General features: G+C 34.7%; 7 protein-coding genes across 10 annotated transcripts; 4 read left to right on the forward strand and 3 right to left on the reverse strand.

Annotated features, from left to right (window-relative positions):
- Positions 1-5,122: 5,122 nt before the first annotated feature.
- LOC123554761 (telomerase Cajal body protein 1-like) lies at positions 5,123-26,173 on the forward strand. Its single transcript, XM_045345073.2, has 11 exons — positions 5,123-5,974; positions 7,192-7,293; positions 8,033-8,147; positions 8,532-8,620; positions 9,729-9,819; positions 11,392-11,524; positions 13,311-13,400; positions 14,437-14,555; positions 16,018-16,121; positions 18,029-18,181; positions 19,186-26,173. Exons 1-11 carry the CDS (start codon positions 5,958-5,960, stop codon positions 19,325-19,327), a joined length of 1,155 nt encoding a protein of 384 aa, XP_045201008.2. The 5' UTR covers positions 5,123-5,957; the 3' UTR covers positions 19,328-26,173.
- Positions 26,174-35,449: 9,276 nt separating this feature from the next.
- On the forward strand, positions 35,450-73,493 carry LOC123554760 (uncharacterized). Its single transcript, XM_045345072.2, has 34 exons — positions 35,450-35,593; positions 41,546-41,608; positions 47,946-48,106; positions 48,415-48,545; positions 48,892-49,024; positions 49,455-49,523; positions 50,473-50,585; positions 51,306-51,387; positions 51,686-51,853; positions 52,442-52,528; positions 53,895-53,989; positions 54,344-54,451; positions 55,132-55,192; positions 55,549-55,659; positions 56,189-56,259; positions 56,963-57,034; positions 57,309-57,478; positions 57,789-57,902; positions 59,619-59,755; positions 61,351-61,481; positions 62,977-63,112; positions 63,492-63,560; positions 63,930-64,042; positions 64,401-64,482; positions 65,265-65,432; positions 66,106-66,198; positions 66,551-66,645; positions 67,100-67,207; positions 67,743-67,803; positions 68,008-68,112; positions 68,443-68,507; positions 68,862-68,933; positions 72,545-72,714; positions 73,127-73,493. The coding sequence occupies exons 2-34, from the start codon at positions 41,572-41,574 to the stop codon at positions 73,354-73,356; spliced, it is 3,618 nt and encodes a 1,205-aa protein (XP_045201007.2). The 5' UTR covers positions 35,450-35,593; positions 41,546-41,571; the 3' UTR covers positions 73,357-73,493.
- Positions 73,494-74,099: 606 nt separating this feature from the next.
- LOC123556002 (uncharacterized) lies at positions 74,100-112,080 on the reverse strand. Its single transcript, XM_053547066.1, has 35 exons — positions 111,995-112,080; positions 108,905-109,138; positions 108,251-108,370; positions 107,721-107,789; positions 106,981-107,032; positions 106,327-106,394; positions 105,702-105,782; positions 105,396-105,469; positions 104,959-105,096; positions 103,718-103,853; positions 103,225-103,313; positions 97,771-97,883; positions 97,267-97,337; positions 96,862-96,948; positions 95,374-95,642; positions 94,884-94,984; positions 94,226-94,350; positions 93,457-93,850; positions 89,868-89,871; positions 88,258-88,504; positions 87,572-87,691; positions 86,915-86,983; positions 86,394-86,445; positions 85,200-85,267; positions 82,124-82,204; positions 81,738-81,811; positions 81,065-81,202; positions 79,388-79,523; positions 78,885-78,973; positions 78,358-78,470; positions 77,851-78,008; positions 76,881-77,119; positions 76,103-76,203; positions 75,288-75,418; positions 74,100-74,612 (listed from the first exon to the last, which is right to left on the reverse strand). Exons 2-35 carry the CDS (start codon positions 109,127-109,129, stop codon positions 74,235-74,237), a joined length of 4,410 nt encoding a protein of 1,469 aa, XP_053403041.1. The 5' UTR covers positions 109,130-109,138; positions 111,995-112,080; the 3' UTR covers positions 74,100-74,234.
- A 13,196-nt stretch (positions 112,081-125,276) lies between these two features.
- Positions 125,277-133,448, forward strand: LOC128558779 (uncharacterized). Its single transcript, XM_053548991.1, has 7 exons — positions 125,277-125,451; positions 127,202-127,276; positions 130,076-130,136; positions 131,347-131,376; positions 131,590-131,679; positions 132,412-132,542; positions 132,968-133,448. Exons 1-7 carry the CDS (start codon positions 125,422-125,424, stop codon positions 133,280-133,282), a joined length of 732 nt encoding a protein of 243 aa, XP_053404966.1. The 5' UTR covers positions 125,277-125,421; the 3' UTR covers positions 133,283-133,448.
- A 9,148-nt stretch (positions 133,449-142,596) lies between these two features.
- LOC123556001 (sodium-dependent multivitamin transporter-like) lies at positions 142,597-175,695 on the reverse strand. Of its 2 annotated transcripts, XM_053547774.1 has the most exons (18): positions 175,571-175,695; positions 174,859-175,092; positions 174,322-174,441; positions 173,404-173,472; positions 173,011-173,062; positions 172,594-172,661; positions 172,326-172,406; positions 170,280-170,353; positions 169,718-169,855; positions 152,988-153,123; positions 149,849-149,937; positions 148,362-148,474; positions 147,728-147,798; positions 146,635-146,721; positions 145,267-145,535; positions 144,729-144,829; positions 144,019-144,146; positions 142,597-143,330 (listed from the first exon to the last, which is right to left on the reverse strand). In XM_053547774.1, exons 1-18 carry the CDS (start codon positions 175,631-175,633, stop codon positions 142,932-142,934), a joined length of 2,292 nt encoding a protein of 763 aa, XP_053403749.1. In that variant the 5' UTR covers positions 175,634-175,695; the 3' UTR covers positions 142,597-142,931. The 2 variants fall into 2 exon arrangements, with proteins under 2 accessions (XP_053403749.1, XP_053403750.1); XM_053547775.1 differs by lacking the exon at positions 174,322-174,441.
- A 7,489-nt stretch (positions 175,696-183,184) lies between these two features.
- Positions 183,185-211,996, reverse strand: LOC123554759 (chordin-like). Of its 3 annotated transcripts, none has more exons than XM_053547777.1 (11): positions 211,008-211,996; positions 197,460-197,563; positions 196,880-196,982; positions 196,211-196,362; positions 195,164-195,260; positions 193,235-193,267; positions 191,607-191,704; positions 188,720-188,909; positions 187,086-187,307; positions 186,528-186,632; positions 183,185-185,783 (listed from the first exon to the last, which is right to left on the reverse strand). In XM_053547777.1, exons 1-11 carry the CDS (start codon positions 211,066-211,068, stop codon positions 185,650-185,652), a joined length of 1,299 nt encoding a protein of 432 aa, XP_053403752.1. In that variant the 5' UTR covers positions 211,069-211,996; the 3' UTR covers positions 183,185-185,649. The 3 variants fall into 3 exon arrangements, with proteins under 3 accessions (XP_053403752.1, XP_053403751.1, XP_053403753.1); XM_053547776.1 differs by having other exon boundaries at positions 196,211-196,386; XM_053547778.1 differs by lacking the exon at positions 193,235-193,267 and having other exon boundaries at positions 196,211-196,386.
- A 3,197-nt stretch (positions 211,997-215,193) lies between these two features.
- LOC123554758 (protein Mo25-like) lies at positions 215,194-239,162 on the forward strand. Its single transcript, XM_053547779.1, is given in 10 exon segments — positions 215,194-215,332; positions 221,403-221,552; positions 224,032-224,196; positions 224,572-224,690; positions 227,228-227,396; positions 231,456-231,581; positions 237,419-237,492; positions 237,494-237,557; positions 237,855-237,857; positions 238,900-239,162. Coding segments are annotated over 9 exon segments (1,011 nt in total). The 5' UTR covers positions 215,194-215,332; positions 221,403-221,444; the 3' UTR covers positions 239,083-239,162.
- Positions 239,163-261,088: the final 21,926 nt, after the last annotated feature.

The following is a 261,088-nucleotide window of genomic DNA, read 5'->3' on the forward strand; positions in this document are numbered from 1 at the left end:
GCAAATAACCTAACGCAGCATTCCGCTGCAAGAAGAACACATTACGCAGCATTCCTCTGCTTGAAAATAACATAACGCAGCATTCCGCTGCTTAGAACACATAACGCAGCATTCCACTGCTTGAAAATAACCTAACACAGCATCCCAATGCAAGAAGAACACATAACGCAGCATTCCCCTGCTTGAAAATAACCTAACACAGCATTCCACTGCAAAAAGAACACTTAACGCAGCATTCCACTGCTTGAAAATAACCTAACACAGCATTCCACTGCAAAAAGAACACATAACGCAGCATTCCACTGCTTGAAAATAACCTAACACAACATTCCACTGCAAAAAGAACACATAACGCAGCATTCCACTGCTTGAAAATAACCTAACACAGCATTCCACTGCAAAAAGAACACATAACGCAGCCTTCCACTGCTTGAAAATAACCTAACACAACATTCCGCTGCAAAAAGAACACCTAACGCAGCCTTCCACTGCTTGAAAATAACCTAACACAGCATTCCACTGCAAGAAGAACACCTAACGCAGCATTCCACTGCTTGAAAATAACCTAACACAGCATTCCACTGCAAGAAGAACACATAACGCAGCATTCCACTGCTTGAAAATAACCTAACACAGCATTCCACTGCAAAACGAACACCTAACGCAGCATTCCACTGCTTGAAAATAGCCTAACACAGCATTCCACTGCAAAAAGAACACATAACGCAGCATTCCGCTGCTTGAAAATAACATAACACAGCATTCCACTGCAAGAAGAACACATAACGCACGTTCCACTACTTGAAAATAACCTAACGCAATATTCCACTGCAAAAGGAGCACATAAATCAGCATTCCACTTCTAAAATAACCTAATACAGCGTTCCTGCAAAAAGAACGCATAACGCAGCATTCCACTGCTTGACAATAACCTAACAGAGTATTCCACTGCAAGAAGAACACATAACGCAGCATTCCGCTGCTTGAAAATAACATAACAATAGCATTCCACTGCTTGAAAATAACATAACGCAGCATTCGACTGCAAGAACAACACATAACGCAACATTCCAGTGCTTGAAAATAACCTAACGCAACATTCCACTGCAAGAAGAACACATAACGCAGCACTCCACTGCTTGAAAATTGCCTAACGGAGTATTCCACTGCAAGAAGAACACATAACACAGCATACCGCTGCTTGAAAATAACCTAACACAGCATTCCACTGCAAAAATAACACATAACGCAGTAATCCGCTGCTTGCAGATAACATAACGCAGCATTCCACTGCAAGAACAGCACATAACGCAGTAATCCGCTGCTTGCAGATAACATAACGCAGCATTCCACTGCAAGAACAGCACATAACGCAGCATTCCACTGCAAGAAAAACACATAACGCAGCAATCCGCTGCCTGAAGATAACCTAACACAGTATTCCACTGCAAGAAAAACACGAAACGCAGCATTCTTGCACATAACCTAACGGGCATTCCGCTGCAAACAGCATTCCGCACCTGAAAATAACCTTAGGCAGCATACCACTGTAAGAAGAGCACATAACACAGCATTTCACTGTAAGAAGAGCACATAACGCAGCCTTCCACGGCTTGCAGATAACCTAATGCAGCATTCCGCTTCTTGAAAATAACCTGACGTAGCATACCACTGTAAGAAGAGCACAAAACACAGCATTCAACTGCTTGTAATGCATACATTGCAGCATATCGCTACCAGCAACTGTAAGTTAAACAATACAGATAATTCTGTTACATGTAAAACACTAAGTACAGTATTCCGATGTAAATAAAACCCAGTGTGATATTACCATATTTATTTAACCTCAAGTGATTAGTCTCAAGCACCTTTTAAGAGTGTAACATATAGAAAAATAAAATACACGCAATAAATTCAACCTGATATGTTTAAAAGTCTTAATTATGAGTGACAAAAAGACGATCTTTCAAAGAGTCTTTCACTTAGCCATCTCTTGATGACACATTTCCACCTGCCATGTCTCTGCCACAACCTCTCACAAGTACTTCTGTTAGCAACCATAGTATCAGCCCCCGACCGAAAAGAATGAAGTCCAAACATCTAACTGAAGTTTTTGTTTTAAACCAAGATGAACAGAAGAATAAGAAAGCGGCTGTCTGAATCACGTCGCAAAACATACGTTTATTAAGCTTTTTCTTGAAAATGTCTGAACGAAAAAATATTCTGAAGAAAATGATATAAGTGGTTTTCGTAAATATCTTTCTAAGATAGCGACAAGGCAGGAGGAATGTCCGGTATACGTTTCCGTTCTAAGAACAACAGTGTCTGACTTTCAATTATTATATCTAACAATGACATTCTGAAATCCTTAGTGATTCATTGATTCTTAAAATTCCGGCAAATGAAAAAATAATTATATATAAATAAATAAACAATTAATCGAATCTTAAATCAGATTGGGAACTGCTCTCAGAAATGTTCAATAAACTGTTTCATAATATTAGAATTCTTTACCACCGTTCTGGCTGTTATTCTTTTACAGTCATTTAAACAGTTTCAAACAATCATCGTTACAAGGATTTTGTACATTTGACAGAACATATTACCAATTAATAGAGTAAAAAACCATGTTTAACATTGACTTACTGCAACAGCTATCACTTATAGACACCAAGTACAATGCCACAGTGAATGGCGAACCAGGTAACGTCACTTTCTCACACCAGTCGCGGAACTTCTTAAATTCAAGAGATGTAAACGTTTCTTTGCCTCCAACAAGAAAACAGTTACGGTGAAATCATATCTGCTCATCTTTTAACAGTTTCTCATCTTCTGTGTGTATTAAACAAATCTGCAAACAAATGGCATTATTTCAATATCATATCATATACACTGTCACAGACGCAGACAAGTGAAACTAAATTGTCACTCTTTATGACGATGGTTATGTAACTGTAAAAACTGCATACCACTAGTGATACACCTGTACAAATGGATTAATCTATTATCAACAGCGGGTAAATATTGCATGTAATGTAAGAAACACACATAGATCAACTGTCTCTTTAAATCAGATTTATAATTTGTAACAGACCTTTTTAATATAAATGTTCAATAACGTCTCTATATACACACCAATAGTATTTCAACCATTGTTTACACAAGGATGATACATAAATTTTAATTGATATTACATCTGCTAAAATGAAATCATCTAAAATTCCCACGGTACTTAACAAGGGGGATATCTCAAACTAGACTTTAACTGTCAAACTGTCGAAAATCCTTGCCACAATGTTTTAATGTTTTAAACTTTACTGTACCAAATGTAGAATTCTTGTAATACCCATGCATATATATGTTTCTGGTTAATCAAAGATTAAAACCTTTTGAAAATAAAACGTGCACAAAACGCAGGGTGGGGTTGGGGGTTAGATGGCCGGTAAGGAGCAACCAATGTTACTGTTTCAATGTACCTCTAGCTTTACAAAACATGAAGAAATTTAAACACTTGAGTATAAGAAATACCGGCGGAACTAACCAGTCGTTTCCAATTTTCCAAGAAACGGAACAAGCGTCGAAAGCCTCCGTGCCTGAGGTCCTAAATCATTAATTGTATAGAGGCAACTTTTTATTGCACTCACTAGAAAAACGGTCCATACAATTCACTAACATTATAAAATTAAACTACTCTGTTTAAAATACACTAAAATCTAGAATCAAACTTTTCTTTTAAGATGAATCTCCACCGACAAAGGACTCGCATTTGAAGGCCTTTTTGACAAAATCTTTAACAGCAGAAAAATAAAATCACTAAATTTTCTAGATCAGATCTGTTATTCTTTAAAAACAAATGACGGCGAGTTTTTTGATAAAAAGAGTAACATATCCATAGTGAATTACAGAAAGGATATCTGTATCGGCATTAATTCCAAAATGTGAAATACTATTTTCAGTCTGCCTTTCACTGAGTTTTCTGCTACGGAAACACAAAGTTAGATTTGCAGAAATTCGCTTGGCATTTAACGTCTGCATAATATGAATAAAAGCAATACTTATCATCTTCTCAATGATGTTGATTTTCGTCAGTGGCTTTGCAACTGTGGATTCTAGCTTGTCGAGCAAATCGTCCCAAGATACCACAGACATAGCAGACGATATATCTAGTTCCGGTTTGTAATCCTGCCATTGGAGCTCTGGCTGCACCTGTGCACCGAAAGCTTCGAAAAGACTAAGAGAACATTCCGGTTAGCATTTTAAACGTATATGAACACAACAAACCCTATATTAAAAGACCAAATACTTATTTTAGTCCAATATCAGGAGTATGTGATAAATCCACCATAACATAGGCTTATTTGTTTACGATTAATAACAAATTGCATGATCTCTGCTCTAAACTATAAACCTGTGTAATAAATTTTCTCATGAATTTAACGTGCAGATTAACGGACTTGTGTTTATATAACATCGATGGTAAAGCATACATTGTGGTCATCTATGGGGCGATTTCAACATTATGAAAATAAATTCAAATGACTTACAGCAATGTCCACAGGTCCATAACTACTGACAGACGACTGTGTCTGATTCTTTCAAAACTTCTCGAGCCTACCCTAACTCTTTCTTCAGCTCTTTGGATCTTTCTGTCGTCATCGAAATCGTCAGCAACCTTCCTCTTTCCTGTCGTATACTGCAGCTCACTCTGTGAATCTTCTCTAAATTCGCACTTCTCATGTTTCTATTCATAGAATTATTCATCGAAGAAGTCCTTCAGGTCCCGAATCCTTGTTTGTATTTTCTGAATCGTTCATACTGAATTACAGACTGTTTGCTGCCAATCATAAACCTCGAGTGGTGAGAACAATATCAGTTCACACTTATATACGCCGAAATATTTCACGAAATTCACGTGACAAAGAGCGCCCAAATATACTAGCATAAACTTCAGACCAAACTAGTACTGGGATAAACTACCAAGAAAAGTAATTTCGAAACGCGAATAATTTTATTTATATGAAACAAAGAAGGATTTGAATTACTGACCTTTAACCTATAATCTCTTTATGATACGGAATGGGAACGTACGATACGGATATTAGACAAATTAAAATGGCTGCGCCCAAGACGCATGATTGTTTTTGCAAGAAAAAACGAAATTAGCTCGATTAACTTAGACATTAGAGTTGCTTTTGAAGTCTTTGTCTCAAGATTGATTACCAGTGCTATAGTAAAAAGGTTGATAATGTCAGAAATTGTTGACGAATCGAGTAATGTAGAGTCTGTTGATCCCGAACGTGTGAGCATAATTCGGACAGTACCAGATGTAGAAGCAGAATCTGCCAGTACTACAGAAAACGATTTTACACAATCGCAAGAAAGATCCAGTACAACTGAAATTGACTGTGCATGTGGCACCAGTGGAGTGTCTTTTAATAGTGGTGTTTATTGTTGAACAAAGTGATCAAAATGCTGTTGGAGGACCTCCAAACAGTTCAGAAAGTCTGTCCTTGAATGACTATAAGGCGGCTACTATAAAACTTTTAGATGAAGTGACAGCAGATATTACTACAATTCCTGAGACAAGTTTGTCAGTAGAAGCTGAATCAGTGTCTACAAATGGAACAAACATAGATCTGTCTAAATCTGATTCTGTTGATATTGTTACAATAAACTCAGAAACAAGTTCAGATAATTCAAGATCATCTGCCAAAGATGATGTTGAAATTGCAGTTGATCTCACAAATGAAACAGATAGCGATGCTGGTGGTATACTTAAAGAAGCTCCAAAAGTGATCTCAGAAGAAGAATCTGTAAGTGTAGAACCTGATGCCAAGCGACTGAAGTTGGAAACTGAATCCATTGCAGTTGATCTCACAGAAGATTCTAACACCTCTGCAGACGTTGTTATTGTTGTTCCAGAGACAGATGAATGCACAACTGCAGCAAACACAGAAATGGGTGTTTTTCAAAGGTTTATAATTTTTTTGTGAAAGAAATAAGACAGTAATTGTAATTATACACAATTATAAGGAATAAATTACAAGTGCTTTTGTAGTTACCATCAGGATATATATTTAAAACATATGCATCTTGCAGTTTGAAGTACATATGAAGGCCTTCAGCCACTAAACACTCGAAACTGCACTATAATTTTTTTCAATCAAGATGCTAACTACAAAGCGTAATGGAGAAAATCAACATTCTTTGAGCTGATGCCAAAACTTTTTCACTCGCATTGTCATTTTTCAGTGGCATATATACATCTAATATCAGACTTGGTGGAAATGAACATGCTGAAAAATTTCAGCCCAGCTGAGAGTGAAAAGCTTTAATAATTGGCAGACATGATGAGATTCTATCTTGAAAAAAATGAAGATAAAATAAGACAAAGCAAATTGAATTACATTTCTTAATTCATGCTGTTAGCAAAATTAATTATACCTAGACAGTCTGTCCAATTTTACCCTATTTCAACATATGTTGAAGAATCATAAACATTGTTGAGTATCCTCTGATGAATGAGAATATAGGACTAAATAATCTATTTTCTGAAATAGTGCTTTCAAGTCTTAATATTATCAAATATTTCACTTAAAAACCTGTTTAAAAAGAAATGTCACATAACACAACTTTCAAACACTCTTGAGTTGGTTATTCACTGTGCAGAATAATTTGTCATAAATTTGTGCCATAAAGAAACTATTCTGCAAGAGATATTAACAAGCCCAGGCTTGTATAAACAAATGAGCATGATAACCTACCATTTGGTGCCATATGTGTGTGAAGAAACAGTTCTGTCATGTTTGATCTAAATTTTACAATAAAAGACATAATTATAAGAATCGAAATAATTTGTAGCAAAACCGTATTTTAACATTATCTATAATAAATTTATACAAAATAATGCCCCTTTTTCAGCTTAGTAGTTTTTGGTTAAGTTTTTGTATGTAAGCTGGTATCTCAGTATCCACTAACGGGAATGGATTGAAACTTCACACACTTGTGCACTGTCATGAGCTGATAAGCACTGTGCAGGTTCCATAACCCTGTTTGCATCTTTACAAAATTATGCCCTTTTTTGACTTCTGTATTCATTCAATTGACAAGGCTGTTGAATAGTCGAGCGTTGTTGTCCTCGGACAGCTCTTGTTTACTTTTGAAATAAAAGGATAATGACTTCTTTTTCAGGCAATCAGTTTTTGAGTTCAAAGGTCCTCCTAGACAGCTAACCGGAGCTTGGGAAAGTTTCAAAGACCCAGATAACAAAAACTATCTCAGAGGTTGTAAATGGTGGGTATTTTGGTTTCATGGCCTTTCTGATTATATAGCCGAATTATGCAGAGTATCTTTTCAAGGAAAATCATGATTTCGCTAAAATGTAATCTGAATTACTTAATGAAATTATTCTGATTTAATAATTTTGATATTTTTGAATTTGTTAGTTTCAAGTACCACATACAGAAGTTGCAAATTTGTGGTCTGTGTATGAAACATTCTTGTAGAACATTCATTTAATTGGATTTTTCTGATCTAGTAAATAAGGATATGGCAAGATTTTAAGCTAAACATCACATGAAGATCTATGTCAACTTCCGGTCTGAGTTTGGAGTTATCATCATATTCTAAAATGTGAATTCAGAGCAAAAAAACAACACATCAAGTTATGAAGGATGCCACTTGTTCTAGAAGAGATATGAAAGTAAATAAGGCCTAAACAATATACTGTTCATTTACTATTACATGCCCTGAAAATATTAAGGGTACGAGAGCTAGGTTTGCTTTTCTGTTCAAGGAAACATGTGATGAAAAATATTGGATTAGAGTACAAAATGTATTCAATTTATGCATGAAAGGAACACTTTATATTAAGAAGTTCCTGTGTGGTTCAGCAAAATGCAAAAGATAAAAAAAAAAGTGAATTGTGAGATGTAAGTGGTAAAAAGTGATAAAACTTTCTGGAGTTCACAACAACTTTTGTTGTTAATAATTTATGCTGAAATCCTAAGCTAAATCCGATTTTATTTTTTAGGGCACCAGATGGTTCATGCATTCTCACAAACAGTAATGACAACAAACTGAAAGTCTTCAATCTGCCAGATGAATTGTACTATGACGGGGGAGAAAACAAAATAATGGCAGAAATGGTAGACAAAACTCGACATATTCTTTTAGACAAAGAAATACACGTTATCAAAAATACATATACAGCAAAAAAAAAATTCGCCACTTTTTTATTTCTTTCGCCATTGGCGAATTGTAGCGAAAACCCTGTTCCTGTAAAATTTGTAACATTTTATATATTCATGTAGACTAACTTTCATAGATTTCATGATTGTGAAAGTCCAAAAACTTGAACCTGAGTAAACAAATAAATTTTCTTGATTTTGTTGATATATTAAAGTTTTTAATGTTGTTTTGGGTGCTTCTGGACTTACTGCCAAACATGTTGAGAGATAAATGAAACTTTAAAGGAAAGTTGTATTGTTGTTGTTTTAGTATTGCCTGTATAAATTTTTTTCATGTTTTAGACACCAGTTTTAAGTATGAAGGAAGCCGATACTGTGTATGATTTTTGCTGGTACCCACTGATGTCATCATCACAGCCAGAGACAGCATGGTAAATTTTTATATGATTTTAGCTGGTACCCAATCATATTATCCCTGCAGCCAGAGACTGCATGTTAAATTATTTTATATGATTTTAACTGGTACCCAGGTCTTCATCCCAGCCAGAGACTGCATGGTTAATTTTTATATGATTTTAACTGGTACCCAGGTCTTCATCCCAGCTGGAGACTACATGGTAAATTTTTTTATGATTGGAGTTGATATCCATTAACATATATTTAAAAAATAATTTATAGCAAAACAGTGTTTTAACACTTTTTATGCATGATGGGTGAAATTCTTTGTACAACGTATTACTGCCCGAGTGTATAAATAGTGTTAAAACACGGTTTTGCTATAAATTATTTCGATTCTAATATGCTCTTAATCTCAAACAGTAGCTAAAATATAGATGCGCTCTTTCTTAGTCGCAACAAAAACTTTGACGTCACCGCACGTTAACGTGACGTCATTCTAGCGTAAGAGTGTTTTAACAAAGACAAACATATTAGAATTAACAAATAATCAAGGCCTTCGAGTTGTTTATCATCTGATTTACCACGGTTCAGAGTTCAGATGCGTAGGAATTGAACCACGAGGGCGTTAGCCCAAGTGGTTTAAATACTGAAGCATCTGAACGATGAACCGTGGTAAATTAGACGATAAATCACAAGAAGGCCTTGATTGTTTTCATTCTGACATGCTCATTGATATATTTTAATAAATATTATACTGGACTTCATTTACGTGAGGAATAATGTATCGGACGTCATGCGGCAATTCGACGTTATACATTATAATTGACATCATAATGCTCTCTTACCGGTCTGCGCGTCAACCGTTGTTTATCGCAGAATATACAGAGCTTGATTTTCTTCTTTGTTTAACTGGAAATCAAATCCAGCCATATTAGAATATACATGGTAAATTATCGTTTATGATTTAAGTTGATATTTCCTATGCTTAAATCAGACATGCTACTTAGTACGGCAAAACGGAAGCTGTACAAAGATCTAATTGTTTACCTTTTGGATATATTATCTAATATAAGAATAGTTTGGCCCAGATAACAAAAATTTATACAACATGTGCCAAGAATTATGAATCTTTTTTTCCAGTCTTGCCGTAACCAGTAAAGATACACCTATCCATTTGTTTGATGCCTTTACTGGAGAACTAAGATGTAGCTACAGAGCCTACAATCACGTGGTGAGTGTTTCTACTAAAACCCTCAACTGGATAGAGTTCTGTACTACTGAATTCAGTAACATTTATAAGTGAGGTTTAAACTGTCACACAACACAAATACTGTTGAAATATGACATTAGCAATAAGATTTTTAAAATGTGAACATTGGAATTACACAAAATAAGAATTACATTTTTGTATAGTTTAGCTGTTAAATAAAGATTCACTTAAATTGTATATTAAGAAGGTATTAGTCCCTATTGTCAAAAAAAAAATCCCCGAGAATTTTATTACAACAGTTCATTAGCTAATATGATTATATTTTAGTTGTAATAGCAATCATGTTACTTTTTGTAAGATGTGATGGGGGATGGATCCCCGACCCCCGCACATCTATGACGGGGACAATAAATGGGTTACCTCGGTAGCCGAAATTAAAAAAAAAAAAGAAAAAAAGAAAAATATAAGAATTACGATAGCCTAGTGGTAGAGAGTCTGCTTTGACCGCAATTATTATAATTTATTATTTTAAGGACTTAGACTTCAGAACACTAACTATCCAATTTGCTGCAATTGTTTTAGCTTGACTATTCAAAGAATAAGTATTACACTCACTTAAATGTCAGCGTCTTCACCAGCATCTGGTTAAGTTAGATAGAAAATGGAAACACTTGTTCACTGTAACGATATATCTTTCAATACACAGGTCCCATAACAGATCAAAAAGTTATATGCTCCTTTTTTGACATAGCAATTTTTTGTATCTGATCTGTTTGAAATCATCAGTATGGTCAGAGGTGAAAGTTTTATGATTCAAAATTGTTGTTCTATTCATACTTGTTTATGTCTATGATTTCATTGTATTTACTTTTTTTTTTTTGACAAAAGCATTGTGGTCCTCCTATAGCTCTTTTTATAGAATATTTGAGCCACGCCATGAGAAAACCAACATAGTGGGTTTGCGACCAGCATGGATCCAGACCAGCCTGCCCATCCGCGCAGTCTGGTCAGGATCCATGCTGTTCGCTTTCAAAGTCTATTGCAATTAGAGAAACTGTTAGCGAACAGCATGGATCCTGAACAGACTGCGCGGATGCGCAGGCTGGTCTGGATCCATGCTGGTCGCAAACCCACTATGTTGGTTTTCTCATGGCACGGCTCATTTTTCTTGTCAGGACTTAAAATTTACCTAAATGTATGTATCTATAGATTAACTACGTGGCTGGGAAAGGTAAACAGTTTCATTACAGTATGTGCTTATTTAGAAATAACAGAGCAGAAAGAAATTCACACCTCAAACCTTGATGAGTATGTCCACTAGACATCAGTTACTGTAAAAGCGTATAATTTCGCTGTGTCAAAATTTCGTGAATTTGAAATTTTGAGCATGTTTGCAAGGTTTAATATTCCCGAAATTGTTAAAATTGTATTATACTTGAATTTATATAATGCTTATGGTGAATATTTACGCGAGGATTAATTTTCATGAGATGTAGGCCCTCGCGAATATAGCGAAAATTAAACCCTCACGAAAATTTCTGCTTTTACAGTATTGTGTAAAACAAGTTTAGATCGCATTTATTTCTTTACCAGGATGAAGTAGTTGCTGCGCACTGTGTGAAGTTCAGTCCTGACGGCAACAAGCTTTACTGTGGATTCAACAAAATGATTCGAGTATTTGATGTGACCAGACCTGGTAGAGATTTTGAAAGTAGACCTACTTTTGGTATGTTTTTTCTTGTAGACATTACAAGACCTACATTTCTTAAAGATTTTAGGACTCTAAAAATTAAATTTTTAGTGTAACACTGCTGGCCCGATTTTAAAATAATTTCACACAGATGGTCCTTGTGTGACCTTCTACCAAGATTGTTCAAATTACATTTGTATTGTGATTTGTTAAAAAACATTGGTGCCGCCATAGGGCGTGGTCACTTTTCCATATGTATATAGTAGAATTTTAGAAAATCTTTTTGTATGAAACTACTGGTCTGATTTTAAAATGATTTTACACAAAGTCGCCTTGTGTGACCTTCTACCAAGATCATTCAAATAATTCTGATTTGTCAAAAAAAACATGCGCGCCAGGGGGCGTGGTCACTTTTCCCTAGTATATAGTGGAAAATGTTCTTGTATGAAACTGCTGGCTTGATTTTAAAATAATTTTAACACAAATTGTTCAAATTAATTTGATTTGTCAAAAAACATGGCTGCCAGGGGGAGTTGTTGCTTTTCCCTATATGTATATAATGGAAACTTTAAAACAGCAGGCCCAATTTTGAAACAATTATACACAAAATTCAGGGTTCAAGCTAGCCCAGAAAAATTGGGAGAAGTAACCTCTCCCTCCAGTGAAAATAGAGAGAAGTTTTGTCAGAACATAGCTGCTGGGGTGTGTGGTTACATTCCTATATGTATGTAGTGGAAAACACACACACATACACATTACCTGCCCATATTTATTTAGTTGAAACTTTTAAAATGTTCTTGTCAGAAATCACTGGCACCATTTCAGTATAATTTCGTAGACATTTTACTTGCATAACCATCTACCTGAACTGTTCATACAAGCACTGTAACTCAGGTGAGTGATCTAGGGCCATCATGGCCGTCTTGTTTTGTAAACTGAAAACTTTGTTACTTAAACTTTACCAGAATGTAAAATAAGATGGACCATTGAATAACCATTGTGGTGTTCAATTTTTCTGCATGGTGACAGGTTCATTATCAGGTGATGAATGTAGATCAACATGGTTTTATAATGCTGTGAAAGAGACAATACAGGTTTACGTATGGCTGTGGATGGGCGGCAGGCCGCATCTTCAGAAGTTGTCTGCTCTCTTACTTAGCAGGTCTTATCCAGTGTTACCAAACTTGATCACAATATCTATGGGCAAAATATCATAGCTTGGCCAAGTTTGATAACCAACTGAATTAGCCAAGTTTCTTTGGAGTTATGACCCTTGAATGACTCAAAATTGCAAAAATTGCCAAGTTTGATAACCATTTGGATTATCTTTCTCTCTCTGGAGTTCTGGCCTTTGAATTAGTCAAATTTGAGGGAAAAAATGTAGTCTGCCTTCTTGTGGTTTTTGTCTATTATACTATGGTTAATCATTTAGATTCTTGAATGTGTCTGTCCTCTAAGTTTAATAGGTAGAGACAGATCTATGGAGCATGGGTTATAAGTTTGATCACTGGGCCAGTCATAAGGATTTGATAGAAGACATTGTTCTGCTTTTCATGTGGAGCAGTTTGCAATTGCTTGAGGAGAGTACAGAATCAAGGAACCCTAGTTACGTTGACATCCTGTTGTTACGTAACAGAAATACTATTGAAAAACAGTATTTAATGCCTTCACCAATCTTTCCCCCACCAGGCACTTTCTAAAAAAAAAGCAAAGCTAATTTGGATTAACCACATTTGGGATAAATTCCTGCATACCTGAACCACTTAAATTGTCTTGATTATTTAATAAGTAGCATGTATTTTCCATACCTTTGTCATTTCAGCGAAAGAGGGACAGAGAGGTATTATATCCTGTATAGACAGCAGTCCGACAGAGGATGGTCTTTATGCTGCAGGGTCGTATTCTAGAAGCGGTAAGTCTGGAATTTTGAATAAGGAACATAATGAATACCGTAAAAGCACACAATTTCGCGAAGTTGAAATTTTGAGTATATTCTCGAAATTTAATATTTGTGAAATTGTAAAAATGGTATCATACTTGAATTTGAGTTATACAAAATTAATGGTGAATATTTACGCGAGGATTAATTTTTCACGAGATGTAGGGCCTCGCTAATATAGCAAAAATTATCCCTCATGAAAATTACTGCTTTTACAGTACATTTTCAGAATTGTAAAATCATTTAATTTGTGAGCGAGAAATTTTGGTGATTTGAACAAAACAGCTATTTTGTAAATGATATGAATACATTGATTTCAACTTTTGAAGACTCAAACACACAAAATCTACCATAATAAGCACTTCATCAGTAGTAATGATTTTAGAGTAAATATGTTCTCAGTCCATTCCTTAGGTGAAATCTTTTTTCAGTGATTGCATTTTGAGTTCAGTGAATCATGTTGACTGCTAAGGTGAGGCATTTCTAAGAAGTTAACATCCAGCTAGCTTGCCAATGGATGATTTAGGCATCTTACATTGTCGTATACAGATAAAGATAAACATTTTATTTAAAGTCGGTTGTACATAGGAGATACATGCATGCCATATGCTTGGTATGCTGCCTATATATTGTAAAGCAAAGTTTGAATATTTTTTATGCACCTGAAGGTGGGCATATTTAATTCACACTGTCTGTCCATGTGTGTGTGCGTGCGTCTGTGTAAATTCTTGTCCGGGCTGTAACTTCAACATGCATAGGGAGATTTGAAAATTATTTGACACAAATGTTAACCATATTGAGAAGGTGTGCCGCGCTTATGACCCAGATCTCTCAGATCAAGGTCAAGGTCACAAAATGATGTTTGACTTTTTTATGTGTCCGCTTCGGGGGCAGAGGCTAGGAGATTTGGAGATTCAGAATAAGTCGTGTCCAGCATAAGAGTTAATAATTTCACAGTATTATTTGTGTACATAATCTGTTCATTTAGTCTTTTTTCCTTTGTAAACAGTTGCCTTATACAATGAGCCAGCAGGATCAATGGTGTGTATGTTTGAAGGCCAGCATGGTGGCGTAACGCAGGTCAAGTTCTCACCAGATGGTACTAAACTCTACAGTGGTGGCAGAAAGGTACAGTGATACTCACTTACTGTTTAGTTTAGCAAACCCGTAAGAGCGCTCTTTGTAAATTTCTTATTGTGAAAAAAACAGTCACATATGGTATATATAGAGAATATTAGGTTACTGTATTATGAATTTAAATTTATTAAGTGAGTTGGAGAAAATATAAAACTCGAGGGTCTGCCGAGACTTTTATTTTTTCGTAGACGAACTTAATAAATCTAAATTTATAAGACTGTAACCTAATGTTCTATTTATCCTACCTTCTGATCTAAAATCATTCTTTAATTAAAATTCAGAATTTACCACCAACTAGGTCCGAGTCTGCATTGCATAGAAATTTAAAAATTAATACGTCCCACCATTACACAAATAGGTCTTTAAATTCCAAAATATAAAATAAGAGCTGAAAAACAAAGGCTAACCTTATTTTGCTTTGTGCCCGACCTCCCTGTTCTGCTGAACATTAATGAATAATTTTAATTTGCTGCCAAGTGAAGTTTTGTCTGAAGTACAGTTGCAAGTCGAATTACCTGTCCTCACCAAGTAAACGATAGACTTGACTTATACACACGCCATAACGCCGCTTGACAGAACAAAATAGGCAAACCCTTTCCTCGATGATTTTACTCAATAACACTCCATTCCAAAATTTAAGTGCAAAAAGGTAAAATCCTGAACAAATGCTATACATGAGTCACTTTCGGTTTCTCTGAGCGTTTCCGTTATAAAAACTTTTTGTGGTAATTGCAAATACGGTATGCACAAGTACTTGTGACATGCCTAATAAAAGTGTGTTTATAAAAATACTTGCATAAATATGTCTGTTAGCAGTTATTCTCAAAGTCAAGATAGCATCGTTAAAAAAAATCCAAAAAGCAGTCCACCAAGCTGTATCAAGTCACTGACCTGATAAAGCAAAATTTATCATACCCCTTGATTTTTGCCTTTATTTTGCATGAAGGTAGGATAAATTATGTTATTCTAAAGTTTAAAGGCTCATAATGCCTATTATTTGAAATGTGGCTGCCACATTTTCCGTCATGAATACAAAAAAGCTTTTAATATGTTGTTAAATCCTATTTTCATTAAGTTTTTCTTTTAATTTTGTCAAAGGTTTGAATATTGACGAATATAGTAGAAAGTTTATCTGAATTTATTGTTTTTGGTTACCTCCCTTTATGGCTCTAACCGTAAAAGTTCATGTACAGTATTAAAAGTAGTGCTTTTGTGGCCATGTCATTGTGCATATCATCTATTTGTACAACTGTTTCAGCTGTTTTTAACATAAAATTTAAAACCTTATGGAACTTTAAAAAGATGAAAGTAGAAGTTTTTTACTAGTAACAAGACTTTGTGTTGTTTTCATGTATATTCCTGATATATAAAAGTATTTTTCATTGATATTACGATTCTATGTTGAGACATTAGGAATCGATGTTAAATGTATAGTTCATTTTTGTTTTTTCAGGACAATGAGATTCTATGTTGGGACATGAGAAATCCAGGACAAATTTTGTTCTCTCTTCTTCGAACTGTCATCACCAATCAAAGGATTTACTTTGACATCACCAGGTAATTTAATGATGTAAAAATTGTTACAGTATACAGTATTCATCTTGTCAGTAAAAAAAGATGAAGTTTCTTGTTTAACATAGGTAGTCATGGAAAGTCCCCACCTGGAATGGATGGAACATCTTATTTCTAGCTGAGCCCATGGCAGGAGTCATATTTACCTCCCCAGCATCAAGTGTCTAGGCAGATACAGCTGGAAACAGTACCAATTTAAGTAAATCACCCAGCACTGAACACTAGTCGGGATATCAGCTGCGACCGGGAATCGAACCGGACCGCTTGCGTTTTAGTCCAACCTGCTAACCACTGCGCCACTGATTCCCTTTATCTTTTTATTATACGCCCGAAGGGACGTATTATGTTATGACGCTGGTGTCCGTCTGTCCGTTAGCAATTTCATGTCCGCTCTGTAACGATGTGCAGAGCGCATGTTTTGGATGTCTCGCTTCAAGGTCAAGGTCACACTTAGGAGTCAAAGGTCATATCTGTTTGTTTTGTGTCCGCTCTGTAACTCTTGAACCCCTTGAAGGATATCAAAGAAACTTGACACAAATGTTAACCACACCAAGATGACATGCAGAGCGCATGTTCCGGATGACTCGCTTCAAGGTCAAGGTCACTGTTAGGGGTCAAAAGTCATATCAGTTTGTTTCTTGTCCGCTCTGTAACTCTTGAACTACTGGAAGGATTCAAAGAAACTTGGCAGAAATGTTCACCTCACTGAGACGTGCAGAGTGCATGTTCCGGATGACTTGCCTAAAGGTCAAGGTCACACTTAAGGGTCAAAGGTCATATATGACTTTGCTTTGCGTATATTGCGCTGCATTGCAGTGCTCTTGTTTTTATTTGGCAGATCTCTTTTTTGTTCACTTACAATAATTTTATTTTGAATTGCTTCCCTTTTATGTTACTATAAATAGCTTATTTTGAAACTTTTTTATTGTTGGCATAGGGAAAAACCTAGACCACTTTTCTGTGGTACAACATGGATCGTACCTCCAATTTTTTGGTGGTTTTTTTACATACCTATACCTGATAAGGATTTTTTTTTTAATTACTTCCCTTTTATGTTACTATAAATAGCTTATTTTGAAACTTCTTTATTGTTGGCCGTAGGGAAACACCTAGACCACTTTTCTGTGGTACAACATGGATGGTACCTCCAATTTTTAGGTGTATTTTTACATACCTGTTCCTGATAAGGATTTTTTTTTTGTGGACTTTGAATATTTTTTTTTGTGGACTAAGATTTGTTTTTTTTAGTGTTCCTTTTGTTGTTCCAGTCCTTTGGGCTACAACTGTCAAGTTCTTTAAATTTTGCTCCCGTCCTATGATGTAACCCTTCGGGCATATATTGCCCCGCTTTGCGGAGCTCTTGTTACTACTGAAAATGGTACTAAACTTTGTGGACAAGTATTTGCTTAACCGTTTCGAATAGAAGTTTTTATATCATGTATGACATAAATCTTAAGTTTGTAAACAAAAAATTTCATATGTAAGTAAATAGTAAATAAAGTAGAAATAAAGTGATTCAGTAACTCAGGAATTGCTAGGCAGTATTTATGTGTAGAACCAATTGGTCTGCAGGAGTCACACTGACTCTATACACATTTAAGCCACATTCAGTACAAGAGTAACAGTCTGAATTTTACACAAGAAAAATGCCAAACCAATGAGAAAATTTAAATTATTTTCATAAAATTGTCGCAAATGACTGATGGTGGTGAAAGGCAGATTGGTTCCTCATCTTTGGAAATGTGTGGAAAAGCTATGCACAGTGTTGATATTGCAGTAAAAAGATGATGTAGATAAACATGTATTATGTCTTTACCTTATAAGAATACAGTTTTGTGTATAGCAATATAAAGTCCTATTTTGTCACACAGTTGTGTTGTTTTCTATTTCAGTGATAGTAAATATTTAGTATCGGGATCTCATGATGGGACAGTTCTGGTCTGGGATACAAGCATTGCTCCTGTGCAGCTCAATATACACTCTGACCCCATCATTCAACCTGCAGTGGCTTTTGAGGGGCACAGTGACACAGTTAATGGAATCAGGTCAGTTAGAAATTCATGGTACATAGCTCAGTATACACTTTTGTCAGATCTTTAAAAGAAAGGTGAATTTAACTCAGTCTGTACATGCACAACAGCATGAATTTATGGTACAGCTAGTGTCACTGTAAACCAGATACTGTAAAAACATTTAATTTCATGGGCATGAAATTTTGTGGTTTTTGTCAAAATGGGAATTTCATGGGGATATGAATTCGTGGATTTCAACTTTTGAACATAAAATGAATGGGAATTTTACTTGTTCTTTGGGATTAAATTTCATGGATTGACACAACCACAAAATCCACGAAAACTAGTCCCCCACGAATATTAATGATTTCACAGTATTCACTTTGAATCATTTATCTGTCCACTGTTGGCTTAGGGACTCGAGACACACTGTGAATGAAATCAGTGATTTAAAGGTTAACTATATATTGTGCATTGTGTGAAGGAACCTTTGATACAAGCAGTTCTGCTGCACAGTTCCATGCACATTGATGACAGGATTCACTTCGCAGGGAACTTTGCTACCATCAGTTGAAAATGTCTATACACAGGAAAAAATGTCCAAGCATCCTTAGCTAAAATATGATACATGTATTGGAGATGAATTCCATTTTATTTTGATGTACAGTTTATATGATATTAGGAAAATTCCAGTTGGAGAGGTTTGTAAGACTTTATACAGAGGACTGAATGGAAAGCTGTCGTTATTCCTTTAATTTAGTTACTATAGTTTTATGGTCAGACTTGTTATTATCATGATGAAATAATGAAAAGCCAATTTGTTTCATGTAATCTAGAATTTTAACTAACAGATTGTCTGTCTGTCTGTCTGGTATTTAGACATACAGTCTGTCTATCTGTCTCTGAATTTTGCTCATTACAATATAATTTTTTGAAATAAAAGAAAAAATCAAAGTTTAAAATAAATCAGAAAATAATGCTTGAATTAAGCGTCAGTGCAAATGAAAAGAATTTGTTGTATTTGTTTTAAATTTCAGCTTACATCCAATGTTGCCAGTGATAGCAACAGCCTCTGGACAGAGACATTTCCGCTCGTTCAACAATGAAGATGATGTGATTGAGATTGATGAAACAAAGCCTGTTAAAATCGATAACAGTCTCCGGCTTTGGTGGACCTGAGATTATATTTGAGCCGCACCATGAGAAAACCGACATAGTGGCTTTGCGACCAGCATGGATCCAGACCGGCCTGCGCATCTGCACAGTCTGGCCAGGATCCATGTTGTTCACTAATGGTTTCTCTAATTGAAATAGGCTTTGAAAGCAAACGGCATGGATCCTGACCAGACTGCGCAGATGCGCAGGTTGGTCTGGATCCATGCTGGTCGCAAAGCCACTTTGTTGGTTTTCCCATGGCGCAGCTCATATTTAACTCCTGTTATTTACTCCAAACAACGATTTACTGTTGCTGTTTTTGTTTTGCTTGTTTTCATTTTGCTTGTTTCTGAAGGGGATAAAGAGCTAAGTTGATTATTATTTTGTTTGGAAACTTTTGTTTTTCTTTACTTTTGCCATAGGCAAAAAACTTTTAATAGTGAATCATCATGTTATTTCACAGGGAGATAAATAAGTGTTTTATTAACTAAAACAGCTGACCGATTTTAGATTTTAATTGCTGTACTGTTCAAAATATTTCTTATACATTTCAAAACACTCAAACTTATGTCTACCTGGTTACTTAAATCCAGAGAGTGTTAAATTTTCCATCAGAAAGTCAAAAGTTCAAATCCAAGTCTGCTCCAAATGCAGGAGGTAGCAGGTTCGCTCTCTGGCCACCTCGTATCAAAGGCCTGAAAAGTGGTGCTAGTACCTTCTTTGCTTTGTGCTCAGCATTAAGGATTAGTCAGCCCGGTGCCTTATTTTTATTTATGTTAATTTGTTAAATGTTTCATGCGAGAGTTTTCTAGCCTCACCAAAATATCTGTTTTTACAGTATAGCATATAACTTTGTTCACTTCTTATAAATAATCTATGTGTTTGTCATTTCTTACATTTATTGTCTTTTTCATGACATTTATCATGAAAATTTTAGACATTTCCTATTCATAAACATTCTTTTACAGTTAAACTTCTCATATGAAATAAAAAACATCATTTTTGTTAATAGTTACTCTCAAATTGTTCTTGGAGAGGCACCTGGAGACTCCTACAATTAAAGCTTTGAAATTTGCCATTAGACATAAATCATTTTGTTGTGACCCAATACCCAAAAAAAGAGCATTACATATTTGCAAGTCAGTAACTTTCAGATGTTGATTACTGTGAAACCATTCAATTTCTTGGGCTCTAAAGTTTTGTGGTTTTAGCAAACGTGATTATTTTGTGGAGATAAGAATTTGCTGATTTCAATTTCCAAAGATCAAATGCTTAGAGAAAATATTTGTGTATATGGATATTTTTTTCATGGATTAACCCAGCCAAAAAGTCCACAACAATTAGTGCCACACTAATATTAACCTTTAGCTTGCTGGCGGCAATTGATTTTGCCTTTGCGACCAGTGCAGACCAAGATCAGCCTGCACATCTGTGCAATCTGATCATGGTCTGCACTGTTCGCTATTCAGTCAGAAAATTTTCAGTGAACACCCCTTCGAATAATAAATGGTATTGCCCAAATTGAATGATGGACCAGTCTATTTTAGAAATTTAGCAGGGTAAGGGTTAATGATTCAGCAGTATTTTTACTTCCAATCTGCATGGCAGACTTAAGGAAATGTTTGTATTGTCGTTTGTCAGTGCTTATAATGTATGTAATACTTATTGTGCATTTGCCAGTGATGTGTTCAGACTTTTTAGGAAATAGATGTCTGACTGTTGTTTGAATTACTGTCCAAGTGGCAGGATATATTTGTCAATCATGGAATTATGAATCTGTTTACTATAATAGGGTTATTATAACAGTAGCTTGATCTGGGATGCAGTATTCGGCTCGAGTGGATTTTGCCAGATCGGATCTCACGAGGCGCGCAAGCGCCGAGTGTGATCCGACCTGGCAAAATCCACGAGAGCCGAATACAGAGTCCCAGATCTAGCTACTGTTATAATGACCCTTTTATTATATACCTTCACTATTTTGATTCTTGTTTTGTTCTTGAACGAAATCGTCAAAGTTAATCGATATTAAATGGAACTTACTGAAGTTTTTATGTGTGCTATTTATAGAAATGTGTCGGGTCATGCATATTAATGAAAATAGTCCGGCAGCATACAATACGGAAGGTACAATACGGAATTTAAAAGGTACAATACGGAATTTTTGTCTGTCTGTTCATATTTAATTGTGAAATACAAGCTGATTTTTTACAGAATTTATATAGGTATATAATAAAATTTATTATACCGTATAAGTAGACATATTTGTGGGTCAAAAAGTTTGCCAATTGCCCATTCCAAACATTTTGCTACGGAAATATTTGTGAATCGCTGAAAACTGCCAAATTTGTTTTACTTTACTTTACTACAAATACGTGTATTGGTGAATGTGAAATTATTTTGGCTGATATTTTTGTGGATTTCTTGAATTCCTGAAATTCGCAAACCTTTCCACATTATGAACATTTCCACTTATGAGTAAGCTTGTTTCATGAATGTTTGTTGTTAAAGAAAATCATTCGAGGACCAAGTTTAAATTTGCTTTAAAACAGTTTTCATCACATTCCAGTGTCATTTTTTTTCTGTAAATGTGTATTATAGGCCATTTTCCATATTGAATGTTATATTGCTATGAAGATATACAGTCAGCTGTAATTGTAAAGGGCATAGGACTATAGATTAGACAAGGGTTTTCTTTTTAAAATGGATTAGGTCAGTGACCTTGATCATTGATATATACAGGTGGTGTCCATGGTTATTTTACTATTAAAAGCATGATAGAGAGAAGGCAGTTTCATACTTGTATGTGTACATGTAGGTTTTCATTTTTTAGCTCAACTTTTCTAAGAAAAAGTAGAGCTGTTGCACTCACCGTAGGTGTGACTGTTTGTTAAAGTTTTTGATGAATTCAAATATCTCTGTTACTATCAAAGCTTTTGAATTGAAACTTAAAATGGTTACTTACTATCAAGGTCTACACCAGGAGAAATAATCCTCACAACTCTGATTTGAATATTGACAGAATTATGCCCCTTTTTAACTTAGAATTTCTTGGTTAAAAATTTATAAAGTTTTTATTGGCAAAGCTTTAATTCAGAGTCAAGCACTGAGAAAAGTTGAGTGTGCCGTCTTACAGACAGCTCTTGTTTATTTGAACAAGCTATAGTGAGGTTACCAAATTCAGAGCATTGCAATGCAATAGTGTATATTTTTGTTGCTTTTTATTGCTAAGTGTGAAAGTGATGTCATAAATATATTATGTAAATGTAAAGATTGACAATTTGGCTATATTCACATGAATAAGGTTTGTAAATAGTGGGTGGAAGAATTTGAAATTGTTTCAAATACATGTTCTGTAAAAGCACATATTTTTGCTGGGTCAAAATTTTGCGAATTTGAAATTTTGAGTATGTTTGTGAGATTTAATGTTCACGAAATTGTATAAATGGTATCCTACTTGAATTTGAATTATACTATTGGTGAATATTTATGTGAGGATTAATTTTCGCAAGATGTAGGACCTCAAGAATATAGCGAAAATTAAACCAACACTAAAATTTCTGCGTTTACAATACAAAAATGTGTAATGTAACGTTTTGCATGTATGCAGAATACTTTTATTTTCTGGTATGGGAATTTGTTGTATTTTACCAGTTTTTGGAGGAATACAAGTCTTGATCTGAAACTTTACAGCACTTTTCCAGATCATAAAAAAGAGATTTTTTTTTTATATCAGGAAATTATTGCTAAAAGAAGGCTTTGAAAGTAAGTAATTGACATATTATATGTTATGGAAACACATGAGAATTAAATTAAGTTGTTTTTCATATCTTTTCCATTCAAAATTGAAAGGGGTTTGTAACATGGTACTATAGGTAAACTGCCTTAATTATAAAGCTTTATATTTAGTGATCATTAATTATGTCTCCCCCAGGAGACATATTGTTTTTGCCCTGTCCGTCCTTCCGTCCGTCCGTCCGTACGTCACACTTCATTTCCGAGCAATAACTGGAGAACCATTTGACCTAGAACCTTCAAACTTCATAGGGTTGTAGGGCTGCTGGAGTAGACGACCCCTATTGTTTTTGGGGTCACTCCATCAAAGGTCAAGGTCACAGGGGCCTGAACATTGAAAACCATTTCCAATCAATAACTAGAGAACCACTTGACCCAGAATGTTGAAACTTCATAGGATGATTGATCATGAAGAGTAGATGAGCCCTATTGATTTTGGGGTCACTCTGTCAAAGGTCAAGGTCACAGGGGCCTGAACATTGAAAACCATTTCCGATCAATAACTAGAGAACCACTTGACCCAGAATGTTGAAACTTCATAGGATGATTGGTCATGAAGAGTAGATGACCCCTATTGATTTTGGGGTCACTCCGTCAAAGGTCAAGGTCACAGGGGCCTGAACATTGAAAACCATTTCCAATCAATAACTAGAGAACCACCTGACCCAAAATGTTGTAACTTGATAGGATGATTGTTCATAAAGAGAAGACGACCCCTATTGTTTTTGGGGTCACTCTGTGAAAGGTCAAGGTCACAGGGGCCTGAACATTGAAAACCATTTCTGATCAATAACTAGAGAACCACTTGACCCAGAATGTTGAAACTTCATAGGATGATTGTACATGCAAAGTAGATGACCCCTATCCATTTTGGGGTCACTCCATTAAAGGTCAAGGTCACGGAGGCCTGAACATTGAAAACCATTTCCGGTCAGTAACTTGAGAACCACTTGACCCAGAATGTTGAAACTTAATAGGATGATTGGTCATAAAGAGTAGATGACCCCTAACGATTTTGGGGTCACTCTGTGAAAGGTCAAGGTCACAGGGGCCTGAACATTGAAAACCATTTCCGGTCAGTAACTTGAGAACCACTTGACCCAGAATGATGAAACTTCGTAGGATGATTGGTCATGCAGAGTAAATGACCCTTATTGTTTTTGGGGTCACTCCGTTAAAGGTCAAGGTCACAGGGGCCTGAACATTGATAACCAGTTCCGATCAATAACTTGAGAACCACTTGACCCAGAATGTTGAAACTTCATAGGATGATTGAACATGCAGAGTAGATGACCCCTATAGATTTTGGGGTCAGTCTAATAAAGGTCAAGGTCACAGTGGCCTGTTCATGTTAAATCATTTTTTTGGAAATAACTTGAGAACCACTTGACCTACAATGTTGAAACTTCATAGGATGATTGGACATGCAGAGTAGATGACCCCTATTAATTTTGAGGTCACTTGAACAAAGGTCAAGGTCACAGGAGCCTGAACAGTGACTTGAGAACCACTAGGCCACTAGTGTTGAAATTTAGCGGGATGACTGGACATGCCAAGTAGATGATCCCTATTGCAGCCAACCATCAGTGTCTCTTTGACTTTCGCTCCTGACCCCTATTGACTTCGTGCCTATAGGACTTTGCATTGGGGGAGACATGCGCTTTTTTACAAAAGCATTTTCTAGTTATGTATTCCTTTTTGGTGTAATGGTTAAGAACACAGGAAAGTTTTTATTGCAACAGCACCCTGAGTTCCATTGCCGACTCTGGCATGATCTTTCTTCATTTCACATTTTTTAAGATAGTTTAGAAACAAAAGCTCATGTTTTAATGTGCATGATATGACAAAACTTCAGTTTTAAAGCAAGATCATTTTAGCCAAGTTTGGAGTCCAGTCTTTTAAGATGAAATAGTTCTTTTAAGGTCCATTTAGTGACGGAAACTGTTTTTTCATGTTGGTTTCTTTTTATATTAAATGTTGACATAAAAATGTAAAAGTTAGGAATACCGACATTTAAATTTTCAGAATTTATTAACTGGTCAATTTTGATGTGTTTTTTTTTTTTCATTGTAGATTTTAGCCATTTAATTTTTCAGAATTTGGTTTGAAAGTTTAGTGTCATTTGATATTTGATTCTTATCAAACGTTAAAGATATTTAAGTGTGCATAAAAGCAATAGTTTCATTACAAAATTTGGAAGTTGTCATGGTGAACTATTATAAATAAATACCATACATACATTTTATATGAGAGTTCTTTCTGAACATACAAAACTTTAAAACTCTGACAATCCATCATCTGATATCAGTGCAATAATTGTGCCCTTATACTAATTTTCTCAGTATAATTGTATATATCATAATTATGTAGATAATGTTTATTTTATGTAAAAAAAACAACCAAAAAACAAGTAGAGATATAGATTCTATATCATTGAAACAGGAAAAAAAATTTTTCTCAGATTTCTCAACGTAGATTCAGGCTAATCAAGCGTGCTTCATGTCACTATCAGGCTTTTAAGGTAGTGGACCTGCTATGATATTTGGCAATTTCTATGTAATTAAGGTTCTCCTCAAGTTTTTCTGCACTCTTCGGACGTACAAGCCCAAGGCTTCACATAACAGCTAGAAAATGCTGAAATCGCATATGGAGAACATGTAACTGAATATGGAAGTTGTCTAGTGCCACTGCAGATCCCTTGCTTGGTTCTACATATTAACCTTTACCCTGCTAAATTTTAAAAATGGGCTGGTCCATCATTCAATTTGGGCAATACCATTTAATATTTGAAGGGGTGTTCACTGGAAATTTATTGTCTGAATAGTGAACAGTGCAGATCATGATCAGCCTACAGGAAAGTGCAGGCTGATCTTGGTCTGCACTGGTCGCAAAGGTGGAATCACTTGCTGCCAGCTGGCTAAAGGTTAACACATGCCTGTCATCATGTACTGTATAAAATTCTCTTGGGTTTCACTATGTTGTTAACATTTTGACTTTGTGCAGCAGTTTTGCATTTATTGTTAGACTGTGATACTCACAAATCATGAAATAAAGTATATATTTTTTTCTTGTTTATTCTCTGCTTGTGACCTACTTCTTACTGGTATCAGTGACCTATCAGGAGAACATTAGACATAATCAGGTTTTAGCTCACCTGTCAGTGAGCTAGTGACAAGATGAGCTTTTGTGATCGTACACTGTACGTCTGTCCGTCCGCAATTCCTTCTGAACACGATAGAGACCCCATTTTGTAATCGATTTTAATCAGACTTGCACACAACTTGTATTGGCATAATATCTTGGTTGTTTTCGAAAACTGGATAGATCCCATTATGGGGTCCAGAGTTATGGCCTGTAAAAGGGCCAAAGTTTGCCATTTTGGCTTGTGAATACAATAGAGACCACATTTTGCAATAGATTTTAAGCAAACTTGCACACAACTTATATTGCCATAATATCTCGGTTGCCTCCGAAAACTGGCCAGATCCCGTCAAGGGTTCCAGAGTTATGACCCCTTAAAGTTCAAAATTTGCTATTTTGGCTTTTGTAGCCTTATAGAGACTTCATTTATGGTTTGATTTGATACAAACTTGCAAAATATCTTAAACAACAATAGATCTTGGATTCCATGATGAATCCTTCAGATCCAATCATAGGTCCGGAGTTGCGGCCCTTGATTGACCCTTGAAAGAGCCAAAGTTTGTTAATTTTTACCTTGTGAACATGATAAAAGTGACATTTTAAATTCGATTTTAAACAGACTTACACACACCTTGGTCCCTTTCGAAAACCGGCTAGATTCCACCATGGGTTCTAGAGTTACTGTCCCAGAAAGGGGCAAAATGTTTATCTTGATGATCTCTAGGCCAAGTTAGAAACTGGGTCATGTGGGGTGAAAAACTAGGTTACCAGGTCAAATCAAAGGAAAAGCTTGTTAACACCCTAGAGGCCACATTTATGACCCTATCTTCATGAAACTTGGTGAGAATGTTTATCTTGATGATTTCTTTGCCAAGCTCAAAACTGGGTCATATGGGGTCAAAAACTAAGTCACCCGGTCAAATCAAAGGAAAAGTTTGTCAACACTCTTGAGGCCACATTTATGACCCTATCTTCATGAAACCTGGTCAGAATGTTTATCTTGATGACTGGGTCATGTGGGGTCAAAAACAAGGTCACCTGCTCAAACCAAATGAAAAACTTGTTATAGAGGCCATATTTTATGACCCTATCATCATAAAACTTTGTATGACTGTTTATCTTGATGATTCCTAGGCCATGTTAGAAATTGGAACATGTGGGGTCAAAAATTAGCTCACCACTCGAATCAAAAGAAAAACTGGTTAACACTGTAAAGGCCAATTTATGACCCTGTCTTCATGAAACTTGGTCAGAATGTTTATCTATATTATTCAAATGCCAAGCTTAACAGGTGAGTGATATAGGGTTATCATGACCCTCTTGTTTAAAGTATAATGTAGTTTACAGAAGGTGCTGAAATTCAAGAAGTTTAACTTTGTTTTGTTAAAGATATGGAGCTTGTCAATAGGACTCATATTATGAAAGAAAGTACTTTATTTTTTATGTAGACTCATAAGCCCTTTGCTTCAAGGCCATTAAAACTTAGTTTAGAAAATAGACAAAATTCTGAAGCGTTTGACTGGCTGAATTTGAGCACAGCTGACATCTACACTGGTGTCCAAATGGATGTTTATAACATGTTCATCTGGTTTCCAAGCAAGATGTCTTGCCTTCGGACCACTATTTTTCTCCTGGTGCTTTAAGCTTACCTGAAGCAAGTGTCAAGGATGCGCTGTAAGTATAGGCGGTCGGTCTGGCAGTGGTCGAATTCTTACTTTGATACTTGGCAGAACCGCACCACACATCATGGATTGTAACCTTTAAGCATACATTGTATAGACGGCCCCTTTGTCAAAATTTGTTCAAATATGTTCCTTCTTGGACACCAAAGCTGAAAGTAAATAAAAATGCATTAAATGACTTCTTTGCACGGATCTTTATATATACGCTTTCTTAACCTGGTCTGTAGCAGCCTTTGTTGGATCTTTCTCAAAATTCTTCTGGTTCCGCTTGACTTCACTTAGGAGCAATTCGAGCTAAGAAAAGAAAAAAACACCTTTGGATCATATTTTCTCTTGATGGATGTTCACCAAACTTGGCGCTAAATAGGTAACAGCTTGATGGCTTGGTTGGAAACATTCTTTGTCCTCTCAGGCTTGTTCAAGTCTTTCATCTTGGCTGTACTTGGGGACTGCCAGAGCTAAAAGTGTTCACCGGATTGGGTTATTTCATCTGTAACAGGCTGAAAATATTTCAGCTCTGACCGGGCTTCGAACCCGGGACCGGCTCGCACCTAAGGCTGATTTTGATACTTTTCACAGAGAGAAAAATATATTTTGGGTGAAAAACATGTTTGACAGTTTTCACTTAGAAATTATATCGCCTATATTTCACTGTAATACTTCAATAATTCATGATAAAATATGACAGTTAAAATTGTAAATGACATTCTTTAAAAAAAAATCGACATTAATAAAATAAAGCGTCTTCTGTTGAAGAACAGTGATACACTGAACACATATTCATTTTTGCTTATTAATGTGAAAATGCTCCTAGACAAATGGAATTATAATGACAATTTTACCTGTAGACATTATTTCTTAACTGTTACAAAATTCCTCAAACTGCGAATTTTGCATTGCAATGTTGTGATGGCAAACAAATGCTTAGCACGACAGAATCCTGTTCAGTTTGAAATTCTTAAAATATCGGCGTATCGCAATACCCACAGCTTTTTTTGATAATTCTGCTAGAGATATGTATTTATCAAATATTCTTAACAAAATTTTACTTCCTATAAATCTTTCATCGGCCGTTCATATAAATTTATTTCCCGAAAATTTAATACTGTTTAGCAGATGCATTTGAACTCTCGTATAAAGTAAGTGAATCTCGTAGGACTTACTACGTGATTTCAAAGGGAGTGCAATCTTATTAAACCGTTACAGTACATTCATTTTTGTTAAAATTCATTGAAACCTAAAGTTCACTTTATATAAATTCAACACGACAGTTTCTATCTGGATCTTGAACATAGCTATCTTTTACATGGTAACATACAGTCGTTAAGGTTGAGTTATCCTACTTAAAAAAAATCTAGGTCTTTTTATTTTGACATGCATTTTCTTACGACGTTCAACAAAATTGGACTCTAAAAAGCATTCAGAGATAAGTTATTTTTCTCCAGATCTGTTGTTTTGTTTTAGATGTTTTGTTTTTCTTTAGATATCTTGCTTTTTTTTAATGATATTGCTTTTCTTTAGAAGCTATTATGTTTACATGAAAATTTGGGTTCGTTAAAATAAATATCCCTCCAGATATACATCACTTGTCACCTGAAAATAGAGACAGAATCAATATTACTTAAGGGAGTGGAACCGTAATGACACTCGGCATTTTCCGTGCATTTACGTATTCTCTGTTCCGTGTGCGACTTCGGCATTATTCGGTTTAGTCCACGGCCATTCGTAATCCCGCTCGAAAGTAGTTGAGAAATAAAGCCACATATACCAAATTATTCCTTGGTCCAAGACAAAAGTAATATGTATGTATCTCTTCTGGCGACCGCGACTGGATCCGTAAATGACGTCATCAATATGGCGACCGTTTACGAAATTAATACCGCTGAATAATGATTGAAAATATTAGTAAAATTGCTTATAATATCGGATATGATGTTATTAAACAAGCCAATTGGACATATCAAATATATTATATTTGCACTTTCTCTGTAGAAAGTATATTTAAGTTATTTTAATTGTTTATTTTGTACCCCACCCACCTAATTTACAATGCATTTTTACATGTCGCTTCTACCTCTTGAAATAAAATATTTTCGACTAATCTTATGACGTTGAATCTGAAATAAGATTATTTCCAAACGTTACAAGAAATATAACATACAATAAGGGAAAATACGTTATTAATATCTGGTTTTAATCAGTACCTAGAAGGAAAGGATTTTGTCGAAAATGCAATACAAATCAATGTCGGCACAGGTAATTGTCTATGCTGTTATTATTAGAACATGTGCATATTACATGTATTGTTTGCAATTTTATTTAAACAAGATTTAAGTACGATCAAGACGACTATGCCGATGGAAATTTAACAGATATTTTCTTAAAGTTAGATTCATAATAGTCGACTTTATTACTCAGAATTACTGGTTAATCATATGCATTCAAACTTGACATCAACACTGAAAGCGTTTTACTTAATTCGTCTTCAGCTCAGCGTCTATAAACAATATTATTTATCAAACCTGCATTTAAACGTTTATTATGGGCTTTCCGTATTTATGTTTTGCTAACTGCAGGAGGAGGGGCATCAGGGGCAGGGGATAATTATTTCATTTTCTTTCTTTCATTACATGTTAATGCAACGCATCTTTGAACCGTAAAACTCTGCAGCAATGCATGTATAGGTAACAAGAAATATCTTTAAAAATGATGGTCGGCGAATTGTAATAAGGAAAGAAGTTTATGAATTTTTCATCTAACATTCATCTTTCATCTAACATTTTTCAAATTGCAAAACTAAACACCGCACTTTAACAATTTAAATGGTTCTCTTTTAATTTTTCGCAAAGGTTTCGTAGGGTTGCAATTTTGTTTCGTTTATCCTTAGACGAATAATTACAGCAGAAGTTTGATGAAGATTCATGAAGCGATTCATAAGAAGAGGTCATTAAACGTGTTTATATTTTTAGCTAAATTGGTCCCTATCCCCATTTGTAACAAAATAGCAGGAGACCTTACGATATTGTTACACATCGAGTTTGATAAAAATCCATTACATTTTAGTGGTTAATGCGAAGAAAGGCATATCTGCTTTTAGCTATAGTGGTCCCTAATAGGGCCCAAGTTCTATATAAATAAATTTGGAAGAGGACCTTATAATGATGCTCCAGACCAAATATGACAAGATACACCAAGCTGTTCATGAGACGCTGTATAAAGGCGTTTCTAGTTTTAGCTCTAGCCGCTTAAAAGGGGTCAAATGTCCCAGCTGAACAAAGTTGGCTGCGGGCCTAATAAAGATGCTACAAATCAAGTTTGATTAGAATACATGAGAAAAAATCAATTAGAGGATTTTTTTAATTTATTATTTTTATTTATTTCTAAAATAGGCCAACTGATCCCGCTTTAACAAATGCATATTCGCTATTCATGAATCTTTGGACAATGACGTCACACCTATAAAAAAGTGAAGGTCAGGCAAAACATACAATTGTAATTATTTCAATATTTCTGTTTCATAAGCAAAGTTTGACCGTAGTCATATTACATAGATAAACTGTATGCAGCGTACCTTTATTTCAGTGTAATGAGATTCAGTCATTATATAGCATATATATAATGAAACAGATTTCAACTGAGTTCAATATTTGCATACCATACTAAAGAAAAATATTCATATATAATAAGTCAGTTAAATAATTTATAACAAATATATCAAAGCAAACAAGTACTGGTTTTAATATGCAATCTGAATAACTCACAAAAGCAAGAAACCTTTTCATATACAGACGACAATTGTAACAAAGAAAATCTTTTAAAAAGCACTTCTCTACATACAAGACTCTTATCACACCCTTATTCATGTGATACGCAGACCGTATTCAGCTCTTTCTTTAATTTGATATATGTTGGTATTTGAACAGGTTTTTATCATAATTATTAAACTTACTTATCATTTTGAGATATATCAATATTCTTGCTAAATATACTGAGCTAAAGTTAGCTTTAAAACTGTGAACAGCGTCGTTTAGGATAAACGCTTTGTCTACATTTCACTCAGCGTAGCACAATCAACAGAGTGAAAGAAATTGACACTCTCGTCCAATCAGGCAGAGTGTTGCATAAATCTTCCATTTTGATAAATTATCTATAATGCATTATCAAGTAGTTTGATTTGCAAACTGAAGTCACGTGGCATAGGTAACGAAAACGAATTTAGACGGCGTCGCCGAAAAACATGATAAATACATGAACTAAGTAAAGCCAATAGACAGAAAGCTTAAAACGTAAAATAAAGGAACGTAGTGCGGCAAAGCCTTGGAACGGTCAGTTGCAAAACAATGCTGGTGTGCTTAAACAGTAGTTTTGCAATAATGCTCACACTCTATATCTACACCATATTCTAATGTTATAGAACATTATACGTAAACTTAATCCCCCGACTGCTGAGTGTCTTATTCACGCAAGGGAAACTGAGGGCACGCTATTAATTGAAACACAAAAATGATCGAGTAAATATCTACATTAAATATGTAAATAACCTCTGGTCCTTTAGTTTTATAAAGTTCGTTAAGTATCATTATATTATAATTCAGCTTAAGCTGGTACTAAAGGGCATGAGATTTTTTTCACCTTTCTAAACCTCTCAGGAACAAACTTAATCAAACCAAGTCTTCTATTATCTTGATTATTTGCGTTTTATACTTTCAAGGGATCTTCTTAAAGCTTTTAACAAATCATTTGCCTATGTTCCCCATGCCGTTACAGAAAGCAGAATACCAGCAGAACATTATTAAGGAACCGACAAATTAGGAAAGTAGAAATATATCAAAGCAGCTCAGTCCCAATGGCCTTTAAGAACCACCAGTCATGGCGTGGTCCACCTCTTTCGTTGGTCACGATCAAAGAGGAAAGTGTAGCATCCAGCTGACAAAAGAATGAACACCGAATATGCAACATATCTCCAAATAAGAGGATCAGAACCGCATATAATAAAACATTTCATCATTTGTGAAAAAATAACTACTGTTTTAACACACTTAGTAATAGAAGTGTTTTTAAATTGCTATTAAACTTTAAAAAAAAAAGAAAAAACCCACACAAGTCTGAATTACAATCGTGAAATTTAGTAGAATATTTTTGCACTTGATAATAGCAGTATATCTGCAAAAGGACATATTGATAACGTTCATTGAATTCTTGAAAGTCGCTCTTGCAAATATATGAAGATTATATAAAAGTTAAGGAAAGTCTATTTATTAAACGTCGCATATAACCGACAAACAACATGACCTACAACTGATTGTGACAAACTACGTATCTAGTAATAGATAGCTATCTAAGCTGATATATTGCAGAAGATTGTATGGGGAACATCCCCATCTGAATAGAGAAAAACTCACTTGAAAGTGTAAATAAATTTAAGATATGTAGATATATCAATCCCAAGCGATGCAGTATTGTAGTCTTTGAATTGTTAGTTTCATTTAAAAACTACACCTCCCTGACATAAAAAATGTCAAATATTGGAGCAACAAATGATTGTTTGTATTTGAAAACTTCATCAAGAATGCGTGAATTAGTTTTCATATAGTAGCCACACATAACTGTGTTTAATGTTTTCTAAATCATACGACAATCTAGGCAGAAATAGTTCTCATGGATTACTTATTATCTCTCCGAAAACTGCATTCCCTTACCGAAATCGTTTAATAAGGAGATGCTTTGACAAACTACCTCACAGGTTCACACGGAAATTATTTTTAGCAATGTTACAAGCAGAAAAAGGCTTAACTGAAATTAAATACACAAGAAAAGGTGTTTAATTAAAGCAGTTCCTTTCTAATTCATTGGATTATTTGGTAAGTAGGTGTAAAGAGTAAAGGAATTATATGAAACGACGGAACAGCACATCCTGTAATTGCTGGATTTTAATTTTTCTGGGAATGTTTTTTTTTCAGAGTCTGCATATACTTTGTCGCAATATTTTTTTCACATGAGGTAAATATCAGTTCGACATGAATGAAGTTATATGATTTAATAAATTAGAAGTGGTACATGTATTAGAGGTTAAATTATCTATGAAACGAGCAACTCTAATTGTATATGCAATTAAGGAATCGAAAATAATATTGCTGATCATATATGCGAGCTTTGCTTGAAAATACAAAATGAAGGGATGTGATTAGTGACCAAATCCTGTTAATTGAAATGACTCAAGGTGTAGTTTTTAGTATTATAAATTTTCTTCTGTAAAACGTAAATATACTGTAGCGCTAAACGACGATGACATCATAGACCACTAGTATGCTGGACAGAAACATTCTTAGAGAAATCTTCTGCTGATTCCTTTCGTAGATGTCTTTAACTTAGTTTTACTGGGAAGTATGTATAAATTGATTGGATTTATCAATTTTAATAGGAGAATCTGCACTGCAAAATAGTTTACAACAAGGTGTAAATGCATTAGAAAAAGCATTCTTAAAATTGAAACAGATATTTTTTCTATTGATTTTGTGTTCTGACCACAGTGTCGGGGCATTAAGCTGATCTGAAACACTCATACAGATAACAAGGGTATATAGATACATATAATTATGCTAATCGACTATTGTAGTGATAGATTATCAGACTATTTCTATTTTAAATCGAACATACTGCGCCATTAAGTAGACATTTGCTCACTTATATAATATCGTTATTCAGTCGTTTTCGTTATTTTTTGATATTTATGGATATTCTTTTTTCATTTTAAGCATAATGAATTCCATCCTTTTCCATAAAAGTGTTTTTTATCTGCTAGAATAAACATTACCTTCACTAAATATATCAATTTTGCAATCATAACATAGTTTTCAAAGACGTTGTCACCTGTAATTATTCAGCAGCCTACGTTTTGTTATTTTCTCTTAAGCCGCCATATTTATGACGTCATAACTTTTTCCAGTCGCGTGTCTGGAAAGAGATACATGGGAAATTACGATAACTCACTTCAATCTACAATGTGGTATAGGTCTCTATATTTCTCAATATTTTTCTCACGGCGGCCCATATTCCCACAAATTGACATGCACTAGTTGTTTTGCAAAAGCAATTTTCGGTTTTGACCGAAGGATGCCGAAATAGCATTATTTGAGAATACGTAACCGCGCGGAAATTGTCGGTTGTCATTACGGGTCCATTACCTTAAATAGTGTAGCTTGGTTCCTTCTATTAAACCATACTTTCCTTTACCTCAAGCTTCGCTCTTCCGGTCCATGAGCTTATACAGAATGTAATTTAGGAAACATTTTAGTAATAAGCATAGACTTGTAATTTTGTTATAGTGGCCGTTGTGAATTCCTTTAATTTTCTACCTGTGGAATATTTGCCTCCAGTTGATTGCCCATATATTTGGGGATTGGTACGTATTCTATCGGAATTTCTCTACGTTCATCGGGGTCTTTTTAACTTTTGGTCATCATTGTACACCATACAAGTGTCGCCAGTACTCGTTATTAAACGTTATCTCGTTAAGAGCTCGTAAATTTGTAACTTACTTTGGAATCAAAAGCATTTAAAGTGTTTGAATAAGGAAGTCCATCTGAAGGCCTGCTTACTGATATAAACACCCAAATTTGATTTACATCACAGATTATCGGCGAAACGCAGGAACTTATAGACGAAATTATTTCAGGTGAGTGCATAGTCTTGTTTCATGCTATTACATAAAATGTGTTGAGCATAAAGTAAACTATCCGTAATAATTAGTCACGGACTTGTAATGAGTCTTGTACAACAGTAATAACAAGGACAGGTGCCCGTTGGAGAGGAAGGCGAGTGTCAAACGTCAAAAAAAAAAAAATTAAAAAAATTTAAAAAAAAAAAACGATAATGAAAATGATGGTGAAAACCTGAATTTTCATACTTATAGTTTCGTTATTTCGACTTCCACAACCGTTGTTTCGAGTTTTTTTTTTTATTAAGTATGCAAATCCATAAAATGAAAATATTTCAAGATATCAAAATGTTCTTTTTTTATAACATTTCGTGATATGTATATATAATAATAATATATATCTGGTATTTACAAAATAAGTAGATTCAAGGAAGACCCTGTTACGCATTTTGTAATAAATCACCAATATTTGCTCACGTTGTTTTAATATTGAGTGATTAACATATTGCTGATTATTATAAACGTTGTGATAATTTAATTTATTTTGTATATCTAATTTTGTTTTTCACCACCTGTAAGTATGGGATTGAAAATAGAAGTAAACTCTTACTGCACTTAGGGGTTCGTGGTATATGTTAGTTGTGTAGTAGCAAATCCTTGAGTTCAAGAATGGACGGCAACTTTAAGTGATGCTAGCTGACAAAATCATTATCCGCACTAAGGACCTAAACGTTATTTGAGATCCACGCTGTGACGTTGCGTTCCAGACGTCATGTTTTTTTTTTGATGTATGATGCTTTTAAAAGTTTTTTTTAAAGAAAAATCCACCGTGAATACCTTTTTTATATCATTACGTTAAAGAAGATACATTGAAGAAGGAGCTATATTAGAATGAAATCTTTTCTCCACCGCGAAAAAAAATATGCGAAAAGATATGCACACCAACATGTACTTTAGAGTTACGAACGGGCGAGTTTTAGACACAGTCAGTTTAAAATCGATTTGTATACTATGTTTTGCAACTTCCAAAACGACTTCCCTTTACGCATGTGTTAAAAAATCTAATTTGGACCATTTTCACCTAAATTTGGCGAAATTCTCCGTGTGGATTGCAGGTGCCGCTAGGGGGCGCTAGACGGCAATTATGCAAAAATATCTGTTTACCGAAAATACAGTCAATCTTTAATTAGGTAAAATTTCATTTGTTTTCGTTTTTTATATTTTTGTCGATGGTCCGGGAGAATCATTCAATGATATATTCTACATTGTTTAAAATTCCCTACTTAAGAAAATGTAAGCAAAACTGTTAATTTTCCATAGATTCCTACTATGAAACATGATGGAGTTCCAAATTTTTCATACCAGTGTAAAACTTTATATTGCACACGACCCTATCCATTCTATTTGCCGAAATTTCTTAGTATATTCTAAAGTTTAAAACGTAATGGTTGAATCAAATTTCACATGGCAGAATAAGATTTAATCCAACTATGTATAGCTACATTAACATGTTTATAATTGGCCAGTATCTTTAATGAATAATGAGACCACAAAATGAATTTTGTACACACCCTTTGAACATGTTGAACAATATATTGTAAATGACATATCAAAATTTCAAAATAGTCGAATATGCAATAATATATTCTTTTAACGACTTCGTCCTGTATTTCAAAAATCAAAGAAAATACACATATAAATTTGTTTTTCATAGGAAGTGTGATTGCAGTTTAGAAAAAGGGTGTATAGATATTGACTTTTCACTTGAAGATAAAACAGAAATTTTAAATGCTCCTCGTAAATATGGAACGACAACTACGTCATTTTTTTTTCTTACGAGATTAACAACTCTAGACAGTGAGACTTCTGAAGACTTTTATTGAATAAAATAATATGATGGCATGTTTTAAAACTTTAATAAGTTATGAACAACATGTTTTTTTCTAAATGTATACGAAATTCTCGAAAGGCACATTAAGGTATTGGTAAAATAAAAGTACACGTGTTTTCATTCAAATGCAAATTTATTCACTTATCATGCAAACCATTAATTCAACTGTACAAAGAGCAGCTTAAAGATGCAAATAAGTCTATGTAAATTAACACAAGCTTTTTTAATTTCTTTGTAGTGAGTCTACTCCCATAGGCTGCGTTGCAAATTATCAGAGTTAAGCAACATTCCTTTTTGTGCTCTCTTGGGGGTTTAAAGGCTTGTATTTACAGTTTTTTTTTTTCAATTTATCGCAATATTGTAAATCATTATTTTAAAATAAATATTCGAATCAGTTTTTCCGGGCCGCCAGGCCGCAAGGCAGTTAGGCCGCTAGGATACCAGGCCACAGGACATCCAGTCCGCTAACTTCAGGACGGTAGGTCGTAAACCTCGGGGCTCTAGTCGCCAGGCCGATAAGCCACCGGCTTAAGCAAGATTATTCCAAGTGTAAATTATGGCATCAACTTTGCAGATGAAGACATGGATATGTCACTAAGCAAGATGCAATTTTTACCTTAGTAATGTTCCATATGAATGCTATAATAACAAGAACACTCAGTTATCTTTATTGCATAATACATTGTAATAGCTTTATTAGGTTATACAAACATCATACCTTGAATACTTAGGTATTCATTACCTGCGATATGCACAAGCACGGAAATAAATGTTTTATCTTTTAATACAAGTATGATTTTAAAATTACGGTATTATGTTAAGGACACACCATTTTTAAAATGAAATTTTCATCGAGCGCTCAAGATAAAATGCCAAGCGCTCGAGTTAGTTTTATCATAAAAAGATACAAATGTGCTCTTATCTTACCGCTGCACAAAATCAAAATTTATTCCAACAGTTAAACACAATTAGTTTATTTTGTACTCACAACCTCGTGCAGTTATCAAATGATTCTGTTTCACTAATATAAGCTTGTACAATCAATCTCTGGAGAGGCATAATCACTGTTGATGCAGGCTACTTCGTTACATTGGACACCCTACAATAACAGGCATTTATGTCACATCCTCATTTTTATTATTTGTATAGTTTTAATAATAACTTTGTTTTAAAGATATGACAGTTGTGTGTAAGTCTTTTATAATTCTTTAGGGAATGGCAATATAGTTCTTGTAGTATGTTGGTTGCTATAAATTTTAAGAGTTTTAATAACATTGTGTTGTTTTATCAAGATGTTTTACGATTGCATGTGGAAGAGACAGATAGAATTCTTTATTACCTCCACACAGGAAGTGTACATGATGTGTTATACATGCGTATATACAGTTAACATAAAGTAATTATTCAAAATACAATACATGCAACAATCAAAGCTATACAGATATTAATTTACAACTATACAATGACATGGGCATATAAAAGAACATTCAATAACAGCTGGCAAATATCAACATGCATAATTTTGCAAAATGAGTCTTGAAAACTTTCACCACTGACCCATAACTTGCCGAAACGAAGTACAAGTTAGATGGACTTTGGTCAAACATCCCACAAAGAAATTTCACAAATATTAATACGTGTACTCTAGGTACTGTGGACAGCTCCTTTTGATTTAAAATGTTTGAATGTATACAAATATGTCTTTAAATATATCGACAATTAACGAGACAATATTAAAATTTCGCAAATTGGTAGTAAAGCAAATTTGTGACATTTATATTACATGTATATCGTCATACATAAAACAATGTGCTTTACTGACAATATGTAAGCATTCCAGAGATTCGTTTGCAGACAAATGCTGCGGCATACCTGATATAAGATGAGATAACTTTTCATTAGGTTGTATTTGCATGAGTGCAATAAATGTTGTCATAGCATATTGATCCATACGGTGGTATGTTTAGGACATGCATGTATATTTTTTTAAGATTAAATTATCTCGTGTGCACGACATCTTATCCCGAGCGCACGATATCTTATTTCGAGCGCTCGACATCTTATCTCGTGTGCACGACATCTTATTTCGAGCACCCGACATCTTATTACGAGCGCTCGACATCTTATCTCGAGCGCACGGCATCTTACAATGTGTCTCGAGCGCACGACATCCTATCTCGAGTGCTCGACAGCTTATCATCGTAGATAAGATGTTGTGCGCTCGAGATAGATGTCGTGCGCTCGAGATAAGATGTCGTGCGCACGAGATATTTCAATCTTAAAAAAATAAATGCATGTCCTAAACATGCCACCGTAGTACGATTCAGTATATTTGTCTTCAAGATTTCCCTTTTTATGGAGTTCCTACAAGTTTCAAGTTTATTTGAAATTCAAGGCCCATGAGGGCATCTGACATACAAGACAATAAAAAAACAATAACATAGATCTACAAAAAATGGCAATGTATCTAACATGTGGAGAATGGGAATAAAACACGTGATGAATGAGATTGATCTAATACATTCTAACATTATGTGTTTGCAAAAAATTGAAAGCTTCCACAGGCGTATCATTACTATCACTGTTCATTAGCATAGAAAACTTAATAGAATTTGGGTGCTGAAAATAAAACTTCTCCAAATATTTTCTTCTCAGGTCATTTAAGTGTGTGCAATTAAATAGATAATGGCATTCATCACCCAACATATTTGAATTACAAAGTTGACAGTGCCTTAATTTTCTGGGAATATTAATAAACCTGCCCTTTCAATAGGTAACTTATGGTTAGTACATCTTAATTTTAAAAAATACAACGGCAGGATCAGTAGGAGGAATTCTGAAGTAATTTTCAAATGCAAAGTTTTGTTTATACTTTCTATAGTTTAAACATTTACTAGTTCAACAACATTACTCCAATTTTGTACACACTGATCTTTTAACCTAATGCTAACAATACTTTTAAACATACTAATAGACATGATAGAAGCATACAAAAATAACACTGCATGCTAAGCCAGATTTTCGGTCACTCCGTGACATTTACGACACATGAGAACATCGCACCTATAATTCTGACAGACGTTCGCATGCACGTTAACAAAGATTGGTCACTAGAAGATAGACTCCATTGTAGGCAAATAATGTATTTTGTAATGTCTTGCACTATAAGAAAGTTTTTAAGTGAATCCTTAAAAAAGCTTTGACTCAATATGCTCAAGAAATTGAGACTGGAAAACAATTTTGATATTATTTTTAACCATTGTTTTCCAAGTATACACTGAAGGGAAATAACCCGTTAACCCAACAACTAATATTTTCTACATAATTATACGTACAATATCGGGCAGAACAGGGGTTATTAAAAATGCTATCAGCCGATTTTAATGGTAGAATCTGGATGCATAGAAAAGTTAATTTTTTCTTATCAATTTCACCATATAGCAAAAGTTTCGATTTAGTTTTTGACCAAAATGGCCGAAATTTACAATGAAAAGACACATTTGAAGATATTTTCAAAACTAAGCGATCTATCTTATTTTTGGTTTAGAGTTCCTGATACTAGACTTACAGTTATTGAGAAAAATATAAACTATCAGTGGTACAGTAATTACTCCTCAGAGAAAAAAATATCCATTTATTCTTGATGAAATTCTACACCGGCATACAGTATTTAACCATTACCCTGCTAAATTTCTATAATGATCCATCTTTCAAGTTGGACATTATCATTAGCTGTTAAAAGGGGTGCATACCAAAAAGAAAGTGACTGAATGACGAACAGTGTAGATCATGATCAGACTGCACGGATGTGCAGGCTGATCATGATCTGCACTGGTCGCAAAGGCAGAATCAATCGTGCCCAGCATGATAAGAGTTAAAGTTAGAAATTTAATTGAGTTATTGCTTTATGATGCATTGTTTTTGGTAACTTATCAGCGGGTACCAACGCCATAATCCGGAACATTAACACAGAAACAAAGAGAAAACTTCGGTATTATGTATTACATTTTGCGTTCTCAGGTAAAATACAATTATGTTTCTTGGATATTATTTATCTTTTTTGTTGTTATTTTCAACAGTTACATCTGGCAAGCCAAGGTGGTAAATGGATTACGCAGTGTTCTTCTTTATTCTTACTGCAGGTGAGTCATTTCTTTTTGTTTTCATCTCCTGAAATCTATATTTTCAGCATCTCCTAAAATTTTTATAGCAAAGTTAACAATAAATTCTGTATATGCATTTAGATTATTACGGATTTTCATACATTAATTTTTTTTAAAGTATTTTCTATGCATATTTTGTGTTTCAGGCGATCGCCAGATTTTTACTCATCGCTTTTAACCTCAGTATAATGTTATCCAATCTCAATAGTACTGAAACCTCAATATTATTTTCACTTCAGTAGCTTTTCATTAGTCAGTATTATTTTAATCCCAGTCGTTCTAATCTCACAATAACAACTCAATATCACTCAATATCATTCGAGGTGCGGTGGCGTTGGGAAGGGGGTCGGGGTCTCTTCACAGAACCTGCACATGATTATGTAGCGCATTTTATTTAGTTGTTGTAATTGATATAATATTGTTATATTTATATTCAATTTATATTTTGTACAGAAAAAAAACAACAACGTTTATCTCCGTATAAACAATATTGGTGCAATAATATCTAGGGAGACCCTTCCCTTTCTTGCGTCATTCAAAAACCAACAAAACGGCGCCGATCGTAAAAATTCAAAATCTGCGAACAAATTTTCAATTATAATTAAAACTCATTATTGCTGAACTGAATCGACACAATTATAGATTTTTGTTGGATTTATAGATATTTTATTTCAAACTTAGGAACAGTAATTTAAAGGCAATGCAAAACTTTAACGTGAACTGGTCCCCTTGCTGTTCTATCTAGATGTTGTAAAAGTGGCTAGTCTAAAATTTACTACAAATTTCCGATGAACCACCGATTTTTGAAGAAAGCTAAGTTGTAAAAGGACTAAATTTTACTTCTTGTTCGTTTAGACCGTATGTCACACCATATTTAGCTCCCTTCGGATATAGCTCCCTTGCTAAAACTGGAGCTATAAACGGAACACTTGTAGCTTTGTCCCGCATATTATAGCTCCTCGGTGTTTTTATGCAACATTGACCACGTGGCTTATTAAGGACATTTCGTTATGTCGCGTTTTTAAAGACCAGATACTAGTAGTGTCAAAAAAGTTCACACATTATGCCTTAATTCTAATGCAATGGTCATAACTAGTACTAACCAGTATTTGCCAGTCAACATTTCTGGACAGTTTTGGGACTTTGGGGCAACAACCTTATTTCGTCAAGTCCGACAAAAAAAAAACCAACTAAAATCGTCAGGTACACATGATTAACGTTTGTTCCAAATTTGATAATTCTTACACATAGTACAGAAGATGAGTGCCTGTCACTGTATGGTCGAGTATGTATTTGGACTCGAGGGTCATAACTGCTAGACCAGATACAAAGCTTTAAACACATGTTCCTAACTGGTTTAATTGTATCCGTTTTGGGGGGACTATGTACCTACGAATGGCTCGAGAAATCAAATTTATAAATCCCCACCTGTCTCCCAATTGGTGTGGGAAATCGTATATCCAAATGACACTCTGCCAAATAAAATCATGTTTTGTATTACTCGAACACTACTGTTATAGTATTTTAATTTTTCCATGTAAAGGGAGTCATATTCGAGTTTGTACATGCTTGCGTTCGTATACAGCTCCTCTGTCCCAAGGAGCTAAATACGAAAACGTGTTCCGAATACAGCTCCCCGGGGAGCTATATCCGATGGGAGCTATATAGGGTGTGACACCGTATCCGAACTACTGTCATAGTATTTAAGAATCACTTATGCGATTCATATATTTGCAAGGAGTCATAGCGTGGTTTATATCAGTGTTAATCCACATAAATAGCACTCAGTCCTTTAAAACGTACGCGAATCATTTTCAATACGATAACGTGATGTATACAAACAGATTTAAACGAAGCAAAGGGAATTCAACATTTTTATAACTTGTCAAAATCTAAACATTTCTACGGTGGTACAGAGGTGACATTCGCAACACTTTATTTATATTGTGGCCACAACTTAGTAACTTGTTGCCACGACTTAGTAAATTGTGGCCACAGACTATTATATTGTGGCCACGACTTATTATATTGTGGCCACAACTTAGTAAATTGTGGCCACAAGTTATTATATTGTGGCCACAACTTAGTAAATTTTGGCCCCGAGTTTTTATATTGTGGCCACAACGTAGCATCTTGTGGCAACAAGTTAGTAAATTGTGGCCACGAGTTATTATATTACGGCCACAACTTACTAACTAACTTCCATTCCTATCTAACTCTTTGCAGGGACGTAGACACTTTTGTGCGCCTCCATTTCGTATGGTTGCTGATTTCTGCCATTTCGCGTTTTCGCACCGTGACCCCATCGAGCGAAACCACGAGAATTAACAAGTTAAAATGGTGGGGACGCAGGCCGAAAACTCGCTATTTAGCGGGGACGCGGAACGAAAAACACGAAAATTAGCGGGGTCGCGGGGCGATATTTAGTAACTGATATGTCGGGGGCGCGGAGCGAAAACACGATAATTAGCGCTGCTTAAACGTCGAGTTTTCGCACCGCGCCCTCGACATTCCAGTTACTAAATCTTGCCCAGCGCCCCTGCTAATTATCGTTTTTTCGCTCCTCGCCCCAGCTAAATAGCGAGTTTTCGCCCCGCGCTTCCGCCATTTTAACTTGTTAATTCTCGTGTTTTCGCTCGGCGGGGCCACCGGACGAATACCCGCTATTTAGCGTTTAAGCAGCGCTAATTATCGTGTTTTCGCCCCGCGCCCCTGACACCAGTTACTAAATCTCGCCCCGCGAGGTTTCAGCCTGCGATCCTGCCATTTAAATTTGTTAATTCTCGTGTTTTCGCTCAACGGGGTCGTGGGCGAAAATTTAATTTAACTGGGCGAAAACGCGAAATGGCAGAAATCAGCAACCATACGAAATGGACGCGCACAAAAGTGTCTACGTCCCTGCAAAGAGTTAAACAGGAATGGAAGATAGATGGACAGCCAAATAAATAGGTAGGTAGGTATGTAGGTACCATCCAATCCGTCCATCCATCTATCTATCTATCTATTTATCTTCCATTCCTGTCTAACCCTTTGCTGGGACGTAGACACTTTTGTGTGCGCGTCCATTACGCACTCTGTCCCTACCCTTTTAGGAATAAGGTCAGTAATTCGGTCGAAAATGTGCTTCCGTGGTGTAGTCGAAAGAAGTCCATAATAAATAGATCCTAATTTTCCCATTTTTTGCGCAAATTCGTGTAGAACGAGTGCTTTAATCACCATTTTTCACTACTAGAATACATTCTGCATGAAATAAGACGGTTTTCATGTTCATACAACCCACATGGCAAGTTTTGCAGATCGAAACCGGAAGTAGGTGTTTATTGCGCGGACGAGAGCAAATATGCGCCATTTTTAGGGTAGCAGACCACAACTGACTGGCATTTCACTAGGAACTACATAACCCCCTATTTTCTTTTCATTTTTTCGTTAATTTGTGATAGAACTTCCATGAAAAATAGGTGTAGGAAAAAGTGATGTTCTCTAAAGACACATAAAAACGACCTGAAGTTGTCGTTTTTTATATGAAACAAAGAAGGATTTGAATTACTGACCTTTAACCTATAAGAGCTGAAATAAGACTTTCTTGAAACACGTCGCAAATAGTCTTAATAGTCATAGATCGGTTGTATAATTTATGATATAAAAGGGTGTTTCCAATGCAAAATAATAGTGAAATTTGAAAAATTTTGAATTTTGACCATATTTAGAGTAGATGCGCCTATTCAGCAGCGATTTCTTGGATTAAAAAGCCAATATTTTGTCTCCAGAATGTCAGAAAATGCACAAAATGCATCCTTCTGGGTCTTATTCATGACGGAATGAATGATATTTCAGAATCCAAGTGAAAAATAATGCAAACGAGTGAAACTTTTACCAAAATATACAATAAAAGGACCATAGGGCCAAAATTTAGCCCAGTAAATTGGTAGGGGGTGGCTGTTATTATGTGTCTATATTTCTCTAAAATCTCGAAATTTCACAATGAAACTTGGCAATATGTTTGGTATTACATCTTTCTTGAAAATAGAAATGAAAATTGTGTGATATTTGATAAGAAAAATTTCTTATAGGAATAAGGTCAGTAATTCGGTCGAAAATGTGCTTCCGTGGTGTAGTCGAAAGAAGTCCATAATAAATAGATCCTAATTTTCCCATTTTTTGCGCAAATTCGTGTAGAACGAGTGCTTTAATCACCATTTTTCACTACTAGAATACATTCTGCATGAAATAAGACGGTTTTCATGTTCATACAACCCACATGGCAAGTTTTGCAGATCGAAACCGGAAGTAGGTGTTTATTGCGCGGACGAGAGCAAATATGCGCCATTTTTAGGGTAGCAGACCACAACTGACTGGCATTTCACTAGGAACTACATAACCCCCTATTTTCTTTTCATTTTTTCGTTAATTTGTGATAGAACTTCCATGAAAAATAGGTGTAGGAAAAAGTGATGTTCTCTAAAGACACATAAAAACGACCTGAAGTTGTCGTTTTTTATATGAAACAAAGAAGGATTTGAATTACTGACCTTTAACCTATAAGAGCTGAAATAAGACTTTCTTGAAACACGTCGCAAATAGTCTTAATAGTCATAGATCGGTTGTATAATTTATGATATAAAAGGGTGTTTCCAATGCAAAATAATAGTGAAATTTGAAAAATTTTGAATTTTGACCATATTTAGAGTAGATGCGCCTATTCAGCAGCGATTTCTTGGATTAAAAAGCCAATATTTTGTCTCCAGAATGTCAGAAAATGCACAAAATGCATCCTTCTGGGTCTTATTCATGACGGAATGAATGATATTTCAGAATCCAAGTGAAAAATAATGCAAACGAGTGAAACTTTTACCAAAATATACAATAAAAGGACCATAGGGCCAAAATTTAGCCCAGTAAATTGGTAGGGGGTGGCTGTTATTATGTGTCTATATTTCTCTAAAATCTCGAAATTTCACAATGAAACTTGGCAATATGTTTGGTATTACATCTTTCTTGAAAATAGAAATGAAAATTGTGTGATATTTGATAAGAAAAATTTCTTATAGGAATAAGGTCAGTAATTCGGTCGAAAATGTGCTTCCGTGGTGTAGTCGAAAGAAGTCCATAATGAATAGATCCTAATTTTCCCATTTTTTGCGCAAATTCGTGTAGAACGAGTGCTTTAATCACCATTTTTCACTACTAGAATACATTCTGCATGAAATAAGACGGTTTTCATGTTCATACAACCCACATGGCAAGTTTTGCAGATCGAAACCGGAAGTAGGTGTTTATTGCGCGGACGAGAGCAAATATGCGCCATTTTTAGGGTAGCAGACCACAACTGACTGGCATTTCACTAGGAACTACATAACCCCCTATTTTCTTTTCATTTTTTCGTTAATTTGTGATAGAACTTCCATGAAAAATAGGTGTAGGAAAAAGTGATGTTCTCTAAAGACACATAAAAACGACCTGAAGTTGTCGTTTTTTATATGAAACAAAGAAGGATTTGAATTACTGACCTTTAACCTAGATACAGCGACAAAGATAAAACGGTCGTTTCGATTGGCTAATCTAAGTCGTGACCACGAGTTATTATATTGTGGCCACAACTTGATAAATTGTGGCCACAATATAAATACTCGTGGCCACAATTTACTAAGTTGTGGCCACAATATAATAACTTGTGGCCGCAATTTACTAAGTTGAGGCAACAATATAATAAGTCGTGGCCACAATATACTAAGTTGTGGCCAAATTATGGCCACAATTTATTAAGTTGTGGCCACAATATAAATAAAGTGTTGCGGATGTCACCCCTGTGCCACCGTACTACTCACAGCGACGGCACTTTTTATTTTTTGCGTCAGAACTGTTTTAGATTCTTTCATTTTTCTCTATTACGCATCGACAGAGGAATATCTGAAACAGATATGGCATATGAGAATGTGTATTACCGTATCAAACATGATTTGGGTTAAATATTTGTTAAACTTATCAATAGATAGTGACTAATGGTCATATCGTATGTTATATCAAGACACGATTAAACCTCCGCCAAAAAAGAGAGAGAAAAATATGGGAACAGGAATGCAAACTGATCTGAAAAAAGTCTCCATGAGGGATTCGAACTCATATAAAATGACTCTGGTATCTACATTTTACTTTACTTAGCTATTTTGCCATATACTTACCGAAAGAAATTCTGATATTTACTTGTCATGTAAAGTACAAGCAATATGAATTATAAGTTTGTCAATAATCATGAATTGTACGCGTCCTCACTGGGGATATCATTTAAATGTGGAGACATTTTTCGATAACTCTCCAGCTCGTGTATACGGCGGCCCAGATGAAGACTTTATTGCATTTGCTGATGGCTACTGGCACTGGCGACTGGAGGATGTCCCGGAACTTGCCACCAGCATTGACGTGCATGAGTTCGATGGCAGAGTTGAGCAGTTCACTATTAATATCCTAGAGACACGAAAGGTAACATTTCGGGTTGTTGTTTTTTGTTTTTTTTTTTTTTTTTTTGTTTTTTTTTTTTTTGAAGCTGTGGTACAAACATTATCAAAGGTTATGTCTATCATTCTTAATACCTATATTACAATGAACTTCCTAGTTTCCATTTCGATACGTCTTACAGAATGCATTTTTCTGAACATTAAAAATAACACATGGAATATATTATACTATTAAAAAGAATGAATATATTTAAGAAAATTCGAATCTGTTTAGCTTTGAAAATAACCAGAAACAATATATACTTACAGTAGCTTATTCATCTTTTATTTAAGGACAATGTGACGAACTTCTTAACTCAACTTGGTAAAATTGATAGAAGCGGTCTAAGTGACGCCAGAAAGATCAGCTATGACGTTCTGAAGGACACTTTAGAGACCTACCTCGCTGGATATAAATGGAAAAAGTACAAATTGATCAAAAGAGAGATTGATTATTTCATACTATACTTGTACGAAATAGTATCTGTGGTGTAAACATTTATCAATATCGCATTTATTAGAGTTGGATATGAGTATTTATAGCAATACTTGTAAAATCTTTGGCGTTTGAAACCGCGTTCGTCAGACATTAAGTAAGTAGAAACTCGGCCATTGTTTAAATGAGCTTTGCTTATTATGGCACCTAAATATATCTTGACTGAATATAGCTTACAGTCTTGGCAAGTGACCTATTGGAGCAGACAACAAGTTGAACTTTAATTTGTCGAAATTAACTTTTGGAAGTTAACTACTAAAATTCTATTTTCCCAGTTATGGTCCAATGAACCCTGTCAACTTTCTGGAGGGATTGTGGACAGACCCCGGGGCAGCAGCACCTACCAACCCAAAAACTTATGAGGATTTCTACAACTACATCAAAAGAATATATGGTTGGGGTGATCAGGTTAGATACACAGATTTGATAAGAATTACGTCCTCACAGCCCTTATAAATACATAAATACATTATTTTGTACCCTTCAGTCACTGATCTGCCTGGGAAGCTCAGTAGATAGAGCACGAGACTATGAATTAAGAGGCAGCAAGTTCGAATTCCGAACGACGATTTGACACAATACAGTGTGTATATAATTACTTTTCTTTCATCGTTTTCAAGCTATTTCATACTTGTATTTCTTCAACATAAGACTGGTGACTGATAATCACACGAGCAAATACCTGCATCTACATAATTCGTTTATTCATGAAAAAAAAAAACAACATTCTCACCACTGTCAGTTCTAGCAATTTTCACTGCCAGAAATAATTTTTAATGCACCTGAAACTAAAACCATATGTTTGAAAAACTATGAAGCATTACTGTTAATCTTATAGGCTTTGAATTATATGAAAAGGATGCGTGTTGCAATCAAAGAGGGAACGACAAACCACTGGGTATCTGTGGTAAGTAATTTTTTCGGGATATCCGAGTTTCATATCTCAGGTTCATTGATAAAGTCAATGTATATTAAGAGAGCATCTGACAGCAACAAAATAACAAAATAAACATGAACAAATTATAAGAATGACGAAATGACAATGACTTAATATCAGTAATGGAATGATAGTTTAGAGTAATAATCAATAAACCGGCTAATTTTGCCGATAGCTTTAAACATTACGAATGTTCTTTTTTTCGGCACGGCACGCTCGTTTTCATGAACTACAATGGCCTATGCCACATGACTCCTTTGGTAAATCAGTTTGTTTGATGACGTATCATAGGTAATTTCTCTTGTGTGTAATAAACTGCGGCCATTTTCGTGCAATTGTTTTCTCGTTTGATGTTCAGCTGTAGAAAATAACCACTACTTTCGGATTATTTTAATCCCAAATGCATTTGTATTTCCAACCATCTTTTTTAAAAAGACATTTCTTGTTTAAAATAAGCTTACATTTATATCGATATTTTGTAAGTAATATACAAAAAAAATGTGTATGTGTATTATCCTGATGAAGGCGTTAGCCGAAACGTTGATGAGATAAAAAAAATCTATACATAATACGTGTTGTTGTTGAAATACCTATCGTAAGTAATATACCAAAGCTCAACAATATCAAAATATCTTCAGATGTAATTTTATTCATTTATTTGCTACACCCTAAGACACAAATGTGTTTTTAGAAAACATAAGAAACACAGAGGTATAGATTTTGATTTTTTACCAGATAAAGACGCCATTGTATAGAGAAACAGGTAATGCAGAATAAAACCGCTACTTTTAACTGCATAATTCTACACTATGATACATGAACATGTTCCGACAAAACAAATCAATTCAGTTAGGTATTGTATGATCAACGCTCCGTTTGTTTAATATGTATGTATCTTGATTTTCATTCGATAACGCAGAAAGGTGCTCTGGACCAAATAGATCAACTCGTAGGTTCGACTCCTACGGACTGTCCGATGTATAAACCTTTAAATGAAACCCTGGATAACACAACTCTTCCGGAGAGTAATAAGTAAGTATAAAAAAGGTCTGTCCACTAGTTCAATGAAATCTTTATTTTAAATTTTACGAGCAGTCGCAAAAGACTTTCTGAGACCATCAAAATTACTGCTTTCAAAGTTAATGCATACACTATATATTTTATGTTTTACAGTCATCTTAGGTTTGCATTTCATGTCTTATTTGTTACAGTTGCGCACGTTACATTTGAACTGTCCTTTTGAACATAGTTTAGGTTGAGAGCACATTGAAGTAGATTTAACTCGCAACTGTTGTATTTTCACTAACTGTTTCTAGTGCAGCGCCACTTTGTGTTCCTTTATTTCTTTGTTTTGTTATTGACTTTGTGTGTACATATCAGTCGGACACAAACACTTTCATACATACCTCGCAGTGGTATTTCATAAATTATATTTGGAAAATGGTCATTCTTGTTGAACCGGTTTGACTTTCAGTAGGCTTAAATTGATTTTCTTTTATATTCTGAATAGTGTAAAAGATTGCCATTTTTATACATTAATATATTTTAAAAATTCAGAAAGATACTTTGACCATCCCTGGGAACCTCGATAATGATTTATAGGCTATATAAAGCCGAAATCACGAAATAGACTGACTGTAGTGGGTGATAATTTGGACCATTAATTTTGAGCGCCATGATAATGCATGTTAGGAAATGATGCTCTTTGATCCAATGATCCAAAGTTTAAGATACTTGTGAGTTTCGTTACAGGACAGCATTACGGAACTTGGCTGTTATGACGATTACACCTTTCCGTGAAAGTTTTAAGACATTGAAAAGATTCATCTTAGAGGTAAAATTTCAAATTTAACTTTTGTTGTAGTAGGTTACCTATATTTCTGACTTTCAGAATAGAAACACATACAATATGATGAAATTTAACTTTTATCCACATACTATTTGCTTTTACGTACGTTTTCCATGTCAGTTGCACTTGCAGGTCAGCTCTGCACAACAAGTCAATGGGTATTTAAGAGTATTTCCTGCCCTAGGTAATAATAATAATAATAAGTATTGCATATGCACTTTCCAATAAAAATCACTCAAAACGTGTAACACCCGTGTTTTAGAAGGTTTTGTTTGCCTTTCAGGAATATAAGAACGAGACAAGAGAAAGATACGGCGTAAATTCTCTGCCGAATGGAGAGGAATATTACAAAGCCTGTCTTAAATGGCATCTGTCCATAGATATCACACCGGAGGAAATACACCAGAAAGGCCTCGAGGAAGTGGATAGGATTCACGGCGAAATGAAAAATGTAAATCTATTGAGAGTGAAGAAACTAAAATAAGTTTGTCTGCTGCTTTAATAGTTTATAAATTGTTTTATCTTAAATCTTGGGAAATACTTGTAATTTGCATTGTTTAAAAGTTACAATTATAGTGGAGGTAAAAGGCCTAAACATTGAAAATGTGCTTTTCATAAAGTTCAAGTATTGAAATTAATAACGAATTAAAGTTAGTTCTGTCGAGACGAGGTCAAACCAGAGAACTTCATACTATGTAAACAATACAATATGTCAACAGTATGAGAACAATTAACTATATATACAATCTACAGCTATTTGCAACTTTTATTTTAGCCAGAGAAATGATTCACTTAATGAATCATTCTTCATTTTCAATTATTTTGTACCATGACAGTCAAATATCAATATGTATATTATAAACGTTTGCTGTTTCAGTTGTTTTCATATTACATATTTACATGATTAAAGTGTTTGAAGTCTGCATTAAACGCATTGGTTAAGTGTGTAATTGTCCTTTAATATTTCTGTTTAATGTAACTAATCAGTCACTTTTCAGGTCAACATGCACATTAAACTGATTTTCTTTTCTTTATTTAGGTGATGACTCGTTTGCACTTTACTGGAAGCATCAAAGAATTTTTCGAGAAACTGAACAATGATTCTAGATTTATCATTGATTCACCGGTAGGTTCAATACTTATTTGCCATTAAGATAGATTGCAGCATTTATCAAGAAAAGATTTTCCTTAGTGAAAACGTACGTAGAAAATATCTTATTTTATGAACGAAAATGCAACAAATTATGGTCGGTTCTTAACTCTCTTTGTTTCGAACGGCGCATGTGACCTACACAAACAAATCTTTCTCGGTACAATATTTGGTTGCTTAGGTGCATGTCTGGTGAGGTCAACATTTTTTTGTGGATCTTCATGAATGAACAATATTCCATGAAGTACAAGATTGTTGTGTCTACTGAAACTACCTAGCAGTGCACTATTCTCTTTGATATCGTCAATTCCTTCATTTCGCGTGGAATATACGTTTCCGGTGTTGTCCGCCTTTGCACTGAGATCCCAGCTACAATCTATTGCCTGTACTTGTCAACCACACGCTGGAGCTCTTCGTAGAAGTTTTTTTGATTCCCAATGTCTGCGGTTTGTCGAAGCGTAACACTGAACGATGGAAACTTTTCTCGAATCTGGATATTAAATAAAATAATTGTATCACTGAATAGTTCTCTAGGGGGTAAAATGACCTCAAGGGGAGGGGTGCCGTCATGACTGTTTATTACAATAAGGCTGTTATTATTACTATTGTCATTATTAATATTGTTATAATAACTTATTATTATGTACAACGCCATTGAATATATCATTGTATAAAAATAGGCATTTAATCAAATTATTCAGTTTCAGTTTCTCATCCCATTCCATAAGTGCTAGCTTGCCATGCTTTTTGAGAAAAATCTCAACCTTACATTGATGATGGTCATTCCAAATAATTCTCATTTGGTGGCCAAGTGACCTGCCGCTAGAGTGACCCAAACCCGATTGTGTCCATCGCATTATAATTTCAACAAGATCAAGTATCTACACTTTGCACCTTTGTTATTAACTGACAGTTTGTGCTGCTCGTCCTATCTCATATAGCGTTTTTACTTTCCAAATTCCAATTCTAAAAGCGGTTTTTTGGCAAAGGAGTACCGTCGACGGAATTCCCCGTGACATGAACCGTCCCACCGGTAGGTTCAACTGATCCGCAAATGAAAGAATATCTGCTGAGTTAGTTTAGCAATGGTCTTTACGTGTGGTAGACGTGCCAAACTTACGCCCAACACCTGTACTTTTTAACCCAGGCTTGAGACCCTTAATGGCAGAGTTAGATGCCAGCTATACACTTGCGTATTTCAGATTTACAATAGACAAAAGAACATGTACATTGTTTTAAACAGTAGAATAATGAAACTTATGATAACAACACTTCGTAATTTATTCAGCTTGTTCTTGAAAATTTCAATATGATTGGGAATCATACTGATTTTCTTTCCTAGGAAGAGACTCTCGAACGTTTTACATCACTAATCAACGATCGCATAAAACCTAAGCTTCCGTTACTCTTCAAGAATATTCCCGATAGTCCGGTAGTGTAAGTATTGTATTAATATTTGGAAGACTGCAACAAAGTCAATGTCTTCATTAATACATGTTACACATACATACTAGGTCTTGTTCTTGTTGTGGATTGTTCATAACAATCATAATGTAATGTGGACTAGATTTATTTTGTACAGATGAAAATATCTTGCGAGTACAAGTATGACACGTTGGAGTAAATGTATTTCTTAATTTTTACTGCACTTTGTAGTTTTATGTGTAATATTAGTACATAATTGTTACCATTCTTCGATTTAAATTAGTTTAAGTCAACTTACCTTTTGAAACAGTTGATCTTTGTAATAAAGTCTAATGCCGTAATCGTTCTTTTCTACTTTAAATACAGTGTCAAAGAAATGCCGTATGATGGTCCCGGAGGGACGTATTCATTTGGTTCACCTGTTGGTTCCAGGCCTGGCGTATTTTATGCTAATGTCAAGCGACCAGAGGATAAGTAAATATTAATAGAAATATTGACATGTGTTGACCTAACTCTTTATTCTCTTGTGCCTGTTGAAAAGATGTGGCTACTCACAGTTTTAATAATGCGAACACCAGAAAGACAATATTTGTTCTTAAAATAGCTGACAAATTTCGCCCAGTGTTAATGTATTCCAGTGTTTTGGCTATAAATCAGAACATTCAATTCTGTATACAATGATTTGGAAGTTACTGCAAAATTCCTTGCCAGCAAGACAAGAATGAAACATTGATAAAAAGTATTGTTAATAAAATACCACCAAGCAGTTAGATATCTCATATCATTCTAAGTATAGGTAGATTTATGCCATTGAACTTAGAATACGAATTACTAAAGGTACAAAAATTTTACTATGAGTTACCTCGATAGTTGTGAAGATACAAGATAAGATTTATCTATAATACCTTGATTCAATTGCAAGCACAGTATGATTGATGCGTATTTTCAATAAATCCATAAGTTAAAATCTGTATGTGACATCAAATAGTTTACTCGAGAGCAAGTCTACAGTTCATCTTGGTTCTGTGTAATCTAATAGTAAAAGCAAAAACAGCTGGTGTAAAATAAGGTTTGCTTATTCAAAGCGTAATTTATCATTAAATCTGTTTTGCAGAATTGTTAATGTAATTAAAGAAACCAATGATACATTTCAGTCCTACTTACAACATGGTAGCACTCACACTGCACGAAGCTGACCCAGGCCATCATTTACAGGTTAGTATTTTTGTTATAAAAGATTGGCTCAATGTGTCCTGAATTAGATATAAACCAATAACTAGGCTTAGTATTAAGATATACAGGTCAGATTAATTTTCTGTAACCTTTGGAAAGTTAATCTGTTAATATATGACAGAGTTCATTGCCCCGACATATCTCATTCTAAGTTTATAATTATGGCCGAAAAAGAGAAATCAAAATCTCTTTAATACATTTTGTAATTTTCATTTCCAGCGAGCATTTTTAGTATTCTCTTATGATGATATTAACATGGGCAATGTTGTTGTTAAAGAAATAGACATGTCATCATTTTCGACTTCATCATATATAATACCCTTAACATTTTATTTTAGGACATTTATGCCCAGCATTCTTCAGGGACACCTACATTCCAGAAAGTGATAGACTACACCAAATATTTTTCTATACCTTACCATTTTCCTTATTACACATCCTATACAGAGGTAAGCACTGAGATATTATTGAAAGAGAGAAAAGGCAAAGGGACACATAATAATAACGATTCTAAGTCTAAGTGCACGTCCAGTCAAGAATTTGATACATTATTTTGTTATATTGTTATTCTGATATTATAAAGATTAGACGGTACGACATTTAGTTATAAAATGTCATATCACGTGTGGGGGTTAGTCACGTGTAAGTGTAAGTAAAATGTATATTTCTTTTCATCGTCAGGGATGGGGGTTAATCACATGTATATGTCTTTTCATTGTCAGGGATAGGGGTTAGTCACATGTACATTTCTTTTCATTGTCAGGGATGGGGTTAGCCGTATGTATACATGTATTTCTTTCCATTGCCAGGGATAGGGGTTAATCAAATGTATATTTCTTTTCGTTGTCAGGGATGGGGGTCAGCCTCATGTATACGTGTAGTTTTTTTTATTATCAGGCATTGGGTTAGTCGTATGTATACTTCTTTTCATTGTCAGGGATAGGGGTTAGTCACATGTATATTTGTTTTCATTGTCAGGGATGGGGATTATACTCAGAGTCTCTGGGAGAACAAGATCAGTTAGATATTTACCAAGACGATTATGAAATGTAAGTGAAATGTAAATGTATTTTTTACTGGATGTGTTAATATCAATTATGTCCCCAAAAGTTTGACATAGTGTAAGATTGTCTGTTAGCAATATAAAGCTGTTCAACATGATATGTTTTACCTTTTTTTCTCGGCCATCTGGATATGTAGCGTAGTTCAAACATAGCAGCCTCTAAAGAAAGTCTCATACTTGTTCTAAACCGTTTGCTATATATGTATACAGCGAAGGACAACGAATGACGCAAATGTGTGACATTTGCTTTGCTGTCAGAAGAGCGTTAAGCTAATATATCTTATATTTTCATTATCTGAAAACACTATACCAGAACTAAGGAAACATCATGTTTTTTAGTAGAATGTTGTCAATTAATAACAGATGTTGTTTTAGAAAAATCTAAACTCAATCTGTCTTTCTGTGTGTCTGTCTGACTGACTGCCTGCCTATCCTATCTGTCTCAGGCTGAGTTTCGTATTCTTAGTGTAATTTTATACAGACAAGACAGAACCTATAATTGGAGACTCAGCAGCATTTTCTTTCATTGTTATTTGGTAATTCCGTACCTTTAACCTCTATGGGGTCAGCTCATTCCATCATCATCTACGATACCTGACACTGAAATGCCATCTGGCTACTTTACATGCCAACCGTGTTTTGAAAATACATGTCTACTAATCTAAACTTGTATGTATTACAAATGATAGGATGGGAAGATACAGTTTTGAAATTTTTCGGGCATGCCGTCTTGTAGTTGATACCGGGTTACATCATTACAAGTAAGTATCTCAGACACAAGCCATTACATTTTCAGATATATCAAAAAAAGGTATTTTCACAAGACTCTGGTCAATTTGCAACCATGTCGTTTTTTTATGTGTCAAAAGCATTGTTTTACAAAGAAAACTTTTATATATACGTTATTAGTTATCTTGAATAAATTAGCAAAGACTAAATAAACATTATATATAATTATATTACTGGTCTTTATAAATTGTATCAACACGTTTTTGTCGTTTTGAACAAAGCTAATCCAATCCAATTTTATTACAGCTGGAGCAGGGACCACGCCATTGAGTACATGTTGAATTATACATCATTTTCTCGACCATCTATCGAGATAGAGATAGATCGTTATATAACCTGGCCAGGACAAGCCACCGCCTATAAAATTGGAGAACTAAAAATCAAAGAACTCAGACAAAAGGCGAAAGATGCTCTAGGTAAGCCGTTGGTTATAAATCGATTCTGTTATTATTTTGCTTGGTTGAGTTCTATGATTTCAAAGGCTGTCCGTATTACCATAAGCTGCCTGTGATGTTAAATTATAAAAATGCACAGACAGTAACATTTTTATAGAAAAGCTTAGTGAAATAAGGATGTTCGTGTAAAATTAAAATCATAAAAGCTCTAAATGTATAACGACTTCTGTTAGGAAAGGGAACATTGCGTTTTAAAAACATTTCTATAGATAAACAAATTTTAGCAAAACTGTGAAGGATGTGTAAACTGTTAAAAAAACTTGCATTTCAGGAACATTGTTTGACATCAAAGATTTTCATTCTGTGGTACTAGACAATGGGGCTGTTCCATTGTCTGTTCTAGAACGTCTTATTGATGAATGGATACAGCGAGTAAAATCTGCAGGTAAAGTAAAATGTGTATTTAGTAGAAACTTAATATTTGAAATGGTAGACAAAGTCATCAGTGATAAAGAAGTAATGTGTATTAAACAGCAGAAACTGAAAATTGAAAGGAGTGAAGCAAAGGAATAAAGCAGATGAGTAATGTGTACTAAAAAGTCAACGCAGATAAACAGAAGAGACTGAATATTCGAGGCAGACAAGCAAAGTAATAGCACAGACGGGTAATGTATATTTTGCCGAAAGTTTACATTCGAAGTAGACAGATAAGTTATCTGCGATAACACCGTAAAACAGGCATGTAATATGTTTTTATATGGCTTTCCGAACCAGGTTACAAATCATTTATTGCTATTTCTGATGTTTAATCAAAAAGCCGTTTTACATTATAAGCTGAAACAGAAAAATTGACTTGAAATGGTAAAAATACCCGGAAGTGTTAGAGTGTCAGACAAGTCAAATATATCGTGGGAGCTAATCATATGAAAGATATAAAAGTATATTCAATCTATTGAATCCTGTATTCTTTTTAAAATGTCGCAATAGACAATGCTTCGTTTCTCTTCAAGGAACAAATACCAATTATTAACACACTAGGGTGTAGGTATTGAATTGTCACTGATAAATGGTCAAATATCAAACCAAAGTTCTATTTCATTCCTTCTCTCTTCCTTCTTTTTTATAAGTTCTTTCCTGATTTATAACAAGATAATTCTAGACATTTATGCGTACTTTTGAGACTTTTTAAAGTTGTACTGAAGTAGTAAATTACATAAAATGATATCATGGCAATATTCGATTTTGTTGCAATTCTAATATGTTGTTGACAGTATATTTTTCTAAATTTGTTAGAAATTTCATAAGTGTACTCTAAGTAATATAAAAGTATTGCCAAAGTTATCAAGGCTGCATGATACGTTAAGATAACTAAAATGGTTAACTTATTATTTCATAGAGAAATAAACAATATACATTAATTAAGAGTTTAAGAAGTCACTAACCAATTTGTATTTCTGCTTCAGTGACTGCTTTAAAATGTAGCGTTTGTTAGTGTCTGTTTATGTTTTTTCTGATTGTCTGTTCTGTTAAACAAGCTACTTTTAAAAACCCGAATACAATCACGAGAGTGTTAAGTTTTTTTCCATTTTTTTCTGAGGCAAAACATAATGAATGCAATTTTAGAGAAATTTTGTGACAAGGCTTTTTTGCTCCTCATTCAGTACTTATTTTTAGTTGTTCCATTTCTTTTTCTTTTTTTGTTGGGGTTACCACTGCACCGGCACAGTTATAGGTCATATGGCGACTTTCCAGCTTTGATGGTGGAGGAGGACCCAGGGTACACCTCGGTGCATTATTTCATAACGGGAGGGCACCTGGGTAGAACCACCGACATTCCATAAGTCAACGCAACGCTCCGAGTGAGGCTCGAACCTACGTTGGTGAATGGCAAGTCATCCGAAGTCAGCGATCTTAAACACACAGCCACGGAAGCCCCTGTTCCATTTCTAGTTATTAGTATTTCATATTTCTAGTTATCAGCATTTACTAGTGTTTGAATAATAAATGATGAAACTGTGTAATTTCAACAAAAGATAGTTTTATGAGTTTGTATGAGCACCGTATGTGTACTGATTAAATGTACCAATTTATGTAACTAGAAAATACATGTGAAGCGTAATGTTCTTTGCTAGATCCTATAGTCATTTGTTAAATATTTCAGACATGCTGGAAAAGATAATGAGTGAATTCTGGAAATGGCGGATGGAAAATTCACCAGAATATTCTACAACATTGCAAATGTATAAGTATAATGACCGGCTTAACTCCTACAAATATGAGAAATTTGAGACAGACAGGGTAAAGTAATTATGTTCATCATTCAGACCACATGAAAAATATATCAGTAAAATACCTCTACAAAGGCATATTATTTACCTCTTCAATTTACAACAAACACTTTTTCATCATCCTTGTGGTTCTCACTGTAGTGAGGTTTCGTTGTGTTTAACCATTCTTTATTTGCTTTTAAGATTATAGAAAACTAGCCGCTATAATTTACGTCCAAGGAACTTTTGTAAAAGAAATTGTAAAATTCGGAAGAAAAAAAATCAAGATATTCATATGCCAAAATATTACAAAAAGAGTTTCCTATTAAAATATATCTTGGCCATCGGCTGTTTGGCGGTAATACAAAAGTCTTCCCGTACTTGGACTCTGGTCCAATGTACCTGTACAATCGAATTTCGAATGCCACAGGGGCATTAGAGGTTATGCTTATTTAAGAAATAATAAGTTCCCAAGTGTGGTTTATCGTAGAATAACCCGTGTTTTGAGTTCTTATGCGTAAGAATATATCACGAAGGCCGTAGGCCTGAGTGATATATTGTTTCGCATAAGAACGAAACATTGGAGTTATTCTACGATAAATCACACTTGGGAACTTGTTATTTCGATTCTAACACGACATACTAGTATCACCAGTGTTAGAAAAAATGGTAACTACTTTTTACGACCGTGCTACGCACCTGGATCGGATGACGTCATTGCACGCGAGTGGTTTATTGCAGAATAACCCGAGATAGATTTTGCTCTACATGTATATAGGTTATTCTAACACGACCAGCGAATAACCTACAAACATGTAGAGCAAAATCTATCTCGGGTTATTCTGCAATAAACCACTCGCATGCAATGACGTCATCCGATCAAATTGGGTAGAACGGTCGTAAAAAGTAGTTACCATTTTTTCTAACGCTTTTGATACTAGTATGTTGTGTTAGAATCGAAATAACAAGTTCCGAAGTGTGGTTTGTCGTAAAATAACCCTAGTTTTTCGTTTTTATGCAAAACAATATATCACGAAGGCCTACGGCCTTCGTGATATATTCTTACGCGTAAGAACTCAAAACACGGGTTATTCTACGATAAACCACACTTGGGAACTTATTATTTCTTAACTCACTGGTCGTGTTAGAATAGTATTTCATTACCTTTCGTGAAAAGATTCAATTAAATAGAATCTGTCGATATGTTTTCTTGGTTGCATTCATTGCTTCCAAAGGCTCTTCCAATAGATTTTATGACATTTGGTCCTAGTATAGATAAGTAGAAACAAAAAGCACGTTATAGAATTGGTGAATCAAACCGTATTGCTTTTCTATAAGTGTTATGGTAGCACTGTATAATGTTTCAAGGAAACTACCATGACATTGTATTGTAAATATAAAATCACATTTATCAGAAATCTCAATACTGGTATTTCATTATGTTCCTTCTTATGTATGCCTTTTCCTTGTTGCATATCTATTTATTTTCTCTATGTTTTATACATAAATCAAGACATAAACTGATGCAGTGTAATGCGTGAAAGGATTCATTCTTGGAACAAGGTTATTCCTTCTGGAAACTGTTTATTTTTTCTGATTGAGTCTGAGTGTACCACTTCATTGCAGGCAGGCGCGCAGGGATTCCTTGACCGTCTGTTGGGAATAGATAGAACAACCTTGTCTAGCGAGAAAAAGGTGTCATATGATATTTTGAAAAACATACTTGAAGTTTTCCTAGCCGGATACAAATGGAAAGAGTAAGTTTATTTTCAGTGCAGTTCGTCTGACTGATATGAGTTATATAATTGATATTCTGAAATTAAGACATTGTATTTACACGCAAGCATCTAGTGACAACTATAATTGGACATCAAAATTTGGCAAAAATTATGGGTTAAGGGTTTCATTTCGTTACCTATTGTTCAGTTGACTAATCATTTGTTTTTCAATAAGATTAATCTTGAAGCAGCGCTGTAACGCTATATATTGCTTCCTTCGAATATATTTCATGGGGAAGATGTTTCTCGAGCACTGTTTACTTGCATATTGTATGTAGCCTCTTGTTGAAAGTGGGACTATATATGAAATACGTATACCTTTGATACGCATAAAGGTCACAGCAATTTGGTGCAACATCTTCTTACAGATTTTATTATACATAGAGTTGGTTATTCATGTATATTTTCATTTAGTGAGATGCATTTAGAATCACAGTGCGACTTAAATCCGCTACCCAAGTTCAGTAATGATAGAAATTTGTTCAGTTTAAATCATATGTCACAGTAAATAATAGTCGGACGTAATGGTGCCACTGACAGGAGATCGTAGTCTGTTGTCCGGATTTACGTACTAAAATCTTCTTGTTTAAGAGACCAATAAATATAATAACGCTAGCCCTTAATTAAATTTGTTTTGCCCTTTGCTTAGCGTTATTCAGTCGGGCGCTTTCAGTCAGTCAGGCAGATAGACAGACAGGTAGACAAACGGGTCAAGAAATAATCGATTTTTATCGCGTCGTCGCAATTTTGCATCGTGCCTTCGGTCATACCGTAGTTCTCTTAAAGAAAAGAGCAGTTATGGCATGCGAGCTTGCACAGTAACACGATACCGGTAAAACTATGTTAAATTTCATAACAGAAACACTCTAAAATCACTACTATAGCATTTTGTTTTATATATGCTGGACAAAGTTCTGATTTACACTTGCAACTCCCTGTATAGTTCCTAAACAGCTGTATATTATGGAATGAACTTGTTCGAAAATGCATTTGTTCGAAAAAAGCCATATACGGTCTAATACATCGCAGCTATGACATTTGTCTCGTGACAAAATATAAGAAAATTTACGTAGGAGCAAGCCTAGTCTAATGTTTCCAGAACTTCTTAGCAAGAAGACATGAAACATTCATCTGGTTGCTGTAAACCCATGATAGTCTAAACATGCACAATGTTCATCAATCAAATCTTAAATAAGGATTGATTTTTACCTTAACTAACCCTTTTCCATGTAAAAATGAAATTTTGGAAGAAGGAATGTTGAGGTGATGATTATATTGCCAACACCAACCTGGTTCAAAGTTACAATAATAATAATGATAATAATAACTACTTCATTTGTTGAGTTAGGGAACCCCAACCCTTCTCCGGCCCCTAAACTACTACGCTTATAAAATTGACAGATATTACGTTTAAGATTAATTCTTTATGATGTTATTCATGTGTCCTTAATTACATTATCTCTATTCATTTCAGCTATGAACCATTAAATCCATTTAATTTCTTAGAAGGTTGGTCTGTCGGCTTTGATTTATTTCTGTCTGGAACACCGTTTGATACTCAGGGAGATTTTGTAGATTATGCTCGAAGATTGGAACTGGCACCGAACCAGGTAAAATCTCCATTTGCTTGAAAGCAACTACTTTACAGCTCCTAAATCTACTTCTACAAATAAATCAGTTTACAACACCACTAAACTCTTTTCAAACTATTTTATAGACGTATGTCAAAAACAATGTTAGAAATATCATGACTGTAATAGTTAGAAGGATGAAAATTGTTCTTCTACTGGTTCTCCTGGCTACCATCTCTAAGGCTGATAAGAGTTTTAAAACATTGATGTATTGAATAAATTTAATTACTTAAATGTAAGAAAGAGCTGCTCAAACCAAATGTATACTGCGAATAAATATGCATCAATGCTCATGGAAAAAGTCGGTGAAATGGTGAAAAATATGAACATTGAATTAAATTGTGTTACTTTTTATCAGCTGGACGAGATGATGAATTTGACAAAACTTGCAATCACTAATGGTCACACCAACAACAACGCTTCAATTGTATGTATTTCTTTATTGTATGTTTAATGCTTTTCTACTTCGTTTTGTTTTGACACGTACAAACATTTGTAGGAATTTAAATGTTTATCTTCTTATTAATAAGCCATTTTGTCGTATCATCTGCATTTAAATGTTGTTTAATTCTTTAGAAATAACAACTTAGCACATTTACGTCCTTAACCTGTGGCTTAGTAAGAATTCACACTTCGGTATTTATATATTCAGGAAACAAGTGAAAGACATTTGTTTGATTGACTAGACTTTTGATGGGCCTTGTTCAGGTGACAATGTGCTCTTTGGGTGCTTAACCTTTTCTATATACATGTATTACAATGCAACTTTACGTCTAATGTGTCCTTCTTTTGTTAGTCTAGAGTTCCTGGACAACTTGACAGCTTAATTACCAACGATCCCATAGAGTCGGAGCTGTATAAACCTGTTAATGAATCTTTAATGCGTGTTTTTCCTGATACAAAATACAGGTAATTATTTGCTGAGTAGGTTGCAGCACACCTAGGTATTTTACTGTATTTTGAAATGATGTATAAATTATATTTTGCTTTTCCTGTCATAAAAATATGTTATAAATATTAAGTTCTTAAAACCCGCTTTTTTATAGTTTTTAAGTCATTAACGCTGTACAACTTGGAATTTACCAGGCATTTTGTTTTTCTTTTACATTATAATGTACAATCGAAAATTTGTCCATACAATTGATTATATGATTATAGAATGAGTTATCTAATCGGTTCACTCGGAAACAGCAAGGTACATGTAGCAATTAAGCAACGTTTACTGACAGAAAGTGTTTTCACTAAATTAATGTGTCCTTCTTGGCAGATCTAGTGTGGAGGAAAGAATAAAAGATGCTATAAAAGCTTTTATGGGTAAACTGACAAAGGTGAAAACATTTATCCAAAATGTAAGTATTCAAATATAGATATAGTGCGTTTTATTCGACCTGGCGGGGCGGAGTTAATCTCTGACTTATGCAAATAATGGTAATATCAAAAAAACGAGCAAAACAGGTGGAGCAACATAAATGTTTTGATTCCGTAATCTTCGATAACCAACGACTAAATTTCAACGCCTCATTGGTAACATGTACTACATAGCCTGCACAATAATGCAGTGGACCGTTTCCACCAACTTAAAAAGTCAATATAAATAACATATTAAGCGAAGTGGACAAAAAAGTGCATAGACATTAAGGCACCGCTTTGATACTTTCAATACCTAATATAAAAGAAACTGGGGATACGTTGATGCAACATCATATTATGCACCCCGCCGTTACATGACTGAAATACTGTTGAAAAACGGCGTTAAACCCAAAACAAACAAACATATTATGCATTTTGGCATTTTTCATTTTCACACAAACACATACACAAAGAAATAAAGATGATTAAGGATACTTAAAGTTTTATAATACCTTATTTTTTTTGATAACAATATCACAAGTTCTGTATTTCACGTTTAGTATAATGCTGTATTGAATTATTAAAGTGGTATGTTTTGTTCAATTTCACAATCTTATCAGCTTAAATAAATGAGATAAACACGTCTATCTGGCTTTATACCACTATTTAGGTAAAAACGTTATACTATGTTTAAAAATGGCAAAAAAAGGAATTAATTATAACAAAAATTGACTAAACATGACATGTCTTTTAGCCTTTTTAACTGATCTATAAACTGCAGGAATACATGCCGTACACGAGACCAGGTCTTGGTGTAGGATCTCTACCAAATGGTACTGACAACTACAAAGCATGTCTGTTGTTTCACACATCAATCGATATAAGTCCAGAAGAGGTTCATCAGAAAGGACTTGATGAGGTTGCTAGGATTGAGAAACTAGTGAGACAGGTAACTGACGGAGTTCATAGCATACACTTTTTCCAAAGATTAAATAACCTTTTGATGTGTATTTAAGCATTCAGTGTGCCTGAAATGGCTAAGGTTTGTTTTGGCAGGAGAAGGCTTGCAAAATGTCAACTTTTATGTCTAGTTTATAGGTAAATACAGGCCATTATCGAAACTTTAACTTTGTCATACTCGGAGGCATGAATAACCTCTCCAGGTAAAGTCGTAATTATTTAACAAATTAAGCAAATGTGACTGTTACAGAAGTGTACCAAAGTAAAACTGCCAACAATATAAAGTAAACAGTAGATATGACTTATCGTTCTTTTTAAGTCATGATTGTTGTAATGACTTTAAAATGTTGCATTATTTGAATAATGTTTACTCATTCAGCAAAATTAAGTACTTACAATCAAAAGAATATGTTTTTTTCAAATTTCTAGAATTTTATTACATGCATTGCTAAATATCATAGATACATCATTGTGATTAACCAACTTTTTTCTTACTTAAAAGCGGGATGATTGCTTTAGTTATTAAACGCGACTGATCTGTGACATGACAGTACTGTACATATGAAGTTTTAGAAATATTTATAGAGTTGGTATGTGAAAACTTAGTTTAGTACCATTTCACATTCGGTACATTGTTATGTGTACAATGAATATACTTTCAGCGAATGAATAATGTTGGATTTCCAATTACAACAACGATACCACAGATGTACCAAAACCTGACAAATGACAAACGATTCCTGCTTAAAACTCCTGTAAGTAAAGATAAGTTACACACATCTTCTGATTGTGTTTACTTATTTTGTGTTACTCATTTTCTACATATAATTTGTAACATTACGTTAACATTTTTCAATATTTATTCAATACTAAATGTATGCAGTACATATTAATCCCACTATGTGACTCGAACTACCTGGGTCCAATATAGGCTCTCTCTGTGTTTCAGAATTTTGTTTAGGCAACAAGTATGTTACTAATTTAACAAACGTCCGCACAACTTTCAAGTTGTTTATAGCATTTTATACACATTCCTTAATATTAGCCTTTAGTTACGTATGTAATAAGACCGTTTAACTAAATTTTCAAAGTTTTCATTGTTTCCAGGAAGAAACATTAGCAAGATTCAAAAGCATTATATATGACAGGATTCAGCCTAAGATTTCTACTTATATAAGTCATCCACCGAATTTACCGCTCGAGTAAGTAAATCCTGTTCAAAGGTTAAGGTAACACTTGATAAAATTTTACTCACTAAAATCATCAGGGCTTTGTATGAGAATATAATAATGTGTCACTGGCTGTTGATGCCGATGGAATATTTGGTTCGATGGTAGTAACTTTTTTAGCGATAACGAGGCTCTGCCGAGTTACAGCCAAAACAGCTACTTTTCTTGCGTACCGTATCTTACCAAGTTATGAAATAAATAAAGCAAAACGACATACTTTCTTTGTAGCACACTGAATTAGATTAATGAACTATTGTTCTTTGATGCCTTGCAACACTTCTATTCTTTGTAAACGACAGAAAGCTGTCCAATTAACCTGCAGTTGAAAGATGCATTGAAACGTAAGAAGTCACTCGTGGGTTCGACGCTATAACTGCATATATTTTACGTTACATAATGTAATCTGAATTGATTTGAAATCATGCAGGGTAAGAGGGTCGGCATCGGACGGTGTAGGTGGCGAATACTGGACAGGAACAGCGGATGGGTCCAGACCGGGGATTTTCTATGCAAACATCCACAGACCAGAGTATAAGTAAGCTTTGTTGTATAATATACTATGACATAATTAACATGCTGTGCTATCCTTAGTATACTGTGATATCATTATTGTACTGCGATATCATTATTGTACTGCGATATCATTAATGCACTTTGATATCATTAACGCACTGTACTATCATAAATATACTGTTATATCGTTAATAAACTGTAATATCATTAATGTTTGCAGGGGATTTTTTGTGTTTATGGTTATCATCAAAATCAAATCCCATCAAAACAGTAGTTACCATTTATTTTAGCATCTTTTTTCTATCCACGAAACAAAGCCTCCGCAAAATGACAGAGTAGAATGAAGCCAGGGAACAAAGTGACCCTAACTTTTTGTCCGCGTGTGATACAGCATTTTCTTCGAAAACCATATTAATATCTCACTAAGAGACTCTCTCTGTCGTTATGAAGCAGTGTTTTTTTTTAAAATTTGATTTATGAAATCATTGTTTATCTTAATTTTCTAGGCTAATTGGTATAATTATGTGTCGTTATACTTTTTGTTTATTTTATTTAAGTCCCACGTATAAAATGGTTTCGCTCAGCCTTCATGAAGCTATACCCGGTCATCATCTTGCCGTAAGTATTAAGACAAGTGAAAAAAATTATGTAATAAACAGTTTGATCGTAAGTTATAGATGTTTTATTTTTCCATTTTCACACCTTGCAAAACGTGCATTAAACTGTCTTACCACTGATCTTAAAGATTAATATGCTAAGTGTTTTTACAGTATTTTAAACGTGTATAGCATGCTTAAATATTTCTCACATGTTCAATTCTAGGAAAGTTACGGTATACTGGCTGACATTCCAGAATTTAGAAAACATTTCGAATGGATTAGTTACAACGTTCCTTACTTCTTTCCATTCTACAATGCTTTCGCCGAGGTATTGCATTCAGTGATGTTCTTTCTCTCTTTTGCAACGCTTTTGTCAAGATAAGACGTTCATTAATGTTTTATTGAATGTTTTTGCAACTTTTAATCATCAAGTTAGTTCCTCTTATGAATCGTTTATACCATTTCTAGGTCAAGCCATACTTTATAGAAATGCTTTAAAAGTGAATATCCTTTCCTTGAGCATTACAGTATTGGAATGTATCAGTATGTTATATCGGTTGCTTTTAGAGTATGAATTTCAATGGTTCGAACAGCTCAAATTATTTCTAAGTGTTTAATAAACTATTTTAACAGCAAACCATGTTATGTTCTGCTTCAGGGTTGGGCATTATATGCAGAATTTCTTGGAGAGGAAATGGGAATTTATCAGGACGACTACGAAATGTAAGACAGACTTTATTCACTCTAGAAATGCACATACTACTGAAAAGATTGAACAATTTTAGCAAATCGAGGGCTAGGCGCGAAGCAATTGAATCTTTATTTTTTACAGTTACACTAATTTTGCGCTCAGACCTCGAAATGCGTCTTGGGGGAAAATAAAATAAAGACTGATGTTAATATACTATCTTCTGGACATCTATTATAGTTTATGTCTAAATATTTAGTTTAATGCTTGTATTGGAGAGGTCTGTCATATAATAATTAACTATTTATATATCTAACGCCTTTCTTCAATGGCAAGTTTAGCAAAGTAGTAGTTCTAATTTCATTAATAAGTTATCGTGTTTATCTTAGGCTCGGCCGATATAGTGACGAAATGTTACGAGCAACACGACTTGTTATTGATTCTGGAATCCACTACAAAAAGTAAGTACGAAAGAATGTCATTATATTGTTAGTTTTAAGATTTCTTAGACATTTGTATTCTACATCAAGATTTTATTTTAATAAGTGTTGTTTTATTTTTGAGTCGGCTAAACGCTGTCAAGCGTTTGACGAGTCCTTGCTATCGCACGATTTCTCATTCTTAAATGGCCTCACAACACAGCGAAGTGATGTAGTTCCATTGGATTGTCTCTAATTTCAAATAGTTCATTGATCGAATGAAGTTCATTTATGTCAATCCTATTTGCTATGACCAATATACGATGTAATCTGTCATATTTATGACTTGTAATTGTGCAATACTCTAATAAAGCCACGTATTTTCTTCCGCGGTAACTCATTAAGCATAAACACGCATAACGATTCTGCGGGATTTGGTAATACATTTGCGCATATGATTATGGTGACGAATTTTATGCCCTTTTGGCACAAAATAGCAAATATGATGTTCACAAATTCAAATAAAAACTGCATATTAACTTATTAGCCAAATTATCCATTTGTTACCCTGTCCGTTTCAAAAAATAATCTTTAAAATCATTGCGCAAATAACAAATTTATTGTGCTGTGCATTTTATGAATTGCGCAGACTTACAAAGCTTGCGTAACATCCAGCGAAAGACAAAATATAGTTTCAGAACATACTGCTAGTATTTTATTGAGTTGGTACCTCTGAAAGCATTGGAATGTCTCTTATCAAAGAGTTTACCACATCGATGAAATTAAATTATGACAGCTTCATTTTAAATGACCCGAATAAGATATGTGCAGTACGTTAATTCTTCCGCGAGACTTCGCAGATGAATCCTAACTACATTCTGGACACTTCTCGGCGAACACGCGTGACCTGTTTATAACAATGCTTCTACGACTTTGCGTGGGTTGAATTTTGTAGTCAGTAAACGGATAAATTATCGGAAGAAGAAGCTCTTACTGGTTTGTTTAGTTACTACTGATATTAAAAATGATATTAATTCTTATTTTTCGAGAAATAAACAAATCGGCGAAACATTAAATTGTATTTTCTTGTAGTTTTTGAAATCGAAAGTAGATCGTCTATGTTTGGCTGCTTTGACGAAACGAAACAACTTTTTTATGAAAAGATTTAAATAAGAGGTAATTTAACCGTAAACTTCAATGTCAGATACTGCCAATTGCTGCTAAATGTCTTCGCATCATCACAATTTGTAAAATATATTGTTGAAACTGGAGAAAAGTGTAATCGTATCCAGATATAATATTTTGGGTAAATATCGAGCTGTGTTATGAAATTTTAACATTCAAGTAACATACATGATAGATATTATTGTAACAGAAATGATTCTAGAATTTATTTTTATTACACCTACATATAATGTATGTCAGACTCGTATTCTAGTCCTGAGGCATGATCTGAAAGTAAAAAGATGAAGTGACAGTCATACTTTGGATATTGTAATACTAGAAAGAATCTAGATCGTAACCTTTCTGGAATTTTGACTGGTTTGGATAATTTGATTACGATTTAGGTTCGCAAAAAAATGAAACCGTCACCCATTCTGCTTTTCATGATGACACATGGCTTGATTTCTGCAGTCAGTAAGCGGATAAATTATCCCGAGAAAGAGCTCTTACTAATTTGTTTAATTACTACTGATTTTAAAAATGATTTTATTTCTTATTTTTCGAGAAATAAACAAATCGGCGAAACATTAAATTGTATTTTCATGTAGTTTTTGAAATCGAAAGTAGATCGTCTATGTTTGGCTGCTTTGACGAAACGAAACAACTTTTTTATGAAAAGATTTAAATAAGAGGTAATTTAACCGTAAACTGAGTCTATGTTAGAGTGCTTTGACGAAACGAAACAATTTTTTTTATGAAATGATTTAAATAATTTCACCGTAAACTTCAATGTCAGATACTGCCAATTGCTGCTAAACTGTCTTCATATCATCACAATTTGTAAAACATATTGTTGAAACTGGAGATTTTGGCAGTATAAAAGAAAGTGTAATCATATCCGGATATAATATTTTGGGTAAATATCGAGCTGTGTTATGAAATTTAAACATTAAAGTAACAGACATGATAGATATTATTGTAACAGAAATGATTCTAGAATTTATTTTTATAATACATACATAGAATCAATATCAGACTTATATTCTAGTGCTGAGGCATGACCTGAAAGTAAAAATATGAAGTGACAGTCGTTCTTACTTTGAATATTGTAATACTAAAAAGAATCTAGGTAATATTTAGAAATTGAAACATAAAATTTTCAGTTAGAAATCGCACCAAAGGCTGTATCAAGGGTCTACATGTTCAAAATTTCCTTGTGGTGATACCCCAAACCCTAGTTGCAGGAGGGGGTATCCTCCCACACCCTCCCCCCATATTGCCACTTTACAGTTTGATACATTTGCCCTTTTACCACCTGCCACAATGCCCATTTCAAAATCTGACTGCAGTTCAAAGCGGGAAGGAACACCCCTCTCCACACCCACCCTGCTACCGACCACGTAAAAATGGCTCAAACATTTTTTCAGCCCAGTCTGGGCCTGTCTGTCTACATGAATCAAAACGGATAATTGAAAGTACATAGACTTGGGGACTACTGACATGGTTTTGAAGGGGTTAACAGGTCTGAAATAGAATAAATGATGGTTTTAACTAAAAAAGAACTGCATTTATTAATATTGGTTATCTTTTCCGAAATTGGTAGCTAGTCCGAGTAACTTCTCTTAGTTTCAAATGCACAATTTTCCTGTCAGTGTAAACATTCATGACACTATATATTGACACTCAGCAACATTTACACATCTTTAAACGCAAAAGTAAGTATACTTTAAATTCACATCCCTTATAATATGATTGAACAATACCTAGCGTGTGACACGGTTATTGCCAGGCCCCTTATCTGTAAAATATCTGAACAGTTCTTTCGTCCATCCGTTACAAATTGTATGTGGCAATCCGCGCTATAAAATTTCAATATATAAATTTTCATTTTCAAATTTTATCATGTGCGAATATATACCAGCCGATAATTGCCTGTTTTGGTAATGCCGGAGGCAAATGTTTACTGGAAAAATATTTATAGTCATGGGCAGTATCTTAGTGCCACCTGTCAAATTGTAGTTTGTACTTTCAACATTTTTGTTTTTGCGAACCACTCTTCAATTTTAGAGAAATATATTGGGTTTAAATACTTGCATAATATCAATCAAAGTTTTACTAGGCATCGATTGAATGTCCATTTCATCTATTGTAACAAAATTTCTGTTCAGTTGGGGAAAAAAAACTAAAACCAAACTGAAACTGGTAGACTATACTACCAGTACATCAATCATTAGCCGACTCTCAGGCCCTTCAGGCCTTTGATTTGTTTTACCTATTCAGTATTTATGCACATTATGACTCTGTGGTGTCATTGCTCAATTAGAATAAAACGTTATATTAACTCATCACAGTGGTGGTATAAAAACGTCGTAAGACACTCTATCTTCCTATGACTATAACTTGCAATTATGTGTGCACAGTTTTGACAGATATCTAATTTTAGTGTGCACTTGCGAATCTGCAATTTCAACCTGTTGTGTTGATTTCAGCTGGACAAGAGACCAGGCAATCAAATACATGCTAAACTATACTGCAGAGACGCCAGAATCAGCGGCCATAGAGATCGATCGGTATGCCACGTGGCCCGGCCAAGCGTGTGGCTACAAAATAGGCGAGCTGAAAATAAAAGAATTAAGACAGAAAGCATCAACTGCATTGGGTAGTAAATCTTGAAATAATTTGTTCGTTCTTAAAAGGTTACAACATACAACACCGGGTGCCCTTTTCGTTTTGACTAGCTCTACCTCATATATGAGGACTGTTGAAAATAACATTTTCTTTGTCTATAACGTCAACATATTTTTAATGTACTGAAATAAAGGTTATATCATCATTATTCGCAATCGTTTCACTTCTTCACAAAGAATATGTGTTGTGAATATGATAATATTGTAAGAATTTGTCCTTCCTCGTATCGTTTGTAACATTTTTCAAATGCTTATAGCACACAAATATCTTACAAATTAACTTATTCTCTACTTTTAATTATCAAATCATTGTATTTATTCGTTATTGACCAAGTATTCAAATTTTGATCCTTTTCTTAGTTTTCATGTCACATTTCTTTTCAGGAAATGAGTTCAATCTTGCAGAATTCCATTACACAATACTTAGGCATGGTGCCATGCCTCTAGATGTGTTGGAAGCAACTGTAGATGAATGGATCAATTCCTTAAAACAGTCTTCAGATTCGGGTCCTGTTGCGTCACCGGATAAGTCTACGAATTCGGCCAGGACCATTGCTGTAAACTTCATTTTGGTGCTGCTCGGTATTTGTTTACATAGTCGGTTTTGGCTGTGAATGTTTTTGGAATTTATCAATTTGTATATATTCAAAAGACAAATGATTTTATTTGTGAAACATGTTGAAGAAGAATTTTGCAGGCTCAACCTCTCTTTCATCCATTTCAAACAAAAGTAATGAAACACTTCTAAGTATCATTTGTTTTCTTATTTATCTAACCACTACATGGTTTGCGCATAAAAATGTTTTGGCTCACCTGAGCACAAAGCACAAATGGCTGCAAGACATTAATCTATGATTTTTCCGACAAAATGACGTTACGCCGTCACCTTCGGTTCATCAAACGTGCAAAACTACATTATGACAAGTAGCAGCTTAATAGACAAGATTGACTTTATCTGAGAAATATTAACCATCTGTCTTAAGCTGCTATTTTCCACTTCTGCATTTATATACAGAACATAATTTGCTCAGTAAATACACGCAGAAGTGGAAAACGTCTTAAGCAAAAACCCATCTTAAAAGGCCAATTTCTCTCTTGACGTGCTGCTGATTGGTTTGACTGTACGTGAAACAGCATGAAGAAAAATATTCGAGCTTTGAAATTGATACTATTCTTTTTACTGGATGCAAAATTTGGATATTTTGCACAATGGTACATACATTAACTATGCATTTCATACACAACTAAAGTTGAAAATTTATTCTAGATTAAAATCTGTCGTTTATTTTTGCTTCATAACTTCAACAGAAATTGAAACTTGTACTCTATTTGTTTCAGGAAATAGACAACAACTGCCCTTATTTCATACAAAAATATTAATCAGGATAACAGACGGTCACAACATATATACTAGTAATTTGCACACAAAGAAAATAAGATTTATAACTCTATTCTTATGGCATAACAGAAACAAATATAGAAATATAAACCTTTAACTATGTTCCTCTGGCAATACTACATACTCTGAGCTAATTGTTTTGAGTTTAAGGGTGCGTGTATCATTCATTGTTTCCATTACAATAAATTCCGAACTTCTACCACCTCTCAGAATTTCTATATCTATGTCTGCTATTGGCATCTTACGAAGAGTAAGGTCATCAGCTGACTTCGTAACCAATGTTTCGTCCTCAATAGGTACACTCGATAAGTTAGTATCTATGTAGTCGTCTCCAAACAACGCTTTCCCGTTGACAACAAGGTGGCCGTTGTCGTCAGGTGACACCATTTGCATGGTATCGTTTACAGGCAACACTTCTTTTTCGACTCTGTACAGGTCAGCTATGATCTCCTCTTCAGGTATGTTTTCTTTCTAAAAAAATTAAAGGAAACACTTTACAGTCAAAGTATATTTTTGATATTTAAAATTCATATTCTTCGATGTTAAAGTGCAGTTCCGTACCAAGGAAATAACACTTGATAATCTCACCGGGAAATTGTAAGTATATTATCCGCCCTCCGTTATGTAATTCAATAATCCACTGGAAAACATGACAACATGACATGAATTTAAAATAATTACAACCACAGTGTCATTAACGTGATGTCAACAACCGTGTAACAAATGCCAATCGAGCTATGTAAATGATACAAGAAAACGCAATGTCAACAAATCATGATGGGTCAGATACTCTAAGTCTGGTTCAATACAGGCAACCTTTACTCAAGGTGTTATTTAGCAGGTATTTATCGAGATGGCATATTTCATTGTAAAGTATGCAATGGCAGTGATCATTGTAAAAGGGAACCCGCAGACAAAACAATAAACACGTCATTAGATATATAAAACATAATTTCTTTTTAGAAATGTTTATATTAAATACAAACTTAAAGACTGAGGCCAGTGTATGAACTACTTAATCCACTTTGAAGTGATAATATAATTCAGGTTAGAAAAAAAATGTCATAATCAGAGACTTATAAAAATAAATAAGTGTAGATTACTTCCTCATTTTCTGTCAATACTGGCGCTTTATTATATACTTACGTCGTCCTCATCCCTTTTAAAGTCGTATCCACACCTGAGAGGTTTTCGGATACATTCAGGTAAGAATGGAAAGAGACTGTCGTAAAATGATATTAGATATTTGGCTTTCACTTCACCCGGTTTCTTGTAACCTGTAAGAATAAACACAGCAACAAATAGTAGATTCTTGAGCCATCCATAAATTTATGCCGTTCTTTTACTTCCACTCCTAAAGCATTCACATCTGTTAACATCGTTATAAGTCAGAAAATTCATTAGAATTACCAAATGTATTTGGCAAAGATATATCATCATCTGGTAAACATGATCTTGCTTTAGAATCAGAGACTTATTAAGTGCCGACAAAGTTGAAAATATTGCAAATTTTTGAAAATTTGAAAAAAAAAAATTTCGAGGCACTTTTATGTGCCACCAATCAGGTCTGTATCCGGCAAGAATGTTCATTGAAACAGACGGATGACAATTTTCGATGTTTTTATTACTTTTATCCCGCACAATTATGGAGAATGTTTTCATAAAAGGCGGGGGAAAAACAAAAATACAAAAATAAAATACGGTAAAAGTTTGACCTTGCTTGAAAAATAAGTCCATTTCCTTGATATTACATGTCTTAGTCAAGGCTCAAGTGCAGTTCCGTACCACTTAAATTGTATCTGATAATCTCACTAGATATATTCTACCGGTGCAATTCATTAAATTAAAGAAACCCACTATAACATTATATAGATGTCAAAAATGTTTAATGCCATTTACGTTATGCATACATAAACACAAAACAGACTATTTTTTTGTACTGATAAAACTTGCGTCATTACCTGTGCAAAAAGATATTATACTTCCAAATATCACCGAAAGCAAAATACCAATCACTCCAAACCAATGAAATGATACCGTAAACATGCGCCTGAACCCAGTTCTGAAATTATGAAGAAAGATTTGCGAAATTAAAGTCTACTTTTCAGTTTAATGCACTTTGGTAATAGTTTAAGCTGTGGCATACGCTTTACAACTGAAAATGTCGACATCATGTAGTACACTTCCTCACGCCTGAGCATGCATGGTGTTCCAGTAAACTATATTAAACACACAGGGTCAATGTATGTTCACTTAAAATAGAAACCAGTGCGAAGAAAATGGAAATAATATCTTTAGGAAGCTTATTTTGCCCAAAAAAATTACGATCAAAACCATGTTTAAATTAGTAAAATAGCAAAACAAAACGACCGTTGAGCAATTCACGTAAGTTTAAATGGAATCTATTCTTAGTTTTCTATACACAGTTGCCATTTTGCGTACAAAAGGTATGCAATATATGCATCTTCCTCACAATTTCAAGCGAACCTTGATCTTGGACTTGAAAAATATTCAACATGCAGTTGTTGCCTGTATTGCAAATATTGTGATTGAAATTTTTTCAAATGCAGGTAAAAATGTTAAGTTATTAAAAAGGAATAATAACAGAATAGAGCTGGTGTTCAAGACCGAAATCCTGTCAAAAAAAGGACAATATTTTATTTAAAATGAGGCTTCGGAAATACTTCATCGCCGCAATCGAGTTGAAACTATTTGTAATACACAGATGATTTTACGTACATTTCTGAAGTTTCAATAATTTGTGCAACGGTCGAGCCAGTCTGTGATGTAGAGTTGATCAAGTACATTGCAGTCGATATAGTGGTCATGTTGAAATTGTTAGAAGCCTCTGTAGCAAAACATTGGTCAACAGGAGCTGGTGGAAGTCTAGTGTCTCGGACGGATCCTTTGGTTGTTATTTGACCGAAGGACATAATGAAAGTAACAATCGCTGACAAAATTGTGCCCCAAAAACCTCCCTGACAATGGAATAATCAGCCAGGTGAAAGGATCATAAAAAGGCCTACACAGAATAATTAATGTTTTACTTTTAAATTGATACTGTAGGGTTTTAGAGTCACACCGACATAATTTAGGTCAATTAACGATTTTTTCAGACGTTCAGACTTTTGACTGTTGATCATGAACCCGCAATGTTTCAGGCCTAGGTTGGCACCTTGGTAAAATTACCGACTTTCCGTAACGAACAGCATGGCTATTTTACATGAAGAAGTCTGCTCCTCAAATAAGGTTTCGAATATACGCCGTTGAAGGGAAAACCGTTCGATGTCTGCGACATTTAATGCTCGGCCACATGGACTCTCATTACAAATTAAGGAGTGAAAATAAATTATATACACATGTAACTTTTCATCGTTGCTATTCTGAGCCATATGAATATTATGGACACGTTGCTATTGTTACTCAATCTTAAAAGAGCTTATCATTCATAACAATTCATAACATAATAAAAATTTTAAATAAGTACGCTAAGTAATCATCTAGAGCTTTCAAGTGATAAAACCTAAAGTGGCTTAAGTTTCGTTCACTACCCAATTGGTTAGTCGCGAGTGGCCTCCTATGATACCAGTAATGTTTTTAGAGATATTCAAGATTTCATTTCGCATCCGAGTTGTAAAAGTCTAAAAATAATTAGAAACAACTACAACATATCACTTAAGAAAATGACAAGCATGATGTAAAAAGATACCATTGCGTTTCCCCATGGACAGAATGCTCCAAACACAAACATCCCTGTCAGCGGACCTCCAAATGCGGACAACAGACTCGCAGCAATTTGATTAAGAGTGCCACCAACAGTAGCAGTCATAAAGGCTACAGCAATAATGAGGCCACCAAAAAGAACTACTGTAAACAGAACATAAACCACAACAAATGTAAGTAAGTGCGATACCAAAAATACCATGTAAGTAAGGAGATATGCACATTTCATACAAATAGGTGTCTTCTTTCACTGACTAATCTTTCAAAACGCTAAATTTTGTAGCAATATGAGATACACAGATAATGAAAAGACAAAATAAACAAAATAGTAATACTATAAAAATGCGAATGTATTTATAATATAACAATATATTACAATATTTAAGTAATTACTACTCCGGAAACATAAGACAGCGAAATAAATCAAAGCAAGATGGTTAATGAAATGTATTCATTTTGACATTGGAATATAAACAATTAAAACAGAACAAACCTGCGAACTTTGCTATCACCGTTGCTTTAAACTCTGACATGGGTTTTACGTGTGGTTTTACAAGGTCGGTCCAAAACTGAGCTGATAGGCTGCTGAGTCCACTAGATATGGTACTACATGTATGTCCAAATAAAAGATATAAGCTAGGTAAAAAAATCGTTGAAAGGAACTATTTCTATACAATTAAGCTGTCCTATACATTACATTTCCCGAAATGATAATATACAGGTCATTCAAAGTTGTTTCAAAGTTCGACAAAGTCTTCCTTCTGCAGGTGATTGGTAGATATGTCTTCGAAATTGATACTGTTTTTTAAATGTTCGGTGGCTGATCAAAAAGCACCACGTCGAATAAGATTTCAAACAAACGTGCACCGCATATTGGTTATCCATTGATTTAAAAGTACTGAATTTAAAGCATTTTCATGGAGTCTTCCACCATCAATCATTTAAATGCAAATATTTGATTCAATCACTACATGATAATTTTTAACCGGTCCTTAATGTATGACTGGAGTAAAGGTATACCTTAAAGAAGCACTGAATAAAGACGCCATAAAAAGTCCTGGCAGACCTGGTAGTCCTTCAAATATGTCCATCACCATATAAGGTATGATCTGCAAAATATTAAATGTTAATGATATATTTTGATAATGCAAGGAAGAAACTGACTGTTCTGGTTAAACAACTAAAGGACATAAGAGGAGACACAGTTTCATCTTTATTTGATGTTTTTACTTGGATTGTTATTAACTAGTAAGTATCTTTTGGTGGCTTGAATATAATACTAAATGAGGGTATAAACGCGTGGTTTATTTAACATGTTTGTAACTTTTTGATGTATTTTATATTGAAGTTTCTTTGAACATATATAATGGACAGCTAGTAGTGTTTTAGAGAATTTTATAGTAGATATTTATTTGGAATTATTGCAATAGTTTTCATATTAAATATGAAATTCAACAGGAATAAACTTTTGGATGGAATTCACACAACAATCTGAACAGTCTTTGATGGTTGGACGTTCATACCTGATTTGGATTGGAAATTTGTTTTGATGCAAGTGGATCGCACCCCAGTGTATCATAGTAACCATACGCTATGATACCTTCTATTATAGCTAAGAATCCGGTGATTAAGAAACCTGGAGCGACCAAGTACAACACCCTGAAAATGTTACATATTGTTAAAATACAAATCTTAAATTTCAAGTATAAATTGATCTCTTAACATGGAAAATCGCCACAAATTGGTTCCGTACCAAATAATATTTTAAAGATGAGAGAAAGAGATTAGATTATACCCAGTTATTTACTGAGAAAGGTAAAAAGTAGTTATAAAAAATACGATATAGCGCCTAGAGACACTTTGCCATTTTGAAAACATTCTCTTTTTCTTACATTTGTGATGATTTAACAGGTAACATGTCATATCCGTTCTCCTTTGTGTATTTCAGCTACCTTTTGATAGCAACTGAGAGCAATAGATTTAGATAAAACACTCAACATTCCACAGCCCTGTTAACATTTTCCAACATTTCTACCTCACTGTTTAAATTAGAGGAACACACTCACTCTGTTAGTTGAGATACAGTTAAAAAAACAGAATATCACACAATATCTGTTTATATCGATGTAACAATGATGACACTATAGTTTCAATGACGTGATCAAACTAGGCCCATGAAGCATAAAAACATCACATTTTTCGCTTTACAGGAATAAGTTATTCTATGATATTTGAAGAAAATAATTAGCAATATTTGAAAGAAATGGTGTATAAAACAACTGAAGGCAGAAAGCATCAGTATGGATTTAAAACTCATCAAGTTACTAAAAATATAAAATAGATAATAATACAGTGTGGCGAGATCAGTCATCAGTTAAATTGAGATAGGTGGATTAGCAGTAATTATTTTATGTTTTATCAATCATTTTTAAAATCATTTGTTTGCCAATCAGTCGGCAAGGAAGCCAATAGAAAAATTATATTATATTTCTTATACTGAGCTAGACCGTGCACGCTAAAAGAGTATAACATGTATAATAGCATGGAAACAAAAATATACTCCCACATCTCCGCAGGAGTATATAATATACTTTTTTGTTTAGATTACTCTATCTGACTTTTATCATGTCCAGTAAGCGAGGGATTATAACAAGAGGATGGCGTGTATCTCTATAATAATTCTGTCGTAACGGTCGATAAATTGAGTGCACTATGTACAGTTATTCCCTTTATACAAAAATGCATTATTACTAGTACTGAAATAATAGTGCTGAAAGAATACGACAGATTACCCACTAAGACGAACACTCTAGAGCAGTTCTGTAAAGTGAATAACTGTAGTGCACTCAATTTATCGACGACTGAATTATTAAGATACATTCAATACAGGCAATTTTGGTATAGAATATTAGTATTTAACCAAACATTTAAAGGAATCAGCAAAAAAGACGGCCTATACTCTGCGTAGCATTTTTATTCTTCATTGTGTCTGAAAGGGCGGATGGACCGTAATTAAACTTAAACACAGACTGACTGATTAATTTACAAAAAAGTCCCGAATCAGAGAGTGGGCCTTCGTATTCTTAAATACAAACGGATAACAAATACGTTTAAAAATACCGGCATGGTTTGAATATTTCTGGTGTTCACGGGTATAAACTTCATTTTTCTATGTAATTAAAAGTGGTAGCTAGACTTACTTTCTAGCAGCCGATACAGAGGGTGTGGAACTAATACGTTGTATAGAAGATTGGTTAAATACAAGACCAAATCCACGAATCAAAGTTCCAATAACTAAGCTCCAGAACGATTGACGAAGAGTCGGGTCGGGATCAAAACTGGAAAATGAACGCATAATTAACAGATGTCAGTATTCATGTGATGTATCCAGATACACCAGTTGTATTCCAGTTCCTCTGGAATATATTAAATAAAATGGCAGAGTATTTCAGTAGTCACAAAGTTAAATGTTAAAATGGACACGTTTATTTACCATTCGTTACGTCGTTATATGAGACAAGTGCATGTTACTGGATATTACGCATTGTAACGCGATGTTAGAAAGTTGGACCCGCAATTATTGGGGAAATTTTGTCTTTCAGCTATAAATTATAAATGACTGCCACTCGCAATTACTTCTGTTTTGAGACAGTAATATTGTCAAATTTTCCAAATTTCATTTTCTTTTTTCTCAATTTTGGCAGCATTGTACCCTGCAGCAAAATAATTCTTATAATACATGCAAAGTCTCTTTATAGTAGAGTTCTTTCTTTTTTAAACTGACAAAACTGTACACTGTAGGCAATAGTTGGCATTATATTTAAATTATAAATTATAAATTATAAAAAAAGACTAAAAGAAAAAATTACTTACTCAAAGAAGTTGAGTCTTCCCTTTTCTTGTGCTATTTCCCATGTTTTACTAATACCACCAATTTGTATTGTACCCTATTGAATATACATGTAGAAGGAAATATAATGGTGTTCATGTAAAGTGATGACTAACAAACAAATCACAGACATCTTCCTGTGCTTAAAACCTGGGATCGGAATAGCATGTATATGTAATTTAAATACAGATACCATCATCTTGTGGAACGATCTCAAAACTGCTGTTCTATATGTATATGATGAGAAGACACAGCCAAGACTTCCCATCACATTGATCTTTGCAAAATATACCAATATCAATATATAGGAAACCGGCTTTGTTTTAAAGTATTCAGAAAAAAGAAACTTGAAAAATGAAAATGTACTCACCCGAGCTAAAATGGCGAAAAATCCTGCGTACATTACAATAAACTGAAAAACGTCTGTCCAGATAACCGCTTTCAAACCTCCCTAATTAGAAAGGTAAAAGAAAAAATAACATTTGTTTGGCATGTATGATAGGTTGAAGGATAAATGAACACATTTACTATGATGGCGAAGAATAAGAATTCGTTTCAAGTTTCAATTACTTGGGTGTAGTGTTATCCAATGGCGGATCTTTTATGACCGCAACTAAAACGTTAGCAGGTAAAGCTCTTAAAGCTATGGGATCGTTATTCTCCATTCCAAAAGTTCCTGTAAAGATCATGTTAAAATTATTTGATTCATATGTAGTATTTGTATTAAATTATCATTATAAGTATAGGGTTTTTGATAAACATCGAACGAATACATAGAAGGATACTAAATGTTAAAATTCGACATCAAATTCTGCGTTGTATGGGGAATAGGGAAGACACCCATTATATATAGTAAGACAAATTAGAATCGTCAAATATTTTTTAAAGTTATATGCTGAAATGAATAATAACTGTATTCTATCAAGCACTTTAAACGTCTTATTAATAAGAATGATGCTGAAAATAATAATGTTGTAAATTGGGCTTCAAAGTTAGTGATTTACTACAAAGCGCAGGCTTTCATGAAGTATGGATATTTCCGTCTTCCATAGATATTAATAAATGGATATTAAGATATACAGAAAGAAACGATAGAAAATGCACACTTTATCAAAGTAACGACCTTGAGGATGAGTATCATTTTGTTTTAATATGTCCAATGTATGCCTTATTAAGAGCACAATATATTCCTAGTTATTACTATCGACACCCAAGTATGTTAAAATTTATTCAATTGTTAAATTCTACAAATGTTGAAGTGTTGAATAAACTGGCTCTGTTTTGTGAACTAGATGCCCACGGGCAACATGTCGAGCCCTCCAGCTGTCAAAAGGACTGGGAGTTGCACATGACACTCCCTGTCTCATTGAGGCAAACACTTTTGCCAAATAAAAAAGAGATTGCAAAAAGTTACAATATAAGTTATTTAAAGTAACAACAAAGGGACGTAAATCTTAAAAAAAAGAGAAATTCTAAGTCCACACAAAATTCCTCATCAGTAGAGATAGGTCAAAATTCACCTGAAAATTGGATGTAACAAGCATGTTGTACTACAAAAAAATGGTCTTAATTTTTCCCTACGACCAGTAATAAAAAAGTTATGAATATAAGCTATTTATAGTAACAACAAAGGGAAGTAATTCTAGGATCTTGCGCATGACACTCCGTCTCATGATGATGAACAATTGTGCCAAATAACATCAAAATCCCTCTATGCATCAAAAAGAAATGCTCCAGACAAAGTCATTCTTGTATTTGACTTTTGACCTTGACCTTAGACCAAGGGATCTTGTTCTTACGCATGACACTCCGTCTCATGGTGGTGATCATTTGTGCCAAGATACATCAAAATCCCTCCATGCATGAAGAAGAAATACTCCGGACAAAGTTGTCATTCTTGTATCATTTGACCTCTAGGTGTGACCTTGACCTAAGACCTAGGGACCTGGTTCTTGCGCCTGACACTCCGTCCCATGATGGTGAACAATTGTGCCAAGTTACATCAAAAGACAAAATCCCTCCTTGCATGCAGAAGAAATGCTCCGGGCAGTCATTTTTGAATTTGACCTTTGACCTGTAAGTGTGACCTTGACCTTTGAGATAGGAACATGGGGTTTGCGCATGACACTCCATCTCACTGAGGTTAACATTCGTGCCAAATATAAACAAGATTACTCCATGCATGTCAAAGTTATGGTCCGGACAAACAAATCCGGACGCACGGACGCACGCACGCACGCACACACGCAAACACACACGCACTCACATACACCGAACAGCCATTTGGACAACTATGTCTTTGCATCCGCAAGCGGGCTCGACAAAAAGCCTTTAAGCTAAGATCAAATGAATTTAATTCATTGCAATAGATTATATATTTTTTTGCTTGCATTAATTTATTGTTATTATTTGTTATTATTTATTACATTAGTGCGTGCATGTATGATTTTATTTGTATGTAACGATGAACTGTAAATGTTCAAGTTAGATATAATAAAATGTCTGTTCTGTTCTGTTATATGATAACGTAAACATAATAGTATATATGTACAATAACATGAAAATGTTACAAATAAACAGATATGGTATACCACAAGACAAATGAATGTAAAGTAAAATATATTCATTCACAGAAAAAGTATATGGAAGTTCCTATTACACGTTTAGAAACTGAAAAACATTGTATTGGACGCATAGAGCGATCAAAGAAAGCAGACTGTTTGACTAAGTATATTTATTAGAGGTAATGACATATACAAATACCCCTCATTCCACTAGCACCTTGCCTTAGCGGGACACTGTTATATAAATGATCTGACCGCACTCAATGATTCCAAAGGATCCAGACAATAAAACAATACTAGGTCCAAGTACTGGTGAACTTTTACGGCCGCCAGAAGACAGCTGTTGTAATTGTTAATAAAATCTATTCGAAGATCCATTAGATGCATTAAAAGTAGAATGAACAAAAAACGTTAAAATCGTCCTGTCGAATGTTGGAATAAAAATAATCGTAAGAAATGGTTTAGATAGTGACTGAAAGGCCTGTATAACTTTAGTTGTAAAACAACTACTTCTGTAAACCCTGTAAACCCATTTTTCAGAATCAAGAGTTAGATTTATTTTCTGAGACATCTTGAAAGATGGACTCTAATTTGTGAAATAAAAGAACTAAACCAAACTAATAAAAAAGTAGATTTTTTTACGACAGTGTCTATAGTCATTACTCCCTTCCCTTTCACTACAAAACCCATTGACATGTTCAAGGCATTGCCTTTTCGAGTACAAAGAATTTAACTAGTCACACATAATCATTACAATTTGGTATATAAACACATTGTTGCCTGCGTTTACAGAACTCATGCATTTTATTAAATACACCCCTTATATTGCATACCCAATACAAAGTTCTATAACGTGATCAATTCCTTACATGGAATACTTACAATTGAAGTATAGATAATAGCAGCAACAGCTATGGATGTGATAGATACCCAATGAGGTAAACCAGTCACTGAAAGAAAGACAGTCTCATTATTATTTGCACTTTACTGGAACTTTACAGAGACGGTAAGGGTTAAGTTTAAGGATTGCATGCAATCAGTCGGTTTAAACTCTGTAGTTTTGTATTACCACTGGCCGCCTCAAGGCAGCGTCCTCCTGTGACTCTTGATGTGTTTGTTTGCACTTATTGTCTGTTTGTTCAATTGTGTAGTTTGTGTAAATGTTTGTTGTTTTCACATCCATACATACACAGCTGGAGCTTTCCTTCCGATTCAGGGAAGTGATGATTTTGGCACATGGCTATTCTTACAGGAGCACTGTCCTTGTTTGTAACATAAATACTGGAAAAGTAAGTGACAACTTAGCCGCAGAAGTCAATGTGATTTGCAACCATCAAGAGCTGCCATACAAATTGCCAGTTTGAATTAACTGATGCTAAACACAACTGTGCAATCTACTTGAAAAGAGAGCCTAGCTCCTGCAGTAATAATCATAAATGATACGATAACATAAATTTCCTCTTGGGATCACAGCAGGGACAAAATATTGGCTTTTCTTAAATGGACTTGAAACAGAAATAGGCACATATAGCTTTATATATGAATGAATACAAACACGATATATCAGTTTGTCTGAGGTTGCAGATCTAGAATAAAAATCGGGACATTCGAATAATTTGAAAACTGAAACATGACTTATCAGTGCTGTCAAAACAAAACAAAAATTAATAACAATGTGACCAGAATTAAAATGTGGCATGTCGACGTAACATATGAATATGTGGGCGAAATATAAACGTATCATTGTAATGTAGTCGAAAATGAAACGTGAGGTACTATGTAAAAAAACGTGACAAATTAATTAAATCAAATTAACAATATTTTAAATGAATTGGAGCAAATTTAAAAATACCTAAAATATCACATTATGCGATCAAACTTAAAACTTAACGTATCAATACTATTGAAACTGAGACATGAAATGTCAATTTACCAACAGGGAAACAGGGCGTAACAATATACTCGAAATTGAGTCAACGTGTAGAATTTTTGTAGCATATTTGAGGTTGCAATGAAATAGACGTGTGCAAAAGTATACAAAATATTTCAATGGTAAGAAGTGTGACATTACAATACCTGCTTCCAATGCAGTAGCTGGACCAAAAAGTACAATTCCCATATAACCAGTCTGTAAAGATATCAAAGTCAATATGACAACATTATTAACAGCTCATGTTTACCAGTTCTTATTCAATTGCTTTTAAAGAAAATACATGAGCGCCATTCAGTAAGTATATGGCAAATTTATTGTTTACAATCTCTGTCAAGAGGATATTTGCTTTATCTCTTAACTTGCACAAAATTGTGTATTTAATGAAATTCAATTATAATTTTCAAAGATTTGTACATGTTAGGTTCTGTTTTACAAAACGTACACGTGGGTGCAATCTGATTTTGAACCGTTACAAAATGACATTCATCAATGAGGATGGCTTTCATATATAATTCATACAATTCTACCAGATTAGCATTAATAAATGATGTTTGTGACTTAATTAAATAAGGTAGGTTTCATAGACTAATAAATACAGACTTCTGATGTAACTGCAATTTTCTACATGATTCAAAACTTAAACAACATAAAACATATATCTTACATAACCCAACATTGCCAGAATAGTTCCTAGGATTCGGACGGCATGGGATTTAAACCGTAATTCCAAATACTGAAATTAAAACTCTACAGTTTTAAAAACATCAAAGGATAAATTCTCGATAGAAAATAACGTTAAAACGTCAGGAAAACGCAATTTGGATATACTACCGTGAATAGGTCCAAATGCTAGTATTAAAGATATAATAATGAAATAAAAATGATTGTTCGATAGTTTACCCAATTTGTGAATAGAATTTTGTATGTGACAACAAAATGTGTCAAACACACTGGATTCAATTCAATTGCAGGATAATAGAAAACAGTTTATTTTTTATTTGCGTAAGTATTAGTATATATGTCCATTTGTTGAAAGGAAATAAAATGCGATAAAAATAAAAAAAAGGCCACACAAAATTGAATCGATCAGCTCTTGATATCGTGGGATTGAATACCTTGATTGATTATAAGATTCAGTTCTCTTCCTGACGTCAATGTATATGGCTTGTCACAATGGTAGTTCAATGAAACTGCATGTACTTTCGCTCAAGTAATGTAAGTATTCTTAATTAATTGTAAGCCTCAAATCACTGCAGATCTCCACAAGTTCGGAAAAGACACTAAAATATATCATTCCTAAACTTGAATTATAAAGACTTACCTCGTAGGCACTGGTGATTTTCAATGGATGCATCAAAGGAACTATTATTATAATAGACAGGATATTGGCAAAGAAAAATCCAACTCCTGCCATTATCGTCTGAATACCGTATACGTAGACCTACAAAAAATAAAACACAGTTATAACTTTTGACTGTGTAAATTTTTCTGCCTTCTGTAAATTCCCAACAACACAAACTAGTCTTACCCATTGTCTACATACCATTATGTAGCTCCCTAAATGCTAGTTTTGATATCAAAACGTTACATAGCCTACTAGGTGATTATCTTTTTGGAACAAAGACTCAAGCCTAAAGAACTAGATTTAAGTGTTCATTGTAAGGCTACACCTTTTCCCTGTATTTGACAGTATTATAGCTAGTGAATCTCTACGAATGACTGTAAATATTATGTAAAGACCTGAATTCTATCTTTTGACACAGCTGTGTTCACAATACTGAGACTGCGCAGGCAAGTATAGGGGATACATGTAATACAAGGGGTGTACAGCTTTCAAAATATCTTAATTCTGGGTCTTTCAGGTTGTTTATTGATAACGAAACAATACTGTAAAGCAGATGAACTTCAAACCTAAACAATCATACAGAAACAATGATTGTCATTTTTCTCGCTCTCCGTCTACTATTGTATAATTTGTCACTTGGTAAACGAAAAATGTTTGATTACCTCCGCTGGCTGGCCGAGCATAAGAATTGAAGACTCAAATGATACTAGGAGCGAAATCGCCACCGGTATGATGGCCATTCTCCTGTTTCCAACGAAGAATTCTGAAGTTGTCCTCTGTTTGCCACCAGAAAGTGCGTGGTAGATCCCAATTGCAAGCGATATCACCACTGTGGCTCCAAATATGCAGTAGTCAGCCACGTGGAAATATTTGCCTTGGTTCACCATTTTAACGTTTCTGACAAAATTTCTTCAATAAATTTCAATAATTTGGACTAATATAACTTTGAGCCACTTCACATTTTTAATGTTCACAGTGTTATATTAAATAAATCCTTTATCACGGAATAGTTTTAGGTCGTAGTATTTGCTTTTGCTGATAAATTGGACATCTATCATATAAGCCTCGTTTCCGGTAAATACATAGACGTGTAGTTGCACGTTTAGATTAACTTCGAGGGTTGAGTACTAAGTTCTTGAACTATTTCATTTAAATATAATGCAACATGGTCACCTAGATCTTGCAAACATACTAGTTACACTTGCAGAAGCTTCGCTCATAAGGAATGGTGTTCAAGACACACTCTATGGCAAAACGGGAACATTTTAAAAGTAACATGTAACGGAAAATTTATGCATGGCTTATAATTTTATTTTGTAAACATTTTTTTTAAGTACAGTCCATAAAATAAACAAACGTGTTTGTAAACATGGACGGATCCAAACGGAAGGGGAAGAAGCATTTTATAGAGATATTTCGACGGCAAAATACAATACATATCTGTAGCTCTGACTAATCTATAATCCGGGCAAGTCTATCTTATAAGTACAACAACACTGCTGACCCAGTTAAACGAGCTGTATAAAAACAAACAAATTTGACAAAATTTAAAACTATACAAGTACAAAATAGAATAACATTAAAAAATGATGGCGTAGACGTAAAAAAGAAAATCACAGCAATTAAACAAAAAAAAAAGAATTGTGCATTTTAATTTCACAGGTTTTAGAAATTTTTTCATCAAATTTGTTTGAAATTATTTCAGATAAATTACTTTGCTTTTAGTATGCTTTTATCATATGTCCGCCTTACTCTGGAATGTAAAAAAAACTATCCAACCTGCTTGCGGAAGACCGTAAAAGGTTCCCGGCCTTACCTGTTACACTGTCTTCGCGTTTGCCTCAACCTTTTAATCAGAAATTCTCAGTATGAATTAAATAGCGGTTATGTGATTTAACAAGCAACAAACGAACTCAGAAGAACTCTTCTTAAGTATAATTATTAGTCAGGGAAATTATTTTCTAATGTTTCTCGGGTAAATGCAATGCTCTGGGACATTGTAACCGTCCCACTGTTGTGTTCTGCATATTAAGCAAATAAGTATTCATTTATTAATTATCATGTACAGGAAGCATGTTACAGAATAAATAACAGATAATTACTTCCTAATTTAATGATAAAACATACATGGTTAGCTTATAAATAATATTAACTTAATAAGTAACTCAAATATCAGTTCAGAAACTAGTGCATCAAATCAAGAAAAGGCGACATGATGCAACTGCATGAAAAGAATGGATTTACTTCGTTTATTGTTCATCAGTACACATACCTATCTGATAAACATATCATTGACATAACATAAACATATTAAAGAAATGCAGTACAGTACAAGATAGTAAGGCGACAGGGGAAGTAGTCTGCCATTTTGTTATTTATATCTTTTTAATGTTTATTTTCTGTTAGTATATACATTCAAGAATATAATGTAATGGCACAATAATATATATGTTTATATTCAATGTACAATATTAACACCTTTCATGCCAGTATTTATCGTCTTTAAAGATAATTCACAAACTCATATTATACTATTTTCAACGTTTTCATTTAAATGTGTTTATATAACTGTTTGCAAAAACCTCAAACGACTAACAAGTTATATTTTCTTGTCCTTTTGGATCATGAAGTCCATTCGATTTTACTAAAAACTGAATTCCTGTGCGTGAGAGGTAATGACTACTTCGTTACCTCCCATGAAAAGACTCGATCAAACCAAGTCTGCTAGTTTTTGCGTAGAAGTGTTCTATGCTTCCACAGGATCTTCTTATAGATTTTGTAGATAAGAAAATCGCACTTTTAGTAAGGCTGAATATCAATAAGTAAAATTTAAAAAAGTAATAGAGAAAGTGATAAATGCAAACGGATAACCAATAAGTTTAAGATACTTTGTCATGGTTTTGAATATTTCTGGTCGGGCCAATAAATGTAGCAGTTTCTAAATGTAGGAAATAAAAAAGTGGAAAACCACACCTAGCCAGACTCGATAAAATTAAAAATGTTGCAGGCTCATTTGGATTGAGCTTGTGCATAGACGGTAGAGGAAATGCATGCTACCGTCCACACCCTTTAACCCACGAGTTTTCAACATTTGCACATATTACAAGAGAGCCAAGTTCAGTGTAGAGACATCTGCAAATGCTTCATTGGGCGATGACATGGAATCTTCAATGATTCACTAGAGTATATATATATATATATATATATATATATAGTAGAGAGAATTTATACGAACTAAATCACCACCACAATAAACAAGCCTTAGGGCAATTACGACAAAGCGTCTAGCAGTACAAACGATCACGCACACGCCACAGCAAGTCCACTAACCCAATAAGATTAGTTTCGATGCTGCTCTATATACGAGCCCGAATTGTACTACACATTCGCACTGGTTCAACATCTTGCAAATATATACTCAAATCTCTGTTTTCATGTCTCACAAATCAGTAGTGACATTTTAGTCTTTTTAACTGATTGGGACCAGAGAAGCTATATTTTCTGTCTCTGAAAGTTAACTGGATCTCGAGGATAAATTGAATATATAGAGATAGTTTGCATTAAGGGATCTAATTATATTCATAACAGTTGACTTTACCATACGTGAGTGCAGCCAGGATACAAGTTCGCATTATAAATTATTATATAGTAGAGAGAATTTATACGAACTAAATCACCGCCACAATATACCAGACCAATTACGGCAAAGCGCCTATATACGAGTTGAAACTAGAATGACCATGTTAGTAACCTTGGTGGAAGGAAACACAGTGTACATGTGAGTGTGTGTTTGAATTTTGAGTGTGTATGTGATTAAACGTTTTTTCTTTGGTAGCGAACCTTATATTTATCCTATATTAAACATGTTTGACGAATCAGTGTTAATGAAAAGACTCTCATCTGAGTGAGGCTCTAATCCTTGGCTGTATATAAAACATACAAATCTAGTCAATCAGATGTATCAATACACCAGTTACAATAAACAACATCTGAAAGCATAGCATCAGAGAGATGCAGGACAGTATCAAACTGTTTCTGTCCACAAGGTTAGAGTTTCCATGGATTTTTTCCAGTTTTAGTAATCATTATCAACAGATCCATCAATCACTAAGCATAGTATGCTTTACAATGCTTGAATATATAATCTTTTTAATTGTTTCCACAAATATTTGGTAAAAACGCTTTGTCCATGTTTCCATTTTAAAGGAATGTTATGATTTGTGTTGGTTTTCTTAAGAAGAGCCACTTGTGGTATAATTATGTTCAGGCCTTCTGTATTTTGATTTTGTTTTATCGTATTCAAATATTTTACTCTAGTAGAAGCGAGAGCAAAACGAATTAGATTGAGTTATAGACCTTGCCAGGGGAACAGCTCTATCCAGGGCTGGATAAATAAGAATATCAAATTTGTAATTTCCATATATTTTTTATTTCTGCTTCAATAACAATAATGAAATGCAAGTTATAAACGGACATATAAACTGTCTTAAGTTGTACTTCTTTTTACCATTCATATTTCTCAATGTTTTAAAATGAACAGCATTCATGTTGAAAGTATCTTCCAGAACACATATCAAGTGTTTATTAAAAGCTTCTATGATAATATACAGTAACTGCTCTTCAGTGCACACAACTACCATAAAGTCCCATTCATAACAGTAAAGCAATAACTCTGCTGTGAATGGTCTACCGTTTTACCCAACTATGAGGAACGTCCTGACAACGTCCTCGGCCAAATCTTTGTATTTTAAAGTTATGAGAAGGTTTTCGATTTGTTTTTGTTTAAAAGGAACAACAAACATGACATGACTGTTACTTACAATTCAATTATGGAGGTCATCTCATTATACACTTTATCCGATAATACCGTTTAATCATTAAACTTAGTTTTTATCTTTAGCGGATTTAAAATCTTGCAGAGATTTTTATAAAAAACCTGAAATGGAAATATCTCCTAACCCGGCAGAATGGAAAATACAACTGCGAATTGGCGAGTAAACGTATCTCTCAAAAATAAAAACCAAAAGCAGAATAAACTACGCGCTCGTTTACTAATAAATGCACACATAAAATGTTCGAATAAGATTTAAATTTACTAAAGGACAACCATTCTTAAGTATGCATTTATAGCAGAAGCATTTTAAGTTACTCAATTTATTATGATGGTATCAAAGTTTTGATTTAGGATACATTTGGTTAAAATCTGCAACCAATTAAGCGAAAAAGAGAATTCAAAAACAGATATGATGTTAAATTGTATCGCCCACTGTTAGAAGGCATTGCGAATCTTCTTTGCATCTCCTTAATAATACAGAATAGCATCGTTTAAATGACGCTAGTAGAGCTTTTTTCCGTCCAGAATAGCTAAAAATAAAAGACGTAGTGTAAATAACGTTTGCTTCTTTTGTATTTATATATGTGCCTAATCAATAAGAGGTCAGGAAAAGTATATTAACATTTCTTTTAAATTTTTCAAGGTGTCAAAAACTTTGTTGACGACTTTTTGCTAATTTCGGTCAAAAAAGCTCTATACTATGTTTTAATAAAGGTTTTGCATAGACAGTTGTTATTATTTTATTTACGGACACTTAAGGATGCAGAAAATTGTAAAGTTATTTTTGTGGGTTTTTTTACTAACTGTGGACATATTTCGGCCACAGTCTCCATGTGTCCACTTTCATACATATATCATAATTTATGTCTCTCAAAGAAATTGTCAGCTGCCATCTTTTTGGAAAATACATTTAACAAATATGGTTAAATGCTGTTGCCATCAAATACACAATCCCATAAGTAAAAACAGATATTCTGAGTGCAAATGGCATTTAAAAATCTGGTGTACTGGAGATGAAGGCTCAGTTACTCTGGTTGTATGTCCATCTCAATGCTCTTAGCTCTCATCTTCAGGATTCTGCTATCATCCAACTTGTCCATAACAATATATTCATTGCTAGTTCCTCCTCTTAGTATATCCATTTCCATATCTTTAACTTGCATTTTCCGTGGAGAGAGGTCATCAACAGAATGAGTCACCATAACGTCTTCTTGATTTAGTGCTTCATTACTGATTCGGCCATCGCTTTGTTTATTATCTACGAAAACAGCATCTCCATTCTTGTCGGTATGATTATGTTCTGCTTTTGGTTGTTTGTCGACTACTCCATTTGGCTTCTCAATTACTAGATCAACATGAAATACATCCAGCTCTTTGCCATTTAGTTTGTTGTACACAGTGTCCGTCTTTTCCTCGTCGTCCTGTTAAATAAATTAGAATATTCAAAACAACAATGTAATTAAATACAAATGTAGATTATTTCGCCGTTTCGTCATGATAACGTTATTGAATCGTTCCTTGAATACCCGACAATATATAAAGAAATCTATCTGGCTAATGGAATATGGCTATGGCTATCACGGCTAATGGAATAATCCAGATCTAAATTTTGGAAAGCATATTCAACATTCTGTGGCATATCTGGAATGCAATAACCATGTTTATAAAGAATATGGAGCACTGGCTTGCACCGATTTCCGAAGGTGAACATTTAATTGATATTGTTTTAGATTTTGATTTTGTTACGCTCTATATTTGGATAAGTCTACTAAGAATGCCTATTTAAACATCACTACCTCATCTTTCTCGAAGTGGTAACCACACCTCAATGGCCTACGAATACATTCAGGTAGAAACGGGAACAGACTATCATAGAATGGTATAAGGTACTTTCTTTTCACCTCTCCAGGCTTTTTGTAACCTGCAATAATAACAAAGATTGATAACTAATCTCAAAATTATTTGTTTCAAATAATTCTATTTTTACCAAATCTGAGTTTTGTTCTGCTTTCACATGTAAAAGATATACTACAGAAATATATGAATGCGTTTATCGAAGCTTTTAAAACGATGGATATATTTCGATATGCAGCTTTTCATTACATTTTTTTCAGTAAATTATTGAAAAGTTAAAAGTAAAATATGTTTCAAATTCATAGTGTCACTGACAAATATCAATAATGTTTTTTAGTCGGAGAAATTAGTATAATTTGGCTAAAACCATTGACAAAACATGAATCTTAAATTCTGACTATTAACTACGCCATTCAGAACTGCATATACCACTTACCGGTAACTCCTTTAAATACAAAGAAAACAAAGTAATTAAAATAGTTTTTCCCAGAAGTACTGTAATCGTTCATATCATATTTATCAACACTTGGGGGATATTAAATCAAGATCACAATGACTGACTTTTTTCAAATTTATAAAAGACATGCTACATCCATTTACCTGTGCAAAATGAAATGATAGTGCCGTATATCATTACTTGCATAACACCAATTCCACCAAACCACTGGTATGACACCATAAATATCCGTCTAAATCCTGTTCTGAAGTGCACATGAGAAACATTAAGCAAACCATAGAGATGTAGTCAAAATCTGGATGAAAATAAAGTTACATAATTTGAACTTACCATCTTTTATTTTACATTGAAAAGCAGGTAATGAGAGCACGTATAAATTGCTATGCAGCTAATTGAGCATTTACAGCATTTTGTAACAGTTCAAAATGTATCAATTATTCACAGAACGACGTTAGGAAGCCTATGACTCTGTCTTGAAAGGATTGGTGCTACATGATATAATCGCAACAATAATTCAAATGAAATGAAACGAGATATATAGACCATTTGTCCTGAGCAAGAATGCAGTATGTATTATTGAAGTCATAGTAAATTGTAATCGCATTTCCGCTTACACGACAAAATTGTACCTACGGTTCTGCAGTGCCTTGTGCAACAGTCTCTACAGTACCCATTGAGCTTGCTAAAGTCGACATTGTTGACGTGAAATTTGCAAGTGTAGACATTGTCGTGTTGTTAGCCATTGTCATATTGGCTACAAAATTAATAACTTCTACCGCTGGGCAAGAGTCGACCGGTCCAGGTGGAAGCCTTGTGTTCTTTACCGCGCCTTTCGTTGTCATTTGTCCGATTGCAAGAATAAAAGTCACAATGGCTGACAAGACGGTTCCCCAAAATCCTCCCTGGAAGTTATATTTTGCATGTTATAATAATAGTGGTTCTAAAAATCACATAACATAAGTAATTGGAGGGCCATGCCAAATCAAAAACATTTTCAATGCATCAATATTGTCTAATAGCCTACTACAGTTGATGACATTGTGTAAAGGAGATATCGCCTGAACAAGAATAAAATGTCGGACCAAATTAACAAAGGGAATAATTCTGCAAAGAAACGGTTATGATTCTTGCAGAATGCATCTTTCATCGTTGACATGATAGTTTTGGTGACAAAAGTTATATGAATAAATTTAGTAACAGGGGATAATTCAAACAGTATGCTAAGCAGTTGCTGTTATTTGGGAGATAACCAAACAAAGGGTAAGCAGAATAGAGTAATGGTTCTTGTACAAATCACTAACTATCCATGTACTCTGTGTGAAATTTCAACATAATCCCTTTAATAGGTTTGCAGTTATTCGCCGGACAAAATTGTTATAAGTAGTCTTAATATAGGAAGATAACAGGGTATAGTTATGGTCCTTGTACACTTCGCCTTGCTGTCTTCTATCTTTGTATGCAATTTGAATAAATTCCCTTTCAGCATTTTAGGGTTATGATCCGGACAACTAAATTTCATAAAGGAAGATAATTCAAAACGTAGGCATGGTAGAGTTATACTAGTAGCTCTTGTACAGTGTTTTCTTTTCTCGACGTCCTCTGCCATTGTGTGACAATTAAAAAAAATATTTTAAATAGTTATTGCCCGGACAAGACATTGCATGGATATGGAGAACAGACAGACAGATGAACAGAATAATTACCATAAGGCATCACATGAATTATGTCTGCGAATGTTTACTTTAACGTTTAACTTAAAGATATATGTATATACACTATTTCATGAGACGTAATACAGCCGCAGCGCTGCAATTTATTCATAACAAAAACCTTACTAGAGGTGCAATGTGCAATTGAAGAACCCACACGCGCAATTGTACCAAAAGATATATTGCAGTTGTTCCAATTTTCTCTATTGAAATGCAATTTATTCATCATTTGCATGCGCAGATCTTAAAAGTGTTGAAAGTGCAAATTAGAAACGAAATTCAGTAATCTACAAGTATTATGGGAAAAAAATAGAAATTCTTATTGCTAGAATAAAAAAAAATATGTGAATAGGCATGCAAATTAACAAACAATATTCTGAATCTGATTAAACCACAATGTGCACGTATATACCTTAGCATTTCCCCAAGGACAAAATGCTCCAAACATAAACAATCCACTTAAGGGTCCACCAAATGCTGATAAAAGACTTCCGGTAATCTGTTAAATGTTTTCAGAAAGAAAGGTTTTGTAATCTTTCAAGAAAATGTATTTTGTACATGAGTGTAGAAGTAAAGAGTTTTTCGTGTAAAATTATAGGTTTTATCATTATATTGTGCAGTGCCATGCCTAATGCATTTACATCCAGATATAAAAAAGTTACTCGACCAAACATATAAACATCATGTTAAATCTACTCCAGTTTTGTTTTAATAAATGATGTAGATGTGATAAGAACCAGATTCTGCTTATTACATGAAAATAAGCCCGAAAGATTGGTACAGACTTTATGAATATTATGAACTTATTGCAATTTACCTGAATTAATGTACCACCTATCATGGCAATCATAAATGCAACAAACACCGCCAGCCCGCCAAACACGACAACTGGAAAACACGTAAGTATACTGTAAGGTATTTATTCACTCTACACCGAAAGAAATAAAAAGCTTTGGGAAATGCATGATGATAATAGCATAGGTCGTAATAAAGGACTTTCTAAGGTCACGAATACTAGTCCACTGATATAAGCCGTACCGTACTAATCCAAAAACGTCACGTAACCATTCCTGGGAACCTTTTGTTATTTTCTACCAATATCTTAAAAATCAGACAGATCATTGTATAATATGCTTTTACGTTAAACAAATTTTATAGATCATATCTAGCTGTGTTTTTCAAAATTTATGTAAATCCATCCCCAGAAGATCAATTTTCCAGTCTCGATGGAAAACATCAGCATGTAGCACGAAATCAGTTTGAGACAGATTAAAAAGATAATAGCAGAGATCATGTAATGACAGAATAATCCATTTTATACCAGATAGCTTGGAAAGCAATGTAGCCTTGAACTCCGACATGGGCTTTACGTGAGGTTTCACAAGATCTGTCCAGAACAAAGCTGAAAGGCTACTTAATCCAGAGGATAATGTACTGAAATAGGGCAATGGTATAAAAATTAAGAAGTCCAACAACAAATCGAAACTATATACACACTTACTTACATGCATACATACATACATACATACATATATCACTCCGGGAAAACTACGTTCCAACGTAAGTCATGTCTCAACTATATCATGTGACATATCTCAACGATGTCTGGTTACGGTATCGCTCAATATCACGCGTCTTACTTAATTTTCATATATAATAATTACTTTGATTAAATTTTCTTGTGTCTTTGCATGAACATGTATTCAAGTTTTAAAAGAAATCGCATAAATGGATTAAAACATTTAGATTTTAAAAACAGTCGTCTGTTACTTGAGAAAATAGAAGTATTTTGCTATTTTCCAGAATAAAAAATATACTTCACGTTTTCAAAAACAATACTTAAAGACAGTCAATGATCGATTGAAGGCAATGTCAGTTTTAATCTTAGAAAGATATTTCTGCAACTGCTTTATCATAAACAGGCAATATTTATTTAATATCATGTTCCTCACTCTAACCGATGATGTTACTAACTCTAAACGCGACATAGGGAAGCGTTACTGACACTCATCGAAGTCTTGCGGCTAGTGAGTGAGTGAGTTAGGTTTTACGGCGAATCGACACAGTCTTGCGGCTAAACACATTACTTATATTCGAGTAAAATATACCAGCAAGTCTAAGTGTGACTGAAAATCAGATTTTGTTCAAAGTGTGTAGTATTTTCTATCCGGTTTTCCGTTTAACGGTTTCCTCAAGATATCTTAGTCAAAATGAAAGCAAAATGTACGCGGTTGACTTATACTATTGCATGCGCACACTTTAATTATAATTAAGTCTGCAAACAGATCTTTTTGAAGCACATACGCAACGAAGCAACATAAAGTGATGTAATTGTAGGGTACATTTGTATCGAGAAATATGCACGCTTCTACAGCAGAAATACTGAGCAACTTTAGGAAGAATGAATGCATATTTCTCGATGCAAATCTAATGACCTATTTATAATTACTACACGTGTATTATTCATTATATCAATGATATAAATTTTGTTCCTTAGTATGGTGGCCGTTTGCGACCATTTTAAACCCGTGGGACGTTTTATTGTTTTTGTATATAATGTCGCGGGCAACTTACAGATCCGCGAGATTTTCTGCAAATATCGTACAAAATGTCGCCAGGAACGTATAAACCGCGATATTTTATGATAGTTGCTGGAAACAGCAAGGAACATTTTGGCTTCGGTGGCCGGTACCGTCCATGGTTTGACTCCACATTTTATCTCTCGTTAGTCTATCAAAAGTCGAGGAACAGAAAACAAATCTGCGACATCTTGCAATTATTGTAGAAATCCTACAAAATGTCAAGGGTAAAAATTTAGTTGCGACTTTTTGTTCCTCAACAACGGTCTCATAAACTGTCCCAGCGAATAATGGCGAGTTTAGCGAGTGATTTGAGTGAGTAGCAGTAGCAGCAGTAGCAAAAACGTGAAATAGGCAGTGGTAGTAGCAGCAGTAGCAGTAGCAGCAACAGCAGAAGCAGTAGCAGCAGAAAGAGATGCAGTAGCAGTAGCAGCAGCAGTAGCAGAAACAACAGGAGCAGTAGCAGCAGTAGCTATAGTAGCAGAAGCAGCAGTAAGATTAGCAGTAGTAGCAGTAGCAATGATAGCAGCAGTAGAAGCAATAGCAGCGGTAGCAGTAGTACCAATAACAGCAACGGCAATAGTAGCAGAAGCAGCAGTAGGATTTGCAGTAGTAGTAGCAGCAGCTGCAGCAGTTGCAGTAGCAACAGTAGCGGTAAAAGCAGTAGCAGTAAATGCAGAAGGAGAAGTAGCTGTATTATCAGTAGCAACAGTAGCAATTGCAGCAAAGCAGTAGCAGGGTAGCAATAGAAGCAGTAGCAGTAGATGGAGTAGTAGCAGTCATAATAGAAGTGTAACAGAAGCAGTACCGGCCGTATCAGAAGCAGCAGTAATAGCAGTGTAGTAGTAGTAGTGGTAGTACCAGCAGTATCAAAAGCAGCAGTAGCAGTAGTTGCAAAAACGTGAAATAGGCAGTAGCAGCAGTAGCAGTAATAGCAGCAGTAACAGTAGCTGCGGTAAAAGCGAGATTTAAATTTTTCTTACGTAGGACTTAGTAACTCTTATGCAGGAGATAGTCCCACGAAGGAGAAGTAGCACACTAGCAAATACGTGTAATCGACAGTAGAAACAGCAGCAGTAGCATTAGTAATAAAATGTGTGCTATTGCTTCTGCTACTACTGCTATTACAATTACTCTACCGTTGTTGTTGCTGCTGCTGCTGCTGCTGTTACTGCAATTGCTTCTATTGCTACTGCTGCTGCTTTACTGTTGCTTCTGCTACTGATACTACTGTCACTGCTGCTAGTGCCGATTTCAAGTTTTTGTCACTGCTACATTTCAAAATCGTTATAAAAAGTACACGAAGAACTTTTTAGTTCATGTGTATTGATTGACGGCGTACGCATGCATTAGTTATTACGTGTTCTTACGTGAACACGGACTATTTAATGTGTGAACGTATAAGCTATTTTGAGTCGATTTAGTAACATTAATGAAGCGTTTTACGTCACTCTGATAAAAGATATTAAGGTCCGTGGTGACGAAGGCCCTAGGTACCCCACTGAACATTATTTCATATACGTACGGACGTCTTGGTAGAGCAAACGACCTACTGTAAGCGTACTGGATGGCTTTCTTACATGAAAATCCCACACTCAAAGCTTAAGTTCAAGCACATAATTGAGAGGGCAAGTGATTCGAAGTCAGCGACCACTGACCTCGGAGGTCTTTCACGTTATTACTTACTACGGGCACACAGAATGTACAGTGCCAATTTTAATGATTTTTGTAAAATTCGTACAAAATCCTATTATAGATCTTGCGGATCATACATTAACTCTAAAAGAAGATCTTTTTTAAAGGAATCTATCGCAACAAAACAAAATCTTTTCACAAGAAATACGGGGTAAATGTTAAACTATACGTGGCCTTAGTAAAATCAAAAGATCACATTAATTGTAATTTTTTTAAAAAGCAAAGGATTAAACAGACCTAGTAAAATAGCGAAATGATCACGAATAAATACTTGAGTCACTGCGAACATAGATTGGAGGGAAGAAATAATGATTAAATGAGATTGTTGAAAAGTAAAATTATTTTTTTTATTTTCTTTTTTTTTTATTTGAGAAAGGGACACAGTAAAATGAAAATTTGTCTGAGATTAAAATAAATGCTTATATTTGCATGACTTTCAATTCAAACAAAGGAAAGGGGCGATACAGTAAAACGACAAAGTAAAAGAAATTCGAGTAACTGCACGACTTTTATGAATTTAGTTTGAAAAAGATAATTAAAAAGGTATGCAATAAACTGCATAAGTATGGCGTTTCGTAGCAAAACACAGGTTTCGTGAATTGGGAGATGAAAACAACCCAAAAAAATGAATTGTTCAGGAAATGCGCGTGTTAAAAAGGAAGAGGAAGACAGAAATGCATTAAAGTATAAAATCAAAAAATTGTAATGTTCTTCCAAGTATTGAAACCTTACATGTTCTCAGCCCACTTTTAACGTAAAATGTAAACATTGAAATGCATAACATGTATACACTTTTTTTAAAACTGAATGTACGAGTAATGTTTCAGCTGAACGCCACTATTGTGTAGGAGTCACCGTCAATGCTTACAACATTCCATGGTATTTAAATTAAAAGGAAGTATTTCTATAGCGGACATCTGAAGATTCTTCTTTCTATTGTAAAGCATTAACTTTACGTTTTAATTTTCATGCTGAAATTGTATATAATTGTATGCATCCATTTCAAATAATTTTACACCTATAATGTGAAAATGATAACGACAACTGAGCCGTACCATGAGAAAACCAACATAGTGGGTTTGCCACCAGCATGGATCCGGACCAGCATCCGCACAGTCTAAGTCAGGATCAATGTTGTTCGCTAACGATTTCTCTAAATTGCAATAGGCTTAGACAGCGATTAAAATGGTTTGTGAAAGGGAAACTTAACAAACGGGACGGCTTAACGGCATGCCCCTAACTTTAGACTATTTGTAGTGTTGTTTATTTTAAGGTTATGAACTTAGGTTAAGGTGTATGTTTGGGGATATAATAAATGATTTATGCTCATTTGAGAGAATCGAAATAGAGCATAATTTTGTACCTTGCTCAGACATCATCCAATCATTTATGTAAGTGTCCAAAAAATGGTCTCGACGTAAAGAGAAAATGTACATACGAATTTTCTACAATTTAAAATGGTGATTATAATGTTAAGACTTTGCAACACTGTATGTGAGACGTTGTCACATATTGTCCGTTATCGTTGCGGCCTTGCAACATTTATGTAGCTTACAAAAGTTTATTTGTAGCTAGTTCATTTTATCTTTCAAAATTCTGTAAATAGCTAATACTGCTTCCATACATTAAACTCATCTTTTCAGTTATGAAAACGTAGAATCAATGCTTTAATTGCATATAAAATTGAATCAACAAGGTCATACGGAGCGACACCGTAACATTGTCGTTGAGATATGTCACATGAAATCGATGAGACTTGACTTACGTCGGAACGTAGTTCTCCTGGAGTGTACATAGACGGAGAAAGAAAATATTGTTTTATAATACTTTTTATGTAGAACTGAAAGCGAAATAGCAAATTACAATGTTCACAGAACCATCACGTGTGTGCGTTCGTCCGTGCGTTCGTTCGTTCGTATGTGTGCGTAAATCTACCTAAATCTGACGGTATTATTATATCAATTAAAGACAACAATTTCCGAGTTAAAACACGAACGCCGAGAACTACAGCTAAAGAGGTATACAAATGTACCCAATGCATTGTGCTATTGCAATTAAATAAATGTGTTGGTAATAACTCATGGTATGAAATAACTAAAGTATTCAAGCATTTTATTTTAAAGAGAACTGAAACATTATTTTGAAGCATGCCAACAGAAACCGTAATACAGTGTTAAATAAATATAACTAGGACCTTAACAATAAAGATATGTAATTAATTTAAGACATTTTCAACAAATAATTTCGTATCAGTTTAATAATGAGCCGTGCCAGGGGAAAACCAACATAGTGGCTTTGCGACCAGCATGGATCCAGACTAGCCTGCGCATCCGTCAGGATCCATGCTGTTCACTAACGGTTTCTCTAATTGCTATAGGCTTTGAAAGCGAACAGCATGGATCCTGACGGATGCGCAGGCTAGTCTGGATCCATGCTGGTCGCAAACCCACTATGTTGGTTTTCTCATGGCACGGCTCAATTCATTTCATGGAAACAATTACCTGAGTGATGCACTGAAGAGGGAAGCCATGAAAAGCCCTGGCATTCCTTGTAGGTTTTTGAATATGTCCATGACCATATACGGAACTATCTATACCAAAAATAAATAATCGATAAATGTATTTATATAGTGTTTTAATGTACATATATTAGTCATATCAGTATTTGCAACTAAATATTCAGTGTTGTTCATTTTGCAGTGTCAAGGAAATTGTGACATATAAGTAATGTAAACCGGGATCCTTATACATCAATTCTCTAAAACTGAAATTTAGACTTAGTAACACAAACGCGCACTTAAGCGAATATTTACTTTTAAAGGTTTTGCAACGTTCTTGTCATGTCCTGTGGCTATACTGGCACCAACCGGTTGTGAAATATTTGATAAAGAATTTATACGTTAATATTGCTAGTATAAAAAAGTATTTCAAAGTTAAGTCAATATATCAGACTTGGAAGATATCAACAATATATCATACGATAGAAATAATATACCTGATTTGGGTTTGTGATTTGTTTTGACTTGAGAGGGTCACATCCAAGAGTATCATAGTACGCATATGCAATGACCCCTTCTATACCTGCCAAGGTCAAGGACAAAAAGAATCCAGGTGCAACAAACATCAACACCCTGAAAATACAACAAAACGAAAATGATTTTATGACTTAAGCTTAGAATATTTACCGATACAGGTAAATTAATTACCATTTCATAAAGCCTGGGTAATAAACAAATAAAAAACCGTCGGGATCACAAAGCAGGACAGTACATACACCTTCAGCTCCATCATTGTGTGGGAATACGAGTGTGTATTTGTGCACAATTTACCGATTATAAGCTGATTATGTTTGTTTTACCCTCGTTGTCTATTTGTTTTACTTTCTTTCTTTTTTTTTTATACATACATATTACATCTGCTACATATTTTACCCATACAAACATACATTGCGATTACGGGACAACGTTCTCGAATCGTAGCTAAGCCATTTGGTTATAAAGTCAGTCAGGTCATTCAACTGTGGAGATGTGACTACGTGATATTTAATAAATTTGCAAGACATTGCTCTCAATACCGTGTTCCTCCGAACACAAACGTATTCTTTGATTGATGAACTTTCACGAACAATAGAATTTAAAAAATGAATAACTTAGAGTAATAGGGCATTTGACTGCCGAGTTCACAATCGTTTAAGCATACATATAATTTTTACATGACCCCTTATATAAATTGCCTGTCCTTAGTTTTGGCTGTTGACTAGTCTATAGTATATCACTTAATTTTGCTAGGCTTAAGGACCAAACTTCAAAAAGAATAATTATGAAAGAAATTTTATCTCTGATGTCATGTTATAAAACGCTATATGAATGCCATACCGGGAACCTATGTAGCAAGAGTATGACATATATCATTTAAAAACAAAAGGCTCCTGGGGCGGAGTGATTAATGTCGCTGACCTTGTATTACATGCCGCTCATCGATATTTGGGTGTAGAAGTATTGATGTGAGGATGTCAGCCAGCTGGCTTACGGAAGGTTGGTGGTTCTAACCAGGTGCCAGTCCATGTCTGAACACGGAGAGTCACCACCACAAAAAAAGCTGGAAATTGACCAAATTGTGTCTATGTGACTCTAACCCCTTTGCAAAAATATTTTTAAAGAAAACACATTAAATATTACATGAAATGATATAATATGATATAAAGACTTAAATAAAATAAAGTATTTAATTTATTACTTTCTAGCTGCGTCAACAGTTGGTGTGGAACTGATTCTCTGTATGGAAGACTGGTTAAAGACGAGTCCGAAGCCACGTATTATGCTTCCAACAAACAAGCTCCAGAACGTGTGCCTTATCGTGGGATCTGGATCAAAGCTGTTAAAAGACATGACAATTTATACGAAAAGAAAGCAACCAGCAAAAGTGTTTATGTTTTGAAAAGTTAATTAGACTTTAATTCCTAACATTCTTCACTTTATGCACTAATTCAAATCGCAATGATGAGATTGCATTGTAAGAATATTTTGTTCGTAGTATTGTTAAATTATAAGTTATATCTTTTAAAAAAGCCTCTTTTTTATATAAATCATTTTCTTTGATTTCTAAAACAGCTGATGTACTGTCATTATTTAATTTTTGAAGTTGTATTCAATTTATCACTAAATCATTCTTACTTAAATATATTGACTCGTCCTTTCTCATACGCTATTTCCCATGTCTTGCCTATACCACCTATTTGCATTGTACCCTAAAAAGAGTTTAAAATAAAATTTGATTGTTTAACAATGTTTGCACCAAGTCATCTTCGAAAATACAAACTATTGTTGTCTTTACGACAATCAATAAAATAATGTTTTAATTAAAGACGATTATACCTTGACAAGACCTAAAACCTAAACATTACCATAGAAATTTTGTATCGCCTGAAGCGAAATTACGTTACCTTCTTAAAATTTAGACACCTAAAACAATTACGTTACCTTTATGAGAACTGCAAAAAAACCAGCAAACATCACTGCACATTGAAACACATCCGTCCAGATTACGGCTTTTAAACCACCCTGTGAAATTGTAATTTACCTTAAAGATGACGTCACTGGTTATTATTATTTACAATATTTGAATTTATATCGAGAAAAAACATTATTTTAACGTTTATCTTGTTATTGCAAATATACTATATTAATCGTACAATGTAATGGTGCGAAGTGCACCCAGTCATAATTTAACAAAACATGTTAAAATATATCCAAAATAATATCGGAATCAGCATTCAAAGACAGTAATTTCCAAACATGTTTTCTTTTAATGCTAAAGGGCCCTAAGTTTGCAGCTGATATGTATGGAGCCAAGTAAAGAGAGAAACCAAAAAAAAATACAGTCGTTCACTTGGCCGCTGTAGGATGTGCAGCAATAAATCAAAATGTATATTCACCAAAAGTATGTGTGAAAAAAAAAATGGAAGGCAATCAATGAATCGAAGCACTGGGGATCGCTTCACGATACATGATAGATACAGACGCGGCTGACAATATCCAGCGCATGACTATTACCACGTGGAAAAGATATATTTGAAAGCCGGCTTACAACATAAAGTGTACTTACAATAGAAGTGTATATGACTGAGGCAGCGGCTACCGACACTATGGAACCCCACTGTGGGAATCCGGTGACTGAAATATGTAGTAGGTGATATGTAAACGGTTACCTAATGCTGTTAAATCTTGAAAAAGTACTGCGAGATAAGACTACATTCATTGTATTTGTTTTTATAACAATGCTTTATATCCTTCAGTCGGACACGCATAAAGGTGACCTGCTGGTAATATCATCTTAACAAATGAAATAATATCATCTTAACAAATGAAATATGTGCTGTAACGGCTTTTAAATATATCCATATTATACGTGACTGTTATAATAAATCAAATAATAAAAGCTGGAAACCGAAGCTAACACAAAATGTAAGATTACATGTTATTGAGGCGTATATACTGTAAAAGTACTGATATTCGTGGGAGATTATATTTTAGATTTTGAGGTAGTGTAAATTCACGGATTCAAACCCTAACGAACAAATAAAATTACCATTCATTTTGTCTACAAAATTTTAGTTCCATAAATTCATATCCCCGTGAAATAACAGATTTGAACAAAAAACACGAAATTCCATGCCAGTAAAATTAAATGATTTTACAGTATGTTAATAGAAAAGGAATATTAAAAGCAACAGCAAATTAGCCATAACCGTTATAGTACCTCCTTCAAGCGCTATAGCTGGTCCAAATAAAACGATCCCCATATACGCAGTCTGCAAAGAAACTTTGACTAAAAAGTATTTTCTTTAGAAAAAAAAACCAATACATTAAACAATTTAAAATTCCCGATTTTCATTTTTAAAATTCAAATGTACAGTACGTTGTGAAATTATCATGATTTTATTCATTAATCACAATATTAAACTAGCCATATAATCTACACGTTGAACAACGCCGTGATTGTATATTAGTATTTATTTTTGACTGTATAATTCACTTTGATTGCAATAATATTAACTTAACTAGAGAGAAAATAAACCACTTTCCAAAATAATTTTTCTTTCGCTGTTTTCCTAGTAATAGAAAGAGTAGGGGTTCACGAGAATAACCTCATTATTCTCGTGAACCCCAACGCTTTCTGTTTTGTATCATGGTCTGCCAATATGAACAACGCATTCGGCTATTAATTCGATTGACAAGTTAACGGTGGTGCTATCACGTGACAAGCATACTCTAACTGAAATATGTAAGCGGGACCTAAGACACGTTCTCCAACTTAGCATGTTAGGGTACGGCTTATAGCCACGTCTCTTCCTCAGTTGAAGAATATTACAGACAGAAGTTAACAGTTATAATGATACTGCAGGTAAACCATAATACAAAACATGTTAAAGTTCGTTCAAAGTATTGTGTTTCTGTAATAGGAATGATATGACTGTGTCTGGCAACGAAAATTCTTACATAACTCAACATTCCAAGAACTGTGCCCAGTATTCGAACAGCATGTGAGTCAAATCTCAGTTCAAGATACTGAAAACACAAAAAATCATAATTTCATATCATCGTGTATTCATTACAATATATTTTAATTTTTCATACGCATCAATTAATTTCTTATGCCAATGCATGTATATTATACCAACTTTATATACATTTGTATGCATATTATGATATAATACGTTTATTTTTTAGTGTATTATGTTTAAGCCTTGTCTGTTTACTACAAATAATTCACAAGACTTACATTTGAACTCCGCTCTTTACTTGTTGTTTAATGATCACAAGTCATGATTCTAAATTATAGTTTGCCTTAATATTTCCCACTATAATGTCAAAGGCAGAAAATGCTGAGAAGTTGCTCAGTCATTTTATCAACAGTAATTTGTAACCTAGGCAACGACGATAAAACGAATTATTTCAGAATTGGACAATTTTACATTTCACTTGATCAACAGGTATTTATCTCACCAATAGAAGATTCTAATTGTTACCTCATATGCGCTGGTTATCTTCAGTGGGTGGACAAGGGGAACCACTATCACAATAGATAGGATGTTGGCAATGAAGAATCCCAGATTTCCCATCAGCCATTGTAAACCGTACACGTACACCTAGAATGTGTATACCAAACATGTCAGTAATACAATATAGAGCAACTGCAGCAAATGTACAGTCAATGTTTTATTGTATTATATATCATTAAATAACAAAGCATTACTGAGTTGTAGTGTTTCGCCGTTTCATAACAGAGCCTTTATTTATATAATGCAGTTTATTTTGAAATATTTTATAATCATCTGCATAAATTATACAAAGTACTTGTGATGAAAGGCAAATTATAATTGTACTTTTTAATCATTGTAAAGAAGCAACCACGTAGCGAGCTTAAACATTTGTCTTATCGGTTCCTGTAAAACTTTCAGTTCAGTGTTTTCTCGCATATCTGTCGTGAAAAAGTCATTTAAAGGGTCTGATAGCGTCTCAGAAGGATTACAAGTACATGACTGTGTTTTTACTGAATATCATATATAATAATGCTGTCGTACATATCACTTTTTCACAAACGCTTAATGCACGCAAACACGCACGTGCAAACGCACGCACGTGTGTCAAATACATTATTGTTTTCATAAACTATCGATTACCTCTGCTGGGGTTCCAAGCATCATTATAGATGATTCAAACGACACCATCAGGGATATAGCAACCGGAAGTATAGCCATTTGCCGATTTCCAACGAAGTACTCCGAAGTTGTTCGTTGTTTTCCGCCAGATAATGCATAGTACAAGCCGATACCTAACGAAATTACAATAGTAACGGCGAAGATGCAGTAATCTGCGATATGGAACGTGTGATCCGGATTCACCATGGCGACGGTCTGAAATCATTGAGGAACTTGATACTTTAAACGAAGAAATTGTATAACCTTTTCTTACACTGCGTTAATAAAGCATTATTAGTGTAATACACACCTATTTTTATTTTGGAGAAAAATTGTACTAACCAACCACAACAACAGTCTTAATTGCTGTGGGGCAGCCGTAAAACGTCTCCCTCCCCCCTCCCTACTTGGACGCTAGTGTTGTTACTAGTATATGTTATGGTCCTTTGGAATCAGGAAGTCCATTCATTGGTAATAGATAATATAATTTCATTTTAGCCGGCGGTAGGGGTTTTGGCGTGATAAAAGTTGCGCATTTCAGGACCTATCATGAACAACAGACTAAATTAAATACGAAACCGGGACTTCTTTTAATTTGTTCGGGTGTTATATATAGGATCGCCATGTAAACTTTATTATACTTTAAGAATTAAATCTTTAACAAATGCCCAGAAAAAAGCATAATATGTCATTTTATATGTTTTTTTAAGCTTGTGAAACTAGAGAATAGATATTCACCTAATTCACAGTTAGAGACAGGTTTCAACTGTAAATGATCGGGTGATTATAACTTTTTTGAGGTCAGCACAGAGAAAAATATTTGACGTCTGATTAATTTAAACTTGAAAGGAAAAAACATCCCTTTTTACGTACAAGCAGAAAATGTAAAAGGTGGTACAAGATTTCACATATCTATTTGCAAAACACTTCAAATATCATACTACATTCAATGACATTAAAGTATTACTCATAAAAATTCTATTATATACCCAACGTCAGAAATACAGCATGTATGCCACTAAGAAATATAAAACCTTGTACTCAACTCTAGTCGTAGACCACAAAATTACTCAATGATGGGACTACTTGTTTTAGCTGTGACGTTCCATGCTTCAGAAAGTTCACCGTTTTTACCCTTACCCTGCTAATTTTCTATAATGAACTTGTCCATCTTGCAATTTGGACAGTACAATTAACTGTTAAAAGGGGTGCACACCAAAACGTTACTGACCGAATAGTGAACATTGTACACTGGTCGCAAAGGCAGAATCAACCGTGTTCAGCGTGAGAAGGGTTAAGTCTTATTTGTCTAAAATTATCGTCAGTTTTGGCTGAAAGGTACAGGTATATAATATGATGATCAGTAAAACACGACCTTGATCCACTTTTATGCATTCGGCTCTATCCGGTTCACACTCGGAACAAAGCGCTTCTTGGGATGTTATGATGATACTATTGTATATTATCATAATGATACCATTTTAAAACTTCTGTAACATCTTGTGACTGTTTTCTTAATGAATGTTTCATAAATCTCAGTGTAGCTGCTGGTCCATTGAAATTTCCAAAGATATGTTATTTTAGATATTGTACAGCAAACTTATAAACTGCTATAATCTAACAACAGTTAATGCCATATTTGGCATTCATAAGCTTTCGGTTCATAATACTTTTCAATCATTTCAAATGTTTCTATGAAATCTTTGTTTGGAAACTGGTTAAGACTTTGCATCATCTGCATATTTACGGTGGTACTAAAACACACTGGTAAATGGTAATTAAGGCAATCTCACGTCTTTATTTGAGCCGCGCCATGAGAAAACCAACATAGTGGGTTTACGACCAGCATGGATCCAGACCAGCCTGCCCATCCGCGCAGTCTGGTCAGGATCCATGCTGTTCGCTAACAGTTTCTCTAATTCCAATAGGTTTTGATAGCGAACAGCATGGATCCTGACCAGACTGCGCGGATGCGCAGGCTGGTCTGGATCCATGCTGGTCGCAAACCCACTATGCTGGTTTTCTCATGGTACGGCTCATTTATTGTCAGACAGCAAGCAATTACAGATTGATAGTTATTTCTGATTTGGACAATCGTAATGTTTAGCAGAAAGTAAAATCAGCGGAATGCAATCTGGCCAGAATAAGTGTCATTTTTTTTTAAACTGTTCTAAGCACCACCACCCTCCCCCGTCCCCACCACATACACACACACACACACACACACACACACACACACACACACACAATTTGCATTAGCTAGGAATAAATTTGAATTGGCATCTTTCATGTATATTGTCTTCTCAAAAATGGCTGAGTGTAATCCCAATATTGTGCAAAAAGAATGGAACTGAGGTATTCTGACACTGCAGAGGATACAAAATAACAGAAGAATACCATAAAATGACGTTTGTAATATGAGTCTGAAAACATTTCATTAAAAAAACATGCATTATTTTAGGGCACACCAGTTTAAATTGTCCTATTTTAACGTTTACCATGCAAGGTTCATTTGTTTTTGCGTACTATATTAATATTAATATATGTTCTAATTATCCAAATGTATATAAATGAATTATATGTTTTAAAGCTAATTGAACTGTGCTATTGAATAATAAGACAATAGCGTAAAGAGATGTTTTATCAATGTTTTAACAGAATAAAAAACTTAACTGCTTTTTAAAGGTATGCGTTATTCCATTTGATCAATGTTTCTTAAGTATCTATAAACTTGATATATTAAATATTCGTTTTCTGTGGCAATTTTTCAAAATTAAAAACCGGAATTTTGTGATTTCATTATTTTAAGAAAAAAAAACGTGGTAGTATAAAAAACTGGAAATTATGAGGTTTAATACGCCGAATCATCACTAAAAGTATTGTTAGGTAAATCTACTTGAAAAATTTGAAAATTATTTTTCGACAAATAAAATATTAACTGAAACATACCTGTCTTTCAACAGACTAAGCCAAGAGCCATAACACTTATTTTCAAATAAAGCTATAAACTAATAAAATGTAATTTACGCGACAAGTCGAGCATACATACGTAACAGATTCAAAAATTGATACCTCGATGTTCTGCAAGATCCGTTTCTAAATTCTGAAAAATGTCTACCGGATAGACAAATGACAAACACATAAATAAATAGAACAATATTTAGGATGTAAGTGAATAGATTATAAAAGTTTACTGACATATTAATTCAGATCACGTAATTTACAGAAAGTGCGACACTAATTAATTGGAAGTCATTTCATCTTGATTACTGACAATCCAAATTTTCTAAACCTCATAAGTATATGTTATTATCATACTAATATAACATGATCAATCCAATCCCTTACGGATTATAACGTCGTCTTTTTCTCATATAATCATTATACACAATGGTATATTAAATGTTTTGAGGATAGTTCATACTTCGTATTTCATAATTCAGAAGTTAATGTAACGAATTTTTACCATAAAAACACTATGTTTCTTTTAGGAACAATTTATTTAGAATCTGATTGGGCATTTTGGATGTTATGAATACATGTACAATGTTTTACTGCCATACGTATATGTTGTGTCTCATATTTTTAAGTAATGATAAACATTGAAGAGAAATTTACACCACATTATCTGACGTACATTTTCTGTAATTGCTTTAATGTATATTTTTCTCGTCACAAATACGGTATTAAGTAACATATAACAATAATTTTCAGTCCTAGCGCCGTGGTTTGTAAAGCGCCAACAATAAACTTGTTATTTCATTTTAAACATTACTTATTCCTGAATTTCTGAAGAAGTTATGTCTGTTTTCCACTTACAATATATTTTTACATGTTTTATTATTATCATTAATTTGTCTTTTTTGTTTTGTTTATTTTAACAATTTTGCAACTTGTTGGTAGTCGACCCATTCAATTTTGAATAGAACTTTTTCAATATTTTATTGTTAAAATCGGTTTGTAGCATTATTTTCCCCATATTTCGTGGTGTGGAGGATCAAGGTAGTAGGACTACATTGCATGAAAGATATCTAGATTGAACAAATCTAAATTATATTAATTAGTTCATGATAATTTAAATCGCTTAGGTCTCCTCTAAAAGTAAGGCCATGTTCAAATTATTTTGCATTACTCAGATTGGAAATTAAGGAAGAGTTAGATTGAATATGGTTATACAAGACTTGTTGTTAAACTGCTTTTTTTTCACTGACTGAAATATATCATAAAAAAAGAATTTGTAATATTCGCAAGTTTCATTTGAATTTAAGACTGGTTTACTAAAAATACACGTGAAAACAGTAAACAGATGTAGAACTGTACTTCTTTATTTATTTACGTCCAAAGAATATCGAATAGCTTGACGAGAATACGCAGTCAATGGAGATTGCCAGTCCTTTATAAAAAACTTCTAAGGGTTCAGAACATTGATGTTTGGGATGCAAGAGATCTTCTGACAACAGTTTGCAAATCCTGAAATCTGTTAAAGAACAGCTGATATTTATTTTTGAACCCAACAATTGAAGCCAGACATTTTAAATGTGAGGTTTATAATACTTATACAATATTTTCCGCTCTAACGGACAGCGTTAGGAAAATATAAATCAACGTTTAAAAAAAACAGTATTTTTTTAAAAATATAAAACCATTTAACGGAGTCACAGTCTGTACAGAGATAACTAACCCTATTTCTTATCAAAAGGCCGTGACTATAAATGAAAGTGTACTTGTTAATATCACAGTTTTGCTTAATTGTAACAGCAGATTAACCATGCTGTTGCATTAAGTAATCCCATTTCAATATTCTGCCATACTGCAGCTGATCAAACGTAAGCGGATCATAATTGTTTAGTAAGATATATTCAATAATTATAACTGTATGTGTATAATATTCTTTATTCGCGCTACCTTTTGCGTTGAATATTTTACCAACATAGCTTTTCTTCAATTTCTTTCGTAGAATTCTACCTAAATAATGTATCACAATGAAGGCCTTACATTGATAAAAAATTTAAAAATGAACATATTAACACTCACGGACATCAGATGTCTCCATGTGTTGATTATACCCTGGAACAAGCAAACACCATGCGTGTAAATTTAGTTTTCCTTGAAGCAGCACTTGGAAAAACGCAGTCAAAGCCATTCTTCGTAAATCTAGTAACCCACAAAGTACTACTTTTACTAAAGGGGTGTAAAGAAAGTTCGAGCAGGATGTTATTTTACTGAGATGTAAAAGACAGTATGGCAGGTCCATGATATCAATTGTCAGACTACATATGATTTATTACTGGAAAGAGATCAGGGGAATTTATGACATTCGACGATACTATTTCATGCAATCCTGTACGAAAATAGAACCTGTTTTACAGTCTGTAAAAGAACTGTATTTTGAAACTACAGCTGTAGAAGACCTGTGAGTGGAAATATGACGACAGATACAGTTGAAATCTACAGGTGTAAAACATGCAGGTCTCAGAAATACAGTGGTAAAAAATTACAATTGAAAGTTACAGCTGTAAAATGGTCATGTCTCAAAATTACAGCTGTAACGATTTTGGAGGGAAACATGAGTGTCGTCAGCCATCTTTAATTTTCCGACAACAACGGTCAATAGATTTACAACCCAAGGCTTTTCGTGCACTTCTGATATGCACCCTTTTTCTACTAAATGCATTTTGGCGGGATATAGCTGAAATTCACAGAGACACCACATCATCTCAAATATTGGAAATTTAATTGTTATGGAGTAAGTGCAAATGTTTAATTATCTAATATAGTAATGTCATTAATATCTAAGCAGGGGAATACAAGAAGTGAACTTAATGATTTTAATTCGGCAGAACAATACTTTTAATATTCACATGACTTGTAATAACTGTAAAACTGCAAGTTTGAAATACATCGGACAAATATGCTTTTATATTGTCGAGTTTATTATACAGTGCAAACAATATTATCTGTGTGTATACTTGTGTATACTTGGTAAAGTGAAAATGTTGAATGGTAGAAATATATTAATTGTTATGATATTCAGATTTTCTATCCATGTCAACACTTTTAGCTCTAAACTCGAGAATTATATTTTATTGAACTTGTTTATAACTAAATGTTCAGAGCTGCTTTCTCCTTTTAGTTTATCGATTTCCACATCATTAGCATTCATTTTCAAAAGAAAGCGGTCATCAAGAGAATGATTCAACCTCAGGTCTACTTGATTTAGTGTCTCCATAACAATATTGTCATCACTATGCACATGTTTTATGAAAACGACATAATTTTTCTTGCCAATGTGATTGTTTTGCTTTCGGTTGTTCGAAGACAACTCCTGGGGCCAGTTGTTCGAAACTGTAATCGGCTGTTAAACTAACCGCCTGTTAAATTTTGATTCAAAATATTAGGCATGATGGGAACTACTAGTATGATGTTTAAATTTTACTGTAAAGACGTTTTAGTGTTGATGGTTCTTAAATTATAATATGTTTTAATAAGTCTTCTAAAATGTCGAAATGCAACTCGAAAAGTTAATCGACCGTTAGCTTAATCGCCTCTTAAAGTTTCGAACAACTGGGCCCAGATTGCTTTTCGCTCACTAAATAAATATAGACGACATCCATCACTTTGGTATCATTTAGTTTACTGTATATTGTTAAAGGTGTTTCGAAATCGTCATTTGAATTAAATTTAAACATTTAAAAATAATAAAAACAAAATGTTATAGATCCAGACATTATTGCATACCATACAGCATACAGCAGTTTGAAAATATGCGGCTCTTACAGCTAGATCCATTATAAAGTTTTCAATTCGAATATCTGGAAGCAGGTACGTTCTCAGTAAAGAAACATGACATACACAGGATAATTCTAAAGCTTCTTTAATCGACTTGGATATGCAGTTACGTGTATGTTAAATAAAATTCATCATATTGTACATCTTGTATCACTTTTGGAATCCATTGACCTGGCAGGCTTTCATAGAATATGGAAAGCTGTTTTGCATAAACTCTGTAGAAAGATCCTTTGGAAGGATAGAATGCAACCAAGCAGAATAATGGCAGACCCTGATTGATTGAGTCTGCTCATGAGAGGTAATGAAATGTGCAATACCTCTCACGCCCCTATCACCGGTTTAAGCGGAACTCTGTTACACATATATTGAATGGGTTCCAAATCTAAAAGCGTGGAAAAAGAAAGGCGTGGTGTCTTGTTTCATTCAAGCTTAGTTTGATTTATTCTACATAGATTTAGATAAAAAATCTCTTTTGTACACGTCATTTACCATTTGCCTTACTTAAATATTTTTTATATTGATGACCCATTGTTTACTGTAAAATCCGTCCTATTTTTGAAACAAACGTACATTTATATCAATAAATTATTTATATTCTTTGTTTTCTAGAAGGTTCCCTCAACAGGATATTAACGTTATTTTAAAGTCTGGTTATTCTGGGTTTTTCTAGAATTATATATCTAGTACGACCTGGTTTTGGGGGACAGTCTTTTGTTTTGTGATCTATGATCGTTCCCAGATCCCAGATCTATGTAACAAAAGCGTGTACCCAGAAACTATTTATATCTTACGGTATCTTACGGAATGAATAGAACTAAGAGAGGATTTATATTCTTTGGATATACTAAATTCAGTTTGGAATCATTGTGAAATATTTGAAAGTAAAACTGCATGGAATTAGATTGGACCAGGACAATTATACTTTACGGCTAGTTTATATCAAAAAGGTATGTGAATTGTTACTTTTTAAAATAAATCGTGTTAGTGTTAATAATTGCTAGTTTGTTTTTCTGTTACCTTTAGTAATTTAAAGTGACAAGAAATTGCAGCCCTTAGACGTAACACACATTTAAAAAGTATTTTCTATATAAAACCAAATGTTAACATCGTACTGTCGTTCCAGCATAGCTTAGGAATACATTAACGTAGAAAAGAGAATAGGTTATCATAAATTTGAAAAAGGTACTTTTTTCACCTCACCCGGCTTTCTATAACCTGCAATGAAAAAAACGGGAACTGCAAACACGACAATTCTTTGAAGCTGGGTCGCTTTGTCTAAATTGTTCCAGTGTAATCGTTGCTAGTTTTCTCTTAATGAGGTGATCTTCATAAATATGCCCAATAGTCCTTGGAATATGTAAATATTTGAAAGAGATAACAGCGAAATCAAAACAAAAAAGGACTCACTGGATCGTTTGAAGGTCATTAAAGAAGGCAATAGTATGTTACAATCAAGTGAAAAGGCTATTAGTGACCACTTTTTGTATATTAAATCGAATTAAATCGTTCTCTGGTCGTTTTGTTTTGACTTTTGTTCGTCAAATATAATCAGACAAAAACAATGTAAATTATTGTTAAGCTATTAAAGTTAATTTCGTTGAGAGTTTAATGAACAGAACATAACTCTATTTCAATACCTTATATATATATATATATATATATATATATATATATATATATATATATATATATATATATATATATATATATATATATATACACACACACACACAGTTTCACAATTAAAATATAAGCACGTCTTGGTCACATGACAAACTCATAAAAGACAAGGATAAATATCAAATCTTAAGAAGAGAAAAAAAACATAAAGCATATTGGAGTCATATTTTGTGTGGCGGGAATAGACGAGTATACCTTGTTGTTATATCAATACAAGCACGGTATGCTATCATACGTTGTGCATATTATACCGAATAAACCCTGAATAACTTATCACCATTGATTTATTCATGCATTGAATTCAGTTGCACTACGGATTTATAAGATGTCACCGTAAGTTTGTTGTTTTATAGTGACTTGTGCACATGGTAACAGAATGAAATAAGGCCTATAAGGCACTTTTTGTTTATGCATTATAACTATAACAAATATTACCCTATTGATCAAAATATATGTCTGACAATGAACTGCGTAATTGAAAACTACCAATGTACCGTCTATATGCAGAGGTACCAAGCCGCCAGGAGACGGTCGCATTTAGACCGTCTTCATGGCAGTACATCTTGTGCTGCATACTGAGCAACACATGAGTGTCCCCTATCCCACACCGTATCCACCATAGGTGTAGGTTCCCGATGGTTTTCAACTCAGCAATGGCAACTACAATATCAACTGTAGCGACTTGTCTCTCTGTTTGCCAGCTAGGCTAATATATTTATCTAAATTTACAATTCAAAATTTATTGTTTGACTGCGATAATTCAACTAATTTGTACATACTTGGTCTGTTATAATAATTAGGTTATAAACATTTAAAGCGAAGTCCTTGATAACAAGAATATACTAAAATAAAATGAAACTCAGACTCTATCTCTCCTAAGTTACATGACTGACATAGTCTTTCATGACGCTGTATCCTATTACGTCCATATCTACCAGTTTCTTTGCGTAGACTGTGTGCTGATATTCTAATCCTACTGATATTCTTACGGAGAGATTTACAAACAATTGTTCTAAGATAGTGTTTCATGCAAAATTGTGGTTTGATATACTTATACTTGATTAGATTCTAAATCTGAAAAATATGTTTGTTTAAAAAAATAACTCTTTGTTTGAAAACGTGTATACATGTATTGCTATTGTATGTATTGCAAATATCAGGAAAACCAAAAACATTCAGTAGATATTTTTTTACATCAAGTGCCCATTTTTCACACCAAGTAAACTATAATCTAATGTTTTTTTATGTATTTCCCTTAGTATAACATTGTTAGCTCGTAATATCTCAAACCAATACTTAACAATTTGTACATACCTATTATATAGTGGGTATCTGCCTAATTCAACATAAACAGAAATATTGTTAGCACTTTATTCAACACCCAACAGTACAAAACTTAAGGTGAATTCTTTTTTATGTAAAATCCCATACTGGACAAGCATATTTCAATATTGAACGAACAAATGAAACAAACAACTGGAGTGCTACATACGGATCTAAATGAAATTTTATTCATATTACTTTGTAAAATGGTTGTTGTTTTTAAACCTTTTTCCTACCAAGCATTGGTTATTTAGGACGACAGATCCTGTGTAATTAAAAAGTACATTGACACCGTCAATAGGTTTATCATTATAGCACCATTTTTCACTCGGTTTGACGGGACCACTTTTCGAAATACAACTATTTTTGTATTTGCTGCATTAACTTCATAACCCCACATATTACATTATTCATATAATGTATTTAAAGAATGTTGCAAATCTTCCTGGGATTTGCCAACAATTACCATATCATCCGCAAATAGTAATATAATAATACACATTTCATAAATAGTAAGACCACAATCTGATAAAACTAACAATAAGGCGAACAGCGCCGGTGAATTATTTTGCCCTTGCCTTAAACCATTTGATATATTGAAAAAGTCTGAGTTAGTTTTACAATGTTTAACACAAGACTTCACAACTGAAGACATGGCTTTGAAAATATTAAATATCTTTCCATCAAGTCCCATATTAAATAGTTTAAACCAGAGGGCGTTTCTGAACACATAGTCAAATGCCTTTTTATGATCAATAAAAGCACACGGAAATCTATGCTTTTCTGTTAACATTTGCACAATTAAATTGTGTAAGACAAAAAAAAATGCATCCACTGTGCTGCATTCCTTTCGAAAACCAAACTGATCATGTGACAGGAAGTTGTTATCGTCAAACCATTTTTCTTCTCTTGATGTTAGACGACTTGTAAATAATTTTCCAAAATTGTTGAATAGGGTGTACATCGGTAATTTATTAACATTTCTATTACCTCCCTTTTTATGCATTTATTGTTTAAATCACCGCAGGGCGGATTAACACCAAACTAACCTGAAGAATGTAACGAAGCATGATCGTTAAAATGTCAAACTGGTTTATCGTAAAAGACTGCACCATATTGAAGTTCTTTTAGCAACAAATAATCTGTTGTACTACGTGACTGCCGGTGTAATGAAGTATTTCGACCCCCATAGAATAATGACCCCCCGGTCATTATTCTATAGAAAATGTGACTCCTTTCCTGTAAAATATTGACACCCCCGTATAAAAAACTGACTCCCTTTGAAAACTCTATAGAATAACGACCCCCGGTCATTATTCTATAGAAAAACTGACCCCTCCAAGTAAAATACTGACTCCCGAAAGATGACTCCCTTCGAATCTCATAGAATAACGACCCCGGTTATTATTCTATAGAAAAAGTGACTCCTTCCATGTAAAATACTCACTGCCGAAATTACTACATTCGAACTCTCATACAATATCGCTTCCCGGACTTTATTCTATTTAAAAAAGTTACTCTTTCCGTGTAAAACACCGGCTCCTAAAAAGACTTTCGACGATAATATCTATTAAAAAGTGATCCCCACCAAACCTAACGGACAATTTTACTAGATCTACAACTCTAATACCCTCCATTGCCAATAGTTAACATTTTGATTGTACTACTACTACTGGTGCCGCTACTTCTATTGCTATTACTACATGTACTTCTTCTTCTTCTACTACTACTACTACTACTTCTACTACTACTACTACAACTGCTACTACTGATACTACTATACCTGCTTCCACTAATACGTCTTGTACATCTTCCTCTTTTTCTCCTGCTGCTGTTGTTGCTGTCACTCATTCCTCTGCTGCTGCTGCTGCTGCTGCTACTGCAACTGCCACTACTACTACTACTACTACTACTACTGCTACTTTCTATTGTTGCCGCTACCGTACTTTACTGCCACTGCTAAGTATTGCAACTTCTATTAATACTAAGTTCTATGCTAGCAGTTTCTTGTGCAGTTTTCTTCTGAAGAATTACTTCATACCGAAGTTTGCAGGGATTATTGACACTGGTGTGTTTTGTGAACGTATTGTGAATTGTTATTTTCCTGAAAAAAATGTATACACCAAGATACCATTTTTTTATGGGAGTCAATATTCTCCGTGAGGTTCAGTTTACTTCACGTGGGGGAGTCATAGTACTATGATCTGGAGGTCATAATACTATGACCGGGGGTCACTTTTTCTATAGAATAATGACCGGGGGGTCATTATTCTATGGGGTCGAAATACTTCATTACACCTGCTATAATAAGTACAATGTTTAAGCTCCAGTTGTGAGATCGTCACCCAATCGCCCATTGGCTAATCTCAAATATGTACAAAAGTCTAATAATTTCAAACCACGAGCGTTACATAAATTATCACTTGAGGTTCTACATGGTGGTTTATCGGGAAAATAGTCATCACCGTCAATATCGGCAATACTTTTGTCACAACTTGTTACCCACACCACAGTAAAACACTAACCAATTGCTCATAGTCATAAACATCTTGAATAGATCAACGTCGATCAAATTTGCAGCCGGGAAATCATCTCACCACATATATACACCGGCTAAAATATATCTTTTGTAAAATTTAGAAAACCTAAATCTATACTGCTTTGAAAAAAATGATTTCATAATTTGCCATTCGGAGTTTTGCCATGACATGTTTAATATTCTATCGTTATTGGGTTATAAGCACTAAATCCCAGATATATTTTACTGCAGAAGTATCCTTTAAACAACAGAAATCATAATTATACGTTTCCCTCGATGTTATTTCATTGTTTCAAAATAAGAAAATATTTTCCATATCAAATGCTGTTGATTTTCCTGACTTAAGGTTTGCTTGTTAAGCAGGTAGTATAACTTGCTACCAGGGTTAATTCAAATTAAATTTAGTAAAACCGCAGCAATTTATTGTATTTCTTGTAACAATGTTTTAACTGCTACAATCTTAGTTTCATTTATTTCTGTCTCTTCAAATATAATTTTATCCAGGTTTGAAGTATATGACCCTCTAAAGGTATTTTACAAATGTATATTGAAAGAAGAAGGAAAATACTGTCATTTAACATTTTTCAGTGTATTTTGGTTTCACCAGGGTCACTCAAAATGAATTATTGAAAGACTCTAGTTTCATTTATATCTGTAGAAGTCTGCGTAGTTGATAATAATACGTGTATGCGCTATAACTTTCTAACAGAAGGTTTAAATGTATAATGTCGCATGGCCCGTGTTTCCATAGTAAGGCATTTTCACTCGTTTTTAAACAATTATGTATGAGTTTTCTACGGCGTCGGTGCCATTGTGTTAGTGACCACCATATGGAATATTAGCGTAATATTTTAGCCAAACATTTTACATGGTACTCTATTTATTTTAACGTTTAAGGTATTGGACCCCTTATAGTAATGTTTAAAAAATGGCATTTGCTTGGTATAATTATTCTTAAAGTTGACCATGTTTCGCACTGTGTTGCAAATTTAAAAAAATTTTACCGTGCCGTTTTTTGTAAATTTTGTATAATTTATGGTATTTCCTCAAGTAGAGACAAATTTCAATGTGATGGCCACTATCTAAAACGTTTGCAGATGATTCATTACAGCATTAATTTTGATAAAAGAAACATCAAACTATTGTTAAACAATTATAAAACACAAAATAAAACTGTAAATATCATTTTTTTCTAGGGTGCCCCAAGTAAACAGATTTAATGAGACAGAATTCTAACTCCAACAGTGAAAAATTAAGATCGAATCCTGTGGGTCTGTTTTGAACTTTGCTCACTTCATTCAAAAATAACCTTGGGGTAGAAGTAAAACCTACCTGCATTTCTTCCACAATATGTAATCTAAAGAATGAAGGCAAAATAGAGAACTTTTACCGCAAGTAACTCAGCTTTTTTTAAAGATGTCTAACTCTACCCCTTCTGATTCAGAGGTAAATTCACTTTAAACAGCAAGAAATCGGTTATATAATGAAAATTTTCCACTTTTTTGCAATATATCCATAATAAGTCTTGAAATAAGTAAAAACTTACTAGAAAAAAGGGAAAATATGGAGAAGAAACATTGGTCCAAGTGGGGCTTGAACCTACGCCCCCCTGAAAATTGCAGTCAAAGTAGGTTTATGGTAGGAATTGAATACTCTTCAAAAAGGAGATACTCTATTACGGGTTCAATACCTTAAAGTAATAATTGCAACAGAGATGTTAAAAATAGCCTATATCTTGCTTTTTATCGTAATTTATTAGAAACATATAATTATCTTTATTGTTTAATATAGCTTCAAAATATTTCATTTCTAAAGTAAGTAATATATCCTGATATCTGCATTTATTTTAATAAATTTCAAAGCTTAAAATACTTACAGCTGTACCCATCGTCTGCATTTTATGGAAAACCCATTGTGCTTCTGGTGGATAGAGTTGAAACATAGATAAAAAAAAAGAAGCTGAAGCTGTGTTCCTTAAATAGACCAGTGTCAACGCATTTGAATTTTACATTTAGATATATAGGTTACGGGAATCACTATTTTCTATTGCAATTTAAACTACTTTAGAGTATTGTTTTAGTATAAAAGTAGCAAATTATCAATGGAAATGGGGGGGGGGGGAGGTATTACAAATCAAACTGCCCATTTTTATTTGAAATGGCCGTAATAAGTACAATTTCACGTTAGCTTTCCGTCGAGCATGCGCACATACAGATGTTAAGGTAAACTACCTCCTTAAAATTGAAATATATAACGCTGTTCGCGTAATATGCATTGTAAAAACATCTTACAATGACAAAATCTACACACTAGAAATCTAACCGTTAATCTGGACATTGCAATATTTTTTCAACTAAATTCCAAACTTGTTAGTCAGTGTGAGTTAATCTACATATTGTTTTATATTTGCAGACAAACTAATGTAATTTGTATGTTATACATAATAATAAATTATTCAAATCATAAGTCTCCACGAAGACTATCAAAGATTTTATCTAGCAGCAAATGGCTTTTTCGGTCAAAAGAATGCCTTGCGTAATTACTTCAGGTTCTTAGATATATTTGTCTTAAATAGTTCTGGTTCTATTTCAATATTTACTTTAATTTGTATAAAGTATGCTAACAACAGGACAACTTTTCGTCATCGCATTTTCATTTTGATCTCACTTTAAATTTGCTTATAACTCTTTTCTGTGACAGTATTTCAATTCCCAAAGTATTTTATTGATTTCTATATTACATTCTGAATAACTGAAAACAGTTGCTGTTTTTAGCAGATTTTATTGATTTTAAGGTTTAGGTGACGTTTAGCTGCATCGTTTGAATAATTCAAAGACAAACTTTTAATTTTATTTTGCCTTTGCTTAAATTATCCCACCATTTCCTCAAAGTAATGATTGAATTCACGCTTCCATACTTCACAAACGATACACCCTAGCATTCTTTAGTTAAAAAACATACTGTCCTATGCAACAGTTCCCTTCTGGTCTATAACATATGTCGAATTGCTCAATCATGCATTATGGATTATGTGGCAAATATATGAGAGATTTACATAAATGTTATAAATATAGGCAACATGCGTCAAGAATTAAACGGATGTATGTCTTATTTCAATAAAAATATTAAGCTAACTGTTGCAATTCGTCAGATGATGAACAATACAAACGACCTTCTCATATTGACGTTTTAGTTGTACTTTCCGAGATATTTGTTAAACATGCTTACAATTCTAACTTCTAATGTTTGAGTGTTTATCTCCAATCTAATCGCCTCGAAAAGTGACTCTTAGAACAAAGTATTCCTCCTAATTAAAGAATATTAAAACATCAAATATTTTGTTTTCTTACAGAAAATGTTTGAACTTCTTAAAACAGTCTTAAATCAATCCCATGATAAACGTGTAGGAGTACTTCGAATCTACATCTTTTATATTCATCGAGGGGATGGGGTGGGGGAGGTATTGCAAAAATCCACTACAGAAACAAAAGGCATTAGTCATAAAAGCCTCTCTAATATAATGTTCTCGCCATTTTACATTATCCCATATCTATGCCACGAGACTAGATAGAAGAAAGTTCAAGAAAGAAACAATCATTATCAAAGAATGCTTGATTTCCTAACTCGTAGGAAGTGGCAAGGATAAGAACTATTTTAGTTGATTCTACCTTTCAAAAAGCATTTAAATATTATTTTTCATGATTGTTATCAATTGTCTTGCAGAGTTGTAGATATTTTAACTAAGAGATCGCTTTGAACAAGATCAGATTTTATGGGAACAGCAGTTGGAACTAAAATATATAAAGTCAGAAATGAAACGATCTTTCTTTTCAGTAAATTATAATATTTTCATTTTGTTATCATATTATTGTTCGTGAAATACCCTCGAATTAATAACAGACTGTCATAAAACGCAAACACCCATTGGACCAAAGTATGTAGGCGTGATCAATCGGTGGCCTCCTTACATCCTGCCTCTTGGATATATTCTGCTTCCCGGCTTCTTGCAGTAGACACGACTACATCTGGGGAGGCAAATAACCGAAAACAATATAAAGGTTTGCAGCTTCAAGCTAAAACGCTGGTTGCCATATCGACCGGACAGCTGTCAACATTCGTTGGACTTCTAAGATATGCTCTTACTTGATTTGAAATAGGAAAGGACAAAATGGATAAAGACCACTTGGTTGTTTTAGTTGTAAGTTAACTTATCATTTAATATTTATGTAGGCTTTGAATTTTACATGTTATATTTTTACAATTTATTCACGGTAATTTCAATTTGAGAGAGATAAATCTGTCTAAAATCGCTGTTCATAGACGGTTAACTTTTGATTCTTGAATAAAGTCTTAGTAATATTGCTATTAATGTTTGCTTTTTTTCAGTAGACACAAACATTCTAAAGCACATTTTTAAGAAATTAACAGAGCATACAAAAATTGATTTTGTTTGTTATTTAAGACTGTTTATAATTGCATGATAAGAAAGTTCAAGGACGGACATCTTTACCTAACATGAGAGAGTTTTTGAGAAACTGAACGTTCGTAATTCGTTTACCATTTTCTTAAAAGAGCCACTCTCCTCTAAAGCTATACTTTATGGAAATTTGAAACCTGGCCTAAATGCTCCCTGGATGACTTCCTTTAATGTGGTTTAATCTGCTCTTTCCCCCCTGCATATATTTGTCACAAGAGCTAAGTAAAGAAACTTCTTCAACCGGCATCTCCTTTCGGACCGCCGGTCTAATTTTGAAATGGTTTTAGAAAAGACTCATCTGTGTTACCCAAGATTGTTCATATTAGTGGCATTGAAAGGGCCTCCATGGCCGAATAGTTAAGGTCGCTGACTTCAAATCAGAAGCGGCTTGGTCGAAATTTAAATAGTTGCACTCAACTTGAAAACTATTTAGATTACTGCGATGCCACAAAACATTGGCCACAAGAACTTAAAGGCGAAAATATTTTAAAAAGAACATCTACTAAGTTTCCGAATATGAAATAATTTCCGCAAAATATTCCTAAGGTAACCGCCTTTTAAGCAAAATATTCCAAATTGTCAATAAAATCGCTCGCAGTGGCTATTGTCATTGGCACCAATATATTCATGTAGACTTTTAAACCTGTAGGACCTTTTTGTCAGAATCTGTTGGTTTGATTTTGAATGTTTGAAACAATTATTTCTTGGATGAGCCTTTCGCTTAATTTATTTTAATAAATGTTATCGTCAAAATGACCACGATGGACTGAAAGAGAAAAATCTTCAAAACTCTTGGTTATAATTAAACATCACTGGTATTTCATAAAATCTGTTATAGAAACATCATGGAAATCCAGACCATTTGGTTCCAAAGACTCCTAAGTATTAGTATAATTTGGCAATGTTACAACACTTTAGAAATAAGCCATTCTCAAAACTAGAAATCGTATACTGGTAAGCTGATATGATTGAAACATTTCTTGTATTTGATTGCAGATATAAATCAACTTTTAGGACTTAATACATTATTGGACATATCTTAAATCAAACCTAATTTTCAGAATGTTTGGATGATTTACACAATTATGACATATTCTTCAAGTGCAATTTATTTGATTTTCTGACTGTGAATGGACTTTAAATTTCTTTTCCAATGAAAATATCAGCATCTGTAATGAACAAATTAAAGCAATTTTTCTTATTTTTCAATTTAAGCACTTTAAGTACGAATAGTTTTGATAGGAAAACATGTATTTAAAGTGGAAAATCTAGTGTAATTTTAAACTCTTGTATATGGAAGGAAGACATTTTGAAAATTCAGCATTTCAAAATTTCAAAATGGTCCAGTGATGCTCTAGCAAATTAATATAAATATATATAGTTTTTATTTCGATAAATGATTTTCTTTATATCAAAATGCAAACCTCAAACATTAAAGGAAAGATCATGAATACTTGTATTTTTTGTTTAGATGCTTTTGTGTATGTATTTTGGAACTGTGGCGGCGTGTGGTAACAGAAAAAAGTGCAATCCTGCAGATAAAAAGGTATAATCGTATGTAATTAAGGTAGTTCTGCACGTTTGGATCGATTTTTTTTTCTACAAAGTAGAATTTGATTGAACTCTGATTTTTCAAAACTTCGGAATATACTAAAAAATATTAACAAATAAAAATGATAGGGTCCTGTGCTTGATTTTTTGTTGTTTTTTTTTTTGTTTTTGTTTTTTTTTTTGTTTTTGCTAGACTGTTTTGAAAAATTTGGACCTCACGAAATTTTTCGATATGGGAGTCTATGGGAAATTGCAACTAACATATCATTTTCGCGAATAGAAATGTTTCTACAATGTAGATTTTAATGACATTTCGCACAGTTGTAAATGAATATATGGCCAATAATATGTTGAAATAAAATGTATAGGTCCTTGTATTTATTTGTGTAGAGACCGTACCTTAGCTCTTCGTGTACTTTGATTTTTCAAAATAAAGTGTTTAGTGCACCGGTTACGAATAAAAATGTAAACAACGGACTCTGTCTATGAATCATTGGAATGAATGAATGCAATCGATCTTAGTCATAATAATGATTGACAGTGAATGCTTATGACTCAGTGTGTTGCAGAAGGGTATTTATTTTGTAACTGTAATTTCCTTTCAATTGAAATCCTCTCAAAACTGGTACAGTAATTGATTATATTTTGACAAAGATCACTGTCTTTGCCGTTCGTCGGCTGCTAAAAGGGCAAATATATAGGATTGAGTGTAAGTTTCACTTCACTGGTACTGCCAGTTAGTAAGTTCATACTCTAAAAAAACAGGTCAAAGAAATTTTGGCAGTTTTGACCGATCAAAACGTTGGCAGCATTAGATTATATTTTTTCTTTAACGAAAACTGCCGTTAGGTAACAAATCGAATACGCCGATAATCCGGATTTCACCGATAATGATGTTATTTTCACAAAATTGTTCCAGTTCACGTAATGTACTGTAATCGGTGCACTTTAACTACCTAGCTATAGCTCCTGTTGGTATAGGAAAGTGGTAGGTGTGAGAGGTCCTTGGTTCGAGTCCCGGTTAGAGCTTATGTATTTGCATTCTGCTACATGTTTTTTTCTGTTAACAGACTGTTCCAGATGTTCTAAATTTTTAGCACACAGTATCATGGATCGTTATGCAGCAATCCAGATCAAATTGAATGTTAAATCAAATGCAACCAATTAGAAAATATTCACTATATTATGTCTCTTTGCTGTTTCTGCTCTCCATGTTCAAGAAGAGTAACATTTTCTTGATCACAAAATTTTCTTTTACATGAAAATATTAAGTGCTCATAACTCTATGCTTCTGGTTATAATATTGTCTTTATATCTATTTTTGAGAAATATATCGACATTTGCCTTCATTAAAAGTTTTTTAACTTCATAACTATGATTTGAAAATCTTAGGTACTATCTCTTATTTGTGAGATATTTGGCTATGATTGAAGTGAACCATCTATTTCAAGCTAATTGTAAGACATTAGTTTGAATAATTTAACGTGTCAGATGTTTTAATATCATATTTTAACTTTAGAAAGATAGTAACAGTGCCATTTTGATAAATTTACTGACAGTTTTTTTTTATAATTTTTTTGCCATTTATTTATATACTGATTTTCATTTCCGTGCGCCGAATCCAGGCTTTTCCGGATAAAGACGTTATACCATCACTTCCGGTTTATCAAACGTGCAGAACTAACTTAAGGAAGGCCACTTTTGTTTTCAGAAGTACTATACAAAGTATATGAAATGGTATATAGTTTTCGACTCAGACGGGCTATGTGATAGTGTTATAATATATATGAATCATCAGTCGGTACAAGTAACACGTTCCGTCTCAACTGTAATAGCGATCTTCAGCTGTGATATCATTACCGTAATTAAATGTTACAATCAAAATTGTGGAAAAGATTATAATTTTTTTATCCTGAACGTTTTCAGCAACTTCCATTTTGACGATGTTTTGTCACAAGGAAAAATACTGAATAAATGGAAATATACAGATTTTTATCAATGACACAGACATAATCTCTGGTCTGACCGTTATGTTTATCTTCAAACCGTGTGCCTAATTGTATCTCCTCTGTTAAACTTCACAGCATTTATTCATTTCTTTGTAGTTGTGCATAGAGCTATCATATTTTACTTACTAGATTATTTATTTTGGAGCTATGACCCCTGAGTAAATTTTTTCACTGACTGCCTGTCCTATATACTATTTAAGATTCGGATGATCTTTCCAAGTTTTGACCCTTTGACTTTTATACATATTGTTTACGTAAATATTCCTGTTTTGTTTTTATTTCTGTCTAAAACTTCACAGAAGTAATTGACGGCATGGGGAGACATGCTTTCATTCTTATTAATTTAAAAGTAACCTTCTAGTTTATCTGTGTTTATGATATTTTACACTGCCCAGAGAAGAAACAGTGAACAGTGAACAGATATGGATTGCAATAATATGAAATTGTTTATGGAATATATTCATTGACTTAGAAATATCACGATGGTCTAACTGTAGTCAACAGTACATCTTCATTAGCAATTTCAGGGTGTAGCTATTAATAAATAAACTCATTATGTCAATGAAAGCCGATTTATATATGCTATATCAAGTTGGACGACAATACCACTTGCCAAAATAAAAAAAGATGTTAATATTAATTCCTACTTCCATTTCAAAGATGTCTCTGACTAATAGAAATAAAGTGAGATTCTTCGTTAATACAAAAGTAATATTGTCAGATTGAAAAATGTTATAACAAATACGTATTTTGTATTAACTAAAATGCCCTTTTTTATTGAACAGCCATGTCGCGACTGTTTCTTTTGCAAGAAAAACAAGAAAGAAAAACACGTATGTTTTAAAGGTAAAGATATTATACCTTTTCGGCACTTAGATTCTGCTGTTGTAGATCATGATTATAATTAACGATATTATCAAATGATATCATACTCATGTATTTGCAGAAAAGCTTTTCAGTTTCTGCGCGGTTACATAGAAAAGGGGAATTTGATAAATCACCTTCCAAATAACAGTAACTTGTTTATATATTAAAGTGCTATAGCTCTTATAAGGATAATTGTGGTGCATTTTTGTGCCGACATTGTAGGCTCGGCAAAGAAAACTGTAAGGGTTTCTAATAATACGCATTATAGTGTATACTTAAACACATTAAAAGTTCATATTATTAGTAGAATGTGGTACAATGTACGATAAAAAGATGTTTCCTCGCGTTTGTTTACCTAAATAATTGACTAAATATCAAGGTTTATAAAGAATTATTTCAATATTAGTGACGCTTACACCATCATCTGTCAGTGGAAATAATAATAATAATGAACCAAAACACTTATATGCATTGTCAAGAGATTTCTGTGGCCCAGTTGTTTAGCTGACTTCGAATTATTGGTCCCTCACCGATGTTGGTTCGAGTCTCACTCAGGGTGTTGAATTGTTCATTAGAGTAAGCTATCCAGATGACTTACGGAAGGTCCGTAGTTCTACCTAAGTGCCCAACTGTGATGAAATAATGCATGAATGGGCTTCTGGAGTCTTCCGCCACCGTTAAAGCTTGAAAGTCGCCATATGACCTATAATTATGTCGGTGCGACGTTAAACCCACAACGGGTGTTAAAAAGAAACGAAAAACTAAAAATGTCCGCTCAGGTGTCGTCTCTTTATATAGTTAAAACATAATTGACGCAATTACATGTTTTAACCATATAAAGACAATTACTATGACAGTTCATCATCGTTTCATGCTTTCAATATCGGTACATATTTCCCTGCAACAAAAGCACTGATTTACCGATGTATTATCTGACTTTATACTATATATGCTTTACTATAAAACTGTCTACAGATACAGTCAACAGCTCAACATTACTTTAGCTTTATCTATGCCGTTAATAATGTCGCAACAATTTTTTTCTACATTGCGTGAAAATATAGAAAGATATCAACGATTGTTTGCTTCTTGCTATCGGCTTCTCACTAATAGTTCTTCTTTGCATAAAAGTCGTCTTTGCGAAGTGTTTGTTTAAATGGTCATGATTTCTTTTTCTCTACTTGTACAGTGAGAGAACAGACTGTTGTAACTATAGATGGTAAGTCTTACACAAACAATCTTTTGCATTTGCTTATACCTACATGTACTTAAAATTAATTACGCGATTTCGATCTTGTCTACTGTAGCCAATATGTAATGATTTCTTTTCAGAAATTCATTTTCTTAAAGAAAACCATATATGACCAGTTCCGATTGCAGATATATAGTTTGCAACTACATGCGCATTAACCTCAAGTATAAATATCTCCAGATTTGAAAGCTATTATACGGAACTTCGAGTCATATACTTTAACAATGACTGATGTGAACCCTAAACCGAAAGTGTTTGACCCGACAATTGGTAAGTAAAGCATGTAAATAACATTATGATAATACATCCTCAGTTTCTATGTTAGATTATTTGATGTGTTTAAATAATAGCTTTAGTAAAAAAGATTATGCCATATCAGGTCGTTTATTAGATATCACTCGCGCATTTTTGCTTACATTCCATTGTTTCAAATCATAGCATGAGGCTCGTCAATGTTCTAAGATCAGTCTATGTCAAGACACATAATTGTGGCAATTGCAAACATGTTCTTCCGCTGTCTGCCTAAAGTTCGGAATTACCTTTTAGATTAATCACAATCACTTGTGGATTGTCGTCGTTTATGCGCTGGTTTTACTTGTATACACTCTTTCCACAATGATTAAACACAATGTCACCAGCATCCGAGCATAGACTTCTCAGAAGTTTGTTACAAATGGCACAATTACTAAAGAACCGGCAACCAGGCAGAGACGACCTCATCTCATTACATGTTTGACGAGTGATAAAAATTTTGCCAGAATCATTTCAAAATGGTTGGTTTAAATGGCTTTTACTTTCCTATGTCATATCTGGATGAACGGGTTTCATTCTAAACACAACTGCTAAATTTCGTGTAACAATATGTCAAGACTTCTTGGCCGTTAAGACGACCTGTAGTTATTATAACTGTCTTATTTTATAAACTGAAGTAGTGTATCTGACATGAACAACGAAATTTAAGTCGATGGAAATGTAGTCAAACTGTACAATTTAATTTTCTAGGATATGGATTCAGCCTAAAAAGAGGAGATGCAAAGGCAACATTTAATAAAGTTCTCCCTGGAGTAAACTTTGATAAAGTTCTCAGTGGAAAGAAAGCGATTACCTGGGAGCAAGCCAAAAAGCTATTTCATGTAATTTTTATTTTTGTTTATCAAATATGTTGAACTAAACAAAAGTAACTGAACTTAGACGGAAAATGAAATCACCATCTGCTCTCCAAATCCAAATCACTTTACTGAAAATTCTACTGAGAAACCTTAACTCATGTACCCTATTTTGCTCTTTATTCTCATTGTTTCAGTTGATCAAATGATGCACACTATTTGAAGCTTTAGCTCTCAAAAACAACAAATATTCAGCTAACAACGGCCGTTCTAACGATGCATCAAATAGCCGGAGGTTAATGGGTAACATTTGGTGAAATGCAAGTATTTCATTCGAATTAAACTTTTACATGACGTCACAGTTCCAAGAATTAATGCATGGCCCATACAGGTATATCGTTACAAATTGTGAAACTATGACTTATAACCATGTTAACTTTTACATTTTTCAGCATGATATTGACAACATCTACATCCCACGGGCAGAAAGAAAAATCGGGAAGAAGTTGTTCGGAGGTTTAACGATGAATGTAAAGACTGCAATCGTCAATGCATTTTACAGGGGCGATATTGGTCCCAAAACCATTGCATTGATCAAGCAGGAAAAATGGGCTGAGGCAGCTGTTGAATATTTGAATCATAACGGATATAAAAATGCTAAAAAGAACGGAATGAGTGGTATAATACCTAGAATGAAATGTAATGCAGAACAGTTCAAGAAGGTAAATAAGCCTCCTCCTCCAAAGAAAAAATGCAAAGAGGAGTAATTGTTTCAGGTAGAATATAATAAAAAAAGTATTTTGTTTCTATTAATATTTCTATTACTTTTCTGGTATCAGAAATATTTAGTCAAAGACCCGCAATTACATGACTTCTATATACATACCTGATGTTAGTTTTTTATTTATAACTATATATAATTTGTTTCCCCGAGCATTGTTTTATAATTATTCTAAACCCTTTAAAGCCACAGAGCTAGCTCTATTATCCTACATTTCGTGTTCAACACAGTTTGATAGTGACAGATGTTGTTGTACATTATTTTGTTCCGTTTGTATAGTTCTATTAATCTGCCCATTTTCTAAAACTAATTTATTTTTATACCAAAAGCTCAATATTCATAATTGATATGAATTAATTTGTTTATCTCACTTACAGTCATCTGTGTGAATATATTTTCGTTTGTATTTTACGCATAATTGCTTTAAATGGTTCTGCAGGGCAGGAGCCCGTAGGTTTTCCTAGTGCACCAACATATCCCGAGTGATTATGCAGATTTTGTTTCTCGAAACATACGTATTTTATTGCCTTGTTTGTATAAAACATAACTAGTGCTGAAATATCAAAAACACGAATATTCAGCTGACATTCGGCCGTTTCGGGTTTTTATGGACATATGTTTTATTTATACATTTCCGGGGCCTACAGTAACAGTGCATTTTTATACGCCCGAAGAGACGTATTATGTTATATCCCCGGTGTCCGTCTGTCCGTCCATCCGTTAGCAATTTCGTGTCCGCTCTGTAACTTTTGAACCCCTTGAAGGATTTCAAAGAAACTTGACACAAATGTTCAACACACTGAGACGACGTGCAGAGCGAGTGTTTTGGATGTCTCACTTCAAGGTCAAGGTCACCCTAAGGGCCAAAGTTCATATGAGTGTGTTTAGTGTCTGCTCTGTAACTCTTGAACTGCTCGAAGGATTTCAAAGAAACTTTACACAAATGTTCACCACACTGAGACAACGTGCAGAGAGCTTGTTTTGGATGACTAGCTTCAAGGTCAAGGTCACACTTAGGAGTGAAAGGTCATATATGACTTTGCTGTGTCCGCTCTGTAACTCTTGAACTGCTCGAAGGATTTCAAAGAGACTTGGCACAAATGTTCACCACACTGTGGTGACGTGCAGAGCGCATGATTTGGATGACTCGCTTCAAGGCGAAGGTCACACTTAGGGGTCAAACGTCATATATGACTTTCCTTTGTGTTATATATACTATATTGCTCTGCATTGCAGTGCTCTTGTTTTTCTTTGGCACGTTCTCATTAGTTCTCTTACTGTATTTTTTGAATTACTTCCTTTTTTGTAACTATAAATAGCTTATTTTGGAACTTTATTATTATTGGCCGTAGGGAAAAACCGAGATCACTTTTCTGTGGTACAACATGGATGGTACATCCAATTTTTAGATGTATTTTGACATAACTGTACCTTGTAAGAATTTTTGTGTGGACTTAGAATTTTTATTTGGAATTTCTTCTTTTTGTTGTTCCTGTCCTTTGGGCTTCAACAGTCAAGTTCATTAAAGTTTGCACCCATCCTCTGATGTAACCTTTCGGGCGTATATTGTCCCACTTGGCGGCGCTCTTGTTATGCATGTTGAGCAGACATTTACAAGAGTAGCATTTTTTGACATGCAGTTATTTCTATAATGTTTAATATATGTAAAATAAGTGTGTCTTCCCCTTCTTCGAAATAAGCGGTATACAAGTAAAACTTAAGTTTTACACAGCAGCCGCACCCTCTCTTTACACAAGATGCAGATGTAGTGAGGTGCCGACAGAACAAAATCTACCTGGTTCATCCAGTCCCTTTTAAATATTATAGAAATCGATACCCATATTCTTCATATCTTTAAGAATGAAATCTTTATGCCTTTATATTTTGTAACTCAACGTAAAAAAGTTTGCTTGCACCCCGCCCCATAAGGATCAAAATTTGATGAACACAAAATTTGATTTTTCCAACATCGATATAATTCAGGCTGGATTTCCAAACTCAAACATGGTTGGTGAGAAATACAAATAAACTATAAAATAAATACCTTCTGTTCAAAAGTTTAATATCTATGGAAAAGTCCTTCAAACTTTAAGTTTGCAGCTCAAACCCTTTTATCTTCCGCATACTTATGCCTTACATTATACATCATCAGTAGGCTGCATAGATAATTAAAGTAGAAACATTTTTAAACGTTTTACTGTAAGACATTAAGTAAAATTGTCAACTTTCTCAATTCATATAAATTAAATAAAACGAAATTGTATCTTTCCAAATGCTGTCTATCTATCATTTTCAGGGATTAAATCTCGCGACACGCTTAATAATACAGTAATACGAAACGTCAACGCAGTCGCGTATCAAGAGATGAAGCACTAATTGCAAGTTGAAAGTAAAGTAAGGTTGAAAACAGATATTCAATGAACAACCAATGAAAATATTTTATACGCCTCGGACCTTTCTGCTTCGACTAAAACTGATTTGGTGTCCATTTTTTGTCAGCATATCAAAACTGTTTACCAAAAGCGCGTGCTCACGAAAACCTCCTTGTTTGTACACGTTTCACCCTGTTTGTGCAAGCCGGAATCGACAAAAGAAAACATATAATGGCTTTTATGCAAGATTATTCATTTCACAATGAAGTCAACATAATAACGTAATGAGCAAGTAGATGAAAATGTACAAATATGCAAGTTTCAAAAACTGTGCCGTTTCCGAAGTTCACATCAAATTTTACGATATTGCAAAATAGGCAATTTTAGCCCTTCTATAATATATTATAGGACAAACTAGCATCTTCCCTTAGCGGTAAATTTTAAATGAAACAGAATGAAGGACTTTAAAGGGTCACAAAAGGAAAATTTTGTTGAAATTATTACAAATCGGGATAGCGATTTCTGAGATGAAGATTCTTAAACTCTTTACCTTTTCGATTCCATTTGTCAAAATAGTTAAACACGTTTTGATTCAACAAGAAATAGCTGCTGTATGAAAGAGCCTAGTGACTATAAATTTTATCCGTTAAATCTGCACGTCCACCTTCACAGCTGTTTCTTTGATGACTTCCTTCAAGAGCAGTCATCATTCATTAAAAGCATAACAATGAGGGGATGTTGCTCTTTTTTCTCTATTTGTATTGATGAAAACTTTGAAAATATAAAATAATATGGCAAAAATGTTTCTTCAGAAGAACGTTAGTCAAATACTGTTCACATATTTGTAACCAACATAACAACCAATGAGAGCGACAAGTCTTCATCGAGTAACCAATCTGGAACCATCTTACCTCTAACTAAGGATTACAAGTAACGTTGTGAGGAAAAACATATTCTAGTAAAGCCGTTTAATCGTGAAATTCAAGATCAATTCAATAAAATATGTAGACAAGAATGAACAAATTACTCCATTTAGGAAGAGTTATCCAGAAGCAAATCAATAACGTTTTAAGATTAATAAGTGAATGAAGTATTGCCAAGCAATACAAAGTCCCCTACTAGAAGGCACCTAATTTTCTCTACTGCAGCATAGCATAATGAACTGATATCTGTCAATGATGTATAAACAATATTGTACTATAATACAGTATGTTATAAACAAAAGACTTGGATTAAAATGTGTATATATAAAACCCTATAATTGTTCTCATATAGCATTTTTAGCCGATTATCAAAAAGGTAACGTTATTAATAGTTAAAAAAATAACATAATTCTAAAAAGACAAAAGTGCCTCATGGTAGTGAACAGTTGTCCCAAGTTACATCAAAATTCCTCCATGCATAAAGAAGAAATGCTCCGGACAAAGTCATTCTTAAACTTGGCATTTGACCTCTAAGCGTGACCTTGACCTTAGACCTAGGGATCTCGTTCTTGCACACAACAATCCGTCTTATGATAGTGAACATTTATGCCAAGTTACATCAAAATCCCTCCATGCATGAAGAAGAAGTGTTCCAGAAAAAGTCATTCATGTATCTGACCTTTGGCATCTGTGTGTGATTTTGACCTTCGACCTAGGGACCAGGTTCTTGTGCATGACACTCCCTCTCATAGAGGTGATCATGTGTGCCAAGTAATATTCAAATCCTGTTTTGCATGACAAAGTTATACACCGGACAGGAAAAATGTCCCATTAACATTTGATCTCAAAGTGTGACCTTGACCTTTAAGTTAGGGTTCTGGGTGTTGCGCCTGACACGGCGTTTCATCATGGGGGAACATTTATGCCAAGTTATATTAAAATCCCTTGATGGATATCAGAGTTCTGGACCGGTCAGGAAAAAAAACCTTTTGACCTTTGACCTCCAATTGTGACCTTGACCTTTGAGCTATTGGTCAGGGTTTTGCGCATGACACGTCACTTAATCATGAGAAACATTTGTGCCAAGTAATATTATGGAGTTATGGACCGGACACGAAACAGACCCTGTTCATGCCATGTTAACATTTGACTGCCAAGTGTGACCTTGACCTTTGAGCTAGGTGTCTGAAAGTTATGCATGACACATCGTCTTATTATGAGGTACATTTGTGCCAAGTAATATTAAAATCCCTTCATGGATGGAAGAGTTATGGACCGGACAGGAAAAAAGTTCTGTTGACCTTTGACCTCAAACTGAAACCTTGACCTTTCAGCTAGTGGTCCGGGTTTTGCGCATGACACGTCGTCTCATTATGGGGAACATTTGTGCCAAGTGATATTAAAATCCCTTCATGGATGACAGAGTTATGGACCGGACATGAAATTGCGGACGGACGGAAAGACGGACGGAATGACGGACGGTCGGAAAAGCGCATTCCTATAGTCCCCGAAACTGGTTTTCAACCAGTAGGGGACTAATTAATCCGATTAAAATCAGTCGGTCTTCGAGGCGCAACGAGATACAACGGTCTTTATTCTTTAAGTGTCGTCTTTAATGTCGAAAGTTTCGACAGTGAGCGACAATTGTTAAAGTAACTTTTGGTAAAGGAAGATCTAGTAAGCTAGCATTCAATAAAACTAGAATATGTTTTTATCTAATTATAATGGACGGGAATAAGGCATCAGATAACTGATATCTTCTCTACATAAATCGGAGGTGGTGGGTAAATGCTTTCAGACACAACCTCTTCAATAAAATTGTCACGGAGAACACACACCCACCCGCCCGGGGACTGAATCCACAATCCCACTATCCGCTTATATGCGCTCTCCTAATTAATTGAACGGACACTGTTTGTTATAAAACAAGCACATAATGCGAAAAAATTTTGCTAAATTCTTTGTTATCTCCTCAGTTACTACTTATAAAATTTCTCTCTTTAGTCTTGCACGGTTTGCATTCTCTTTCTCAGAATATGCCTGCATAGCAGAAATGAAGAAAAAAATATAATATTAATTTTCAGTAATTATTAGGTTAGTTGTTCTATCTACATATGACAAAATGCCACTATATCCTTTGCCTATCAGGACATTGATAGTGACAACAGTCAAGAATGACAATATATTATCTATTCTTCATTTCATTCATGTACAGTGTACATACATTTATGTAACGGCGGTCTTTTGGCATATTTCTATTTTATACAATACTTCGGCATGTTTAGAAATTGAAAAACATTTAAAACACAATATTTTCTAAGATCTATCAATATATTTGTCACAGAGTAAAACCAATTTCAAATGATTGGTAATTCATGGAAATCATGTATAATTACCATCATGGTAATACAAAATACAGCTGTTCTGTTGCGCATCTTTAAGGAAGCCAACATATTGAATATGGCAAGACCCTTATCCCAGGTAAAATTATGTAAACTGGAACACACTCAATAAGGTTGCTTACACAGTTTGACCAAAATGCCATCAATTACATACCGTCTCTGTAGCCTAGTGGTTGAGTGCCCGCCTGAGTGCGGTAGGTTGAGGGTTCGCTCCCTGGCTGCGTAATACAAAAGACTTGAATGAATGGTGTTAGTGGCATCCTCTTTTGGTACTCAGACAGTTTAAGGACTGGTCAGTCGCGTGTCAGTATAATGTGACTAGGTGGTATATCATGTCGGTGTCTATGGCGTGATGTTCTAGTGAGGCAGCAATATAAAATTTGGTATTGTGCTCACTGCTATAAGTAGACGCGTCATTTACATGACTGAACAATTGTTGAAAAAGACGCTACACCCGAATTAACATACATACATGCGCGCATTCATTAAAATGATTGGGGAAGATATCTGGAAACGAAAAATGTAACAGACGAACGGACGAGTCTGGAAGTGAGTTTATTTTCTTTTTTTAAGTTTTTTTATTGCCGGCCGCATTAATAATAAACAAATTATTCATGGGAATGTAGGGAGTCGCTGCGCTACGATATTTATGTTGTTTTTCCTTTCGAATCTTTTAAGTATTTTGAGAAAAGCCCTATTGTATATGTCCGCCATCCGTTGTCCGCGTCGAAGTAAGTTGAAAAGCAGCGTTACTATGATTAATGCAAGTCTTCTGTGCAGTACCGTGAGCCCGCACGCTCACTACGTATCACATGTAATACAATTTTATTCATAGAACTGTATACGGTGATAATTATCGTACCATCGCGTTTTCACCATCGTACCATCGCGTTTTCACCATCGTGCCATCGCATTATCACCATCGTACCATCGCGATTTCACCATCGTACCATCGCGTTTTCACCATCCTATCATCGCCTTCCGGTTAGAAATGCATAATTCCGTGCACTTGTATTTTTGTCAACAATAGATTAATGTATCTCAATGTATTTTGTGAGAAGAAATTTACCATTTAGATTCTGTTGTTTTGCAAAATGTTTTATAAAATGTTCAGTGCTCAACTCATTAAACCTGTGTAAAATCTTCAAGGCCTAGTCCTATGTATTTTATGTATGCATGAAAGGAAATAAAAGCTGGATGTAATAGTCACATGATATTATTCAAACTCAGCTTATTCTTGTTAGGACGTAGAAGATACCTAGTGCAATGTGAAAATGAGATTGTATCAAGCCTGTATATTACTGACACATATACTGTACCACTGCACATGACCACCGGAAGGCGATGGTATGATGGTGAAAATGCGATGGTACGATGGTGATAACGCGATTGTCCGATGGTGAAAACGTAATGACACGATGGTGAAAACGCGTTGGTACGATGGTGATAACGCTATTGTCCGATGGTAAAAACGCAATGACACGATGGTGAAAACGCGATGGTACGATGATGAAAACGCAATAGCACGATGGCGAAAACGCGATGGTACGATGATACGATGGTGAAAACGCGATGGCACGATGACGAAAACGCGATATAACATCGACATTTCACCATCATACCATCGCATCATCGCGATTTTATCATCATACCATCGTTGTTTCATCATCGTGCCATCGCACCATCGCGTTTTCGTACATCGCGGTTTATGATTCACTAAAAAGTCACGATTGTCCAAACGGAACACCGTAGATAATGGATATAAAAGTCAGACAAAAGTGTTCAGATACAAGTTATATTGTCACAAAAAGATGACATACGTTCACCAAAAACATATTAATCATAATGTATTGGTGAATATAAGATTGCAATGTATTTGTTTCACAGTTTGAGTCGGTAAAGCTAATCAAAACTTAACTTTCAGACGGAAGACAAGATGACATCAACTCAAATTCCATTGTCAGTTGATGTGGGGATCTTAGCCTTAAAGATTAAATATATAATAAATTGAAATGGCAATTTTACTGCCCACTTGAATATCATTGTTATTGTTCTTTGTTTCTAAATAACTTAATAAGTGGTGAAATACTATATTTCCGTTTGATGATTTGAAGCGCGTTAGAAAATGAATAAATCAAACACTAAGCCTAAGTAAATAGTGTCAGTACAGTGATGTGTTCAATAATTTATATTACGTCATCGGAATTTTGGAGGACCCTACTAGGCAAACTGCACAAAATATAAACTCCCTCCGACCGTTATGCACACGATTTAAGAGTAACGCACCACGGCGTCTCACACTTAGCAGTAATCAACATCAAACTGAAAAGCCCAGTGATTGACTGATGATGGGTCAACCACCAAATCTATACTGTGCTATAATATCTTTGCATGATATCATCTGTTGGACGGTATTTGTTAGATTCACCATATAATAAAGTTTCTTTCAATGCGTGCAAACTAAGATTCATTTTCCCTTGAACAGTGATCTAGATTAAAATTTTGCATTTTCCCGTGTTATCAATATTTTGTATATATGTGTAAAATACGAAGACTTACACCAGTTGTTTCATGCAATTTAGTTATTTATTTATTTTGTTGGGTTTCACGTCGCATCGACACAATTATAGGTCATATGGTGACTTTCCAGCTTTGATGGTGGAGGAAGACCCCAGGTGTCCCTCCTCCGTACGTTATTTTATAATGAGCGGGCACCTGGGTAGAACAATCGACCTTCTGTAAGCCAGCTGGATGGCTTCCTCACATGAAGAATTCAACGCCCCGAGTGAGGCTTGAACCCACATCGATGAAGGGCAAGTGATTTTAAGTTGACCTTAACCACTCGGCCACGGAGGCCCCTCCTGCAATTTAGAGCACCATTTTTTTAGCATGTGGGACGTGGTCTTTGATATAATATTCATTCATGTTTCCAAAACAACAAGGACAAATGATGTTTGTTGTACAAAGAATGAAACGTGCATACAGCTGATCGGGAACAGAATCAGAAGAACTTCACACGGGGCACATGTTGCCCTTGATAGCGTCAAAAGTTGTGTGTGTGTATTTTTTTTCTTTTTTTATAGGGTTAAACGTCGGACCGGCACAATTATAGATCATATAGCGACTTTCAGGCTTTGACGGTAGAGGAAGACATCAAGTGCCCCTTCGTGCATTATTTCATCACTGGCGAGAACCTGGGTAGAACCGCCGACCTTCCGTATTCAAGCTGGATCGCTTACTCACATGAAGAATTCAACACCCCGAGCGAGGCCCGATCCTACATTGATGAGGGGCAATTGATGCTACGTCAGTGACCTTAACCACACGGGCGCAGAGGTCCCTGTGATTTCAAAACAAGGAGAAACTTTTAAGCAGTGCATAAGCCTAGTTTTTTTGTTTCTTTTTCGGGCAGAATGGAAAGACAACACAGAACACAGTATAACAGCCGAGTAAACATAATCATGAACATGAAAACAGATAAAAGAACACACCACGAGCTCTTCCATGTACTATTACTATAAATGCATACTATCGGGCGTCACGTCTCATTTTATTTCTTGCATTATTATATTGCAGACTATTTTATCTTGAAAATGTAATCAATCAAGCTGTCATTCTTTATTGGATATTACACTACATTTATCTCTGAAGCTACTGTAAGAAAGGCGATTTGAGAATAAATTTAAAGATTTTAAAGTTTCAGTACGCGTCTTCTTTGTTTGTTTGTTTTGGGTTTAACGCCGTTTTTCAACAGTATTTCAGTCATTAACGGCAGGCAGTTAACCTAACCAGTGTTCCTGGGTTCTGTACCAGTACAAATACAGTGGACAAGTATGTTTTAATATTGCCTTCTTTAAATATTCAGTCTCTACAGTGCCATTAAAGTTTTTCTACGCATTGTGAAAATGATGAATGGTAGATATATTCGTATTGTTTAATTATTCCGGTTTTATGTCCATCTCAATGCTCTTAGCTCTCAACTTCAGGACTCTGCTATCATCTAACTTGTCCATAACAATATAGTCAGAGCTAGTTCCTCCTCTTAGTATATCCATTTCCATATCTTTAACTTGCATTTTCCGTGGAGAGAGGTCATCGACAGAATGAGTCACCCTAACGTCGTCGTCTTGATTGTGTGCCTCATTACTGATTCGGTCATCGCTTTGTTTATTATCTACGAAAACAGCATCTCCAGTTTTATCATCAACATGATTTCCCGCTTTCGGTTGTTTGTCAATGACTCCATTTTGCTTTTCAATCACTAGATCAACATGGAATACATCCACCTTTATATCATCTAGTTTGTTGTATACAGTTTCTGGGAGATGGTCATCGTCCTGTTAATCAAATTAAAATATTTAGATATAAAACAAAGTTATAGATCTATACACATATTTTGTATACCTGTATGGCTAAAAGAAAAAATTCCCTTATAACGTGTTCAGTTCTAGAATCTGGAAAAGGTAATAGGTTAGGTTGATATTGAGATAGACGACATACACAGGAACAGTGTTTTAGTTTCTTCCATTATCTTAATTATGCAGTTAAAGCAAATGTTATAATATTCAACATTCTGTTGCATGCATTGAATCCAATGAGCTAATACTTTCCTTAGAGAAACTGTTCCGCTTAACTAATCAGATCTCCGAAAGAAGGAATAAAAGCGTATATGAGCCGTGCCATGGGAAAACCAACATAGTGGGTATGCGACCAGCATGGATCCAGACCAGCCTGCGCATCCGCGCATTCTGGTCAGGATCCATGCTGTTCGCTAATAGTTTCTTCAATTCCAATAGGCTTTAAAAGCGAACAGCGTGGAGCCTGACCAGACTGCGCGGATGCGCAGGCTGGTCTGGATCCATGCTGGTCGCAAACCCACTATGTTGGTTTTCTCATGGCATGGCTCATATAGTGTCTTGTTTAATTATAATTTCAATCCGTTCTATTCTACTTCATATTAGATTCAGACCAAAGCAAACCATTTATTTAATAAATAGTATTTATTGTATAAAACCCAGACTTTACCTCATCATCTTTCTCGAAGTGGTATCCACACCTCAATGGCCTACGAATACATTCAGGTAGAAACGGGAATAGACTATCATAGAATGGTATAAGATACTTTCTTTTCACCTCTCCAGGTTTTTTATAACCTGCAATGACAATGAAAATCGAGAACATAATTATTCTTTAAAGTTATGCAATATTCCAAATCGTATATTGTAATGTGTTATATATAAAAAGAAGTGAAATTGATTACAGACTTACTAAACGATTAATATTCTATTAAACGGCTTACCTGCAATTTCAAAACTGTATCATTTTCAAGAAAAAGTCAGATTTTTTTTTGTATATCACCCCACCCACAACAAAAAGATGACCTTTTCCTAGTATGAGATTTAGTCTTTTCGAAAAAGATTATACACATAACATACCATAACACCAACATAACATTTATTACAAATATTACAGGAAATGTATCATAATCAATGAAATCATCACACAATCAGTCAAAATAGTAACTGTCACTTTAGCTTTTTATGTTAATGTATGATTAAAATAAACTAGAGAACTCATTTATGCATACATCATACATCATAGACACTTAAACACGCCAAAAATTGAAGTTCAAAAATAAAAAACAAAAATTATAGGCTTTGAAATTACTTTACTGTATACGTTAATCAAGAGTATCATGAATGGCATTTCAAAAGGAAACATTTAATTTCCATTACCTGTACAAAATGAAATGATTGTACCAAAAATCATGACTTGTAAAACACCAATTGGGCCAAACCATTTATACGACACCATAAATAACCGTCTAAATCCCGATCTGAAAGGTACGTTGGGGAATATTAAGAAAAGTATGAACCTCATAGTCAAAGTCTAGATGTCTGGTAAACGTTCGACCCTACCATCTATATCTATTTTAGATTGCAATGATAAGAATTGACAAATACTTGAAAATAAAATACATAATTGTATTGCAACGCAGCAGTTGATATTTCTATTCTAGAAATGACATATTACCCAGTCAGCTACATAAGCCAGCCAGCTACTCTGTCTTTAAGTAAGTGTTATCAATTATTGTTACATGAAAACATTTGTAGGATCATACGTACAATAGTGCATATAATTCAAACGGTATAATGTATTGCTAAAACTGACAACGTAAATAATACTTTGGCACCCGATTTACTATGTACTAGAGCGCATGAAAATACGTGTAAAATGCTGTCGGTTTTACGTCAACAAAAGAAAAGTACCTACGGTTCTGGAATACCTCGGGCAACAGTCTCTACAGCACCCATGGAGCTCGCTAAGGTAGACATCGTTGATGTAAAATTTGCCAGTGTAATCCCTGTTGTGTTGTTAGCCATTGTCATATTAGCTACAAAATTAGCAACTTCTATCGCCGGACAAGAATCTATTGGTGCAGATGGAAGTCTTGTGTTCTTTACCGCGCCTTTTGTTGTCATTTGTCCCATTGCAATAATAAAAGTCACGATGGCTGATAAGACGCTGCCCCCGAATGCTCCCTTGAAATAACAGTTTATACATTATAACAATGATTCATAAAATTTCTATGAAGTTTAATTACCTTAAATCTGCGTTTTATATAACAGTAGCGCTAGAGAAAGTATTTGTTTGCTCGCGTTCATTTTAACATTATGGAAATAACTTAGACTATAACGATTTAAGAGAAATGATTACACTTGTTACTACAGCTTTAGAGCATGCGAGGTGCATGTAAATCACAGGTCGGGGATTGAACTGAAAGCTCATAGCATAAAAAGGAGTTGGGAGAGTTTTCCGTTCAGCCTTCGATATAGCTACATATACTGTAGGAGGAAGCGTGACTAGGCAACATATTTTCAGTAGATTAAACGACATAAGTATTATGCATTTTGACTAATTTATTGACCACTTTGCATTTGTCACTGGCTTAAGGATAACATGGTGTAATAGCCATATTTCATATCTTGTAACTGGATGGTAATATTTAAATGAAATTTGGTCACTTTAAAGACATTTAAAAATTAAAAACGTTTCCCCGAGAGATTTTTCAAATTTTATCATTCTTTGGGGAGATAATCGGTATATGAAGTTAACATTGATGCCCATGGGAAATATATAATTTCTTTGATTATGAGAATCTGAGCTTGAGTTTCGAGAAAAATTTTGCGGTAGAAAGCTGCATTACATGATTCTGATACAAATATCAAAAAGAAATCTAAAATTCCCCGTAGGGAAAAGGAGAAAAATATTTTTTTTTCTAGTTTTCAGGGGAGATTACTCATGAAAACCCCAAATTATCAGGGGAGGTAATCTAAAGGAAAGGAAAAAACTTCTGTCACTATATAACTTGTCAATATGCACCTTATTTCTATCGTTTGACATTTTCAAAGCTTACATTATCAAGTTGTATGTACGCTTTTGGTGAAATTGAGGCCTATTACGGGTAGTCATCCTTAATTTGAGTGTCGTGTTACGAAATGAAGAAATACAGAAGCTGAAACAGTATTAAATCTACATAAATTCTGTGTTAGTAGGAAATACTTGAAAATATAATATATTACCAATATCTTGATATATTAAATCGTACTGAATCCAAAAATGCAGAAATATACATGTTACCTTAGCATTTCCCCAAGGACAAAATGCTCCAAACATAAACAATCCACTTAGGGGTCCACTAAATGCTGCTAAAAGACTTCCTGATATCTGTGGAATGTTTATGGAAAACCAGTGTAAGATATTTTATAATATTTATGGAGTACATGATTACGTAATTTGAAAATCGAAGGCATGTGCGCAGCGTTTTATTTCCTTTGTGATTAAGGACTTCAGTTAATCTTCGTTTATAAAACAATGTCACGTAAGCCGATGCTTGGAAGCTTGAGGGGTTACGCACTTTTCATTACCTCTATGAACAGATTGCTGCTGCCAAACACCTTTGTCTTGATATAATAATAAACATTTCACTACATGACTCCTTATGTAAAAGGTGGGTCCATAGTCAGTGTAACTGACCGGCCTATAGTTCAACACAATTTTGCTAAAGTAAAAAATTGAGAAAAAAAAAACAACTTTGAAATGCATTGCCAATATCATGTCACAAAACATTGTCTGAATGACTTGCCAGTCAGTAGTCAAAACAAGTTTTTACTTTTGACTGGCAAGCCTTCAGAAAGTGTATATTGGTTCAAGGATATATTTGGTACAAAGCATGAAGATACGAAAAGCGACACGAACTAACATGTACATATCGTGTTAATTATAATGCTGTTTTACTCACTTTTACTAAAAGATGTTTTAGATTTGATAAGAAACCTGTGCTTATTGTATGGTTCTGAAGCCCAGAAAAGATACTTTACATAAATTCATTCGGGTTTGCGTTAAAAATTGAGATTATTACAGGAGTGTCTATTGAATTTGTTTAACGAGTTGAATAAAAATAATAAAATGCGAGACTCGCCTTTTTCAATTTTGAGTTTGAAACATTCAAGACACACATTCTTTTAATCACGTATACGCTTTTCAAGCTGAAACATCAAAGTTTCTTATTTTTGACCTATGAAAGACCAAGTAAATTCGTCCAACGTCTTTAAATGATGTCAACGCCAAGGCTTTATTACACTAGTGTATTACCATTTATGTAGTGGTTTTATTTCACCCCAACAACGTCAAACATGTGATAATACAGAATTGTTTCTAAATTCGTGTTTACCTGAATTAATGTGCCCCCTATCAAAGCAATCATAAATGCAACAACCGCCGCCAGCACACCAAACACTACGACTGAAAAACACGAACACATTTCTGTACGTATATTTTGTATATAATAATTGTTTGTCCGGAGTGCAGAGTACGTAAGAAGCCTCCTACGTTTCATTTAAGAATTAAATGCTATTTTTGTGCGTTTAAACGGGTATAAACCTCATTGGGACTTCTAGTAAATCGATTAATCGTGCTACACGCACAGAAAATAGCATTAAATGCTTATATTTACATTTTACAGTAGCTTGCTACAAAAATAAGTTGCCTGTTTTCCGTGCGAAAAATCAAAATAAATTTTGGTTTATTTTCAACACACAAAATGACCCACCGAACTGCAATTCGCTTTCCGATAGAAATACTCTTTATTACAAAATGTGCTTAAATCCAGGAAAAAGTCAAGAAGTCGTACCGACCGTTAAACAATGAAGGAGGTTAAGTGCTGCATTGTGCAATAAACCACGTTTAAGCAAGGATTGTACCTTTGCCAGTTACACGCAAACACGAAGACAATGATTATTTGATAATTAAAAACGTTTATATTCCATTTATCTTGGACAGAAATGCCAATAATTGCATTTACATACCAGATATCTTGGAAATTATTGTAGCCTTGAGCTCCGACATAGGTTTTACATGCGGTTTCAAAAGATCTGTCCATAACAACGCTGAAAGGCTACTCAATCCAGACGATAGTGTACTGAAATAGCACAATGGTATGAAAAGTGAAACAAAATAAAGAAACATCGTGGCAGAACAGTATATAGTTAAACTTATATGAATTGACTTATATTTCTTTCCTGGAGTTCATGCATGCCTGTTAAAACCTTGTTTTACAACGCACACATTTGATAAAAGCATTGTTTTCGTTTTAACAAAGGCTTTACGCAAATGAAAAATACACATAAATTCATTACATTTTTACAGCTAGGCTCAACAGGAAACCGGTGATCAAATAGTAAAGTCTTGTATGTTTAGGTCTAAATATAAATTTATTGCACAAAGTCACTGATAATTATGACTGGGAGCTCTTTGTCAGAGACTGATTTAATGAAAATGAACAAGGTCATTAGGTGCAAAAAGGACTACAATACTAAGATTAAAAGCATAGAAATAGATTGCCGTTGCCAGCCGAGCAGCGAAGAGAACAAGACTGGGACCAGGATGTATTATAAACAGATGGTGATTACTCTAGAAACTCATTTTTAAGGTAGAGTAATATTGTGGATTATTTTGTTGGGTTTAACGTCGCACCGACACCATTATAGGTCATATGGCGATTTTCCAGCTTTGATGGTGGAGGAAGACCCTGATGCCCATCCGTGCATTATTTCATCACGAACGGGCACCTGGTAGAACCATCAACCTTCCGTAAGCCAGATGGATGAAGAATTCAACGCTGCGAGTGAGGATTGAACCCACATCGATGAAGGGCAAGTTAGTAGAATCAAGAAGTTATGGTTCCTTGTAGGTTGGTGGGAGATGGTTACAGTCAACTGTACCACAATGATTTTCATTTAAGAGAATATGATAAGGGGATGTTGGACACAGCTTTCTTCAAGGCATTGCCAGTTTAAGTATTTTAACATTTGGGCGACAATGCATGTAAGGCCTAACATTTCGCATGCGTGTGGAACTGTTGATCGTTGTACTGGTCAATTTTTTGTGCGAAGGATTTCGATTTCTGCCAAAGGTTCCAGCCAGATAGGAGAGCAATATTCATGCTGCGGGTGGTCGTAGATGTTGTGTGATGTTTCTTTTATTTTCCTGTTGTTAGTTATTTGTTTTTGATGGTATGGGGCAACGTGTTTTGACCAACCGAGAACTTCAATTTAAAGTGTATCCCATGTATGTTGCAGGTTCTGATATTTCAATAGCTTTGCTTTAAGGTGTATAACTTTAAGTGACTGGTTTCTGTTTTTGTGTAACACTCAATACCTCATGCATATCTAGGTTGAACTCCACTAGCCAGTAAGATAACAAAAACAAAGTCATCATTACAATTGAATTATTTATGATAAGCAAATAAAAACCAATCAATTTTTACATTTAAATAAAATACTTTGATTTTTACCTGAGTGATGCACTGAAGAGGGAAGCCATAAAAAGTCCCGGCATTCCTGGTAGATGTTTGAATATGTCCATGACCATATAAGGCACAATCTACTCAAAACATGGATACTCAGTAACAGATAATATATTGGACTCTTTTTAAGATAATTTCAGATGCCATACAAATATCTACATTCAAGATAATGCCCGTCCGCTTAGTTCAGTATATACACTACTGGATGCACATACTATTAAACATGGTTTAAAACCCTGTAAAATATCCATTAAAATAGGAAAAACCGTTAATTAACCCCATTAATTCTTGCACCACTTTATTTAACAGGTTTCACAATATTAATGGGTTACATGTTAAAATACCATTAAAACACCCATTTTTGACCATGAATCATGCCATTAAAAATTTAGTTTGGTAGCTAAAAGAGTTAATGGCTTTGAAAAAATAGTGAAATTCTGTATATTTTGAATTTAACAGGATTATTCCTTAATTTTGATTTTATGCCCATTATATGTTCAGGTTCTGTACGATTTCATTTAAGAGTAAACTTAATGGCCCTTAACAGCAATGTGATGCCCATTAAATCCTACATTCTGTAAAATGTGATTCGTATATTTTCTTTTTTTTTGGTCTTTGGCTTGCACTCCCATTGAATGCTCATAATTCCAGTCCCATATTGTTCTAAAATGGACTTTAATCACAATAAAAACTTACTACTCACACATCGTCTATAATTTATCATGATGTTATATTTAGCTGCATTAAAGTTATTTCCCCTTGATGCAGTTACGCCATTTTTTTTAAATGTTTGCCAAATGTGTTCCTACAAAAAATCTGATTTATGTCAATGAAAGTCGGATGAAAACATATTAATTTATTTGATAACATCAATCTACATTATTTTGGTAAGGGTAAATACGAATTGATGCATGCCATTTTTTCTGCTTTTTGTTTTTCCTGTCCAAATAATCAGCATTTGTGTAAGAAAATGGGTGGGTTAAGGAATTTACATTATAAAATGTGTTCAGACCAGTTTAGATTTTCAAATTTTCCAATCCTTGAGTAGAAACTAAGGTTTATAGAGAAGTGAACAGTACACATGTTTATGAAGATTTACAGTATTATTTAAATTCATTTTGGGGAATGGAACAATCAATCGCTTCTTCGTTCCAATGAATCAAAGAGTGTGGCACGCTTGATTGGGGAGGGGGGAAGCTACTTGTGGTGCAATCGCTCAAACATTTGCTCTTAGCAGTTTAAGTGCATGCCACCTGAGCATAAAGTACTGAAGTAGAGCTGAATTGTGATTGCCAATTGTGCGCTGACATTGTCATCAACAGTTGATTTTTGAATACACCTGATGCCTAATGTCTGTACCAATAAAAACTCAATATGTCTGTCATATTATAATGTTGAATTGTTAAAACTACCCACATGGTCACTTGATCTTTTAAACTGGTACCAGTAAACCCTTCTCAGTATAACACAATACAATACAATATCCATTTATTTTCTCATTTCATATGAACATATGACAGAATAAGGATGCAATATGACAAATGTTTGTACGAGGCTGTTAGGTGTGTTATTTACATTACAAAATAATGAGAGAGAAAAAAAGAAACAAATATTCTTCTAGCATTTTACAAAACAGTACATATGTATAGACATTATTACATGTGTAGTAATACGTAGTTTCAATCAATACGGCAAATATAAATATGAAGTTGATTATATTAAGATGTCTAATTCTGATGGCAAATTTTCATGGCCCTTAATTTGATATACCATTAAAATATTACGAACCCATTAAAATTGAATCTGACATATTTAATAAGACCATTAATCAAATTTTAATAATTAACGGCCATTAACAGATTATTAAAAAAATAATGTCCCATTAGTTCTTACTAATTAATGTGGAATTAAGGGGTATTTTTTTAATGGCACATTAATTTCATGCCAGTTAAAAATTTTCATAGAGTTTTAAGGAGCCTGTTAATTTATTTTAATGGTTTATTTTAAGCAGCTTTTCATGGCCATCAAAGTCATTTTAACAGGGTATAATTTACCAGGGTTTTAATATACTTATCTTATGGCTTTTTAATGTATGGCATTAAAACTATGGTCATGAAAATCCCATTAAATAGTAAGAAGTAATGGGTGAATTTTAATGGTGACCTGTTAAAACTCTGTTAAAAACGTTTGAAAAAATTAAGGCCAATTTTATGACCCTTTCAATGGCATGTGCATGCAGTAGTGGTAGATCGCGGGGTCGTGAGTTTGATCATCGGGCGGGGCGTCTGTTCTCTGTGACTATTTGATTAACGACATTGTGTCTGAAATCATTAGTCCTCTACCTCTGATTCATGTGGGGAAGTTGGCAGTTACTTGCGGAGAACAGGTTTGTACTGGTACAGAATCCAGGAACACTGGTTAGGTTAACTGCCCGCCGTTACATGACTGAAATACTGTTGAAAAACGGCGTTAAACCCAAAACAAACAAAACATTCAAGATAAGGATATTACAATGATTTCACATCAAACAAACGTGTTGTTATTGATCTTTTTATCTGACAGGTCATTCTAAATTATTAGTACATATAATTATTATTTTTATTCTCTGACATTAGAATACATGCCTTTCATAACATAGCAGGACATTCACTCTTAATATCGTTAAAGGAAGACTATTGAACAAAAGCACGTAAAACAACAATTTGTCAATTGAAATATTAATATAGTTCTAAATGTAAACTGCAAAAAAAATTATTATTTACAAATGGGCATAGATGTACAAAGTGAGAATCATTTTAACTAGAAGGAGTTAAAACTAAACATTTTAGGTAAGAAACGTAGAACAGTGCGTTTGTTTTAAAGAAACAGTTAAAGCTACCAACTTAGGCCAAGCCAGATTGATTTGTAGTTCTTCACCCGCTGTGCAGAACAAAATGGAAAAAAAGTTGATTTGCAACTGATCAATAATAAAAAATTGAGTGAATTCTAAAGTTTACTTTCAATTTAAACTATATGAATGCTCAGATAATTTAATAAACTCTACGTCTGCAAGTTAATGAAAATTAGACTTAATATGCGTTTCGGCTTAAATAGTGGCAGAAATACTATAAAATAAATTAAAGTATACCTGGTTCGGATTTGTGATTTGTTTTGATTTGAGAGGGTCACATCTGAGAGTATCATAAAACGCATATGCAATGACCCCCTCAATCCCTGCTAAGGTCACCGATAAAAAGAAGCCCGGTGCGACGAGCATCATTACTCTGAAAAATGACAATTCAGAAATGTTTATCTTACCGTTTTCCAAAATTACACGACGACTATATACAGGTCTTTAATAAAGGTATAGATGATATAAATGTAAATAACAACTTCTGTTTTAATGGGATCTTATGCCAAACTTTCAAAATAAACAGCGCTTTAAACAACATCTGTATATGTACATGTTTGTGTTTATAAAGATGACTTTGTGTTAGGCTAAAAAAGGTGCACAAACAATAAGTGTGTATATTATCAGCATTATGAAAATGAACTGAAAGTATTTTTGTAGTAGAGGTGTCTGTCCTGTTGGATGAGTGCAATGCGTAGAAGATTAAAGGGCTACGTAGGATTTGGGCCGATTTTGGCCCCCACCTAAATGATGATGAAATATGTCATATTTTTTAGTAGAATGTGTATATTTACTGAAAATAATAGTAAGAATCTGCAGAGGCCATTATTTAATGAAAATTCTATGCTGCATTATATGCTATTGTTCATGAATAGCACCAATCTTACATGGGGGTATACTAAATGAATCGGCCTAAATAGAATTTAAGAAAAGTTCTATGACTTATGCATTTCATAAATATGTATACATGCATAACATATAATATATAAATGCATAAACAAATGGCACTATTGCCATAGAAACGACCCTTATTAAGGGAGATAACTCTGAAAAGCCTTAAAACTCAAAATGATTTAGAAATAGCATCATCTTTGTTGACCTCGTGTATCAACGAATAAAAAAATGAAAAAAGACTATTTCTCTAAACAGAGCAGCTCATGCACTATATTTATACATTTGAGAAATATATAATCCCATTTCGTTGCCATGGCAACGTAGTGAAAAAAATGATATTTTTTTCTCTTTTGCACATCTTTACAAATATTATGATCTTTTTTTTACTTTAAAAATCTATTCGAAGCTGTAAATGATTGCCTAAATGTTTCTGTAATAGAATGATTGTATATTCCTGTGTCGTTACCATGGTAACACAGTGAAAAAGTGAGAATTTTTGTTTGTGTTGTATTTTTTGGCCAAACTGATTCCATTTTCTGATGTTTAAAGACTTATTATTGATCCAAACGATAACACAGATATTTCACTAAAAATAATCTTATATACCTCTTATTGTTACCATGGTAACCTAATGAGAAAGTGATAATTTCTGCTTTTTTTGCATATTTGGCACATTTCTTAATCATTTTCATTTGTTTAAAGACTAATCAATGTTACAAAGGATAGCACAGTTATTCCTCTATAAAAAATTGTACATTCTCCTATGGTTGCCATGGTAACATAATGGACAATTGATAATTTCTGCTTTTTTGGCATGTTTGGCACATTTCTGTATCATTTTCAAATGTTTAAAGACTAATCAATGTTACAAAGAATAGCACAGTTATTCCTCTATAAGCAATTGTACATTCTCCTATGGTTGCCATGGTTACGTGATGAAAAAGTGATAATTTCTGCTTTTTTGCATGTTTGGCACATTTTACGTATCATTTTCAAATGTTTAAAGACTAACCAATGTTACAAAGGATAGCACAGTTATTCCTCTATAAACAATTGTACATTCTCCTATGGTTGCCATGGTAACATGATGAAAAAGTGATAAATTCTGCTTTTTTTGCATATTTTGGCACATTTCTGAATCATTTTCAGATGTTTAAGAGTAATCGATGTTTCAAAGTATAGCACAGATACTCCTGTAAAAACAGTTGTACATTTTCCTATGGTTGCCATGGTAACATGATGAAAAATTGAGAATATATGTTTTTTTGTATATTTTGGTCATATAAATATTAGCCACATTTAATAACAAGTCGCATTTTCCGTGAATCCAGTATTTGCCCTTGACTTACTCAAAAATGCAAAATGCTGAAGTGTCTGCTACATCACATTAGCAATTCTTATGTAATGTTCTCAAAAGTTAGTCAGCATGTTTATGAACATACCATCTCAGATAGCTGTAGCTACTCTTGAGGTATTGCCCTGATTTACTTAACATTGCGAAATATTTTTATTATATGGTATCAGCACAGCTGCCAAATCAATTTTTTTTGAAATAGTGGTCATCTACTTTGCATGTCCAATTATCATTATGATGTTTCAACCCTCTGGTCCTGGTGGTTCTTAAGTTATTGATTGGAAACAGTTTTCCATGTTCAGACACCTGTGACCTTGACTTTTGATTAAGTGACCCCAAAAACAGTTGGAGATAGATCTAATCTACTTTGTAGGCCCAATCCCCCAATGAAGTTTGAACGTTCTAGGTCAAATAGTTGATCGAAAACTGGCCCCTGTGACCATGACCTTTGATCAAGTGACCCCATATGATCAAACTTAGTTGATGACAAGTTTTTCTGTTGTATTGGCTCCAAATTGTGTCGTGTGCTCGTGCTGACAGGGACATGACAAGAACTGCAGTGGTACAGTTGATAATTAGTTGTAGAGAAGCGGTATATAAACGGAGACAATTGTATCTTACCTGTCCGATGTAACAATTCTATGTATTTCATCTAACAAATAAGAAAGGAGACTAAATGAATGTTTTTAATTTTATTTCAGATCTATTTTAATTGTATAGTAGCCACATACAATTTTTCGAACTCTTTAATGAACATTAACATTGGAACCATGTCCATACATAATAATAGTAATAAAAACAATCAACTGTAAAAAATCGCGCAAATTGGTAGTGTAAACTACAGAAAAAAACACAAGTGACTAGATTGCTATATATAATATATGCCCATGGGCAACATTTCGAGCCCGCCAGCTGTCAGAAGGACTGTGTTGCACACGACACCCTGTCTCATTGAAGCAGACATTTATGCTAAATCAAAAAGATTGTAAACTGTTTTAAGTCATTTATAGTAACAACAAAGGGAAGTAAATCTTTAAAAAAAGTCTAAGTCCACAAAAAATCCTTACCAGTAGAGATAGGTCATAATACATCTCAAATTGGAATTAACATGTATGTTGTACTACAGGAAAGTGGTCTTGATTTTTTCTACGAAGTTACAATATAACCTATTTAAAGAAACAAAAAAAATGGAAGTAATTCTAAGTTCTTGTGAGTGGCACTCCATCTCATGATGATGAACAAATGTGCCAAGTTACATCAAAAACCCTCTATGCATGAAAAAGAAATGCTTCAGACAACAGTCTATCTTGTATCTGACCTTTGACCTGTATGTGTGATCTTGGCCTTAAACATAGGGACCTGGTTCTTAGGAATGACACTCCGTCTCATTATGTATTCAAGCCAAGTTACCTAAAAATACCACCATGCATTAAGAAGAAATGATCCAGACAAACTAATTCCTCAGTCTGACCTTTGACCTCCAACTCTGACTTTGACCTTTGAGACAGAAACATGGGATTTGTGCATGACACTCCTTCTCATTGTGGTTAAAATTCGTGCCAAATTATAAACAAGATTGGTCCATGTGTGTCAAAGTTATGGTCCAGACAAAATCTGATGGACGGACGGACGGACAGACACACGCACATACACCGAACCACCAAAAGTAACGACTAAGTCAATCTCATTGCAAGCGGGCTCGACAATAATGGAAGTTTGTAATTTCAAACAAGAAGCTGCATTCAATAAACGCTTGATGCCCCCGGTGGCATCCTTGTCAATACAAAGCAACCTAAGTCCAAAACGAGGGCAAGTTCAAGGTCAAACTGAGGTCATGTGATGTCTGAAGATGAGGAATGGTCACAGGTTACATCTGCATTAGTATCAAGTCATTCTAGTAAGTGATATTGATGCTAGACGAAACAGTCCCATTTGGTTAACCAAGAGATGGCCTATATAAAGCAACCTAAGTCCAAAATGAGGTCAAGGTCAAACTGAGGTCAGGTGATGTCTGAAGATGAGGAATGGTCACAGGTTACATCTGCATTAGTATCAAGTCAATCTAGTAAGGGGTATTGATGCTAGACGAAACGGTCCCATTTGGTTAACCAAGAGATGACTCATATAAAGCAACCCATGTCCAAAATGAGGTCAAGGTCAAGGTCAGACTGAGGTCAGGTGATGTCTGAAGATGAGGAATGGTCACTGGTTACATCTGCATTAGTATCAAGTCATTCTAGTAAGACGTATTGATGCTAGACGAAACGGTCTCATTTGGTTAACCTCGTACAGACGGACAGGACAATCACTATATGCCTCCCACATCAGTAGATGCCGGGAGCATAAAGATATCACAGCAATAAGTTTCTATAATGACAGATTTGTGTCTAACATTATCAAAAAGAGCTGTCACTATTTGTGACAAATGCCTTCAAAGCAGCCAAAGAAGGCTACAGTTGTCTGTCCATGATAAATTAACTCAATAAGGGGAACTTTTGTGCAAAGTAATTTTAAAATTCTTTGCTAAATGGCAGATCTGGACAAAAAACAGACCCTGTTAACCATTGACTTCCACGTGTGACCTTGACCTTGGAGGTAGGGGAACATTTATGCCAAGTTATTACAGAAGTCCGTTATGGATGTCAGAGTTACAGCACAGTCAAGAATCTTCGGACGCACCGACACACGGACATTGCGATTTCAATATGCCAACCACTGAGTGGCATTAAAACAGCATTTTATATCACTGTAAAAGTTAAATCAACAACATATTTTATGTCAATTGAACAGCTTTGAGCAATCACAGCACATTATAGCATAAAAATATCACAGCAAAGGTAACAATAAAATACAAAAATATTTCACCTAATATAATGAAAATACCTCACCTAAATTGTTACACATCAATAAAGAAGACAACCACTATATAACAATTTAACAGTTCAGAAAGAAAAGATTTCAACATTTAATATTTAGTATTTAAGCTAATTAGACATAACATACACTTACTGAAAGGCTTGCAAGTCAACAGTCAAAACTGTTGACCTAGTGCTGACAGAGGACCAAAAGTATTGACCAGGAAGTCATTCAGTAAGTGTTTTATTACATGGATAGATATATAGATATTTATCTTCCTGCAATATTTCATATATTTTTCTTTACCAGTCTAGTAAACACGGATGCACTGGTCAACCAGTAGAATGTGTCTGCTGATAATTCTAAATAAGTAATTGTAATTAAAGCCCTATTGATTTTTAATTAAACAATGAAACCTGTTTTAACACACCAACTACGGGAGAGCAAAAAATTGGTCTCATAAGGCTGGTGGTCTTTAATAGTCTCATAAGGCTACTAATGAACCATGTGTCTACATAGATGTTATGCATAATTATGTGGTTAGGAAAACTCGACCTTCATTACTTCATATGAACAAATGGCATAATAGCCATAAAGGGAGATAATCAAAACATGGGGTTCAACTCACTTTTCTACCATGTCAATCAATATTCAACATATACTGGAGAAAACAACTATCAAAAATAGGATTTAACAAGTAATTAATATATTACCTGTTCATCACAAAAACTGTGGCAGCCAAATTACCAACAAAGGCATTATGAGCTTTTGATACATGTTCAATCTATATGAAATGCATCATACAGGGACCTAAAATTATTGGTCTTAAAACATAGGGTTTTGTTTAATACCAATGATATCGAATCGGATAGAAATAACCGTACTGAGGGCACCTGCACATCAGGCGGTAAAAAGGCTAGCCAAGTTACCGCCCATGCGCAGACCGAGGGACTGATATTTCTATCCGATTCTTTAACTACATGACTTGATATTTTTTCTTGCATATAAGCTTTTTATTCTGACATACTGTTTTTCTTACATATTTATTTTACAAATACCAGATTAAAATACTTTGTAAAAGTCTTTCTTATCGGAGAATATGTACACAAAGCGTGGGAAATTAACGTGCATAAGCAGAAGTGACGTCATGACGTTTCAGTGACGCACAATAGCAAAGTTCCACTTTAGTTTTATCGTTTGTAGCGTAATGGTATGTTCTTACCGTAATATAACGTAAAAAGGAATGGAAAACAATATATTTTGGGTGTGGGGGAGGGAGAAGGTGACAAGAGCGATGGGGGTGACCTGGTATGGGTACACAACTTCACATGTTAAGTATTCGTGGATAAAAATGAAAAAAAGTTTAATGAAATTCTATCAGTTTGTTAGTTTGATATGTACAAATATGTGGATTTTTAAACAATTAAAGGGCAATAACTCTGGAGATACTAGAGAGATCCTGACGAAATTGTGTGTGCACTACTACATTGTGGTGATCTAATTCCTATTTTAGTTTACTAGATCTAGGTCAAATATGTCACAATTTATGAAGCAGAAATTGCCATACTTACAGTACCTATATAGGTAACACTAGAAAATTCTAAGGGCCATAACTCAGGTGTTACTTGGGCAATCTGACTGAAACTTGACGTGCAGCATTTCCCTACAGTGGTAAACAAGTATATTAAGTTTTATTTAAATATTCTCAACCACTTCCTAGATATGGCTCTGGACAGACGGACAAGGCAAAAACTATATCCCTCCGACTTGTCAGGTATAAGAAGTGTGTAATTACTGCACAAATCTAAAAAAAAATCTTGACCAAATCCATTCAAAATATTACAAAAAATACATAAAGTTGTCAAACCTAGTACTCGCAACAAATCTTGCATTAATACAAGCATTTTCATATTTTACAAGTTAATTATATTTGTCATATTCACAATGTAATCATATTATTAAGACAGTATTTCCACACTACATGCTACTATGGAATTTTAAATGAGTGAACAAAAATTAAAAGTACAAATGAGCCATGCCATGAGAAAACCAACATAGTGGGTTGGCGGCAGTCTGGTCAGGATCCATGCTGTTTGCTTTTAAAGCCTATTGAAATTGGAGAAACTGTTATCAAACAGCATGGATCCTGACCAGACTGCGCAGGCTGGTCTGGATCCATGCTGGTCGCAAACCCACTAGGTTGGTTTTCTCATGGCATGGCTCAAATGTAATATTTATCATATTTGCCACATTTAATGACAAATAAACACAAATATTTAAACCGGCCAATATTATTATTTTCATCTGCATTGTATACACCTCTTAATCCAGTGGAGGAGCCACACAGTATATTTAAAGTCTGGAAATACTTTTGTTTTTTTTTATGTTTGTTTTATAACCTATGAGATCCTGCTGTACACTTGATATATCAAAGATGTATTTTCACTTTTTTCAATGGTATACTAGGTAATAACTTGAGACAACGATGAGAGAAATCTGCAAACCTATTTAAATAAAAGCACTACTCTTTTTAAATTAGTAGATATACATGTACATACATGTAAATATGGTCTAAAATTCTATAAAATTGATTGTTCATATAAATAGAAAAATACCTATTTTTTTACTTCATGCTGAAGGTATAAACTGTAAAATCAGTTACATAATGTAAGTTGGTTGTGCGTAATCCAACACATGAGGCATGTATGCAGAACATTACAAAAAAAGTTGTTATTTAGAGGTTAATACATGACATAGCTGGGCCGGGAGGTGGTAATCAGCCTGGAAAATGAATAACAGCCCGAGGACCATCATGAATTCTGGGCCGATTATCACCTACCCGCCCGGCTCTGGTGTGTATTAATGTTTAAATACAGATGTTTGGTTGCATTACTCAAGGGAAGTTATTACTGCTGCTGATGCTAGTTTTCAGTGGCTGAATAGTTTGGGGGTACTTTGTCTGAAATGTACCTGGAAGCAATATATGGTCAATATGTGGAAAATATAAGTGAGTGCACTTAACTTATTCTTGCGCATTTAGTCTAATTACTGACTTTCTTGGCAGAAAGGAGCGCAGTAAATTCGTATTTATGTACCTATCAAACTAATCAAATGGTTCACCACTCTAAAAATGTGGAACATTACATAATTTGAGTCTAATTTAAGCAATTTCATGAAAAAAAAAAAACAACAACAACTGCAGTTTCCTTAGCAGTAGATCTATGTTTATCAGCAGTCATACATTTTCAATGAGAAGAAACCTGCAACTTAATCGAAATTTTGAAATTGTGTGGTGCGAATCATGCTGTTTTACACCACATACCCAAACACAGCTGAAACTTGGACTTCTAGCTCAAATGTAAATATGTGCATGCCCTGTTTTCTTTTTTACTAAAAACCAAGCACTGTAATTCTGCGATAATGAACAAGTTAATGTGTAGACCAGTGACAGTCCAGTTGGTCACCATGTTGAAAGCGCACTGACCATGACGACATTCATTTTTGTTACTCTATACAGTAACATATGTATCAACTTTGTTCCATTTATAGTAATGACAGTGTTTACTTGAACCAGTGAGCTAAATCCCCAAGTTTACAGTGCTGCCTAATTTGAATGTTGCTTTGTACACATGTATGTGGAAGATCTTCCGCACCACATGCCATGAATATCCTACCACTTTAGATTTCATACAGTTTGCCGGGTTTTAGTGATGAATATAGCCAGTCTATCCCTCTGATCCATGACATTCCGTGCAAAGTATGGTTGCAAATTCATTCCGTGCAAAGCATGGTTGTAAATTATCTAAATACATGTACACTGCTGACTAGCGTACAAATTAAACCAACTATAAGTCAAATCGGGTCTGCAATATTTACTATTTGTTTTGTCGTCGTTGCTTCTGAGGGATTTTTCAGATTTTGTTAGGGCCTAATATATTATGTTGTTATTAAGTGATTAAGTAAAATCAATATCTATTTCAAGAAAAAAAATAATTTTAGGATTTTATTTAATGATAAAATCCTTACATCATTTAAATATGTTTCAGCAAATAACTTTTTATTTGTAAACACTACAGTATGTTCTTTGATTTTAATGCCGACCGTAACTTTGTAAATTCTTGTCCGGGCTGTAATTCTGTCATCTATGAAGGAAATTTTGAAATAGTTTGGCATAAATATATTAACCTTAATGAGACGACGTTTAATGTGTAACACTCATACCCCTTTCTACAAGGTCAAGGTCACACTTAGAAGTCAAACAGTCTGTTTTGTGTCCGGATCGTAACCTTGCCATTCATCAAGAGGTTTTAAAAGTACTTAGCATAAATGTTTATCACTTGAAAATGAGAACCCTAGCTCCAAGGTCAAGGTGTTAACAGGTTTATTTTTTGTGTCCGATCCATATTTCTGCTATCCATGGAGGGATTTTGAAATATCTTGGCGTAAATGGTAACTATAATCAGACAATGTGTCACGCACAAGACCCAGATCCCTTGCTCCAAGGTCAGTGTCATATTTAAGAAGTCATATCATAATAGATCTTTACGTGTACGATATATAACTCTGTTATCCATGAGGGGGTTTTAAAACAACTTGGCATAAGTGTTTACCATAAGGAGACAATGTGTTACGCGCAAGACCCAGACCCCTAGCTCCAAGATCAAGTTTACACTTAGAAATCAAGTGAAAGGTTAAAAGGGTCTGTTTCATATCCGATTCGTAACTCTGTCATTAATCATGTTACAATCTAAATATTTTAAGATTTTGTACCAATTGCAATTAGCTCAGTGGTAAAGCATACAGTCCATGTTAAACAGATCGTTTACCGTGTGGGTTCGAAACTCACCATCGACATTATTTTTTTTTCTCGTATTACTAAACATTTAGATTCCTTCATGAACTATGTGACAACACAACAGAGAAGTATCATAAGCCGACATGGCAGATCAGAAAAGTTTACCATTATATCAAAGATGATATTGACTAAATGCATGCATTTAAGCCATGCAAATAATAAACATACTGTTGTTTTATATAAAGGCAACCGTACAAATACAAACTATCAAAGAAAGAAACAAAAATATGGGAATGAAAATGAAAACGAAAAGAAAAAAAAACACACACACACAAACACAAAGAATAAACATGAAAAAAAAACTCACGTAGATTCGACCCCACAAAATGATTACACGCAAGACCCAGACCCCTAGCTCCAAGATCAAGTTTACACTTAGAGGTCAAGTGAAAGGTTAAAAGGGTCTGTTTCATACCCGGTTCGTAACTCTGTCATTAATCAAGAAATTTCGAAATTAATTAGCAGAAATATTCCCCGAAAACGAGAAAACGTGTCGTGCATAACAACCAGACCACTAGCTCCACGATCGATGTCACATTTAGAGGTTAACGGTTTGCATGAAGTGTTTCTTGTCAGTTCCATACCTATTCCGTCGATGAAGACATTTTAAAATTACATGGCATAAACGTTCCCTATATTAAAATGACGTGTCAGACGCCAGTCCAAACTCTCTAGTTTCAAAGTCAAAGTCAAACTTAGATTAAAAAGCTAAAATTTATGTTTCTTGTCTAGTCAATAACTCTGTCATCATCAAACATTATTTGTCACAATTTTCCCTATGATGAGTTAGTGTGTCATGTTCAAGACCCAGACCCTAGCTCTAAGGTCAAGGTTACCTCCGGAGAAATTTTTTCTCTTGTCGGAAAATTAGTCATACCTTAACTATTCTGGCATATTTTGCGCATCGAACTGTAGCATTCTTGGACAAACCTCTGGGGGCGTTTGTCACTAATAGTGCCATCTCTTGTTTGAGCTTCAATTCTAACTTTGAGAGTTATATATATTTGTACTAATCCTTTTAAAATGTCAAGGTCAGTAGTGGCTATTGTCAAGTTACCTTAAAGACACTCCACTAACTGTAACCTTTTGTATTTCCATAATGCTGTCTGACTAAAGTACATCTCCTGTTACGCTATACTTAGGATCTGAAGACGTGCTATTGATAGCCTCGTTCTGACGACCATTCCGTTAGCCAGGCAGAAGGCTTACTTACAACATTTTGTAAGAATAAAAAATTTGTAAGCAACTGGTCCCGGATTCGAGTCCCTGACAGCCTACACATTTTTACTTACTTACAACATTTTGTGAGAATAAAAAATCTATATTTTGACTTGGTTTTTGATAGTTACATTTTTTATGACGTAAAGTGTCAGCCGGTTAGCTCTGTCGGTAGAGCACTTGCTCTATAAGAGACTGGTCCCGGATTCGAGTCCCTGACAGCCTACACATTTTTCTTAATCTTTGACATTCAAACAAGTCGGCTGATTGGTTAAAATAAAAAATAGAATTGCGAAAATAAAAATAGCAATTCTGGAAATCAAAAATATACAGAAGACGATTAAGAATTGGTCATTCTCGGATCTTCGTTTAGAAGATCAAGTACTTAAGTCAGATTGTTCCATAATTGTAATTATACATTTTTGTATGGAGAAATGAGAAATGACAAGTGTCTAATTACAGTTTGACAGTAACAGATATAAGGCTAAGACAATGTATTACTAAATATATTATTCAATTCACGGCACTTCATGTATTAAGGTGAGTTTAGATCACATTTTGTTTCTATATACAGTGTAAGATAGTTATTATTCTATTTTGTTTTATAAAACTATACTGAGAAGAGAATGACTGAGTAAGTTTGCAGATGAAGTTATGAAAACCGGACTGAGCTTGTCCACCTGTCATCTTGTAGAATAGTTGTATGATACCAGTATTACCAGAATTATTTGCACAAAGTTCATGTGGGAGGAAAAGTAGACCACTAGGTATTGGTGGGTCTTAACTCTTCTAACTTGTTAAATACCGATGAATAAAAATAAATGCTATAGTCTATAATTAACGGTCAATGCGAATACGTTAATGTTACACACCGATAGCCACAAGAAAACTACATGCAGATATAGACTTACCACAGTTCTCTACTGCGAAAATCTAAAGTGGTAATTTTGACTGGGAATTCACGGCATGAGAAGTGGGTGCTCTAAACCTTTATATAAAGGAAAGAAATGGCCAACTGATGCATGTTTGATGCTGCGGAATTTAAGAATGTGCACCAGTCAATTAGAGGACAAACAGAAATGTAGCTACTTTGTGATGTAACAAAACAATTAAAGAATAAGACGAAGCACACTGTCTGACTGAAATATAGTAATATTTTCTGGAAAACAGCTTTATCCTTGAAAGTTCATAACATAAATTCTGCCAATGTGCAGAAGAGAGATGTCTAATACATGGCAATATGCTTTACATTTAAATGCATCAATTTCCACTGGGAGACGTAAATGATAACTGAAAAATATAAAAAATTTAAATCCCCAAATGCTCGACTATCACTAAACAAGTGCTCTATATGACTTAATAGTCTTATCACTGCTATATATGGGTTAAAACTTTTTTAACAAGGCAGTCTAAAAGACTGCTAAATCCCCAGTCACTGTAATCGATAGTGAAAGTGTAAACCTTTGACCTTGAGCTGTGACACTGACCTTGAACTGACATGACTGACTCATGAATTCTACACATCATCTTGATGAGGTGATCATTTGACCAAAGTTTCATGAAAATCCTTCAAGGGCTTTATGAGATACAGAGTGGACACAAAATGGAAGGCTCAAACGTTTGTGACATTGACCTTGAGCCAGAATGCTATATCCAAAAATGCAGGAAAAGTATTAAAAAATTTAAGGATCCTCTTATATTATATTAGCATAAACAATACGTTAATTCTAATTTCTTACACTGAAGTTGATTGATATGCACTTTATGTTTCTAAAACTAGTAATATTTATTCCCACTATCTGTGTACTGTATTCATACATAAAAACAGTCAGACAGTGCCGATGATCTCCAACAGAAAAAGAACATAACTGCAAAAACTGAGAAATAATAATGCCATATAAAACTGATTTGGTTCTGTTGTATTACTGTTTCTATATGACAATTTTTTTTCGGCAATTCAAACTCTTTTCCAAAGCTTGGACGACTGTACGAACACATTCTGCGGATGTCTCTAAATTGTTTTTTGTACTTGTAGCATGTGTAAATGTTGAGTTCTGCTTAGCTCAGGGCCAGCGTGCATGGACGGTAGCATCCATTTCCACTACCATCCATGAACAGGCTCAATCAAACCAAGCCTGCAACATTGTCATTTTTGTCATGTTGAGCGACCTGGAGAGTTTCCAATTTTTCGGTTTGGTCAACAGCATTACTCAACAGTCATATCTCATTTGTAAGTAGAATAGATGAAAAAGATTGTTTGTGGGTTAATTAATTGTAACTCTTTACATATAAATCATGTGTTTCTATGATGGTTGCAACAAAACCTTATTTTCTTTTCGGAAATGATCAATTATGTGTTTTTATATCAATGGCCTTCAGGTGTTCTACCTTGGTAATGTAATCAAATGGATTTTTTTTAATTAAAAGAAATTCGACCATGATGAAGAACTGATCATAGTCTTGTTAGTTAATACTTGTTCTGACAGAAAAATTTAGTTTCAATATATTAATTTAACGGGTGCTATTATGGATGTAGTACAACCAAAGATTATGCTGATTAATTTGTGTTTTAAGAATCTCGTACGCTACTGTTGCTACATCTCTACGACGAAATTATATGTAAAACTATGCATTCCATTTCGACGGGCATTTCTTCTGCTTATAAAGCAGCTTCATTAAGCAGTTGAACACTACAGAACACAAAACCGTAGATATACTAAGAAATAAATTAACGTGACTTGTACGTAGGATAAGTACATTGCTTTTGTATACTCATTTAATACTTTTTCGGCGACGCCGTCTAAATTCGTTTTCGTTATCTATGCCACGTGACTTCAGTTTGCAAATCAAACTACTTGATAACGCATTATAGATAATTTATCAATATGGAAGATTTATGCAACACTCTGCCTGATTGGACGAGAATGTCAATTTTTGTCACTCTGTTGATTGTGCTACGCTGAGTGAAATGTAGACAAAGCGTTTATCCTAAACGACGCTGTTCAGTTTTAAAGCTAACTTTGGCTCAGTATATTTAGCAAGAATATTGATATATCTCAAAATGATAAGTAAGTTTAATAAATATGATAAAAACCTGTTCAAATACCAACATATATCAAATTAAAGAACGAGCTGAATACGGTCTGCGTATCGCATGAATAAGGGTGTGATAAGAATCTTTTATGTAGAGAAGTGCTTTTTAAATGATTTTCCTTGATACAATTGTCGTCTGTATATAAAAAGGTTTCTTGCTTTTGTGACTTATTCAGATTGCATATTAAAATGAGTACTTGTTTGCTTTGATATATTTGTTATAAATTATTTAACTGATTTATTATATATGAATATTTTTCTTTAGTATGGTATGCAAATAATGAACTCAGTTGAAATCTGTTTTATTATATATATGCTATATAATGACTGAATCTCATTACACTGAAATGAAGGTACGCTGCATACAGTTTATCTATGTGATATGACTAACGGTCAAACTTTGCTTATGAAACAGAAATATTGAAATAATTACAATTGTATGTTTTGCTTGACCTTCACTTTTTTATAGGTGTGACGTCATTGTCCAAGGATTCATGAATAGCGAATATGCATTTGTTAAAGCGGGATCAGTTGGCCTATTTTAGAAATAAATAAAAATAATAATAAAAAAATCCTTTAATTGATTTTTTCTCATGTATTCTAATCAAACTTGATTTGTAGCATCTTTATTAGGCCCGCAGCCAACTTTGTTCAGCTGGACATTTAACCCATTTTAGGGCTGCTAGAGCTAAAACTAGAAATGCCTTTATACAGCGTCTCATGACAGCTTGGTAGATCTTTGTCATACTTGGTCGGAGCATCATTATAAGGTCCTCTTCCAAATTTATTTATATAGGAACTTGGGCCCTATTAGGGACCACTATAGCTAAAAGTAGATATGTCTTTCTTCGCATTAACCACTAAAATGTAATGGATTTTTATCAAACTCGATGTGTAACAATATCGTAAGGTCTCCTGCTATTTTGTTACAAATGGGGATAGGGACCAATTTCGCTAAAAATATAAACACGTTTAATGACCTCTTCTCATGAACCGCTTCATGAATCTTTATCAAACTACTGCTGTAATTATCCGTCTAAGGATAAACGAAACAAAATTGCAACCCTACGAAACCTTTGCGAAATATTAAAAGAGAACCATTTAAATTGTTAAAGTGCGGTGTTTAGTTTTGCAATTTGAAAAATGTTAGATGAAAGATGAATGTAGGGTTAACGCACGTTTTTTTGTGTAACAACATCTGCAGAATCCCAAGGGATTGGTTGGTGCACGAGCCCGTAGGGCGAGTGCACCAACATAGCCCGAGGGATTCTGCAGGTGTTGTTTCACGAAACAAACGTGTGTTATCGCTATTCTTGCATAAAACACAACTAAAGTGCTGGAAATATCGAAAAAGCAAGACTATTCAGCTGACATTAGCCGATCGAAGTCGGCCGTTTCAGGTTGTTATGGACACATGTTTTATTTATGCATTTCCAGGGCATACAGAAACAGTGCATATTTTATACATGTCGAACGGACATTCTTGTTGTGGTAATTTCTTTAATATTAAATATATGTAAAATAAGCATGACTTCCCCTTTTTCCGATATATCGGTAGGAATTTTAGCTTTAGAGGCTCGGAATTATGAGAAAAGGGCATACTGTACACGGCATCCTGTCTTTAGGCAATTTGCAGGTGAGGTGCCGACAGAATACAATTCTGCTTGGTTTAAATTAATAGTCTGTCCCTTACGCTTTTTAAATGTAAATATTATCGTTTAATAGAAACTGGTATCGATACCTATATTCTTCATGTCGTTAAAAATGAAATCTCTAGGCCTATAACTAGAAAATTTGCTTTGCACCCCACCCCATCGCGATTAAAGTTTGGTAAACACAAAAATTTGAATTTTTCCAACATCGATATAATCAACTTAAATTGGATTTATAAACTCAAACATGGTTGGTGAGATCTACAAATAAATTGAAAAAATATATAATAATACCTTCTGTTCATCAAATGTTCATTAACTATGGAAAAATCTTCAAACTTTACGCTTCGTCATGTTTATGCTTACATTACACACCATCACTACATCAGTAGACTGCATAGATGTGTAAAGTAGACACAAACATTTTTTAAAAGTTTTAGTGTAAGATTTAAAGTTAGCATGTCAACTTTCTCGACTCAAATTAATTTGGAAAACGAAATTGTATTTTTGTAAATACTGTTTGCCTATCATTTTCAGGGATTAAATCGCGGCGTGTAAACTTACTTTGAGTCTAATACGCGTAATAATACAATAATAAGGAACGTCAATTCAGTCGCGTATCAAGAGAGGTAGCGCTTATTACAAGTTAAAGTAAAGTTAGGTTGAAAAATGATATTTTTAATAAAAATGCAGATGAAAAGATTTCATAAATCTCGGACCTTTCGACTTCGGCCAAAATTGATTCGGGATCCATAATTTGCTTACGTTGGACCCGCAACAGCATATTCAAAACGTTCACCAACAGCGCGTGCTCACGAGAATCTCCTTGTTTGTACACGTTTTTTCCCTGTTTGTGCATGCCCGAAATCGGCAAAAAACAAAGGTTTTATGCAAGAATGTCAGATGATAAATTCATAAACTTCTTTCCTTATTACAATTCGCCGACCATCATTTTTAAAGATATTTCTTGTTAAATATTGAATTCAGATTTCACATAACGATATGTACATGGTTATCATAGATGTTATGAAATAAGCCTTTTTACCTTTTTGCTGCGTCCACAGTTGGCGTGGAGCTGATTCTCTGTATTGAAGACTGGTTGAAGATGAGTCCGAAACCACGTATAATGCTTCCAACAAACAAGTTCCAGAATGTATGTCTTATGGTTGGATCCGGATCAAAACTGATATTTAAGCAAGAGATTTATTGGAAAGAAATATTATTGCTAAATCGTTAGAAAAAAGATCCAACCAGAATAGCAACGTTCCGCGAACACAGCCTTTAAAAAAACAAAACTATACAGCAGTGTTGGAATGTATTCCTATATTTACGCTAAAATATATCAAGAAAGTAAAACAAAGTCAAGCCTAAACCTGAATTCGCATTATGAATTATGTTATAAGCCCGCTTTATAAATGTATCTGTATATCGAAACTATCTAGTAACATCAGAGTGTTTAAATAAAAATTATGTTGCAAATATAATACGGATCCATTTTGTTGTAACATTCCAGCGTAAAATTTATTCGTTTTCGGTACTTGCTTTCTATACAGGTTGTATTGCAAACCATTGACACCTATAGCAAGAAATAACAGAATGTATCTTACTTGAATATATTTACTCGTCCCTTTTCATACGCTAACTCCCAGGTCTTGCCAATGCCTCCTACTTGCATTGTTCCCTAGAAAGATACGAGTATATAATAAGCCGTTTATTCATATCCAGATCGATCAATCTAATTACTATATCTCAATTTACAATTTCCGCTAGTCTAAACACAGTATCATGATAAATGATAAAAACTAACTCGTACTGAGACGCTGGTGGGACCAAAACATGTATTGACCTCAGACAATCACACTGTAATATTTTGATTTCATAACAAACGAAAGTTGAATGCAATTTAAGACCAAATCAAAAGAAAAACGAACAACTGTTGCAAATATTTGTATTTGTGTAAGTCTTTTCTCAAGTAACATTCGAATATTTTGATATACTGATTTAACATGGTACTTCACTGTACTAATGTTGAATAATCAAAGTGCAAAAACTCAGTGAAAACTCGAACGACAGGAACACGAAGACAATAGGTGCATCTCCTCTCTTTATAGTGAAACTTCTTATGAAGTTTCGCTAAATTCTAACCAATGGGTGCTGAGAAATACTCCAAACAAGACTTTTGGGACGGACGGACACAAGAACGGACAGACGGACGATAAAAAGAGAAAACTAATCGTGTCGTCTGTTTAAGTTATGCCTCTCGTTTTCTTTGGGGCTTTCTTTAGAGGGGTGGGGGGCGGTGTTTGTTTGTTTTTTCTTTTCGACGCCTACGAAAAGATGCTAAGCGAAAAGACGCCAATCGAAATTATTTCGGTTTTTTTCGTTCTGTCGCGACCAAAAAGAAAGTGAGAAAGGAAAAGACTTCTTTCGTCTTTTTGTTATGTCACTAGCCAAAAAGCCGCCAAGCGAGAAAACGCCGGATCGGATCGAAAAGACAACGCGTTACAACATTCGTTGTTTCATACCGGTGCGATGCATGGTTTCTTTTGTTGCATGTCAAATTATCTCTATTTGTTTTTTCGCGCACGTAATGACAACAGAAGATAAATTTAAGGGTAGATTTCCCGAAAGCACAGTGCACCCCAAATACAGCCACAAAGCCATGCATCGCAAAGTAGGCCCACAACAAAAAGAAGCTGTAACGGAAAAATATTGTACACGGGTTGCTTCAAACATCCAACAATAAGTACATTATAAATGTACTGAGGAAAACTTCTAACTGGACCCTTGAAGAATGTAGATATATTGTTTTATTTTTAAAGATAATCTAATTAATTTTAAACATTGTTTTGACCTGAATATCTTACTTTTGCGACCGTCGCGTGCTTGGCTGTGCATGTACAAATCGTGATTTTGTCATTTGTATTCATACAATTTGGTTGAACTTAATATTTGTTGTGTTTCTCAAGAAACATTGTACATCTACAACGTCAAAGTAAGAAAGCATAGATCTATTTCCTTAAAATGTTATAAATATCATTTCTACAATGTTCTAAAGAATCTAAAATATTTTTTAAAAAATTGTAAATGTTCGTCCAAACTTTAACCGGTGTATCCCTTTAATGTAATACACCTTAACCAAATCAGGTTATGGTAGGGGACCCATTATGGCAATGGGTAATTCTCGTTCAATTTCGTTTCTCCGCTCGTATGCACTACATTTACGAAAAATGCCGAAACAAACAGCACAAAAGTTACCACTGGTCAGTACAGATCCTTCGTCTTAAAGGCGTACGCTAGATTTCAGGGCTAATTTTTTCCCAATAATAGAATTTCTTCTATCTTTGGATATTGAAAGCGATCATCTGAGAAACAAATATGCAATAAAAATCATAGGTCACCGGTATTAAATAAGAGTTATCTGCCGTTGAAAACGTCATTTTTCCCGAACTCTTTTTCAATACCGTTGACCTATGATTTTTATTGCATATTTTTGTTTCTTAGATGATTGTTCTTCAATATTAAAAGTTCGAAGAAAGTCTATTATTGGGAAACATTTCGCCCATCTCATATGCAGGGAATTCTAGCATACGCCTTTAATTCACAATAGAATTAAACAAACGTAGCAATTTCAAGAAATTTATATATAATACCTTTATAAGCACTGCAAATACGCCTGCAAACATGATTGCACACTGGAAAACATCTGTCCAGATAACGGCTTTAAGACCACCCTATAAAATTGAAATTTATAAGACACAAGCGTGTTACTATGAATTAACTGCTTATTTTACGTGAACCAGGTCTAAATGAATATGGACTGACAACAGAAGTGTAAATGATTGAATAAGGACATATATTAATAAATGTGAATAAAATGCTTATTTTACGCGAACCAGGTCTGAATGAATGTGGACTTACAATAGCAGTGTAAATGACTGAAGCTGCCGCAATTGACACAATTGAACCCCACTGAGGGAATCCAGTTACTGAAATGTAAAATTATTGCACGCAATTCAATACTATTACTTTATGTTATCTTTTACCGACAAAAAATAGTAATATTGAAAAGACTGCCAAGTTATGACCATTAAATTTTTATTGGCTTTGACACACATATGGTTGGGCATTTGTTTTGTTTTGAAGTTGCAAAATATGTAAGTCAGCGAGATATGATTAAATTTGTTGTCCTTGGAATACATTTACAACCTTTATACTCTTTCCTCTTACGAAATACTGTCAAGAAAAAGAGTATCAATTTACAGGTGTAGTATCTGTAATACACAAAAAAAAAACTGACAGAAAAAGAACAACTTGGATGAAACACAGTAACCATACCTGCTTCAAGCGCTATGGCAGGCCCGAATAAAACGATCCCCATGTACGCCGTCTGCAAAATAAGCAACGACTTTGTTCTCAATCAATTAATGTATAAATGGTGTCTTTATATTAGATTCGTTTATATAAAGTTCTTCATTATCATGCACGCACTATCACAACGATTTAAGCGTATGGCTTATTAGTAAAATGCTGATTGATAGTGGCCCACACCTGACGCTGACTATAAAAAAAATATATTATTTCTTTATATGAATTTTATAAAATTTCAATGAAAGCAAATTTATTTACAATTTCTGTTTCAAACTTTTCTGCAGTTCCAGCAGTGAAAAATGTTCACACTAAAACAACGACTTAAACCATACCCTAGTGAAAACGAAAAAAAAATCTTACATAACTCAGCATCCCGAGCACAGTTCCAAGAATTCGAACAGCGTGTGAATCGAATCTTAATTCCAAGTACTGAAATGTAAAATATATCAAAAGTATTAATTGGTGGTTAAGTAGTAAATAAATTTCAATTCTTATTGAATAGAATCTACTTTGTTTCTGATGACTGAAAGAATTTTTAAAAGTGTTCTAAATCATAGGTTCAATTTCATCTACGTACCTTACAAATTTTGACTAAAACATTTTGTTTTCATTTCTATTCGATTTATTCGGAGATTGTATTGTAATTCGTTACAAAGGCATTAGCTTTCCTTGCTTTCCTTGGATTACTGTATAATTGTTTATTATTACCAAATAATCCAGAAACATTGAAGTAATTGAGACACGCCTTGAGGTAAAAACAAAGTATAGTGCATATCACTGGGTTTATTGCAATTTCGGCATAACCGCAACATCATTTAAAATATATATCTTAAATGAAATAATCCCTATGATAAACAAATATAGATATATTTAATGACTATTCTGTTGTACATCAACCGACAAAAAACAATGCAGAAAAACTAAAATTCAGTCGATTAAAGCAAATTAAAGCAAAAGAAACAATAATGATGTACTACATACTGGAGAGGAATTTCGGAACTATATAATAGCGTAATTGAAAGGTGCGGAATATGCACTTTGAAAATAAGCGAGATATTCAATCAAGGTCGCAGATATATACAAAATGTATGACTGGTGCCGCTTGATTTTTGCGATCCATTCAAATTTGAGGTTTTAACCATAGTTGGAACCATGCATTGATGCGGAGTCTGCTTTATAGTTTGAAACAACGGTGTTCAGTTTAATTTTACTAACAATAGACCACAAGGTAAGTTTCAAATGAATTTACAGTTAAGTCATGAAGAATTAAACATTTACCTCATATGCGCTGGTAATCCTTAGCGGATGAATAAGAGGAACCACTATGATAATGGAAAGGACGTTTGCGATGAAGAATCCGACATTTCCTATAATCCATTGCAAACCGTACACATACACCTTAATAATGAAAAAGCGATAATTTAGTTGTACAAAAGCAGTGTTTAAGATGATCTGTTTGGAGCGTACACTTACCAGATTGTGTCAGTTTTTGTGCAAAAGGAATCCGTACCATCGTATCATCCGAAACACATTATTTTACCATGTAAAAATAGGCAAATATAGATTAACCGAACAAATTACAAGTCTCGATGAGGAGAACAACAATGCATAATTATTTTGAGATTACAGAAGATACATTGTTTAAGAGTGGTATAGTTCTCCTATAACAGTTCAAAATACTATTGATTTGTCAAATAAATATTTACAATTTAAATGATTTCATCAAGCATGTATTTGCTCTAAAGAGTTTTCAATGTGTTTAAGACAATTTCAGGTGCAAATGAACATTTAGAATATTAAAGAACTGTCACATACCTCTGCTGGGACACCAAGCATCATTATGGATGATTCAAATGACACCATCAGCGAAATCGCAACCGGAAGTATAGCCATTTTTCTATTTCCAACGAAGTATTCCGACGTCGTTCGTTGTTTTCCGCCAGATAATGCATAATATATTCCGATACCTAACGAAACTACAATAGTAATGGCGAAGATACAATAATCAGCGATATGGAACACGTGCTCCGGATTCACCATGGCGGCGGTCTGAAAATATCGAAAGACCTACCATAGACTAAACTTTATAACATAAATACAGAGTCCTTTTTGTCAGTTCTTGTATTTTTGTTGTGTATAAACATAACAGATTGTATTCTATAGTTCAGAAAACAGGTATACTAGAATCAAAACTACGGGAATATTATGTGTGAAGCCTAAGCAATGTATTTGAACTATAAATAATGAATAAATGTGAAAATCAAGTAGTAAAACGTTTTTACAAGACCTGTAATTACTCGTGACTAATTGTTTTGTGCAATACAATTACAATACAATTACAATTCCAAATCATGTATTAAGATGATTTTGCAATATCTCTAAGTTTGCCTAAAAGTCAAGTACAATAAAATGCCAGCTATAACAATTTCAAATCATGTACTATATCTAATATGTTTTTGAAATACTTCTTGATATTATTATGTTCAGTTGATACATGAACGTTATATACAGATTAATAAAATATTACCTCGATGTGCTGCAAGATCCTGGTTTCCTTCCTTTTTGGTAGAGAAGTGACAACTATACACATAAAGGTATGCTATTTAGTCTAGAAGATAGCTGACTTGAATGAAACTGTTAATTATATTCATCAAAGCTTTCCTATTGTGAGACAGCAATTAATTTGAAGTCATTTATTCTTTTTCACAAACAATATGATCGTAAGTGTTATTTATCATCATGCACACAGTGCATCTAAAACGCACAGTTTTTGTGTTTTTTTTTTTTTTTGTTTTGTTCTGGGCTCGTACATGAGTTTCTTTATTTGCTTGTGAATGTATTGTGATTAACGATACATTTGATTCTGCTCTACTTCTAACCTCAAAATTTATATTTTGCACAAAAAAAAGTCATGATTTTTCACATTTATAGGATATCGACAAAGGGTTCAATATTAGCTCAAAATGACTATTCCATTATCCGTATACCATGACGCAATGAAGATATTCGAAACCAGTCTATTTAGGAAGCACAAGTCTGGCTTCTCGAATGGTCAAGTCAACGACTTGGTTTGTGAGTGATCAGCCTAGTTAAGAAAGACTACGCGATCTGTCAGAGGGTATCAACTTGCGCAAAAGATTCCAAGCAGCTGCTTATACAGTCGACTATATGTAAGTGTTCTATTATAATCAAAGTCTTTATTTTATAAATACATGTTTGATTATTCTCTGATCTGCATGCTACTGGATTAAAGTCAGGGTGGTTAATGTATCATCTAAGCTCACTAGAACCTATAGAATGACGCTATTAACTTAGACAACGATACAAAAGCGGTTCGGTTTCACACGTTACACCGGCACAAGTGTATGCCATAATGCGCTTTTAGAGCTTTTGATGGTGGCGGAAGACTCCAGATGCTCCTCCGGTTATTATTTCATCATACGTGGTCACCTGGGAAGAATCACCGACATAACGTTGACCAGCTAGATGACTTCCCCACTTGAAATAATTCGTCAGTCACCTAAACTACCTGGAAGAGTCGCCCATTTTAGTTACCGGTGATATTTATAAATCAGCTTGCAAAGGACTTGTATATACATGTATTTAAAATTGTCGCTGTCTTTGAATTATATGCCCCACACCTCTGTATGTTCGAAACTTTCCTTGGAGTGTAGAATTCTGTTATGTGAGGAAGCCATCCAACTGACTTAAAAAAGGTCGAAGATTCTTCCCAGGTGCTCGTTCGTGCCTGGGGGACACCTTGGGTCTTCCATTGCCAAAAGGTTGATAGTTGTCATATGACCTATAAATTTGCTGGAGTGGTGTTAAACCTGACAAAAACGAAAAACTTTGATGCTTGGAACAAACCAGTGTGCTTATCAAAATCATTGAAGAAGCCAATGCCAACAAAAGAGATCTGACAGTTCTATTGATGGATTTAACCAGAGGAAATGGATAAGCACCACACAAAGCTATGCAAACAGTTTTCAACATTTCATGCTCAGTGTTATGCAGCACTATTTCGGCAAATTTCAAATGCGGTTTTGGTTTTCAACTTTAGACCATACATCGAATTGTGAAAGGATACACCATCGTCGTCGTATTTTTCTCTGCGGTCATGAACTTTATCGTCTAATCTTCTGTGAAGAAATTTAAAGGCCACACGATGCCAACTAGCATACCCAAGTCACCTGCATGGATTTCTATAGGTGATAACACGATAACTATCAAGATTTAAATAATGCAGCTGAGTCTAAAATCACTACATGTTTAAAAATGAAATTTAAAATCTTAAGGAAAGAAGAGATGTATGATAATACCAGGTTTGGATCAGATGCTCGGCTTATTCTTACTACTAATTAAAATCCTAGAAAGTTCCTTTGAAAATAAGTAAGGGAGACTCAGTGTCAAATAAATGGTGTCCCGGACTGAATACTTGATGAAGCAGGTCGATACAAGTGGATCTCCGTAGGTATTGCATTGAAAGATGCTATAAATACCTTCTACCAAAGACTTCTTTATCCTCTACATATGTACAATGGTCTATCTTCAGGCGCTAGAGAGAAAGATCACCTACTATCCTCCTCGGTGGTGTTTTGTCGTATAAACCGTCAGCAATCTTAGTGTGTACGGTACAAGTAGTTAGTTGCACATTAGTGGCAAATGCAATCAAATCAACAACCGCAGAGTACAATATTGAGACTTAAGAGGGACTCTTAAAACAGTGGCAAGACAATGGTTGATCGAGAACCTTGTGTTTCCTTGTGGAAGTTGGATGCCGTGGTTTTGCAGCATAACCACGATAGCGGACATTTGCAATACTCTGGATTACAGGACTAGGACGGAGAAGTTTTGTTTCCAACGTTACAAAAGAGAACGGTTGAAAACTAGCATAAACACTAGAAGTCACTTTCACGTTGGAATGGCCATTAACAAAGTCAGGGAAATAGCGGGTAGCCAGTTAGGTCCTGGTTGGACTGGATCACCCCAGTCTGTGCAACTCTATAGGACAATGTTGGAAGCGCCAAAACGTCTCGTGAAAGGGCACCAAACTGAAGATAGAACTAGTTGAAATGTCGCATAGTCACTGCATATTAAGTTTACAATCACCCAATTTTGAAGCCTCTTGTGCCATTATCTGGTTAGTACTCGTACACGATTATGACTTTAGGCAACTGTACTTAAATGTTAAAGTAAAATTACATGGTCGTTATTAAATTAGATTTGTAGTACATATAGTTCCCTAAACAAATATTACATAATAATATATTCTATTTTATCTACAGTTGTTTTATTTCAAGTTGTATGTCTGATTTTGCATGTTTGACTAGAGAATCTTATTCCCGACTCGGATGAGTATATTGGTATATATGAATTACACGATTCGTCCTGTTCACGGATAATTGCCAAAATAAATAATATAAATATTACGACTCAGCCATACTGACGAATTTCTTCTCCGAGCTCCCTGGTACGTACACGTCTAAAGCCGATAGCTAGGCGGCGTAAGAGGTGTTGCATATTTCATTGCCTCTCATGAACAAACATCAAACCGAGTCTGCAATTATTCTGCTTGGTTGCATTCTATGCTTCCAAAGGATCTTTTTGCAGATTTTATTAACTATCACAACAGCAATCTTGAAGTTCCATGTGGCGGCTGTAAAAAGTCTCCCAGTACTTGTAATCAGTGTTGTTATATTTTATGGTCCTTTCGAATCATAGAGTACATTCAATATATGTGTAACAGAGTTCCAATAAGCCGATGCTAAGGGGCGTGAGAGGTGTTGCTCATTTCATTGCCTCTCATGAACAGACTGAGTCTTCTATTATTCTGCTTTGTTTGCATTTTATGTTTCCAACGGAACTTTTTACAGATTTTATTGAAGAGGGCACATATAGTGGTTGACACCCCTGTGAATGGACACCGGAGCAGCATCTTCGGACTACCAAAGGTCAACACTCTGGACAAGACAGTTGCAAGGAGCGACGTACAACGCCGGGAAAATGTCCATCAACAGGTTTCAGACCAGACGACGACGAGGCAAATTGACACTACAACTAAGCCATTAAGATGTCCAGAGGACAATACAGCAAGGAGAACTACACAGTCGTCAACAACGCAGATATTCAACAACACAGAGAAAGAAACAATATAGACACATAATGCGCTGTACGACTCGTCCATACAGTTACCTGTTGACGAGTATAATTAATTCTATAACACACGATTATGTGTATGTAAGTTTATTTATAGTCGCCACCGGATATCTATTTGGGCGACTCCTCCAGAAGACTGTTAATAATGTTAGTTGGACGATAGTGCAAGATACAGAAGACGCTCAATTTCCAGAAGTTTCCCTGGTTCTTTAACGTGCCAGGTGTAGAGCACCCATGCACGGGACTCTTATCCCGATGTTAGTATGTTTTTAGTTGGAGGAGCGGGGGCTCGAACTCACCACCTCTGGTTTTGTACTTAAACAGTGTTACCACTGGACCACTGCGTCTACTCTTATAACCCACGATGAGATCTTAGCTACACAAAAAAAAATGTATCGGCATCAATGACAATGACAGTGACAGACGTAGTGTCGATTAAGTTTGTAGATAAAGATGAGGCATAATTATCTATATCATGAACTTCAAAAAGAAGTCCACGAGCAATATTACACATGGAATAGTCTAGTGATATTTACATGTATTAAAAAGGCAGATGCAGTTCCACGGGGGTAGGTAATTGGGACGATTGTGAATGAGTCTTTCTACCAGTAAATACACCCCAGAAATATTGCAAAATATTACAAAATAAATTGCACACTCAGTTAGCGCTATGTCCATGAACGCATATAATTAATTGCAATATTCAAAAATGCTCTCCTTGTAAATGCAAATATTATAATTTCTTAGCTGCATTGTTTTATTTTAGTTTTAATGTTGTTTTTGTGTGTGTTGTTGTTGTTTTATTTTCACGATAATTAAAGCGATATTGTATAATTGCATCACAACTAAACAAAAATACTAATGAAGAATATATATCTCTACTTAACATATAAACACATATTAACAAACAATGCTTTTCAATTCATTGTTAAACTGACCAAAATGTGCCGTTTACTATATGCAAAACTCGGAGGTATAATATTAACGGAAATGAGCTTTACAGCATTGTTTATTTATTTATTATTTTTCGCACACAAATTAGACACAATTTACAAAATATGACTATAAATTGCAGTTTACTTGCAGCAGAATGATTTTGCTTATATATGCATATCGCTTTAATGTGTGAAGAGCATCCATGTTGTTGCATTAAGTAACCAACATGTAAATGTTGCTGCATACTGACAGAAGTAAGCAGATCCTACATGTTTAATCTAATTTATATTCAGACCTACTGTGTCGGTCCGAGGTTAAATTATAGTCTTATACTTGTTTTTTACCTTTGCACGTCTTTGAATCTACCTTCTCGTTTTGAAAATTATAAATTTCAAAATGTTCTTATTAACATTTTGACAAAAGCAGAGTTATACTTATCATTAGAAAGGTTCCGCCGGGATCTACATTCTACTCTTGACATTTTATGGGAATTGTCTCATTCAGTTATATTCCATTAGTTGAACAAAAAGAACAACCGAAACCTTTGACCTGTCCGAACGCTGTGGTATTTAGTAGACGAATCATTTATATTTATATAAATTGTTTTATTTTTTAATAGGTAATGAGTTTTTTTCATACTATCTACATGTATCTACAGACAACATTTCTTTGTTTCTTATAATACCTTTATGTTTTAGGGGGAAAATACTGAATGTGAACATCATTATCTTTCTTTATATTTTAACGTGTTGGCTGTATTAATCAAGCTGATAACGATGCCGAATGTTTCTTTCGGGAATGCAGCGTAGTATTTTACATTTAATTTTAGGCTAAAAGTTACGCTTACATGTAGTTGTTGTCGAAGAAAAATGGAAACATTTTATATGGCTTTCTATGTTTTAATTTGTATTTCTTACTGGCATGTAGACGAATCTTAAATGGAAAACAACATAGTAGCATAATCATTTTATTTATGAATTCAATAATAAGAAATACCGTAAGTGTTTTCAGCCATCTAAATTCCTGTTTAAAGATCCAATTTCCATGTGGACATAATAAATGTCTTTATTTCAAAACTGTTAAAATGCAGTCATACCATCAGCTGACAAATGATTCCTTAATGCTGCATTTACACTTAGCCGCGATGTCCACGATGTCCACGATTTGAGAGAAGCGTGGTGAGCGTGGGGGCTCGTGGGATCGAATCGTGGTTATCTTGAGGATTCTTCGTGGAATTGTGATGATCGTAAGGATCGTGACAAAATTTTTGACAGTCAAAAATTTTGCCACGATTATCCCGATTTATCTTAAATCTTGAGAGAGCGTGATAGAACGTGGAAATCGTTGTAGAGCGTAATGCAGCTTAACAGACCTTAACGTAGCGCATCAGACCTTGATGCTCCATCGTATGGGGACCTTGGTGAACTTGGAAACACGATTCTAAGTTCCACTAGATCTGGAGGCATCTTTACATAGTTGTCGTTGGAGCCAACATCTTAACGCCTGATGTCTGTGTTGAAAAGTTTAGGGTATTGTCCCAGTTGGTGCCTTCGGTTTCCTCTTAACTATGGTCTCACCCAGCAGGTCTTAGGCTTTCTATTTCTTCTTCTCCTTCTTCTCTCTTCTATCCTGCCCTGTTCCGTCACTTGTTGCTGCAGCCGACGAGTATCTTTTATAGGCATACAAGAAAATTGCAAATTTAGCATCTTGTTCAGCTCTTTGATGTATAGCTCGTTCCTCTTTGGAATCTCTGCAGAGAATGAGAGGATGACCCATGCCTCCTATTTTTATTCCAGTCGTGCTCAAAACGTGACAATCTTGATCAAATCGTGGCCATAAATCGTAGGAGAGCTTAACAAAATTTGATAACGTGAGGGATCTAAACAGAACGTGAAAAAACGTGATAGCATATCGTGGTTATCGTAAGAGAACTAGAGAGAACGTGATGAAATTCGTGGCAGATCTCGACCAGAATCGTGTTGGTTTCGTGATAAAACGCTGCAGGTAGTAACAAAACGTATTGAGAGCGTAAGAAAGCGTAGGAAAGCGTAGTAATACAAAATTCGTGCAATAAATCGTGGAACTCCGAGGTGTTCTTTAAATCGTGGACATCGTGGACATCGTGGTAAACGCAGCATTAAGAATTGTTTTTACATAATTTCATCATTTATTAAATTATTCTTTTGTAATTACTTCCATTCGCAAATAACACGGATTTTGGACTTGTTTTCTTATAATGTCAGTGTCCATTTTACCTGTAATAACAATGAAGATGCCCTTTTTTCACTTTCTTTCTGCATCTAGCACTACTTTATAGTTGATTTTTGGATACTTGTTTTGTCCTAGATCTAAGAGATCTGCAAGAACATTCTCGGTATAAGCTGTGTTTGTGCCTGATTCTGTGTCTAATAGTCATAAAGTATTATTTGCAAATCCGAAATTTTCGCTAAATGAGTCAAGCTTCATCCTTCACCCGCCTGTAGGTTTTTGTTCTCAGAGTATCCAAAGGAAGGATTCTCCCACTTCTTGCACAAACAGGTTGTTGTTCAGCAACATTTAGTTAGTATTTTTCAACGCCGTTTAATAGTTCTTGCTTTAATCTTAACAATTTTCACTAAAGTTAAAAGGAGAATAATTTATGTTCGATTTTGTTGTTGATCAATGTAAGAATATTTCAGTTCAGAATATAGTTCCTGTTCTTTGTACAGATATTGTAGAGCAATTTAGGATAAAGCTTCCGTTTTAGTGTCAAAGCCAGTTAATAATAAGTAAAATGCCCTCCACCTCAACACTCTCTCCCCGAATAGAAGTCTGCTCAGTTTTGAAAGGGCGTACAAGTCTCCTCCCCAACTGTCTAAACTTGAAATGTTGAAAACAATTGTGTTTAGGCATTTTTGATAGATAAGGGACATTTTACTGTTAACGAATGAAGCAGAGAGAATTTGCCCTAATATCCATGAAATGCGTATGGAGTACTTTGTTCTACATAATCCATCCCGTAATTAAACCATCGAACATGACTGGATGACCATCAATATAAACAACATACTTGTGTAAATAACCGTTTATTAAAAGCCAAAAGGAAATAAATAACAATTATAACACAATATCTTATGTACAATATGCATTTCTGGCAAAAAAAAAAACAACAAAAATAAAATGATAGGCATAGCACATTAAAACATGTCAGTTAAAACCCATTTTGTCTAGACTCATTCAAACAGATAGCATCACTAGAAGCTCCAGCAGCCTCATCTCGTGTATTTGTTAGTATATCTTCTTGCGAAGGGTGATATATAGGCTGATTTGCATCAGAATTGAACAGGAAGTCAGATGCATTGTATAACTTTTTTCATTTTTCATATCATCTGTTTAAGATTTATTCAGCAAAATGGCTGTTACATAGATCAATATACTGATAAGAAATCACTGATGTTATAAATATATTGTTTCTCCCTTTGCAAAACTGTATTTTTGTTCATTTAAAAGAATTACCTGCTTACTGTTTCTGAATTTGGTTTCAGTCGTCTTGGGTGAACAACCAAAAAAAAAGACAAAGGGAGGTAATTGTAATTTCATGAACTCCTGTTTTGGTTATATTACTGCTGTATATTATTTTCAAAACAAACTTTCAACAAATATTATAAAAATGTTCTTGTATTCATACCGCTCCCTAGGCAAAGAACATAAATTACAGTGTTTGCTATATTTAAAACTATATATCTTGGTCGGACATGTTTTTCTGTAAGAATACTTCAATGGATATCCATAACAAGTATCATGTGCTCAGTGAATAAGTGAAAATCAAAAGTTTCAAACAGAACTATTACACGAACAAAATCCGAATAACCACTTTTAATTCGGATACAAATACGTACTTATTAGCAATCTTGCTGTATATTTCACAATAAAAAAAAAACAACTAAAAATGACCAATGTTTACGTCTGCTGATTTTGTAATCCATGGTCATGACCATTCTCTTCCATGTGGAAAACTCAGAATACCCTTTACACTGAAGAATGTAAATAGACAGTCAAATAAATAATTACAAACAAGTCACAAACAAATTATCAACAACAGAGGCTATGTGCAAGTTTAATATTTCATATAGAAGTACGGCTAGACCTTGAACTATGTTGTGAGAAGCAACATGTAAATTCTACTCAGAAACAAGAAACAGTAAAAGAAAAAAGATATTTGAAAAACTCGTATGTCCCCCAAGACGGCCTATCGGAGATTATTGGGTGTGTTTGTGTAGTTTTCAGTCTCAAGTGTAATGTGACCTTTACTGTGAACTAGGAGTCATTTATGGACTATAGACGAAAAAATTCTTTTAAGTTAGATGTCGTGGGCATGAGAGTTCTCCAGTTATCAATCTGGAACCATTTTCAGTTTCGAGGTCACAATATCCTTGAAGTTTTTACAAGCCCCTACAATAATATGATTACATGCACCATTCAATGAAATCTGAAGGCCGTAGGCCCAAGCGTACGCCAGATATTGACCAGAAACCGTTTTCAGTCAAAGTGAACTTGATCTTGTACTACTGACCCTAAAAAGCAAAGGTAGGCAATCATTCTTTAAAGGCGCAGGCGTTATGCAGTTATTGATCGAAAACCGTTCGAGTTTTCGGATCACCGAGACCTTTGGCCTACGTACCCTTAGAACAGTAGGGATTACCTGTCGACCAGATACAACTATTCTTTAAAGTCTTATTGGTGAAGGTTTAAACGTTCCTAGTTATTGATCGAAAACCAAATCATATTTCAACAGACTGACTGACAATTAAAAGCGGAACAATGCATCACGATATGTAAAAGCCAGAAGTCTATTTAAACTGGCCTTGTAATATACAAATATTATTCGTTATTCATACATATCTATAAACATGAAAACATGAGAACAAAATTTTACACCAATTACAATTTACTGCATGACAATTAAGCTGCTGGCATCATAGAATTAAACATTAAATCTATGCTAAGCAAAATTAGCATAAAGCACTTTTCTTTAGTGGAAAGAAAAACAGTGTTATCTCTTCCAAAGCTACAATAGTTTCAATACAAAAAGAACATCCATCATTATTTCTTAAACAGGCCTCACTCACAGTTTCAAAATAAGCACGGTAATTGTTCACACATTTAGTTTCAAAGCAGCTTCGGTAAAAAGTTTCACTATTAAGTAGCGTGTAGACTTTATCTTATTGTTAAATATAACAGTGAGCACCTATTTTCACCTTCACTATTTCACTATCGCCCTTAACGTAAACTGTTTCAACACCAATAGTTAGTTTTACTGCAAGACTCTGACACTCCACTCTGCCATTTCAGAATTATTCCATAATAAGATATAACGGCTGTTATATCACGCAATATCCAAATCATTCAAGTACATGCCCAGAAAAGGACGTATCACAACACAAAAGAAATATTATATATTGTACATTATTGTACGCACAACAGAGAATTGAAATCTTTCGACTGAAAGGTTTTTCTTTCTTTAAATTAGATTTCTTAGCACTCGTCCCCAAACTTCAATAAGCGAACTTTGACCCTCTGTATTATTTTTATGAATAGTTCTGGATCACAGTCCTCTCGGCATTTCTCTAGCTTGTCTTTTAAGCGTCGTTTGAACTTTCTGTATTGTGCTGAAAAAAAGACAAAACGGCTTGCATTTCATTTGTGGAATTCGTACATAAAGGATATTTGTTTGTTTCTGTACTGAGTGATCACAAAACATTTGTACTTTTGATGTTTACTCGTGAAAGATCTTACATTTAAAACCAACAGTTCTTTTATTTCATCTCTTTTCACGACAGTCCCGAATTTTCATTAAGTACGCATTGCCTTAGATATGAAGCCTTCCTTTAGGGTGACCTCGGTATCGTACCCACCGTAAAATATCTGGATTCAGGTAACGTTTTTGCTTATTATCTCTTTTATAACTTGACGGATTTTAATCGGAAACAGGAAATCGACTGATTTCCTCGGCACAAAGCGTCTGTCACACATTCTCAATAATTCCTTCAAACACTTCGTCCAAATCCCGGAGTGCACGCTACTTACACATTTGGTTGGTGAAAAAAAAACAATTGGGCGAAGTCCTTGAGAAAAGTATGTGTAAAGTAAATTGAGGATGTCTGGCAGACGTGGAAAGCACTTGTTTTCCAGTCTTCGGCGATTTTGATATTACCAAAATCAGTCAAATAATGAGGAAATAAATTATAAGCAAAATTGTTACCTGAATCGAGTGATTTTCCCGTGTGCAATGTACCGAAATGTCACTCGGATTGGCCGTATTTGTAAATGATTGAATAAGTACTAATTTGCATGGATACACGTTTAATATGAGAAAGATGTCCCGATCTACGTTTTACAGAATGCAAACTTACATTTTCCAGCAGTCCCTACGACATTTGTGTTATTAATTGTTTTGCGAAAATCTGTAGACGCAATCACTTTTGGCTCTGTATAGGTTATCACCCCTCGCTGGTTTTCTGTATATGAAAAGAAATTTCAATAAAACAGAGTTTTCTTTCCACAAACGGTCCTAAAGAGATTGTCGGAGATTGCTAAAAACAAGTTTAGTCATAGCATCTAACTTAGCTGACAAAAAATGTTATAGGAATGTCTGAATTAAAAAGAAACGACAAAAAATATCAATATGGCTTTCTTTTTTGTTCTTAAAGCGTATGAAGGGGAATAAGCTCTGAAAAAATCATCGATATGGTTTATAAAATTTATCTCCCTTCGCCTTTCTTACTGATTAACTCAACACGATGACCGTAGGTTTGAGCTTCATTAGGGTCGCAACGGCAACAGATGTCAACAGTAGTGCTTTTTAAGAGTGATTCAGATATGTAACTTAAAGTTTTTTCACAACTGGGTTACACAGAAATTGTAAACTAGTATTAAACTAAACTTGAGCTATACACAAAACGTTAACTCACCTTTATTTACCGTCCATGTATGAACATCCACCGTATTCGCTTTTATATCGTCAAATGCAATAAGCAATTCAGTATCTGTTATGGATTTATATACTAAATATACTGTCTTTTTTCTTATGCACAGATTTTCTAAGGAAATACCGACGACTGCCGTCGGTTTCACCGTCTGTGTAGTAGTTCTTTCCTTTCTCCGCCGCCGTCGATTTTTACACTTCTTTTTGTCTAAAATACAAAAAGTTAGATATTAAAGAAATGACCGCACTATCTGTATATTTCTGTCTCTCTTCTCAGAACTGCTATTTTGTAGAGTAAGAATATTATTGGTTTGTACAGGTATAAATTTAGGAACAGCAGGAATGTCTAAGAACTAGAGGGAACCTCTCTTCTTAATTGTTGCATCACTAGTGTTTATATTTATCAACAGGTTTTTTTTTTTCTATTTTCTATGAAAATAGGGCAATTGTATTTTTTAAAAGTTCATTTAATGTGAACAGAAACTAGTACATTAAAAGCTGTATCCGACAACAGTATGTTAATAAATTTGCCATGAAGTTGTTTTAGAATACTAATTAGCTTAAAATCAAGATTTAACACATTTGTTTTATAGAACAATCAAAGGATCCTTAAGGGGTGTGTCAAAATGGGAGGCGCTTTTTTCCCTTTTGTCTCGTTACGTATACTGTTGTGTGTAAACATTACCTTTTAGCCTTAGACAATTTTCTTACGCGTTAAGCTTTAATCAAAAGAAGCAGGCGCGAAATTGATATACAATATACTCGTGATTAAGTAAATTTGTGAGTATAATATGCACAATCATCAGCCATTAATTGGTAATAAATTCGCTTTAATAAGGGAGGGATATGCAATCGGATATGTTGGGACGTGATACATCATAATAGGTTAGACATTACGAATTTCCCTAGTTTTCATCAAAAGAGGACCGCATCGGCACTGTATACAGACCGATGAAGATTTTTTGTACAGAAAATACGAGGATTAAAGTACCTTTTAAAATACCCCATTCAAAGTTTACAAAACGGATTCGATTTAAGGACTTTGTAAAATACCCTACTTCTACAAAATGAACCCGACATAAAAAATGGCGTGGTATTGGAGAAACAAATGAACCCTACGTGAAACATGTACGAATGAAATTGAGCATATTAAATGTGTTTAATATTAGATTATTACATTGAATGATCTAATATAAATCAAATAAACCTCAAAGTAAAGAAACTGCATGTCAGGATACGCACTAATTAACGGTTTAATCCTTTGAAAAAAGTTTCTTGAAACAGGTTATATATGAACTAAAATTCAAATTTAAATCCAAATCTATCAACAAAATATTTGAAAAATCAACATAAGCCGATATTTTGCCGATACTATGCTATTCTATTATATAATTTTACAAACAAATGTTTGGATTTTCCTATAGACAAACCTTAGAGTATGTTACGTGTTTCTCTTAAGACTGACTTTAGGTTGCAATATCTTCCTTCGGTACATACTTCGATTTCACACAGAATCATGAGCTCTTTAATAACTAGTATTACACAGGTATGTTATTCATCTTGCTATACAGACAACTGTTTCTTCAACATTCAAGATTTCTTTTGTAATGAGTTACTTACCTTTATTCTTGCCTTTACATCTTTTTTTCTTGTCTTTTCGGTTTTTGCGTCCTTTGCGTCCTTTTTTCCCCTTGCGCTTCTTTTTCTTTTCAGGGCAAGTTTTACAACATGCTCCGTTGGGTTTCTTAGGATGCCGACAGGGTAGCTCGTGGTCGGGTAAACAGTCTTTCTGGCATTTTATTTCTCCATTCTGTTATTTAAAAATAATACAGTTGTCATTTTATTAGCCCCTGTTAAACTCCAAATAAATTTGAGCCGCACAATGAGAAAACCAACATAGTGCATTTGCGACCAGCATGGATCCATGCTGTTCGTTTTCAAAGCCTACTGCATTAGAGAAACTGTTAGCGAACAGAATGGATCCTGACCAGACTGCGCGGATGCGCAGGCTGGTCTTGATCCATGCTGGTCGAAAATGCACTATGTCGGTTTTCTCGTGGTGCGGCTCAATTAAGCAAGATATAAGCAAATTGAAGTGGTATCTAAGGCAATTTGGGCAATTCTACTCAGTGGGGGTACTTTATAGCAACATAGTACTTCGACATGCAATATGAATATGATCAAAAAGAAAATACCACTGTACATGTTATACCCTACCCCTGTGTATACTATAATGTGTAGGGTGAAGTATGTAGAATGGTTTTCTCTTTTGCTCTGGTACCAGTACCACCGACTGAAAGGCGGTGAGTCAAGAAAAGGGACGCAGCGATTTGACAAGGAAGACTTGCAAAGAGCATATAAGTGATGAAAATGAAAATATAATATGACCGTCAGTTTAATAGCCCTTGTCGTATTTCAATATGGCTGAAGAAATTATGTAAATTATATCCAGTAAAAACGAAGACTGAAATATTATTTAAGATCAAAATGAGAATATATCATTTTAAAATACCATGTAAAGCTTAAAATCTGTCATTTCCTTCAGAAATCAATGGGACTCGGGATCAAAATTAGTTACTTATTTCAAACGCATAGGGAAGCAAGAAGATCATATTTTATTTTATAAAAAAATTATATTGAAAGAAAGTGCAAGCATTGCAGATTACTTCAATAACTTAATAAATATTGTCAGATAATGCTTTTGATGTAATTTGATGTGTTAAAGTTTTTCTCCTTCTATATTTCAATAGGCGTAAATTGACCGATAATGGCTAATCAATACACTCGATAAGCTGTTTTCAGGGGAGACAATTTCGCCAATAAGCCAGCAAAATTGCGTGTTGTGCACGTGTGTGTGTGTACGGGGGGGGGGGGGGGGGGAGAGAATAATTTAATTGTAACTTTCAAATCATTCACACCAGATAGTCTCTCGTACTTAAACACATTCTATCTAAATAAACTATTGTGTACGGTATACGGTAGCTTGTGAAAATATTTTGTCGCGGGAACGGTTGTACACACGACTTCGATAAACATTTCATGTTTCCGTACTTCTCACTTCATTTCTGAATGACGTAGAATCATGCAGACGAGGCAGGAAGTATTCGACAACGATAACTAAAATTATTACGCATAAAAACTTCTTCAAAACAGCGAACTATTCAAACATGCTGTTTAACGCAATAAAGAAAACAAAAATCAATTTCTTATTTGCTGTTTTATTACTACATAGAAAATTATCAATTCAGGGGGTCGAAGAAGTTATTCCTCTGCGCACGTCAAACGTTGACGATAAATTCGATTAAACAGAAATAAACGGCTACAATGTTTTGATAGAGAAGCGCCAGCCTAATTGAATCATGTCTAAATAGATAATAATATTGTAAGACAATAGCGCCAAAATTACATGGAATTCTAGAATTTGGCACCATAGTTTTCAGAATCGGCGAGACAACCTAATAAACAAAATAATCGGCAGAATGATCACGGGCTCCTAAAGGCCTAAACAATTGATTCTGCAGACTCTAGGCCAACCAAACTTTGCTTTCTGATTGTCAGACTCCGAAGTTGATTCAGTTTTTTATTGCATATACACGAGTAGTACCTTTAATAAGTGGGGGACCAATTTTCAGGAGAGATATATGAAAAGCATTTCATTCATAGGAAAACACATTTATACACTATCATTAAAAATGAAAATGATATAATTATGTTGTATTCAGAGTTCTTGCGCAACTTATAGCTTTTATAGAATATATAGGAACCCAGTATAAAAATCAAAAAGTACAAATTTTATTAAAACATAGAAAACATTAAAAAAAAAGTTTAAAGATTTATTTCTAAAGGGATGCACGGTCATGTACGGTCTTCTCGACTCTCAAATAGCCTTTCATTATATAGGACCCTTGTTACACAACACTGCAAATTAAACAGAAAGCGGAAACAGTTTTAAGTTTTATTTCGGATGTTTTCGAAATTTAATTAATCGTCGTTATTTTTCACTTGATAAGAAAACACATTATGGGTGTGTGTGGGGGGGGGGGGGGGGGGGGGGGGGCATGTGCAATGAAATCATAAAAAACGAAACGCATATACATCCTTTTAAAGAGTCCATGAAACAAACAATTATTTGGCCTTATCAGAATCTGTCGATCGCAATCAAATTATAAACATTAGAACAATATAGCTCTAACGATAATATCACGAGATTATATTAACTTTTAAAACGTTGGTTAGTAAATCCTACGCACTAAAATTACTGTTTACAACTTGTTTTATTTTAGAGCATTAAATTCGACTGGAAAAAGCGGCAACGAGTACTTTCATCTACATCTACATCTTTCACCCAACCGTCGATTCCCGGCTATCATTGGTAATACTTGTACACTTTTGTCCTTCTTTCGGGTCAGATAGGATGGGTCGGGTGGTAATATCATTCGTATTAATAAATAATGGAACGGACGGACAGACAATAAACATATCTTGCAATATCATTATACAAACTTACCAAACATGTACAGGTTATACAATCAATCTCGCCGACGGATTCTACCGTCGGATGCCATTGGCTACCGTTCGGCTTTATTCCACTCGTATCTAAGCAATCTGAAGACAAAAACATTAAGATTTTCTATTACATTTCGTATACTGTGTAACTTGGTGTAATAATACAGTGCAATATTTCTCTGTATCAGTTCCAAGCACAACTATTTTAGCTTATCTCATGGTGTCGACCTCGCAGAATCATGTGTTTATAGACAATATAATAACAGCTTTTAAAGAGGATCTACGACTGAAAAATATCATTTTCAAGGATGAAACTTGAAGTACCCTTAAATCATAAATAGATATGCAGATTTGTTGGCTAGGATGTATGAACACTAAAAATAATATTTATAAGTAAGTCTAAGACATCATATTTGAAAGTGAATGCGTATGTTACATTTGTGCATGAAGTAATTATAAGAAAAAAAAGTAATTATAAAAATTGTATCTAGCGATATAAAAGCATTGCATTAAATGCAGCAAAATCTAATGTCCAAAGTCCAAATGAGAATGAGTTTTTTTTTAAATAAAGAATATAATATGGAATCATTTCTATACTCGACATCTGCAATAATCTGTTACAATAACAAACTCTTTGGTCTATTGCGCAGTGTCATCCTATATCTATAGGGAGACAACTCTTCGATTAAGCTGTCATCCTATATCATGGGAGACAACCCTTCGATTAATTTCAACATGGAGAAAAGATATTCATTTCGTTCGCGTTCAACATCAAACAAAAATACAGTTTAAGAGTACTTTATTTTAAAAATAATATTTATCAGAGAAAACAGCTTTAGAGCTCATTGTTCAAATACTGATATACTTCAACTGGATATCTATGCTTGAAAGACTGGTTGTAGCATCAAATCTGAAGACAAGTGACTTGTTAAGTTATTGTTCTTTGTTAACATGCATGCATAGGACATTTTGTTAGGCACTCGTACATAAACAGTATTTGGTGACCGTCAGAAAGTGTGGTTTACAGTTTTTTTTTAATGATTTATACTGCTATTGTCGACTAGGATGAGTTATAAATTCCCATATTTTCATCACTTGTGTTTTCCTTCTATGGTCATGTGACCGCCTTGAAAAAATACTGATGTGATTCTTGGCGTATGAAATTTATTATTAGGCTTGCATATTAAGTCAGGATACATGGGGTTAGAACGCACGCAAATATAAATCACAGGGCGTTCCAAAAGAAACTGACCATTGGAAAGTATATACTCATTTTCTTTAAAACTTCTGTACTATCCACCATGTGTATTGCATTTAACTTTTCCTAGGATACACTGTTTTTCTATATAGAGTCTTAAAGCTCTGCATTGCAAAAAGAAATTTTGGGCAGGCTTTATGTATGTTACCTTATTAAAAACTAACATTTTTTTCTTCAAATAATTGGAAGCCCAATATTTTCTTTCTTGTTCAATACATCATGTTTCCAAAACAGACTAGTGTCTAAACTGGCAATTTTCACATACCCTAGCAGATGCTCCGTAACAAAACAAAATATTTTTTAAACGAAATTGCAATACAAGTGGCCAGTTTTTTTCGGACACCCCATACATATTTTTTTTTTTAATTTACCATCCTCATCCTTTTCAGTCGCGTCGGAAATATCTGTAAAGTTATCGAGAAACCTATTTGCCAGATCTCATCATACTAGACCGATTTCATAACTATCAAATCATTTATCATTCCAGTGCCGTAGCCAGACACAGATTTTAACCGAGGCAAACTAGGGGCGTCCGGGGGCATGCCAGCCGTTCGAAGCCCCGCCTAAATTTCCCCCAGGACATCTCTGCTGCGTTCTGGAGCACTCTCAGACTGTGTAATATCACAGTAAAAATCGTCCTTTTAGCCCTATTTCTCACAGTCACTTTCACACTTTCATATTTTAAGAAAAAATATATTGATAACAAGAAAACCATCAGTAAAGACATACAGCAACATGCTATTTATCAGGTTACTAGTAGTTCAATAAATTATTAGTTTATAACCCGAGAGGGCGTAGGTACGGGAGGGTTGCTCTGTGCGTGATGGGGTGGGGGAGAGGGGTCGAGGTCAGGGGTCTCCCACTAAAACTATAGGCATGACATGATCTCTGTTGTTTTTTGTTGTTTTTTTTTTTTTGGGATGGGGGGGGGGGGGGGGGGGGGGGGGGGAAGTTGTCGTTGTTGCTTTTAATTTTGAGGTACTGAAGGGGAGAACCTCTTCATTTTAGGGCGGTCATGGGGCTCTATTTTTTTGAAATTTTGAACTAAGATATGAAATGATGGCCTATGGTGCATTTTCGGTCCAAATGTTTAGGTATTTTAGGAAGAACCACCTCAATTTAGGGGGCCAGGGGATTAATACAGAAACATGACCTCTGGTACTTTGGTTGGTCTAAATTTTAAGGTGTGGGAGGGGGAACCCCTGGATTTTTCTCCCTCTGAAAAATTTTGAAATACAAGTATGAAATGGTGGCCTATGATGCATATTTTGGTCTAAATTTTGAGGTACTGTAGGGGAAAACCCTCATTTTAGGAGAGACAGGAGGCTCTCCCCATGGAAGTTTTTGAAATACAGGTATGAAATGGTGGCCTCTGGTGCATGTTTTGGTCTAAATTTTAAGTTGTTGGAGGGGGTTTCCCCCATATTTTAGTGGGGTCAGTGGGCTTTCTTCCTGGAAAAAAATTTGAAATACAGATATGAAATGGTGGCCTTTGTATGGTGCATTTTTTGGTCTAAATTTTGAGGTACTGTAGAGGCAACCCCTCATTCTAGTGTGTCTGGGGGCACTCCCCCTGGAAAAATTTGAATTACATGCATGAAATGGTGGTCTCTGGTGCATTTCTCAGCCAACTTGTGGAAGGGGGAGGGGCAAGGGCCTACTTGGCCCGGCCCTGGATCTGGGCCTGGCCAGGCTATCAGTAGGACTGCTAGGATTTCTGTCTCACCTTGCCTCAATGATGTCATGAGGCAAATGATATTCTGATATATTCTAATGGTGTTAATATACTTTTTTGAACTTTTATAACTGAATTTTCATGAGTGTGACAGGCGTGCTTTTTACTCCTTTTTATTTTTGGCTCCTCAAATTTTAACCGAGGCAACTGCCTCGGTTTGCCTCAGTGTGGCTACGGCGCTGCATTCATCATAATGTGCAAACTCGGCGGGCAAAAAAGATATAAGAAATATTGGGCCAAGTATTGGTTCATGATAGGCAGAGATGCTGTCGTTAATTGTTAGTTATTATGGAAATGAAATATCTGAATTTAAAAATATTTTGTCAAAAATATCAAGAAGGATATATCGTTGTTCATATATGGTCGGTACAAACTCTTTAAAGACCTAAAAAGAAAATATTACATCACTAAATTACAATGCATGTGAATTTATTTTCAGCTATAAGTGATTACTGTTTTTTTTTCTAAAAATATAAATCGTTTGCGCTCTCCTACACCTTAGATACATTAATGCATTGTTATACTGATTAAAGTAAAACGAAGCAAATTTTGCGAGACTACTGACCTGCACACACGGGACAACAGTCGTCGTCTTTCTGGACCAATTTGGAACATGTTTTCGGTACCAAGCACGTTTTCAAATAGCAAAGTGGTGTTCCGTCCTGTAATAAGTAAACCAACTTAATTTTGAATCATTTTTATCATTACAGGTAATTTTATCATAACGTCTAGAAAGTTCTTTTTTAACGAAAATTACTTTTTATTTATTTCATGTTTTTGCTCGACTTGAATAACAAGAACAATTGTTTTACTGTCCTCATGTAACTAGCATATTTAATTAACGTATTGGAACCGTAACGACAGTCGGAAAGTTACGTATCCGGGTTTTACGGAAAGTTACGTGCACGTTGAGCTACTTTACGTCCGGAGAATACCGAACTGTGTCGCGAAAATACGTAATCACACGGAAATTGTCGAGTCATTACGGATTCGCAACTTCATGAGGGATCTTAGCACTAAACGGATAATACCACAGGTCAGACTTGATCGTTCTTCAAAAATGTTTGACAGCTCGGTTTACACATAAAATATTTCGTAATCATATGGCATACTATCATCTACCTCGCAAATGCGCTGCATGTATTGTATTCTTTATCCTCTCATACACAAAGAACACTCCTGTTTTATCTCATATTCACAAAGAACAGAGTGCTATCTACTTCACATGCATAAAACACTGTCATTTTCTTCAAATACACAAATACACAAAGAACACGCTGCTAGTTGCCTCATATAGACAAACACGATGCTATTTACCAGGTGCTAAGTACTAAACATATATAAAGCACACACTGCTATTTACCTTCATAGCAATGCAAAACACAACATTGTATACCTGGCCTATACATAGAACACACTGCTATTTACTTAAACATTGCTATAAACCCAAAATTGCTATTTGACAGATGTATATATAGAACACATTGCTACTGCACATTATACAAAGCACACATTGATATTTTCCTTCACAATGTCTACATTGCCATTTGCCTCCCATTTTTTTAAATGCTATTTTACCTGACATTTATACATAAAATCGATAAGGATTTACCTGGCATATACAAAGAACACATTGCTTCTCTGTTGTTGGAACAAGTCCGGTCGAATTCGAGGCGTAGCGTTCACCGTCTCTGTATATTCTTCCGCCTGGTCCAGTGCAGTTTGCTCTTTTGTAGGAGTTACTTTCGTCTTCGTTCGCACTCACTGCAGGAGGAATGTTGGGAATATCTAGATAAAATAGTGCGTTAATTCACGAAAGAGTAGAAAAAACAAAATATCTAGATAAAATAGCGCGTTAATTTACGAAAGAGTAGAAAAAACGAAATATCTAGATAAAATAGTGCGTTAATTCACGAAAGAGTAGGGAAAAAACAAAATATCTAGATAAAATAGTGCGTCACCCAAAACTAAATCTCAAGGCAAAGCGTTATTTCAAGACAGAAAAAATAACCAAAAGTAGGAGAGTTAAATAACGAAGGAACAGAAAATAAATAAAGCAAAAGCCGAAGTAAGCGTCCTTGTTAATCAGATGACAGCCAACACATATAGGATAAGGGGTTTAAAAAAAAGGAGAAGAGTAAAGAGGTTGCTTGGTTAGGTTAAACTATATAAACGAAGATCAGTCGAATTTGAAATATAACAAATAATATGCAATAGAAAGAGAACATTCTGTGGTGTACAGATTAAAGTGTAGGATGAAAGGAAAAAATATGAAACCAACCTTCACAATAAGGGCAACAACTGTGTGGGTCTTTCTTCGTCTTTGCGCAGGTAAGCTTGGGACATTTATCTGCCGTGTTTATACACCTTACATCCGACTCACCCTGATAAAAGACGCACAAATTATATGGAGATACGATGAAGCGTATAGCATTTTGATCTATAGTTAACTGCTTAAAGTTTAAAACTTTTAATAAATTTTATCTCAGTGAAGATTACCTGAATGACTCTGAGCCCGCTATCTTATTAGAAGTGCTGATTCGGATGGCCTCTGGATTGAGCGATCGGCAATTAATTCACCACCCAACCGCTCCTTTTCCAATAGAACCATTCTAATGCCGGGTGGTTCCTTCAAATCACTAGCCTTTCACCACTGTGAGTTTTAAACCCTGCTTGGAACATATTTGTTTTCCTGTAAGGAAGATCTATCCAGAGGGCTTGAGAAATATTTTTTGGGTTTAACAAAATGCCTATCCGTGTTGGAAATAATAAGATTTAGGGACTTAATAAGCATTTAAAAACTTAAATATGAATCAGCTGTACTTGGTTTTATATCTGTAACGTGACAAAAAGGGACATACCCGCTCGTTTATTTCACAAGTACAATTAACACATGTTCCAAATGTTTCTGGATGCCAAGTTTCTCCGACTGGATGGACTTCGCCTTGAAACACACAGCCACAATCTGAAACATAAAATGATTTATGAATAATGCCGTTAAGGCAATATTTTAGAAGAAGGCCGGGTCACTTAGAAAGCGCTTAAATATTTATGAATGGTGGGATATATAGCTGATAGTGTTAGATTTACGCGAGAAATATACCCTAATGATTAAGATTCGTTAATAAGTTTGCTACCATTTCATATATCCAACCGATGATGTTTTAAAACGTGTTCATAGTATGTGTTTAATTTCGACCGGACTACTTCATTGAGTAACAAACTCTGGTAAAACAATGTAGTTTGCTTCCAACCCGGAAATGCATTAATCGCATTAATTTGATGGTGAGAATTTCAATAAGACTGTACCTAAATGGTAGCGCAAGAATCCTTTAAACATTCAATAGAAATATGAGACATATATCAATAAGTCAATAATAAATTAAACATAATTATTACAGCTCAGTGCTCTAGTGCATGTTTTCTTCCTAATATGCATTTAACATATAATGGCAGCAATGATTAAAAATGGTCCTGAAAACAGCTGTAACACAAGCTGTAGTTAAGCGGGTTAATCAATGCAAATATGTTGCAGACAGATATACGTCTATATATAATAATGAATTGACTAAAGTTCCATGAGGATTTAAATTTTATATTAAAAACAAATGCAACAGCTGTCCAATTAGATGTTTTGCATAATTACATGGCTTGTTAAGGACTTATTTAAATACTACACATGAACATTTCAGTTAGAGCCGGAAAGGGAGGTAATAAAAAACAATAGATTCAATAAAACATTCTACTATGTTCACTAATAGTTTAACTTTTGACAAATATTAAGGAAAACAACTATTGGAAATAGGATTAAACAAGAAATTACGATATTTTATGTTCATAACAGAAAATGTGGCAGCCATATTTTAATCATTTTAAACGGCCACGAGGAATTAAAGAGAACCACTAACAACAGTCTTCAAAAAGGCGATGCGTGTCAAAGAGATTTAGGATAAGGAATATATATTCTAGTCACCTCACTGCTAAGCATAGAACGATGTTAAACTTTTAGATCTTTTTTATTTTAGCCTTTAATACGATACAATGCCAATCAAAAATTGGAAACGGCAAAGATAGGCCTTCCTTTCGTAGGGCAATATAATGGTTGATGGGTAAAAAGTGGCATGTTCAGAGTAGACAAGGAAAGGGTTCCAGCAAGACTAATATTTTACAGAATTTATTTAAGGAAAACAATTATGTCGTGGAAGACTTCTTATCAGACCGTTTCCTTTCCCAATACAGACAAATATTTCAAAGTGATGCTGACAAGGGCTGTAACATATCGTAAATTCATTTATTATCTTGAAATATTATCAGAATATGCCAGTATAAGTTTTTGTTAAAGAGTTGATGAGTAATTTTGGATATCACGTTGATCTTCTGCGCGGGGCATTTTCATGGAAATTACATTGATTTCCGCAGCAATAAATCCGCTGTATCATGACAATAGGAAGTTGGACAGATATTTTTGAGATGCGTCAAGGAGTTTACTGCAATTAGTGGTTAAATTAAGCATACCCCGAGTGGCAGTCAGTTCTTTAGTATAGTCTTACATGATTTGCATGTCTATGAATGAATCTGGAGATATACAGATAGGATCGGTTCTGCATCATCGTCTGACAGATATGACAGTGTGTTTGAAGCAATATGCCAAACCGCGGATGAATATGGAAAAGTACTTTTAATGACAAAGTATGCATGCTTGTGTCAAAGGTAAAGAAATATTACCCCCCCCCCCCCCACCCCTCCATCCCCCAACCCCTACCCGTCCCCCAACCCCCTAAAAGTATACTGCCACTAGTGACTATAAGAAAATACACCTTTGAAAACATTTTATTGTCATATCTATAAAACAGTACTATATCTTTCAGTAGTTTAAGGGGTTTGGAGACGGCCAGAGAGAGGTTTAAGGGGTTTGAAGAAGGTCAGAGGAAAGAAATTTTATTCATTGTCCGTTCTGTTTTAGGAATGCCTTTAACCTTTACCCTGCTAAATTTCTAAAATGGACTGGCGTATAATTCAATTTTGGGCAGTACCACATGATTATCAAAGGGGTAATCACTGAAAAAAATATCGACTGAATAGCGAACAGTGCACTGGTCGCAAAGGAGGAATCACTTGCCGACAGTAGGCTAAAGGTTAATGATTGGAAAGAGTTCGATAATTCTTATTAAGATCATGAAATTCAACGTCAGTCGAAAGTTCTTATTAAATAGATTTTCCATATTTTCCACCAGCAAACTCTTACGAAAATGCTAGCATGGCGAAGCTGTTGGATTATTTAAAATACCTATGGTTGGCAGAGAGGGAGAATAGTGTTCACAATGTTTATTCACACGGACAAAATTTACAAACGGGCGTAAAATCTAGAGTATATTCCTTAGCGATTCTAATAAAAACATTGAAAAAAAATATTCACTTGAAATTTTGTTGAAATCATTTAACTGTTTTAGATTTTTTGCATGTTAAATCTGTAAGAAGAATTATGTCCGCAAGTGCCCAGCAGTCCGCAAGCACTGATCGAAAGGCACTATATAGCTATTATATTTGAATATTTTCTATTACATACATTATGCGCAACTAATACGTGCACTAAATATTCGGAACTAGACCGGGTTTTTTTTGGTCTATAGAAATTTCGGCTAACAGATGCAGGTAAAATACATATGTAATAAATGGTCTTAAAAACTGGAAAGGGGAAATTTTAATGTTTGAACTTCAAACAACAGGTCTGGTACGACAACTGAAGCAAATTTATTGACACAAGAACGGTGTCTCCTGCAAGAAAAGGGTGCAATAGGCAATATGACAACGTTATGATATATATTTATTTTAGTATAGATTTCGTTAGAGATATGCGGTATCAGTGCGTATAGACACGCATTCTGACTCTCGCCTTTTTCATTCATAAGTTAGTAGACAGGCGCGTATGGCTGACTCGCTAGATAAACCCAAAGACAGTCAAACTGTCGTAAAGCCGAATTTCAGTTGTAATTAGATAATAAAATTTCTTATCTTTAGTTGAACGGGTTAGTAAATCATTATGCGAATTATGAAATCTGATCCGAGGTATTTAACCAAAATTTTGATATGATATTTATAATGTTTTGAAAATTAATACATTTGTACTGACAATGCGAGAACGGCTATGATCCGTTGCAATAGGCGTGTCGTTCCCATTCAGTTTTAATTGATTTTAATGTGTCTAATTGGAGCCATCGTAAAGAAAGTGGGGTGATATGCGTTTTCGCTAGTAAAATCAAAACAACTTTTCCACAATAACAAATATCATAAGACATATTTTAGTTGCAATTTATTACAATTCGTATTATATACAGGCGACGAAAATAAAAACACACTTGCGGTGAAAGCGATACTGTTGCCAAACCTGCTGACACTTTCTCTGTGAAAACAATAAAGCAAGCCCCGCAAGTCAGCGGTATGAAAAATATACATAGGAGCATTGGGTTCAAAAATTGCCGACTGCAATTTGAAACTGTAGTTCGAACAAGCTTTATCCTTATACTGTGATTCAGAAAAAATTATAGCAGTCTTTCCGAAATAATTTGAGAAAAAAAAGATGCACGGATTTCTCGCGGGCTGTGCACTTTTCTAGAAAAGATATCTAACTAACTTTATTTAAGGAACAGATTCGTATTGGTATTGTTTTTTTTTTTCTTTCATAAAAAAACATTTCTCCTTGTTTTTTATTCATCTATCTTTCCGCAGAAAGAAAATTTCGTAATCTACAAAAGTTCAGCCCATTTATTGTTTTCTTTGTATATATGATATATGTTTTTAAATGTAATGTTATGTAATGTAATGTATGAAATTCAAAATAAGCGTTCGGGGGATATTTAAGTTATAAACGTACAATAAACTGTGTTTGGCCTTAATATAAAAATCGGTAATTAACTTTGATCAGGTATGCGGCCTATTACACATGTAAAGTAAGTATTATTGTACTTAAATAGCAGACCAATGGCTACAAGTCGATGGTTTTACATACGTAGGACCCTTGTCTATCGCTTCAAAGTTATTTATCAAATATTTACGTTAAGGCCGAGTGTCTGCATTGCATTCAAGTCGTCAATAAGATAAACATTGTTTTTATTTCACTGACTACAAATATTTATACATCTGTCTACAGTTGACGAACTGTCAACACCTTAATAATGTACTCGATTTGTGTTTGAACATATTCCCAGGTGTTCGAACGACTCCGGTCGACAATCAAACACAGCCGGTCTGACAATCATGCGCAGCTTAAAGGAGACCCATAGGGTCTTTTATCAAATGTAGGTGTTGCTAAGGCAGACAGGCAAAAGTTGATGTATAGTCATTAAAACTAGCTAGGTGTCAGTTCTCCTTAGAGGGGAAACAAAATCCTGTTGGAAAAACATTTTGATACGATAATAAACAACCGACAATTAGCGAATATAAACATACCAATTACTTTTTGCCTTGTCATCATGCGATTTTCATTTCTTTCGAAACATTTTCTGTCTCTCCCGCAAGCGGGATAGTCAACTTTAAGTCTATATTTGAACATAAATTTGACGTCTAATTAAAAAATAATTTCCCCCCTCTCTCTTTGAAATACCGGGATTCGATAAATTGTGTATCCTTAAACAAAGTTTTATAAAAGGACGGCAGTACATTTAATATGGGTAGTTATCTTGAATAATGATATATTAACTATTGTCCACGCAGACCCATTGGGCGATCCATGTTATTGCAGACTCAATTTTTGAAATTACTTATCGTAGACAAAGATATTATGGCTATAGGTGGCGCTGCAGTTAAAGGACAAAACAGACTGTGCTTGAATGGCATTGTAAACGGGGTAGCTTAATGTCTCTAGCCTCGTAGGGTGCAAAATAAACAATAATTAACATGAGAAAATGAACTTTAATGAGTTTTTAGATTAAAAGAATAAATTGGTGTTATTGTGAAAATAACTATCTGCCGCCAGAGTAAATTTTTACGCTACTCTAAGGCACCAACGCTCGCCTCGGCGAACGTATTTCGTAATACAAGCTCAAATTTTATCTATTTATTTCTTAAATTAAAAGAAATCAGATAATCGGGATTAAAGGCGGTGAGAATGAAAGCATTTTAAGTTTAATTTTTAAGCAAAAAAAAGTCAATATTTCTGTTACATTAATTTCACCTTTCGACTCATACGTGCATGCATTATAATTTGAGCGTAATTTCTCGTGCATTGTCAACCCGTCTTGTGCGGTATACACTTTTCCTATTAACTATACCGCATTAAAGCTATTCAGATGATGCATTAATTATAGACGAATTATTGAAATATTTTCAAGTTCATAGTTACTTTAAATATGTAAGGCGCCGTAAATACAATGTAACAAAATTTATCTAATGTGGTACATATTTACACTGTTAATTTTAAGACGGGGAGGACTTCGTTCAAATAGATCACGCCGTTCTTTTACATTCAGAAAGCCCTTTTTTCTCCACTGGCCATTTGGAAAACAAATTTATTTAACATAATATAAGTGAAATGCATCAACTTTTTTATATGAAAAAGGGTTGTTTCTCATTTCCCCAATAAACTTGATATACATATAACATTTTGATATTCCGAAAATCTTAAAAGGCAGCGGGATGAAACAAGTATTGGAGAGGAACAGAAATTTTAACAGTATTTTACCAGTATGTAGTCTGTATTTTCGTTCTTTAATATTCCTTTAATAATTTCATTTTTATGGGGAGTTATTATTCATGCTTTCAAGCCGTTTAGATACGGTTAACAGTGGCTTAAACGGCGGAAAATATTGATAACATCATTTTGGAGTATAATATTGGAGCCAACTGTTGAGAGCCTACCCTACCTTGAGACATTAAATTGGCTCAACACATACACTTTTGAAGATGTATAGACCGATAACACGATCGATAAAATTATTAATTGTTTACAAATCTCGTCTGCTAAAGAAAAGACTGTATCGCAAGTTGTCAAAGGATAGATTTATGTAACAAAAATAATGTCGCTTTTCCTCTCGTTCAGTTTTAAACTTTGGCCTTTTCCCAGCATCCAGCAAATCAAAAAGATACGAATCTGCTGTTAAGAAATGTTGCGGTATTCGTATGTTATACTATTTGTCCATTCACCAGTTTTAAAATGTGATATTGGTGAAAAAATTGCAATATATATATTTAAGTGTTCTATATGAATTTGTTTATTTTTATCCCCTATTCAACAAAACGACGACCAACCTTTAGTAACTGGCTAAAGTGCACTACTATTTAACACTACGGGAACATCTGGGTGATTTTGCAAAATTATTAGTGTCATTTCACCTCACTAATAGATACTAATGAGACGTCAATGAGTGATTAATTGACCTGTATAGAAAAGAACGCTTTTCACATTCACGCAGACGCCATCTTGCTGTGATTTCCTTGTTCAAACGACAGGTCGAACCCGCCCGTCGTCTTACAGGCACGGAAAGAACCCCACAATGGCGCGCTTCAGACTAACCCAATCCAAACTAAGATTCATATGTAATAAATAGCAATTTAATAGGGTTGGCGATATGTTTTTGGCTATTGAAAGTAGTGTTTAATTTAATTCTGCGCCGAAATTCTGTTCGATGTTTACTCACGAGCGCCATCTTCAGTTGCCACAATTTTACGGTCGTGTTCCGCGCACTACGTCACCATTGCAGTTGATTCGCATATTTTACGGTACGGATTAAAGCTCTCGTTCTTTAATAACTTGTTAACTGGATTAGACGGCATTTTGTAAAACATCCAGTAGTTTTGGAGTCAGAATTGCGGGACTGGTGGATATTATTACGAATATCCTTTGAGTTTGTTGATATGACACTTTAATTCATCCTTTTAATATTTGCATAAATACTATTAAGTATTAAAATAGGCATGGAGAAATAATTGTTTGCTTCAAGATATCAAATACCCAATACAAACGTTGATCTACGACAAGCAATAATCTTTTTCTGTGATCACATAGTACAAGTTTTAGCCGAGCATACTTGTCGTCTGCTTTTCAGCAATCACAATGATTCAATACGTTTGCGCATAATTCTGATACATTTTTATCCTTAAATTATAAAAATGAATTTTGAGGCCTATCTCAAAAAGCAACTTTGCCATCGGTTGATTAAAATGTGTACGCAGAAAAAAAAACAGATGCTGGTCTGTGATCTCAGTTTTATAACCTAGAAACCCTGACTTCGAGGCAATTTAAAATGACCCGTCCCAGAATTCAACCTTCCTATACATAGAATCACTGTGAGGACTGTCCCCAGAAGCAGCCAGTCAGTAACTAATGGTGGACGGATAGCTCAGTGGTTTGCACACTGGCCTTCCAATCCTGAGGTCGGGGGTCCGATCCCCGGCAGCTCCTCGGGAATTTTCAGAAACGCTTTTCAGTCTTTCCCACCCAACTAGAGGTGTACTGGTCAGGAACCCAGGCAATCATTGCGTGTATCAGTGCTATACACTGGGCACGTTAAAGAACCAGGCTGTCTATTCGCAACGAGCTAGGCTAAGTAAGCCGGACAGGCCTGTATCTGATTTCTGATCTCTCTGTCGTGGGGGCTTTGTCTAACTCTGTCCCTCTGGTCAGGTCGCTCTGTGTCTGTACTAGTAGAGAATGAATTATGCGCCCTGTGCGGCTGCATTTGAACTATGTAAAGCGCCTTTGAACGTGAAATTGATCATGAAAAGGGCGCTATATAAATCTGGTATAATAATAATAATAATAATAATAATAATAATAAAGCTCGGGACTTATATCCAAACTCAGTTTAACAACATTGGGCCCTACTTTTGCATTAGCACACTGACTAGTTTAGACCTCATGTTCATTTGGTCCATTCAGGTGTTGGAGGAAAATAAGAATTTTGTACGTCCGTCTTTATTCTGACTCTGGCGGCAATTTCCCTGGGGTTATCTAAAACTTACATCTTCAGATCATAAAGTGTTTAAAAAGCGTTTTAAGGCAACTCATTGTCATCTCTCCGGTGCTTGACCCTTTCCATAGGTCGTCTTTTAACTTATTTGAACCGTTCTCTCGTGTAAACATCATTGAGATATGGTTTAAGTACTGACGATAATTATACAATTAAGATATTAGCACGAGTGGCCGGGACATCGGTGAATTGGTCACATCGGCACCTCACGATCAACTTGAATTAAACAAAAAGAAAAGATAAAACTTAGAAACAACAATAACAGTTCCGTGCAAACAAGGCATTAACACACTAAAAATGTGTATTTTACATACATAACTCAACGCTATTTTGTATGGTGGCTGATTTCTGCCATTTCGTGTTGGTGTGTTGGCGGGGCGAAAACACGACAACATGAAAAAACGAAAACTCGACAAAAACCTAACCTCGGCGGGGCGAAAACACGAAAACACGACAGCACGACAAATAAAGGGCGCCAATACGACATATTCATACCCGCCTACATGAAAACTCGACAAATATATATAAACACGAAACGGCAGAAATCAGCCACCATAATTTTGAGGCTCCTGCAAATAGATGCGATCGAGATATCATGGTTTGATGAAATGAGATACACCTTAAGAAAACCTATTTGTAAAATCACACAAACAAAGAATATGTTACATGATATAACAAAAAGATACCGCCAGTTTCCTTTGATCTATATCAATATTGTTGCGTAGCTAAATCAACAATTGAATGTGATTTCTAGCCCAAAACTTTTAATCGTATGTTTAACTGTTTTATAATTATTGTTCAACATTCGTTTTGAATTTCTTAAAAGTATATCTTAGAATCTTTACAACTCATTCGTTTTCATTGATATAGACCTCACGTCGTGGGAAGGCCATTCTGACACAGGGAATTTTTTGAATTCTCATTTATAATTTATCTAAAAACTAAACTCAGCTAAACATCGTCGCGGTATTTTAGAGTAATCGGGCCATAAAACATGTTCCTACTTCTACTTTAAATTCTTAAATAATGTCTTTGTGTGATTTACGTGTTTTTGGTTTTAAATCACATTCGGATTGCGTTGGTGGGTCTTGCCGTTTTAGAGTAGTAGAGACTTAAAAGAAGTTACAAAAAGATTGCTGCTCGTATATTCTTTTCGGAATTATTTTTGCCATACGCGTGCGTGTCGGGACGCGTTACTTGATCATTAATAATACCAGCTAAAACATCATTAATAAAATTCATATTATGTGTAATGAAACAATTCAAGGTCACCATTTGAAACAAATCAAGGACACCATCTGGTCATGTAGGCTAATGGCGGACAGGTAACAGAACACTGTACTCTTCACCTGAGATGGGAATTTCAGTGTGGATGTATTTTTTGACATTTTGGTAAGAAAATGTGAGAAAGCGTGCTGTAAAGTAAAACTTAATTTTAGTGTGAGTAGTTGTATCAGGCCGCAGCATTTTAATTTTGATGCAATTCTGTATTAAGCTAACGTGGCATCATAAATCTCCCTTACAGAAGATACAAGATTCTTTCTATTCTCGTCATATATGTCAGATCTTAGATCTATCTTAAAATAAGATACAGACCTGTAGTCAAAAAATGGGCCTAGTTATATGTGAAACCAAAGTGAATATTCTACAGTTCATACAGAATATCATAGGGAAAAGGATTCAGTATTTTCAGACACGATCTGTGCCGTAGTGTACCATTCCGTACATGAGAAACATTCTGATTAATGTTGTCTTTATCATTTTAAGTGCATAATCAACTTCTGCAAACGTTTTCGACAAATATGAGCTGATTTCGTAAGGAAATGGGCTAGTCTGCACTTTGCCGAAATGCAACCGTTCAATTTTTCTCCCAAGCCAACTTCCTGCCAATACTTTAATGAAAGTTAAACAATAAAAGATAATTCCGATTTATTTCAAAGAAAGTTTCGGTGGAATTACAACAGGTAGCATGTAAGAAACATAGAGGTAAAACATGAAATGATAGAAGCTGCAGAAGTATTGATCACAGCAGTTTTATTGGAGGAAACGTGAAAATATCAAAATCAGATCACTTGTATAACAAAAAGCAGGTCCAATTGCCTTAGATGATATAATGAAAGTAATAAATTATTTATCTCTGTGCCAAAAGAAAACAAGGTCAGTACCAAAAGCCAGTTTGAAAGATGAAGGAGTTTAACTTAAACCGTGTGAACGGTGAGCATTATAGTTAGCGAGAAAGGTTGGGTTTTTTTTTTTTTGCATAGCTTTAAGAAAGCGGTGAGTATCATAGCGAAAAGGTTTTTATTTATGGCTTTAAGAAAGCGGGTGAGTATTATAGTTAGTCAGGAAAAAAAAGCGATGAGTATAGTTAGCAAGAAAGGGCTTTTTTGCATGGGTTTAAGAAAGTGATGAATATTATAGTTCGCGAGAAAAAAAAAGCGATGAGTATATAGTTGGCGAGAAAGAAAGCGGGAGTTAGCGAGAAAGGAAACAATGAGTATTATAGTTAGCGAGAAAGGTTTTTTTGCATGGCTTTAGGAAAGCGATGAGTATTATTGTTAGCGAGAAAGAAAGCGATGAGTATTATTGTTAGCGAGAAAGAAAGCGGCGAGTATTATTGTTAGCGAGAAAGAAAGCGGTAAGTATTATAGTTAGCGAGAATGGTTTCTTGCATGGCTTTGAGAAAGTGGTGTGTATTCTTCTTTGGGAGAATCATTTCTTGCGTGGATTTAACAAAGCGGTATGATTCTAGTTAGCGAAAATGTTTCTTATTTGTGTGGCTTAACAAAGCGGTAAGTATTCTAGTTAGCGAGAATGGTTTCTTGCATGGCTTCAATAAGCGGTGTGTATTCTAGTTCTTCACTTTACCAGAGAAACGCTAGACTGCAAGAAGTCGATTGTTTCGCTAAAAGAACAAAACAACAACAAAAAACGGGATTGATCAATGCCATTATAAACCTCACTCTATTCATTATTCAACTTTCCAATTGTCCGCAAAAGAGAGCTCTCTTTCAACTCTTTTGCGTTTTAGTCTCCTGTGAACTTTCTTTTCATTTATGATAAGCTCTCTTTTCATTTGAGCTAGATTTGGGTCTCTGAAATGATCAGGATCTTTCAGAGCCTTTGCTAGTCTACAAACGAAACTTTCCCAATAATTAACAACGTTTTAAATACAGGGGCGAGCCCAAGGTCAAATTAGTTAGCGCAATACGTCTTAAACATTTGCATTTAAATCCGTTTAACAGATAACTCTACTTATTCAGATGCTTTTTTCACCCAGGTGAATTGAGAAAAGGTGGCTTTTCGTTTGAACTTAATTAAAGTAAAGAGTCATTTTCGACACCAACCTATATTAAATGTCCATTTCATGGCGCCGAGAAGTAAATTAGTAATTACAACTGTTTGGCAAAATACAACAAAAAGACGAGATATCTGTCTGACTAAAATGTAATAGGTTTTAACTTAAGAAGAAAGATTTGTAATTACCTGTGTGTACTTTTTTCCGCTATGGCTTTTGACGTATTAAAACATGATTATTACGTTTAAGTTATACTGCTGTTCAGTTATAGTCTAAGCCAAACCATACAACCATTTGAAAATTCAAATTAAAGCTCACTGAACAACTTTTAATTCCATCCTAGAAAAATGAAATATTGACTTGCATGACCATTTTGGGATTCGAACTTGACGAAATTTCATTATTGGCATTTATGACCGAATTTACGTGTTTATGATTAGTAGATACTGTAGCTGTAATTGTTATGTGGTGATACAGACTAGACTTGTTAAAGTATATTTGAGCCGTGCCATGAGAAAACCAACATAGTGGGTTTTCGACCAACATGGATCCAGACCAGTATGCGCATCCGCGCAGTCTGGTCAGGATCCATGCTGTTCGCTTTCAGATCCTATTGCAATTAGAGAAACTGTTAGCGAACAGCGTGGATCCTGACCAGACTGCACGGATGCGCAGGCTGGTCTGGATCCATGCTGGTCGCAAACCCACTATGTTGGTTTTCTCATGGCACGGCTCATTTAATAAGTTCCACTCTCAAACCATCTAGGACATGTCTACACAAAATACACCCCACCCCACCCAATAGCCCCCAGTCCTAAAAATTGTAGTATTGCTTGTAACATTTGTTAAGACTGAGCAAATAGTTAAACACGTACTTAAAGCAAAATGAGCCGCGATAGGCTTTGGAAGCGAACAGCATGGATCCCGACCACACTGTGCGGATGCGCAGACTTGTCGGGGTCCATGCTGGTCGCAAACGCACTATGTTGGTTTTCTCATGGCGCGGCTCAAATTGCTTTCACTGTTTAAAGCAACTCGTTAACACATTTCAGGTGAAAAAAAGCTCTCAAAAATCCATAAAACGTGGGTATTGTGAAAAGCACCCGTGGTACATACTTATTGACATAATACTTTTGCCAGGTATCCTAATTCATAACCAAATATATTGTTCAGAAGGGAGTTAACCACTGCACCACTTTTGAAATAATGGAGAAACTCAACTTTCTTCTTTCCTTCTTACCAGTATTTAACACTTAGTTTCACACACTTCATCATTTTTCAGTGGCACATATACATTCTATGCTACACTTGATGAAATTGAACATATTGAAAAATTTGTCCCCATCTGTAGGCGAGTAGCTTTAATCCTTATTTCTGCTAATGTATTTCAGTTCTGATCGGGAAACTCCGGACCTCTCATACATAAGGCGGACATTTTACTACGTCGCTATAAAAACTAGCAAGGCAGTATAAGTGCACCTTTATACTCTAACCTACTACATACACCCCCTTTAATTTTAAAATTCGTCATCGAATTCCTGTGGGACGTTCCAAGGTGTCTATTGATATCTATTGGACGCCAATGTAACACACTGCAAATATTTAAGCCCTGAACAGGTATCGAACCCGGGACCTCTCACACCTAAGGCGGATACTCTACCACTTTGCTATAAAAGCTAGACCAGATAGCAAGGAAGTATAAGTGCAGACTTATAAATAAATACTGTACCGTACTGCACTAAGACATGTTTTTCAGTCCCCAGATCAGCTGTATCAAAATCTCTTAATGTTTACTGATAACAATTATACACTCCCATCGTATTTTACTTGCATCTTATTTGATCGATAGACAGACAGACAGACAGACAGGATGAACATGTGTCGTCAAGATTAGAGAACACACAATTTCATACGTGTTAGTGTTAAATGCTTTTAATTCTGATATAAAAAGAAGAAATAACACTTATTAGTATTTCCCAATCATAACAGATAGAAAAAGATTACGTTAAAAACGTCAGCTGGTCCCCTTTAACGTTACAGTTCACTGTGATTACTTTTATACGTTAAACATCGTGAAAGTATAAGATGATATAATTGCAGATACAGATTTTTAAAAAAATGTTGAAAAGTCTCGATTTTTTACTTACCTACCAAAACACACATAATTGTTAGTAATATAATAACTGGTATCACAAATTTGTTCATCATTTCATAGATGGCACGTGATAGTCAATGTCTTGTCATGTGTCAGCTTCCCATTAGCACGTGCAATATTTCTGTAATATCCATCTGTGTGCGTTGATGAATCAATGTACTCCAGAAATTAAGTATTAAAATTCCATCTTCATTTTGAAAATGTCAGTATACTGTCCTGCCTTGCTTAATTATTTTCAAAATTGAAAGACGTAATTCCTTCACAAAATTACAAATAAGCCACAAACAGTTTCAAATTGAAGTTTCTTATAATTTTCAGAATGCAGCGCACTCAGTGAAACCAGTGTTTTGTTACAGTACAAATACATTTTGAGAGAAAATAAACAGTTTATCGTATTTTTCACACGTCTGGTTAGAAAAAATATACTCGTTTTCAATTTAACATTAATTACTCAATTACAAGTTATAGACAAACATTCCAATCAAATAGATCACTCTGTCGTCTGCTTCATCATAAAACAAATCGTCTGCTACTGCACTTGAAATAGACAAACTTGATTTTCATCAATCAAATAGAATTGCAGTTCATTTTCAACCAATTATCAGTATTGTTGTCGATATTCTGTCAAGTTCACTTTTTTCTTTTTAATTTATAAACAGACGAACAGCTATGTCTGTTTTCTGTTATATACTAACTTAGCAGTATTTATTGTTAATGTTTTAACTTACGATTGAGAAAACATTATTTTACTTTTATTTCTAAATCTTTTCCTAATTTTATAACGTTAATTTTGTCAGTTTATAAGACTATTTAAGAGCTGGTATATCATATTATACAAACGCTTATATAGTATCACAGATAATAGTAAAATCCGAAGTTAAGTAAGAATTCACGTACATAAACTTTTCGAAGATATTTGTCTATAGGTTTATAAAGAAAGTAAAGCGTTGGCTCCTCCCCTCTAGTGAATCAAGTTTGTATCAAACTAGAAAAGCGTGTACAATACTGGGGAGACTCAACGTCTCAAGCCTCGCGACCGTAATCAGGCCACGTGACTAAAAGTCGCGGAGCGATTCACTCGGACTCTCTGTCTGCCGGTGATAGCCATTGAATTAAAAGCAACATGTTTGTGATTTATTTCCGAGCGAGATTTTTTTATATTTGTTTTTACTTTTTAGTTTTACATTATAAGTATTTTACCAAAAATTGTATTGTTATGTGCTCGGTATATTTATCGCCTTATTAATTCAATTATTAACAACAAAAAATCGTACAAAAATCAAGGATGTAAATTTAAATCATTGTTAAAATGAACGAAATATCTCATTGTCATAATTTTGATGATAATCCACTCTGCATTTATATAAGGGTAAGTTGAAATTTTACAATATAATTCAAATTTTTGTAAATAGAAAAGGCCTGCGCTTTTAAAACTAACCTCTGAAAGCTGATCACTCTCATTTCATGAAACTTTCCACTTTCCGCATAATTTATTTAAGGAAAAAAAGGTCCAGTACGAAGAGCTGAAACTTAAACTGAAACGTAGTTTTTTTTAAATTTTTATTATTATTATTACAATCCCCTCCACCAACCCCCCCCCCCCCCCACCTCTCTCCCCCACCCCCCATCCCCCTTCCTCTCTCCTCCCTTCCCCTCCCCAGAAGCGCATTGATTATGAAAAAAAAGTTAAAAAGCTGAATATTTCATTTGATTTTAATAGAAATGATAGTCTTACATTTCCGTTTGACAAATATCAGGGGTATTTCATCAGTATGAAACAAAAGCCAAGATTTAAAAGTGCCTGTATTTACGGAATTTGTTTATTGCCAAGATAGGCAATATGATGGAATTAATAAAAAGTTTGCAAAATTGCGTTTCTTCTAATGATTCGCGACTGAACAGGTAACTGTCAATGCTACTCATGCTACCTTTAACAATGCCACGTACATGTAAAGCACCCATACAAGAGACTCTGTGGCGAATGTAAGTAATTTTAGTTAAATGAGCGGAGTCTCGAACTCACGGCACCTTGTTTTGTAATGTGTCGTGTTGCCACAGCATCCGCTCTTATAAATGGAAATAGAGCACCTTGAAAGATTTGTGTGTAAAGCGAAAGTTTAACTTTATACGTGCTGTTAGGTCACGTGCGTCGTGCATCCACTGTTGGATGGAGCCTGATTAGGGTTTGAAATATTTCCTACTAATTAACCATCTAGCAGAAAGTAGGTGAATTTACCCAGGTGGCAACCCTTGTCCGAAAATGCATCTGGTGTCTACATTTCCTGGTGGAAAAGAAGTCTTCAAGATTCTACTTTCATCTTGACACAATTTAATTCCGCTTCTAGAGCTAGTGTTAATACTTACACACAGGCTGTTCAGATCTGGAATTAAAATGGTTGTGAATATTCCTATAAAAATGGTGTTGAGGACTTTATCATAATTGAGCCGTGCGATGAGAAAACCAACATAGTGGGTTTGCGACCAGCATGGATACAGACCAGCCTGCGCATCCGCGCAGTCTGGTCAGGATCCATGCTGTTCGCTTTTAAAGCCTACTGCAATTAGAGTCTGGTCAGGATCCATGCTGTTCGCAAAGCCACTATGTTGGTTTTCCCATTGCACGGCTCATATAACTATTTTCAGCTCTTGGGTTGACTGGCTATAGACAAGATTATTTTTTCCCTGCGACCTCTGTCAAAATTTTGGTGACACTTGCTGCCTATGACGTCGTATCTTTTTAACATCATTTAAGAAAGACATTAGCTCGGGTAACGTCAGCATTTGAATTCTTTCATTCATCCTATGTTTTCTTCCAGATACAAATTCTTCCCGTCACATGTAAGGAAGTCATCTGTCGTCCGAAATAATGCGCAAAGGGGTACCTGATGTATGAAAGTCCGCCAGATTATTAGTTTGAGGAGGGAAGGGAAATAACTTTATATACACATGACCGGTGCAGTTATCTCCAATGTAATATAAACTATATTTTTTTTCAGTTGAAGGTACAAAACCCCCGCTCCACCGTTTGATATGTCAAACAAAATTATAAGAAATGTCCAACAACGGCTTACTGATGGAAGTTAAGCGTCCCGGAAAAAAAACAACATTTTTTTTTTTACATGACACTGGTATATGATTTACAAAACATCGTTTGTCCCGTGCCAACGGTTTCATGTTTTAGACTTTGCACATACGGAATTGCTCACCCTGCATTCTCATACATCCACGCAAATTTAAGTCATCCCTGGACAGCTCCCATCTATTACGATATCCTGCTAAGGCATAAAAAATTCTTTGTTTCCGGTAACATGCTGAAAAAAGTTAGGGTAGGTAGGTCAGAAATTTTTTCTTTTTTGATTTGTTTTATTAAGTGAGATTTTTCGGAAATTATTTTTGTGTCAAAAAATGAATAGACATATAAAAGTGCAGTTTTGCAACTTTTTGTTAAAAAGTTGAAAAACAATCTTCAAGGCCATAAAAACATTTTTTAAGCAATCTGACTAAAGTACATATCCTATTACGCTACGCATAGGATCTGAGAACGATCTATTCATGGCCTCGTTCTGACGACCCTTTCGCTAGCCAATTAGAGCTTAGCTTAAAACATTTTGTAAATCTACCTGTAGCCTTGACTTTTGATATTTACAATTCTTTTGTCGTATTGTCTCAGATGGCCGGTTAGCTCAGTCGGTAGACTACTTGCTTTGTAAGCGAGGGGTCCTGGGTTCGAGCCCTGAAATAACTGCATATTTTTCTTACTCTTTGGTATTCGAACAAGTCGTCTGATTGGTTAAAATAAAAATAGTAATACTGGAAATCCAAAATATACAGAAGACGTATGTGAATGGGTCGTTCTCAGATCTTCGTTTAGAAGATCAAGTACTTTAGTCAGATTGATTTTTAAGGGTCCGGCCAAAAATTTAGGGTATGTCGGGATACCGGAAACAAACATTTTTTTACGCCTAAATATCCAAGTATAATAATAGATCTTGTAGGACGTGTTAACGAAATGACAGGGGCTTGTGAATCCAAACTACTCATCGGCGTGGGATTTTAATACGTAGGTTTTAGTCATTTCCTAAGAAATTATTCTATTTCATGTAAAATCCTTGGTGCCCGGTGCCTCACGACAACGATGCTTCGAGACGATAACAATATTAGTAATAGTTTAACCTCTACCAGTCGTCACTTCCGGTGAAGAAAAGGAAAATCGGTCAACTGTTAAGCTGCATTTTTTTGCTCTGTTATTCACGATTCATGGGAAGACTGGTTGTATAGGACACGTTTTTAAGACCTAAGTGTCTTGTCCTTTTATCTGTACGTGATTGCAATGTGTTCTTGTTAAAATTGTTTTTTGTATTGAACTTTTTTTTGCCACTGCCCTGGTCATTCCAAGTCCGAAAGTGCGACCCAGCCCACTTTTTAAAACCTGTTTAAGGTAGTTCTGCACGTTTGGTTCGATATTTTTTCTACAATGTAGAATTTGATTAAACTCTGAAATTTCAAAACTTCAGAAATTCTGTTTATTATATACCAAGAAAATTCAGCAATAAAAAAGATAGGGTCGTGACTCCTGTGCTTGATTTTTAGCTCGACTATTTGAAGAAAAGGGGAGCTATAATTATTTCTACTCTCCCCGGCATTGGCGTTAGCGTGAGCGTCACACAAATGTTAAATTTTGTGTACCACCCCAAATATTTTCAAAGTCCATTGAGCTTTGCTTTGATATTTTGTGTCACAGGGTGAGAAAAATGTGCAGTCAGTCCGGGGCTCGAACCCGGGATCCCTCGCTTACAGGGGAGTGCTCTACCGACTGAGCTAACCGGCTGCCTGACACATCTTCTCCCCTAATGTGACCAAGTCCGTACCATGACATACACCCCCACAAATTGGAAATTCGACCTCGAATTCCGGAGGTACATAATATTGCAAGCGTCGTAAGACTGACCAAGCAAGGATGCCACGGTCCCACGTTGGGCGCCAAATGTCACAGGGTGAGGAAAATGTGCAGTCAGTCCAGGGCTCGAACCCGGGATCCCTCGCTTACAGGGCGAGTGCTCTACCGACTTCACAGTGTATAGACTCTCTGTACGCCTAAACGGAAGTCGCCAATAACTAGGCGTTCACTTTCGTTTTTCAAATTGTTGGAAGCTGTCGGTAGTAATTATTTTTATGTTTTTCTGTGGCTATTTGAAATAAATATTCTTCTTGTATATATTTTTCAATGTATGATAAATGTCTCTGCAACAAACTGTCGTTAAATAGACACTAACACATGAAAATAAAAAGTATTTTCACCAAAAACACAACTGGTCATAGCAAAAGACGATGCATTCAGGCTAAAATGCCCGTTATTTAGGAAGTGCGAAGGAAATACGTGTCAGAACCGCTTCTGAATGTTACATTATCAATCCATGCACATGAGTTTATACCTACAAATATGAATTTACAATCCTAAATAGTTGAAATATTGTTTAATTCAACATACATCTGAATTATGCACTGGCCGCCTAGTCGCAAAACTTTATATAAAAACTGTTCCACTTTTCGCCAAAACACTGTACGCCTATTCAATAAAGAAATGACGGAAGTGTTTGGACTTGCAGGCTCTATACACTGTACTCCTTGAATTTAGAAATATAAATTTTGTATTGTATTTTACTTGCGACTGTGAAACAGTATTTATTAGTCTGTTTCACCAACGATGTCCTTGTCTTGGACAAGAAATAAAATCTTTATACATGTTTCCGCTAACATTCAAGAAAAATATATATTTATTTCGCTCAGTTTGACGGACACTTTGTTTGTTTTCTTTGTTTTTTTTAGCTCGACTGTTCGGGAATAGGGGTGCTATTCTACTCGCCTCGGCTTCCGCGCTGGCTTTCTTGGTTAAATTTTTTCGGCAACCTTTTTTGTCACATCTTTTTTACTTTTGCTTAAACCTTACTGTATCTTCGCATAAACATTGTGCAGCATACAAACGAAGCCTTTTTATACAGGGTCCCTGTGTCCATTATACCCAAGGTCAATGTCACTCAAGGTATTGCACATAGTGTTTGACATTATTTTTTTTTAATTTAAGCTACGCCTACAGACACACGCGCTATGAATGTTTATACGTGTTTCCGCTCACATACGAGAAAAAATATATATTTATTCACTCAGTGTGACAGGACACTTTATTTGTTTCTTTGTATTTTCAGCTAGACTATTCGGGAATAGGGGTGCAATTCTAATCGCCCCGGCTTCGGCGTTGGCTTTCTTGGTTAAAAGTCTTAAGGCAACCTTTTTTTCGTCACATCTTTTTTACTTTTGCTTATTCCTTACTGTAACTTCGCGTAAACATTGTGCAGCATAGAAACAAAGCCTTTTTCTGCTGGGTCCCTGTGTCCATTATACCCAAGGTCAATGTCACTCAAGGTATTGTACTGAGTGTTTGAAATTACTTTTTGAATTTAAGCTCCGCCTACAGACACACGCACTGTCTGCCTGGTTGCTTTGTACAGTCAAAGTGTGCAATGAAAATGAGTCCCGCTCATCTATCTTTCAAGACGGTGGTAGCTTTATTCATATTATTTATACATGTAGATCAACTGAAGTAATCACTAGGAGCCAGGTCATTTTAGTTGAATGAAAACGAAAAAGAACCAGGTGTTAGCTTCGATCTGCTTGATTTTGAATGATATCAGCGATGCTTTAGAGCCGGATATTAAAATAAACAGAAATTACCAGTTACCGCGCCGACGGCAACTGTTTTTTTTTCTGTGAGAGATGATAAAGTTCCCGTCGTAAAGTCCGAACAAGTCTCTGTGATGCCGAAAATTGATCAAACACTGAGTTGTGCCACGTAACGATTAAATGAATTATGCGCTAGTGATTTATGTGTAACGAATCTAGTCATTATTGCAAAAATCAATTTCAAACACTATGCAGGTTAGAGTTTATTAATACGCACTTACCAAATTGAGTTAGGCGCACAGCTGCGCCGTGCTAGACCAATTTATTTTGATAAATGCTTACTAATAAACACTAACGAAAAGTGGAATCGAAACTGCAGTAATAGCATTTAAACTGGTCCATGACTGTTACGAAAACGAAAGAAGTTATGACTATTACATTTTAACTTTTGGTTATTATAAAACAAAGTCAAAACATTGAAATATAAGAATGAAAAGAAGTTTTGAATAGGCCAAAGAAGTATAAAATTATTTTTATAGCTCTTTGAATAGGCATACAGTTTTTCGACTAAGCGTTCAGTCCGGATTTTAAAAATTGCGATTAGTGGACCAGTAATATATCGAATAGTGGGACAGTGTAATCGGCACATATGTCTCTGAAAAACACATTTTCCTAAAAGCGTATTCGTTACTATAGGGTCATGCTGGTATTTATCGACGCGTAAGATATTTATCTATGAATTAGCAAAGGTTTCAATTCTTTGCAAAAGCTTGAGATACATGTATTTCAAAGAATTGACAGTTTCATTACAATATCGAACAAATACTCACGCGTGATTTGACTTGAAATTAAGTATATTAAGAGTTTTAACGGGCGTGTTTGGTATCCACGACGTAAACAGTAATTCCATATCGATATGTAAAATAAAAAATACACTTACTTCATGCTATATTAACGAAATAAACAATGAAAATCCAAGCCATCCGCGACAGCAAAAAATTGTGTTTTGATTTCTGAACGCCTAGTTTTTGGCAATTTCCGGTTGGGCGTACAGAGAGTCTATACACTGTGGACTTGAGCTAACCGGCTGCCTGACACATCTTCTCCCTTAACGTGACCAAGTCCATACCGTGACATTTGCATACTTGTTTACCATCAATGGCATCATGACCCCAGTCTATAAAAAGGAGGAGGCAACTCTATCAAGCATTTTGACTGAATTATGGCCCCTTTTCGACTTAGAATAAATTTTAAAGTTTGCTTACCACCCCAAATATTGAGATATTGCTTTGATATTTTGCATACATGTTTACCATCATGACCCCAGTCTGTATAAAGGAGGAGGCAACTCTGTCAAGCATTTTGAATGAATTATGGCCCCTTTTCGACTTAGAATATGCTTAATGTAATATTATAGTTTTACTTACAGCTTATATTATACTATCAAGCACTGAGAATAGTCAAGCGCACTGTCCACTGACAGCTCTTGTTTGCTAGACTGATTTAAAAAAAAATAGACATGCAATTTTTCATAATGGAAGTCTATGGGAAAATCATAACTTTCATAACATTTTCGCGAATAGAAATTTTTCTACTATGTAGAATTTAATGAAACTTCCCACAGTTGTAAATAATGATATGGCCTATAATGTGGTGAAATAAAGTCTATGTGCTTAATTTTGAGATATTTGACCATGATTAAAGTGAACCGCACTTTTCACGCTAATTTTGAGACATTATTTTGAATTTTTAACGTGTCAGATGTTTTAATATCATATTTAAACTTAAGTTTTAGACAGTAACAGTGCCATTGTAATAAATTTACTCATAAGTTTCTATTAATTTATAAAATGATTTTCATTTCCGTTCGCCGAATCCAGGCTTTATTCCGTGTTTTGCGGATATATGATGTTACGCCATCACTTCCGGTTTATCAGACGTGCAGAACTACCTTAAATATTTATCTGACATTCTTGTTATTTTCAGAATGTCACTTTGAATTAAACAACGAACAGAGCAAAAGGTCCCTAAAATGTTTGTTTGATTTTAATGCATTTTACTGCACCTCCTCTAGATGACTTGATAAATTTGATTGGACTTGTATCTGGAGGTGGCTAGGGGCTCTGGTAACCAAACCTCTAGACCTCGTTTGGCTTTGGGATGTCTTATTTTATGATCTGATATTTTTTAGTTGTCATCCCTCTAAGCCACCTGTATTTGCATTTTACTGTTAGGAAAACAAAGACTTAAAAATTCCAAAAAGGCGTAATATACTGGTCAGACTTACTTGCTTTAATAAATTAAACATTAATATGTAGAAACTTAATATGGGTTGAATTTATTCCAGAATTTTAAATAAGAGACTTCGAAAATATGATGTGACAGGTGCGAGGAGATATCTTCCCTGACACAGTTTCAGGAAAGGCCGACTTTCGATATGACACTAAATTACAGAAACAAAACGCAAAATATACATTCATAAAATGTCAGGGAAAATTCATTATCAGAGATGTAATCATTACAAATACTTTGTACATGTTCCCAATTGGGATTTTAATTGGGGATTTCCTAACAGAAATCTGCGTTCTAGCCATCTGGTAACCGAACGGCAAGAATGCACTTTACTGGTACGCACTTCCTGCTAGGATTTTAAAAGGCAGGGTGTGCTTGTTATAATCATTAAAAAAAAATGTAACAATTAATAATCTGTTCATTAAAGAAAAAAGGTGGGTGTGGGGGCAGTAGCCCCCATAAGAATAAATGGGGAGTATTTATTGAATGTGCGTACCAGTAAAGTGCAGGTGTCCCAACCGTACGTCTAGCCAAGGTTAAGGTTTTTCTAGCCGTCCGGTAATCAATTGATTTAGAATAGTGTTCTGTGTAATAAATTAATTTAATAAATTTTGTTTGCCAAACAAAAGCAGTATTTGCCTGTACACAAATACCAGGCTTAATTAAGACTGAAAGTTTGATATAATTATGTTTTTAATTTCTCTTCCTAGCGGAGGTGTGACAAAAAATAATAATGGCATAGAAATATTTGATGACATTTTAATCATTTAAAAAAAAAACATTCTTATTTTTGTGATCATGTTCAGGGCATGCTAAAAAGGGAGTTTTATAATTTCTCTTTACCTTTTCTGTACCAAATATTCTGACGCAACACTTTATCTTTCCATTATCTTTGAAACTTCTGTTTGTCAAATATTTCTCAGGATAACAACAACAACAACACAGTTGAAACGCTCCTAAGCAAAGACCATAATTTCATAAGCAGCGTTTATAACTACATGTAAATATGAATATATAAATATTTAATTATTGTACAATATTTTAACCAAAAAATACTTAATTCATTTAAATAAATTGATTACCAGAGGACTAGAAAAACTCAAGCGGATAGGCTAGGTGTCAAAATATCTTATACATAATGTTCGTTATAGAAATACCCCAATAATTTCCTGGATTACCAGTTGATCCAGACTTGTGTACAGGACAAATTATACTTGTACCCCAAGAATCTGTAATCTGGGAAGCTACCTGTTTCCATAATTCTATTAAACAAAGTATGTACATATGGTGCGATAAGATAGAATGTGGTTGTTGAGACGAGATATGGACATTGTTAGCCAGTTTCATCTGGTGTTTAGGTTTGATTTGTTTACGTGTTTCCCAGTATTATGAAATGTTGATATACATATGCTTTCAGATAGAAAACACTTTTGAAGTTGGTGACTTTACATCTGTGAAAATGCCTTTGTTTGGAAAGTCACAGAAAAGTCCACAGGAGTTGGTGAAGTCACTGAAAGAAAGTCTAGCTGCTCTGACTCGTGAGACAGGAAAGACTAAACTGGAAAAGGTATGGTAGTTGTTTTATATACATTTTAAGCTGAAAATGAACTATTGTGATTCTATCTGTGTGTCTTCCATTATGTACGTTTAGATTTTAATGTTTAAATACTGTCGAGATGTTCATTTAAGCCTAGTCTTTATGAAACTTTGTTGTGGTGTTTGCCACAGTACAAATTCAGACACGTTTAACATGTTTAATACTTGGTCATCTGCAGTATCATATAATTATAATAAATTTATGAAATGTAAATCTTTCACAGAATTTCTTTCAGAAATTGTTGCCTTTCATGATATGTCTAACAGTATCATATATTCAAGTTCAAATGACTTGGCACATATGTTCCCCTTTTATGAGATGATGTGTCCTGCATATGAACCAGACCTTGAGTCAAAGACACATTAAATTTTGGGAGGTCAACAGCTTACAGGTTCCATTTCATGCTTAGTTCATTATAACTGTTTTTCTTCAAGGGATTTCAGCATTACTTGGCACAAATGTACCATAGGTGTGTCAGTGTGACGTTAATCCCAACGAAGATGAGAAAAAGTACCTTTAGTTTGTTTTTGTTTTTAACCCTTAGCCTGCTGCAGGCGAATTTAACAGCCTTTGCAAACAGCTTGGAACCAGATCAGACGCCGATTAAATCGGCGTCTGATCAGGTTCCAAGCTGTTTGCTACTCTGACAATATTTCTTCCAATTTTGGAGCAAATTGAATGAACTTTACAATTTTAGCAGACGACATTTCCAGCAGACGACAATAATTATTTATCTAGCATGCTAAGGGTTAACTGCCCTATAACATGATAAAATCATAAAATTATGTTCGCATTTAATTTTAAAAACAGCTATTTCTGTTTAGCCAGAATTATCAGTCTTAGATTTCTAGACATTTTCTAACAATCTCTTCATCATTTATGATTCATGTTTGACACATTTTTGATATGTTGTACCTTGTACAGAACATTGTATTGACTGGCAAAGTGCCTAGTTGGTGGATGTAAATCTGTTACAATTTCTTGTTGTACATTGTACATTAAATATGTGTCTGTCTGTGTTAGTCCCCTACCAGTGGAACACCAGAAAGGGCTAATTTGGCTAAAGGAATGCCGTCCATACGTCTGTCTGCCTGTCCATCTGCATTCTGCAATTTCTCAAAAAGTATTCAAGCTAGGTTCATTAAACTTTTTATGTAAATAGAGGGCAATATGTAGATGCACATACATGAGTTATGCTTGTAGGTCATAGGTCAAGGTCACTATTGAAGGTCAAGTAAAAATTTTCTGCTTCATAACTTTTATATGTATTGATGGATTATCTTAGTGCTGCACACAAACATTCCCAATGATGAGACTGTGTGTCAGCACATGATCTATGCTTGTTGGTTAAACAGATGTTTCTATGCTTGTACATTGTAAGTCAAGGCACTATTTAAATTTAAGTAAAATAGTGTAAATGTTTCTTAGCTCCCAAATATCTTGAAGCATTTTTAGCTCATCCGATTTTTTGAAAAAAAATGAGTTATTGTCATCACTTGATCGGCGTCGACTTTGCCTGGTTAAGTTTTATGTTTAGGTCAGCTTTTCTCCTAAACTATCAAAGGTATTGCTTTGAAACATGCAATACTTGTTCACCATCAATAGCTGACCCTGTACAGCAAGAAACATAACTGCATCATGCGTTTTTGCAAGAATTATGGCCCCTTTTGGACTAAGAAAATATCAAATTTCTTGGTTAAGTTTTATGTTTAGGTAAACTTTTCTCCTAAACTATCAAAGGTATTGCTTTGAAACTTGCAACACTTGTTCACCATCATAAGCTGACCCTGTACATTAAGAAACATAACTTTGTCCTGCTTTTTGCAAGAATTATTGCCCCTTTTGGACTTAGAAAACCAGATTTCTTGGTTAAGTTTTATGTTTAGGTCAGCTTTTCTCATAAACTTTCTCATATGCTTTTTTGCAAGAATTATGGCCCCTTTTGGACTTAGAAAATATCAAATTTCTTGGTTAAGTTTTATGTTTAGGTAAACTTCTCGCCTACACTATCAAAGCTATTGCTTTGAAACTTGCAACTGTTGTTCACCATCATAAGCTGACTCTGTACATCAAAAAACATAACTCCATTCTGCTTTTTGCAGGAATTATGGCCATATTAGGACTTAGAAAATCATGGGTAGGACAATTTTTCTATTATACAAAAAAATCAGTTGAGCGTCAGCAAGGCGGTGCTCTTGTTAATCACCTACCAATAGAACACTGGAGGGGACTATAGGAATGCCCTCCTTCTGTCTGTCGTTTCATTAATCTGCCTGTGTGTATGCAAATCTGAACTAGGCTGCAAGTACTCAAACAATATCTGTTAGCAGCAACCACAAGGGACAAACACAACGTTTTCTGCCAGTAGAGGACTTCTGTATTGCCAAGTGCTGCAATAGTCAGTCACTTGTTTATTTAGTATCTTATTTCCTGTTTATTTTTGCTTTAGGCCAGTGAAGATGTATCCAAGAATCTTGCAGCAATTAAGACAGTTCTTTATGGTACTGAGAACCAGGAGCCACAAACAGACCAGGTGGCACAGCTGGCACAGGAAATGTACGACTGTAACATGTTGTACCTACTTGTACAGAACCTGGGCAAAATAGATTTTGAGGTAAGCATTCAATTGTACTTCTGTATAAAAAGATTCTAAGATTATCTTTTATCTTGCTTGAGCACAAGCTGTTCAACGTCATCTATTTCGATTGCACCATGTCAGTCTTGTGTGGTGACTGGTCATCAACAATCTTAATGTTAACACTGTAGAGATCACAGTTTTTGTCAAGGCCATTGCTATTAAAAATAGAAAAATGCATTTTACTCATTTATTTCTGTTAGAAATGAGACATTTTGACAAAACTAACACCCATTTTGAAAAAAAATCATTCTGCAGGTTGTAGGTTGAGAATTTCTTTTAAGTGCCGGCCTTAACCAGCTTGACAGGGTATAACAGTTCTCAGAATTTACATGAATTAGTAAAATGTTTCAGGGGAAAAAAGATGTTGCCCAGATTTTCAACAACATGTTGAGGCGTCAGATCGGCACAAGAACCCCGACAGTTGACCATCTTGGTCCCAGAAAGGAAATACTGTTAGAACTAATGAAAGGGTAAAACATATTCCATTACCTAGTCCCTTTGTACGGTAAGGGTGACTGTTCAGGTTTAGCAGTAATTTTTAGCTTATCTGATTTTTTGAAGAAAAAAATGAGTTATTGTCATCACTTGATCGGCATTGGTGTTGCCTGGTTAAGTTTATGTTTAGGTCAGCTTTCCTCCTAAACTATCAAAGCTATTGCTTTGAAACTTGCACCACTTGTTCACCATCAATAGTTGACCCTGTACAGCAAGAAACATAACTGCATCCTGCTTTTTTTCAAGAATTATAGCCCCTTTTGGACCTAGAAAATATCAAATTTCATGGTTAAGTTTTATGTTTAGGTAAACTTTTCTCCTAAACTATCGAAGGTATTGCTTTGAAACTTGCAACACTTGTTCACCATCATAAGCTGACTCTGTACAGAAAATCTGGACTTAGAAAATCAGATTTCTTGGTTTAGTTTTGCGTTTAGGTCAACTTTTCTCCTTAACAGCCAAAGCTATTGTTTTAAAACTCAGAGCGGTTATTGATAATTCGCCATTAAAAGCTGACTCTGCACAACAAGTACCGTAACTCTGCATTGCTTTTTGCAAAAATTATGGCCCTTATTGGACTTAGAAAATCATGGATAGTACAATATTTTTATTACACAGAGACAAAAAAATCAGATGAGTGTCTGCACCCGCAAGGCGGTGCTCTTGTTCAACAGTATGTCAGTATATATGTGTAATGGCAGGCAGTTAACCTAACTTGTTTTTTTTGATTCTGTACCATTACTTACCTGTTCTCCACGTCCTTTACATAAGAAAGTCACTGGTGGAAGATGAAATGCTTTCAAACACAGTGGCTTTTATCAAACTGTCAAGAAAAACTTGATAGTAATAATAAAAGTAATAATGATAAATAGTCTAGCGCGCTGTCTCCTGTGACAGCTCTTGTTTGTTATACATGTAGTGTATTATTTGGATACAAAAGTTATTAATGAACAGCACTGCCTTTTCTTAGATGATGGATCATTAGGGAAAATATTTCTATATAGACCGACCTTGAATTAGTCTCTTTGTGGGTCAAATTATTCGATTTTATGTCTTAATGAAAACGCAGATTTACTGTTAAAACAGAAGTTACTCCTCCCAGGCCGAGTAGTTAAGGTCACTGACTTCAAATCACTTGCCCCTGACCGAGGTAGGTTTAAGCCTCACTCATGGCATTGAATTACATCATATGAGGAAGCCATCCTGCTGGCTTATGGAAGGTCAGTGGTTCTACCCAGGTGCCTGCTTGTGATGAAATAATCCACAGAGGGGCACCTGGGGTCTTTCTCCACCATCAAAGCTGGAAAGTCTACATAATATTATGACCTATAGTTGTGTTTGTGCAATGTTACACCCAACAAAACAAAGCAAACAGTTGAAATTACCATGAAAAATTAGTCTTCCAAGAAAATTATTGATTTTACAGTGTTTTTGAAAGTGCTACAATTTCTTTGAATATTATTAGCTCGACTATTCGCAGAAAAGCCTAGCTATTCTACCCACCCTGGAGTCGGCATTTCACACCTTGGTTAAAGTTTTGCATGCAAGTACATACAGCTATCATTTAAAGGCATATAGTTTTGAAACTTTTTTTTTTCTAGATCAATTACCAACCTCACTGGGTCAAGTCCCATAGCTCTGACGTGTATTTTGGGCAAATTATGCCCCCTTTTGGACTTAGAAAATTCTGGTTAAAGTTTTACAGGCAAGTTACTATCTCCAAAACTAATGCAGTTATTGAATTGAAACTTCACATGTGTCTTTGGGGTTATAAGACTAGTTGATAGCATCAAGTCCCATAACTCTGACCTGCATTTTGGCCAAATTATGCCCCCTTTGGACTTAGAAAAGTCCTGGTTAAAGTTTTGCGTGCAAGTACATACAGCTATTACTTAAAGGCATTTAGATTTGAAACTTATTTTTTCTTTTTCTAGATCAATTACCAACCTCACTGGATCAAGTCCCATAACTCTATTTTGAGCAAATTATGCCCCCTTTTGGACTTAGAAAATTCTGGTTAAAGTTTTGCGTGCAAGTTACTTAACTTACTATCTGCAGAACAAATGCAGATATTAATTTGAAACTTCACATGTGCCTTCGGGGTTATAAAACTAGTTTATAGCATCAAGTCCCATAACTCTGACATGCATTTTGGTCAAATTATGTCCCCTTTTGAACTTAAAACTCTTTTGATATTTTAACATTTTGGGTAATACTTTTCTGCTTCTGGGACAATATTTCGAATAGTCGAGCATTGGCTGTCTTACGGACAGCTCTTGTTAGTTAAATAATATTTAATTGTATTTGTTACTAAGACATATAAACAAAAATATGAACACAAAAATAACATATACAAATGGATTGGGCCACAAGTTATATCAACATCAGCAAACGACTGTTTCACATAAATAGTCCTATGAAATATGTTTCAAAAGAAGTGACAAATATTCTATCTTGTGAACCATTTCTAATTTCAAATGTATGATTCTAAAGTGCTTTTGAATTTGTACAGATACGAGAGCCAAGAAATAGCTTTGACATGTGGAATGATGTTACGAGAGTGCTGCAGGTATGAGCAGCTGGCGAAGACAATGTTGTATAGTGATCAGTTCTTCAATTTCTTCACATATGTTGAGGTGTCGACGTTTGACGTTGCCTCAGATGCTTTCTCTACATTCAAGGTTTGTTAATTTGTGATTGCAAACACCAGTTTTTAGCTCATCTGATTTTTTGAAAAAAAAATGAGTTATTGTCATCACTTGAGCGGTTGTCGGCGTCGGCGTCGGCGTTGCCTGGCTAAGTTTTATGTTTAGGTCAGCTTTTCTCCTAAACTATCAAAGCTATTGCTTTGAAACTTGGAATACTTGTTCACCATCATAAGCTGACACTGTATAGCAAGAAACATAACTCCATCTTGCTTTTTGCAAGATTTATGGCCCCTTTTGTACTTAGAAAATATCAGATTTCTTGGTTAAGTTTTATGTTTAGGTCAACTTTTCTCCTAAACTATCAAAGCTATTGCTTTGAAACTTGGAATACTTGTTCACCATCATAAGCAGACCCTGTACATCAAGAAACATAACTCCATCTTGCTTTTTGCAAGATTTATTGCCCCTTTTGGACTTAGAAAATCAGTTTTCTTGGTTAAGTTTTATGTTTAGGTCAGCTTTTATCCTAAACTATCAAAGCTATTGCTTTAAAACTTGCAACACTTGTTCACCATCATAAGTTGACCCTGTATAGCAAGAAACATAACTCCATCCTGCTTTTTGCAAGATTTATGGCCCCTTTTGGACTTAGAAAATATCAGATTTCTTGGTTAAGTTTTATGTTTAGGTAAACTTTTTCTCTTAAACTATCAAAGCTATGCTTTGAAACTTGCAACACTTGTTCACCATCATAAGCTGACCCTGTACAGCAAGCAACATAACTCCATCCTGCTTTTTGCAATTATTATTGCCCCTTTTGGACTTAGAAAATCATTTTCTTGGTTGAGTATTATGTTTAAGTCAACTTTTCTCATAAACTATCAAAGCTATTGCTTTAAAACTTGCAACAGTTTTTCACCATCATAAGTGGACACTGTACATCAGGAAACATAACTCTATCCTGCTTTTTGCAAGAATGATGGCCCTTTTTAGACTTAGAAAATCATGGGTAGGACAATATTTCTATTACAGAAAAAAAATCAGATGAGCGTCAGCACCAGCAAGGCGGTGCTCTTGTTAACTTTGGTAAGACGGTAAAAAGTAAACAAAAAGCTTTATTCAATCAAAATGGAATGTTCTGAACAGACATTATCTACATAACACTAATTTGACCTGGATTTTTTTATGCCCCCGAAGGGAGGCAAATAGTTTTTGAACCTTCTGTCGGTCTGTCAGTCTGTAGGTCTGTCCGCAATTTTCATGTCCGGTCCATATCTTTGTCATCCATGGATGGATTTTCAAATAACTTGGCATGAATGTGTACCACAGTAAGACGACGTGTCGCGCACAAGACCCAGGTCCGTAGCTCAAAGGTCAAGGTCACACTTAGACGTTAAAGGTCATATTTCATGATAGTGCATTGATGGGCGTGTCCGGTCCATATCTTTGTCATTCATGCATGGATTTTAAAATTATTGGGCATGAATGTGTACCACAGTAAGACGACGTGTCGCGCGCAAGACCCAGGTTCGTAGGTCAAAGGTCCTAAACTCTAACATCGGCCATAACTATTCATTCAAAGTGCCGTCAGGGGCATGTGTCATCTTATGGAGACAGCTCTTGTTTTTATTAGCTCACCTGTCACAAAGTGACAAGGTGAGCTTTTGTGATTGCGCGGTGTCTGTCGTCCATCCGTCAACTTTTCCTTGTGACATCTCTAGAGGTCACAGTTTTCATGGGATCTTTATGAAAATGGGTCAGAATGTTCATCTTGGTAAATTCTAGGTCAAATTCGAAACTGGGTCACGTGCTGTCGAAAACTAGGTCAGTAGGTCTAAAAATAGAAAAACCTTGTGACCTCTCTAGAGGCCATAATTTTCAATGGATCTTCATGAAAATTGGTCAGAATGTTCACCTTGATGATATCTAGGTCAAGTTCGAAACTGGGTCACGTGCCTTCAAAAACTAAGTCAGTAGGTCTAAAAATAGAAAAACCTTGTGACCTCTCTAGAGGCCATATATTTCACAAGATCTTCATGAAAGTTAGTCAGAACGTTCACCTTGATGTTATCTAGGTCAAGTTCGAAAGTGGGTCACGTGCCATCAAAAACTAGGTCAGTAGGTCAAATAATAGAAAAACCTTGTGACCTCTCTAAAGGCCATATTTTTCATGGGATCTGTATGAAAATTGGTCTGAATGTTCATCTTGCTGATATCTAGGTCAAGTTCGAAACTGGGTCATGTGCGGTCAAAAACTAAGTCAGTAGGTCTAAATATAGAAAAACCTTGTGACCTCTCTAGAGGCCATACTTGTGAATGGATCTCCATAAAAATTGGTCAGAATGTTCATCTTGATGATATCTAGGTCAAGTTCGAAAGTGGGTCACGTGCCATCAAAAAGAAGGTCAGTAGGTCAAATAATGAAAAAACGTTGTGACCTCTCTAGAGGCCATATTTTTCATGGGATCTGTATGAAAGTTGGTCTGAATGTTTATCTTGATGATATCTAGGTCAAGTTCGAAAGTGGGTCACGTGCCTCAAAAAGAAGGTCAGTAGGTCAAATAATGAAAAAACGTTGTGACCTCTCTAGAGGCCATACTTTTCATGGGATCTGTATGAAAGTTGGTCTGAATGTTTATCTTGATGATATCTAGGTCAGGTTTGAAACTGGGTCAACTGCGATCAAAAACTAGGTCAGTAGGTCTTGAAATAGAAAAACCTTGTGACCTTTCCAGAGGCCTTACCCTTGAATGGATCTTAATGAAAATTGGTCAGAATGTTCACCTTGATAATATCTAGGTCAAGTTTGAAACTGGGTCACGTGCCTAAAAAAGCTAGGTCAATAGGTCAAATAATAGAAAAACCTTGTGACCTCTCTAGAGACCATATTTTAATATTCATTGCAGATTAGGCCTATTTGGCTAATAATAATCCACACCTAAAATCACCATGCTAGTGGGAGCTATTGTGATCACGCTGTGTCTGTCGTGTGTGTGTCCGTCCGTCCGTCCGCCATCAACAATTTTGTTTAAAAGACATCTTATCCGAAACAACTGAATGGATTTTGCTGAAACTTGGCATGGATGTCCCTTGGATAGTTCTCTACCAAAGTTGTTCAAAATGGTTCCACTTGATTGCACATAGAGCTAAAAATAGAAAAATCTTCAAACAACATCTCCGCCTAAACCGATGGTCTGACTTTGAAATAACTTCACACAAATGGTCCTTATGTTATGCTCTACCAAGATTGTTCAGATAATACTGATTCATCAAAAATATGGCCGCCAGGGAGCGTGGTCACTTTTCCCTATATTTACATAGTGGAAATTTAAAAAATCTTCTTGTGTGAAACTGCTGGCCCAATTGTAAAATAATATTACACAAATGGTCTTTGTGTCACCAACTACAAATAGTGTTCAAATTTTTCTGATTCATCAAAAAACATGGCCGCCAGAAGGCTTGGTCAATCTTCATCAACAATTTCTTTAAACAACATTTCCTCCACTGAATGGATTTCGATGAAACTTAACACAGATGATCTCTGGGTAGCCCTCTTTCAAAGTTGTTCAAATGGTTCCGGTTCTTTGAACATATGGGTCTTTTTGGTTAAAAATAGCTTTCAGCTATCAGACTTCAAAAATCCTTTTCTCTAGAGCTTTGATATTTGGCATGTGATATTAGGGTTTAGCTCTCTACCATACTTGTCCAAATTATTGCCCTAAGGTAAAAAAAATGGCCATGCCCCTGTGTCTGACATGTACTTACTATAGGCTTTTATAGAAGAAACTTTGAAAATCTTCTCTAAATCAATAATAGCTAGAGCCTTGATTATTTGGCGTCTGATATCAGATTTGTAATGTCTACCGTAATTGTTCAGATTATTGCCCTAGGTTCAAAAATGTGTGTGACAACATGTGTATAATATAGGCTTACCTAGAAGAAACCAAACTCTGTACATATACAAACACACTTGAAGCCTTGTACACAGGTGAGCGCTTTAGGGCCAGTGACCCTCTTGTATCAAATACACCATCACTCTGTGAGCCTCTGAATGAATGAAGTATATATGAATTTTAACACTTATACTTTCAGGAGTTGTTAACCAAACATAAGATGCTTGCGGCTAATTTTCTGGAAGCTAATTATGAGAAAGTGTTCGAACCCTATCAGAGGTTACTGAACTCTGAGAATTATGTGACTAGAAGACAGGCACTGAAGGTAGTATTCATATATGTACTGTTAACTTACCTTCTTATTCCTAAAATTTACCATATATTTTTAGCTCACCTGGGCACTAAGGTGAGCTTTTGTGATCACCCTGTGTCCGGCGTTAGTCGTCCGTCCGGCGTCAACAATTTGTCTGTTAACACTCTAGAGGTCACATTTTTGGCCCAATCTTAATGAAACTTGGTCAGAATGTTACCCTCGATAAAATCTTGATTGATTTCGATATTGGGTCATCTGGGGTCAAAAACTAGGTCACCAGGTCAAATCAAAGGAAAAGCTTGTTAGTCAGCCCACTATGAACTGGAGAGTTTCCTCAATTTTGGCAATCTTAATTGACAACATGGAATCAGAATGTTAACACCTTTAATAATAATCTTGGAACTGGGTTCGATATTGGGTCACCTGGGTCAAAAACTAGGTCACCCAAAGGTCAAATCAAAGGAAAAGCTAGTAACACCTAGAGGTCACAATTTGGCCCAATCTTAATGAAACTTGGTCAGATGTTATCGTCAATAAGTCTTGGACGAGTTTGATATTGGGTCATCTGGGGCCAAAAACTAGGTCACCAGGTCAAATCAAAGGAATAGCTTGTTAACACTGTAGAGAGGCCGCATTTATGACTATATCTTCATGATACTTGGTCAGAATGTTAATATTGATGATCTTAAGGTCCAGTTTGAATCTGGGTAATGTAGGATCAAAAACTAGGTCACCCGGTCAAATCAAAAGAAAAGCTAGTTAACACTGTAGAGGCCACATTTATGACCATATCTTAATGAAACTTGGTCATGATGTTAATCTTGATGATCTTTAGGTCAAGTTTAAATCTGGGTCAGGTGGGGTCAAAAACTAGGTCACTAGGTCAAATCAAAGGAAAAGCCTGTTAACACTCTAGAGGCCACATTTATGACTTCATGAAACTTAGTCAGAATGTTAAACTTGATGATCTTTAGGTCTAGTTTGAATCTGGGTCGTGTTCGGTCAAAAACTAGGTCACGGGGTCAAATCAAAGGAAAAGCTAGTTAACACTTAAGAGGCCACATTTATGACCATATCTTAATGAAACTTGGTCAGAATGTTAATCTTGATGATCTTTAGGTCAATAGGTCAGGTGAGCGATACAGGGCCTTCATGGCCCTCTTGTTCTTGTCTTTTGATTACTAAGCATAAAGGCATGTACGTAGTGTGCATGTTCCAAAAGGGTAGTATAGGGTGGTGGCCCTTATAAAAAAGCTTTTACCATAGATGTAATCTGCATCATTTGACATAAATGTTAGGGGCCTTTATGGCTGAAATGTTATGTGTGCTGAATCTTAATTGCTTGCCCCTAACCTCTCAGGTTTGAGCTCTGCTTTGGTTTTCATGTAAAGAAGTCATCAAGCTTGCTTATGCAAGGTTAAATGTTGTATTCAGGTGCACACCTGTGGCTGAAACGAGGCCTGGAAGGGCCCACAGGGTCTTTCTCAACCATTAAAGCTGGAAAGATGCTATGATTATGTCATAGGGTGAAAAAAAATGTGCTGCCCGACCGGGACTCGAACCCAGGTCCTCAGAATACGGTTCAGATGCTCTACCAACAGAGCTACCTGGTCGGCACCTACATATTTGTCTCCCCCAAGATACGCGACATATGTGTTTTTGACTATCTATGACCGTCCTTATTATTTAGTGCGTCCTTGTCCTGTTTGTTCACGTCACTTTCATTTCCGAGCAATAACTGGAGTACCATTGTGACCAGAAATTAAATTTATAGGGTTGTACAACTGCTGGAGTTCGCGCCATCTAATTTCATTTTGGTACACTCTTTCCAATGGTCACTGAGTTCACAGGGGCTTCTGATCATTGCAAAACATTTTCGCCTCAATAATAAGAGCTCCACTTGACCCAAATGTGAAACTTCATAGAGTGATTGTCATGAAACTGTAGTTTGAACCATCTGAATTTTTGGTCAACTCTTTTCAAAGTCAAAGGTAAGGACTTGAACATTGGGAAAGAACATGATCGATTCTAATTAATCTAGGAAAAACGCATGACCAAATGTTGAACCATAGGAAGTTGGTCTGTGAAGAGTAAAAGATTGTATGTTTCTGGGGAATTACATTTCGTCAAAGGTCTCAAGTCACTGGGCCTGAACATTCAAAACGCATTACTCGCCATAAAGAGAACAGTTGAACAGTGTTGTGATAAACTATATACGAGGATGATTATACAAATGCAAAGTGATTATCACCCTATTTTATTGGGGTAAATACATCATATTAGAAAAGTCACACGGGTAATAATTAATAACAATGAAAACATTTCCGAACCTAGTAACCTGGGGAACGCATTACCCGATGTTGAAAACTTAAGTAGGATGATTTCTGAGAGTAAATGACCTTTTAAATTTTGGGATACCCCCTTGTAATAGTCATTGCCAACGGGATACCGTGAAATGAAACACATTTGTGCGTCAGTAAACTTGATCGAACCACTTTACCCCGCAATTGATTGAAACTAAGTCATTAGCGACAATTCTGACAAGGTAGATACTGCCATAACGATATTTTGGGCACTTGTGGTCGCCCAGGGGTGGCCTTGAACAGTGAAACCAATTTCCGAATCCAATCACGTTTTAGAATTTCTCATACCCAGATTGTATGAAATTTCATAATGAAGTTCGTTATTACAGAGTTAAGTTGACCCCTATTGTTTTTGAGATTGTCCTTAACGTCGTTAAGGGTTGACGTCACCCGGGCTCCTGATCAACATTGCCATAATCAGTATCCATAATAAATCTTGAGAACCATTGACCAAGATATTTGAAACTTCATAGGATTTTTGAAACTAAAGCAGAGTAGAGCAACCCTTATTGATTTTGGAGTCAAGTCAGAGTCACATGGCGTTCATGTAAATCATTTTTTGGAAATAACTTGAGAACCACTTGACCTACAATGTTGAAACTTAATAGGATGATTGGACATGCAGAGTAGATGACCCCTATTTATTTTGAGGTCACTTGATCAAAGGTCAAGGTCACAGGAGCCTGAACAGTGACTTGAGAACCACTAGGCCAAGAATGTTGAAATTTAGCGGGATGACTGGACATGCCAAGTAGATGATCCCTATTGCAGCCAACCATCAGTGTCTCTTTGACTTTCGCTCCTGACCCCTATTGACTTCTTGCCTATAGGACTTTGCATTTGGGGAGACATGCGCTTTTTTACAAAAGCATTTTCTAATTTCTCCCTGTTTTACTATTCAAGTCCAATACTGCGACAATTACAACCTGTCAGAATTGTTTGACTATCACTGTGACACAAGGTCAAGCAAACATTATATAATTTAGTTGCGAATATTTTCTGCTATGCTCTATGTTTGTTCACAGTGCACTTGTCAAGGTATACAACTACAAGTTCACACTGTATGTTTACTCAGTTTAGTTTATTGACAGAAATTGAAGGATTTAACTTAACTTTACTGTAGTAAATGTCACACATTTTTAAAAACTTCTGGAAATACTCTCCTTTTACCTTAATACATTTTGCCAACGGGTTAATTACCCAGGGTAGAAGTGAATTACGATAATCATCTTTGGGAATTGCGTTCAGCACATTCAACACTTTCTTACGAAGTTCTGAAAATGACTAATTCATCTTTACACCCCGCAATTCACGTTTCAGTGTTGGAAACAGGTAAAAGTCATTAGGCGACAAATTCGGTGAATAAGGGGGATAATCTTGCAAATTAATTACTAGATATTCTATGTGACTTGTGGTCGCTTTCGATGTGTGGGGTGGCGCATTGTCAGTATGCAGGATGAAATGGTCCAACTTTTCCGGGTGTTTCCAAATCCAGCGTGTTGCAATTTTCTCATATTTAACTTTTTCTTCAAGATTGTATGGACAATTTCATATGACAAGTTCATTTTATTACAAAGTTCTCTGACAGTTAACCTCCTATCACTGTTTATGAGATCTTGTACCCTTGTAACGTTCTTACCGTGCGTTGACGTCACTTTCCGGCCACTCCGTGGTAAATCATACGCATTTTGCCAACCGTTGTTAAATCAGTCATACCATATATAAATTCTTGTTTTCGACATTGAACGATCACTAAAGGTACCCTGTACTTCTTGCACAACTTCATTTTTACTTTTTCTCTTTAAAACTAAAAAAAAATAGAGCAAACCTTTGATCTTCCGCCATTTTACTACCACGGAACAGTAACACGTGCAGGACGTAACATATGACGTCACAACTCCTGTATGACGTCATCGTCCGACTATTTAGTCTTAAGTGACCATAATTGTTAATTTTCACCAATGTACCATTGCTAGAATTAAAACTGTTACGGTTTGAACTTACGTGAAAATGGTGAAAAGTATTCAAAATGCCCCGCCTATGCATATTGAGCGTTACCTTAGCAACTGTAGATTTTAGCATTATATTAGTATAAACTTGAAAATTTAGCAATACATTGCTTATATATGTACCTACTTCTGGCTTAAGTGTGAGAAAGATCGATATGATTATAAAAAAGTTATGAGCATTTTCCCGTTATATATTGATCATCCCTCGTATATGGTTGAAAAATTAACAAGAAAGATAGACACATTGCATCCACCGGACGCCTAAAATTGAGGTGATGTAAAACCCTGATCTTGTAAAGAAAATTTATCAGAGGTTTTTTTGTGTTGCTTAGTTCACTGGATTTACTTTGCAAATTTTCTGGAGACACTAAGTAGTGGCAGGTGTCTTGCTTTAACCTGATTTTTGAAGAATAACTGTACTAAATTGAATGCCAAAAAACAAAGGTTGAGCATTAACATGATAGTATTTTCAGCTTTACTATTTACAGTAGGGCTTTTGTTGTCACCTTTTCATTGCCATCTGCATCTACTGTACAAGAGTTTTGCATGTGGGCAGGTTTCTCTAAAACTAATAGGCCTAAAGCTTTCTAACTTTATATGTCTCCGGCACCGGAGTTGACCTTACGGGACAAGCTAGAGTAACTGTAGCTTTTGTTTTGCCAAAATTATGTCCCTTTTTAATTTGTATGTAATATGTAAGCAGTTTTCTCAAAAATCAGTTTGCTAAATGTTTTCAAACTTCACACATAACTTCGGCATCATAAAATGATGACAGAACCTAGTAAGCTTTTATTTTGTTAAAAGTATGCCCCTGTTTTAGCGTAGAAATTTTTTGACAGTTTTGTATATTAGCATTTTCTCATGAATTACTTGACCAAATATTTTTTGATTCTGGACTCATATTTAGCATCATTGGATGACCTCACTCGGCAAGTTCATGAGTGTGACTAACATTTAGGCAAAACTAGGCAAGGTCATAACTCTGCCTTACATGTAGGCAAAATTATGCCCTTTTTCAACCATTATCTCTAATCATTTATACTATTAGTTGATCTTATTGGAGAGTTGCTGTTAGATCGGCATAACTTTACCATAATGACACGGTACATCAGTAACACTCATCTCCTATGATACATACTGTTAGTTGATTTTATTTCAGTTGCTTTGATAGTTACTGTTAGATCGGCACAACTTTACCATAATGACATGGTACATCAGTAACACTCATCTCCTATGATACATACTGTTAGTTGATTGTATTTCAGTTGCTTTGATAGTTACTGTTAGATCAGCACAACTTTACCATAATGACACGGTACATCAGTAACACTCATCTCCTATGATACATACTGTTAGTTGATTGTATTTCAGTTGCTTTGATAGTTACTGTTAGATCAGCACAACTTTACCATAATGACACAGTACATCAGTAACACTCATCTCCTATGATACATACTGTTAGTTGATTGTATTTCAGTTGCTTTGATAGTTACTGTTAGATCAGCACAACTTTACCATAATGACACGGTACATCAGTAACACTCATCTCCTATGATATGATGAACATGCTGAGAGAAAAGAGCCGGAATATACAGTTTGAAGCCTTCCATGTCTAAGTAAGATAAACAGTCAGCTGTCAAAACCTAATAGATATCCTATATGTACCGAGTTATTTAAGCTTTTAGCCTGGATTTCCTAAGTCCTAACAAAACTCAGATCTTTTCAATTTTCTTAACCCGTTGAAGAGGTCATAAAGATATTAATATACAGTTGACACTTGGTATCTCGAATTCCAAGGGATCGAAGGTTTTATTTTGAGACAACAGAAATCTAACTTAAAATGATATTTTGTGCATGTGTTTTTGGGATGAGACTTTAAGAAGTCTTCAAGATAGCTGGAGTTTTGAGATAAGAAAGTTCGAGATATTGTGTTTCAACTGTTTATATGAAAGATACGTTAATGTGTCTCCTTTTGTCTATTGATTTGAAAGTGGCATAAAATGTGATCTTAAAAGACAAACATTTATTCTTGAATTAGAAAATTGGCCTTTTTCTTCTGTGAAATTACTATTTTACCTTTGACTAAGAAAACTGGCTTTTCTCTGCGTTTTAATTACTATATTTTACACAAAGCCCTCCTTTCCCTTTTGAAAAAAAAAGGCTGGGAAAGTTAGCTGGAGTCTTTTGTCAAGGGGGAAGAAGTCTGCTGTATATTGTAATCAAATATTTCATTGGTATTGAAGATTTGACCTATCATTAAAACTCTATAAAAAGCGAAATGATCTTAAGAGGCAGTCTTGTTTTATAAAGGTACCAGATGATTTGGGCAAGAATTATACCATATTTGTGTATGTTGGTGTCATTGTTTGGAAATTAATTAGTTTAAAAGTGTACTAAAGTGACTACGGGAATAAGTTAATTCTGATTTATGTAAGCCTTAGCCATATTCAAAACAATAAAAGGTTTGCGCTTTAATCTTATATGACTTTTAAAAGTGCAGGAAGAAGTTTATGATTGAATTGTCACCGCCTCGGTAGCCTAGTGGTAGAGCGTCCACTTCGAGTGCGGGAGGTCGCGGGTTCGATCCCCGGCCGAGTCATACCAAAGACGCAAAAAAAATGGTACTAGCAGCTTCCTCGCTTGGCGCTCAGCATTAAGGGGATAGTGCTAGGACTGGTCAGCCCAGTGTCAGTATAATGTGACTGGGTGGGATATTATGCCACGTGTCTACGACGTGATATTCCAGTGAGGCAGCACTATAAAGTTGGGCATTGTGCTCACTGCTACAAGTAGACACCGTCGTTTATATGACTGAAAAAGTTGTTGAAAAAGACGTTAAACCCAAACACACACACACACAATCATGATTGAATTGTATTTTATAAAAGTAAGGAACTACTCTTTAGCTAGGTTATGATTTCATCATGTGGTATTAGTTATATTTTCCTTTTCTTGTAGGTATTCGTTGCCAACCCCAACAAACCGAAGCCCATCCTCGACATTTTACTACGGAACAAAGACAAACTGGTTGACTTTCTCACCAAGTTTCACACAGATCGCTCTGACGATGAACAATTTAATGATGAAAAAGCCTACTTAATTAAGCAAATAAAAGAATTAAAACCGACAGATGAAACGTAACAGCACGACTACGCCTAGGAGATTTTTTCTTTGTCGACTAAAATTGATGTGATATGCATTTTTATTATTCAGTTGCAAAACACTAGTGTGTAATAGGAATAGAAACATGGATGCAAGGGAACTGTCTTTTGCAGAGTTGTCTGTGCTTGTTTGCACTATCAGTTGTCATATTATATAGCTGCCATGTTGAATTTTGTTTAAGAGATATAACCGATTTGATGAATGTAGGACAGAATCCCCATTGTGAAATTTCTTCAGTGTAGACAAAATATCCTCTTTTTGTATTGATTAATAGAACTTAAAATTAGAAAGTTTTCAACATTAATTGAAACATAACAATTTTTGTAGCGATAATTATTCATTATACTGCAAATCAGTAAATGTTTGTGGGGAATAAAAGAGGAGATAATTTGTCTGTCTAGGTCAAATTAAGCAGTGGGAAAACATTTTTCATAGTACAATTTGACGTTTGTGTGTTGACAAGCTGAACAGCTAAATCATTAGTATTAGAGGAAATTTAAGTCCTATTTTCAGTGGAATTTAGGTTAGAAATATTATATTGGGGCTGAGAGTGTTTAATGTTCCATTTTGTTAAAGTTGTTACTTCTTAAATGAGCAGATACCAAGTTAAGGTTGAAAACTATGATTTTTATGCCCTTTTATTTCTGAAATCCTGCACTGTATTTGTACAAGTCATTTGATTATATGCACCTCCTTTGATATAAAAAGCCCTTGATTTCAGTTAGAGCTTTACCATTTTACAAGTAAATTACTGAAAGTTATAGCAAGAACACCACTGTTTACAGTCATTTGAGGCTTTAGTTTATAAGTCGCTCAATTATGAGGAAAGCTTTAAGCTTATGTTAAGCATTCATAAGTCCGCTTCTTGGGAGAAAAACAGTACTGAACAAAAAAAATGTGATAACTCATTTTATTTAAAGAAGAAAGAAATGTACAGTGTAATTATTGAATATGTTTTAATGTCCCTCATTTAGAATATTATTATCCAAAATGCAGACAAGGATAGACAACTGTGTTTAATGTGCTATATGTAATGATGTTGTAAATGATCATAATATTAGTATGTGTTTCACACATACATATACGGTAATACAGTTTCATATTCATATAAGAAGTATAAAGAAATAAAGTATGATTTTTCATAATCAGAACAAAGGCACATTGTAAATGAAATGCCAGATTTATGCTGTTATATAGTTAGTGTTTTTGGTTTAAAATTGTGCACTTTTCAAATGAAGTATATACTTGCTGTGTGACACAGTGAAGAAAGGAGCTTTTTTAAGAAAAAATGGATATTAAATAGGTGGTCTCTTTATTTCATTAATTTAAAGATACTTTGAGATTTTTAAGTGCAACTTTATTTCACTTTCTGAAGACTAAGCAATATTCAGTTAATTGTGTAACATTCATTTTGTATGAAAATATATTCTGTATTGTGCTCACGTTATAGAACAAAACATTTATACATGAAAGAAAAAGAAATCTAGATTTCTATTTACAAAGGTTTTTGTGATGGCTTTGTATGTTTAGTATATGTATATGGTATATGAAAATCTGTCACTTTGTTTATGTACGTGTGTAGTCTCAGATGGACATCTATTTCATTGCATAAGAGAATTATAACATATTGAATTTGAAGAATATACAAGACTGGCTCCAGTCCCTATGTTTGTTCTGTCATATTTCTCCTACATTAACAGTGGAAGTAACTTCAGCAGGTTTTTTTTTCTATATAAACATTTATTATTGCCCCTGGCTCTAAATATAGGCGATATATGACCATTTTGTGTTGATTCGCCGTAAAACCCAACTCACTCACTAAATATAGGATGTATAATGTATGTTGTAGCCATTTGATAAAAATGTTCAGAAGCTTAAAATTTACTAGTGTTTATAAAAAGATAGCCACACTGTCAGGGATGGAGGCTAAGAATATACCAGTACATCGATAAACGGAAATTACTTTTCTGTAGACTTTACGCTGCTTCATTATTTTGCTAGACAGATTGGACCACATTTTTGCATTACAAGCCTTGTGGTGTTTTCATGCCAGTTATAACAAACGGTCAATTTCATGAAATACCATTATAGCAAGTGACCTCATTTTAACCAAAAATGATGAACTAGTGTGAAAAAATACAGTAGAGCAAAACTTAAGTTTGCATGTGTATTATTCACAGTATAGCATGGTGTGGTAACTTCTATTTTCTAACTGAATCTCAACCTTCTGTCAGTTTCTATTTTCCCAGATTTCTGATCTTACTGAAGGTAATTTTTAGCTCGACTATTCATAGAATAGTAGAGCTATTGGACTCGCCCATGTGTCGGCGTCCGCATCGGCGTCCGCATCTGCGTCCGCGTCCCGATTTGGTTAAGTTTTTGTATGTAAGCTGGTATCTCAGCAACCACTTGTGGGAATGGATTGAAACTTCACACACTTATTCACTGTGATAAACTGACTTACATTGCACAGGTTCCATAACTCTATTTTGCTTTTTTACAAAATTATGCTCCTTTTTCGACTTAGAATTTTTTGGTTAAGGTTTTGTATGTAAGCTGGTATCTCAGTACTCACTAATTGGAATGGATTGAAACTTCACACACTTGTTCACTGTCATGATCTGACATACACAAAGCAGGTTCCATAACTCTGTTTTGCTTTTTTTACAAATTTATGCCCCTTTTTCGACTTAAAATTTTTTGGTTAAGGTTTTGTATGTAAGCTGGTATCTCAGTATCCACTAATGGGAAAGGATTGAAACTTCACACACTTGTTCACTGTCATGATATGACATGCAGTGCAAAGGGTCAATAACTCAACTTTGCATTTTACAAAATTATGCCCCTTTTTAAACTTAGGAGTTTTGGGTTAAATTCTTATATGTAAGCTGGTATCTCAGTACCCACTAATGGGAATGGATTGAAACTTCACACACTTGTCCACTGTCATGAGCTGATAAGCACTATGCAGGTTCCATAACCCTATTTTGCTTTTTTTAAATATTGCCCCTTTTTAGACTTTCATATTCATTCAGTCGACAAGGCTGTTGAATAGTCGAGCGTTGCTGTCCTCCGACAGCTCTTGTTCTACTTGGCCACAGATTTACTGAATTCATATTACATTTTCTTTTTACTTTATAACCTGATCACCTTAAAACACCTTTCTGCCGTATTTATAGCTAATATTTCTCATTCATGACAAGTATGTTGCATGTGTTGTGTTAGAAACAGAGCTTTTAATCTTTTGTACTGTACAAGGGGCATAATAGATAACTCTTCATTAAAATGTTAATGGACATTTTCGTACAGACTTTTTGTTTAAGAAATAGTAAATGTGCCCCTATTTTTTTTACAGTAAATAAATAAAGGCGGGAGCTCAGATGGGAAATAATTAAATTACACATGCATAACACAATAAATTATGAGTGCATAGCACAGAGGATTTAATTATTTTTACCAGAACAACTGCCTATATTTTATTTACTGATAAAAAATTCAGAAACACATTTTATTATTTCGATTCTAAGCATGCAAAAACAAGCTTTCATCAGCTTGGGGTTTTTTTTTGGAATCATCACTTTTTTTACATTTTTATGACAAATTACTGTTAATGAAGCTCTTCATCACCATTTTATTTATTCTTTATAAAAAGAATATGCAAGCGATATCAGTTCATTGTGACATTTAGTAATCACATTTAATTTCTCTTTAGCAATGTATGTGAATGAGTCATTAAAGAGAATTGTTTCTATTAACAAGGCTTATCAGTTAATCCTTGTCATTATTTTGCTTTACTCATATGATGTGATATCTATATAAAGAATTGATCTTAATTTTGCCTGGTAGCCATATAACTGATGTTGAAAATTTATTATAAAGTTTACATGGGAAATATTCTCTTTTCTAGAATGCTTTAGGTTGTATAAAATGAACAAATGGAAGTAAGATATTTTCAGTATAGACCTATCCAAGGTGTACGTGGAATCAAAATTTTCAGAAAGGGTTTCAATGTTTGTAAAATATCGTAAATCTTAGATTAATATTATTTGAGCTAACAGCTTGATTAAGTGAACTCCTGAAGTTTTTATTTAAGACAATGCCTGAATATATTTAAATATGTAGAAAGCCTGTCTGCCGTGTTGGTCAGGAATATTTTTACATAAAGTGGAAGGAATTTTTAGGTATGATTATAAATAGATATATTTGGTCTCTTGTGGTTCTGGGACATCTTGTGTAAGAGAAGAATTGGAACCATTATGTTGATAGTTAGAGATAACTAATATGGTTATAACATTCGTATTTTTCTGAATATCTATTATTCCAGCAGGTATAAAAGTTTTGGTTCCACTCCTCATATTTTTTTTTTTCGATGTAAATGAGGTGTCAGATGAGTAGTTTTAGTCTGTTGGCAGTCATAGAACATAGTACTGTGCTTGTGCGCCATAAAACCCAAATCAGTATATAATCTTACTTAGATATACTCTATCTACTTGAATGGTATTGATTTATGAATTTTGATATTTAAGAAATGTTGAATGTGTAAAACTCTATATGAATTAAACAAATTCATCTGTAAAAATGACTGTCTTATATTGTTAAGAAGTGCTATATCTACGGCAAAGTGTGGTCATTTTATGTTGATAGTGCTATTATAGTGTTCTATAGACACTCGGTACTTACAATTTTTGTAAATACATGACTCAATGATGGTTACTTGTTACGATGTAGAAATTATTCATAATGTTCATTATTTAGGGGTCAGTTTGTATTTGAAAGTGAAATAGTTACTGCTTGTGTTTATGTCATGTTAGACTGTTACACCTTTTGCAAAAATGATTTTTCGGCAAATTTTCGGATTTAGACGAAATTTGATACACATATTCTTTGCCTTACAACTAGATGTTCACATTTAGGTAAAAAAATCAACATTGTCTCAGACTTTGATATAAATTTATACCTGATATATGAGAAATACCGGTAATGAAATATGTAAAAACCAGAATTAAATATTTTCAAAAGCTCCTATAAATTGTTGATTTTCTCAGTCATTATAAAAGTCATTAGATGCTTCACTTCTTTCAAAACTTTTATAGACTACCAAAATTTGAGATATTCTGATTTACCAAAAAAAAGTATATACAAGTCACTTTAAAGCTTTCTCACAGTTGGCATGAAATTTTTCAAAATGTTTACTCCCACCAAGTTTGATGTAGACTTTATATAATGCCATTTAAAAAATGATAAAAGTAAATAAAATAGAATATAAATAAAATGATGAGAAGAATGTTGATTTTCTCCATTATTTCAAAAGTATTGCCATAGTTTACTCCCTTCTGCATAATATTTTTGGTAATTTTTTAGGATACATTGCACAAATCATATGTCAAAAGTTTGTACTATTGGTCACTTTCACAGTACCCACATTTTATAGATTTTTTTGAGATAATTTTTTTTCCGCCTGATATGTGCGAAAGAGTCGCTTTAAAGTGGCTAAGATGAAAATAGAGTTTGCGTTAAAAATACACAGAAAGTTCATAGAACTAGACTTAAAGAAAAGTTTGGAAGTATTGGGTGGAAAAAAATGTCATCATTGCAATAATAAAGATGATCCCTAAATGTGTCCTAATATATGAACAACAATTTCCATATGAAGTACAAAAAATGTATTCAGTTATAATGGAACATAAAATTAACTAAATGTTGTACTGTCTAGGATGTTGCTTAAATTACTTTCCAAGATTTAACATATTAAGGTAGGGGCTTTAATTTCTAGGATTTCACATGATTAAACATAAGGTAGAAAATTAAATATCTTGGCCTTTTTCAAGATCTAAACATATGGTAGTGACTTAAATTTCTAGGACTTTTCCTGATTAAACATATGGTAGTGACTTAAATTTCTAGGACTTGTCAAGATTAAACGTAAGGTAGTGACTTAAATTTCTAGGACTTTTCCTGTTTAAAACAGAAAGTAGTAATTTAAAATTCTTGGACTTTAAATGATTAAACATAATTAAGTTAGTTGCAGAAATGTCTAGGACTTTTCCCGATTTGACGTGAATGTAATTACTTAAATATCTAGGACTTTGCAATTTAAAATAAAGATGGTTACTAAATTTGTAGGACTTTTCTTGACTTGAGATAAACGTAGTTACTTAAATACCTTGGACTTTATAATTTGACATAAATGTAATTATCAGATATGCAGTGTTTTTCATGATTTGACTAAAATGTTTTAATTGTGAAAAAAAAACGACGATTTTATGTGTGTTAAATTTTATTTCTGGATATTCTCTTGCACTTAAGTTGACTATTATGTTGAATGTGGGTACTTCATACCAAATATAGCATATATTTAGGTCATTTATATGTCATTATTAGCTCATAGTGCTTTGGGATATCAAGGGCCATCTTACAAGTTAATGTTTTGTTTAATACTTGAAATGATTGGAATAATATTTTAGTGCCTGAACTGAACTGATTCATTATTTCCTCCACACCGGAGATTGCCAGGTGCATATTATATGCAGATTATTGTAAAATCTTGTGCTTCATGTTATAATATGATGACTGTATGGTACCTTTAGTTATAACATGATTAAAATACCATTCCTTGGGTTATAACATGGTTATTGTACCGTACCTAGAGTGAAAACATGATTAAAGTACCATATCTCGAGTTGTAACATGTTTATTGTACCATACCTTGAGTTATAACATGATTATTGTACTATACTTTGAGTTATAACATGATTATTGTACTATACCTTGAGTTATAATATGGTTATTGTATTATATCTTGAGATATAACTTGATTATAGTATTGTATCTTTAGTTATAACATGATTTTTTTGTACCATACCTTGAGTTATAACAAGATTATTGTACCATACCTCTGGATCATTTTGGTCATGGCTAATAATTGGCCTATCTTGCCACCCAGTAGAAGGCAATAAGTTTACAAACCAAGGTTAACCATGGTTTAACATTGCACACTTCTGACAGATACTCTTGTGTGAAATGGGAAATGCTTGGTACAAGTTTAAATAAAGCCACCCTTTTTTTTGGGGTTTTTTTTTAGCTCGACTATTCGAATAATAGTAGAGCTATCCTACTCGTCCCGGCGTCGGCGTTAGCGTGCACATCACACATGTTAAGTTTGCATACCACCCCAAATATTTTCAAAGTCCATTGAGATATTGCTTTGATATTTTGCATACTTGTTAACCATCATGACCCCAGTCTGTAAAAAGGAGTAGGCAACTCTATCAAGCGTTTTGACTGAATTATGGCCCGTTTTTGATTTAAAATAAATGTTAAAGTTTGCGTACCTCCCCAAATATTTTCAAAGTCCATTAAGATATTGCTTTGATATTTTGCATAGTTACTTGTTTACTATCATGACTCCAGTCTGTACAAAGGAGTAGGCAACTCTATCAAACATTTTGACTGAATTATGGCCCCTTTTCGACTTAGATTAAATGTTAAAGTTAGCGTACCACCCCAAATATTTTCTATGTCCATTGAGATATTGCTTTGATATTTTGCATACTTGTTTACCTTCATGACCCCAGTCTGTAAAAAGGAGGAGGCAACTCTATCAAGCATTTTGACTGAATTATGGCCGCTTTTTGACTTAGGATATGCTTATTGTAATGTTATAGTTTTACTCATAGCTTATACTATACTATCAAGCACTGAGAATAGTCGAGCGTGCTGTCCACTGACAGCTCTTGTTTGTAAAACTGGTGACAAGAATGCCCAAATATATGGTATTAAGTTGATTGCATAAATGGTAAACATTGGTTTGTATATTATACTAAGGAAATATAATCAGGAAATGTAGACTGTATAACTGATTAAGGAGCTAAAGACATTACACATTTATGTATAAGTATTAATTTACTAAACAATCATTAGCTTAGGGCCATGGTTTTTAGGTCACATTTTGTGTACAGATAAACAGTGTACATAGAGAATATCCTATTTAAATATGTAGTAAATAATTTCCAGACATCAAATTAACTTGTTTAAACTTAGCAGCTTGTGACTTACCTTGTAAAACATTTTTTTTGAGCAAAGAAAGTGCTTTTTTGAAGTGACTTTTATCTACATCTAGGGCTAAGAAAATTTGTGATTTATAGTAAAAGATATTTCATAATGAAAAGACAAATGTATTTGGAATGGATTACAAATTTTTGTAGTTTAAATTCCTACCATTCTGTTGAATCATTTAATTCTGTTGACAAGAAATTTCAAATTTTTTACCTAAAATGGCCATTTAGCGGGAATATGAAATTTCGTGGATTTGAATTTTAGAAATAAAATGAATGGAAAACATGTTAGCTTGTTGGTATTTAATTTCATACTTTTATGCATCCACAGAAATTAGTACCCTTCAACAAAATAATAATGATTTTACAGTATGATGTCGAATTTGTTTGCTGCCATTGTTAGATAATGTTGTTCATATTACTTGCTACAGATGTATACTTCAGGTATAAAGTGCTATATTCAATCATCATTCTTGTTTTCTTCTTTTTTGCAGTCATTGTGACATATTGCAGAATCATTTAATTTTGTGTTCAGTTTTTTTATGCCCCCGAAGGGAGGCATATTAGTTTTCAACTGTCCGTTCGTTCGTTCGTTCGTCACAACGTTAACTTTTTGCATGAAGGCACTTTACTCGCGAACCACTGCACCCAGGACCTTCAAACTTCACATGCTGATAGTACTTACTGAGTACACGACCCCTACTGACTTTGGGGTCACCAGGTCAAAGGTCAAGGCACTGCGGGGGCATTTGTCACCATTAGTGACAGCTCTTGTTTTTGTTGCAAGTGCTATTTCATGGGGATATGAACTTGTGGATCTGTGGTTGAGTCAGTCCACAAAATTTAATCCCAACGAACAAAAAATTCTTATGATTTCGCAGTAAGTAGTTTAAATACCTGTACATATTCAATGGACTGTAAAGCACTAGTGTCATATGCTTAACCTTCAGAGCCTGAATTCATTAATGTCTTAAGTCTGAAATTTATACCTTGACCTTTAAACAGCTAAATTTTCTTGTTGGTTTGTCAATTGTTAATATGATGAAACTTTGTGTGAATACGCATGATGCAGCTGTAGACAATTTACCAGTATAAGTTTGCTGTAAACAAAATTATATCAAATACCATTCCAAAAAAGTCTTCAGTTTCAGACTTTAAACTTAAATGAATACAGGCCCTTGCTTGCTGTAGTACCATTTTGAAAATACGACGGCTTAGACTTACATACTTTGACGTCCCAGAAGTAAAAGGGGCATAAGTGTTACTTACTACCTATTTTGACTTCCACATTTTCGGGAACTGCATTCAGAGAGACATAACCTGAGCATAAAGCCACTGTGTGACCCTGCTTATTGAATGGTCGTATGTGTTAATTATGACCCTCTTCCGGTCAGTTTGAGAAATATCTACTGAAGAAAAATGTTGTATCTGCCACATGCAACCATATAAGATTACATATTATGTGTTGCTGGATTTAAAATAAACATATGGCAGAAATGTCTTAGGTAGCAGATTTGACCTTTCATTATAAATAGATGTAGAGAGGTGTATGTAAAATTTCTTAAGTGACTTTTACGAGACATATGACAATTGATACTTCTATCAGTATTTAAAACCGGTAGCTTTGAGGTTTCAGTATGGCTAGGAAAAACGAGGTAAAAATTTTTTTCTCAGATTTCTCAAAAGTACTTTCAGTTACAACCTGTTATTTCTTGGACGTCAAAATGTTTGTGTATGCATGTAGCTTGTTCTACACATATAGTGTGTTTGTTTCATATTGCAAAATTAGGTTTTAAGTGTGAATTTCGTTAACTGCGTTTCTGTATTTGAATGAAAGAGGAACGCATTGAACACTGAAGCACCTTATAGAAATTGTTCAAAGTTGAAATATCTTCTCTGTAACTTGTTTGCATTTGTTAAATTGTTTTTATATACAACGGACAATTTTCATTTAATTATTACAGTAGTTCATGTTTAATTGTTTATTCACCACCAATATAGCAAATATATAGCACAAGTAAGCATTTCTCTTTATGTTTTAGTTAGGTACTATGAAACAGGGTTTCCGCTTTCGGTCGGCAATGGCGCCAAATGCGAAAAAATTTCAGAAATCATATAATTTTTAGGCTTAATATTTGTTTTTGGCATAAAAAGGAAATTTGTTGGAAAAAAATGTTGTATTTCAAAATTTAGAGATAAAATGAATGTAAATTTTAGCTTTAGGACCTAATTATTGGATTGATGAAACCATTAAACCAACCAAAATTAGTCCCACACAGATATTACTTATTATACATAGATGCTATTACCAACACACATTGCATTTTTTTTATGTTTTTCAAGTTTGTATTTCTGCATCCTAATGCATTAATTCATTTGCATACATATTTCGATTTTTGATTTGACTGCTACATAAATGATCAGTATTTTTGTCATGTACCTCATGAGCTTATAGTCACTGCCAGAAAGAAACAGTTAACATTTAAATAAAGGGAATTAATTTACTGTCAATGGAATTTGTGAATATTAAGTTTTCTTTGTGGAAGGTCAAACACAATGAATTTATAAATTGCATGCTGTTTTCTTTTGTGACAAAATTATATGAGCTTTTTTTGGCCAAAAAGTCTTCAACAGTATGCTGCATTTATTCATATGATGCCAACAGAGTAGCCATGTGTCATTGACAGAAATAAAGTCACAGAATTACAAAAACTAGAACATTCAGAATGATGTGTGAAATTACAGAAACAAGATAATGCATAGTGATTTTGCTCAGCTAGTAATGTTTTACCAGTTTTGATGTGCTTTAATGAGCAAAAATTCAAACATACTTTAAACAATTATGTATTGTCAAAGTTATATCATATAGATTTGTGGGCTTCAATTTTGTTGCCAATTGCCAGTAGTCTCCCTTTAAGTGTCAAATGTTACAATGTATCAATTACTTCTTGTTCCATTTTAATAGTCAAGGTCATTTCTAGACCAAATGTTAAGATATCACATGGTCATAATTAAGAAAGCGAATGGTTCTTTAGACAATTAGACAAGATTTATTTCAGTTTCAGTCAAAGCTGTCCATTAAGACCATCTTCAGGAGAGACAATATTTCTAAAATGGAGGATGGTCTTTATTAACAGGTTGATATACATTGTAAATCTTAAAATAGTGGGGAAAAGCAGTGGTCTTTAAAGCCAGGTGGTCTCTTGTTAGGAGGTGGTGTTTAAAACAGGTTTGACTGTATTTGAAAGCAGAGCACATGGTTACAGGTGTGTATCAAGCAGCAAGTGTGTTTTGAGCCTGGTCTGTATATTTCATGAATTTGTATGTTTCTTTCATCGAATGTCTGGCTATTGTACATAATTACTTGTTTATGGTTGGCACTGAAAATACAGAAAGCTATTTCAGTTTTTGTTTTTAGAAAACATACAAATTAAGTTATGTTACAGTGAATCATGTTGAATATGTTAAATGATAAATATTCAAATGTATTACAATGAACATCAAAACTGGAGTATGTGTTCAAAGAAAATATAAATTTAGATACTACTCCTAAATTTTGTGTTTGTCTTCATATTTTACCTTGTTTTCTCATTAATCCCCCGCCGTGGCGGAGGGATTATAGGAATGGTCTGCGTCCGTCCTTCCGTCCGTAACAAAATCGTGTCCGGTCCATATCTCCTAAACCCATTGAAGGATTTTCATGAAACTTGGGTCAAATGATCACCTCATCAAGACGATGTGCAGAACCCATGAGCCAGCATTGTGGGTTCAAGGTCAAGGTCACAACTCAAGGTCAAAGGTTTGAGCCTGCCATTTTGTGTCCGCTCTATATCTCCTAAACCCCTTGAAGGAATTTTATAAAACTTGGGTCAAATGATCACATCATCAAGACGATGTGCAGAACCCATGAGTCAGCCATGCCGGCTCAAGGTCAAGGTCACAACTCAAGGTCAAAGGTTTGAACCTTCCATTTTGTGTCCGCTCTATATCTCTTTAACACCTTGAAGGAATTTTATAAAACTTGGGTCAAATGATCACCTCATCAAAACGATGTGCAGAACCCATGAGTCAGTCATGCCGGCTCAAGGTCAAGGTCACAACTTAGGGTCAAAGGTTTGAACCTTCCATTTTGTGTCCGCTCTATATCTCCTAAACCCCTTGAAGGATTTTCATCAAACTTGGGTCAAACGATCACCTCATCAAGGCGATGTGCAGAACTTATGAGTCAGCCATGTCGGCTCAAGGTCAAGGTCACAGCTGAAGGTCAAAGGTTTGAGCCTTCCATTTCGTGTCCGCTCTATACCTCCTAAACCCCTTGAAGGAATTTTATAAAACTTTGGTCAAATGATTACCTCATCAGAACGATGTGCAGAAATTATGAGTCAACCATGCCAGCTCAAGGTCAAGGTCACAACTAAGGGTCGAAGGTTTGAGCCTTCCATTTGGTGTCCACTCTGTATCTCCTTAACCCCTTGAAGGATTTTCATCAAACTTGGGTCAAATGATCACCTCATCAAGAATTCATGAGTCAGCCATGTCAACTCAAGGTCAAGGTCACAACTGAAGGTCAAAGGTTTCAGCTCTGTATCTCCTAAACCCCTTGAAGGATTTTCATGAAACTTTGGTCAAATGATCACCTCATCAAGACGTTGTGCAGAATTCATGAGTCAGCCATGTCAGTTCAAGGTCAAGGTCACAGCTAAAATCAAAGGTTTTACCCTTTCACTATCCATAGCAGTGGTGGGGGATTTAGCTGTCTTTCAGACTGCCTTGTTTTTCATGGGAACTATAGCAAAGTCAGGATTCCAAGGATTAAAATATATACCCCCCACAATATGTTGTTAGGGCAGGGGGCAGGAGGCAGTTTGAACTATTATGTGTGAACACCTGTGGCTGGCGGTTGGCGGATGGTAGGCGTCCAAAAGCATGTCCGCTCTCTAAGACAAACAGTTTTCATATCTCGGCCAAGTTCGATAATCAGCAAAATAGCCCCAGGAACTCTTGAGTTACGGCCCTGAAATTACTCAAAATCTGCAAATTTAGCCTTGTCCGCCCTCTAAGTAAAACAGTTTCAATTCGATCTACACCAAAACTTGCTGACAATGTGTGGGCATAATATCTCGGCCAACTTCGATAACCAGCAAAGTCGCCACTGGCACTCTTGTACTATGGCCATTGAATTACTTGAAATATTGCAAATTTAGCCTTGTCCACTTACTAAGTCAAATAATTTTCATCTGATATTCCACAAACTTGCAGATAATGTTTGTCAGCATAATATCTGTCATGTTCGAAAACCAGTCAAATAGACACAAGCACTCTTGGATTATGGCCGTTGAATTACTCTAAATCTGCGAATTTAGCCTTCTCCGAACAGTTTTCATCCGATCGTCACCAAAGGTGCTGACAATGTTTATTGGCAAAACATCTCGGCCAAGTTCGATAACCAGCCAAATCGCCCAAAGCACTCTTGGATTATGGCCCTTGAATTAGGCCAAATTCTACGACGGGCACCTTTTGCCACAGTCTACCACTTGTTTTCTACTTGGAAAATGTGCTGTCTTGAATATGTGTAACCCATACAAACAGTATTATGCCTCTACAGAAAGAGAAAACTGGATATGGTATTCGACTCCATTTGTTTCTCTGTCTGGAAAGTCATAGAAGGAAGTGCAGTGTACAAGGACCATAACTCCACTTTGAAAACGCTTTAGCGACACCTGTGATGGAGCTGAGTCAGGTCTATGGCTCGAGGCCTTAATCTCACCTGAACAAAGTGCTGATGGAGAGCTTTTAAGATTGTGTGTCATCATGTCCGTCACCCACAATTTCTAAACCACGAAGCAAAGTTCATTGGAAAGTTCCTATGGTGGTCCGTTTTCAGATTCCTTCAAACAAAGTCTTGGTAACCAAAAATAAAAATCCTTAAAAATCTACAAGAGACTGCTGGTCAAATTTCGCAGTATTTCCAAATAAATGTTTCATGGGTGAATCTCTTTTAAACATAATGTTTCTTGAGAAAAAAACAAAAACATTCTCGTTAGTCGGCATGACTAGTTTTCTGTATGTGGCTCAATGGAAAACAAATGGTGCCCAAACTAATATTACTCACAGCAATGCCTGTTTAAGGACCTTCTTGATAGGATGAATCACTTCAGTTTACACCAAATTATTAATATCTCCGCAAGAAACGATAATTTGGATCTCCTTCTTTTCTTACTAATTTTCTTGCACGGGACCCCGTAAAACTTGACCCAAGTACAGCATCCCAGATCACGCTACTATTATAATAACCCTATTATATTCATATATTGAACAAAACAACACCAAATCCTCAGAAAGACCAGGGATCTCGCTTTAACTTACCCTGGCGTTGACAAGCTACAGCTAAGGCTACCGCCCAACAAAAAAGATGTCGCCAAAAATACTAAAATAGCTACACCATATCCTGTCCCTCCTATCACCACAAAAATCTTTAACCAGGTATTATTTTCCCCCGACGAAAGTCGGAGGGATATAGTTTTGGCGTTGTCCGTCCGTCCGTCTTTCCGTCCGTCGGTCCGTCCGGAGCCATATCTAGGAAAATGTTTGGAATATTTATTTAAAACTTCATATACATGTTCAACACTATGAGTTCTTGCGATCCGTCAAGTTTCAGTCAGATTGCCCAAGTAACACCAGAGTTATGGCCCTTAGAAGTTTCTAGTGTTAACTATATAGGGTACTATAAATATGGCAATTTCTGCATCATAACTTTTGATATATTTGACCTAGAACTATGAAACTTAAACAGAATTTAGATCACCATAATGTGGTTGTGTACACACAATTTCGTTCGGATTTATTTGTAAATTAAGAGTTATTGCCCTTTAATTGTATAAAAATCCACATATTTTTACATAAACTTACCATTTGGTAGAATTTCATTAAATTTCTTTCCATGAACATTTATTGTAAACATAACATGTGAAGTTGTGTACCCACACTGGTCACCCCCTTACCTTGATCACACCCCTCCCCCCCCGATCCCCCCCCCCCCCCCCCCCCCCCAAAAAAAAAAAAAAAATCATTCCTATTTTAGATTTTTTTCAAACAAACTTCATATACATGTTCACTACTATGAGGTTATGGGGTTGCCCGAGTAACACCAGAGTTATGGCCCTTGGAAGTTTCTAGTGTTAACTATAGAGGGTACTATAGATATGGCAATTTCTGCATCATAACTTTTGATATATTTGACCTAGAACTATGAAACTTTAACAGAATTTAAAGCACTATAATGTGGTTGTGCACACACAATTTCGTACGGATTTCTTTTGTAACTTCAGAGTTAATGCCCTTTAATTGTCTAAAAATCCACATATTTGTACATAACAAACTTACCATTTGGCAGAATTTCATTCTTTTCTGTGAACATTTATTATAAACATGTGAAGTTGCGCACCCATACCTGGTCACCCACTTGCCTTGGTCACACAACCTCCCCCCACCCAACCCCCTCCCCGCCCCCCCCCAAAAAAAAAAAATCATTTCTTATTTTAGATTTTTTTTCAAACCTTCCATGATTATTTATCAACATGCAAGTTGTACCATTCCCCCACATCACTCCTCCACCCAGTCATGCCCACCACTGATCATGCATCCTCTGCCCCCCCCCCCCCCCCCTCCCTCCCTCCCCCAAACTTCACCCTTTTACCGTTTGTTTGTTTTTTTCATTTAATTTTCCATCATTTTTAATCATCATGTGAAATTTGTTTCCTCTCCCGTTCCCGCACCCCACCCAATAATTATATATATATATAATATTGATAATATATTTGCCTACTCGTTATACTCAAATAAATATGTAATATATGATATATATATATTTATATAATATTATATATATCCAAAATTTCATTTTTTATATATATATATATATATTATATATATATATATATAATATATCCATTCCTTTTTTTTTTTTAAATGTTCAAACCTTCAATATGTTAAGTTGTCACTGCACAAACCTTGCCCTCAGTCATGTCCAAGATATCTTACCTGTGTTCTCTTAAAGGAGTTCATCACAATATTTTGTGCGCAGCTCAATCGCGCAGCAAGCGATATCCACTGTAAAGTTCAGAATTCGCCGCCGAAAGTGCATAATTGTCGGATATGAGGGCACTCGCGCAAAATATATCGTATGTACTGACAATATAGGTCGTGCATCCACATTTTACCTTTAAAAGTGATGGTGTTTTATTGGAGGAGCAGTTGTAGGAAGTGCTCGAATCGAATACATTGTGGACAGCCAATTTGAAAGTAAACTATTTCGTCCAGTAATGATGCAGCCGACTCCAAGTCAAATAAAATTCCAGAAAATCTTAACGTAGATATATCTCCTTCAAGTTCAAATGTGACTTCCTAAAAATGTTGTTATACTGTTTGTGCCACATCCCGAATTTCACGTAGTAAGACCAGAGTTATGGCCCCTGATAGTCAAATTGTACATAAAGGGTCTAAACATTTGTGTCGCATTTACCTCAAAATTATATGCGCCAAGAGTCATGAAACCACACAAGAATTAAATTCAGAATGCGAAGTTGTGCACCAGTGCTTTTATTTGAGGTTTCACTCAATAATAACAGATTTATTTCCCTTGACGTGGTCAAATATATACGTAAATGGGATGTGAAAGCTTGTGTAGCACGTATCTCAAAAAGTATTTGATCTAGAGGCTTGCAACCTTAAAGTAGCATTATTCCGCATGTGAGTAAGAATATTGGTTAAGGAACTGATAATAATATTGTGCAATTTGTTTTGTAAGAAAAAAAATGTTCATAATTTTTAGGTGGGTGGGGTAATGAAAAAATACTTTTGTGGGTGGAGTGAATATTTTTTAATTTTTCTTGAAAACAAGCACGGGTTGATATTATTTTTTTGGTTTAGATTTTTTTGTCTTAGTTCTAGCTTACATAATATAAAATTTGGAAAAAATCTGTCCGCTAGATTTTTCATATCATTAAGAAATACTTCGTTTTTTTCTCAGTTTCAGATACTTTCGACATCTGTCAAGAGTAATTTTTCTGAGTTAATATATCTATATGTTGACATTTTATGCATAGTTATAGTGGTGTTATTAATTCGGATGCATAAAAAGTAACATCAGAGTGAAACTTCGAATAAATAATTGTTTGCAGTAGTTTTATTATAACATGTATGTACTGTTTCTTCAGACAAAAATACCGATTTGGTGTTCTTAATAAACTTTGAATATTGAAAAAAGAAGCACGGGTACCTATTAGTTTTATTTTTTATTTTAACTTGTCATACATCAATCTATAAATATGCAAAGTTACAAAAAAATCTGTCCGCTAGAAATAATTGTGAAAAACATCTTTAAGGACATCTGTTCTTTTAAGTTCAAATGTACATGTTAAACAGCAACACCTGGTGCCAAACCACTCAAAGACAATATTTCGTTCCAGTTAAAACTTCAAGCTCACATTTCAATTAACTGCATTTAATTTTAAAATCTAAGCTTATTACAGTAAGCATATTCCATTCAAAATAAATTCTTTAGTCAGGATCAAAGTATCATACATTTATTTTGTACTCTTTAATTAAACATTTGTTTTCAGTTAAATTGATTTTGACTAATGAAATTATTTGCTTCTTATTAACATCCTTAACTTTTTGCCGGATATTTTTTTTGCCATTCCTCACCACAAACCCTTTCGGCGGGGAATCCAATTCATCGAATTTGCTTGTTTTTCTTAGTTTGGACAAGTGCAATCTTCGCTCCCATGTTAAAGAAAAATCCATGCCCAGTAACCACTTACCAAAGCCTCTTACTATTAGTTTCCCAATATACAGGCCAAACTCTCTCAATGCACAGCAGCTAAACTATGGATACAATCTCTCATGGGGCATATAGGAGAAACGAGACCCGGCAAAGACAGCCATGCTTTGTTTTTTTTTTTGATTGTGGGTCAAAGTTGGACAAGTCGCACAGGAGGAGATGGCATTTTAAGAAACATTTGTCATTATTAGCACTAGTGGACGGTCATGTTTTTAGCTCATATGAGCAATGCTCAGGTGAGTTTTTCTGATCACTCGATGTCTGTCGTCTGTCTGTCCGTCAATATTTAGCTTGTGTATGCGATAGAGGCTGTCTTTTTCAACTGATCTTCATGAGATTTGGTCAGAATGATTACCTTGATGAAATCTAGGCCGAGTTCGAAAATGGATCATCTGGGGTCAAAAACTAGGTCACTAGGTCAAATCAAAGTAAGACCTTGTGTATGCAATAGAGGCTGTATTTTTCAATTAATCTTCATGAAATTTGGTCAGAATGATTGCCTTGATGAAATCTAGGTTGAGTTTGATTATTTGTCATCTGGGGTCAAAAAGTAGGTCACTAGGTCAAATCAAAGAAAAACCTTGTGTATGCAATAGAGGCTGTATTTTTCAATTGATATTCATGAAATTTAATCAGAATGATTGCCTTGATGAAATCTAGGTCAAATTCGAATATGGGTCATCTGGGATCTAAAAGTAGGTCACTAGGTCAAATCAAAAGAAAACCTTGTGTATGCTATAGAGGCTGTTTTTTTCCCAATTAATCTTCCTGAAAGTAAGTCAGAATGATTGCCTTGATGAAATCTAGGTAGAATTTGAATATGGGTCATCTGTATTCAAAAAATAGGTCACTAGGTTAAATTAAAGAAAAACCTCGTGTATGTGATAGAGGCTGTATTTTTCAACTGATCTTCATGAATAGATCAGACTGTCAGAATAATTTGTATGTTTTATATATTGATAATGTTACACATAAGCACAGATAGTGTGTGTGTGTGTGTGTGGGGGGGGGGGGGGGGGGGGGGTGTGTGTGTGTGTGTGCGTGCGTGCGTGTGTTCAGGTTTAACGTTTTTTTCAACATTTTTTCAGTCATATAGCAGTGAGCACAATGCCCAACTTTAAAGTGCTGCCTCACTGGAATATCACGTCGTAGACACGCGACATGATACCCCATCCAGTCACATTATACTGACACTGGGCTGACCAGTCCTACCACTATCCCCTTAATGCTTAGCGCCAAGCGAGGAAGCTGCTAGTACCATTTTTTACGTCTTTGGTATGACGCCCGGGGATCGAACCCACGACCTCCCGCACTCGAAGCAAAGATAACGCATTATATAATTGCTGTAATTATTGTTGAATTGCTGTTAATAATAGGATTTATGTCATTTGAGGCTGATTTGGGTTTATTATGCGGATAGCTGGATCCCAGCATCATACATTATGTCATATACAATATATAAAGGGAGCCAGATATTTGATATAGCAAGTACTCGTTGTAAAATATAATGGATAAATTTGGACCAATCAGAAACAAGATCTATAAATAGCACCAATCAAAGCATACGTCTGCTAATTAAGGTAGAAATAGATAGACGAAGGTCAGAGAGATCATTCGGTATCTAGCGATCGAAGAAGACACATTGAGAATTCAACTAACAAGATTTAGCTCACCAAAAGGTTCCTTCTAGCACATATAAAATATTATTTTTAAGGGATATTGTTTTAGCATAATGTTACAAATGTTTAATAATGCAATGAGAAAAATAAGTCATTGTTTGTGCAAACTTAATTAGATCGATTTAGAACTAATCTAAGTATTTAACAGTTTTATCATAACCCAAAGCTGTTTTTTTTTAATATATAAGCAAGTGCAGCACAACATACAATTAATTCTAATTACCTTTTTAATTTAATGCGGACTTTTGAAGACCAATTTATTTTCCAATTAAAAATGTGACTTAAAGTTTGCCAATTCAAAAAAGTTTTACTTTTAATCATAATATATAAATAAATAAATAAAATGCTCGAATAGATATGCAACACATTGATAAGCATTGCCTCGTGCCGTCGTACCGTCAAGTAAATATTTGTGAAAAGCGTACTCAAGATTGCGATTACTTCATTTTCAAATTAAAATGGAAGCAATTTGTCATTATTCAATTTTAAAATAAAAAATACCAAGACAATGTTCAGACAATGGAGAATACTTCACGAGGTTATAAAATAATGTCATTTTGATAGAAAATGTTTTTATAGCCTTTTAAAACCTGACATAACCGATCTTTTCAAAATTTCTATATAGAAATACATAGAAACCATAGTCATCAACTTCAAACAAAAATGGAAGCAATAAGTTTTTGTATCACATCGATAAAAAATATATTGAAATAAAGGGCAAAAAATGAAGATTACTTCACGAGGTTATAAAATTTTGTTAAATAACGATAAAAACACGTTTTTAATGTTTGAAATTTATTTTCCTATACAAATCTATAGTAAAACTGTTTATCGATAAACGTTATCGGGTTCGCGATCGGTGTATATTCAAGGGAGACTACTTTGCCAAAACTACTGGTCAATGTATTGGAATGTTGGCCATGATATTATGCTATTGGAAGCATTTGTCTTGCAGTGTGTATTTCACTTCCGGATATTTTCATCACGCGACTACTCCACAAAGAAATTTCGTACATGCGTTTACGATTCGAAAAATCGAAAAACAAATCAGGAAGTAAAAAAAGTACGCAGAGGAAATGACCTGCAAATTTGAAACGTTAGAAGCCAAAGGATTCACGTGACCAGGGATAATTTTATTACGTATTTTTTTTTTTTTGGCGGGAGTCTATTTTTAGATGATGCATATTCATTTCATTAATCTCGATTCTTTAATATGATATATTCAATCGAGGAGTTGCATGATTTAAACTTTATCATTGTGTCTTCTTGCTCTGTTATTTTAGGTTCAAGTTAGAATTTTGTTTGGTAACGAACTTCAGTCTTGGAAAAACGCTTGATAGGAAAACATTGGAATAAAAAGAACACAGGAATAAAGCTTTCAGAGAGATTGTAACTTTAACAGCTTGGATACTACCTTTGTATGGTTATCTAACTGACAGGTATGAAGCCATAAGGATTTTTATTGGTCAGTTTTTATCTTGGTATTCAGAAATTCCATTGGTTGTTGTGTTCAAGTTAGAATTTTGTTTGATAACGAACTTCAGTCTTTGAAAAACGCTTGATAGGAAAACATTGCAATTTTATTCTTTATTTTCATAATAAAGGAAAACTTTGGAATATAGTGATTAAGACTTTAGTTAATTTAAATAGAAACAGTACAACAACATAGTATGGAACATTTGTGATATCAGATCTATTTTCTGTTGGACATTTACATATAAATTGTTACAAAAATAAATTGAGTTGGACTCGAGAGACAATTCATAGTTTTCACTTTAGAAAGTTTTACATTCTGCTTCTACACTCTACACACCGGAAGTAGAGTGGACCCCGTGACCTGAGCTGCTCATCAGATGAACTGAAAATACAGTGGGACTCTCAATAGGACCATAGTAAATTCCCCCAGAAACTACCGGTACCGCTTAGCTCTACCACAGGTCCCAGTCCCTTCTGCTAGTGCTTTGAGGGTTACACGTTGAACCGCTAATAAACCGTTATACAAAACAGACATTTAGAATATATACACAACCCAAGCGGCCCGGTTGCACATGTGTAGAGAAAGATGGACCCTTAGTTACCAGGGATATAAACATGTGCTATAAATATTCCCAATGAATCCTAGTATAATCATCCTGAATATTTTTAAATGTACGAATATTGTTATCAAAAGTAAATAAACCACTTCGAAAATACCTAGACAACACCCATGAGGAAAATTTTCGAAAGTGCAAAAATACCATCTACAAGTTGGAACGCTAGTAAATACACTGTATATATTTGAAAATACAATAAAAATGCTATACCTGTCAGTTCGATTATGAATTAAGGAAATTATCAAACTTTTGAACCAACATCTGTATAATATGATTGTCGTATTTTTTTTCCAAACAGTTTAGATATATCATGGAGGT

This window comes from Mercenaria mercenaria, chromosome 7 (assembly GCF_021730395.1).
Source record: "Mercenaria mercenaria strain notata chromosome 7, MADL_Memer_1, whole genome shotgun sequence".
Lineage (NCBI taxonomy): Eukaryota > Metazoa > Mollusca > Bivalvia > Venerida > Veneridae > Mercenaria > Mercenaria mercenaria.

Bases quoted from the DNA above. Each gene is read 5' to 3' on its own strand.
- LOC123554761 (XM_045345073.2), top strand. The intron at 7,294-8,032 runs GTGGGTATTTTG...TTTATTTTTTAG, and splicing joins TATCTCAGAGGTTGTAAATG to GGCACCAGATGGTTCATGCA. The intron at 11,525-13,310 runs GTATGTTTTTTC...TTGTCATTTCAG, and splicing joins TGAAAGTAGACCTACTTTTG to CGAAAGAGGGACAGAGAGGT.
- LOC123554760 (XM_045345072.2), top strand. From the start codon at position 41,572: ATGGATTACGCAGTGTTCTTCTTTATTCTTACTGCAG. The intron at 41,609-47,945 runs GTGAGTCATTTC...ATAACTCTCCAG, and splicing joins CTTCTTTATTCTTACTGCAG to CTCGTGTATACGGCGGCCCA. The intron at 66,646-67,099 runs GTAAGTAAATCC...GAAATCATGCAG, and splicing joins CCACCGAATTTACCGCTCGA to GGTAAGAGGGTCGGCATCGG.
- LOC123556002 (XM_053547066.1), bottom strand. From the start codon at position 109,129: ATGGTGAATCCGGATCACACGTTCCATATCGCAGATTACTGCATCTTC. The intron at 96,949-97,266 runs GTAAATTGCAAT...AACATTTAACAG, and splicing joins TAGGTGGTACATTAATTCAG to ATTACCGGAAGTCTTTTATC. The intron at 87,692-88,257 runs GTAATCAAACAT...TATTTTTTGTAG, and splicing joins TGCTCGGCCAGCCAGCGGAG to GTCTACGTATACGGTATTCA.
- LOC128558779 (XM_053548991.1), top strand. From the start codon at position 125,422: ATGGATAAAGACCACTTGGTTGTTTTAGTT. The intron at 125,452-127,201 runs GTAAGTTAACTT...TTTTTTGTTTAG, and splicing joins ACCACTTGGTTGTTTTAGTT to ATGCTTTTGTGTATGTATTT. The intron at 130,137-131,346 runs GTAAAGATATTA...CTACTTGTACAG, and splicing joins AAAACACGTATGTTTTAAAG to TGAGAGAACAGACTGTTGTA.
- LOC123556001 (XM_053547774.1), bottom strand. From the start codon at position 175,633: ATGTGTATAGTTGTCACTTCTCTACCAAAAAGGAAGGAAACCAGGATC. The intron at 173,063-173,403 runs GTAAGATTTTTT...CTTATTTTGCAG, and splicing joins TGCTCGGGATGCTGAGTTAT to ACGGCGTACATGGGGATCGT. The intron at 143,331-144,018 runs GTAAAGTCTGGG...TTTGATTAACAG, and splicing joins ACTTCGAGAAAGATGATGAG to GACGATGACCATCTCCCAGA.
- LOC123554759 (XM_053547776.1), bottom strand. From the start codon at position 211,068: ATGATGAACAAATTTGTGATACCAGTTATTATATTACTAACAATTATG. The intron at 195,261-196,210 runs GTAAATCCTTAT...TACTTATTACAG, and splicing joins GTGTTCTTTGTATATGCCAG to GACGGAACACCACTTTGCTA. The intron at 191,705-193,234 runs GTAAATTAAAAA...TTTTGTCTTCAG, and splicing joins GACTGAAAAGGATGAGGATG to ATTGCTTAGATACGAGTGGA.